This window comes from Suillus fuscotomentosus (genome assembly GCF_016647785.1).
Source record: "Suillus fuscotomentosus strain FC203 chromosome Unknown F5891scaffold_54, whole genome shotgun sequence".
In the NCBI taxonomy this organism is placed as follows: Eukaryota; Fungi; Basidiomycota; class Agaricomycetes; order Boletales; family Suillaceae; genus Suillus; species Suillus fuscotomentosus.
The window spans coordinates 121,831-383,663 of record NW_024539566.1 but is presented as its reverse complement, the minus strand read 5'-3'; the positions used below and the strand labels follow the sequence as shown (position 1 = coordinate 383,663).

Below are 261,833 nucleotides of genomic sequence, written 5' to 3'. Positions count from 1 at the left end.
CCCCCGTAGAGCTCTTTACGAAAGGCGTAGGCTCTTTAGCTCGTCCATCGGTATATCTCGTAAGTCCTCGTGCACCTATAGCCGTTAACGTCCTTTCCTTGTAGGTTATCCAGTTCGAGCCATCTTCGGCGAGCTTCGGGATGTTAAAAAGGTTTGAATTGGTGCTGGGAGTCGACAAGTCCATGGAGGAGACAGGGCTCATAACCTGTGGAGGAACGATACACGCGGGAGGTTTTATGACACGCTAGAACAAAGGTACGAGTCTCAGTATTCGTTTCGAATCTCTATTAACAATTGTTTGTACCTAGAACAAAGGTACGACTAGATGTACGTCAGCGCTTGCGCTCGAACGTTACAGTGGGACTTGTACTTACGTCTCAGTATTCGTTTCGAATCTGAGACGTTTCGACGAAAACAGCGTCCTCTTATACGGTGAGTCTGCCAGCAATAGCTTTGATGAAAAATATATACTTAAAGAACGAAAAGATTGCCGACGTTGACACGTCGTCGACGTTCTCCGTTTGGAGACGCTCGCACTCGATGTGCTCTATTCTTCGGCCGTATCGTCCTTTCCTTTCTCAGCTCTCTCTCTCTCGGCCTTACTTCCCTCGGACACATCGGCTCTCAACACAAACAATTGTTAATAGAGATTCGAAACGAATACTGAGACTCGTACCTTTGTTCTAGCGTGTCGTAAAACCTCCCGCGTGTATCGTTCCTCCACAAAAACTGTGCCTGGACTACCGTATGGCCACTGTTGACGACCTCGCGAAAGCGCAGTTGTATCTACACAAGTTGTGCAGCGCAGCCATGGCTGGGACAGGTGGAAATGTAGAGTCTCATGTCATCTCGGATGCCGTCGAACCCATCCATAGAAGGCTCGACCAGATGAATAAAACACTGGTTCAGGTGATGGATAATTCCAGGATTCACGGTCTAGAGCAACGGATCGACTCTGATTCCCAAGCAAGTGAGCATCGACAGAGGTCCAGCCATCCTGAGCGGTCAACGGTTGAAAGTACGCACTGGGTATGATAATCTCGATACTTTGATAACAATCGCTCATGTTCAAATATGACAAGAACCATCCTTTCAATGACTTACAATTGTACGACCAGATTCCGATCTCATGGGACCGTGAGGATGAACTTGAAGACCCGGAGCACGTTGGTATGTTTACCGTCTCTTGTTTACATTAATGACACGTTCTTGATAGTTCGAATTGCCGCCTTTACGCACGAACAACGACTTCACCAACCTCACCGATTATCAATTGGATGATTATCTTTATTACTACCAAATTGACGTTGATGACCAAAGTACCAGGGAGACGAAAATGCATTGCCTCCGATACTTTATTATTGGTCGTTCGGTGAGCGTTTTAGATGTTCTATCTTTTGTCACACTGCGTTGACGACATTGCCGTTAGAAGTCTTGTCATGCCGCGTCTGACCCAGTATAACAAGTTTTACCACTCAATCTACACCCATAGTAGTAGTAAGTAGTACAGTGTCATTCGACCCCGACACGATCACATGACCTTAAGATTAACATCGAACCGAACCGTAAATTTTACTCAAGTCTTGCACATTTCAACTTGTTTAGTGCTCACTTCCATGGACGGCAACAAAATTGGACTATTTGGTATGCTGTGGCTGATGAGCAGGTAGCAGGATTTTCAATCGATGACTCGGAGGAGACAGTTAGTTAAACTACCTTTGGATACGACCCGACGTGCTGCGTGCACCTCTATTGCACAGAGATCAACTTTGTATGCTTCGACTTTGAAAAGGAATGTGCGTGGCTTATAAAAATTCACATAGACTGACACCTTTAGATATAATCGATCTACGTTAGCAAGCTTGCGATCCTGGTCGTCTTTGGCGAAGTAGGCCTCACCGTCGACGGCCGCTGCGGAAGGAGTGAAGGAGGAAAATGTAGGGGTCGTATTCTGGGGGATGCGAGTCAGTGGCGAGGAGAAGCTGGTGAGTACATGTCCTTCTGTCTCGTACTGTTGAATCTTCTGGAATTAGGAAGTCGGATATGTAGAATGAGCCTTTTGCGAGCTAATGCGGGGTACATGTTTGTGAAAGCACGGGAAGTTATTGCATATAACGTCCGCTCCTTGGATTACATGTCAATACAGTGCGTATACATGTGTCCCTTTGTCACTTCCTGGTGTGTTGGTTGTGTTCCCTAACTTTCTCCTTGCCATTCATCTCTCCGTGACGCGTCTTCCAACTAACCGCCACCTCAAAGGCCATCGAAAAGTGCTATGAATCAGCACCCACTACACACGACCCTTCCCCCGCACAGGTAGAAGGGCTCAGATGGTTATCTCTCGCACCATCTACAACATCTACCCCCCTGAGAACGAGCGACAAGAAGTTACCCTCCCTACTGAAATCTGTCGTCTATATTGTCATCGAGTGCAGTGTATTGTCGACCAAATTCGGGGAAATAAACATGTCGTTAACCAAGTAAGGATGCGTGCATCCTATAAAAGCCCCCAACCCTCTGTCGTCCCATATCACCTGCGAAGCCCTTCTCATTCGAATCGCCTTTTAAAGTCCTGCTGACACCACTTATCGAGGATGAAGAGAACACGCGGGGTTTATAGATTCGGATGAAGCGGATGTGGAATAGACGAAACGGCTTTGAAGCGTGGGTCCATTTAGGGAGGATGAGTGTGAATGCGAAGATGGAGATCATGTTGGTGAGCATGCTGAAGAGACCGGTCTTGCGTCCTCGCCCCGAGATTTCATTCATATTCTAAACCCGAACTCGAGACAACATCAGTCTCTTCTTCAATACCCGTGTCCATCCCACCACTCCACACGCTCTTCCTAAGCGACTCACACGACCGAAGTTCGTCTCCACTATTCATCTTCCTGAAGGCCAGCAAAGCCCGTGACCAAGTAGCCGCAAACACATTCACGCTCACCTTCACTTTCATTTCGTTTCTATCACGTGTCAGCTCAGTCAAACTTGGTCAAACCAGATCGGCTCAGTTTCACAGCTGCCGGCTTCTATCGTCTCTAGCGCTTTGTATTGTGAGCTCAAAACCAAACTGTATTTGATTTTGCAGTATACAGTAACAAGCCTGCAACTGCAGGACCAGCATCTATCATTACGACTAGCCATTGACAACGTGAGTTTACCGTCGAGGTATTGAAACTGTTCCCTACAATTTGAAGTCGATTGGTGAAAATTCGCAGCTCGCTTTGAACCCGCCTTCGGACCTTTGAATCTTGACATCGTCACCTACGATAACCAACGTCACAAGGTCATTGTCTTCAACAATCTTGACCATTTCTCGACAACCAATGATATCCAGGTAAGGGCATCCTGGTGTTACCTTTAAATACAATTGACTTGCGCTGACAGGTTTTCGATCCTCGTCGTCGACGGCGTAGATGGAGTGCAGGCTGGAATCTGGAGGACGTGAGTGAGCGAGAGGGACAAGATGGTGAGTACACGACTTATTCTTTTTTGAGCTGGGGGGTCGGATATGCGGATAATGGGAGTGCATAGTTGGTGTTTTGAATTGATTTTATTTTTACAAGTTGATACAGGGTACATATCCGTGTGAGCACACGAGGAGCTCATCATATCTGCGTGGTCTCTTCCTTGCACATCGTCCGCCTATCTCGGTTTCTATTTCCTCGCGCAACGCCATAAGCTTACCGGTGACCCATCTCCCAATGGCGCGTCTTCAGGATAGCCACCACAACTGGCGTTCAGTATCGCCCACGAAATACTTTGATGGCAGCATTGATATGGAAGGTTAGGACCTAACGCTCCTTCAGCTTGCTCCATTGTATTGCTTGATTTTTTGCTTCCCACATACCAGGAACAGGTGCTATGGCGCATGAGTACTGTCGCCATAACTTGCATGCCCTGGCTTATGGTCCCCACTGGAATATCCTGCACACATCGCTGGAGCGGCACAGACTCAGACATCGCCGAGGAGCTGATTATTCAACTAAGTACATAGCGCAAATATTTCGATGTTGTACTTGCACGCGTTGTTATGGCTTATCTGCCGACTTCCATCTCATTCAGGGAGAACTCTTGAACTGTCTTCAACACGATGAATCACAAGGACCAGGAAATCTACATACCGAAGAAAGCATAGACAGTTACTGTAACGGTTAGTCATTGATATATGCATGAAATGCACACAAGAGTTGCAAGACTATCACCATGCCAATGAGCGGTTCGGGACTGCTAAGAAAGAAGAGTTGTTTATCAGCTGAAAATTCCGCTCGCTGAACCAACGACCCAGTTTGACAACATTTGGCTGAAGAGAAGGTAGAAATCTTGCAGCTGAACATGTGTTAGGCTCGGGCCATCACTGACAACTGCCCTTGGATTGCGAGGGGTGTTTATCGTAGACGCTATTATAACAGACGCTCATACGTGCATGTACACGTTTAGTTAGGGCCTGTTCTTGAAGCGCCAGCAAGCCTTCGATGCTGTTGTGGTGATCGACTCGAGGTACCAATGAGTAATACACTGACAAGGTGCGGTTCATTAGGTAGAATACCCTGGATGTCTCAAAGGGTGTCAGTTGTCTGGTTCCAATTTTACCGTGATAACCGCTCGCCCAACCTTTTGTTAAAAAAAGTTTTTGTCTTATCGAACTCGAGATCGCCCTATGCAGGACATTACGTTTGACAGGAACTCCAGTGCCCTTGTGTGAGATGTACCCCATCAGGCCGTTTCAGGCGCTCAATTGGTTCGAAGATGAGACGAGTTTAACGTAGCGAAATTATATACAAGCATGTGATGGGGCATGCTGACGGCCCTACTCGGTTGCCAAGGCAAGCTAGTACAAGAATGGGATGCCGTGCAGTAAGAGTGCAGCATGGCTGGGCCGGCTCTCGTTGTCTGAGCGCCCAACCCTTGAAAAATCACAATCAGCACAGTATTTCATCGGACATTCGAGATAGCCATCCATGCATACCTTCACTGTGCGAGAGATATCGCTTGCAAATCCCCTTGCAGATGTGCAACGAATGCGCCGCAGTCTCGAAGCAACCGAGGATGATCTAGTCGACCTATAAGATCCCAGTCTGACTTGATCTAGGAAGTCGACAAGTCAGTTGCACTGCGACTGCATTACATGCGAGTTATGACACGAACTGCTTCGAGTGGAATGCACTCTGAAAGCCTCACTACGCTAAGAGAGTCTGGCTGTACTCTTGATACAGGGTATGTAAAGGCTCACCGCAGCTAGAAGCATGACGCGATTGGAATAATCAAACGTAATAGGTTCCTGAGTTGGAGGCATGCACTGATGTGACTGAAAGTCATTACCAGGCTTTGCGTAATGATATGGTGCAATAGTGCAAGCTAGGGACGGTGGACACACGCCAGTGTCGGTACTTGACATCGAATTGAGAGTTGGACATTAGTAACGTTCAGTACAGGGCAAGCACTACAACTCAACATGGCCGCCAGCTTGAAATGAAAACTCAGAAGGGCCCCGGCGGGACGCTGTCATTGCTAGTCAGGACTGCTGCTGCAAACCAAAGGCGTCAAATGCAGTTCGGTTCGCAGCCGATCGACATTCGGAGATGAATAAAATTTCATGAATTCAAGTACAACAAGGCTTATGTACTTGCACGGATCTTCAAAGCTTCACTTTACATCCGCTTAGCCTAAGCCATGTTGCAAACATCAGACAAGAGCGCTAGGCCTAATCAACATCGTGCTCCTTTGAATTGACGCCCGCTAGTAAATATAAAAAATGAACAGGATGCATACGATACACCCGTCCACTGATGCGCTTGTTACTTATCTGCCTCTTCCTCTGCCTCGTTGGCTCAGGAGCAATCCAAGCTGCACCTACAACACTGCCAGTGGATACAGCAGATTCAGATATCAGTATCAGCGACCATTTTCGACTCACCCCATCGTTGACGACTAGAACCCTATGGACCATCGTCTCCAGCTCCGTTCTCACCATTTTTGCGTGCACATACAGTGCCATTCACCCTAACATTCCGAGTCCTAAGGATAGTTATACGGGTATCCAGATGCGGCGACTTGGCATCATAATAATGGCATTGATCGCTCCTGAACTCATGGTCACGTGGGCTATGCGCCAGCTGTTCAGCGCTAATCAAGTCACGAAACAGTTCGAGAAATCGAAGTATCCCAATGTTCCTCTGGACTGGAAGTCTCAAGGTGAGTTGTGCTTTTAGAAGCTCTGCGTCTTACAACTCACTATACACGTCCTTAGAAAATGTGTCTGCACCTAAAAATGACTTCCTTCGTTTTCTTCGCTTCCTTCGCTTCCTTCTCATGCCTTTTTTCTTCCTCTGGCCCTTGTTTCGCCCCTTTCACCTGCTTGCTAAAGGTGTATTATCTGTGTTGGCGTGTCTTTGTTGTTGCGTTTGTAGCCCCATGAGGCGGGTTGCAAAGCGGTTTAATTCAGAGCAATCCGAGCCAGAGCAATCCGAGTCTGAGTCGGAAGGTAAGCCTGGTTCGTGCGCACATAAACGTTGACTCATGTCCATCCTTAGATCATACGTGGACTCAGGCACACAGCTTCTTTGTGTTGATGGGTGGTTTCATGCTTTATGTGGACGGGAAACCCTACCTTACACTACAGCCTGATCACATTCTCAAACTGATACAGAAAGGGTGTATCGACGTCCCTACCCTAACGGCAGACCAGATCCACGATAAGAGCAAAGGCACTGCGATATCGAAAGGATTGGTTATGCTTCAGGTGGCCTGGTTTATCATGCAGCTCGTCACCCGCGTCATCTATCCCCTTGAAATCACCCAGCTCGAAGTGGGGACACTCGCTTTTGCGGTACTTAATTTCCTAACCTATGCTGCGTGGTGGAACAAGCCTCTCGATGTGGAATGTCCACATCCAGTGTACTGGAAGTCGACCAACTCAAGGCCAGAGGATCACATTGAGTATGTATGCGCCTCAATGATTATACCGCTGCTGATTATGTCTGTCTTAGTCTGAGTGACAGAGACCAACCCGATAGCCTTGGGATATTTTCTTCAGTCCTCGGCGCAATCATGGAACTGATAGGCTGGGCTGACATTCCCACATCTCGAAAGCTGCGAGTTCCAACATTTGATGGCAGCATCAAACTCGGACGAACTTCGGACAAGATGATTCTTGTAGCTGCTGGATTCCTCATGACAACCATATTTGGCGCCATCCATTGTATGGCTTTGTTCCTTCCCTTTCCCACATACGAGGAACACCTGCTATGGTCCGTAAGTGCTATCATTATAACTTGCATACCCTGGCTTTGTTTCGTCACTTTAGTTGCTCTTCCTGTGCGCATCAAAGGAGGTTCAAGTCTCGCTCTGTTCATTATATGCCATGTTCTACATCATAGCTCGTGCCGTCCTCTTTGCACTTATGTTCACTACTTTACGCAATCTTGGTCATAACGCATACGAAGCGGTGTCGTGGACCACTGAGGTGCCGCACTTATAGTTTTTGGTTACCGTGCTCAAAATGCAATTCATACTTTTCTTCTTTTTACGAGCGAGTGTACTATGTAGCAACTCACACTGCCTAACCCTACATAAACGCTTATATCAGTATCGTGCATTGATGCCCTAACGACCATGACTTCGTCAGCGCCTCTGAAGATGACTGACAATGCTTAAGGAAATCATCATTGGAGTTTTTGACTCAGTTTCTCAACTCATTACCCATAAGTATGCCCCGAATCAAAATTATATCGGGGAAGTCATTACTTTTTCGTTCGCTAGCTAGATATGTTATATCAACCGGTGATATTCAGGCAAGAGCATCCTGGCGTTATAAACGAAGGCGTGAATTTTCATGTGTAGTGTGATGGAACGCGCGTAACAAAATAATTTTATCGTTACCTATATCCTATTCGGGGGAGAACTCTTCAAGTCGTCTGACATAAGTGAGTTACGAGCACCAGGAAATCTACATGCCGAACGAAGCATAGACGGTTACGGTTAGATGTACGGAACATGTGAACATCAATGACTACTGCAGGGTCGCTAAAAAAGGAGAGTCGTGGTCGGCTGAAAATTCTGCTCACTAAACCAATGACCCAGTTCGACGGTAGTTGGCCGAGGAGAAGGTAAATGAAATCCTGCAGTTGGACATGCGTTAGGCCAGGTCATCACTGTCAACTGCTTTTGGTTAGCGAAGGGTGCTTACCTGTGAACCCTATTAGAACAGACGCTCATATTTACACGTACACGTGTAGTTGGGACTCGTTCTTGAAGCGCCAGCAAGCCTTCGATACTGCGGCGATCGACTTCAGGGTGCCTATATACTGACATTTAGTTAAAATACCCCGTGATCTCAAAGGGGGTCGGTTATCGGGCATATACTACAATTTTAGTGACAACCGTTCGCCCAGCCCTTGAAAAACCACAATCAGTATGATATTTCATAGGTTATTCGTGATGACCATGCTTACCTTCACTCTGCGAGAGACGTCGCTTGTAAATACCGTTGCAAGTGTCCAAGAAATACAGTCTCAAAGCAACTGAGTATCTAGTCGACCTATGAGGTCCCAGAAGTTTGATCTGATCTAGAAAGTCAACAAGTGAGTTGCACCGTGAGCGAATTATATGTGAGTTATGATATCAACCGTTTCGAGTGGGACGTAATTTAGGACTATCCAAGTGAAAAACTACAAGGTTAAGTATTCGATCAAACTAGGTGACGGGTGGCGTTTTCGCAATATTCATCCTAGTGCATGAAGTATAGCTACGTTCTATGCACATTGAAAGCTCACCAAGTAGAATTATGATGGCGTTTAGAAGCCTGCGATTTGAATGATAAAAAGTCGGCTCCCAAGTTGAAGGCATGTAATAGTAACATGAATCATTACCGCGGCCTTTGGAGCGTACGCTGTAGCAGTGCAAGCTGGGGGTGGTGGACACATGCCAGTTCTGCTTGTAATTCATTAGTATCAATGGAGTTGTACATAGCGTTGCAAGGCAAGCACCACAGCTCAACACGGCCGCCAGCTTGCAATGAAAAGTCAGAGAGCGTTGTCACTGCCACGAGTCAGGACTGAGGACTGCTGCTGCAAACCAAAGGCGTCGAAATTCGAACAGAAAATTGACGTGCTCGTCAACGACCATACCATACAACCGTGACATAGCAAGGAGTCTCGATCAAAAGTGTGTTGCATTGTTGGAGACAGTTGTTGGACCGGCTGCGGTTTGGTTCGCTTCAAGTTGACATGTCGGAGTGAATTATGTAATATGTAAAGTACTCGAATGCACGATGTTACTTCAAGTAATTATATACTAGTATATCATATAACCATTACTTTCGTATCCGCTTGCCATGCTGCAAACATCAGGCAAGCCGGGGCCTCACCATGCATCGTACTACCTTGAAATGACGCCCACTGGCAAAATACAAATAGCAAACAGGATACATATGTACCATGATGCACCCCAAAGTGACTCGGACGTCCAACTTGTGATGCGCTTACTACTTCTCCTTCTCTGTGTCTTCCTCTACCTCGTCGGGGTGATTCAAGCTGCACCTGGTACTATAACTAATACAACTGGCAATGCTATCACTAGCGACAGTTTTAAAGCTCCATCATTCACGACCAGAACCATATGGTCCATCGTCTCCAGCTCCGTTCTCACTCTTTTTGCATGCATATATAGTGCCATCCACCCTAATATTCCGAGTCCCCAGGACAGCCCTAATGACATCCTACTGCGGCGACTTGGGATGATGATAATGGCACTAATCGCTCCCGAATTAATTGTCACATGGGCTATGCGTCAATGGTTCAGCGCTCGCCTTGTTACAAGAGAGTTCAAGGAATCGGGGTATCCCAAAGTTCGTCCAGACTGGAAGCCTGAAGGTGAGTTGTGCTTTTAGAAGCTCTGCGTCTCACAACACACTATACGCGTCCTTAGAAAATGAGTTTGCACCTGAAAATGACTTCCTTCGCTTCCTCGCGGTGCTGGTTAAAGGTACATTATCTGTGCTGGTGTTTCCTTGGCGTTTCCCTGGTGTTCTTGTGAGGTTGGTCAAAAGGTCCGTCAAGGCATATTTCTCAAAGAAATCTGAAGGTAAGCCGGATTTGTGCTCGCCTAAACGTTGACTCACGCTCATCCTTAGTTTATACATGGACTCAGACGCACAGCTTCTTTGTGCTCATGGGTGGATTCATGCTTTATTTGGACGGGGAACCCTACCTTACACTACGACCTCATGACATTCTCATACTGATGCGTGAAAGGTGTATCGACCTCCCTATTCTAACGGCGAGCCAGATCTACGACAAGAGCAAAGGGAATGCGATATCAAAAGGATTGGTCATGCTTCAAGTGGCCTGGTTCATCATGCAGCTCATCACCCGTGCCATCTATCGCCTCGAAACCACCCAGCTCGAAGTTGGGACGCTCGCTTTTGCGGTTCTCAATTTCCTCACTTATGCTGTATGGTGGGACAAGCCTCTCAATGTGGAATGTCCACATCCAGTGTACTTGAAGTCGACCAAGTCGATACCAAAGGATATTTCGTATGTGTGTACCTCGACAATTATACAACTGCTGATTATGTCTGCCTTAGTGATCTTCATGACAGAGACGGACCCGCTCCGATGGTGATATTTTCTGCCCTCGGCCCATTCAAAGAATTGATGGGCGATTCTGGCATTCCTACATCTCGAAAGCTCCGAGTTCCAACATTTGATGGTAGCATCAAACTCAAACCTCTGGACACGATGGTCATTCAACTTGCTGCATTGAGTATGGCAACCGTATTTGGCGGCATCCACTGTCTGGCTTGGTTCTTCACCTTCGTCACGCATCAAGAACAGCTCCTATGGCGCATATGTGCCCTCGCTATAACTGGCACGCCCTGGCTTTTATTTTTTGCGATTTTCACATTTGATTCAGCACATAAGATGGTCTTGACATTTATAACTTTCCCGATTTTATTGGTATCAATTCCATTGTACATTGTAGCTCGTGCTATCATTTTGGTACTCATGTTCACCACTTTACGCCATCTTCCTGCTGACGCATACCAGGCGGTGTCGTGGATTAGTTTGGTGCCGCACTTATAGTTGTTGATCACGATACCTGTTGTATACTTCATACTTTTACAATAATGCAGCAACTATTCCAGGCTCCTAGGTAACCCAAACTACACGACTCACATGACTTACACGTGTGACACAGTGACGGCGGATGCTTCGAACCAAACAACTTACGTTCAATGCCCCAGTCTTGTATGTTGAACGTGCTCATCACCATGGACGACAGCGAGATAGACTGTTGGTACACTACAGCGGATGAAACGGACGACTGATAAGTAGGTAACAGAATTTCCAATCGACGAAGAGACAGTCACCTTTGGGTGCGACCCGACGTGCAGTGTGCGCGCCTCCGTTTACCCAAAGATCAACGCTCTGCATACAGAAGATATGCGAAAACACAAGTTTGTGGCATATTTCTCTGTGTCACCTACACTGACACCAATGAATCATTTGTGCTGGCAGGCTTTTGATCCTCGTCGTCTTTGGCGAAGCACGCCTCACCGTCGACGGCTGCTGTGGAAGGTGTGAAGGTGGAAAGTGTGGGCACCGGATTCTGGAAGACGCAAGTCAGTGACGAGGAAAAGTTGGTGCGTACATGTCTTTCTCTCGTACTCTTGAATCTTCTGAAATTAGGAAGTTGAAACGTTGAATACTACAATATTATGTGGAATGATATGACTTGAGCCTTTTTCGAGCTAATGCAGGGTATTGGTACCGGCATGTCACGTCCGCTCCTATTTCAATTGACAGGTTTGATGATGACTAGACTCTTCGTCCGTTGAAGTATTTGATGATTGAGCTGCGCTTTGATAAGCAGGACCATTTACTCCTGCGGATAGGAGGTACGCATGTGATTGGCACCACTCGATGTATATATATAACCTCCTAGCGTTTAACTTCCAGTCAAGTCTAACAATGTTGATTCAAGTACCACTCTTCTCAGAGTCGTTATCTCAAATCAAGCGGCCATTGCCTCCTTCAGATCCACCAACCAGTCAAGACATCGTAGACGCAATTTTCCTCCTTGAGAAGGTGAAGGAGTTTTTTGGCCCCCCCTGTAAGCTGTGTTCCGCTGTAGCGGCCTGAGCTACTCAATACATAAAATGCCCATAGCATTCGAGAGAAGACTGCGCCGGGACTACTGTATGGCCACTGTCGACGACCTCGCGAAAGCGCAGCTGTATCTACACAAGGTGTGCAGCGCAGCCACAGCTGAGACAAGTGGAAATCATGTCACTTCCGCATCTCGTTGAACCCATGGATAGAAGGCTTGACCAGATGGATGAAACACTGGTTCCGATGATGAATAATCCCAGGATTCACGGTCTGGAGAAACGGCTCGACTCTGATTCTCAAATAAGTGAGCATCGACAGAGGTCCGGCCACCCAGAGGTCCCACAGCGGTCACCGGTTGAAAGCACGCACTGGGTATGATAATTCCAATACTTCGATAATCACTGCTCATGTTCGCAACGTAGTTATATGACAAGACACAACCTTTCAACGACTTACAATTGTATCACCAAATTCCGATCTCGTGGGGCACTGGTGAGGATAAAGACCCAGAGCACGTTAGTATGTTTATAGTCTCTTATTCACATCAATGACATGTTCTCGATAGTTTAAATTGCCGCCTTTACGCACGAACAACGACTTCACCAACCTCCCCGGTCATCAATTGGACAATTATCTTTATTACTACAGAATTGATGTTGATAAACGAAGTACTAGGGAGACGAAAATGCATTGCCTCCGATACTTTATTATTGGTCGTTCGGTGAGTGTTTGAGAGAGTCTATCTGTTGTAACACTGCGTTGACGAAATTGATGTTAGAAGTCTTGTCTTGCTGCGTCCTGCGATCTGACCTAGTCTTCCGTGGACAAATGTTCACCTCCTATGTACACCACATAGTGTACATTCAACAAAAAGGGCTAAATGTTACATCATATTTGCGATACCCAAGGGATCAATCATCCTGCGGGTGCGCCTTATTACGTCGAAACAACCCAGCTTGAGTCCGGGACGCTCGCTTTTGCGGTCTTCAGTGTCGCCTCTTATACATCAAAAAACGTTGGATCTGGGTTCATTCCGACGATTCTCGACCTATCTTAAAATCGGTGATTATTTGGCTGATTGTCGCCGAATGTTTCCATTTCCGACGATAATCCATCACTGGTCAAAGTCTGGTGAAGGATATAAAACCAGTTTATTCTAACCAGGTCGGAGGATGTATACGTGAAACGGTATTAGTACCACCCCGATTGAGATGAAAGGCTGATACATCCAAGAGCTTCCAAATAAGAGTATTGAGTACCCTGAAGGGTTGATTCGCAAAGAGGTTTTCAACAGACACGACCTGTTGTTGAGTCAAGGAGTGGGACAAAAGCCTCCGCCAGAACTGCCAAGATCTTGTCGGAGCTCACGACATGGGCTGCTACTGTTACGATGAGCTTCCCATCTGTTACAATTACGGTTTCGGCCTTCTTTGGAAGAATTTGAGTGAGCTCCAGAATGTGCAAGGCTGACTTACCTGGCCGGGTGCTCGAAGTGCAGCGTTTGGTATCTTGACAGTAGAGGTTTGAGAATCAACAACGTGATGGTGATTATCACCTCAGAACATGCGAGGACAAGCACGGCCTGAATCGAATACCACTCTGATCACGGATGATCCTTTCAGGCCTTGGAGACGATAAAGATCGCAATTGGTGGCCAGCTGGTTATATAGAGTGATTTTGTAAGTTACTGAGTTAAAAATTGGTCGGGGTAGGACCATCGTACTTACCTGATAGCGTTGAAATTCACGTGCCACTGTACAATCTCGAGGCGTTATGATCAGCAGGGCCAATTCCACCAAGCCAAAAAGCCCTGAACATGAAGAGTGACATCGTATCCTCCTCCTTCTGCTCGAATTTTGAACCGAATGTAGTCGGGCGCGTGCGTACCAGGTTCCAGGTGTGTAAAGTATGCTTGGTGAATGAGTTGATGAGATGCAGATTGACAGGCACGACAAGGATTCGTCGTATTGATATCACGGTAGCTCTTGAATTCGGTTTACTCAGCTTCGTTTATTATACCGGCGGCTCTGAAATGTCTCTCAAGGGACTGATAGTTGGGCGTCGGGCTTCCATGTGGATGACAGATGCTGTCATGCTGACCATCCGCCCAAGGCGCCTCGTAGCCTAAATTACGCGATCACATGACCTGCACGTTTGGCATGACGCGAACCAAACAAACGCCGTCAAGTCTTGCTTGAGCTTGAACTTCGCTCATCACTATGGACGGTAGCGAAATGGGGCTGTTTGGCACGCTGCGGCTGATGAAACGGACGTCCGATGAACAGGTAGCAGCATTCCCAATCGACGAGGAGGCAGTTACCTTTGGCCGCGATCCGACGTGCAGTGTGCGTCTCTATTACCCAGAGATCAGTGCTCTGCATGCAAAAATTGTATTTCAGGAAAGAAAGGTCCGTAAACCGTTTATCTAAATCTACTGAACCGCTGGAACTCGCTAGCAGGCTTTTCTCGTCGTTCTTGGCGACGCAGGCCTCACCATCGACGGCTGCCCCGTGCTCCCATCCACCAACGCCTCACTTCCCACAACAATTCCCGTTTCCAACAACTGCGAAATAGAAATACACAAGAAACGTTTCATATTCTCTTATCCGCCCAAGCAGCTACGTTCTCCGCTATACAACATCGATTCACCCGTTAAGCCTGAAAATGGTGGCGGCGGTCGGAGAAAATTACGAATGAGCATGATCCATAGCGCTCAAGTATTCACCCCTCGTGGAAAACCCTCTTCAGATCCACTTGCAAACCTCCGAATTCTCCAGAGTCCACTCAAACAACTTGTGCCCTCCCCGCGCAAGCCCTCTGCGCTGAAGAACTCCCACACCCCAGAACCAGAGGAAATAGAAGAGGAAATCGTGCTTGTGGAGTCTAACACTCCACATGTCGTACAGGAAGATAGGGATCTTGTTATCCTCGAGCATGTCGATGTCCAAGCCCTTCCTCCGCCCACCCCACCTATGCATAGGCCAAGACCAAGTATGAACATATACAAGACTCCGAACAAGCGTACTCGCTCCTCGTTGCACCGTGCTGTACTTATTCGCAGTGTACATCGTGCCGTCATGGCACGTGAAGAAGAGGATGAAGAGAAAGAAGTCGAAGAGGTGATTGTAGGCGAGACGGCTGTGGAGGAGGTCGAGGAGAATGAGAATGAGAATGGTAACGACGAAGAATTAAATGACAAGCACGAAGGAAGTGCAGGGATCGAGCATGAAGAATCTGACGAAGATGGAAGTGGCGCAGACTCAGACACCGCTGAGGAGCCTACTCCTCAACCAAGCACATGGCGCCAATCTCTCAATGCCGTGCGTGCACGCGTTGTATGGCCTTTCCGCTCGAGTTCCACTGCGCCCGAAGAAAACGATGACGACGATGACCAGCAAGATGAGGATGAGGACGAGGTAAGCCTCTCTTTTTTTCTCTTTGTCATGCTAACCACGAACATCAGCACGATCGAATGGACATCGACCAGGACGCTCAGCCCCCACCCCCATCCTCCTCCCCACCTCCTGCTTACATGGCACCCCAAGCCCAACCACACCTTACACCTGCAAGAGCCCCACGACCTCTGGGCTCATTTATGACGCCCCAAGTATCGCACCTACAATCAGGTATCAACGCTGGAATTGGCCGCGGTGCGGGACGCAACTCTTTTGGTGGAGCGTTGCGCGTACCGTCACCTTCTAAAGTGTCGGCACCATCTGGTCCTATAGAGACATGGGGAGGTGCTAAGAGAGTACGCGTCGAGCCGAAGTGGCGCATTGGAGATATTGAGGTGCGAGGTGTGGAGGAGGTGAAGGAAGAGGAGAAGGAAGGGACAGGATTTGGGAGGACGCGGGTGAGTGAGGAGGAGAGGAAGGTGAGTACATGCGTTTGCTTTTACTTTTCTGGAAGTTGGGGAATGGCACGGAGGGTGCAGTTTGAGTTTCATTTGAAGTGGCCTCTCTATAAGCTCGGATTGTTGTGATACAGGGCGCATATATATTGCCGCCTTTTTGGTGTCTCTTGTCATCCCTCTTGACCTTCTTTTCTTGTAACATTTCTCTCCCAATGATGCGTCTTCCAGCTAACCACCAACATCCAGGCCATCCAAGAACGCCGTAAATCAGCGCTCACTACCCCCGACCCTTTCTTTGCACAGGTACCAGGGCTGCGACGGCAGTCTGTCGCACCCCCCACACCCTCTGCCCCGAGTGACAGTAACACGCAACGGAAACTGCCCTCCCTACTTGATTCTGCCGTCCGTACTGTTGGTGAGCGTAGTGCATCTCCCACCAAATCAGGCGAGAGGAGTGTATCGCCAACCAAATTCGGGGGGAGAAGTACATCTCCTACGAAAGCTCCCATGTATTCGGGCCCCTCATCCCCTATGAAGCTTTTCTCTTCCCCTGTGAAATCGTTGGAAATGCCTGCGAAGGCGCATACGCCTTTCGGGCGCCCTCCATCGCCTTTGAAGGCACCGCTGACGCCACATAGTGAGGAAGATGAAGAGGACACGCGAAGTTTGTTGGATCGGATGAAGCGAACTGTGGAGGAGATGAAACGGCGTAGGAGTTTGGGTCCATTTGGGGAGGATGAGCGTGAGTACGAGGAGGATGGCGAGGATAACAACACAGCGGACGCTGAGCAGCGTATGGATGTCGAGGAGAACACAGAAGAAGACATCGATGAGGAACAACAAACAGGCGAGGAAGAAGAAGAAAACAGCGATAAAGAGAACGGCCTTGCATCCTCGCTCCGGGAACCTCGGTCCTCTTTACACCCTGAACCTGACCTCGAGATGACTGACTCATCCGAACACATGCCTGCACCTCTCTCGCCCACACGCATCGCGCTTGACCTTGATCTCGAACTGGAGAGGACACCACTACCCCAGCTCACGCGTCCCACCTCCCGGCCGCAGCACAAGAATGCACCGTCGTTTGCGGGGCCGCAGACACCTGCCCTCGCATCACTCAAGCATCTCTTCCCTCCCCCAGCGCCGGTGCCAAGTACGCCGGCAGTGAAGAGCATGCGTTCGCTGTTCCGCGGAGCTGGCAAGGGCACCGGGATGGAAATGGAAATGGAAACAGATATGTTGGAGGGTGTTGGGGAGATGATGGTTACACCTGAGGGGTATCGAGCGCGTGTTGAGGACGTGGATGAAGGGGAGGGTGACATGAAACGGGAGGAGCAAACGAACAGGAGAGAGACGGAGGAGCAACGCAAACCTGTGAAAACTACCTCCCGCAAGACCCCTGTTCCTGTTCCTGCTTCTGGTCCTGGGCCTACGACGACAGCAGCTCGTCGTCGCACGAGAACTACTACGGCCACGGGGGCTACTGCCTCCAAGGAGAGGGAGCCACCGACTTCCAGGACTGTTTCGCGTGTGGAGGCAACGGCCACGAAAAGGGCACCAATCGTACTTCCAAAACGTGCAGAGAAAGAGAAAGAAAAGGCAAAAATGCCAGTACCAGCACCAGAGCCAGCACCCAAACCAGATGCAGGAGACGAAGCAGAAGAAGACGAGATTCGAGAGATTCCGCCTCAGTTTATCGCCCAAAAGAAACCTGCGAGACCGCGTCTGCTTCGTGCGCGCAAAGGGATCACAACTGATAATTCGGTATGCATCCTCTTTCTTGATTGGTCTTGTGGATAGCTAATCATAAGTTGTTGTTTAGGACGAAGAGCCTGCTGCTGCTCCAAGGACCCGAGATGCCAGTACTGAGCCTAGGATGCGTCCTGCTAGTACCGAGCCTAGGGCTCGTGTAGCTAGTACCACAACGGCGAGAAAAACGAAAATGGACGTTGTTGAAACAGTAAATTTTCTTTTTTTCTTCCTATCGCAATCTCATATCTCATTTCACTCCCACAGGCCCCCAAAACTCGGGCAGCCCGCAGCCGTGCCACCCCCGTCCCAGTCGCTCGATCTGAGCCTGCGAAAGCACGCCCACGAGTTCTTGCGAAGCCCAAGGTCGCAATCACAACAAGCCGTGCCCCCTCACGGAGCAAGATGCGTAGTACAGAAGATGACGACGATGCTGATGGGGATGACCCCCTTGATTCGATCGCGCAGCCTGAAGCTCCAGCTCCTACACAGAGGGCGAGACGCACGCGGGCAGTGACCGCACCTGTGAAAGAGGAAGACATCGATGTTTTAGTTCCTGGGAAGGCGAAGAGCACAACGACGACCCGTAGGCGTGCAGTAACAGCGGTGGATAAGGAAAATACCCCGTCGAGTTCGAAGGAAGATGAGGGTGAGCGGAAGAAGGAGGTGGAGGTGAAGCGCACGACGCGGGCGACGAGGTCACGAGCGTGAGGTTGTGTCGAACTTCTGGGCTTTGTTGGTCTAGTCGTCTGTTCTAAATTTCTCTGCCAAACAATTGTACCAATCACCTTACTACGTATGTTCAATGTTAGGGTGACATGTATCAAATATGAATACTACTAGTGTACGCGGACGAGTAAGCTACCAATGGCTATGCTGACTTTCTACTAACTCAGCCCTCGTCTGAACTCTGGAGCACTTGCGAGTATGTCATGCGCCGTCTGCCAGAAATATCTAGTACATCTACTTTCTCCCACTCGTCCTCGTCGGTATCGCTGCGGTCATCATTCATGGGTATGACTTTGGGGTTCGAATCAAGGATCTCAAAGTCCCCCAATCGGCTCTTGGCTATGTTCAGGTTGATTCAGTACTTCGTTCTAAGGTTATGATGAAGATAATGCGCTTCACCTGTGCGCTTGTGCTTGGAGGGTAAAATTTGCGCGCCATCAGAGAGGGAAAACGTTGTGCTAAATGACACAGGGGCAAAAGTTTCTGATGCGTCGTATTCCTCGGCGTCGTGAACATTATCGACCGAACAACCGTCGACCGCAGCCGCGCAAATGTAGCCCCTGCTTTTCCAAGTGGAGCCATCCCCACGTCCGGGATTTCGACGCAGGATGGATCCATTAGCGCGTTTTCGGGAATGCTGCGCCATAGCCTATTTAATGAGCGCTTCCCAGTGCAAGATAACCACTGCATACCTTTTTCTCCCATGCCTTAGCGCTGAGAGGTGGCATGTTTGTCTTGTGTTTAGGAGGGGGAAAAGTCGGTGCAGTGTTAGTCTGAGTAAAGGGCCTCCCAAGGCTTTTATGTTTGAGAACATGAGTCAACAGCTTGACCGACTTTGACTAATGCGGAGCATGTTTGATTTGCGTGGAGCCGAACCTAAGCGGAGTCATTGGCTCACGGAAGCGATGACTACTTTGACTGTCGACTCATCGTCGATCACTATGATTGGATGTGAGTCTACACAGCATGACAATAACTTTAGAGCGGTGTAAAATAGACAGGGAAAACCAACAATCTAATTAATAGTCTCCGGTTTCTCGCTGACAAGGTCAGGTGGTGTGTCGCAACCACTGGGAAAATCGATAACACGAGTCTCCTGAATGCGAGTGGTTTTACGGCTATTGAGTCTGTGTCCGCATTAGCTCCAGCCCTATTTGACCCGCCTGAGCAGAGTGACTCACGCGGCTAGGAGCGAGTTTGTATAAACTATTTTGAAATTGAGGAAATACGTATATTAAGACGTGAAAAGTAATGCTCACCATCAGCCAGAATGTTGTAAACAGCAGTCCATAAGACTAGAGTGGAAATGTTCAAATATGATTCCATAGCTATGACGAACTGTCTCACAAGTATCCCTCATGGCACAAAACTATTGACATTAGCAGCACTCACCACAATCGTTATTGAAAGGACTCACGAAGACAATAATTAAGACGGAAGACATGCTGTGAATATGAACCTCATGGTCAAACCTTCGGATGTAAAGTTTGCTTACCTGGTGGCAAGACCAGTTTCAATTGCCCAAAGGGTTAGACGATCAGCGATATTATGTATTCTGGAAGGGAATCGTTTAGAGGAGAGAGACCTTGAGATGGTACAGCTTACTTGTGAGCTGTGGTTCGCCTGCGTTCACGCTGCAGGAAATACACCAGACCAATCGTGATCACCAAATCGCAAGCAGCGGCTGCAACGAGAGTCAGGATTGTCAACCAATTTCGTGCGTTTTCCGTTGTTCTATTCGTAGAAATGTCCAGTGCCTTGGCTGCATCTACCAAAGTGCCGGTAAGGTTCAATATGCTGAGAATGCCACAAAACGCGGCGATTGTCCTGCTTCCTGAGAATTTGAACAACCTGTAGATGAAAAACATCTGCATAATTAAGTTGAATGGAACCGTGCTTGAATCGGTCGTTACCTACCTGAACAAGAGTGCTAATCAGGGGTGTCAGGACGATGTTTGCGTCCCGAGAACTGGAGAATATGGTCACGCCGTCAGGATTCTCGTAACCTGTAACGGTCAGGGTCCATGTCCAATACATGATGCAAATTATATGTCCAAATGTGAGCATCCTGGGATGAATCAGGCCTCGAGGTCGATATCGAGATGCATCGATACATACATCACGACTGCCACCTACAAGTTCAATTAGCTTTGACTGGAAGCAAGGCAAAGATAACGCACCAAAATTTGGAATACTCTTCTATCATCTGGAAAACGCTTATAGTAAGTGTATGTTTGCATCGTCGAGCAGCCAAATAAGTAGCCGGCGATCATCGATCCAACCACCGCTGGTCCAATAGTTATTGCTGCTCCAGACATTGTGAAGGTAAGGTTAGCGTATTAGATCGACCCAGATTATATATATTCATGCGGGCCTCGTATGCTGTTCGTAAGTTATATTAGCATGATGACTCTGCGAGGCGTCAATCTGTCACTGAGTGGGTACGCGTACGCTATTAGTACGATACTGATGATCAGCCGCAAGGAAACTAGATGCCGAGCTCCGCACTACAGCATCCATAGAATCCATCAAAAAATAGTGTCGGGAACGAAGATCTTGCGTCGTATCTCTTCAAGTTCAACCAAAAAGGTAAAGTTAACTCATAGAGTCGGTGTTCAGCTGTGCTATGATAAGCAGCGGTAGCCAAGCTATGTTGCTCTGTGTTACCTAGGCGATGATGCGTGAGTAAGCCAGCGGGGATTAATATTCACCCCTTGACGTTACTGTACCTGGTTAGACGAAAGTCAAGACTACGCACGTAGTTGTTTGATGTTATTGAATTCGGAAGTCGCTGACTCATCCATCTATAATTACCCTTTTCTGACTCGGTTGCTTCGAATCACGTTGATCTTACTTAGCGGTACTTACACTTGTCTCTCGAACAATGTCCCAAACATTCTCGGATGCTGAAATCGAAGAGGAACAAAAACATTTCTCTAATGTCATCGCAACATTCCAACAATATGCCCAATACTCGGCAGGTGTTTTTAATCATCACGCACCGCACTGTCCTTATGCATCGCCTGCTCGTCCGACATGTTCAGCTAGCAGCTAATAACAGGCGACGAAAAGACATTTACACACTTTCTCAGGGTGACAAAGATCTTCTCGATGTCCTTGGGTACCGACAAAAACTTCAAGAAGTGGATAGAGCCATTCTGGCCAATGCAGAATTCTTGAAGCTGATTGTAGCAAACCCCGAAATCTTCGGCCATGATCTCGACTCTCCTAAAGATGCAGATGAGGACAAGGCTGGCTGCGGTACTTTGCACGAGCATTCGCATGGTTTGTAGTTGTACGAGAAAGAATCTGATTTGTGCCTAACATTGTCAATGTTATGCAGGTGACGTGCATTCACATTCTCATAGTCACCCGCACCCCCACAATCACTCGCATGACCATTCGAATGTCAGTCAGCATCAGCGAAAGTATAAACCTACGGACTTCGACATGGACAAGTTGCGAAGCACCCTGAAGCAATTTGTACGAGACTGGAGTCAGGAGGTAAACTTATAATTCTGCCCTTTTCAGCGTATATAACCTGGGCTTGCAATACAGGGAAAAGAAGAACGCGAAACGTGTTATATGCCAATGAAAGACGCGCTGGTCGCGCATTTCTCGGACAAACCATCTCCGGAGTTAAGGTTAGCTTAGGCTCTAAATTCTCCTCTGGACGATATAGATGTATCACTCCACCAGGAAAAATATCCGGGTGCTCGTTCCTGGTGCAGGTCTCGGCCGGTTGGCTTATGATGTTGCGAATTTAGGTTTGCAGAGTTCATGTGTCTCTCTTCTGAATCGGACTTAATCGATTTGCTAGGGTTCGCCTGTCAGGGAAATGAATTTTCTCACTATATGCTTCTTGCATCTTATCTTATTTTAAACAGGTGAGAAAAGCAGGGATCTGAGTGTACTGGCTTAAACATTTGATTCTGGTCGCAGGACTGACACAATTGGACAATACACCATATACCCTTACGTCCATTCTTTCTCCAACCTTCCTGACCGCGACGCGATGTTACACCCAGTGAAAATACCTGATGTCCTTCCCTCGGCCCTACCGGCTGGCTCGAATTTTTCCTTAGTTGCGGGTATGATTATTGACAGGTCCTTTTAGTATCGTAGCTTCTCAACGTTTCAGGCGATTTCGAGGAGATTTATGGAGCAGAATACGAGGAAGGCGATGTCGAACCACAGGCGGGGCAATGGGACGCTGTTCTGACATGTTTCTTCATTGACACTGTGCGAATTCGCTTCTGCTCATGTGTATTCTATCCTAATGAAGCTGCTTCAGGCAAAGAATATTGTCAACTACCTTCGTATAATCCACAGGATATTAGCACCTGGTGGAGTGTGGATTAACATGGGTCAGGACGGTCGTTTCGTTTAGTTTTGATGCTGACCACATATTAGGTCCGCTGCTTTGGCACTTTGAAAATAATGCAACCAATGATCCATCTATTGAACTTGATCTCGAAGAAGTCAAAATACTGGCTCGAAAAATCGGCTTCGTGATATCCGTAAGTCTTTATATCGCATTCCGCTGTGTAAATCTGACGAGGGCGATCTACTATCAGGATGAGCGAATGATAGACACGACTTACACGAGTAATTCCCGGTCTATGCTGGGATACGTTTATAAAACTGCTTTCTGGACGGCGACGAAAGCTTAACGATAGATGCACCACGAGCTTCGTGCAGCCTTATGTGTGGCAGGTAAAATGGTAGTTGATGTCGGGTTCAGATGAATTGTGCAAGATACGTGCGTGTATCCGTTGTCCGCCCATCTCTAGTATCAGCAATCACATCGTAGCTCTTAATATGCTCTGAGATTAGGTATTTCTGCGCACTCATCACGAGGCTCACCCCGGTAGTCTCAGGTAAGCAAAACAAGTTGAATAGCCATCCTAGCAGATTCAGCCCTGTGTAGAACTCAGCGGGAGTAATTTTCGGCAACCAAACCAGGTATGAGATCGATAACGTATCCCTGTGTGCTCATTATGCATCCCCCCGCCCAGCTTGGATCTCTTGCTGCATCTTCATCTCTCGCTTTTTATTCCTCATTCTCTGGCTCTCCCGGATCCCAAAACCATCTTGAAAGACGCTCTGGACCTCCTCGAGGCTCAACCCAGCAGTCTCGGGGAAGCAGAACAAGCAAAATAGCCATCCTAACAAGCACAGCCCTGCGTAGAACCCAAATGCACCGGCGGGAGTAATTTTCGCCATAAGGGAGAGGTATGTAGAGCCGATGAGAAGGTTGCCAGCCCAGTTCGTCGCAGTCGAGAGCGATGTACCAATGCCGCGGACTGCATGAAAACGTCAGTGCTGAACTGACAGGTAGGAGAAATAACGATGCGACCTTCGAGACCAAAGAGCTCGCCTTGCTGCCACGGGACGTTTCCCAAGCCCGTTGCATACGATGCCACGAAGATGATCATCGAGAGAAGAACGATCGCTGACCATGTTCTGGAGTAAGACGCGCCATTGACTAGATCGCCACCTGTATGCAGTGTCATATCTACCAAGTCCAGGTCCGTCATCTGACCCTATCGTGTAATCAATAGAAAACATACAATGGAACGCGATGCTGGCAAGGGTGAGACCAAAAACCATGCCAGGTGCAGAGAACACCATGATCTTCCGTCGTCCCACGATATCGATATACTTTAACGCAAAAAGTGTGAAGATGAAGTTCGTCCCACTGATGATCAGTCCAACTGCTGTAGGCTGGTTGAACCCTATCTCCTGGAAGAGCGACGCAGAGTAATACATGAGCGTATTGAATCCACAGAGTTGTTGGTACGCTTGCATGCCGCATCCGATGACTTTGCAACGTCAGTACGGGCAAGACTGCGCGAAGCAATGGGTATGTCTTACTCAGTGCTCTACGATTTACGGGAACGGTGATCATGGAGTTGAAACGCTCAAAGAAGGTCGTGGAATTTGCGATGTCGATACTCTGCTGTACCGATGCGCGGAGAACCTGGAGCTATGAGGTGGTTCAGACTATTTGCTAGTGCTCGGCTGACAAACTGCTAAGAATACCTGTAAATCAATCTGTTCAGCCGTGGCTTCCGAGTAGACACGTTCTAACACTCTGTGCGCGGCCTCTATGTTGCCCTTCCGGATAAGTATCCTTGCTGCACAACGTTAGCCATCCCTCAGCAAATGACGCTATATAACCAGCGGAAAGAAACTCACGACTCTCCGGTAAGAACGCCAGACATATCAATTGAATACCAGCTGGGACGGTACCAAGTCCAACCATCCACCTCCAACCACCACTCACATTTGCAAAGCCTGCATCGATTCCATAAGCAACTACCTGCCCAAAGGTGATCATTACAACGTTCAACACGACCATGCGCCCGCGCATGCGTGTAGGCGACAGCTCTTGTATATACAGAGGTGCGATGCACGATGCAACACCCACGCCGATACCGATGAGGAACCGGCAGCCGATCTAGCAATATTCAAGTTGGTGGTCAGTGTGTGGTAAATGAGGGCGTATGAAGGAAACATACCATACTCCATACCGTATGACAGACTGCCTGTCCGAGAGCTCCGCCGACGAAGATGATGTCTGCGATGCCAAGGGCGGGTCGACGGCCCGTCCAGTCTGACATGGCACCAGCAGCAAGGCCCCCGAGTAATGCGCCCAATGTGGTGGCTGACGTGATGAATTCCTAGAATGACGTGGTCAAGTGATCATGGAATTGGGTCTTGGATATCCGGCTCACCTTTTGTCCATCCGATAATTGAGCCGGGCCAAGGTCTCCGTTGATGGTAACCTAGAGTACCAGAGATTACCCCAGTATCATAACCTGTTTTTGCATCGTATGGTTGATCAGTCCGTTGCATGAAAGCGAAGCACACGGCCCATACCAAATAACAAGCCAGATATAGTGCAACAAGCCACAAGAAGCCAGACAAACCAAGTGGTGTGTTTCTCGACCTCTGCTACAGCTGCGTATTGCGAGATATCTCCAGCGCCATTTCCTCGAATTTCATACAACTCATCTTGCGTCTGGTCTTTCGTTTGGCGCTTCTCGTCAAAAGAAGACTGAGTCATAATGGAAAATGGAAATGTAGGCGTCAATGAGTCCGCTGACCACAACTTTGTGTCTGAAACGCGTTCTTATACCTGGTTAGGCGTCTGGTGGAGTTAGATATGACTCGGAACATCATGGGGTTTCTACAACTGGTTTTCATCAGACAATTTCTGGTATTATAGATCACGTGGAGATACTGTGGCGGTGATAGCTAAATGCGTACTGGATTATTATTGAGACTGTCCGGTGTCAAGAAATGTACGTAGCAGCCCCGCTTCACCTGTCTCGATCAACTATCAATCGCAGGTTGCTGTTTCTGGATTGCTATCTCATCCTAGATCTGATCCATTTGAAATAACAGCTCAGTCAATAGCATCGACGTCACAATTGTTGGTGGCACCAATAGCAATTCTCATACGCTGACACCACTTGCCAGCGAAGTGGTAATCGATAATGCTACTATACTACAGCGTTCTCTCTCACATGTATGCGTCGTACTCCATAATTCCATGCATGAACTCGCTGTCGAAGCTCTCACACGAGCTCAAGCCTTGCTGCAGCCATCACTGTAGGCTAATGGTGAGTGAGAACAATTCCTAGTTATCATCAAATACAATGCTCGAGTCGGAAGTGTTCCAAGGTGGTAACGCTTGACGTGGAGCCATAGACCCGATGAAGTTCAGCTGCAGCAATAGCAAGGGAACATTGTATCTTTCTTTCGAGCTGGAGACTGATATCTTGGCATAGCTGGACTACTGTATCCTTTGCGGTCCCTCATGTACAAGCGGAGGCTAGGTTTCAAACACTCTTCTCCTTCGCACTGTTCAAAGCTTCGCTCTTGGTAGTTGGATTGAATCCACAATAGCATCTGGATTCTCGTAGTGAATGCAGTGGCCGATGCCCGGAAGAACTCTGACATTCAGTCTCTCAACGTCACTAGGGATGTGCTCCGTATCACAAACGGCGCCGGCCTCCGGATCTGATGCCAGCACGGTGATCTTCACATGAGGGGGGAATGTTTCTGAGCAGGCCACTGAAAGACCATGGCTCGTTATGCTGTTCATCACAACGGCAGAAGTGTCAGCAACATTCACCATGTCCACAAGTTGCAATATTACCGAGAAGATTCCCTCGACAGTGGTACGGTCGCACATTGAAACTCCTAATACACGTAACACGCAGTCACGTCGTGACCAACCACGATCATCATCTATCTCCTCGATGGATCTGATATTCGTGACCTCGTTCAGAAACCAACCTTTATGCATTTCGCTTGTCCCCTCTATCTCGAGAGGTGGATCGAGGAGTATGACAGCAGTTTCTTTCGTTTTGGGCAAGAATTGCAAGAGCGACAAGGCCTACCGGGCCTCCGAGATGAGTGACCTATAATCACGTCGTAGGATGTGTCTTGGATGAAGTATGGTCGGAGATCCTCTGCAAGGGTGGACACACGGTAGTCGGTCCCTCGTCTCCATGCATGCCCGAGGAGATTCGGTGCCACGACAAAGAACCCTATGAAGCATGTTGAAAACAGAGCATCATAACCTATGGTATCGACAAAACCTGACCTTCTGCTACTAATAGCTGAGCGAGGCCCTCCCATGCACCCGACCATTCAGTCAACCCATGAATAAGCAGAGCTTTCTTGGGAGCAGTAGGGAAAACCCCATTGGGACGCCGAAATTGAGGCGGACATACTAATATAGCTTCAGAATCCAAGTCTGACTTGCAAGATCGAGGGAGGCACTAGAATGAGAAGTAGCATGTAGGGAAAAGTGTGCATTTAAAGGGCGTACAGCACATACTGACCAGAGTAGTCGTCTGACACCGAGACCCTATTGATAGGTGCCACGAATAACCCCTTCATCAAAGGAAGCGCCCTGCGGCTGACGGAAAACCGGTTCCAGAGACATGACGTGTCTGCTTGAAATGCAAGAATCACTGGGGTCAACTCGGGTAAATAAAGGAAAAACTATTATTCGAGCAGACAGACATACTATGCAAAGAAGTGATGCAGATACCTTCCTCGGGAACTCGGTTCTTCCATCCAAAGAGCTGCATCTGCCTCATGATGCAAGATAGCCGAGGCCGTTATCTGCGTGCCATTGAAACATGACAATCCTGCCAACGACAATTGAAATCAGGAAGCCTTCCGAGTTGCAAATGGTGCTAGCATCAGTAAACCGGTGAGTTCTTGCTGGGGATTATGCTGATTATGGTGCTTTTACATGGTCATATATTGCTTTATATCACTTTATATTACAATGTGACGAAAACCTTTCCTATATATTACGATATATAACGATATATGACGATATCTTCTTCTCACAGGTTCTCTGATGGCCAGATCGCGGATCAACAAGCTCGTAAAAATAGAAACACGCCAACCCTTCGTTATCTGTTGCTGCATTCAAAGGATTACCATGAGGCTTTCAAAGCACGTCGCTCTGGTTTATGCCCTTGTAGCAGGCAGTGTTACTGGTTATGTCTTTCCTGATTGCGAAGGTGGACCTCTAGCAAGCAACGCAATCTGCAACACTGCTCTTGACCCCATTACGCGGGCAACTTCCTTGGTCAAGCTGTTCACTGTTCCAGAGCTGATTAATAATACTGTCAACAGATCTCCTGGGGTTCCTCGTTTGGGTTTGCCAGCGTACCAGTGGTGGTCGGAAGCCTTGGTAAATATGTTTAACAGAGTCTCGGAGTCTGCCGAGACTGACTTGCTTGTGTCCAGCACGGAGTGGCGAACAGTCCAGGTGTCAACTTCTCGACGTCGGGCGAGTTCAGCTATGCGACATCATTTCCCCAGCCGATCTCTATGGGTGCTACTTTTGACGATGAGTTGATCAAGTCTGTTGGAGGCATTGTGGGTATGGAGGGACGTGCCTTCAATAACTACGGGCGCGCGGGTCTGGACTTCTGGACACCAAACATTAATCCGTTCAAAGACCCTCGATGGGGCAGAGGTCAGGAAACACCTGGAGAAGACCCGTACCACCTTTCCCAATACGTGTACAACCTCGTGGTTGGCTTGCAAGGTGGTCTTGACCCAAAGCCTTACTACCAGGTCGTTTCCACCTGTAAACACTTTGCGGGCTACGATCTCGAGGACTGGGATGGCACTGTTCGATATGGCTTTAACGCAGTGATCACTTCTCAAGATCTCGTGGAATACTACCTCCCCTCATTCCAGAGTTGTTATAGAGATGCCAAAGTTGGTGCTGCCATGTACGTACTACCACAACTCCGTACGCAGTAGAATTATGTCGACACATTCTATCTGTTGATAATGCAGGTGCTCGTACAATGCTATCAACGGTGTTCCTTCTTGCGCAGATCCATACTTGCTTCAAGATATTCTCCGTGATTTCTACGGCTTCGCACAAGACCGATGGGTATACTCAAAGTTACTTTACTTGTGTATAGTGAGTTGACGACTTGCGAACAGGTCACGAGTGATTGTGGTGAGTAGAGTCCGGATAGTTACTTGGCATCATGATCATGCTTCACTTTCCAGATGCCGTCCAAAATATTTATTCTCCTCACAACTATGCTACCCCTCAACAGGCTGTCGCAGACGCACTCAAGGCGGGAACTGACCTAGATTGTGGCTCCTTCTATGGAGAGTGGTTGCCAATCGCATACAAAGAGTCTCTTATCACAGAGACCGACCTACGCACAGCTTTGGTTCACCAATACGCCTCGCTCGTCCGGTATGGCGCTGTCCTGCATGCCATTTTTCTTGCTGATACAGTGTTTCAGCCTCGGTTACTTTGATCCAGAAGAGCGACAGCCTTATAGAACATACAACTGGAGTAGCGTCAACATTCCTATCGCTCGACAGCTTGCATACCGAGCTGCCGTGGAGGGTATTGTTCTCCTGAAGAACGACGGTACTCTACCACTCTCAAGTAGCATCAAAAACATTGCTTTGATCGGCCCGTGGGCAAATGCAACCACCCAGATGCAGGGCAACTACTTCGGTGTTGCTCCCTATCTCACCAGCCCCGTCATGGGTGCGATGGATGATGGTTATAATGTCACCTACGTGTTGGGCACCAACATTACATCTAACGACACGAGTGGATTCGCTGCCGCTGTTGCAGCTGCAAAGGAAGGCAGACGCTGTCATCTATGCTGGGGGTATCGATCTCACCGTCGAGGACGAAGCCCTGGACCGCTACTCGATTACTTGGCCCGGCAACCAGCTCGACCTTATTGCTGAGCTTGAGATGATAGGCAAGCCTTTGGTTGTGGTGCAATTCGGTGGCGGACAACTTGATGACTCCATTCTCAAAGGCAATGCTTCTGTCAGCGACCAATTCCTCTTTCTACTTCAATTGCTCAATAGTTATTTTAGGTCAATGCGCTCGTTTGGGCAGGGTACCCAGGTCAGAGTGGTGGAAAGGCTGTTTTCGACACCCTCAGTGGCAAGGTTGCGCCTGCTGGGCGCCTTCCTATCACGCAGTACCCAGCAAGCTATGTCAACGAGATCCCCATGACGAATATGAACCTCCGTCCCAACTTAACGAGCCCGGGCCGTACCTATATCTGGTACACTGGCATGCCTGTCTACGAATTCGGATATGGCGAGCACTACACTACATTTTGTTATAAATGGGTGCGAGCCCCTGCAACATCATACAGCATCCAGGCTCTCATTGATGGAGGGAAGTATGCTGCGTACTTGGACGTCGCACCGTTTGCTACGCTTGCTGTTAGTGTGACGAACACCGGAAACAGTATGTGAACTATAATTTATCTCACCCTACCACCTCATTTCCTTATCTTCAGGGACATCTGACTATGTTTCCCTTCTTTTCGCCAGTGGCATGTATGGAGATGCTCCCTACCCTAACAAGCTTCTTGTCAGCTACACCCGCTCTCATGGCATTATGCCGGGCACCACTGCAACAGCTGAGCTACCGATTACACTTGGCAATCTCGCAAGAGCAGATACCGACGGCAACTTTTGGCTCTATCCCGGCACTTATGAGCTTGCGCTCGACACTAGTGGAGTTTTGACCTCCAAGTTCAAATTGACGGGAAGTGCTGCACGGCTCACTTCCTTCCCGCAAAACACCATGACTTCATAATGTCGTACGGCCTTGTGATTGACGTTCTGCCATGTTTTTGACGTGTTTGTCATATGGACAATTGGAAATTGATGCTCCGAGCAACTACTAGATTCGATGATCTTCGCCGTGGGTCCGTAGTCAATATATTGTTAGATTCGAAGCTAAAGGGAGTGCGGCGTAAGAAGCTGTGGCTCTTCCAATCAGCCGGTGCTGGGCGCCTGTTCTTTTCGTATAGTTACGATATCTACGATAATATGGGTGAAGATTCTTGCACTTTCACTGATCTCTCAGCCTGTAGACGCCATGGCTTCAACAGGCATGCCAAGGGATACTGCCATCACGATGTGATCAACACTGGAAGGTGCTCTATACGGTGAGTATCGCAATGACCCTGTCCCATACCGAGGGTTGACACTTCTTCAGGCTTTTTTGTTTTCATGTTTTTGAATACAATTTGTTCTTTGGCCTACAACAGGACATCAATCGCCCATCATCTAATGTCATTTGCTGAGCGAGACTGAACTGTCGGGTCGCACCTCCACTTCTCATACCTCCCGATGGTGGCTGTTACCGCTGAATGCCAGAGACATGGCGCTACTGGCTTTTGGCATGGTTTGTCTAATGGTAACCGATAGTGTTATTATCAACACTGTTCTCTCTCATATGCATGTATCGTACTACATGATTCCATGCATGAACTCGCTGTCGAAGCTCTCACACAAGCTCAAGCCTTGGGGATTGTCGGTAAGGTCTGCGGTAGTGATGCTATACCAGCGATCGCATGGCTATAACGGTGAGTGAGAACGCTGTCATCAAAAATACAATGCTATGGAGTCGGAAGCGGTCCAAGGTGATACCGCTTGACGTGGACCCATAGACTCGATGAAGTCGAGCTGCAGCAATAGCAAGGGAACATTGTATCTTTCTTTCAAGCATGAGACTGATATCTTGGCATAGTCGAACCTACTGTATGCTTTGCGATACCTCATGTACGAGCGGAGGCTAGGTTCCAACAGGAAGTTCTAGACACGGAATTGGCCATAAAACTACGAAACACGCTTCTCCTGCGCACCTCTCAAAGCTTCGCTTTTGGTAGTTGGATTAAGTCCATGATAGCATCTAGATCCTCGTATTGGATGGAGTGGCCGATGCCCGGAAGAACTCTGACATTTAGTCTCTCAACGTCACAAGGGATGTGCTCCGGATCACAAAAGGCGCCGACCTTCGGATCTGATGCCAGTACGGTGATCTTCACATGAGGGGGGATGTTTCTGAGCAGGCCACTGAACGACCATGGCTCGTTATGCTGCTCATAACAACAGCAGAAGTGTCAGCAACATTCACCATGTCCACAAGTTGCAATATTACCGAGAAGATTCCCTCGACAGTGGTACGGTCGCACATTAAAACTGATAATACGCGTAACACGCAGTCACGTCGTGACCAACCACGATCATCAGCTACCTCCTCGATGTATTTGATATTCATAGCCTCGTTCAGAATCCAACTTTTAATCATTTCAGTTGTCCCCTCGAGCTCGAGAGGGGGATCGAGGAGTATTACAGCCGTTTCTTTCGTTTTGGGCAAGAATTGCAGGAGCGACAAGGTCACTGGGCCTCCAAGAGAGTGCCCTATAATCACGTCGTAGGATGTGTCTTGGATGAAGTATGGTCGGAGATCCTCTGCAAGGGTGGACATACGGTAGTCGGTCCCTCGTCTCCATGCATGCCCAAGGAGATTCGGCGCTACGACGAAGAATCCTATGAAGCATGTTGAAAACAGAGCATCATAGCCGTGGTATCATAAAACCTGACCTTCCGCTACTAATAGCTGGGCGAGGCCCTCCCATGAACCCGACCACGCAGTCAACCCATGAATAAGCAGAGCTTTCTTGGGAGCAGTGGGAGAACCCCACTGGGACGCCGAAATTGAGGGGTGCATACTAATATGGCTTGTATGATCAAAACTCTGCTAGCAGAGGCTGTTCGAGTGAAGAGGTTCAGAATTCAAGTCTGACTTGCAAGATCGAGGGAGGCACTAGAAGGGGAAGTAGCATGTAGGGAAAAGTGTGCGTTTAGAGGATGTACAGCACATACTGACCAGAGTAGCCATCTGACACTGAGACCAGGCTTTCCCTATCAATAGGTGCCACGAATAACCCGACAAATGTGGGTGACGGAAAACCAGTTCGAGTGATATGACGTGTCTGCTTAAATGCGTCGCCGCCACTCATCGTAAGCATTTCGATCTTGGAGTATTTTTCTTGAAGAACTAGTACCGCATGGCCTGTGAGGCAAGAATGTAAGCATGTTAACAAAGTATCTTCTGGACGAATGAGACTGAACAGCGACGCTGCGAAATGGACCTGCGGACCCTTTACAATACCATGTGCCCCGATTTACCCACAGCGGCTGTACTTGAGTCTACGGAATAGGAACTAAAGACCGACTATCACAGCTGAACTTCGAGGAACCTTGCAAAATGTAATCTCACCTGGAGTCTACGCTTTCCCAGAGATTTGTACGTGCTTCTACCTTCACACTCGCACTCTGCCTTTTACCACGTTCACGTAGACATTTCGAAATTATTATGCTCCTAGCATTGTTTGTTCGTCGTTGACAATAAGGTGTTAGCTATTGTTAGATCGACTTCGGAGCTAAGGGGCGTGCTGCGCAAGAAGCTGATCTTGTATGTAGTGCTTGGTCAATTGTCCATCCAAGTTCCAGAAGGGCCCAATCTCGGGCCAATCAACGGACCAGAACAGCCACACGGAGGCATTTCGTCCCAAATATGGTAAGTACGAGTTGTCGGGACGTTACGAGCGGTGGTGGTTAGATGCTCTTGCTTTCATTCCATCATGAGTTCGCCTTACGCAAATGTGCCCCGACCCTCTCCACGACCGAGCCCATCTAGTCGGAGACCTTCAACGATTGCAGAGCTCTCAGAACGTGCTCTTTCCAACCTTTGGGATCCTTCGAAAGGTCTCAAGCAATGGCTCAAGAAAGCAGATGGCTTCCGGAAAGCTGGTAGAGCATATACCGAGGCTGGTGAACTTGAAGAAGCCTTCATGGAATATGCAAAATCTGCGACGATAATTCTTGAGAAGCTTCCGATGCACAAGGAGTACTACACGTTACTGTCACCCACGCAACGCCACAATCTTGGTCTTGTGAGTAACTCGTGCCTGCTGCCTTTCTCGTCTCTTCCGATCATGAAATGTGTACTTTATCAAAGTACGATATGCTCTTCATCGATCCCTCGTAAAATTGATTTCGGTGCGACTCTGTCTAACTCTCCTTTCAGAACGGTCAACAAATTCTTCTTGATCTTGGTGAAATCAAACCAATCATCGTCGACCGCTATGAAAGATGGAGAATGCAGAACATTGAATATAGCAGACCATCGTCATCAACCGGTCCCCCAGAGGGGAGCAGGCACACGGAGTACAGGCGACAAGATGATGGTCGACGCTCCCCCTTTGACGATTCCGGATGGCTAGCACAAGAAGCAGTCCGTAGAGATGCTGAACGAAAGCGTGAGGAAAAGCGAAGGGGAGATGAGGCACGTTATTCTATGCGATCAGTCGAGACACAGCCACCGCGTCTACAGATTGATACCGGCAGCAAGAAAAAGGAAGACGCATTGGCAGCCGCTAGGCGCGCTGCAAACGCACAGCTGTCCGATCCGACGTACTACAATCGCGAAGGCACCCCTTCTTCGCCTGTGACCCCTGTGAGCGCTGTGGAAAAACGGAGAGAGCATGACGAGTTCAGGAAGCATGAAGACCGTAGAAGAGACGAACAAGATGAAGTTAGACGAAGACGCAGGCGGGAACAAGAGGGTATTCTAAAACGTCAAGAGGAAGCAGAGTTCGCTGCGCGGGAGGCTCGCCGTAGCGTTGTTCCTTCACCCATGCTTGCGCCATCCGCAGGCGGCTCCCAGCGTTCGTCTTTTATGGATCCACAATTTTATGAAGACGTTGCTCCCCTTCTTATGCCTATCGAGAGCCCAACAAGGTCAGCCTCCTCGAATCTTGAATTTATACATCTATAGACTTGGCCATATAGGAACCGCGCTACAACTCCAACAAGCTTGAAAACGTGAGTATCTCCTCGTCATTATTGGGTGTATCTCATTGTCCCTTTAGCCCGTCTTATCCTGCACCAGTAACCACAACATCGCCTATTCCACCGGATGGACATATTCAATACCCAGAACTCATGTCGCAACACCAGCTCAAGCAAGGCTACGCACCTTCTCTGCAATCAATGTTTAATTACCCCACTCTCAAGCCCACCAATCTTGTACGATCTTCCCTACTTTTCGTACCGGAATCTTCTCAACTGTCTACTAATCAACTTCCTGATCCATCCGTGGTTGTCTTGCCGAGTCAGCCGGCGTCATACCCATACTCTCAGAATACGACGCGGTCGACTTCTGATGTCTACTTTGATTCTGCATCCCCGTATTCTTCTCTTTCACGAGCTCCTCAGGCTGCGCCTCCACCCCCTCCCGCTCCCGTACGTCATATCGATGGTGACCGGTACCGGACTGCTTCTCAAGAGTCTGCACGGATTACCCGTAAAGCTAGCGATCCTGTCCAAGTACCCGACCTGAAGACTGTGAGCTTACCACGAGAATGCCTTCCGCGGTTCCTGTCTATCGCATCGCTGAATACGGCACGAAATCGCGAAACTTGCGGACTATTGCTTGGAAAAGACAAAGGAAATAAATTTACTGTCACGACACTCTTGATTCCAAGGCAGCATTCGACAAGTGATACCTGCACTATGGACGAGGAAGAGCTCGTCCTGCAATTCACAGAAGAACGATCTTTGATTACCTTGGGATGGGTATGTTTCCCCCGGCTGTCCTGTGCATCTGCGTCTAACGATCTTCGTTAGATTCACACCCATCCTTCACAATCTTGTGGGTCCTCAAATTTAGCACAAAATCTCTTGCTTACTGGCCCTTTACGAAGGCTTTATGTCGTCGGTTGATCTACATACGCATTCTGGATTTCAGCGCATGCTTCCGGAGTCCTTTGCCGTTGTTTGCGCCCCAAAATTCTCTCCCAAGTGCGTACCACATTGCTCATACCACTCGTGTCTTGATTTTTTTCACGGTTAGCTTTGGAATTTTCCGCCTCACCGACCCCCCAGGCTTGCAAACAATCTTGGACTGCAATGTTAAGGAAGCCTTCCACCCGCACCCAGAGGTGCCGATCTACACAGTGCGTAGCTTCTGGAGTGGTTCGTCCACAGCTATTGATCGGTTGTTTAGGACGCAGACAAGGGACACGTGCAAATGAAAGACTATCCCGCTGGAGATCGTGGATCTGCGATGATGCGTAGACGTTTTCCTGACTTTTATCTCTAATTTACAAACGCAGCATTTCTGACACTTGGCATCTGTACAATCCGCATCCGTTACCCCCTACATGCACACGCCTTGGTATCGGATACTACAGCACTTGTAAGATGACAGTCGTATCATCCATGTAAGGGACAGGCATGTCTACGTTAAGCATACATGAGACTCTGTCGATGTCTTCTGCGCCCAGAGCGTGTCTTAACAAGCGCAGCATTGCCTCCTGAATATCGTCTTTCACGACGTCGCCTACTATTCCCACCCACTTCTGGACGAGAGATGCTAGGGATTCGACATGATCTGGGTCATCCATGTAAAGGCTCAACCAGCCCGTCGGAACACATCAAGATAAAGCAGTCGCAGCTTGACTGCTCGTGAAGGTCGACATAATGAACGCTTGCAAGATTTGAGACGTATGGTGGGCTCAGATTTCGTGGAATGAAAGACTCGATCGCAGCAGAAACACGAAATCCCGGTTCTACATTCAAAAATATTTTCTCAGTGTAGATGCGAGGCAGTTTGGAGCTGTGGTCGCCAACAGCTTGACGCCGCATCACAGTTAGATCAACTGATCAAATACATTCGATTGGCTTACCTCTCGTGACAGCAAGATTACCGGGCACTCTATCGTCGAAGATGCATTCTGGTTCGTCAGGGTGTTGCTGTTTGATGCGATCGGCCTCAGCAGGGTTGTTGCCATTGTGATTATCGCTCAAGATGGATGCATTCCATTGTGAACTCGCGTCTCGTCTACTTCCGAGCACTGCTCCAAAGTCGATGTCAGTGATTTCCGCTTGAATCTCCACCTCGGCTTATCCACTAAGCCACCACCGAGATTTAGCACCCAAAGATGTTTCTTTGTAGGGTCGACGAGCGTTAATAAGATTGTAGGTCCCCTTAAGCAACATAGAGATTTCTGATAATTGAGTCCTCCGGAAGATTTCCCGTTTTATTGCTTCATCCACGTCAAAAATCGCTCTGGTGAGAACATCTGAAACGCCCTCCAAGTTGGCCACCGTGGGCAACAATCCAGCCATTAGAATGGGGGTCAATTCGGCAACGAGGTAGTCAGCCGTTTCATGTCCTCCGTGTCCTGTATAGGATGTGTTTAATTGATTAATAAAATACGTCGGGGAAGGTGTATTTGTGGTGCTTCATAACACGCACCATCGAAGACACAGTTCAACCTCCGGACACCGTTTGGAAGGCGTAAATCCATGATTAGATACCTATCCTCGTTGACTGAACTAACGTGAGGCTGGAGAGAAGCGTCAAGGCTCCTTCCGTCGCTTGAGATATTAGTTGTGCAGCGTTTCAGGATCTGGGCACGTAGCTCGTGCTCTGGAAAGAGACGGTAACCCCAAGGGCCGCGATCAGACCCATAGCCTTCCATGTACGCACGACGAAACACTTAGAGGGATGGCATGTACTCTGTTCACTAGCAAGAACAGGACCCTGCGAGGTTAAGGCATGCGGCACGGCGTGCAGCTCTAGTAGAGTGATGGAACTGTGTGAAATTTACGGACCGTGAATCCACAATGATTTGAATATTACTCAATCATTGCTAGTCAGTAGGGGTAGAGCCTTCAAGCGGGCGTCGTCGTAGGTAGCATGATATCATCATTGGGTTGAGGCCACACCAGCTTCTGCTTGCCAGAGGCAGACGTGACGTTGCAAGCCGTGCTAGTCCAACGCGCGGAACTATTGACTTCCGAGTCAAAGATCGCGTCAGAACAAGTCGACCAGCACGTCCTTATGTCTCTGTACGTGCAGGGCAAGTTGAGCCGCTTCATCACATACACTTAGATCGAGACTGACGGTGGTAAGATTAGGAATGCCGAAGCGCCTGTGACATATCAGCATGATGTCTAAGGGCGCCTCTGATGAAATTAGTTTTCGCTACAAATCAGCAGCAACATTGTAATCTGCTGTTTAGTGCATCGCTCAGTCGGACAACCACAAATTCAGGGTCGGTGCTAGGTATAAAATAGGAAGATAACCATAGAATCAAATGGTACACTGGATATTGCAGCAATAAAATCAATCATCGTCACGTGGAGCTGGAGGAATTGATGTTAGCAACTGCGAGGACAGATGGTAAAGATTAAAAACTCACGCGTCTCGGCAACTCGACCAGCGCGTCCCATGTGCCATGGAGCTCAAATCAAGCTCAACGCCTCCTCTCGGGATCACCAATGCAATGTCGGGAGAATAAAACAAGTGTCGGGAAGCGGCCCCGGGAGGTACCCAGAAAAGAAGCTGATGTTTGGGTCCCATGATCCATCCATCGGGCTGCAGCAAGAAAGGGGTTGAATTAGAATGATGATCAGAGGTGGGTTCGAGCAAGTCAGCAGAGTTGGGCAAGGCGTGTTTCAGGCAGGGCGAGAAGGAAATGGGGGGATGGTCATAAGTGTTGATTGGGGTGATACGACTTTCTTGAGTGAGAGATGCGGCACTTTGATGCGGTGGGGATGCAGAGGGATCTGGCTCTGTGGACTCGGGAAATGGCAGGACTTTCATAAGCCACACGGTGTTATCATTTGAACCAGACGCGATGCGGGTACCATCCGGTGAGAACGAGACTGACCCAACCGGGCCAGTGTGCCCCTTCAAGGGCTCACCCAATGGCTGTCCCGTCGCTGTATTCCACAGCCGCACGGTGTTATCCCATGAACCAGACGCGATGCGAGTACCATCCGGAGAGAATGAGACTGACCGAACCGAGCCAGTGTGCCCCTTCAAGGGCTCACCCAATGGCTGTCCCGTCGCTGTATTCCACAGCCGCATGGTGTGATCCTCTGAACCAGACGCGATGCGAGTACCATCCGGTGAGAATGAGATTGAGTAAACCGGGCCAGTGTGCCCCTTCAAGGGCTTACCCAATGGCTGTCCTGTCGCTGCATTCCACAGCCGCACGGTGTTATCCTCCGAACCAGACGCGATGCGAGTACCATCCGGTGAGAACGAGACTGACAAAACCTTGATAGTGTGCCCCTTCAAGGGCTCACCTAATGGCTGTCCTGTCGCTGCATTCCACAGCCGCACGGTGTTATCCCATGAACCAGACGCGATGCGAGTACCATCCGGTGAGAACGAGACTGAGCTAAACCTGGTCAGTGTGCCCCTTCAAGGGCTCACCCAATGGACTGTCCCTGTCGCTGCATTCCACAGCCGCACGGTGTTATCCATGCGAACCAGACGCGATGCGAGTACCATCCGGTGAGAACGAGACTGAGTAAACCGGGCCAGTGTGCCCCTTCAAGGGCTCACCCAATGGCTGTCCTGTCGCTGCATTCCACAGCCGCACGGTGTTATCCCATGAACCAGACGCGATGCGAGTACCATCCGGTGAGAACGAGACTTGAGTAAACTGCGTCAGTGTGCCCCTTCAAGGGCTCACCCAATGGCTGTCCTGTCGCTGCATTCCACAGCCGCACGGTGTTATCCATCGAACCAGACGCGATGCGAGTACCATCCGGTGAGAACGAGACTGACCGAACCGGGTCAGTGTGCCCCTTCAAGGGCTCGACCTAATGGCTGTCCTGTCGCTGCATTCCACAGCCGCACGGTGTTATCCGATGAACCAGACGCGAATGCAAGTACCATCCGGTGAGAACGAGACTGACCAAACCATGCGAGTGTGCCCCTTCAAGGGCTCACCCAATGGTTGTCCTGTCGCTGCATTCCACAGCCGCACGGTGTTATCCGATGAACCAGACGCGATGCGAGTACCATCTGGTGAGAACGAGACTGAGTAAACCGGGCCAGTGTGCCCCTTCAAGGGCTCACCCAATGGCTGTCCTGTCGCTGCATTCCACAGCCGCACGGTGTTATCCTCCGAACCAGACGCGATGTGAGTACCATCCGGTGAGAACGAGACTGACCAAACCAGGCCGGTGTGCCCCTTCAAGGGCTCACCCAATGGCTGTCCTGTCGCTGCATTCCACAGCCGCACGGTGTTATCCTCCGAACCAGACGCGATGTGAGTACCATCCGGTGAGAACGAGACTGACCCAACCAGGCCAGTGTGCCCCTTCAAGGGCTCACCCAATGGCTGTCCTGTCGCTGCATTCCACAGCCGCACGGTGTTATCCGATGAACCAGACGCGATGCGGGTACCATCCGGTGAGAATGAGACTGACCGAACCGGGGCAGTGTGCCCCTTCAAGGGCTCACCCAATGGCTGTCCGGTCGCTGCATTCCACAGCCGCACGGTGTTATCCGATGAACCAGATGCGATGCGAGTACCATCTGGTGAGAACGAGACTGACCAAACCGCGCCAGTGTGCCCCATGATTATGGCCTGAACAACCGTCCAGTTCAAATCGCGGCCGGATACCACACGAAGGGTATTCGGAAACCCAGGTGCAAATTTGTTAGCCATTGTAGAGTTGACAGGCGAGAACGGGAGTGCTGATAAATAAAGATGGGATGTGCTGTGCAAAATCATGCCGCCAAACACTTGCATGAATCTTTGTACATCCGTCGTGGCGGACCGCAAATCTTCGTATCCAGAATGGTCCTGTATATATGTATGAGCTCTTCATCCGACTCTGCCTCATAGGCATGTGCTCACCTTCAGCCACATGGCAACGAGTGGAAGCACAACGATTGCACCGCTGATTGCATCGAGAAGTCCGAGGGACTCAATCCAGAACATCAGTCGCTCGTCGTCGAAGAGCAATTGTATTTCCTTTGCAAGCTTATCGTCAAAGTCTGTTATTTCAACATGCGTGGCCCAATATCGACAGGAATAGGAGAGATGTGGGGGAATGGATGTTTTAACTCGTTGAGGCAGTTCTGTGTCCTGGGAATTAGGGAGGTGCGACGATTTCAAATCACAGATGTTGAAGCGAAGGCCATCTTGTCGGGCCATCATTACTCCCAGTGACGCAAATGCAAGGTCGCGTTGTTGCGACTTCGTTCTCTGGATGAAAAAGTCTCCGCTGGATGATTTGTCCGTGAGGAATTCATGAAAGGTCGCATGAAGGGGTCGGATGGGGGTATATGAGTCGGTAGTGCCGCTGAGGAGGGATCCCATCCGCTTTACCACATCATCTACTTCGTAACGGTCGTCGTCCTCCGGGAAGTGCTGTCGCATAGCATTCAGTGAAGCTAAAGGGAGGGGTTCGGATGTGGCAAGTATTTGGCCCATCACGGACCGAAACTTCGCTACTGCTTGCTCGTACTGGGCCGTTGTGTACTTATTCTTTGGCATGATTTCTGGTAAGATGAGTTCATACATATCATACAACAAGTTTTTCCGCTCCCCAGGATTGCGATTCATGACAGCATTGAAACAATCCATCGGGGATAAGCCAGGAAGGTCTTCCTTAATGTATTCACATGCAAGACGTGCCCACTCGAAAAGTCCATCGGCTTTCGCAGCGAGGTCTGCAAACTCCTGGCGCCCAAAACGTGGCAGACCTTCTAGCTTGTCAGATACAAAAGCATGGATGTCGGACTCCGCTACTTCTGCTGGAATCTTGTCCATGGACAAGGGTAGGATATGATCAACACCTTCAAACTCCTTTTCGATATCGGGAAGAGGTCGAGAGGTGACGAGAATCCGAAAGTTGGAAGGGAGCTCTGTGATTTGGGGAAGTTTTTTGTTCCGAAGTTTACCGGCAAGTATGCGGAGAAGGTCCTGCCGCGTCTTATTCCGCCGCTCTCGTCCAGCGCATCGATCACGATCAAGACAGGCCCCACGCTTGATGCAGGGAACTTCTTCAGCGGTCCCATGAGAAGCTCGCGCCACTGCTGGATAATGTCCCTTGTATTCTTCAGCGAGGTGTTATTTCCAACTGCAGCCGCTAACGCTAGTCTCGTCCCCGGATCACGATCAGCAAGATCGAGCGCGATGGTGGAGAAAATCTTTTCATGGAGACGATCTCCTTCTCTGTGCCGATCAAAACAAAAACATGAACCGAGGCCTCCCGTTTCCTTGAACCAGTTGGCGATCGTGTGCGCGATGGCTGATTTGCCCTTCCCTGCAGGGCCGGACAGCCACATTACACGCGGAACGGAATCTTCGCTGTTGTTGATCCATGCGGTGATTTGGGAGAGAATGTCCGTGCGAGTGCCTGACAGACATTGCTTGCCAGTGACTACTCCTGCGCCCCCTGCATAAACCATGCCGCTGAGATCGAGCGTTTCACCTTTAAGTGTATGAGTCAGTGCAAAGACAAAAGCATGTCAGACTCCTTACCTGTACGTTGGACGAAGACGACCACGTCCCGATCAACTTGGTCCCGGAATTGCTGCATGAGTTTGTCCAAAGTGTCGTTGTACTGTTTGACGACGCTGTCAGTTTCCGACAGAACGTTTTTCCTGAGTCTCGTCCCTATGATGAAAGTGTAAGATTCGTATACGAAGTGCAGTAGCTTGGTGACGCACAAAAGCTCTTTGTTTCCGAGTAGTCCCTGATGAAACGGGCACACTCTTGAGTCTGCTGAACGATCTTTCCAACGATACCGCGCATCGATTCAATCTTGCCAAGATTTTCATCCAGAGTCATGAAGCGATAAACTTCGGCCAATTTCTCGAGAAGACTACATATCAATTTGTCACGCTCTGCTTGAGCGATTATAATCTACAGAGAGTTATGACTTCTGAGCAGGGTACTGCACTCCGGGAGAAACCAAACATACTTTGGATGCAGCAGACAGCACGCCCAGCGCCATCTTTGCGTACGGATGTAGCTATACAACTTGATCAGTTCGCTTCCGATAGACAAAAATAGCTCATACATCCGCGATCTTGTCAAGGACACCGTCAATAATCTTTAGGGGTTGGAGATACGTCTTCTCGAAATCAGCCGCGGCAGCGAGACCCGCTGAGGCACTGCCAGCGGCGGATGCCGCAGAACTCGCATGTTTCCCCGGTACTCTCATGCTTTGTGCACTATCACAAGCAGCCTGAAGTTCAGCGCTAACTAATTGAGTATCAGGACCTTCCTCCTCGCTAGAAGGAGCAGCCTGAACCTGCGTGATTGCCGAAATTAGAGAAGAAAACCTAAGTACTTGACGAAAATACCTGTGAAGCAGGCTCTCCAGGCAACCCTTGGTTCACGGAGTCGCTGGGAATCTGAGCTGCGGTGAGATGCTTGTTGTTGGAAGGATAGAGACACGTGTAAGAAAACCGAAGGACTAGGATAGCAAGTTCGACCGCTTACCTCGTTTTTCTGACTTGATGAAGCCTCCATTTCGAGGTTCTGGACCACGGTAGTTGAAGCATCTCGAAGGTCTGCGTTCTGGTTCGCAGGAGTGCGATTGCGGAAACACTTGAAAGGTTTCTGCGCCATGTCAGCCATGTTCAGAATAAGGGAACCTGGCAGCCTACTCACAGAAAGTTTCTTGGTGACGCCTTTTGCAGACTTCTGAATAGTCTGCTTGATCCGACAAGGGGGTCGGCTCTGGACGAAGAAAGTGTCAGAGGCAGCGAGGAAATCCATGAGCGCTCATCCATATTGAGCAAGCTCTTGAGACTACATACCGAGTTTTCACGAACGGGTGCCTCGCAGGTTTCTGGAGGAGCATCTGGTCTATTGTCTTCACTCATGACGAGTAGTCGATTACTGTAAGCGAAGTGAGGGTGTAAGAAGTAGGTGGGAGAAATGAGGAAACCTCTGGCATGAGCCGAATACCCTTAACCAAAGCAAAGCATGGCGAACACGTTGACTGGATGTGAACGTTGAGGCCTTGAGGCGCTAATCATGAAGCTTTGAAGGGGCAATGTCATATAGACAAACCTATCACAGAAACCAAGGCATCATGTTGATCAAAATGAACGGCATAACGATACTGCACAATTGATTTCACGAGCACAGTATTAGTAGTACTAACATTCTGAACATAGACCGAATGGCAAGAAGAATCTGTATGTTGGAATCTGATGCATCTGATGTCCCACGGTCATTTGTCTGAAGAAAATCACGAGTCATACACGTCACTCACTTCCTTGAAATTTTGAAACCTTGCCTGTATACCTTCACGCAGCGGTTATCGAGGCTCTTGATCACGATCAAGCGCATAGGCGCAGTATCAAGCTTGGCTGCCCAAATTTCAATATATCTCATTCTGGCAGCATTGACAGACTCACAAGCTATCCGATTCGGCGTACTACAATAGCAAAAGCATCCCTTCTGAGCCCGTGAGCGCTGTGGAAAAACGGAGAGAGCATGACGAGTTCAGGAAGCATGAAGATCGCAGAAGAGAAGAACAAGATGAAGACGCGGGTGGGAACCTAACACGTCAAGAGGGAGCAGAGTTCGCTGCGCGGGAAGCTCGCTGTAGCGTTGTTCCTTCTCCCATACTTGCGACGTCCGCAGGCGGCTCCCAGCGTTCATCTTTTGTGGATCCACACTTTTATGAAGACGTTGCTCCACTTCTTATGCCTATCGAGAGCCCAACAAGGTGAGCGTCCTCCAATCTTGAATTTATGCATTTATAGACTTGGCCATATAGGAACTGCGCTACCACTCCAACAAGCTTGAAGACGTGAGTATCTCATTGTCCCCTCAGCCCGTCTGATCCTGCACCAGTAACCACAACATCACCCGTTCCACCGGATGGACACATTCAATACCCGGAACTCATGTCGCAACACCAACTCAAGCAAGGCTACGCACCTTCTCTGCAATCAATGTTTAATTACCCCACTCTCAAGCCCACCAATCTCGTACGATCTTCCCTACTTTTCCTACCGCGATCTTCTTAATTGTCTACTATTCAACTTCCTGATACATCGTCTTGCCGAGTCAGCCGGCGTCATACCCATGCTCTCAGAATACGATGCGGTCGACTCCTGATGCCTACTTTGATTCTGCAGCCCCATTTCACGAGCTCCTCAGGCTGCGCCTCCACCCCCTCCCGCTCCCGTACGTCATATCGATGGTGACTGATACCCTACTGCTTCCACAGAGTCTGCACGGATCACTCGTAAAGCCAGCGATCCTGTCCAAGTACCCGACCTGAAGACTGTGAGCTTGCCACGAGAATGCCTTCCGCGGTTCCTGTCTATCGCATCGCTGAATACGCCACGAAATTCCGAAACTTGCGGACTATTGCTCGGAAAATAAATTTACTGTCACGACACTCTTGATTCCAAAGCAGCATTTGACAAGCGAAGCCTGCGCTATGGACGAGGAAGACTCGTCCTTCACGGAAGAACGATCTTTGATTACCTTGGGATGGGTATGTTTCCTCCGGTTGTCCTGTGTATCTCCATCTAACCATCTTCGTTAGATTCATACGCATCCTTCAGTCTTGTGGGTCCTTAAATTTAGCACAAAACCTCTTGCTTACTGGCCCTTTACGAAGGCTTTATGTCGTCGGTTGATCTACATACGCATTCTGGATTTCAGCGCATGCTTCTGAAGTCCTTTGTCGTTGTTTGCGTCCCAAAGTTCACTCCAAAGTGCGTACCACATTGCTCATACCACTCGTGTCTTGATTTTTTTCACGGTTAGCTTTGGAATTTTCCGCCTCACCGACCCCCCAGGCTTGCAAACAATCTTGGACTGCAATGTTAAGGAAGCCTTTCACCCGCACCCATAGGTGCCGGTCTACACAGTGCGTAGCTTCTCGAGTGGTTCGTCCACATCTATTGATTTGTTGTTTAGGACACAGACAAGGGTCACGTGCAAATGAAAGACGTCCCGCTGGAGATCGTGGATCTGCGATGATGCAGGGCTCGATGTTTTCCTAACTCATTCAAAGAGTAATTTGGCATGTCGTGAATGTCACTGGCTGCACAACGATTGCCGTCAATTGTAATGGTTGTAAGTGCTTATATCAACACCTAGTTCATGACGTGAATGGAATTTGCTTACAGAATTATTACAGGATTATCACAAGATTTTTTCTACTTACCTTCACTGCAATTGTAGTTCTGTTTGTGAAGAAGTCAGCGACTGAGCACTCATTTTGGCGCCGCCATTCACGGCTGAGCGTTCACTTAGATCCAACCAAGAACTTCTCTATGGTAAATCAATTTGAACCATACGTTGAGCAGAAGTCAGAATTTTTTTCAGGCATTAGAAATAGAAATACAGGGTGACTATGGGTATGCATACAAACTCGATGCCTGCTTACTGGTCAAAATGGGAGTCTCTCTTTGGATCGGCTCGTTTCTTGACGACTACTTTCTTGAACTTTCTCTCCGTGCGAACGACGACGATGGGCACGGGGGAATTCGAGAAACGGTCCTTTGACAAGCTGCCCAAACCTGGCGCGCCGAACGCCACATCCCAGGCTTGCATCGTGCCGCGCTGGTCTCTCACGATCACTACCCGGGTTGAGTCTGGGGCGGGTCAGCCTCAACTTAACTTCATTTTTTTTGATAGATTTTCTAATAGATTTCTTGTCCAGACTCGTTCATCGACTACCAGCATCTGTGGCTCGCCTCTCGTGCCCAACCGAGTATCTTTGGTAGGTAATCCCGTGAGTCACGCACATTTCCTACTTCCAAGTCCCTTCAAGAGTTGGAGCAGAGATAAAATCCTCACGATGAGAGCTATTGAACCTAGCGACAATGTATGTTTGTTCTGGTGGCCACCTGACAAGGATATTAACAGCGCTAGTGAATGTTTGATATCACTAGCTCTGAGCGCCAACGATCACCAATCATGCCGAAATGAGCGTCTCGCCCACCAGACAGTTAAACTTCAGGTTCTATTCTGTGGGATCGGAGCCTGCACTGGCTTGTGAACTTCTCACAATGAATACTGACAGAGGACCACGCGCTTATCCTGATACTCCGGGAAGACAACACAGACGGTTCTGCCTTCAATACACTTGTTCTCTTGGACCTCATCTCACTTCTCCCAGAACCATCAGCCGCATATGCAGCAAGCTTTGGCGCCAGATAGGAGCATGCTTTTGTGTCAAAATTGACACTGACGCAGTGACTACGCAAGTCCTCGGAGTCATATACTTCCGGTCGCCATTTCTCCCTCGCATCCTCCAGTCGTTGATCTAGTATTTCAGCACGCTATTGATATTGACTATTTTTCTTCAAAGGTCAGACACGCTAAGGCAGATTCTCGATGTGAATGGTAGTGCTGACACGAGGTGCTCTGTAGAATGATGCCGCTAAAGACTTGAACCGCTGCACGTCCTGCCACTGTACAGTCAACAAGAGACGTTTGAATGCGGAATGACTCTGGTTGCACACACGCACGATATCTCTCATTCAGCAACTGAAGTGTAAGTGAAGCTTTACAGATGGTGGATGAGAGGTTCATGATTGGTTACGGAGGAAAAACTCTACAAATAATCTAAAGGATGTACTGATCAATCAATGACCTATCGATAGAATACTGCTTTAAGTCGATAAAGATATCATAACAAGATCGACGATATGTCTAAGTATTCGAGAGATATTCAAAAACCCGCTAGCAGCAAACACAGGACTTTCTGCCTCCATGTTCGCCAGGGTCTGTATGTACTGCTACTGCTTGCTGGTGCGGCTGCTGTTGCTGTTGCGTATCAGGGTCCGGTTCGATAGTATCGAAATATTCATCAGGTACTATGTCCGGGTCTGGGCCAGGAGCATTCGCAGCAATATTACGCTGTAGATCTTCGCATCAGACAACCAGGATACTCTGATAAGAATCGACCTGAATCCACCTCTTTAGCCTTGCCGAATGAACATCGACAGCGGGCGGCGTTGCATGATGGGGTGACCGGGAGAATAGGTGTCGTAAATGAGTTTTGATGGTGGTGGTGACAGCGACTGGTGGTGAGGTGGTGGGTGGTGCAGGTGCAGGTGCAGGTGCAGGAGCTGCCTCGAGGCCTCCTCGTCATAGCGAGCCTAAGTCTGTTGAGGCGCCCAGGGCGCTGTTGAAGTCTTGGCCTGGAAATCTGAGAATGCTGTGACTGAATTAAGAGCGATAGAACAGAAGGATACGCTCTTGCACGCACTTCATGCATTCCATAGAAGAAATTGGGATCTGCATCATATCCATCGTGATCTTGACCGGGGATCTCTGCCTGCATGATAGTCAGTATCGAAAGAGGTAAGGATAGAGGTACATACGCCAAGAATACGGTCGTTGTCCGCAGCGAGCGTGCTGCATTTCTCCTTGAACTCTGAGTGACAGTGCGGGTGAGCATGATAGTCGTGGGTGACACGACGGAAGACTTGCCGTTGGACCAATCGAGACAGCTGGCCTTCGCAATGTCGTCGATGGCGTCCATCATGGATTTGTGTGCTGCGAGGGCTTCGTCGAGTTTACCTGCCGAAAGGAATGCCTGGCACCGTTTCTGGTGTGTAGTGAGCAACAAGGACTCGAGATCCCAGCCGAAGAGCTGGACAAAGCAGTAGGTTATAACGAGCATTATGTATGCATCATGTCGACGCACCACGGTCAAGTCCTGGTATAGGAAATGAATGTATTTCGACGAGAAAGCGTCTGAGTTAACAGCCGCAGTGAAGTGATCAGCGGCTTCGTCGTGATGCGCGCTATCGAAAGCTTTGATTCCGAGCTGAACACGTAGATATGTCTATTGTGTGAGTTGAAAAGATCAGGATTGACGATCGAGTGTAGCCACATGGTACTCACTTCCACGACATGACGCGCGAGAGGATCGACATCGGGACAAGCGACAGCCAAGTCTTTGATGAGCAGCATTGCTTCCTCGTGTTGATCTGCGCTGAAGAGTACGATAGCCTGGAATACAATATGAGGCAGAGAGCATGCGAGACGAATTGAATGTACCTTGATCAAGAGAAGAAATTGGTTGGTTTTTGAATTTTGGTTGGTGAACATGGATGCAACGTCGAATGCTATCCTTGCTTCCCGGATGTGACCTTTTCCGCAGAGGGCGATGCCTTTGGAGATGAAGCCTACCAATGATGGCCGAATGTTGATGGACTACGTTACGGACACAAGTTAGCCTTTCGTGAAAGAGCCATGATAGGTCAGTCCATCTCACGTCGATTGCATCATCAAGAGCATGGTCCCAGTCGTGTTTCCGGGCCATGACGAACGAACGATGGGCATATGAAATAACGTCGTCGGCGTTGGTGTGAATCTCTTCAGTGAGGAGCTCTTCGGCGATAGACAAGTCCCCAGTTAGACATGCATTGCGGGCTGTTGTAATGTCAAGGATCTGTATGAAGGATGCTTGAATTGCATAATGAGAGTCAGAAATGGAAACTCGCCTGTGAAATTTGATGAACGTTCTTCAGTATTGCCCACTCTGAGATCTTGCTATCAGAACCTCCGCTGAGGATGTGCTTGCCGTCCGCAGAGAACGTGACACATGTCGCGGGAGATGAATGCTGGAAGACGGCGATGGTTCGTTGATCTGAGAGCCGCCAGAGACGGACATGCTTGTCTTGAGATGCAGACGCGACGAGCGTGCCAGTGGGATGAATGGCAATGGCGTTGATATAGTCAGTGTGGCCTTCCCAGGTATGACCGACCTGCTGCCAGGTTGATGTGTCCCACTCCAATATGGAATTTCTGCCTCCTGAAAGAAGGCGTGTACCATCGGGCGTCCACGCGAGTGACAGGCTCCAACCTGTCAAAGATGCGACTTGTTCCCTTGTGCCTGGATTATAAATTTGGATATTGTAGTATGTTGCGATGGCAAGAAGTTCACCAGAAGGCGAATATCGAACGCAGTAGACCATAGTGCCACACTCGATTGGATCTCCTTGCATCTGCCACGTTTTGGTACTCCAAAACTTGACCGTGCCGTCATATGAACCAGTCGCCAGCACCATTCCATCCGCAGAAAAATCCACCGAGCGGATGGCTTTGGAGTGGGCTTTGCTGGGTTGGGTGATGGATTCGCCAGTTTCTCCGTGCCAGGCGATGACTTCTCCATCATCATCACCACTTGCTATTATTTGACCATTTCGTGACACCGCCAATGCCCGCACCCAATCGCTATGCCCTTCCATCTTCTTCAACACAACACCTGTCTCCAAGTCCCAAAGACGAAGTGTCTTGTCGTGCGAACCCGTAATCATTCGTCGTTTATCCGGGAACACTGCGACTGCATTTATGACCGCCTCGTGATCTTCAAAAGTTCGAACGGGTGTGGTGCTTGGAATGAGCTGTGACATTTTACTGGAGGTTGATGATATTGAGCACGGCCGAGGGATTGTGGGTGTCTTTCTCTAAGTTACAGAAGTGCGTGTATTGTGCGTTTTTATGTTGCTTCACCACGCTAACCATCCTCGTTTCCATAGACGCCCAAGACACGAGGCAATTCGCCATCACCGCCTGCCCCCAACCAGTCATAACCGACCGCACTGGCTACATGCGTCCGGTATTTGTCTTCAAAGTTTCAAGCCCTACCGAGACATCAAGTGAATATCACAACTCTCAACAAACTTTCAAGCTCGAGTCTTGTGTCTCATGACCGCTCACCTTATGGCTCGCTGTAGACTAGATAAAGTATCTGCATGTCTTGATGCGTCTTGATTGTTGATCCCCTCAGGAAGGGGACATTTCCAGTACTGTGCACCAAGAAGATTAAGCTTGCTTTCGCCTCCAGTGAATTCGAGCTGGAGAACGACCATCATGCGCATCATGAACAAATAAATGCAGCGAATGATTTGTGAAGCGCAAAGTAGTCTCGATTCTACCATTCCGATCAGCATCAGTGGTCGTCTGCGCCTGGCCGCCCCCATCTAACGAGCTGAGTCGCCCCGTCATTCCACGACTGCACTCTACGGTTAGCTAGTGTGGACATCGTGGAATCACGAGTGCCAACGAAGCCAGCTCCATTTGACTGAATGATAGCATCGATGAACACTGGATGCCTGGTGTTAGAATGAAAACATGACATCTAATCGGCTCACCATTTTCTATAGATCTCCTGTCCGTTCCGCTGCATAATCTACCCCAACGCTCCAACATCTGACCACCATTCCGGGTCCCTTTCGTCGCTCGTCATGATAAGATGTGTAGCATCAATTCCTTTTCGTGTGCGAAGCTCTTCTTGTGCCTCAGACACCCTGCGGGGCGAAGCACTCATCCACAGGAAACTCCTTGCATTGGTGGCTGAAGTCGCCGTGCCGTATGTGAACCGATATATACTATCAAAAGTTAGATCTGTAGAGTAACCTATGCCCGAAACTTTCACTCACGGGAGGCGTTGGTTCACTCATGGCACGTCGGGAGTGCGCATCAACAATCTTTTCCATGCTTACAGTCCATCGCATGTTAGCCTACAAATCTCCATGCAGGAGAATAGTCTGATTCCCATTCCCATGTGTGATGAGCGCCTACGTAGTAAAAGAAATCGAAGCATAGTACGTGATCGTCCAGAGGAAGGGAAACCTGGTGCTGAGGAGAAGGACGATTTGTTAATGAGAATTCCAGGCTTTTCGAGCGAGTTTCTGGAAACCCAAGTGATGCGAGAGACCAAAAGGATGCATGACTGTGGTGTACGCTAAGGAATGTCCGCTCGACCCAAGCTGGAGCTCGCGTCCACGAAATGTCTGTGATATCCATGGATTTAATCATTGAAGAGGGATGCTCAAAGTTGTCTCACCGAGCTTGAGCAGGTTCAGGGAGGGACTTCGTCGTGGTTCAAAAATATCGATGTGCTGTTGAACGGTTTCCCAGACAGTCCAACAACCAAGATCACCAAGGACCTGACTTTCTGGATCGTTGACTTCGTGCCATTGAAGCAAGTGGATCCCTATGGCTTGACTGAGTCGAGGTACGTCAAATTCCCGAAAACAAATGGAGGTGCCCTTGGGTCGATATGGTTAGAGAGGAACTTTGGGATTATGGGTATACGTTCTGTTATGAGAGCGAGGTATATCAAATTGCCCTAGTTCTTGTGAGGAACCGGGATGACATCGGAAGTGGTTCGTTGACTTACTCTTGTATCATGCTGCGCTGGCCTCTCGTGCCCATTACGATTGAGTCTGGAAGGTACTGGGAAATCAAATGCTCGAGAGTTTTAGTGACTTTGCCTGATGAAAATGAATAGCTATGATACACACAATGAGATCATATCGACATGACGACGACGACATACCTCGTGTTCGATATCGTTCTCAATACACTTGTCTTTATCCTGGTGCATACCGTCATGGGCGTCTTCTCGGACGGGTCCATGATCAGTTTTCTGGGTCGTGTTGGAATATCTGTGGAGTCCTTCACGGGAGATAATAGTCACTCACCCAAATCGTCTAGAATATCGAGAACTAGAGGAAGTATCGTAGAATCAATAGAGATCACTAAGAACATAAGATGAGTATGATTTTGCAGGCCAAGTAAGTCAAGCGATATGGGAACTTAGCAATGCTTTAGCTCGTCCCTGGCCTGCGCCACTTTCCAGCGCCCAGTAATGGGCACGACATGTACTCTCATCTCGACCAAACGCATAAAGAAGTATCTTTTTCACTCTGTGTCTAGCACAGTATCCACCTGATTCAAACGTGCGGATCAAATAAACATAAGGGTGCAGCAAAATCCGAGTGTTCGAATGCGCCTAACGTTCATTTGGATGGGTGACCTGTTCCGCCAGGAACACGAGAGCAAAGCAAGAGATAGGAAGGTGAGTGATACAGAAGGAGGAGGAGACAACACTAGAGATGAGCGCATGGAAGATCGTATTAATGTGAGTGTGGAGGAGTACCTGCAGGGACTGCTCCGAGTCAATTGGGTACCATGATGATTAATATTATGAGAGTCCTGCTAACGTGCAACCAATTTAAAGACGAGACAAAACAATCCGATCGACAGGCTGTTCGAATTCCAATGAGGGATCGAGATCGAAGACCAGAAGCTTCGAAGCGTGAGGAAAAGCGAAGGGGGCAGACCACGATGACAAATGGTGGGGAAAGCGGGGACAGGTCCGTCGAGCGAAATAAACGCGAGGGGTGTGCACATTATAATGGCAGAGCTTATCAACCACAGTTTGAGCTGATGAAAGAAGTAAAAAAAAACTAATGGATGCCGCCAAACATGCAATGAGCAACCCAGCAACCTGAAGAACCTTCTTGTCCTGCCCAACAGTTCTAGAATTGGGCGGAAGACTGGTACCAAGATCACAAACCGAGTGAGTTCGTCTCTGTCACTGACACTAAGGCTGACATGATCAGCAGGGGTATAACTGTTGAGCCGCAAATGTAATTCTCTAAAAGTACAACTCACCTTCAATTTCCATAGGAAGGATGTATTAATATTATAACAATCAAAAAAAAACATTACTACTTTTACTTGTCGTCCTCCTCAACCTCTACTTCGTTTTGCTTCCGTTTTGGGTACTCGAAGCATCCACAAATTGTTGATGCGGTTGTGAGTTGCCGGCCCGACAAGAAGACGCGTTCAACTGCTGAGCGTAGTGTTGCCGCAAGTCGACGCGGTGTGATGCGGTGCTAGCGAACTCGAACAAGTAAACGATTCGAGTTGTATCGAGTTACACACCAGTGCAACTAGCGAGTTCGGATGTTGTTCGGGAATTAAGTCCACCAATCAACGGGCTCAGATCTATCTCTTTCTGGTTTAGCAAGTCAAATTTATTGGCGCATAAATAGTTATATTTGGTAGAAACAGAATTATATATTTCTACAGTCATGACTCATCATGGCTACAATATCGTGAACGCTTGATGAGAAGGCTCGCTCGCACGGCACGGAGGAAGCCTGTATGGGTAAGATGTCGAGGGCGACTTTGTATGAGAGTGGATATACTCGTTCCGCATCCTAATCACGATTAGCGCCATGTGTGAAAACAATGAGTGCGAGACTTATGGGCATGTGCATGGTAGTACAAAACTCATGTGTAAAAAAGTAGAAATTTTTTGATTTTTTATGGACCGACGAAGTAAGTAGGGCAGACATATTGACAAGGTATAACGGCGAGGTGTAAAGCACTGGAGAAGTGCTCAAGATTGCATGAAATACTCGAGCTACAGTCGGCAAGATTATAGAGACTTACAGTAACATTGATAAGATACCAGGGAAGCTTATGGGAAAGTCTTCTCGATATGTCAATCACCAACTCGCAGTGCAACTCGATGTTTACACCGCATGGGGCAGTTGCCACGAGTTGCGTAAATTTCCGAGTCGAGTCGATGTTAACTCGATTCCAACTCACACCGGCGGCAACACTAGCTGAGCGGGGGTGTCCGTGGATAGAAACGGCAGTTGTTTGCCACCAGGCCTCAAAGCACTCCCACGCTGTGCATTTCGGAGCAGACATACATCCAAGTCCGCGTCAGATATGATCTCATTGTTTACTCTGCTCTGCAACTGACTCCTTTGACACTTACTATCAGTTACTTTCTATTCCAAACCTCTCCCGACGCTACCAACTCCTTTCTTTTTCCCACAACACTCTTGCTATCGGCGCACCATGTAGCAAATCGCTGACCATGAACAGGCCAACAAGCACTATCGCAATAAGGAACCGAGTGTGCAGCACCGTGGAGTTCCGAGCCTAGGAGAAGAATAGAGTTTTTCAGGCGGTATAGTGGCATGGTATGTTAATTCTCGCTATCGTAGATTCATCCTACACCGCCCATCACTCTGGTTTTCTAAGAACCGAGACCCACTCTCATCTTCCATTCACTGCCTTCCTTACTTTCATTCTTGTCGTGATTTGGTGCCTGCCATCGCATGCCCAGTACCTACCGCGACCTCACAACAACAAACACGATCCACCAACACCTACTACCAGCTATCACGCCTGCCCGGCCCTGCCGTTCACGCCCCGTACGATTACCCTCTCAATATAATATATTTGCCTCTTCATCGCCTTACACCCTCCAACAGTGGACCTCGGCACCAATTTCCGATCTTCAGCATATATGAATGTGTGCAATAGAGTCTCGGTCGAGATCAACCGCTCCCCACAATCACATATCCATTCTCAGCGCTCCGGCAGCTTTGTACCTTCCCATTGCATTCCATGCTCGACCCACTGCCTCCTGCAGCTTCCTACACCTTCCACTGCCTCCCGCGACTTTTTCATGACCTAGTACACGGAGTCCAGATTTTTGAACTAACATATTTAAGGGCCATAATGGTAGGACTACAAATGTATTACTACAGAGATAGCCATACCATGGCAAAAAAATGCCATGTAAATCATGCAGATTGACGATATGTACACTATCGCCGCACAAGGAAAACCGTATCCTTCTCCTTCGATGGACCCATCGAGGCGCTTTACGATTATATGGAGACCGGACAGCCATCTTGTTAGTTCCGCCTCTTCTATGGGTGCTCCTTGCAATATAAGTTACGGGGATACAGAGTGAACCCAACAGCAACCTGACAGTGCTACAAACACCAGTTAGGAGTCGCATGGAAACAGTCAGTGACGTACGGCGGATAGAGAATATACGAACAATGTATGGTGGTGTCTTAATACATTGTCGTATGAACGCTTGAAGTACCATCGAAGGATCGCTCTGCATGTGTTGAACTAATTCGTCCTAGTCTGAATCAGTTGCCTTCTACAACCATGCAGACGGGGATAGAATATCAAAATACTAGGGCTGTGACGGTGCTGATCAGTGATACGGGATATTAAAGGGCGAACATACCAGGTCAGGCATATCAGATAACTGGTCCCACGTCGGTCCTATACTTCGCTTCCGAGTTGGACAAGATTCTCAAATGTGGAGCAACGTGAAGAATCGGCCTAGTAATGAGTCGCACATCCTGTACTGCAGAAAAAAAATGAGAGTTGATATAGTGTTAGGCAGCACATAGGATTTCCCCTTGATATCACTCTGAACAAAGTTAAATACACCTGGGCCAAGCAAAAACAGAGCGACATACCATTAACGGTGATTGGAACGTTTATGCGAACCTAGAGCTTTCAATCCGCATGAACCCTGCTGTTATACAAAAGACCTGCGCAAACAAGCACCGATGACGTAGTCGGTCGTTTCGTACGGAAGTTGGTATGAATAATGCAGGCGAGATTTTGTATACAAGTCTTTTGTGTATCATAGATGCTGAGTCAAAGTGCAAGTGCGAGGAAAGAGAACTGAATTAGAAAAGCAAAAAAATGCACGTTGAGATGCTCACAATCACTAGAGAGTAGCGAGATTTTCACCTCAACGACATCACATGAGGTTTGGATGAATCGAACCATCAAATAGTGTGACCAGTGTTCCATAGTCGTCAAGTGTAAGGTGTCGATGATGTACTCGACAAGGGTGCAATTCAAGGCAACATCGATTTCGCCTGTACATGTAGTATGTATATACATTGGCAACGGCTCATGCTGTCAAGATCCTCATTAGCAGCGATAAAACTGGCGGAAACGTTGCAAACCTTTCAACCAGAAGGCGCATTCTCTGGAATAGTAAGTTGAGCCTTTTGTATCGGGAAGATCTGCGATGAAGGAAAGCTATGTCGAAGGAATGAGCATGGAGATCGCATGATAGATTTTGGACATTTAGTGCAACTTGAAAGCTTGATATTCCAGGAGAGGCATCAACGTTAACTGACATAATTACAGAATCTCATGATGAACGGACCTGAACGACACCTGATCACTCTGTGGGAATAATAATGAAGGGTCGACCCGAATCGTCACTTGTCACAGTAGAGTCCCAATATTGCCGAATGTCTTCTATCAGTTTTGCCCAGGACAAACGTTATCGACAGATTGCTTGCGCTTGTACAAAAGATAAGTACTAAGTCCTTGAATCTCGATTGGGAGCTACCGACAAGCATCTGAGTACTGTTCAGGATAGAAGACTACTTAACCACGGTTGATCATTGTAAGTACCGTGAGTCCGTGACGTCCCCCGGGCACGACTTGTCTCGCAAACTTTGCATGTGGACGTCTTGTTTCGAGGGATGAGAGGTAAGTATCTCTATCTCACTCCAACCGGAGTGCTTAAGGTGTATTGCGTTCCCTAGGAAAATCTGGATATCTCGGCTCTCGAGTCTTCCCCTTGGCATGAGTCATAAAATGTCCGATCCCCACTTTAAGGCCCAAGAACAGACACATAGCCAGTAGTAGGCGACCCTATCGTCTTTGTTCGCTTATTCCACCCTAGCAATTATCGCTGCAATATCTTTGGGATCCCGGCTAATGCTAGATTTCATCTTCTTGACCAGCATGAAACACTTCAAAAACCACCGCAGTTTTTTCTCTCTCTGGGAGGTGCCGTGAAGCGGCATTCTCCACCTTCACGTCGTGCGCGTGACAAAGTGATACTCATTGGTTTACCTCATTTGCCACCGCGAGATGCTGATTCTGTGACATTAGGCACGCCATGATATGAGAATCTACGACCTTGTTCCCAAGCTTCTATTAGCGACCGCTGTAGAAGGCATACATTTTACCCTGTATAGAAGATTCATTCAGTCAGTTTGACACTTCAGGGAAGATAAGAGGATGGTGTTAAATACGTGTACTTTGCACTTTTGTGCCTGGAGTCTACGACCTATCGCAACTGATGGACTTTGGAAGACGATTGGTCAAAGCGCTCGAGGTTCCCCATACTCGAGAAGAGCGTGCTCCTTCCGACCTGCAATCTGTTTCGGTGAGTCTCAAGTTCTGATGACTAGGTTTCGCAGTTTAGGCTTACTGCATGGTCCCTCAGAGCGACGATCTACTGCCAGTTCCAATAGAGGAAAGAACATGGACTGCATTCAGTTATGTCGCTTTGTGAGGGCTGCAATGTGTTAGATTGACTGCACGACTAACACACTTATCGGCCAGCTGGGCGAGCACATCAGTGAGTAGTAAATCATCACAATAACACAGAACGCTTATGAAGCTCTACTCGCAGATCAATGTTGGAACGTTAGTTGCAAATCTTCAGCTTGTAGTATGACCTCATACAGGTTCTCCGATAGTTGGATGATAACTTCTAGCATGATCGTCATGGGCATGTCGTGGTGGCAAGCCTGGCTGACTATCTGGATTGGTTATGGTGTGATGACGCCGTTTATTGTCCTGTTGGGCCGACCGGGTGCTGTATTTCATGTTACCTTCCCTGTCGTCAACCGTGCCGGCTTCGGAATATTTGGAGGTTTGTGTATATTCAATAGAGCGACGATGGCATGGTAGGTACGATGTCTTTTGCGCCGTGCTGTACTCACTTCATTGCAGTATCTGGTACGGAGTGCAATCAATTATTGGCGGTTCATGCGTCTTAATGATGCTCCGTGCAATTTGGCCAAGTGTTAATCATATCCGTGAGTTTAATGATGAGTTGGTCCTTCGTGATCTGATATATCTTATGCGACGAAGCAAATTCCATGCCCTTGTCCTCTGGCACTAATACCAGGGATTTCATGTGCTTCCTCATTTTTTGGGTTATATCTTTGCCCTTCATATGGCCTCCCGTGCACACAATGTACGTTCAGAGAAGTTCATTCGGACGAATTATTGATGAGCTTGCAACAGTCGTCACTTCTTCACGTTCAAGACGATCGTCGCGCCCATTGCCTGTCTCATCTTTATGATTTGGTGCATCGTCAAGGCAAAAGGTGTTGGACCGATTGTCAAACAGCCGGCAACTATCCATGGCTCCGAACTGGCATGGGCCATGATCAGTAGTGTTGGTATATATATCAGTCACCTCATAACATTGACGACGTATGCCTGCTATGCTTTCATGTATTATCTCCATAATCTTACCATATTTGCAGAAACGCGCCAGATTTTGGGTCACGGACGAAGACTCCATCTGCACCAGTCATTTCCCAGCTCTGGTCCATCCCCTTCTCTTATGGTTTAGTCTGTCTCTTTGGTGTGATCGTCAGCTCATCGTCACAAACAATCTATGGGCAAGTAATTTGGTCACCCGTGGATTTGCTAGGAGTGTTCTTGGACGATGACCCATCCCCTGCCACTCGATTTGGTGTGAGTATGAACAATGCAAGGTTGTTTTGCGCTGACGAGAAGGTCATTATAGGTCTGGTTCATCGCCTTCTCTTTCATCATAGCTCAGGTAGGCATCATATTGACTTCCTTGAAGATCTAATCTTGATTGATCTCAGATAGGGTATGTAGTGGATGCACGAGTCGCTGTTATAGCTCATGCTTTGTACTACCCTGCCCATTTACAGAACGAACATCTGCGCTAACTCGGTCAGTGCGGGTTGTGATCTGACGGCGCTATTTCCACGTTTCGTCGTAAATCGTTTACTTCATGCATTGATTTCAGGAAGTATCTATTTTTCATCACAGAACATCAGACGCGGCGGGTATATATCAGCCATTGTCGGACTTTTCATGTGTCCCTGGAACCTAGTATCAAGCAGCAGCCGTTTTTCCTCCTATGTGTCTGCGTACTCAGTCTTCCTTAGCGCGATCGCGGGAGTTATGGTGTGTGCACCTGGATCTGGATTGTATTCTATTTTAGACTGAATATGCCTCTAGGCCACTGAATACTGGTCTGTGCGCAAGGGCCATCATAACGTCGCTGACTCGAACGTCACCCGCAAAGGAAGTTGGTATTGGTACAATTATGGTTTCAACCCCAGGTCTGTGGAAGACTAGAAACGTTGGCTCTCCATCGCTCACTTGAGTTTAAAGAGCGTACGCAGCATACGTGGCAGGCATTGCTATCAATGTGGTGGGGTTCGCTGGGGATAGTACGTCCCTTTAGTTTGTATCTTGCTTGCGGTACTCATAGTTCCATAGCTGGAACACCCGTACCAGCTGCTGCGACTCACATATTCGACTTGTATATATTATAACTCATCATGGTCGTCCATGTCTGATTAAAAAAACGTCTAGAGTCTCCAAGTTCGTGACATCGTCTGACGGTTGCAAAATCTTTGCTGAAGGCGTCGGCAACCTCGAGGGTCCAACTATCGTTTTGGTTCACGGCTTAGGATTATCCACAGTCGTATTCAACAACCTTTTCAAAGACGATCAGCTACTTGCCAAAGTTTATCTGGTAGGTGAACCATACTGTTTTTCGAGCCATATTTTTAAATCTTGCAGGTGAGATATGACATGAGAAGTCATGGCAGAAGCGGCAGACCCGTGAACCAGAGTGACTATTCCTCCCAGAATTTCGCAGCAGATTTCATGGCTGTTGTTGAGGGATTTAACCGTCAGAAACCTTATTTACTCGGCTGGTGAGTGGACAAATGGCATTCTGTCAGCGATTCTGATGATGATTTCCAGGAGTCTAGGGGGTCAGTTAGTTGTGTAGGGGAATATTCTTACTTCTAACAACATTCGTTTAGGAACTGTTGCGACAGATATCTGCACCCACTGTCCCGCAGGCTATGTGTCGGGCATCATCTACGTGTCCGCGCTTCCTTACATCGGAGCGATCATGATGGACTTGGCAAAAGACTTCCTTAAAAACCTTCGTCCAAGACTCGTTGCACAGGATGTGGCTGATGCGCTTCAAGCAAAAATTGACTTTGTCAATTCCTCAATCAATTATTGTAACGCTTCGAACTGGGACGACCGCTTACTTTGGGTTGGAGCATTCAGTCACCTGAATGCCAACGATATATTGAACGCTATGTCGCGGCAGCAAGATCCAGAACCGCTTTTGGCTGCGGGGAGGGAGGGATTGAGATTGCTTCATCTATACGGAGATGCTGATCAACAACTGGACAACGCGGTCGCCGAGGCACAAGTAAGCCAGCATTTCATTAGCAGGAAAGTTGTTGTCATCAAGGGTGGAAGTCACGCGTTATTTTATGAATTCCAAGACCAGGTTGTCGAGGAAGTTCTTGCGTTTGTTACCGAGTAGGTTGCATGCCACCGCTGCGAGTTATGGACCGTCAAAACTCCGTGCTGTATTACTTGACAATAGAATGATGCCGCTAAAGACTTGAACCGCTGTACGTCCTGCTACTGTACAGTTTGTACAGTCAACAAGAGATGTTTGAATGCAGAATGGATCTGGTTGGACACGCGCACGATATCTCACATTCAGCGACTGCGCAAGTCAAGCTTTACAGATGGAGGATGGGAGGTTCATATTGGTTGCGGAGGAGAATCTCTCTAAATAATCTCAAGGATGTACTGATCAATCAATCACCTATCAATAAAATACTGCTTCAAGTCGATAAAGATACCATAACAAGATCGACGATATGACTGAAGTATTCGAGAGACACTCAAAAACCTACTAGCAGCAGACACAGGACTTTCCGCCTCCATGTTCGCCAGGGTCTGTATGTACTGCTACTGCTTGTTGGTGTGGTTGCTGCTGCTGCTGCGTGTCAGTGTCCGGTTCGGCAGTATCGAAATATTCATCAGGTACGATGTCCGGGTCTGGGCCAGGAGCACCCGCAGCAATATGACGCTGTAGATCTACGCATCAGAAAACCAGGATACGCTGATAAGAATCGACCTGGTCCACCTCTTTAGCCTTCGTGAATGGAACATCGACAACGGGCGGCGTTGCATGATGGGGTGACCGGGAGAATAGGTGTCGTAAATCAGTTTTGATGGTGGTGGTGACAGCGACTGGTGGTGAGGTGGTGGGTGGTGCAGGAGCAGGAGCTTCCTGAGGCCTCCTCGTCATAGCAAGTCTGAATCTTTTGAGGCGCCCAGGGCGTTGTTGAAGTCTTGGCCTGGAAATCTGAGAATGCTGTGATGAAGTATGAGGGAGAGAACAGAAGGATACGCCCTTGCACGCACTTGATGCGTTCCATAGAAGAAACTGGGATCTGCATCGTAGCCATCTTGCTCTTGCCCGGGGATCTCTGCCTGCATCGCAGCGAGCGTGCTGCATTTATCCTTGAACTCTGAGTGACGTGCGGATGAGCATGATAGTCGTGGGTGACATGATGGAAGACTTGCCGTTGGACCAATCAAGACAGCTGGCCTTCGCGATGTCGTTGATGGCGTCCATCATGGATTTGTGTGCTTCCAGGGCTTCGTCGAGTTTACCTGCCGAAAGAAATGCCTGGCACCGTTTCTGGTGTGTAGTGAGCAACAAGGACTGGAGATCCCAGCCGAAGAGCTGGACAAAGCGCTAGGTTATGACAAGCATTATGTACACATCATGTCGACGCACCACGGTCAAGTCCTCGTACATTTGAGGCATGAATTTTGATGAGAAAGCGCCTGAGTTGACAGCGGTGGTGAAGTAATCAGCGGCTTCGTCGTAACGCGCGCCATCGAAAGCTTTGATTCTGAGCTGAACACGTAGATATGTCTATTGTGCGAGTTGAAAAGATCAGGATTGATGATCGAGTGTGGCCACATGATACTCACCTCCACGACACGACACGCGAGAGGATCGACATTGGGACAAGCGGCAGCTAGGTCTTTGATGAGCAGCATTGCTTCCTCGTGTTGATCTGCGCTGAAGAGTACGATAGCCTGGAATACAAGATGAGGCAGAGAGCATGGGAGACGAATTGAATTTACCTTGATCAATAGAAGAAATTGGTTTGTTTCCGAATTTTGGTTGGTGAACATGGATGCGACGTCGAATGCTATCCTTGCTTCCCGGACGTGACCTTTTCCGCAGAGGGCGATGCCTTTAGAGATAAAGCCTACCAATGATGGCCGAATGTTGATGGACTACGTTACGGATTAAAGTTAGCCTTTCGTAAAAGGGCCATGATAGGTCAGCCCATCTCACCTGGATTGCATCATCAAGAGCATGGTCCCACTCGTGCTTCCGGGCCATGACGAATGAACGATTAGCATATGAAATAACGTCGTCGGCGTTGATGTGGATCTCTTGAGTGAGGAGTTCTTCAGCGAAAGACAAGTCCCCAGTTAGACATGCATCGCGGGCTGTTGTGATGTCCAGGATCTGTACGAAGGATGCTCGAATTGCGTTATGAGAGTCAGAAATGGAAACTTGCCTTTGAATGAGCATCCTTCGGTATTGCCCACTCTGAGATCTTTTTATCAGGACCTCCGCTGATGATGTGCTTGCCGTCCACAGAGAACGTGACACATGTCGTGGCGGATGAATGCCGGGATACGGCGATGGTTCGTTGATCTGAGAGCCGCCAGAGACGGATATCCTTGTCTTCAGATGCAGAAGCGACGAGCGTGTCAGTGGGATGAATGGCAATGGCGTTGATACGACCAGTGTGGCCTTCGTAGGCATGACCGACCTGCTGCCAGGTTGATGTGTCCCACTCCAATATGGAATTTCTGCCTCCTGAAAGAATGCGTGTACCATCGGGCGTCCACGCGAGTGACAGGCTCTGACCTGTCAAAGATGCGACTTGTTCCCTTGTGCCTGGATTATAAATTTGGATATTCTCGTCTGTTGCGATGGCAAGAAGTTCACCAGAAGGCGAATATCGAACGCAGAAGACCAAACTGCCACACTCGATTGGATCTCCTTGCATCTGCCACGTTTTGGTACTCCAAAACTTAACTGTGTAGTCCCATGAACCAGTGGCCAGCACCATTCCATTCGGAGAAAAATCCACCGAGGTGATATTTCCGGAGTGGGCTTCAATGGGTTGGGTGATGGATTCGCCAGTTTCTCCGTCCCAGGCGATGACTTCTCCACCATAATCACCACTTGCTATTATTTGACCATTTCGTGACACCGCCAATGCCAGCACCCCCCTGCTATGCCCTTCCATCTTCTTCAACACAACACCTGTCTCCAAGTCCCAAAGACGAAGTGTCTTGTCGTCCGAGCCCGTAATCATTCGTCGTTTATCCGGGAACACTGCGACTGCATTTATGAGCGCCTCGTGATCTTCAAAAGTTCGAATGGGTGTGGTGCTTGGAATGAGCTGTGACATTTTACTGGAGGCTGATGGTGTTGAGCACGGCCGAGGGATTGTGGGTGTCTTTCTCTAAGTTACAGAAGTGCGTGTATTGTGCGTTTCTATGTTGCTTCACCACGCTAACCATCCTCGTTTCCATAGACGCCCAAGACACGAGGCAGTTCACCATCATCGTCTGCTCCCAACCAGTCATAACCGACTGCACTGGTTACATGCGTCCGACATTTGTCTTCACAGTTTCAAGCCCTACCAAGATATCAAGCGAGTATCACACCTCTCCAATAAACTTTCAAGCTCGAGTCTTATGCCTCATGACCGCTCACCTTACAGCTCGCTGTAGACTAGTATAAAGTATGTGCATGTCTTGGTGCGTCTCGATTGTTGTTCCCCGTCAGGAAGGGAACGTTTCCAGTACTGTGCACCAAGAAGATTAAGCTTAATTTCAACAGATCCAGCGGAGGTAAGGCCTCTATATGTGATGGTACAATGCTAACTTGAACTCAAAGGTTACGGGCGGAGGATCCGGAGACGCGCACAATTTGGGATAAGGTTTCGATCTGTGTCGATCATAGTGCGCTCACCAGTCTTTCTGTTGGCACTACATATACACGGTGTCAACGCTTCGGACTTCAATATTATTCAATGAAAGTGATTGTGTCACACTCGGCGAATTCCCACAACAGTATGTAGATATAGGACTACTGACCTTTGAGCAATTCCGAGGTTTCTCCATTTCTGTTTCACACTGCGTACATTTCAAGCGAATCCTGCGTTCGTTTTGAGGTATCGGTACTTGCTAGAGCACGGAAAGTATCCTGCTCTGAATCAATCACACATATGATGGCATTTGGAATCGCAGAAGAGTCATTCGTGTCAGTCATGTCTTCGCAAAGGCTGTTGGCAAGCTGCAGGAGATATTTTGGGTGCAATGAACCGTGGTACTGTAATTGATTATCTGCAACGTGAAGCGCCGAAGTACTCCCTATTATGGACGTCACGTTCGTAACGAGCAGACCTCGGCCTCCGTCTTATTTGCAATCTAGGACCTTTTCGCCGATTCCACATGGCCAATTGAAGCGACCCATATATCCCGCGTTTTAAGATCTCATGTCTCTCACACAACTGCTATATTAACGAGCCTCATTTGATACACTAATGCCTATCATTCCAGATAACGCCCCCTACCCCACTGATGAATAGTACCACGGGCACCGTCGACTTCAAAGTCGGTGACGAGACATACCAAACGTGGTACAACGTCGTTGGTGACCTCAAGTCAGGCAAACGACCACTTATCACACTTCATGGAGCTCCCGGGATGTCTCACATCTACATGATATCGCATACCGAGATCTATTCTCTATACGGCATCCCAGTCATCTTCTACGATCAACTCGGCATCGGAAAATCCACCCATCTTCGCGACAAACCCGCCGAATTCTGGACCCCAGAACTATTCATGGACGAACTCGACAACCTTCTCCTGCAGCTTGGTGTCGAGAGTGACTTTGATCTTCTGGGGCACTCGTGGGGAGGGATGCTGGCTGCTGACTATGTCGCCCAGCGCCAACCTCCCGGCCTCCACCGTCTAGTCATATCCAGCTCTCCACCCTCGGAGAAACTGTGGGACGAGAGTATGCTGGGATATCTGGAAGCTTTTCCGGCAGAGTTTAAGGAGATGGTGTTGAAACACGAGAGAGAAGGCACCGTCTCTTCGGCGGAGTACCAAGCAGCCATCCAAGTCTTTCATGAACAAGCACACATGCCAGACAATGCCCTGGCCCGAAGAGCTGGTTGCTTCGTTTGCTTCCGTAGAAGAAGATCCCACCGTGTCGAATGCCATGTAAGCATCTCAACCACTTGAATTCCGGAGGACTCTGACCTCAGACCTGAAATTCAGGTCAGGGACCACACAGTTCCACTCGACTGGTTCATTGAGAACTTGGTCAGTGATCGACCGCCTTCATCGTATTCCATGCCCTACACTCGTCACGAACGGGCCCGAAGAGGGAGCTCAGGACTACGTGATTGCTCCTTTCATCGAGAAAATACCTAAAGTTAAGTGGGTCAGGTTTGCGAAGAGTCATATTGCGTTCTTCGAGGATAGGGATTATTACTTCAAGGCTATCGGTGATTTCTTGAGGGTGGACTGACAGCGTTCGTTTCGTTGGAATTTGACCTTCGGAAGTGTCCATTACTCGTCTCGGGGAATGTTTATAACCAATACATACGAGAACATACCCGATGCTGCCCGCTGAGTAAGATTGGTGGTAAGACCATGATATGGGAAGAGTGTTATTTGTATACCTAACATATCCCTGCCACACCAAGGTTCATTTCCGTTTCGCATTATGACCATGTTGGAGCTCGATCCAATGCTGATGAAACAGCCGTCAACGGAATGTCGAGAACTAAGGTTTGAAGTTACCTGCAAATCACTTCACGTCGACATCGACATCAAATAACACCTATCAATGATGATGTCGACACGATTTGCGAGTGTCAACCGTTGTGGCGTCCAACATTAGGCCTTATATCAGTTGTTAATCACGCTTTATGCCAGTTGCCTAGACTTGGCAGCGTGCGAGTCAGAAGAATAAGTCAATCATAGGTGATGCAGTACATGAGGCATAATATTGAGAGTCTTTATTGCTAGGCGTTCCATCAGTCGAACTATTGTAAACTCATCTATGTCCCAAGATCACATTTCTGCCCACATCACCGGCCCCATCACGACACCTATAGTCCATATCTAAACCATGAAAATTAGTCAACATGTTCCAAAACACTTATTAAATGAACTTACGACGTTCAGCGCTTTAATCCAAAAGCAACGGGTATTCGTAAAATCGCGGAGCGGATTTATTCCCAGGTCTAGGATGGGTGAACAACACCCAGATGGAGAATACCACCATAGGTGATCGAATTGCGTGCCAGCAATGACGGAGATTTCAGGATCCTAAACCAGATCAGCACGATCGTGACGATCATCGATATATGCATTACTGACCCGGCTGCTAATGACATGGGTTCGTCAGGAATACTTGGCACCTTTCCCGTAAAACTTGAATGCTCCTTCCTGCATAATGTCAAACGCCTCGCCTACGATCATAAGCCTTCAAGCATTCGACGGCTGATATCGACGTACCATGGGCCGCGAATATCCCAGCCCAGCTCATGCTCATGGCATTGATAGTGGATGCGAGCGGTTTTCTCATGTGGTGCCACTTCCTGAGGACAGCCGAGATGTCATCCCAGTCGCCAAAGCTCTCGACGTGGGCCAGAAGATCAGAGAGGATCACTACGTCATTCAATGCGACCGTCATTCCACCCGCAGTTAGCGGGTGACGCATATTCAATGAATCTCCGAGCAGAAACACGCCTGCCTTGCTACGTTCTCCTTGCTTTGTGGGCGGAAGATAATAATGCGGCGCTCGTCGCACACGCGACGTTTCTAGAGCATTGAGAATAGGCGCGCGGATCGACAATGGAAGCTGAGGAACAACGACACGCAGTATATGCTCCTGCAATATTGATGGTAAGTGGGGGCGATCACGACCGCACAATAAAGCAGAATTACGAACCTTGAGATCTGGCGGCGACTCCTTCAATTCGACCAGCATACGATACTCATTGTTGGGAAGCTCAAAAAGGATGACCGGTCCAGCGCCTTTCAGTACAAACATAGGTGGCATACTGAGGCACTGGCAGCTTCAGGTCTTTCAAAATCAGACCTGCCAAGTAACCCCTTTGCGAAGGCTTATACGGCATGCTTCCGAGGACGGCAGTTCTGAACTTGGATGAGGAGCCGTCCGCGACAATGACGAGGTCAGCAAAATATGACTCTGGCCGACCACCTGCTTTGGAGGCGTGAACACCTATTACGCGATGTGTGTCCTCGTTCTCGATGAGATTGATTACGGTAGTCTCGATCACGTCAACATTGGGCGCCCGCCGTGCGCGGTCGCGCAAGGCCATAACAAACGCTCCATGCTCAAAAGATCGCGCGTCATGGCCTTCAGGGAACGAGGCGCAAATGCCCTGCTCCCCTCGCAGAACGTGATAACCTAACAAAGAAACAGAGCCAAGATCCTCGAGGCATGACTCCAAACCAAGTTGCTTGAGCGCGGTGACGCCTCCAGGCTGGAGCATTTCGGCGACAATACGGTCTGGCTTTGACAAGGAGCGCTCAAGTAGAGCTATCCGCAAAGGAGCACGACGCTTGTTAGATGTCTGTGTGGCAAGGGCATGGGCAAGAGCTGGGCCTGCTACACCGGCACCGACGATGAGTACGTCGTAAGAAGAGAGCATGGCAGGATGGACAACTATGACAGGTGGGGCTCACCTGGTATTTATTAGAGAAGAGCCATGTCATATAGATCATCTCTCTTCGGGTAATATCTGCGTCATGCCAGTGAGTAGGATGGTTCAAAAGTATTCACGCCGGAAAATCTTACGATTCTTACCTGACGATACGGGTTGGACAGTCTGATATCCGAATACTGTCGATTGTGATAGGGCGCTTTCTCTCTTCGGTTGTCATATTTATAGCACATGTGCGGTACATATAAATCATGTCAGAGCGATGCGTTGGGAGACGAGAGTTGCGGAAACTGTTATTTCCCAAACACCTGAGGGCATCTGGGAATCGTTAATACCGAGAGGTAAAACCCAGTAAGGTCTGACTGTGCTAGAAGTAGCTGGGCTAGTTGAGAAACGCTCATTTTAGTGGTTTAGGGAAAAAACACTGATGAGCCCGAATCCTGGATACGAAACGGTTCAATTAGACTAAAACAAAGAACCGAGTCCCGTCAACCTGGAAATAATCAATTAGAACAGTGATGAAAACGACGACGAACGAACCTCTTACGAGATTGCGTACTTTGTCACTGTAGTGAACGGATAACTGTGAACAACTGAGCTGCCGTGGATAAAAACGGCAGTTGATTTGCCACCATGCCTCAAAGCACTTCCCCACGCTGTCCGTTTCGGAGCAGACATACATCCAAGTCCATGTTTTTGGTATTTCAATATGCGGTGCTCTTAATATTTGAATGTTCCTGACTTCCGGGGCCTACTAACCTGTGCATCGCCATCACTGTACCTCTATTCACCGAGTCCATGTCACCCACACGCCTACTGGCAGCTGCACCATAGCCGTCAACTCAGCTATTGCCAATACACCGTATTTCTCACATTCTTGTTTACTCTGCTCTCCTTCGACACTTGCTATCAGTTACTTTCCTATTCCAAACCTCTCCCGACGCTACCAACTCCTTTTTTGGCCCACAACACTCTTGCTATTGGCGCACCCTATAGCAAATCGTTGACCATGAACAGGCCAACAAACGCTATCGCAATAAGGAACCGAGTGTGCAGCATCGTGGAGTTCCGAGACAGAAGGAGCTTAGAAGAATAGAGTTTTTCAGGCGGCATAGTGGCATGGTATGTTGGTTTTCGCTATCGTAGATTTATCCTACAACGCCCATCACTCCGGTTTTTCTAGGAACCGAGACCCGCTCTCATCTTCCATTCACTGCCTTCCTTGCTTTCATTCTTCCCGTGCTTTGGCGCCTGCCATGCATGCCCCAGTACCTACCGCTACCTCACAACAGCAACCGCGATCCACCAACACCTCTGCCAGTTATCACGCCTGCCGCTCACGCCCCGTACGATCACCCTCACAATATACTTGCTTGCCGCTTTATACCCTTCGACAGTGGGCCTCGGCACCGATTTTCGATCATGAGTGCGTGTAATAGAGCCCCGGTCGAGACCAACCGCTCCCCACAAACGCACATCCATTCTCAGCGCTCCGCCAGCTTTCAATGCTCGATTCACTTCCTCCTGCAGGTTCCTACACCTTCCACTGCCTCTCGCGGCTCTTTCATGACCTAGTGCACGGAGTCCAGATTTATCTTGTATTTTAAGGCCATAAGGGTAGGACTACAAATGTATTTCTACAGAGATAGTCATACCACGGCAAAAATGCCATGAAAATGATGCATATTGATAATATGTACACTATCGCCGCACACGGACAAAACGTATCCTTCCCCTTCGATGAATCCCTTGAAGCGCTTCACAAATATATGAAGTCCGGACAGCCATCTTGCTAGTTCCGCCTTTTCTCAATACAAGTTGCAGACATCGACATAGTGGAAATGTCCGTATTCATTGTAGTCAAATTGAAAGTTCAGAAGTTCAGGCAAGAGGAGCGCGATTTGGGACATTGTCGCGTGGCCATCATGTAATGAATCGAGTGACATTTCATCTCCAAAGAAGAAACATGATTGTCTATTCAACACTCCAGTTTACGCTATCTACAAAGTATTCCGCCACCAACAAAACGTATCATTGTCACAGCAAGTCCAGCCTAAAGAAACGGTATCTGGGAACGCGGAAGAGTGCAGAGCGTTTATAGGGAAAATCAAAAATCTGAACCTAGACTTCAGCAAACAGTCGCAATAGAATTTATGCTCCACTTACTGTTCGAATATGCATGGCAGAGTCAAATTCCACTTTGATTATGGAGGAATTATCAGCTCTGGGCTCAGTCATCACACTTTCGGTGCGGAGGTCCGCCAAGAAGCAGTAGTGTATCAGAGCACGATGCCACAGACTGGCTGCACGAATATTCTCGGTAAGACCAGGCTTGCATGCGGGAATACACGACTTACTTCGCACAGCACCACGGAATTTATCCTCTCCGACAAGGACGTGGATGCCCCTATCCCAGTCTCCAGGACCACCAGGAATGTAGGGTGCCACATGATTTTCCTTGCATACCGTTTTAGCCTATTTTCAAGAAAGCCCAAGATGCTCACCTTCAGATAGGTGATCTCCGCATATCCCATGGGATTGCCGTTCCAGCTCATTATTACAGGCAGAACACCAGGGTCGTTCGTTATTTCCGTGATATATGCTCTGTGTTTCTCCAGCGAGCCGCGTTCTCCCCACCCCTTGTTCACTCGCTCTGAATTATGCCAACGATGAAAGAAGTCTAGATGCTCTGAAGTATTCGATCCGCTGCGGAGATCAAAGTACGTGAACTCTAGAGTCTCCCCTATGGATGGACAAAATCGCCTAAATAGCATGTTCTCCTGGTTCAGGCTTTGGTGGACGACGGGGGTGCCCGGAAATGACAGTGGGTGTACGGGTGAATGACGGGATGAAGGGAAAAGGTGCAACTGAAAAGGATGATGGAGGTAGCCAGCCGCGACTATGGTATCCTTGTGTTCCCGCACCCTGCCAGAATGTGGCTCTGTGCAAGTATATTTCCTCTTTTGAAGCTGTAGGCGCATGTGCCGTACGCCCGAGGCCAGATCGAAGTAAATACGAGCGTAGCTCCTCGCTATTATTGATTTTCTGAGACAGGACAACCGGGATGGTCTCTTGATTGTGGTACAGCGTGAAGAGTGCGTATACAGTCGCCCACATATCTTTCACGGAGATGTCGTTTCTATATGTCTGTGGCGAGCTGACCTGGGAGGAAGAAAGGATCTCGATGACCTGAAAGCTTGGTACATGTGATGCGGTAGTTTCGAACTGCGTGCCGACAGGCTGAAATGACGAGCTGCGTGGTCCGATCGAGTAAATGATACTCGCACACAATCAATTCATCGATGTGAATGAAATTCGTCGGCGATACAGAGTCTGCCTTGGCGGTCATGACCGCACCATCTGGCAAGATGAAATTGTCCACCTTCTGGTCATCACTGACAGAAATGTCTGTGCAGTGCATTTTGTATGGCTAGGAGACGTTGGGCAGCATGAAGTCATCGGTTACGGTTATGAGAAGCTCGACAGGGCGAAACCGAGAGCTAAGAAATGTAGTCTCAGTTTATACCTCGAAAATATACTAATAACGAGTTAGTAAAATATGTAGTTGATATGAGAGGATACTCACATCTCAGTCAAGATGTTCGTTCATCGCCGTGTATCCTTTATACTACGCTAACACGAATTCCGGGTATTCATTCGCGCCTAAAATATCTTATCCTTTGAAGGCGGCGGCGGCGGGCGAGCGGGCCATCAGAGAACCTGTGAGAAGAAGACATCGTAATGTATAGGAAAGAAGTTTTCGTCACATTGGAATATAAAGTGATATAAAGCAATATATGACTGTGTAAAAGCACCACGATCAGCATAATCCCCAGCAAGAACTCACCGGTTTACTGATGCGCCCTCGTTGATCCGGAGTCCAACTCCACCATCACTGGGCATGCCAGTGGTCAGATCACATAGTCAGAAAAAATGGCGTGATTATAATGGTAAAGGTCCATACATCGTCATCAGTTGCCCTCTGGCCTCTCTCCTCTGCCAAATGAGGGTTTGAACGACTTCGCTTCAGGAATCCCCAACGCTTTTTCCGAGGAGGGTTGTTTTCACTCATCGAGTAAGTTACTGTTGGAAGGACGGTTGGATGGGTTGTAAGAGGTTTCTTGGAGAAGGTAATGGATAGTACGCATGGTAAACAGGCAGCTGCCGAAGATGCGTTTTGAAGCGCCCATCACCGATTGGCTGGACTAGTATATCGATGTATTGATGCTACGTAGAACCTTATCGACGATTAGTAAGCCATCAGAAAACTTGCCGTTGTTGGGTACGAGTACTCGCAGCCGTTCACGCCCCGTACGATCACCCGCACAATATATTTACCTCTTCATCGCCTTACACCCTCCAACAGTGAACCTCGGCACCAATTTTCGACCTTCTGCACACCAGTTAGGAGTCACATGCACAGGGGAACAATCAGTGACGTACGGCAGATAGACTGTGCGAATAACGTATGGTGGTGTCTTAACATCACCAGAGAGCAGCGAAATCTTCGTCTCCGCGAGAGCGCATGAGGTTTGAGTAAATCGAAACATCAAACAGTGTGACCAGTGTTCCATAGTTGTCAATTGGTAGGGTGTCGATGATGTACTCGACGAGGGTGCAATTCAAGGCAACATCAATTTCGCCTGTACATGTAGTATGTGCGTACATTGGCAATGACTCATGCTGTCAAGATCCTCATTAGCGGTGATTAGACTGGAGGAAACGTTGCACACCTTCCAACCAGAAGGCGCATCCTCCGGAATAAAATGAGCCTTTTGTACGGGAAGATCTGCGATAAAGGAAAGCTATATCGAAGGAATGAGCATGGAGATTGCACGATATATTTTGGACATTTAGCGCAACTTGATATTCCAGGAGAAATCAACTTCTTACAGAATCTCATGAACAGAGGTGAACGAAAGGTAGGAGGACAACAAATAGAGCCGCAGCACATGTTCAACTGGCCCGAGAAACCGTGAGTATCCTCGTTTGGCTACATCACTAAAGCCTTGCGCTGTCGCCAAGTTGAGTATGAAGGACAGAATATTAGTGCGATGGCCAAGCTCGTTGAATCTTTCGTGCAATGTTGCGTTCTGATGCAAACAGCTCCGATGCTGTGTAGGAATTCCGAGGATCATATGTAGGCTCGTGACGATCATATGGCATCAGCTTGATTATCGGCCAGTGATGTCACATATTTGCAATACAGAAACTCTCTCTTGTAGCTCCTCGGATCATGTCAGCTCAAAGAAATCGAAAACCAAGGAGAAAAAATCCACATACCTGCCGGTAAGCTACACTGTCATCTTCTGTTCTATAGATTTTGAAGCGCTCACGAGTCATAAATGGGCTGTTGGTGAGCTGCACTTACTAGTCTACCTTGATCTCACCATGGCTCATGCAATGGATCAAGATGTACAAACCCGCAACTCTTCAAGATGGCTACGCATAATTCTGTGTGATAGTATCCAAGTGGCTTTAGAATGAAAGTTTTTCCACGCCAAAGCACCGCATCAAGACTAGTGAGCGCTAGTGAGCACTACTAAGCTACGCTCTCGCTACTACTACTTCCGTTGTGTTTCGAACTTTATCACAAAGCCATACTAAGTGCGTGCGCACCAAGATATATGCCATAATTTGAAAGATGTGGTTTGCGCCCTTCTACATGCTGTTCTATCCACATGGCTGCCTCGTACATCGCCGGGCGGAGGCACAAAACTATACGACTTATGTGCTGTTTGACAGCCTTTTGGATTTGCAACAACAACTGCATAATGTCATCCTCAAACCTCACCACCGTTCAGAAAGATGGTAAGTCTCATCGACTTGACTTGCTATGTCGCTGCGATTGATGCTCGTTCAAGTCTTAAACATGGTCATGCCTCTTGTGGCGGCCACTGTCACATCATTCCGCTTGTATTGTCGTGCGCGGCAAGGACGTTTATGGATCGATGATTTATGGGCGACCTTCGCCATGCTATCCATTCTTACCCTATTAATTGTCAATTGGATATATATGGAAGCCTACGGTGAGCCTCGTTTTCTTGTGTATGGTACATACCATTTCCTACAGATACCCAGAAAAATATCCCCAGGACACGAGGGTAGCAATGTTTTACATGTATGTTCTCGTATATCATGATGTTTGAGAAACATTAAAGCTGTTTCGGTACCAGGCTCGTCGTATTATTTCCCACAGTTGTTTGGTACGGCTCTGGCGGCATGTTAAGGCGACGCAACTGACACGCACGTTTATAATAGGTGCTCCAGGATATCAATTCTGTTAACAGTTGTACGACTCACAGCTCCCGGAACCCTCAGGAAGATCCTCATGCGTACTACAATGGTCTTTGTCATTTTATGGGCTGTACTCTCTGTACAGGTGTTGTGGACTTGTGAAGATGAACCCGGCTGGAAAACAGAATCACGCCCGCAGTGCAATCTCGGCAAAAGTGTTGCAATAGCGCAGATCATCAGTGAGGGTCAACAGTACATACGATGCAATAATGTTCTGATCAACATTTTAGCTGACGTTTTTGGAGACACTGTTCTTATCTTGGCCCCATTTCGCCTCATTTATAAAGTCAGATTGACGAAGGCACAGAAAATACGAATACTTGCCATCTTTTCGACATCAACAATCACCACCGTTGTTAGTCTTGTCCATGCATATTACATCTTGTCGGATGAAGGTCTGAAGGAGGCGATGGCTGCTATGGTCGAGGTATAGTACTTTCAGTGCTCAGACAGTGTATATCATTGATCACCTTTTAGACTTCCGTGTCCTTGATCGTCGCGAGCTTAAGTGTGGTCGTGGCATTTTTCTTAAGAATGAGCGCAAAAGATGATACACCCTCGTCATGGCAATCTTCACCCGTTATAACCATCGGATCACTGCCTATCAGGCGTCACCGCTTTAACGACCCTCTCGCCACGACTGCAATAGGCATTGATACCACCACGATCAGGTTGACAAATCTCCCTGAAACTTGTCCCAGTGCGCTGAAAAGTGACAACACGGACGAAATCTCTTTGAACAACATAGAGGGAAAGCAGGGCAGCGGTGAATTGTGGGGAGCATAAAAGTGTGGTCTCCGTTTTACACTACTGGACTTTGGATGGACCGTTATCCGAACAAAACATACCTTACACGGCCTCGTCAGTCTGGGGAGACACGGCGTTCCTGGCTGGAACATTAGACGATGGCTGATCACAGTCCAAACAAACTTCGCTGCTGTCCATGATGCATCAATGAGTTCGAGCAAGACTTGGGCAGAGCTTGTTTGGTTCAAGTCATGCCACACGTCAGGTCATCAATCGCATCGTTCATAGCGGTTGCGCGAAACGGCTCGTGTACCTAACTTCATCGTTGACTACAAGAATACTGTAAGCATGGCTTACGCATACATCACTGACACGTCACCAAAGATGTCATCAAAGTGTCCTCGGACACGGAGTACTGTTCATTTATATTTGCCTTAACACATATTTATACACGCATACTCATGATGTATCAGTATCACTTCTCTTTCCGTTCAATCATATACGCTTTGACACGTACTGCAGTTAGAATTGTCTTGGTGTTTCCACTCCGCACGCGAGTGGTTTCTAAATACCACATCTTAATACCATGAGAAGAATATGAAGTGTATCTCGATCGCCATAATGAAGAACTATAAATGTGGCACCAAACTAGTCCACGACACCACTTTGTATACGTCAGGAGGAAGATTGTGTAAAGTGAACATAAGTACCAAGAGGATAGCACGAGCTGTGATGTACAATATAATATATAAGGTACAGCTCAGGTTGCTGAACGGCGATGGGTATAGCCTAAAGTACAGGACGTCCGAGAGATCTAAATGCAGTGGGGAATATAATGAAGGGTGTGCAAGTTATGACGATTGCACTCGTGCGCCATAGCACCTGTTCCTGAAGGCAAAAGACCAAACCATGCAATGGACGCCGTCAAATACGGTTGTCATAACTGATGCAGCAAGTAGAAGAACCTTGTTGTCCAAATATTCGAGTTCGACGCTACCATCAAATGTTGGAACGTGGAGCCTTCGAGGTGCGAGAATGTCAAACAGGTCTGCAATTCGGTCGAGGACTGGAGAAAAGAGCCCAAAAAAGTGACTTCACTTTCATAGATACTAAGGCAGACATAATCAACAGCGGTATAATTGTTGAGGCGCATACATACTCATTAATGTGATATTCTGACCCAAACTCGGTCGACCTCCAGTACACTGGATGTGGATATTATATGTTGAGAGGCTTGTTCCACCACACTGCATCAGTTAGGAAAGTGAGAACTGCAGAAGCGAGTGTCCTCACTTCAAACTGGGTGGTTTCGAGGTGATAGATGGCGCGGGTTCTGAGCCGTACAACAAACTAAGTCACTTAAAGGATGACTAACCCTTTCGATATCGCATTGCCTTTGCTCCTACCATAGATCTGGTTCGCCGTTAGAATAGGGAAGTCGACACACTCTTTACGCGACAGTTCGAGAATGTCATTAGGCAGTAGTGTGAGGTAGGGTTCTTCGTCCACATAAAGCATGAAATCACTCATGTGCACAAACTTGAAGAAGCCGTGTGTCTGAGTCCACGATGCACACGAGTCAGCATTTAAGTGGGCACGAATTGAGTTTACCTTCAGATTGCTCTAAAACATAAGCCTTGAACGTTTTGAATGGCTTCGCGAGAATAAGAGTTTCCTCATATCTTGAAGCGGGTACTGGAGTACTAGCATGAACTGCTGAACAAACACGAGTACAGATGATGTTCACCTTCGGGATGCGCTACGAGAAACACGGTGATATCATGACTTTAAGAAGCAGGCAAGTCATAAGATAGAATATTGGTGACCTTCAACGTATTGTTCTGCAGTTGTTTTGATGAACCCATGATCTGAGGACGAGTATAGCGAGACTCACCTTCAGACTCCGGACGAACGATGGGATACCCCAATTCCTTGAACTGTCCTGTAACAAGGTAAGCACTTAACCACTGGCACATAGCCTAGGTTACGATCAACTCAGGAGCGACTAGTGCCAACTGTCATCATGCCAAATTGTGGCCATAGGATACGAAGGGGACTGTATTTGGGACTCGAAATATTAGGGTGAATGTGCACGCAAACAGAGTGAAAACAGAGCTAGTTCAGTTTCAGAACTGTCATTTGTTGTAGATGCAGCTCGGATGACTGCGACAGGGTGAAGGAGGATGCAGAAAATTATCAGTAAACGTACTAGTATTGGATGTCACTTTGGGGTGAACCATATACACCTCGCTCACTATTTGTCTTTGGACGTCTTGAACAAAACTGAGAAGGGCAATCACAAACTAGATCAAGTTGCAAGATGTCTATGCAATACAAAGAGTAACGTTGGGAAAACAATGTACAGCATCGATGTAAAACGAAAAGAAGCTGTCCGAATCAACGACCATCAGCTTACATCATATCATGGGACGACCCGGTGCTATCTATCGATATGAAAATAGCTGTAGTATACTCGGTACAATACCCCACTGCAGCACAGCCCGCAGGGCACGGCGTCTTGCCCGCAAAATCAGAACTTGCGTGTCGGAAATGCCCGGACGAGGACACCTGAGACTTGAGCGATACATTTGTAGTAAGTACTACTAGTGTAGTACTAATCTGAGATCACTGAAAGATAATGTTGTCACGTCGCATCAGTTCGTTCCTGGAGACACCTGGATTCAAGGCTACTTTTATTATCAACAGCGCCGACAAGTTACATTGTCATCTTCGGGGGTCAGTCAACTCTTTCCCGCAGTTATTTGGCTGTTAATAGGTGTGCGCCTCGATATCAACAGCGGTGATTTCCGATCATACCTCGTTCCTGCGGACCTAGTGCGGATGCAGAAATTACAATGTCAACGGACCATGATGTCATCAGAACCCTAGGGGGAAAGAACGCATCAATCTTCGTGGCAAATACATCTGATCATAAAATACTCATATCCGATGAATGAATATACAACGTCATCCTGGATCATTCAATTTATCCTCCGTTGAACGACATATGTAGGGTGCGATTGTTCAAGCCGTTGGTATGTTTTTCAGGATTGCAACATGCGTGCGTGCGATATTGACGTTGTACACGGTCAGGCATAATCATGCATTACTTTCGGCATGTGAGACAGTCATTGGTGATACGGGCTGAGTGCGAGGAAGGGATATATACGAGGTGAATACATAGTCATGTTCTTCATCTTGATCTGTATCCCCCAGATCCCTTAGATCAAAAAGAACGCGCGAAGCCAAGACACCATGCAAGACACCTTGGAACCTGATTCAGAAAATTTGTCAGTTATCTCTGGTTACGATGTACAGCCACTTACACAACCATAATTCCACCCTGCCCCTGCGATGAGGCCTGTACCAGGTATTCATATATTACCCTAGCGTGGTGCATGGAAACCACGTACCGGCAATGAAAAAGAAACTATGTTTATAATCGAAATTACTTGAAACACAGTCAAGTTGGGACATAAAACGAGTCATAAACCGGATTACATACCAAGAAGCGACAGTGCATATAGCAAACTACCCCTCAACAAGGTTGACGTCACTCTACCGATAGAGCGTATACCATCAGAGCGTAGTCGTATTGAATGATACATTGTAAGAGTGATCACTACTGAACGCGATTTGTCAGTAGAGCTAACTTGAGGCAGCGTATTGAACTGCTCACTGAGTTCAAACAGTGCTGCGCTAACAAACTTGCCCGTTATCAGACGTTCCATTGTCGTAAACTCTGAAACCATTGGAGTGGGTACACATATGTTTTCGAGCAGAAGCGCCAGAAGCGCATCGCAAATGACCATAGCGACAACGATAAGCTTTAAGCTCGATTAAATCGCCACTTCAAATAACAAAACATTCAAAGCGTTTACCAAGTAGCTCGCCAATAAAAATAGCTTTATCTTCCTGCTGTCATACCACAAGGCAAGTATACGCACCAGAAGCAGACCTGAAACATGAGTTTTTCTCTCTTTGTTGGTGTCAACAAACTAACCTTCTGCAGCGGACATGATAAAAAAGAGGGACGCTACGATGTATTAGCTGACGTTGAACCAGCGACCACGAGACCTACTCCCACTAGTTGTATTTACTATCAAGCACTGTATTGTTCAGCATTAATATCATTACGTTGAATAAGGTTCACATCAAGTCCATACCGTTTCTGGTGAACATGGGCTAAGAGTGACTGGCAGACCACTGTCCCTGAGAACCTTTCCCCAACAACGAAGTGCACGACTTACGATATATTTGAGTGATGATCCATATTACGGGAGCATATCTAGCCAGGATGAACATGACAGTGACAATGTTCCAGCAGCTCATGTTGCTGAACAGACGGACTTCATGTTCAAAAGTCAAAAAATAATCGAGTATCTAATGAAGACAATAAAGTTTCAGCATCCACTCGTGAGAAGAGGACGTAGTTCACTCACCCAGATCGCGGCCGGCGCAACTTTGTCAATATTTTGAGCACAGACTAGAACGAGGGAAGTAAACCAACAACGAACCCTGAAGATACTGTGAACGAAGTACGAGAGTTAGTTCTGAGAACGAAAGCTCAGGCGTCAAGCGCTCATACCTTGAATGTCTGTTGTGCAGTGTGCGACAAAACCATACAGTGTAAGGTATATAGTAGTACGTGCGTGGACTGGCTCGTAGACTGGGTGGATATTTATGATAAGTTCTGATGCTTAATATATAAGCTCTAGATCCAAAGAGCAAGAGCGTGAGCCTCGCACTTGAAGGAGTCTTCTTCGGTCGCGTCATTAATGCCGTGCATCGAGTCGGAGAATCTCCAAGCACAGCGTTCAAAGACCGAGCTATGTAATGAAATGTGCAACTCACGGTATATATATATCGATGATTATCAAGAGCTGACGTTAACCGAGCGCTGAGCTGTCACCTTGGCGCTCGGTCTGGGCGTGTCGCTCGATGATGAATGCCTTGTGATATCTATGTAGTCGTACCTTACTATCATACACGGAAAGGTTACGAATCCCGACTGATTTAGAAGTCCGAGCGGTGTTTACGTTTACTCTAATATTCAAATCGGCTTCCGACGCTACTAGGCTATTCTAAGGATGAACTCGAAAATGCCCCCCCTTCCTGTAATCGCAAGAAGAGGCGGAACACGTTCAAGCGGCTCCTGCAGGAGATCGCCACGCACCCTTTCATCCTTGTCTGAAGATCATATTTGCGCACAGGTCTACGCTGCAATACACCATGCCTGCAGGTCTGGCATTGAAATTTTATGACCAACTTAAACGGCTGAGAACTCCTAATTTCGCGGACTGCAGACTTGCATTTCATTCTGTGTCACAGAAGGCGTGGTCTAACCCAGGGTCCATCACATATCGAATCAAGACAGACGGACTGTAACATGATCAGCCTGCCGCCCACGCATAACCGTTACACCAAAAGGTGAAATACTGAAAGCTAACTTGAAGCTTTCAGTATCAGCGACAGTATATGTACTGATTATGAGAACTCAGGTAAGCCAGCGTGCTTACACGGACTTCACTACCTGCTTGTTACCACTCAAGATGTCCTTATTCACACATACCGAGAGGTTGTAGTCATCCAACGATACCGCTACTGCCTGCCGGGTATACCAGTAGTTGTTCGAGTCCTGAGCGGTATGATTCATATTAATATAGACATGGTAAGTCATGGCAACGTTTTGTCCTAATACTCACGAGTCCTCACTCCGAGTCCTGACCATATCATACCGGCCTCGGTCACTGCTACGCCTAGCGAGTATTGTATTGATATACGCACCTGTGAAGTTGGTCGCACCTGCCAAAGGTGCCAACTTGAAATTGGTGCGTATCTCTGCTGTAGCTCCCGGATACTTCCAAGAAGGACGTTATACAAGAACAAGAGGAAAATTTTGAGGGAAGGGTGGAGCGACAGGAGGAGCAAAAGTCTGAAGCTGAAGAGGAAGAGATGATGGAAGAGGTGGAGAGGAGGGCGCAAAGGGTGAAGGAGGAAGGAGATGCATGGAGGGAGTGTGTCGTATTATACCAACCCGGACACCGAACGAGTTCTATAATATGTAGTATGTGAACCATTCAACCAACACCGAGCCCAGCTTTCGTGTCAGTTACGCAATGATTCAGAGTCACAGCTGAATCCAAGGCTGCTTTCATTATCCACACTAGTAGTGCCGACAAGCTACACGGTCATCTTCTGGGGTTGGCGAATTCTTTTCCGCAATTAGTATTTGGTACGGTTCTGGCAGCATGTTAAGGCGGATCAACGCGTAGATTTGTGTGCGCCTCGATATCAACAGCGGTGATTTCCGATCATACCTGCGCTCCCAGTGCGGATGCAGAAGTTACTAAAACGTCAACGGGCCATGATGTCATCAGAACCTAGCTAGGGGGAAGAACGCATCAATCTCCACGTCACCAAACACATCTGATCGTAAAATACTTATATCCGATTGTACATGAACATACAACGTCATCCTGGATCAATCAATCTATCCTCCATTGAACGAGATATGTAGGGTGCGATTATTCGAGCGGTTAGTAGGATTGCGACATGCGTGCGTGCGATATTGATGTTGTAGACGGTGAGGTATGATCGATCATGCATTACTTTCGGCATGTAAGACAGTCATTGGTATCATTTGTGATACGCGCTGAGTGCGAGGAAGGGATATATATGAGGTGAATAAATAGTCGTGTTCTTCATCTTGACCTGTATCCATCAGATCCCTTAGATCAAAAAGAACCCGCGAAGCCAAAACACCATGCAAGACACCTTGAAACCTGGTTCAGAAAATTTGTCAGTTATCTCTGGTTACAATGTACAGTCACTTACACATCTATGATTCCATCCTTCTCCTGCGATGAGGCCTGTACCAGGAATTCATATATTACCCTGGCGTGGTGCATGGAAACCACGTACCGGTAATGCAAAAGAAACTATGTTTATAATCGAAATTGCTTGAAACACAGTCAAGTGGGACATAGAACGAATCATAAACCGGATGACGTACCAAGAAGCGACAGTGCATATAGCAAACTTCCCTTCAACAAGGTTGACGCCACTCTACTGATTGAGCGTATACCATCAGAGCGTAGTCGTATTGAATGATACATTGTAAGAGTGATCACTACTGAGCACGACTCATCAGTAGAGCTAACTCGAGGCAGCGTTTTGAATTGCTCACTGAGTTCAAACAGTGCTGCGCTAACAAACTTGCCCATTATCAGGTGTTCCATTGTCGCAAGGTCTGAAACCATCGGAATCGATGCGGGCGTACATATGCTTTCGAGTAGAACCGCCAGAAGTATATCGCAAATGACCATGGCGACAACGATAAACTTCAAGCTCGGTTAAATCACCACTTCGAATAGCAAACCGTTCAAAGCGTTTACCCAGTAGCTCGCCAATAAAAATAGCTTCATCTTCCTGCTGTTATGCCATAAGGCAAGTATACGAACGAGAAGCAGACCTGAAACATGAGTATTTTTCTTCGTTGATGCCAACAAACTAACCTTCTGCGGCGGACATGATGAAAAAGAGGGACGCTACGATGTATTAGCTGACGTTGAACTAGTGACCGCGGGACCTACTCGCACTAGCTGGATTTAGTGTCACGCACTATATTGCTTACCATTAGCAACATTGCGTTGAATAAGGTTCACATAAAGTCCATACCGTTTCTGCTGAATATGGGCTAAGAGTGACTGGCAGACCACTATCCCTGAGAACCTTTCCCCCAACAATAAAGTGCAATACTCACGATATATTTCGGTGATGATCCATATTACGGGAGCATATCTAGCTAGGATGAACATGACAGTGACAATGTTCCAGCAGCTCATGTTGCTGAACAGACGGACTTCATGTTCAAAAGTCAAAAAGTAATCGAGTATCTAAAGAAGATAATAAAGTCTCAGCATTACTCGCGAGAAGAATACGTGGTTCACCCACCCAGATCGCAGCCGGCGCAACTTTTTCAATGTTTTGAGCGCAGACTAGAATGAGGGAAGTAAACTAACAACAAACCTCGAAGATACTGTGAACGAAGTACGAGAGTTAGTTCGGAGAACGAAAGAGCAGCAGGCGTCAAGCGCTCATACCTCGACCGTCTGATGAGCAGTGTGCGACAAAACCATATGTAAGGGATACAGTACGTGCGTGGACTGGCTCGCAGACTGGGTGGATATTTATGAGAAGTTCTGATGTTAATATGTGAGTTCTAGATCCAAAGAGTAAGTGTGCGAGCTTCGCACTTGAAGGAGTCTTCTTCCATCAGAAGTGCCATCAATGCCGTGCGGGAGAATCTTCCAAGCACAGCGTTTAAAGACCGTAATGAACCGTGCAAGCACAGTATATATATATCGATGATTATCAAGAGTTGAGCTTAATCGAGCACTGAGTACAGCTGAGCTGTAACCTTGGCGCTCGGCTCGGGTGATGGATGACTTGTGATATCTAGTCGTGCCTTACTATCATGATCGAATCCCGACTGATTTGGAAGTCCGAGCGGTGTTTACTACTTTGCATACTTATCCTTCCGACGCCACTACGCTACCTGGCTAGGGTGTGACATGGGTGGACGTTACCCGGATATCCACCCGGGTACCACCCGCGGACGGAACGTGGGCCGGATGGTACGGATGGTGGGTAGGGTGGATGGTTCCATCCGCACGGGTACGGGTCGGAGGGCTTGCTAAACGGGTGTATCCGCAGGTATCCGCGGGTAGTCAGTACTCCAAATAGCAAATATTTTCGGCCAAGTCAAGCTCACTCCGAACTCCCATCCGACGTCAAAATCTGTCGAAATCAAACTCGCGGAGGTATGGATAGGTATACGCATCTCACCAGATCAATATTTGTTATCAGAGCTATCAAAATGTGATATTATTACTTCTGAGTTTTCAATGTTTAAAACTTGATGTGCAAAATGACCTGGTCCGATTCCATTCCTCGTCCTTAATCAGACTTGTCTCAATGGTGAGGAAGCATTTTATTTCACCAGCGGGTACATCCTCGGCACCCGGGTCACCAGCTATGGATCCACCCCATCGTAAACGACCAGCGTCCGCCGTCTCCGATATCAATTCCTGTTCTACAGTCTCCCAAAAAGAAGCGACGAGCCAAAGCGGAAAAATCTGACCTTGATATTTGGGACGAGAACGACAATGACATCATTGGTATTTCCTTGCGTAATCTTAATATTAAATGTATCAAAGCGCAGGTTACTGTTGGATCGTGGTTAACGTTCAACATGCCTTTTATGCCTGATCGCAGTGTCGCCACGAATATCATGCGGTAGAAAAAGAAACAGGCAGGTTGTTATCATCAAAATCGACTGTGATTGATATTGTGTAGTCTACCCAATACCTACTTTGTATCTACAATTCATAATGTGTCACCCGCGGGTGACCCGTACCATCTGCGGATCCATCCGTGGATCCACCCGCACCCGCGGTACTCTCACCCGTACGGGTGCGGGTAGGCCTCTGAAGTTCCATCTACCCGCGGATTGGGTACGGGTGCCACCCGGGTCCACCCATGTCACACCCTATACCAGGCTTGAATCAACTTTTTACGCTAAGGTCTCGCGGTGATTAGGCAAGCGGAGTCCCCCAGCTCCATGCTCGGGGGACTCGTTGAATTTTATTGCGAAACCGAGAGACGAAGTACTGTACATGATAGCACAGAGTGTAGAAGACGCGGGTCTCGAGGAAAAAACGTGCTCAAGTGAGCAATAGAAAAGCTCTGGTGGGAGAAAGGATGAAAGTGAGAGCCGGATGTGCGAAGGAGAAGCGCGAAAGAGAAGATGTGAGCGACGGAGGCGCGAAGGACATGCTAAAGGGCCTATTTTTTTTTTTTTTTTAATATGCGGTGTTGTCTTTTGCTTTCTGGTCTTGGTGCCGTTTTCTTATTTGAAGAAGCAGATCCTTGTCCTGAATGACACGCGAGATGTCTCATGTCATTTGTGTGGTCCGTGCGGACCCGTGTAACAGTGCGTTCAGCAAGAATGCATGTTGGCGTATATATTTTTTGAATTCGTCCGATGACCACCGCCCTGCAGCTTGAATAAGATCAGGCGTCATACCTGCTATAGCCAGTGCAGTGGCTCCTCCTGCTCTCATCGAGTGACCCGACATGGCCGAGCCACAATATTGGCGCAGACGCCGAAGAAACCAAGAGCGTGTGGGAATCGAACCAGCGCTTGTCAACCACAGCGCTGGGCGAGAGGGAAAAGACCCGTCTCTGAATGCGAAGTAACGACGTAACACCGGCAGTGGGTCGTTGTCGAGAACGGAATCCGATAACAAGAGGATGGTGCTCCCAGTCCCCAAGCCATCGTTCTTCTGATAAGGTAGCGTGTAGGAGATGCTTCTTGCCGTGATGGAGAGAGTGTGTCGGAGAGGGACTTTTCTGTAAGATTGATGCTTCACTGCATCAGGCCAAGTGAGTTCTCCCAGTCGTTGCAGAGTCAGAAACCCAGTGAAAAGCAGAGCTAAGAACAGACTATTGTCGTGCTCTAACTCTAAACCGAGCTTCCTTTGGACCTGCTGCAAGTCGTCGATACTCAAAGGTAATTTCCTTTGTACCGGTTTTGACAAACGGCGTTTGCAGCCACGAAGTGTCCGTACGACTAGCGATGAACGTCGAGCCGCACGGACGTCAGGATACGTGTCTTCGAGTCGACTCGAGATTCCTGAAAGGTAAGAGTCGACGGAGCGTGGTTCGATGTGATGCGATAACCAAACCACGTAAAAAGATAGTGTATCAATCGTTGGATCGATTGGCAGGTGATGCAGTCGACAGAAGGTGATGTATGAGTTCAGATGCGAGTTGTACACAGATGCTGTTGTTGAGTCAATAGCGAAACCAAGTGCTACTGAGCGCTCATACAAGAGGCGCTCAGGTGTCCAAGCTTCCCTCAGAGGTTGCCTGGACGATGAAGATACATTCATCATTTTTTCGCTGCCCCCAGCGCATCTCGAGGGGGTTCGAAATCGAAGAAGCTCGCGGCAGGAGCTATCTCCAATACACGTTCGTTCTGGAATCGCGAAAGTGCGTCGGCTACCCTGTTCTCCGAACCAGGGATGAATTCGACACGCAGGTCTACTTGATACTCCAGCAGGACGTCCACTGCCGCTAGAATGATGGAGTTATAAGGGGGATGAGCACGAAGTGAGTTAAACATTGCTACTGTGTTGGAATTGTCGGTGTAAATGAGCATCCTAGGTGGGCTTTCCATCATGTTCGGTATGGCATGAATGGCCGAACACACTGCGAGGGCCTCGAAGAAGAAGATGGTGTCTTTGGGAGCTTCAATGGGCAATGGCGACTGACCGGCGAAGTTCTCGTGAGGAAACCATAGACCCATTCCTAATCCTGATGCGTCCGTGTAGACTACTACCACGTCCTCAGACAGTGGGTTAAAGTCCAAGGCTTTGTAGAATAGTAGCCCGGGCAGCTTCTCCATATGATCTGCCATCCAGTTCAATTCGAAGATGATGCCATTGTTGACATGTAGACGAGCGTGTGGTTGGTCTTTCCCTCGTATCTTCTCGTAGATAGCTGAGAGTCCAGGCTTGAGTAATGGAAAGACGTTAAAACTCCATTCACACCACCCCGCGAGTTGTTGATACTCGCGAAGTGTCCACCGAAAGTTCCTTCCGCCGAATTGACGCAAGTGCATCACCAGCTCGTCTTTCTTGTGTGAAGGTAAGGTAGCCGACATGGCATTAGGGTCGACTTCGAAGCCTATGACTGTCAGAGGACAACCAAAGACTTGCTTTGGACGATCATGAGGGACACCAAGTTCGTCCCAGAGACGTAGTAGTCGAGTTTGCTTTTCCGGGTAGAAACATTCATAGGGTTCATAGTATAACGTTTTCCCCGCGAGTTCGAATGAAAAAGAGTCGTCCATATATAACTTGAGTGCCTCAATTAACGCGTGATGGATAGTGATCCAAGCGACCAGGGACATGAAAGAGATCCAAACTTTGGGGGATCCTCTTCCTCCAAAGTTGTTATTACGGTCTACATGGCGTTGTCCTCGTACCGTTAGCACCTGCTTGGTCTGCCACAGCGGATGCATTGGTAACCTACGAAAAGCTTGCGAGACGTCCGATTTGAATAGAACTAGTTGTTCATGAGGGTGCTGTTGCCGAAACTGAAGCAGCGACGCTCCCAGCGAATGTAAACCATCGAGCTTAGTTCCTTTGATGGCATCTGAATCGATCATGGAGTTGAGCGAGAATTCACCAGCAGTGTGGTCCACGACGAGACGTAGCTTATCAGAATTAGGTTTGGGAACAGTATGCATCGGCACACTATACATTCCAGGAAGTAGTTCCGTTCCGAAACTTTCAGATACTCGTCCCAGTCTTATTTCTTCTTCAAGCTGCTCATCAATGAATCTTTGTTGCTCTTCAGTCTTCGTGCAAGTGCGCATAGAGTTATCGTTAACGGAAGGGTAGGCTTCATCCGAAGCGTCGGCCCATGGCCAGAATCCTTCTCGAAGCGCTCGGCACACCGAAAGAACAAAGGGCTGATTAGGGTGGTTTTTCAACAGGCATTGAAACCGATCAACGTTGATTGGTGTTATTATCTTGAAGAGTTCTGGGTGAGCCGCGACCGTGTGGGCAGCATCACTATCTGCTAAATAAGCGGGCGCAGTTGGTACAGGGTCCGCATACTCTGTAGACCGAGCAGTTGGGCTGAACGAGGCGTCTAAGGGGGACCAAACCAAACCTCGACGAAAACGCGGACGTTTGAGATATGCCTCATGTTGATTTTGACTTGGTTTGATCTTCGTTATGCTTTGATCTGACATGACGGCGTCCACACAACCGGCCGTCCTGTTCAATGTTGCAGATATGGGCGTAGCGACAAGTGGCAGCGCTGCGGGTGCATTCGCCACTATTCCATTTGCGACATGGTTCTCTTTTGACGAGAAGATCTCGTCCTGCTCCCGTGGCTTTGTTAGATTCTCCCGAGTCATTGTGTAACCTTCCTCCGGCGGAGAAATGGGAGCTGTAGATGTCTTTGAAGCATTCAAAGTCGGACAACTCATACCTTCGAGTGTTTCCGACTCTAAATCTGACTGATTTGTCATATCGGAGGACGCGTCCATGGTAACTCTCCAATTGTTGGTCGAACTGCTCGTTGATGTGCTCGGAGTAGGCGTTAAGTTCAGCCTGTCTGAACGGGAAAGCGAATTTGAGGGCTCGTGCAGCCCTGTTCCATGCCGCGTTCCATTGGCCTTGTGTAGTGATCTTCTTCGTGGCCGTCTCTGATACTCCATAGGTGAGCTCAATGTCCCCAATGGTCTCCTTGTGCTTGTCAACGGCTCGTGAAGTGGTGATGATGGTGTGGATGGCGTCGAGATTGATGCTTCGTCCTGCAACAATGTCCGCCCATCCTGACTCGTGAAATTCTGGGCTGCGTTCATGGTACATGAGTTTGAGCTTAGCTTGTTTCTGATCCTGTGCCCAGTTCTGTAAGATGCGGATGGTGAGTTTGAGATTGGGTGATAATGGTTTGGCGGGTTCTTCGAGGACTGATGGCTTAAGTTCAAGACAGGTAAAGTCGAGCTTTGCTCGTTTTCGAGCAGGTTCTCCTGGCTCAATGCTAACATCCCGACTCCTAATCTCTGCTGGAGACTCCTTTTCAAACCACGAGTTCGACGTTGGTTCAACCGAACGTTCTCTAGCGGCTCCGGCTCCTGCTCCTCTGTAGTTGGCTTGGTCTTGCTCCGACTCCCATTCGTCGAGCATTCCGAGGTAGATAGCCGCAACCGTAATGGGATTTTCACCTGATCCAAGGGGTAGACTTTCTTTGATGATTGTGGAGATGACGTAGGAAGCTTCAAACTTTGTGCACTTGCATGCTTTAAACTCTCTGACGACGTCAAGGCACCTCTTCGCCACGTCTTGTTGGGGTAGATGCGCTCCATCAGTGTCGGTCTCAACCAAAGTCCCTCGCATTCCTGGTCCCCTAAGCGAAGATTGTGTTTGCGACGAGTTGGCGGCATTGTTATTTGAGGTACTCGGGTCTGACACATCAGGGAAAACCTCCTTCACGAAATCAAGGTAATTTCAGAGAATTCCTCTGAATTCCGCTGAAATAAAAGTAAACGAGATTATTCAACTCCAGTCGAAATTCCTTTGAATTCCTTTGAAATCCTTTGAATTTGCTGATTGATTATCTTGAATTATCTTGAATTCAAACAATGTGAAGACACACGAACATCAAATATATTAGAATTAAACGAGAATATCACAACCGAAAGACGGCAAAAAGATCAGCAGACTCGAAAAAGCACCAGTATGTACAAATGACTCGGAAGGTTGATTAATCTTCACCCATTGCATCAAGATCAAGGTAATCACAAGCGGCGTCCAATGAACCAGCGGGCTCTGAGCTTTCTACTGCACTAATGTTGAATTAGTTAGAGTACACGACGATAACAAATAGCGCGTGAGCAAGACATACCTGACTGCCTTGTAGAGACGCGCCATCAGTACATGGTACTTCTTTCGACTACCGTTAAAGATGCGTGTGAGAGTCGCTTGGTGAGCGTTGTAAACACTGATGTGGAAGGAGGAATTGAATGATTTGACTTGTGCGCCTGAGGGTGGGTTCCCGCTGCTCCAATCCTTCAATATCGAGTAAATCTGCAGAGAACATTATGTAGTGAGCAAACAGAGTAAACATTATCAAGAGCGGCACCTACAAGCGTTGCAATCAAACACACCATAGCAACAGGTAGCTCGGGCTCGTTGTTTCCATCCAAGACCGAGACAAAATCGTCACAGGACTGGACACCAATTGAGTTCTCACCATCGAAAAAAGATAAACGGATGGAGTCAACCATAGACTCGTCACAAAACGGTTGGTCCCCAAGGACCTTACCCTGGGTGGTGGATAAGAATAAGATAAATGAAGAGATAGATAACGAAAAAATGAACAGACCTTGGCGTCGGTTGGGAAAATATACTTGTGACCCTTGATGAGGTCGTCTACCTCGTCACCGCAGCCTTTCTTGAGTCCAAAACGAGAGACCACAATTTGATGCGCGAGTTTCTTGAGATTAGTACGGAAGGAACTAAGCCGTCCCTCCGGCTTGTGAGGATGTCAGTGATGTCCAGTAACATACAAGAAGTGTACATACCACTCCAGCGAGAGCCACCGCATAATCAAAGTCATGCTTGATCCTCTTTGCTATCGCATATTCCTTATGCTTCCCGGCAGCATTATAAACTGCATCGAGAGCCATCTTGCGCTTCTGAGTGATGTTGGGAAATGCGTTGTCGAAGATAGAGGCTTTCTTGAGTTCAAAGACGGCAGTCTTCAACACCTGCTGAATCCGAGTATTCTGAGCCTTGAGGTTGATCGAGCTATCGGCTGAGTAGACTAGATCTGTGAATATAGGCCATGTAAAGGAGTGTTCAGACAACTCCTTATCGGCGGAGGCTGGCAGTGCCTCGTCTGTTAGCTGCCGCGACTCTGCGAATTTGGGCCTCTAGAAAACAGTATATTCATTAGTAAGACAGAGTGATGGGAGCGTAGTAGAGTAGAACACATCACCTCAATTTCTTGACGTGCTTCTGCTACTTTGCTCCTTTTCTTCTTCTTCTTCTTGCTTGGCTGTGGTTTCGAGTTGGTGAGTGATGAAGGCTCGCGGTAATCATAACTTGCCTTGGAACGTTGACTGTCACTGCGGTCACTGGCAGACTCCGTGTCTTTGTCAGCAAACTGCAACTCTGACTCAGACTCGTCAGAAACCCCGCTAGATGTCATCCGAACACTATTCGACAATGTTTTGCTGGTTTGCGATAGTGCGCTGGCAGATCTAGCTGCACGAGGAGGCATCATGTAGGGAATCTTAAATAAAAGGTGCGTCATTTTTTTCATCATTCTCAACTTTGGGTAGCTAAGTGACGACTCACCTCTTTAATCAGTTCCTTCTGGGAGGGTACTAAGTCCTCATCATCGTCTTCTGGAACCTCCGCATTATCGTCCGATTTGTCGGTGTCATGATCACTCTCTCCGTATTCACTGACAGAGTCGTTATCTTCGATTGACACTGCGACTGACTTTGGCAGCTTGCTGTTTTTCTTATCGCGGCCTTGACTTTGACCATGACCGTTGACTTGATCCGCTGTTGAGTATCTCTCATACTGATCTGTTAAGCAACTACTAACCATTGTCTAACTTTTCTGCAGGTGTCTTTCGCGCTAACTTGGCGGCTGGTACTGATTGTAGCGCAGTTACTGTGGGTGCGCGCTTACGAGTATTGGTCGTTGTCTCATTCTTTCGCGCTAACTTGGCGGCTGGTACTGATTGTAGCGCAGTTACTGTGGGTGCGCGCTTACGAGTATTGGTCGTTGTCTCATTCCAGACTGAAACAAGGTGTGTCAATGACTGCTTTCTCCAATTGCCTGTACTAACTTTTTCGCTCTAAGGCCTTTACTTTGGATGACCGCTGCAGTGGTTCTTGGTGATGACTGTGAGTCCATCGCATTTTTCTTGGCCTATGGATGTACTCACTCTCTTCTGTATTGCCGGTTTTTTTGCCAGTGGAATCTTGACTTGCCACCTGGGCCTTTCTTTGGGCGTTCCGCTTGTGGGCGGCTATATCTGACGGCGTTGAAGACAGATGGGGACTCGGAGGCATACTACTAGTAGTGTTTGCTTCAGCTGAAGTTGGGAAGGGAAAGGTTGAGACGGTTATGAAAACTTATTGGTGGCCACTCTCATTTTCAGGTCTGTTTTTTTACTGTGCTGTGCCAGCGCTAGGGTCGTTGGTTTTTTTTTCATCTAACGTGTGGTTACAGAAATGGCTAAAACAAGCAGAGCGTCTACTAGCAGAATTTCAAGCTGCAACCGTCAACTTGAATGGTGCTCCCTCTCCTCCCCTCTCAGGTTCAGCTCGCCGCATCATCAAAGAAGCTGAGGCACGTGTAGCCCATGCTGATGGACAGAGAGTCCAGGCAGAAGCATGTACTGCCAGGCAACAAATCCAACTCGGTTCACAGTGTGCCACCATCATTTTAGTACGTTTGTTTGTTGCCGTGCTGTCACCGTAATCTAACCTGTTCTGAAATATCAAGTAAATTCGTGTTGTGTGGCCGCGTCTTCGTACCCTTCCATGCTAAGGAAGGGAGCCTGTACCTTTTTGAAACAACCGCGTCTTCGTACCCTTCCATGCTAAGGAAGGGAGCCTATACCTTTTTGAAACAACCGCGTCTTTGGCCGCGTCTTCGTACCCTTCCATGCTAAGGAAGGGAGCCTGTACCTTTTTGAAACCTGTACTGCCAGGCAACAAATCAAACTCGGTTCACAGTGTGTGAATCTTCACACTGGATAGCACGCTGTAAGGTTTGCACCGTCTCTCTACTACCCATCACTACCTACCTACCTACCTACCACCACTACCTACCGCCTGTTTTGTTGCCAACAAAATGATCACTTGCCCAGGTTGCACCAAAAACTTCGAGCACGCTGGATACTCCCATCACCTAGCCAAGACCACGAATCCATCATGCGCAGCCCTATTACAACATTCTGGTCTTTTTCCTCAGTCAGAGCCTGAGGTTGAGAATTCTGACGGTCTTGATGATGGAGATGACAATGTTGATCCTCGTCATCTAACGGAATTTACAGGAGACTATTTTGGCCACTACAACGAACAAGATCTGGAATGGCCAGATGATAATGACGAAGTTGCAGCGGCGGAGCCTCCTTTGGATTCTGATGGCGAGGAAGAGGATCACAATGCAGAGGTTGAGGTTGAGAATGGGTGGGAACGCCCTGCAGATCCTGTACCGCAGGATATCGACGTTGATGTTTTTGAGGAGTCAGATATGTTGCCACAATCACATGCAGCCGAACGACAAGAAGCGGAGAAAGCCCTTGGTCGCCAGCCCACTATTGAGAAATTTCCGCGGCGCCATGCAGGTGCTCCAATACTTAACTCTGGCACTACCGCTTTCGAGTCTTATAACAATGCTCTGCAAGGCGCAGACAATGTTTGGGCTCCCTTCGCATCTCGCATAGACTACGAGGTTGCAAAGTGGGCAAAACTTCGTGGATCGGGCTCAACTGCTTTTTCAGAGCTGCTTGCAGTCGAAGGGGTGAGTCTTCATTTTCTTGGGTCATGAATGGGCCAACTTTTTAACTACGTTTCTATAGCTTCATGATGCCTTAGGTCTTTCGTATCGAAACACCCGTGAACTCAATCAAATCATTGACCGACACTTACCATGCCGACGACCTCGTTTCAAACGTGAAGAAATCATTGTTGCAGACGAAGCATTTGACGTGTACTCGCGTGACGTCATGGAGTGCGTCAAAGCCCTTTATTCAGATCCGGATTTCTCGCAACACCTCAACTACACTCCCGAACGCCATTATGTCGATGCTGACAAAACAATCCGAATGTATCATGATATGCATACAGGAAAGTGGTGGTGGTCCACGCAGGCGAGTCTTTTGAAAAACGTTCTGATTCATATTGAACTTACCACAATATCATTTAGAAAGAACTCGAAGCAGAGAAACCTGGCGCAACAGTCATACCCATCATCCTTTCCTCCGACAAGACGCAGGTCACCATGTTTAGGAACAAATCTGCCTATCCTGTCTATATGACAATAGGCAACATTCTGAAGGAGATCCGTCGAAAGCCATCTCGACGGGCGTGGATTCTCCTGGCCTATCTACCAACCTCAAAACTCGAACATATCACAAACAAGGCTGCGAGGCGCCGAACGGCCACAAATTTATTTCATGCTTGTGTGCGTCACATTCTGGAGCCTCTGAGAGTCCCCGGCAAGGATGGTGTTGCTATGGCTAGTGGGGATGGAGTTGTGCGTCGAGGACATCCGATTGTCGCATGTTATTCCGCCGATTACCCGGAACAGTTGTTGACAACTGGGATAAAATCTGGAGAATGCCCAAAATGCGATGTCCCGCATGAGGAGTTGGGAAGTCCTGATGTTCCTGTCAAGCTGCGAGACCTCGAGGCAATTGTCGCTGCATTGTCGCTCGTTGATGAGGACTATGACTTGTGGAGACAAGCATGCCAGGAGCGCGGCATTAAGCCCATCTACAAACCATTCTGGCTGGATCTCCCGCATGCTAATATATTCCAATCCATCACGCCGGACGTGTTACATCAACTCTACCAGGGTATTGTAAAGCACCTCATCGAGTGGATCAAGGAGGCATATAGCGAAGCCGAAATTGATGCTCGTTGTCGTAGACTTCCCCCAAACCATAATATCCGATTGTTTCTCAAGGGTATCAGTAATCTCTCGCGTGTTAGTGGAACGGAGCACAATCAAATCTGTCGCTTCCTGCTCGGCATTGTCATTGGCATACGGTTGCCTGGAAATCTCAACAATGCTCGCCTTACTCGTGCTGTTCGTGCCATCCTTGATTTCCTGTACCTTGCGCAATACCCTTGTCATACGGACGAAACACTGGCACTTCTCGATGATGCCTTAACACGCTTTCACGACAATAAGGACATCTTCCTTGATCTTGGAATCCGCTCGAATTTCAACCTTCCGAAGCTTCACGGCTTCCGTCACTATGTACATATGATAAAAACGTATGGTACAACTGACAACTACAACACCGAGTACACAGAACGTTTACACATCGACCTCACGAAGGATGCCTATAGGGCTACCAACCATAAAGACGAGTACACTCAAATGACACTCTGGCTCGAAAGACGGGAGAAGATTCTATGGCACGACAACTTTGTCCAATGGCGTCTCGTTGGTGATATTGCCCCGCAAGAAATCATACCTCCAGACATGGATTATCGTCGCGCAATCAAGATGACTAAACACCCGACCATCAAGCGTGTCCAGTTGGACCGCATTGTGCGGGAGTATGGCGCCACATTTTTCACTGAAGCTTTGGCTCGTTACGTCGTCGGGAGAAATCAACCTGGTTTGTCTGCAGCACAACTCGAACGCGAGGCCGCTCACATCATTATTCCCTTTGATACTGTGGCTACGTTCCACAGGATCAAATTCAACTCAATCAATGCTCGGGGGATCCAGGACTCGAGTGTCACCGTGGATTCTGTCCATTGTCAACCATCACAAGAGGACAAGCGAGGGCATATGATCCCCGCGCGTTTTGACACAGTTTTGGTCAACGAAGGGGACGGCGGGACAACAGGCGTGGATGGTGCGTTTTGTATGGTGCATTGAACATGTTAGTCACTAATCTCACTCGATCACTGAAGGTTACCGTGTTGCGCAAGTCCGTGTCGTCTTTACGCTAACAAATCAAGCTTCGAATGTGTTATTCCGCGCTGGACCTGCACAACCACCCACCCACCTTGCCTATGTGGAATGGTTCACTCCATTCCAGCAACCGGAATCACACCATGGGTTGTACAAAGTTGCCCGCTTGATTCGTCATGGAGAACGTCTGGCAAGCATCATTGAGATATCAGATATCTGTAGGAGCATTCATCTTATACCTAATTTCGGCGTAGCGGCACCTCGTGAGTGGACGAGTAGCACTGTTCTGGAGTGCTGTTCCACCTTCTTTGTAAACCCCTTCAGTGACCGACATGCTTATTTAACACTTGTCTGAGCATTACAATGAAATTTGTTGAAATACCTTTGAATACAAATAATTTACCGAATTCTCAGTATTTTCATGCGAGTTTGTGAAATTACCTTGATTTTGTGAAGGAGGTTTTCCCTGATGCATATGTTTTGGAAGTATGACCGAATTTCAACAGCGTTTAAATTCAAGTTCTGACGAAAAATATATAGAGTAGATAGTGCAGAACGTGCACGAGCAGAAGTGCTTTAGGGGACAAGTGTGCGACGTGAAAACGGATCACGTCAGTTAGACACTTAAATATCCAGATGAAAAGGGGCCTGTAAGAATGACGCTGAGTCATGAGGCTTACCAGCATCGTGAATCGATTCAACTTGGTTCAACAAGTTTAACCCCGAATTCGAAGGGCAGTTTGGATTGAGCACAATAATGCCTCCTACCTGTAATCTACAGCAAGAAGAGGCGGAACACATTCAAGCGGCTCCTGCCAGTGCAGGAGATCGCCACGCACTCTTTCATCCTTGTCTGAAAATCAAAATCATATTCGCGCACAGGTCTACGCTACAGCCTGCGACACACCGTACCTGCAGGTCTGGCATTGAAATTTTATGACCAGCTTAAATAGCTGAGAACTCCTGGTTTCGCGGACTGTAGACCTGTATTTCATTCCGTGTCACAGAAGTCGGACGAAGGCGTGGTCTAGCCCAGGGTCCATCATGCATCACATATCGAATCAAGACAGACAGACTTCACTCAGCACTGCCTGCATGTCACCACTCAAGAGGTCCTTATTCAGTATTTGCGGGCAATTTAAAAGCCCATTCAACAAAGTTCTTGTACCGAGCCCGAATCCCTGATGGACGAGCCCCAGAATCACACGACGCACTTCATAGTTAGAGCACGGGATGACTAGCTCTCGTTTTCAGCCTTTCGATATGATCACAAAGGTACGATGGTCATATCAAGGAGACTCCACCATATTTGGGGGGTGAAAAAAACGCGAGAAGTTACTCTGCGCGAACCCACGGAGACCTCGAATTTCCTGTATATAGTTCCGTCTCCGACGGGAGTGACCAATCTGACAGATATTCATGGTCTCGGATAGCCGTTCCAATGGGCCCAGATGGACACTCTGACAAGGTTCGCCTGTAGAAAAAGAAAAGTGCCTCACTCACTAGCATTGTGGTCGCTCTTCTTGAACAGCCTTTCGGTTCATCTTGCTGGCGCAGCGGCGTGTCGGAGAATATCTACAAGAGGATCACGTTGGACCATGACATCATTGCACAAGTCAGAGATATAACTTCCGTTGACACGTAGATGTCGCGACCATGGACATACTATAGATCCGTGTCATCTCCGTTGCAAAATTCACCTGCTGCAGAAAACGAGACTTCATTTCCAACGATCCTCATCTGTCCCTTGATTAGGGGCAAGGGCCGACGGAATATCCGAAGCTGAATGTTTATTGTGGGTTTCTGTTGTCACGAAAATGTACTTACTCTCTTGAAGCATTCGTAGCGCAACGAGATCAAGTTGTCTATGCGAGCAATGTGTCTTGGGACGAAAGACGAGCACAGTCACTTGCAGTGATGGCGGAGAGCAACCATCGATCCAGTTTTCTAACAAGCATCTTCCTCATATCGGATCTGGCCAATCCTTCCAAGACAAATTCAAATGCTCTCATGATCACGAATCTCACCACGGTCAAGGATAGCCTGCCTCTCAGTTGGCTGTCAGGCTCTCGCAACCCAACGTTGCATGAGAATTGGGCTTAGGTTAACCGTCCATACGTTGATCTATTTTCAAACAATTGAATCTTCTTCAACCATACCATACCCTGCAGCGCCCAAAGCTAACTGTCTTCTCGTTGATAAGGAATGCTGCTACCTGCTCATCAGTCGTCGGTTTCATCAGCCGCAGCCTACCAAAAAGCCCTATTTCGCTGCCGTCCATGGTGATGAGCAAGACTCGAGCAGGGTTTGTTCGGCCTGTGTCATGCTAAGTCCATCGTGAGTCATAGGAATGCTGCATCTAAATATCATGAGAAAAGTATGGAGTGTATAGTCAGTATCATGGTTGTGCGCCTCGATATCAACAGCGGTGATTTCCGATCATACCTCGTTCCTGCGGACCCAGTGCGGATGCAGAAGTTACTACAACGTCAACGGGCCATGATGTCATCAGAACCCTAGGGGGAAAGAACGCATCAATCTCCACGTTACCAAACACATCTGATCATAAAATACTCATATCCGATTGTACATGAACATACAACGTCATCCTGGATCATTCAATTTATCCTCCATTGAACGAGTTATGTAGGGTGCGATTATTCGAGCGGTTGGTAGGATTGCGACATGCGTGCGTGCGATATTGACGTTGTACACGGTGAGGCATAATCATGCATTACTTTCGGCATGTAAGGCAGTCATTGGTATCATTTGTGATACGCGCTGAGTGCGAGGAAGGGATATATACGAGGTGAATAAATAGTCGTGTTCTTCATCTTGACCTGTATTCCTCAGATCTCTTAGATCAAAAAGAACACGCGAAGCCAAGACACCATGCAAGACACCTTGGAACCTGGTCCAGAAAATTTGTCAGCTATACTCCGGTTACAATGTGCATCCCCTTACACATATACAATTCCACCCTGCCCCCGCGATGAGGTCTGCACCAGGAATTCATATATTACCCTGGCGTGGTGCATGGAAATCACGTACCGGCAATGAAAAAGAAACTATGTTTATAATAGAAATTGCTTGAAACACAGTCAAGTGGGACATAAAACGAGTCATAAACCGGATGACGTACCAAGAAGCGACAGTGCATATAGCAAACTTCCCTTCAACAAGGTTGACGCCACTCTACTGATGGAGCGTATACCATCAGAGCGTAGTCGTATTGAATGACACATTGTAAGAGTGATGACTACTGAATATGACTCATCAGTAGAGCTTACTCGAGGCAGCGTCTTGAATTGCTCACTGAGTTCAAACAGTGCTGCGCTAACAAACTTGCCCGTTATCAGACGTTCCACCTTCGTAAACCTTAAAGCGATCGGAGTCGATGTGGACACACATACACTTTCGAGCAGAAACCACACAAGTGTATCGCAAATGGCCATGGCGACAACAATAAGCTTCAAGCTCGGTTAGATTACCACTTGGAATAACAAAACAGTCAAAGCATTTACCAAGTAGCTCGCCAATAAAAATAGCTTTATCTTCCTGCTGTTATGCCATAAGGCAAGTATACGCACGAGAAGCAGACCTGAAACATGAGATTTTTTTTCTTTGTCGATGCCAACAAACTAACCTTCTGCGGCGGACATGATAAGAAAGAGTGACGCTACGATGTATTAGCTGACGTTGAACCAGTGACCACGAGACCTACCCCCACTAGTTCGATATAGTGTCACGCACTGTATTGCTTGGCATTAACATCATTACGTTGAATAAAGTTCAGAGAAAGTTCATACCATTCCTGCTGAATGTGGGCTAAGAGTGACTGGCAGACCGCTGTCCCTGAGAACCTTTCCCCAACAACGAAGTGCATGACTCACGATATATTTCGGTGATGATCCATAATACGGGAGCATATCTAGCTAGGATGAACATGACAGTGACAATATTCCAGCAGCTCATGTTGCTGAACAGACGGACTTCATGTTCAGAAGTTAAAAAATAATCGAGTATCTAATGAAGATAATAAAGTCTCAGCATTAGTCACGAGAAGAGTATGCGGTTCACTCACCCAGATCGCGGCCGGCGCAACTTGTTCAATGTTTTGAGCACAGACTAGAATGAGGGAAGTAAACCAACAACAAACCTCGAAGATACTGTGAACGAAGTGAGTTAGTTCGGAGAACGAAAGAGCAGGCGTCAAGCGCTCATACCTTGCCGGTCTGTTGTGCCGCAGTGTGCGACAAAACCACATGTAAGGTATATAGTACGTGCATGGGCTGGCTCGTAGACTGGGTGGATGTTTATGACAAGTTATGATGTCAATATATAAGCTCTAGATCCAAAGAGCAAGTGCGCGAGCTTCGCACTTGACAGAGTCTTCTTCCGTCGGACGCGCCATGAATGCCGCGCATCGAGGCGGAAAATCTTCCAGACACAGCGTTTAAAGACCGAGCTATGTGATGAAACGTGCAAGCACGGTATATATATCGATTATTATCAAGAGTTGACGTTAATCGAGCACTGAGTACTGTTGAGCTGTGACCTTGGCGCTTGGTCCGGGCATGTCGCTCAATGATGTGATATCTAGACTATGTACCTTATTGCTATCGTGATCATGACGGATAGGTAACGAACCAGACCCCGACTGATTTGAAAGTCCGAACGGTGTCAACTTTAGTAAGTATTACCGGCATCCTTATCCTTCCGACGCTGCTAGGCTATTCGAAGGGCAGTTTGGATTGAGCTCGACAATGCCCCCTACCTGTAATCTACAGCGAGAAACGGCAGAACATGCTCAAGCGGCTCCTGCAGAAGATCTCCGCGCACCCTTTCATCCTTGTCTAAAGATCATATTCGCGCACAGGTCTACACTGCGATACATCATGCCTGCAGGTCTGGCATTGAAATTTTATGACCAGCCTAAACAGCTGAGAACTCTTGGTTTCGCGGACTGTAGACCTGCATTTCATTCCGTATCACAGAAGTCGGACGGAGGCGTGGTCTAGCCCAGGGTCCATCACGGACTTCACTACCTGCTTGTCACCAATCGAGCTTATCAAGAACCATTCAACAAAGTTCTTGTTTGTTCATCCATATGATCGGTGCTTCCTCGAAGTGCCTGACTTTTCAGGCGATAGACCGAGCCCGAATGCCCGATGGACGAGTCCCAGATGGACACTCTGACAAGGTTCGCCTGTAGAAAAAAAGAGCCTCACTCACGAGCATTGCGGTCGCTCGTCTTGGGCAGCCTTTCGGTTCATCTTGCTAGCGCAGCAGAATATTTACAACAGGATCGCGTTGGACCATGACATCATTGTACAAGTCAAAGATATAACTCCGTTGACACATGGATGCCGGGACCATGGACATACTATAGATCCGTGTCATCTCCGTTGCACAATTCACCTACTGCACGAAACGAGACTTCATTTCCAATGATCCTCATCTGTCCCTTGATTTGGGACAAGTAGCAACGAAACGTCAGAAGGTGAATGTTTATTGTGGGTTTCTGTTGTCACGAAGTGTACTTACTCTCGAATGCAAGGCGAGCGTTATTATGGACTTCACAGTGTAAGCAATCTGGAAATGACACCGATCTGCAAAGTTGATGGAAGAGCATCCGTATATCACATCAACTATTTTTGGCTCCGCCTTTCATGCTCATTGGTATGGATAGTCCCCATGGTCGTTTATGCGAGTAATGTGTCTTGGGACGCAAGACTGAAAACACAATTACTTGCGATCATGGCGGAGCTGAAGGAGCAATAATCGATTCAGTTATCTAACGAGCATCTTCCTCGTTTGGCATCTAACCCAACACTTTCAAGACAAATCCAAATGCGCTCGGGATCACGAATCTCGCAAAGGTCGAGGATAGGACCATTGGGCTCTCGCAACCGAACGGTATATGAGAATAGCGCTCAGGTCAACAACTGCACTCTACTTGCTAAATATTGTGCGAGGGTGCGTTGTCTTCCGACCGACGAGTGCGTCAGATATTGACTGTAGTCCTCAGTTGATTCTACTGTGACATGTCGCAAATCTAGGACCCAACCAATCATATCGACTTTCACTTTTATCGTCCGTACGTTGACCCATTTTCTCAAAATGAACGAATGTTCTTCAACCATACCCTGCAGAATGACGTGAATCTGGTCATTGCAGTCTGAATTACACATTCATCTGTCTGTGGGTCAATCTGTGGGATTAACAATGCAATTGACCAGATCTGCAACGTTTACTGTAGCAGAGTTTGTCGGCCCATAATCAATCGAAGCATGCAATTCGTGAACTTATGGTGCACATAACTAGAATGGGATTATCATCGGCACCGGCACTGGTTCGAGGGCGCGTTGAAGTCATGCATAGCTGATCCCCAAATTTCGGCAACCAGCTTTGTAAATCGTGTTATGTATTTGTTGTGCCAATATGATCTGTTGAACCGTCCAAAATGCTTTGCGGTTGTCCCAGTTTTTCAAAACATAAAACATGGCCCGAATGCGGTTTAACCACATACCATGGTGCCGTCCAGTTGTTGTGATGTACTATGCAATTTCACATCGGCATTAGCAGGACATTATTCCGGTGTTGAATATGGGGTACTAGTTTTCGGGCAGAATGGCATAGCAATGGGGAACCTGCGGAGATCCGTGTGGTTCGTTTCGACCCTGTCGTCCGAAATATGCAAGGGTCGCCTTCCATACTGCCCCGAGACCTCCTTTCAAAAGATTAGTAGGTTGTAAGCTGTTGTAAGCCAAAATATCAGTGGTCGCCAGTGTACAAAGGTCGACAAGCCTGTGGGCGTATGATTACTTGGCATCAAAGATATGGCCAAGAGATATGGCCAAGAGATCCATGCGCTTACTCCATACAGCCACTCCAAGCAAACTCCAAGCATCTCCAAGCTATCAACTCAAGTCGGCCGAGGGATAACGACGATCACGGTGCAGACATTACGAGGACGATCGATCACCCGACCTATTAAGAACGAGCCGCTCGGCATCAACGTCCACAATCCATGATGCCGCGCACAAACACTGACGGTGTCCAGGTCAAAGCTGATCATGATAACATACAAAGTTAAAGTTATTACGAAACGCTTTCGACAGCAGCGCGCGCGCAACTGAAGGCCAAGAAAATACGTACGACAAGCCGATTATGAACAATTGCAATGGAATAAGTAATCTGAAACACAAGGTATCAAGGGGCAAGTACTGGTAAGTACCGGTAAGTATCGGTGCTATATAGCGATGTCAACTTTAAGTCACAGTCACAGTGGCGGCTCAGTACATCCTCACACCAATATAGAGATCAAACGCGTGATATCGGTCGCTGACTCGGATGTAGTCCTGCCGCAGGGTGGCAGAAAATGATAGTCCGATCTAAAACCTCGAAGATTTCCTCGAGTCCTAGTGATCGTGATAGATTCATGCTCGAGACAACACCGGCATTTGATGAATATCGGCCATACGGCAACCGTTGGGCAGAATCATGTTCAGATCAAATGTCAAACGCTCGTTGTTCGCATGCGGAGCCATCGGGTGGCACTGTAAATGATTTAGCGTAATCGTCCAACTTGAGTTGTCGTGACTTGATCCTTCGATATGTGTATCATATGTCGCTCGTGCGTCGTAACTAGCAGTAGTACACTGGCTAGCGGTTTTCTGAGAGGTACCAAGCCACAGCAGTAGCACAGTATAATCTGTTCACTGACGGTCAGCAAGTTTGTTGTCTCTCCATCGGCTTACTGAGTCAATTTCACCGTATGTCCCTTCATTCTACGAAATTATGGTATAGGTGCGGACCCAGTGCGGACCCAGGAGTTAAAACGGGTCACAGGAATAATGAACTCCAATCATAAGAGGGAGAAAGAAGAGAGAAGAGGCCCGAAGAAGCATTACTTTCTTTCCAGTCGAAAAGTCAGTTGAACTTGGCTTGATGATCAAACAGATAGTTAAACTTGATTTTGACTAGTGGTATGTCTTTTAACGCCGAAAAGGGTCGTGGCTGTGCAGGAACCGAAATAACGATTTGTGGGGGTCGGATGCCCGTATGTTATAAGCAGGGGGCTGTAATCAATCTATCATCAACTCCCGCCCATCATCATGTCTGAAGACGCTGTTCCAATCCATCCCGTCGCTCCCCGCCTAAAGAATGGCTTGAAAATTCCTCATATCGGTCCTGATCTTGCAGCATATAGGTCCTCTCATGCGGAAACCCTCGGCCACGAATCTGATGCTTGGTGGAGAAAGGCTAGTTCGCATATTCACTTCTTTTTATATCGTGCTTATTGATGGACGCATTAGATGGCCCATACCATGTTACACTGGGACCGTCCATTCCATACTGTGCGGGCTGGTAGTTTTGAAACCGGTGATATCGTCTGGTTCCCAGAAGGCGGTCTTAATGCATCTTACAATTGTGTCGATCGCTGGGCGTTTAAACATCCAAACAAAGTAAATACCACCTTTCTTGTCGAAGTTTCATGATCTTATACTATCTATCAGACCGCTATCATCTACGAGGCCGACGAACCCGATGAAGGCTGCCTCGTCACCTATGCGGAACTGCTCCGTGAGGTCTGCTCTATTGCAAACGTCCTAAAGGCTCTTGGTGTCAAGAAGGGAGATACCGTTTCTGTATATCTGCCAATGACTTGGCAATCGGTTGCTGCTTTCCTCGCTTGCGCGCGGATTGGCGCTATTCACTCTGTAGTATTTGCTGGCTTTAGCGCAGAGTCTCTCCGTGATCGTGTTCAAGACTGCAAGTCGCGCGTCGTCCTTACCAGCGATGAGGGCAGGCGTGGCGGCAAGTCAATTGCAACCAAAGCGATTGTAGATGCCGCTCTCAAGGAATGCCCTATCGTTGAACATGTCCTTGTTCTCAGACGTACCGGTGGCCAGGTGCCATGGGTCGATGGCAGGGACAAGTGGTGGCACGAGGAGACTGCCAAAGTCCCTAATTACTGCCCACCCGAGATCATGTCCTCGGAAGATCCGCTCTTCATTCTTTACGTCAGTGGCTTTCTTTCCATCTGTTTTTACGTATTCTTGATTTCTAACTATGTTTAGACTTCTGGATCTACAGGGAAACCAAAGGGTGTCGTTCACACCACCGGCGGATACCTCCTTTGCGCCGCCCTTACTGTTAAATACGTTTTCGATGTCCACCCAGACGACAAGTTCGCCTGCATGGCTGATATCGGTTGGATTACTGGACATACCTACATCGTTTATGGACCACTCGCAAACGGAGTCAGCACTACCGTCTTTGAATCAACTCCAGTTTACCCCTCGCCATCCCGCTACTGGCAGACCGTCCAGAAGCATCAGCTTACCCAGTTCTATTCTGCTCCTACTGCCATTCGTCTCCTTCGTAGACTCGGCGCTCAACACGTGGAGAACCATGATCTCAGTAGCTTACGTGTCCTTGGCTCTGTTGGTGAGCCTATTAACCCCGAAGCCTGGAACTGGTACAACGAACATGTTGGCAAGAAGCAGTGCGCTATCGTTGATACGTTCTGGTAAGTGAATTCACGAAGTATTTGTGGCCGTGCTCAGTATCCTCTTCAAGGCAAACTGAAACTGGATCGATCGTGGTTACTCCATTCCCTGGTGCGATTGAGACTAAGCCTGGTTCTGCAACCGTTCCCTTCTTCGGTATCGAGCCTGCTATTCTGGACCCTGTCAGTGGAAAGGTACTCAGATTAATGCACTTTGTTCGATTATGATACTAACAAAGTTTTACAGGAATTAGAGGGCAACAATGTTGAGGGAGTTCTCGTCATCAAGCAACCTTGGCCTTCAATTGCCCGTACTGTATACAACGACCACAACCGTTACCTGGAGACGTACATGAAGCCATATGGTGGAGCTTTCTACACAGGAGATGGCGCCGCACGCGATGAACATGGTTACATTTGGATCAAGGGCCGTATTGATGGTGAGGACGTCCCTTGGAAGATGTCCCGCCTGTAATGACCATTCTGTAGATGTTATCAATGTCTCTGGACACCGTTTGTCGACTGCTGAAATCGAGTCTGCCTTGATCATGCACAAGGGTGTCGCCGAGACTGCAGTCATCGGTACTGCTGATGAGTTGACGGGACAGGCCGTATTTGCCTTCGTCACACTTAAACCGTTAGTCTTTTGTCCTTTTGTTGAATGTCGATTGACTTCAAATACACCAGGGAATTCACGTACGACCACAATGACGAGGCTTCCCTGGCTAAGGAGCTCGTACTCCAAGTTAGGAAAGTGATTGGCCCCTTCGCGGCACCTAAAAAGATCTTCATCGTCAGTGATCTGCCCAAGACCCGCTCCGGAAAGGCAAGTCCAGACCTGTTTCTTCCTAAGCGATCATATAATGATTCGTGTTGATGCAGATCATGCGTCGCATCATGCGCAAGATCGTTGCTGGTGAAGGCGATCAACTCGGTGATCTCAGCACTGTTGCTGAACCTGGTGTGGTTGATGTTATCAAGAAAAAGGTTGCCGAGAGTACGTAGACTCAATGATGAGAAGCGCAAAAGTGTTCAGAAACCGTTGTATTCATCGTTGTACTTTTCCATTTTTATGCCCCTCACACGATACGTGATTAACACTTTGTACAAGGTAGACAGGTAGATGTTGCAACATAGGAATGGTTTTCACAACTACCAATTTGGCGAACGAGTTTGCCGACGTTTTGCTCGCCAGGCTCCACCATTATCTTACAGACGCCTCTCTCGTTCGGAACTAAATGATGTACATAGGAAGTAGAAACCATGCTGGTATCCCGACGGAGTTTGAAATTCATTCCTTTCCATTCCTTGAATGATACTTATCCTATTTCCATCAGGTCGAAAGCTATGATACATCATGAGATCAGTCCGCCAATTCAAACCCGTGACACCGCCGTACTCACCCAACGGAGGAACTGAGAATATTTGCTCGAATTCAAGTCTACAACTATTGCATGCAACCTCGATTGTAATAACAGCCGCTTTCTTACCACACGAGAACCGCGTTGCCAGCTGTGATTGCCAGCCATCTTCGAGTCCTAGCTGCTCAATCTTCTCTTTCTCAGGAAGGAACGCGACAGTGCCCATCAGTGCAATTCGTTGGGGTCGTGTCTTCCAGCTGAGGTTCGTCATGCCCTCGACAGGAGTGGTCACATTCCAAATTTGGATTTCGGTGATTGACCCAGATGAAGTATAGGACTTGTTGGCTGCAAGACCATCTTCAATAGTGGGAACGATGCTGTCGATATAGCAAGAGGTGAATTTGGACTGGCCGAGGTGCCACTGAAAGAACATCGAGTCCTGAAACAATATCAATAACTAAGTCGCTTCAGGGCACGAGGTTTCACTTACGCTGTCGCTCAGTATGACGTGCGAGCCTGAATTATACACTTGGTCAGGTAATGCTTTGTTCACCCGTACTATGGCGCTTGGAAAGTACAACTTTGGTGCTAGCCACACAGGTTTGTTCAGGACATAATTATAATGTGCACAATCACTGAACTTACGTACCCCTTTGCTTTTGTTGAGGGCTGCCCACCAATTCTATACCTGGAAACTGGTTCGGCTGGCGCAATTTTTGGATATTGCGCTGCCCAGAAACAGAGGCAGAGGCAACGTTATACAATGCGCACGCGCAAATAACTGCGATGACCTGTAACACTAGCGCTGCCCAAGCAGGCCGTTTAGATGAGGGGTTCCCAGTGCGGTGCTCAAGGGTGTGTTTGCCGGGGAGGAGAATATCACCTTCAGTGTCTTCAGGTTGATGATCTAGATCATGCATTTGGAGAGGCGAATACGACGCCATGAAGGTGCGTGGTGTATCTGAAAAATTATTTGAACCTCTTTTACTAGTCAGTAGCAGAGTACCCACGTATAAATTCCGCGGTGGTATGTCATTGTCGCAGATTGAACTTTTATCGAGCCAACCGGGAAAAGATCTGACTAAATCGTTGAACAGGGCAGATTTTGAGTCATCTCCATTCTTACTATGAACCTACTATGCCTTCTGTCTAATGGAAGAACATTTTGCCTAAGCAGATACTACACAAAATTTCCCGGTCTTCATTAAGCAGCCTGCGAAAGCACACTGATATGATATGCTCGACGAAACGATACCAAGTGCCAAAGTGAGTTGTGCAAATCAATGAAGCTCGCACATGCATCGATTGCACCTTCAGCATCCCGAGTAAGTCGACAAATCACTCCTACATCTAACTACCCCACTTGGTCTTCTTGTTTTTCCCACCATCTCTTTGTTGCAAATGACGGCGGCGTCTTTCGTCCTCAATAATCAGAATCCCTCGTATGTCTCATCGCGTCTGTTACTCAACTAAACTATTCACGTGGTTCAATAACATAGGCGTGCTGTCGCTGTCAAGGAACGGAAATTTTCGTGTGTGCTTATCACATCTCTTATCTACACCCTGTCTCATGTATCATTAGCTTAGATTTCGTGGCGGAAGGTAATGCAGATATCGACGAGCGCTCTCCCGATCCAGTTACTGAAATTAATTATCAGTGTCCACGAGAGCATAAATCATCTGAAGGCTCACCGGTTCGCATGCAATTTTGTACGTATGACAGGATGATCACATCGAGACAGTGTCGTGCGACGGGATGTCGGCTCACTCCGCAGGACCGTAGAGTTTGATCACTGGGAATTCGCCGATCCCCATATCTCACCACCCGTGCCTAAGGAAGCGTTACTAATTTACGTGAATGTTCCTTGGGGAAGTTGGATAAATGAATTCCATAAACCCTTGCTTACATCAGCAAAGTGGATCAAAGTAAAACATGCATGCCAAGCTTGCTGGCTTGCACGAAAGTTTTACTGGGCCTGAATATTTCCGACCCTCGGGCCTCGGACAGGTCCAGACTCATTCGAACATGTCCAATCAATTTTAAATTTCGAAGCGTCGTTTTGTCAGAAAAATGATGTCCTCCGAGTCCGTGATCCTCCGATTCACCCAGTCTTGCTTCCTCTTATTAAAAACGAAGCGTCCGGATCATTTTCAAAGCCTTCGCCATAAGGACGGAGCCTTGCTACATCCAAAATCTATCCCATCCTCTACCTCCCTAATCGAGGACGATCTGTCTGACGTAGACCCATCATACAGAATCAACACGGGCTTTACATACACATCATGGAACGGAATTTGGTCATAGACAGTACAACATCGGAGAAGTATATGCGAATAGCATCTATCTCCATCGCATTTTACGAGTAAGCCTTTGTTTTCCCTGTTGCGTTCCCGTGGTTGTCGCAGTATTCTAACTGACTACGTCCAGTTATATCCTCACACTCCCTGCAGAATGGCGCCTTTATCGAAGCCAATCGTCTGTTTTTCATATGAGGTATGTATAGGCGAGCATTCATATACAGTCGTTGACGAGCTTGATTCCCAACAGTCTATCCTGTATCTTATTCATTCTCATACGGTATTTTTTGTTCTCATTTTTTCACATGTGGTTTTTTTCGCTCACATTCAATGGAGCTATGTCAGTATCGTGGCTGTAGTAGCCAGCAATTACGGATACTTCTCCACCAGCTTTACCCAACAAGCGTGTCAACAATATTATCTTGTTCCGCCTATTTTCAAAGGTTTGCTCTGTTGGCGTTTACCCACCAGGGCCTTATTGACCATACCGTAGTCATACAAATGATGATAGCACAGGTCATCCTAGGTGTCAGGTATGTCCTGCAGTGTTTTTGTGGGACATGAGCTGCACAGACTGAAATACCGTATAGGACATTCAATGTTTCAAGGAGGGGTAGGGGCGTTGGAATTTCGCTATTGCTGATATACCCCTTGATAGTTGTGGTAGGTTCTTAAAACACAGTCGTGACGTTCCTCGTTTATATGTTTTAGGTCGAATGGTTCACTGATATCTTTGGACGGGCCCGTGAGTTCTGGCCTATATTTTAATTCTGGGCTCACATTGACCATCAAAATTAACAGCTGTGGTTATTAATGTACGTCAGTGTTTCTCATAACAAGATCTCACGCAAATAGCGTTTCTTTTTAGGGCAAGTAAGTGGTTCCTTTGTCACCAATATGAGGCATTCAGCTGATATCTCCATCAACTATAGCTGCACCTCAGCAGATGCTGCCAAAACATTGTCAACTTGGTTCTTCTACCTCGCCGCTATGGTGTATGACATTGTGGTGGTGTCGATTTCTACGAGGAACCTTCTACGTTATAATCCTTTGAGCAGCAGGTGCGCCTTTTCTCTCTTTCTTTACGGTCGCTAAACCATCGTTGCCAGAGTAGAACAACTGATACGGGTGTAAGTCATTAATCCCTGGCATAGATGATGCGCATCACTCATTGTACTTAGCCTGATATATGACGGCATTGGATATTTTGTCGTGTTAACTGGCAAGTGATGCTCTCCTTGTGATAATCACGCTCTTAATATTCCCTCAGCGTCGAACGTACTGAACCTCATCCTTTATCATACAACCGATGTCTCGACTCAGGTACGTAGGCTCAATTGCTGCTGCACAGTGGAAACTCAACAATTATGTTGGCCTGCTCCTATTGTTAGTCTGCAGGGTAAGTGTCGCACTATTTCGCATCATCTGAGATTCAGACTGTTCAAATGGCATCATTAGGGCATCGATGGGCTATGCTGTGACATGGATCATGAGCCAACGTATCCTCATTCATGTACAAGGTACACATCACTCCAGAGCTTGACTGCTATTCCACTGACTCTTGCCATGTCTATTCCGCCACTCCCGCTCCGCTCACCTCGCATCCTAAAGAAATGACCGATTCGGACACCCAGCATTCGGAAAGAGTGATCATCGCTGCGTCCCACGCTCAGTGCACGGAAAAAAGTATTGTCTGGTCTCCGCTCACAGTTCGAATCTAAGAGCCAGTCGAAAAAAACCTCCAAAGATGCAGAGCTCGCGCCCACATCGCCTCGCAATAGGGAATGCCAATGACATGGGGCTCGATATACGTGTACGCGTCGAGCGCTCGGTGGTCGTAGACCATGCGCCTGCGGATGAATCTGATCAATGGAGTTTGTGGGAGACGCCGGAGGGGAAATGATTCCAAGGCATTGGTGTGGAACAGGAATCACGAGGAAGGAATACCCGTCTGCTACGTGAAGCTACCAAAGCTCATGGACAAGATTTGCTACTATAGAAATGTCGGTACTTTTTAATCACAGGAAACACCTCTGTTCAGACCAATTTATACAATTGACACTCCAATCATTCAAAAACGGTATGGTGAGCTGGCAGCGTTTGTTTTGGGCATCTGCAGCATAATTACAGTATGCTACTATCGCGTGCTTCATCCCGAATACTATCCTACTACTCATGCTATGTTATTCTGACATAGGCCCACACGCTTGTCAGCAATATGCATATTTTCGATGAACTTGTGGTCCTGCACGTCGCGACAGTTCTACGACTTATTGCTTCCCAAATGTCAATGCAGGAACTGATCGAGGACTTCCCGGTAGACCCTCTTCTGAACAAAACTAGGACACTAGCCACCGCACTGGATATGCTGAGTGACTCAGAGCCGATACGGCGAAGGAAAGAATCATATCGACGGGAAAGATATATGTAGCACTAGTTGCACAAAATATACCAACGACCTCAATAGTAGTACTGTATCGTACACAAAAATTGATCATCAATATTTAAAATCTAATCGGCGAGGCAGCAAGAAAATGGAGAAGATGCCTCCAGAAAAACATGGCAGATCGACTCTCTAACTATACACATATCGAGCCTATCACACCGCAAAGTTGTAGCGAGACAGGCGGACCCATAGGGACTCGTCGCATCGCCCATAGTAGTTTGGCTTGCTGATGAAAAGGTAAACTCCAGGTGCTGCAAGTGAGAATTTTCCCACAGCCCTATAGACTATGCAAAACAACCATATCGAGAATGTTCTGCGCTACACACTACTGCTAGTTTCCACCTGGACGCAGTTGAAGCCAGATGGCCGATTACTTATTGGTGCTTAGATGCAATTTCCTCCATTCAATGGGTCACGAAGAATGAAAGGAATGACAAACTGTTCAGACTCATGGCGTCCATCAGCCTGGGGCACGTGACTGTCAAATTCCTCGGAAAACAGAACTTGATATAATCCAGATGTCATTCTTATACAACGTTGCACTTTGCTCGCTTTTCGTGTCATTCTTTTACAATTCTCGCAAAATGACCGCACGTTGTCACCCCAGGGAGGGTATCCCAACTTTTGGCATGTTGGAAGGCACGCCTCTTGCTGGCAATAAATCAATTTCTTTAGGTTGTACAAAGTCCACCCGTTTCTGAAATGGATTCCACGGCCTCAACCTGATGCAGACCCTCATCAAGTACTAGGCTGCATCCACGACTTACAAGCAAGTGCCCACAGCTAGCATAAATAAAGCTACTATCCCCATAATGCATAGCATTAGTGACACGCTCCACGATTCTACCTGTTCAGTGGCGAGGGTGGTTTCCAGACACTGTGAAGGAGATAAGTGGCTGCGTGGGGATTCGAGGGCGCGACTGATATAGGCGCGAAAGTGGGAGTGCATCATAACCATCGGATGACGAGTCGAGCGCCAGGTGTAGCGCGTTACGGTTGCCTTCATACACAGACTTGGATTTGTCAACCGTACAGTAGCCCCGTTCTTATCATAGTACGCGCATTCCTGAGGGTGCAGCGGTCATTGTTACTAAGGTTTTACTCCTGACTGACACTGCATAGCTTCATTAACTGAATCTGTCAATTTCAGGGACAATCTGTCGTGGCGCTATCGCCTGTCCAGACCGGGACAATTTGCGCTGGCCCAATTCAGAAGGTCGTCTAAAGATGACATGAAGTCGTTGACTTTTGACTTTTGGCTTTGGTATGCGGTAAGTAGTGTTGACAGTTTTTTATTGGCTGCTTTCAATGAGGTTCATTTGTTTTTGATAGAGTATGTCCACAATCCATCCATTATACGTCGACCTCTCCTGGTCATTCTGTATTGGTCAACGACCTATCCCCGATCAACACGCAAGATAGTGATAGCGTCATTTCCAATGTAACGCCATTTTGAAATCGACGTTATCCCGCGGACCTTGCGAAATTGTGAGAAATGAGACTATGTCCTGACCTAATGTCTCCAGCTACTTTCTCTACAGATTTGAGTATGAAAAATATCACTCTCTATTTGCTATCGTAGGGGTGACTACTGCAAAAAAGTGTGGGGAGGCCAGTCGGATTGTGGCACTTGACTTTAGCAACATTGAAAGGGAACACGGTGACAAGATCTCTCTCCGTCTACTGATTAACGGGGAGATCGGGTGTGTGGCACATAGCAATTGAGATCTCTCCAAACTGCGTCTATGGGATCAAACGCATGCCTTGAGCGCTCTTGTGCACACCTCCGCCTGTTGCAGTTACAGCATCCAATGGTATCCATGACTGATCTCCGCAGTTTCAAATATGACATCATCCAAGTCCTCAGGCCTCAGTGGGTACGTACGGTGTGCATGCTACTGGTACGAATGCTATATAATTATGAACTCGCAGATGAGAGCCTCACTACTTCCGTAATGAAATTGGACCGAGGCTATCCATGAAATGTTTGGTACTATGATGGTTGGCATCATGGTTGCGATGTTTCAAGTCCAAGCCAATCGGGTTTACTGTGGTGAAAAGGTACCGGTGCAATTCATCATGGCATGTAATCGGCAGATGACATGTTAGCACTTAAAGAACCTGAGCTGACATGAGACTAGACAAGATATCCGCATCCTAATCCTCGATACACCCCCAAGACTCCACTTGCTATGGCTTCGAGAGGCATGCCACTGGATACTGCTGCTATATTTTCAACCACGATGGAAGGAATCTTATATGGTATGTATCACAATGGATTTGTCCGTCCCATGCCCACTAAGCTTGGGTTATTCAGGCTTTTCAGTCCTCATGTTTATTGGTACCATGTGGGCATTGACCTACAGACGTCGTGTGAACGAGATTCATCGCCCAAATGTTGTGGTGGCATGCATGCTGCTGATCCTAAGTACTGCAGTAAGTTTCTCCCCTTTTGCATCTGGCGTCATCCAGTACTCAAGCCTCACAAGCACATGATAGTAGACTTCATTCGTGCTGAACAGGGACTGGTCACCTATCGTAATACATTCCCAGGGGGACCAGAGGCATTCTTTGCAGATGTTGCCCAAATCACATTTATGGTCAAGAATATACTATATACCTCGCAGACAATGCTTGGCGATGGAATGGTGGTGGGTTCAATTTTTATCTGCCAGATTGCAACCCTCTTGCTTATGAAATGTCTTTTCCGGCCAAAGATTTATCGCTGTTACGTTGTCTGGCAATCTGTGTGGGTTATTATTGTACCGAGTTTGTTGTGGTTCGGTATGGCAGGTCAGGTCGCAACCATGCTCAGGAAGTCGTCCCTCTGATGTTCCATTCAAGTGTCCGGCTTTGGTGCAGTCTACAGTTTTTCAAAAGCAACTAGCGATGCTGGAGACATTTTCGCCAAATCAACTGGTCCATGGATCATGACCTTCTATGCCATGACACTTGGAAGTAATTTATCGGCTTCAGGTGAGCATACTTTCTACCTGAGTAATCGAAGCCCGAGACCAATTTGTTTCAGGATCTCTGGCATATCGGATCTGGAGGATGGAATGTGATGTCTCCGCACTTCGCGCTACGAAGAGCTCTATGATGCCAATAGTGCGCGTGCTTGCAGATTCCGCTATTCTGTACTCTGTGACGCTCTTGTCGACATTAATATGTTTCGTCAAAGCGAACAACGGACAATACGTCGTACTAGACATGGTAATTTCCACTGTCAACTCCCTTTTATCAAAAATAACTAAGCTTTGGCTACCTAGATTACGCCGATCATCTCTATTACCTTCTATATGATTATTATCCGAATAGCAATGAAGAAAACAACTTCAAGTCATAGTTATCTCTCGACTGTCAGGGTAGCCAACGAGATGGCACGAGAAACACAGCAGCGATATGATGTCAAGCGTACCCCAGTGGAGGTGCACATAACGCAAATCACACACCAGGACGATAACGATAACGATACCTGCAAATCGGCATGCTGAAAAATCAGGATTACCCATCGATATTTCAACCATGGCGGAGTCGGTGGAGGGGAAGCGTACTGCTTCTAAGTATTATTTGCATTTAATTTGTCGTATATGACTATGTTTCACTTGTCAGGTCGTGCCAGGCTATCGTCGTTCATCATAGATGATTTATGTGCACATGCTCGGTTCGACCTCTTGGATTCTGTGACCTAAGTCGTTTACAGCACACCTCTCACCTTACTGTTCTATCTGCCAGAACAACACCGACGCATGAAAATTAAGAGCTAGGTGGATCAATATACGCACCAGCTCAAACCCGCAATTCATAGTTGACTAAGGAAAGCAACGTCACACCTCACCACGGTCCACCGATCCCTGTGTCAGTTGTATTTGAACATTTTGACACCCTCAGATGTCCGCCGTACCTAGTTTCGCAGGCTACATGTCGCCCTCCCATCAAGCTTCCTTGACCCCATTCATGCACTCATCTACATCACACAAACAGTTTCTGCACTGTTTTACGAGACCTAGATCGAGATGTCCAGCAGTAGCCCATGTAGGACAAACATATCGTTATGGCTGATTATCGTGAGGGTTCCATGTCATTCCCACTGCTGTTGGCTTAAGTCTGGATGACCTGTCAGGCATGGCTAGGGCGTAACTGAGCTAATGCGATAGTCATTCCTTGTAGTTTCGATGGCATAGTGCTTGTCCGACGAACTTGACGCACAGGTCCATTCTCGTCTTCCATGACCGATGCGAGTGGGGCGACAAGAGAGAGTGGGACAGATGTGAGTTCCGGAAGTTCCGGAACGACTTTTCAGCCTGTTGCTTGCAGAGCCGTAAGCGTCAACAGTGGTTGGTTGGTTCATTTTTTGACTCCTCAAACGCCGAAGGTTACCAGCGCCACAGGCTTTGATTAGTAAAGTTTAGACAAGCTTCAACGAACAGCGACTGTTGTATTATGTTTGGTGCGCGAATGCAAACACTTGTGATTCATTGTGCCCACAGTGCAGTCTAGACTGTCTAGTTCACGCTGAGGCTGCTCGTCTCATATATTATTCTTGTTCCCAAATGCCCATGCCCGTTTATCATCATAAACCAGCTGACGACTACTAGTGCGATATTGTATGTTATTCACACGCCGGTCCCGGGTCCACACCCGGCGGGTACGCCAACATCCAAATCAAAGTAAGTACTTAGTCTTTAGCCGTGGCATCCCACTCTTTCAAAGCCTAACCAAGGCCACCTGATGAAATTGTACAGCTGCTCGACTTTTTTCCTCATGCAGAAATATCTACTTCGACCAACCAAAGCAGGAACCGTCATCATCGAATATCCTGATCTCGTTTCGCTGATCTGCGCACCGGATGGTGGTATAACTAGCACTAATGCCGTTTTCATACGTCCAGCCATTTCGCCTCTCACCCACCCGCATTCTCTACCAATATGGCCATAGTCTCAAATGATCTTACTTGGTGGCCGGTCATCAATGCATATCGTTTTGACAGCTACTTTTAAGGTTCGTGGAGAGCAGTTAGATGTTGAGTACTAGTAGGTGTGAGTGTGCCTTGTAACAAAGTGAATGTTTTGGTTGTATAATTGCGCCTCTACTTTGATTCTCGTGCTATCATGGATCTAGAACCGAGATTGATATCAGGTTCCCAATCAGTTCTCGAGCCTCTGCTAGTACTAGGCCCGAATCAGCAAATGTGACCAAGTAGGCCAAGCGTCCGTAACGTCCGTTTTTGGTTAAGTTAGTACAATCACACTTTGTGACCACTGCAGGTGTATTATGCATTGCGCTCAGACTTGCACTAGTTGTTTCGTTGCAGCTCAACTGCACCATGTTGTCTATATTGTTTTAGAGATCAAATCAAGCCTATGTTATCTTCAGAGTGCGCTACCAGTGAAGTCGTAAGCGTTCGTAAGTGTCTGTAACGCGTGTAAGTTAAGCGTTCATTTCTAGTATTCCCCTCCGGTCGGCATGTAAGAAAGTGCCGAATATGATAGACCAACAAATAAAAAAACACGCAGCTGCACACAGTAATCCCGGTCCCCGGACATAGTAATGACACATAGTCGCATAATTGCGCTAATTATTTAGATCTAGAGTTTGCAACTTTGCTGTAGCATGGTCAGACCGCCGCCACGCATAACCGTTACACCAAAAGGTGAAATATCAGCGACGGTATATGTACTGATTATGAGAACTCAGGTAAGCCAGCGTGCTTACATTTGCACGCTTAATAATACGTACAGACAAAAACAAGCGCCACGGCTGATTTCTTGATTTGTACAAGTAGCTGGCCCATTACATTGTACAGTAAGTCAGCCTGTCTGCCATTAAATGTCATGTTCTCTTGCAGTACCGTAATAATGTCGACTGGGCATCAGTACGTACATTCATCAATTTTGATCGAATGATTTTTGACTTGCAGAACACCCGCGCGCGGTGGCCAAGTTACTCCAGTTGACCGTTTAGTCTAACTCGGTCGAGATGATCTAGCGGCTTCCTCGGATGCGAGAATATTGCTACGTTGCATTATTCAAGACACAGTTTCTGAAGCGAATCTCGTATATAAAGGCATGGCGACTTTCTCTTTCCTACAATTCCCTTCACAAAAATGGCCACTCGAACACTTGTAAGTGGCTGATATCGATTCTTCTGCTACAGTGAATTTGGCTGAGATACTAGCCAGCCAACTGCAACCGAAATACTTGTTGTCGGCGGTGGACCCGCCGGAAGCTACGCTGCTGCTGCTTTAGCTCGAGAAGGCTTTGAAGTCACTCTTCTCGAAGCTGCCAAGTTCCCCCGGTCAGTACATCTGATACACGAGCATCGGTATACGGAGTCACTAATACATACTTGTACCAGTTATCATATTGGCGAGAGCTTGCTCCCGTCGATCCGCCCCTTCTTGGCATTTATTGATGCGAAAGAAACCATCAAGAATTACGGATTCACAGTCAAGGTTTGGATAGTCTTCAACGTCCGGGTACATTATTCACCCTCTTATAGCCTGGTGCTGCGGTCAAGCTGAACCAGTTCAAACGAGAAGGATGTGAGCCACAGTCGCTCTCGTTCATCACTCATCGTCATACTAATATCGATCGTCCATTCCAGATACAGATTTCATTGCGCTGAACCCAGACAATGGGTCTTGGAACGTGGTATGTAATATATTGGGGATATGCTCACCGTCTCATCGTTTTGCAGATTCGGTCGGAGTTTGACGATTTGCTATTCCGTCATGCTTCGAAGAGTAGGCGCAAATGTGTTCGACAATATAAGAGTCACCGAGTTTCAGTTCGAGGGCGAAAGACCTGTTTCAGCCGATTGGAAGGATGCCTGCACTGGAATCGAGGGCCGTATCTCTTTCACCTACCTAGTCGATGCGTCAGGAAAGAACGGGGTCATGTCCACAAAGTATCTCAAGAACAGACGATTTAATCAGGCTCTCAACAATGTCGCTTGTTGGGGATACTGGGATGGAGCCGGGTCTTACATGCCGGGTACCACTCGCCAGAATGCTATCTTTGTTGAAGCACTTGAAGGTATGAAAACAACTCAAAAGGTTTCAGTAATCTCACTGTCTGCAGACGAGTCTGGATGGGCTTGGTTCATTCCCCTTCACGATGGATCCACATCTGTGGGAGTTGTGATGGATCAAGAGTCAAGCAGTCGCAAGAAGAAGGCTTCCCGTGCGGCCTCAGGAGATCCGGCTCAAATCTTCTGGCTCATTACAAGCAAGAGCTTTTAAGCAACGCTCCTGGAGTCCTTAAGTTGATGGGAGATGCCACCCTTCGAAACGATGGTACACCGATGGCTGTGAAATCTGCAGGCGATTTTAGCTACTCGGCCCCCTCTTATGCTGGGGATCATTACCGACTGGCTGGGGATGCTGGAGGTAATTTTCTTGACATGTTGTGGCACTCGCGACTGACAATTTATAAGCGTTCATCGATCCATTCTTCTCCTCTGGCGTCCATTTGGCTTTCACAGGTGGACTTTCGGCTGCTCTCACGATTTCTGCGTCGATTCGAGGACTCTGCAGCGAAGAAGATGCCCAGCGTTGGCACACCTCAAAGATCGCGACCTCTTACACGAGGCATGTGGATTCAGTCACTGGAGTGATAGTAACTAAGATCTAATGCAATGTATGCCGCAGGTTCCTTCTTGTCGTCCTGGGCACCTACAAACAGATCAGAAACCAAGCTATGCCGGTGATGAGTGATGTGGATGAGGACAATTTTGACAGAGCCTTTGATCTCATCAGGCCGGGTGAGGATCGACGTGTTTTCTATCACTACAAAATCTGATACTCGAGTGCAGTGATACAAGGAACAGCAGATGTTGGTAAGGCCTTAACAGAAGACGAACTCCAGGTGCGTGTGTTCTGCAACTATCTTCCATGATATTCCTGATTCCGATTAACAGAAGACTATGGACTTTTGTAGTCATCTATTCGCACCAACCGATCCCGAGATGCATTCTGCGGTCAAAGCTAGGTGAGGGTCGATCGTTTGCTCAACTAAATCATCTCATACTAAACTTTGAACAGACTGGATCCTTCTCTAACATCCCCAGATGCGCCTGTCATGACAGAGAGCGACATCGATCGCGTGCTTGGAGGTGCTGATGAGGAAGCCAAGATCGTTTTGAGCGAGATCAACGCACGGAAGCCCATCCACACAATGTACAACCCCACGGAGAACTTCGGTGTGGAGGCACACTTTGGTTTCAAAGCTGTCTTAGAGCGAGGTAGATTGGGTTTGGTGACTAGCCAGACGGAGCCGTGATAGACACATCGCTTACTCGCTTACTCGACCACAATGATTGGAATTCATCTATGTAAACAATGCGTGTTACTAGCTGATAGTAGAACTTGTACTATACTAGAACTAGAGCTTCGTATTCCACAGGGTTTGGCATCTGTCCTTGAAGCTTGACCTGCGAAAGGATCCATTTGGTCCCGGTCAACTGTACAGGGCGTTATCGAGGGTCAGAACGCGAAGAGACACGCTGCGTCTGTTTGCGGAGAGAACGAAGGACAAGACTGTACAAACATTGTATTCAGTGGCTTTCTACTGTAGACACTGTTGATTGGGAAACAGACGACTGAAGGCGTGTCCTTGTACATTCTATAGCAGATAACGAGTTGTCAATATAAGGTCATCTCAACTCTCGTTTGCATGAATAGCGCGACACTCCATGATAGACACGTAAGTCCTAAGCTTGTACACCCCTGTGATTACAAGGCCAGCCCGGGAAATTATAGTTCGCCACTGATCCTAAAAGAATGGTGAGCAGAGTTCATGCCAAGACAGCTTGAGGGCAGGCGTACCCATGTCCTTTCGTGGCAATTCAAAATACACAAGAGATGCAAGGCGAGTGCCTGTGGCATGCGAAATGAGGAATTGAGAATGGTTTGCTCGGTTATGAGGGAAGCAGGAGCTGTGCTATCCATTGTGTTTACTGGGCTATGTTCAAGCTCGACATGAGTGTCGGGATAGTGCCCAGAAATTCTCTCGATGATCAGGATTTTGGACTGGAAAGATATTTAACGTGCTCTCGGAACCACAAAGTGATGTCGAGAACGAACCTTTGGTCCTGCAGCAGCAGCAAGTTTCTCTAGGATGTTCACCTGGAAACGTCAACTAAGATTTGATGTCGATGATAAAAAGACTTACAGCTTGGGCCTCGGGCCAGTCGTGCCTATGAAAGAACGTCAGTGGATAACTAAGGATCACGAAGGTGTAGCGCACAGAACATGTCGTAACATGAAGGTATATTTATCCCCAGTGCGTGGTTGAGCAGAGAACAAGTCATTAGCTTCAGCAACTACTGTGCCATGAACTGAGTTGGGATCCAAACGGGCCTTGATGTTAGCTTCAGCAGGCCCGATCATCTCTTCCCTCTCCTGGACAACAAGACTGAGGGCAGGAAATCTTGATACTATATTTCAGTTGCGTTGCTTCTTAACAGTTTTTTTTCACTGACTTATTAGCGAGGGCGATAGATAGGCTCCCTTTACCTCCCTGCACAATCAACAATAGTTGATTCTGAGCACGTTTGCCATGGGTAGTCCGATAATATTCCTGGGGTCACATATTCGCCGATTGCCTGAGAATTATAAGTATAGTATTGCCAGTTAAAGGCGGATGATGCAAACCTCGACACCCGCTGCAAATCGGTCAAGATAATCCCTATCATCTTTCACCCATTCGAAGAATGGCTTTGTAGTATTGTTCGCAAGTTGAAATGCGGTGTGATCTGGAGACTTAGAGAACCTGAATTCGGGATGCACAAGCCATCGAGGAAGAGCCTCTGCAATCCTCATGTAGTTGGGAGCCCTATAACAAGATTAATCGTGCAAAGTCGGTGGGCAAAAGAATCCTACATCACTACTGCACGACCCCTTTGGCCTTGTAGTAAAATGCGAGAGGAGCGATTCAAGGCAAAAATACCATCCTGAGTCTCTCGAATCCAACCATAAACTGACAGATGGCGTAATACCGTGGTGAGCTTATGGGAGTCAAGGTCCAGTTCTGACTGGAGAGTTTTGACAGAGATGCCAGATGGCTCTTTCGCCATGCGGTCCACGATGCCATGTTCAATAAAGACTTGAACGGAAGGATAATCATACATGGAAAAGGCGCTCTCAGCGGCTTTCTCAAAGGGATGTTGCAGAAGATTCTTGAGCTCTACCTGAATGAATAAATTGGTACATGTTACAGCAGGAGCATGCGGGATTTGAACTTACAGCACATGCTAGAAGGGCGAATCAGTACGTGGGTTGATCCTGTTGCATTCTAACACACCTAGCGCTGCTCTGCGGGCTTCGTATACACCAACTGGTGTGGGCTGGTCCATGCTATCCAAAGGGTGCGTGTCGGTTCCATACTGTGAAGACAAAGGCGGCAATCCCGACCCGTCCATTGCGACGCGTAGACTGTTTAGCGCATTGTTCAGGGAGGCTTGGAGGTTGTCTAATTCAAGGTGGTTCATCGTGGTCGGTAGCTCCGAGTCAGCGCCTAGCTATCATTGCGAAACTGTCAAAAGATATATATATTGATATACACCGCCCTGAAAGAGGTTAGGCAGAAACCTTAGCTTACACTCACCGCAAAACTTTGTTAGTTCAAATCTCAGGATTAAAATATCCATGGCCGCATCAAGCTCGTATCATGATGGCTTCTGCAGTGGGAGAAACTGGGTTTGATGGAAACGCCGACCAATTGGAGGCTGGGGTTGAATTTCAAATTTCATTTCAGCTGCTTACATAAATATTTCCGTACATCTGTAAGTTCTTCGGTGGGTGCCCCATACAGGCTATCGGCACCACCACACTACTCTGTGGCGAATAGAACCTGAGCTCTCTGAAACGCGACCGTCAAACCCGCCGGTGAGTTGAAAATTCAGAGATCAGTACTAACAGTAGGCCTATCAGAAGTTCCTTCAATGTAGGCGCCCTCTACAATTTATTATGTATGCTCATGAGTCACCCGCACTGATCATGATATCTTTGTTTTCTTCTCATTTAGGCTGAACCCTTGGATACCATCTTTCTCTGCTGCCAAGCTCACCTACACTTATTACTCAGGAATAAGTACTAACTGATAGATTAGAGTGGTACGTTACTTAGTTAATAAACCTGCTCATATTGACGAGATAAGATGGACTCCTTGGTTATTGTCTTATTGTTCGTTTGGGCGATGCCCTATGGTGGACATTCCATGTATATGCACTACTGGATCGTATTCTGATTGCTGCCTCTATGTGTCTCTATAGTAATGGTTCCGGCTGGAGCGAGGACGATGGGTGCCTGCTGAAGGCATCTGAGTGTGATTGGTGAGGGTGGAGCCAATCTTCGGGTTTCAACTGTTGGCGCTGGCGGGCGGGCTGGCATTGCTCAAAATGGGTTCAAGTCGTCTGGTCTTGGCGGCGTATGTGAGAAGCTTTCTGGCTGCCTTTTGTCGTTGAGCAAACTCTTGATGTCGCAGGCTCTCATGGCGCATGGTCTTTCAACGATGCCCACCAAACAACGAGCAAGTTAGCCAACAGTTGAATCAAGAAATACAGAGTCCAGACATAACTAGGGCGTCAAAAATAAGGTTGGCGGTGGGAGGGTTGTACTTTTTCAAGCCTCAGAAGTTCATTCAAAATGTTCCCACACGCCCTGGATTCATCCACAATTTTCAACAGGCCTTGGGATCCTGGGACACGACGACTTTTCAACAGTGTTATTAACAGTTATTATAAACATCGACTTTCAACTACGGTTGCAACAATGATCCATCACAGGTGCGCTACTAATACTATCAACTTACGCTACGAACCTGTGTGTATTAGGCATCTTGCATGTAATTCGGCATCCTCTTATCTCTCCACCGGACCACAACCTGACTACCCGGTGATCAACACACAAGCTACTTCTCGTTTCCCATGCAGCACCATTTGAGATCGGTGTATCATCCCCGGACGGACTCTGGAATCTGGATGTTGCGAAGTTGAAAGGGATGATGGCACTGGCAGATGAAATTAGGTACTGAGCTGATGCCACCCCAACTATTTTTTCTACATATTTGAGATTGATGGATCCTCTTTTTCTATTCGCTATAGGAAGGGTGATCACTGCGTAGAAATATGGGGAGATGGGTTGGATTCGATTCAGCGGTATTGGTACGAAACATAGCGGCAGGATCCCCTTCCGTCTGCTACTGACTACTGATTAACGGGGAGATCAGGAATGCGTGGCACATAGCACTTAAGATTTCGACTCGCATGTCTGGCATCAAACCACGCCTTAAGCTTGAGCACTAGGCTTGCGCACACCTCATGGCATAATTTGCGTGATGAGCGGTTGCAGTATCCAATAGTATCGGTGACTGATCGCCACAGTTTCAAATATAGCATCATCCCAGTCACTGGGTGCGTACTAGTACGAACGTGCAGATAACGGTCACATACTACTCCCGCGATCAGATTGGAAAGAGGCTCAATCCATGAATGGTTTGCTCCTGTGATGTCGAACCACAGACGGCGTTACGTTTCAAGTCCAGTGAGAGGAATTGTTGATCAAATTTGCTGTGTACTGATGAATTCATTATGGCATATGAATAGATGACCTGCTAGTATTCAAAAGGCCTGAGCTGAACATCAAGCTGGGCAAGATACTCGCACCCTCGTCCTCGATATACCCCCAAGATTCCACTTGCTATGGCTTCGAGAGGCATGCCACTGGATACTGCTGCTATATTTTCAACCGCGATGGAAGGAATCTTATATGGTGCGTATTACAATGGATCTGTCCGTCCCATTCCCACCAAGCTAGGGTTATCCAGGCTTTTCGGTCCTCATGTTTGTGGGTACCATGTGGGCATTGACACGCAAACGTCGTATGAAGGAGATTAATCGCACAAATACTGCGGTGGCATTTATGCTGCTGATCCTGAGCACCGCAGTAAGTTTCTCGCCTCTTGCATCTGGTATCATCCAGTACTCAAATCTCCCGAGCACATGATAGTAGACATCGTTCGTCTCGAACAGGGTCTGGTCACCTATCGCGACACATTTCCAGGGGGACCAGCGGCATTCTTTGCAGATGTTACCCAAATCACATTTGTGGTCAAGAATATAATGTATAGCTTGCAAACAATGCTTGGCGATGGAATGGTGGTGGGTTCAATTTCTATCCACCAGATTGCAACCCTCTTGCTTATGAAACGTCTTTTCCGGCCAAAGATTTATCGCTGTTACGTCGTCTGGCAATCTGTGTGGATTATTATTGCACCGAGTTTGTTGTGGATCGCTATGACAGGTCGGGTCACAATCATGCTTAGCAAGTCGTACCTCTGATGTCCCTGCAAAGTGTGTGCCTTTTGTGCAGACTACAAACTTTCAAACGCGACTAGCGAGGCTGGAGACGTCTTCGCCAAACCAACTGGTCAATGGATTACGGCCTTCTATACCATGTCACTTGCAAGTAATTTATTGGCTTCAGGTGAGCGCAGTTTTTACCTGAATATTCGAGGCCCAAGACCAATTTATTCAGGATGTCTGGCATATCGGATCTGGAGGATGGAACGTAATATATCTGCAATTCGCACTTCAAATAAGTCCATGATGCCGATAGTGCGCGTACTTGCTGATGCCGCTATTCTGTACTCTGTGACGATCCTGACGGGATTAGTGTGTTTCGTCGAAGCTAATAACGGACAATATATTATACTAGACATGGTAATTTCCACTGTCAACTCCTTTTTATCGAAAATAACCAAGCTTTGGCTACCTAGACTATGCCGATTATCTCTATTGCCTTTTACATGATTATCATCCGGATGGCAATGAAGACAACACGTTACAATAACACCTCGACTATCGGGATGGGTACCGAGACAGCACGAGAGATTCCACAACAATATTATATGAAGCGTATGCCAGTGGAGGTGCACATATCCCAGGTCACGCACCAGGACGAAACTTCCAAATTGGCATACTGAAAAATGAGTTTTGATCATCAACGTTGGGTATCGTACTGCTTCTGCGTGCTATTTGTATTTAACTTGTTGGATATGACTATATGTTTCACTCGCCAGGCTATCGTCAATGGATCGTTGAAAATGATAAGACCTGAGTGGATCAGTATACGCACCAATCCAGACCCTCGATTCCGTGCACTATTTTCCAAGACCTGGATCGTGTCCAACAGCAACCCATGTGAAATTGCCAAACAACTCAAGGACCGACAGATCATTATGGCTGATCCTCGTGAGGTGTATCAAAAAGCGTCATCACCACTGCTGTTGGGTTAGGTCTGGTTGACATCTTATGCCTTGCCAGGGCATAACTGAGCTTGTGGAACAAACGGGCTCTCGGCAAGGCCGCTGCTCTCTCGAGTTATGTTTTATATCATGTTGCCCAGCTGGTGCTCTGTAGGGATGGATGCTTATATTACTGGCACCACTTGCAATCACATGGTTTACCATTCTATCAATTACATGGCGCTTGATATCTCAGTCGGACAGCAAATGATGCTTCAAGTTGGACGCTGATTGAATTCGGTTGTAATCAGGTTTTAGCGCTGCCAACTTCCGTTTTAAAACTTAACATGACCGACGGTGTCTCGCACATGAGGGAGTTACTTCAGAGCACTTCTGCCAAAGTGAAGGTTATGTAATAAGATGAATTGTAAGAAAGTCACAGAACCGTTTCCCTGCATTCCCTTCAGTGGCGCGTAGGCTGAGTCAGAAACGTCGTTTAGTCTGGTAGGTTTGTCTTCAAGCCCAGTGAAAATCGACAAGAATGAGGTAGATATTTTGGCGGCAATGGGCATATGGCCGATAATCATGATTAGCGCTTCAAGAATCATTCAACGTGTTGGCCATGCTTTGGTCAAGGGTATTCGGCTCATGCCAGAGGTTCTCTCTTTTCTCCCACTTATTTCTTACACCCTCACTTCGCTTACAGTAATCGACTGCTCGTGATGAGCGAAGGCCATAGACCAGATCCTCCTCCAGAAACTTGCGAGGCACCTGTTCGTGAAAACTCGGTATGTAGTCTCAAGGGTTTACTCAATGTACATTGGATGAACACTCATGGAATTCATCGCTGCTTCTGACGCTTTCTTCGTCCAGAGCCGACCCCGTAGTCGAGTACTCGAAAATTTGCAAAAGGCGTGATCAAGAAACTTTCTGTGAGTAGGCTGCTAGCTTTCCTGATTCTGAATATGGTTGACATTGTGCAGACACCCTTCAAGTGTTTCCGCAGCCGCATTCCTGCGAACCAGAATGTAGACCTTCGAGATGCATCAACCATTGTGGTCCAGAATGTCGAAATGGAAGGGGCTTCATCAAGTCAGAAAATCGAAGTAAGCGCTCGACTTGCTTTTATTCTTACAACGACATGAGCATCTTGCCACATCTCAGATTCCAAGTGAGGTGAGCACATGCTCATGAGGCAGGGTCGGACGAACAGCTCATACATATATACAGGACTATTCTGGATACGAAGATTTGCGGTCCGCCACGATGGATGCACAAAGATTCATTCAAGTGTCTGGCGGCATGGTATTGCACAGCACACCCCATCTGTATTTATCAGCACTCCCGTTCTCGCCCGTCAACTCTACGATGGCTACCAAATTTACGGCTAGGTTTCCGAATACCCTTTGTCTGACATCTGGCCGCGATCTGAACTGGACGGTTGTTCAGGCCATAATCAGGGGGCACACTGGCCCGATTTACTCAGTCTCGTTCTCACCGGATGGTACTCGCATCGCGTCTGGTTCGGATGATAAGACCGTGCGGCTGTGGAATGCAGCGACAGGACAGCCATTGGGTGAGCCCTTGAAGGGGCACACTGGCCCGATTCAGTCAGTCTGGTTCTCACCAGATGGTACTCGCATCGCTTCTAGTTCGGAGGATAACACTGTACGGCTTATGAAAGTGCCGCCATTTTACAAGTTCACAGTGCTGGATCCCTTTGCATCTCCATTGCATCGAAGTAACCTCCTCCTCAAGAATGTCGTATTACCCCAACCAACACTTCTAATCATCCTCCCATTTCCTTCTCGCCCTGTCTGACACACGCCCTGCCCAACCCCGCTGACTTGCTTGAACCCACCTCTGATCATCGTTCTAATTCAGCCCCTTTCTTGCTGCAGCCTGATGGGTGGTTCATGGGACCCAAACATGAGCTCCGTCTCTGGGTACCTCCCGGGGCCGCTTCCCGACACCTATTTTATTCTCCTGACACTGCAATGGTGATTCCGAGAGGAAGCGTTGAGCTTGATTTGAGCTGCATGGCACATGGGCGCGCTGGTCGAGTTGCCGAGACGCGTGAGTTTTTAATCCTTACCATACTCGCAGTTACTAACCTCGATCCTTCCAGCTCCACGTAACGATGCTTTTATTGCTGCAATATCAAGCGTAGCCATTTGATTCTACAATTCCCTTGCTATGTATATTTAGCACCGATCCTGAATTTATGGTTATCCGACTGAACGATGCACTGAACAGCAGACTGCAATGCTAATTAGTAGCGAAAACTTGTTTCATCAGAGGCACCCTGAGACATCATGCTGATGTGTGACAGGTGCTTCGGCATCATCATCAATCTCGATCGAAGTGTATGTGATGAAGCGGCTGCAGCCTCGCACGTACAGAGATATAAGGACGTGCTGATCGACTCATTCTGACGAGATCTTTGAACTCGATAGCTCTTGCTTCCCAAATGCCGACGCAGCTTTCGAACTGATCGGGTGCTTCCTGGTAGACCTTCTAGACAAGACTAGGACACTAGCCACCGCGCTGGATATGGTGAGTGACTCAGAGCCGATACGACGAAGACAAGAATCGCATCGACGGAAAGATATATGTAGCACTAGTAGTACACGATATAACGACCTCAATAGTACTGTATCGTACACAAAAACTGATAATCAATATTGAAAGTCTAATCAGCGAGACAGCAAGAAAATGCCAGAAGAACATCATGATGGCGGATCGACACTCTAACTATATACCTATGGAACCTATCACACCGCGAAATCAGAAGAATGTCAACTCCAGGTACTGCAAGTGAGAATTTTCCCACTCCCTGCAGACTATGCAAAACAACCATATTGAGAATGCTCTGCGCTACACGCTACTGCTAGTTTCCACATGGGCGCTCTCCTGGAAAACAATCATTGAAGTCATAACGCTTGTTGCATCAGAGTCGGCCACGAGCTTGGCATGATTTTCTCGAACGCTGAGGATGAGGCGTGGTCCCAGCACAGACAGCTGTGCTATCTCGAAGATTTGAGCGAAACCAATATAGATCTGAGTGTCCAGGGAATATATGTCCTATAGAAATGATGAATCATGGTCGCACGTAAAGGTCGGTGAGAGATCGGCATACAATTGAGAGCGTCGAAGAGAATAAACCGATCTGGAAGCAAGAAGCAGCCAAAAAACTAGCACGTGCAAAACTTCAGCGGAGCAAGAACCACATTCACATTATGAGCTCACCTCGCAAAGTAAATAACATGAGTTTGTATTAACACCGTCAAACAGTCCCTGACATGACTTGTTCTTGAGTCTCTTCGCAGTTCACGGAAGTGCTTTACAGCAATCCAGACCGCGAGACACAGTGCAAGGACCTCCCATACAGTGCCAAGTATCCAAGTCATGGAAACGAGAAATATGGAATCTCCCGCATAGTCAATCATGCACTGATGGGTACCGGAGAGAAGGAGTTCTTCTGGTGCTTGTCGGTGAGCCTGATGCACTTGGACATTTCATACATAGTTAAAGTTTACCTGCTGAAACCTGCATCGTCATTATTGCGATGATCACTGCACTGGCAACTCTGATGGCCAGAAATATGACGACAAGAAATATCAGCACCTTTCTAGATTGCTGATACATGACATGCAACCGAATTATCATGATGGCTTGCATGATGTTTCAGTCAAGTCAATATCAAGAAAGTGTATAGCTCACCACCCAGTATTGCATTTACAACCTCGCCCGTCCAAGTAAGTACGTTGTATATGATAAGGCCTGACAAATTCAGCAACATTAATTATCAGCTTCGGAGGATCACAGGCTTGAAACAAACTCACAACTGTGGGAGTCGTTGTATCGAACCAACGAGTTGTTCAAAAATCTCACTCACCCCTACATTGTAATTTAGTTGTTTGCACAGGAATAGAAAGCAAGGCATCTGTGCCAAGTACTCACTGCATCTGTTGTCGAAATTGTTGGAACACTGACTGTATGCCGCTCGTCACAAGAAAGAAACAGAGCTCATGCGAGGAGACATACTGAAGACGTTCATCCTGATTGCGAGAGATGGGTAATGAGCGCAACACCAATGGCCTAAACGTCAAAACGTACACAGCAAATCCTATTGCAACATATCGTGCCTTGGATATGTTCGCGTCAGTACAACTTGCTAACCACGCTTAAAAACACAAGCTACGTACAACGAGATACAAAACGGTTATCAGGAACCAGCGTTGCTTCTGCCGCGAATTAGTTGTAGTATTTTCACATCGGTCTTTTGATGTGGAAGTCCGCTCACCCAAACCAGTTCCACCTATAAAATTATTGTCAGCGAGATAACTGCTCCTGTCAGTGTCGACCTACCTCTTTTCCGAACGTTAGTCCTAGAAATCTCATAATGTCAGTGGTCTTTTCATATTTAATATTGCTCACCCCAATCGTACATTACCGCAGTACAGGCGGCAACTGCAAAACCGCAACCAAGGTTAACCGAGTCATCACGGTCATCATGCGGCTGCCTCTGAACAAACCTATAAAATAGCTGATGATAAGATTCTCATTGACGGCTGGCCACCATCTGGGGTCATTCGAGACTAGGGTCATACTATTAGAGGATGGGAATGAGATAGCGGGGGACCTGGTGGACGTTTAACGATCGCAATCGTGCTTGATATACCACCATGCAGTACTTACATCGCCGAAGTGAGATTTGAGGGATGACATCTGATTGATCAAAGAAAATCATGTAACATAGTAACTCGCGCGAAGTGTTTGAACGCCACAAAAGACTGAACTGTTCGTGGTGATGGCAACGTGCCAGTGCGATGCGCATGGTGTTCTTGTACTCTAGCCAGGGCCCCATGCTGCTTGATGCAATGAAACCTCAGTCAGTTCGTTATGGGGCCATTCACCAGCCAGGAAATGCGCCAGAATATCGCATTCTTGCAGTTTGAACCACACAAGACAGCTGTGAGGTTTACATGACGTTTGTTCTTTAGCAGCTCGGCTCATACCGAACTTCGCAGTCCGATGCCCCCACGTTACCGAAGATTGAAGCAATTCAACAGATCTGAAAACAGCGTCGGATACGCAGCTTTAAACATCTCTTCTCTATGACCACTTTGAGGTCTTCGAGTCTATCAGTCATACATTGCGAAGGCCCTTCTCTTGCACTGTGTTTTATCTAACGATATCAAATATAGGCGTGGATCCGATGGGGGCCACATCTACCCGGTACTCAACTGCTTTGGATCTTTCATTTTTGCCAGTGTCCTAGTATGATTACATATGTCTATTTGACCTGTGTAACTACATATAAGGGAGCAACGAGTAAGTGAAAAAAACCGGCATGAGATATCGCTCAAGGACATATCGGAAGTATCGACGAGAATGAGCATCAACTTCTTAACTTTGTCGCTGCGCTGGCAGGGTCACTGCAGGTTTTGCCGAAAATTCTGCTATTTGACAGCCATAACAGATTCTGCCAAATCGATAGGAATCGTGCCCATAAGTATACGCAGAATATAAAAGCTGGCCGTCGTCCTCAGAGATATCATTCGAGATCCCCACCAGAAGATTCCGCACAGAAAATGCATTTCTCCTTGCTCGCGCCGTTGTTGTTGCTTTGACAGCATCTACGTCTGTCAGTGCATGTACAGGCTTCTCACATGTTTGCACAAGACATACAGATTGCTACGAAGGCTTGGCTTGTTCATGGGGTTGGGACGTGAGTGCGAGCACATCGCTGGGTAACCAGGATTCAACCACACGACTCACCTGCGCACCTTAAACTGGACGTTACATCTGCCAGTCGCCATTTGAAATTTGAGCTGGCAGCTCGAGCGGCACATCACAACAGTGAGTCATGCTTCTGCTTTCGCTTTGGTATCCTGATGGTGCAATACCTAGTTCGGAGCCAATCAGTACAGTTGTTTTTGGACAGATGTTCATACTGCTGACCCATGCGGATATTTGAATTGATCTGAAAATGATCCACCGTGCATAGTTTTGCTCGTGGTCCACTAAGCTTGAGTTCGAGAGATGAGCGGTCGTTGATATTGATGATTGATATTGGAAGGCCACGAAGATGGAAGGCCCTGTGCAGGTTGAATCTGTTCGTCTGCTTTGATGACAGAGGTGTCAGCGTGGGTACTAGGGAGATGGTCCAACGCACCTTTATTTCCAGAAACACGATTTCTGTGTTCAGAGCACTGACTAGGATCTCCGGAGAATAAAGACGAACACTATAGTGTCGGGTCGCGTCCAAAATTAAACGTGACTGTCTCATCGTCGATTGGGGATGCTCTACATGTTCATTCATCAGCTGCCGCAGCGTTCAAAAGCATCACGATTTCGTTGCCGTCCATGTCGGGTTCATGAGCAAGTTGTAGGTGCAGCTTGGACGACTCCAACGAGGTAAAGGAGGATGCAAAGTAGTAAGCGCATTATTGGATGTTGCTTCGACATAGTACGGCCTGGCAGGCATAGTAAGGAGAGCGGAATGTCAAGAGTGATGAGCAAGTTGATGGCATCGGCCTGTAGGCTGTCAATATTGCCCCCGGGTTATAAGGATGCAGGTGTTGAAGTCGTCCCGTGCGTACAGCAGCGTACTAATACTGATTTGGAAATCAAAATCTACTTTGATCCGATCACCCGGGCCGCGGGGGCACTGTTTCGCCCCAAATATTTATCACCATCATGCTGATTTTGGCGATAGAAGCGCAGCGCTGAACGGTGGTATATCTAGCACGAACGCTATCGTCATACACCGCTAGTAACTTTGTTTTGCCCGTTTTCTTGTGGTTTTGTTCGTGTTTATTTTTGCCTTTCCTCACTCGCTCAGGCTCACACCCATCTCACTCGAACATGACCTTCGTCTCAAATGATCCCAGTTGGTGGTCGAAAATCGAATTGAGTGTTTTTTTCAGCTATTGGATAGGTTCGTCACCTCAGGATGTCTAGATTAAACGGTGACATGTGGTTTCCCAGTTGCCGCGGGCGCCGTGGTGGTATACGATTGGGGTGAGCAGGACAGTGTTCGAAAATCGCCGATATTCTCATGATATTTCCAGTCTTAACACTCGAACAAGAGGTATGTCCATGTTATTGCCGGAGCAGCCAACTCGCTGAGAATGGTGTCATAGATTGAACTGATCTGGGTGAGTGACAAGAGTCCCGTGTCAGAAATACAAGGGAATACAATGAATTCGCGACAGAGGCAACGTTGGTCTCTCATGACTGTGCTGTATTTGGTTGTTCGTACCTCATGTTGTACTATACCGTGGTTTACGGTTGTGCTGACACCAAAATGCTTCAGGTACGCTATATTGGAATACCGTACTTTGTGTATGTGTCGACGCCAACGAATCCAAATTGGCATCGTGCTAATAACTCATCTCTGACACTTAGTGTCAAAGTTCTGCGTATGTCTCACATGTGCTGTGTTCGATTATTCTGACCGACGGCACACAGAAAATGTGATATGGATCTCGCTGACAGATGCAGTAAGTATTCCACAACCATGTTATTCACATTTAATGAATACACTCATTTGTAGGGGTGAGTGAGATTTTGACCATCATGATTGAGCTTGGCTCGACATATTCACTCAATAGGTGTAAGTCGGAGCGTTTGACTATCATAAAGGTCGTTCACTAATTACGTGGTTCAGGCAATATTACGGACTACGTAGCGATTGGGATAAATGTGGTCGTAGCTGCCATGTTGGGCAGTAAGTCACCCAGCTGCAGTACCTCTGTGATATCGACTCGACTGAAACCTCATGCAAGTCATTATGATTGCTCGCTTATATGCCATGTATCAGGGATCCAGAATGATGCTCATCTTCCTTGTTATTACCTTTCTGGCTGGCACCATCGCCTGTGGTGTAATCTTGGCAATAGAACTCAAGTATGTTGTAGGGGGTAAGCTTTATCTGTTGACTTGAAGAGCAGACCTCATAGGACAAACGCCAGAGGAGCTGATACTCTCTGGCACGTATATATGCGGTTATGTATATGAAGAGGATGAGCAGCTTTGGTTTTCAATGGTTTGGATACTCTACACTGTTTGGGAGGTCCTCGCACTGTGTCTTGTAGTCTGGGTTGCTGTGAAACACTTCCGTAACCTGCGACGGCTCAGCCGATCGACAGGATCGACCATTGGGGACTGTTTCAGAGTGCTGATACAATCTCACGTTCTCTATTTTGCAAGGTGAGCTTGTAATATGAACGCAGTTGTATTATTCTGCTCAAGTTCCACACATATTAGCTTTGTTGGTGTCTCTTGCCTCCAGCTTGCTGCTTTCTCTCCGAAAATCATGGTGCGCCGATCTGTCGCCGACATCTACGTGTAACCACTGCTCATCATTTCTGTAGAATTCGCATTCTATTGGAGCTCAGATACTTGAAGGCGCTCTTGAAATTTTATTGTTCGTGCAGATGTTTGTGTTGGGACCACGCCTCATCCTTAGCGTTCGAGAATATCACGCAAAACTCGTGGCAGACTCCGACGCAGAAACTAGCATGAACTCAATTGTCTTCCAAGAATGTGTACATGTATCGACTAGCAGTACTGTATAGGGAAATGCTTACCGAGTGGTCTGGAGGGAGGAGACATTTGATTGACATTCGTCGCATCGTGGTATTTATTGAGCATATGAGGTTTCAAAGTATTTATTGTTACATCACTACTGGAAAGAAGTACCTGCGCTTGAACCAAGTGGTAAGCTGAAATCATCTGGAACGTCTAGCAACCAACCTGGTCCTTGAAAGCTTGATAGCCCATATTCAACGAGAATCAGTGAAAGTGCTCCAACAACTGATTCTGCGCGTTTGAGGAGTTCCACTGTCTGAACATATGGATGAAGTGACTGCGAAGCGTGAGGCCAGATTTCCTCCATTCGATGGGTCACGGAGAATGAATTGGCTCGACTGTACGTCCATCAGCCTGGGACACGTGACTGTCAAATCGAACCATCACACCTCGGAACAGAACTTGATGCTAGATCATTCTTACACAACGTTAACCACTTTGCTCGCTTTTCGTGTCGCTCTTTTACAATTCTCGAAAATTGACTGCACGCTGTCGCCCCAGGGAGGGTATTCCAACTTTTGGCACGTTGGAAGTCACTCGATCGCACGCCTTCTTGCTGCAATAAATCAATTTCTTTAGGTTGTCCAAAATCCACTCGTCTTCGAAATGGATTTCATGGCCTCAACCTGATACAGACCCTCAGCAAGTACTGGGCTGCATCCACGACTTACAAGCAAGTACCCACAGCTAGCATAAATAAAGCTACCATCCCCATAATGCATAGCATCAGTGGCGCGCTCCACGATTCTACCTGTTCAGTGACGAGGGTGGTTTCCAGACACTGGTTTTTCTGTGAAGCAGTTAAGCGGCTGCGTGGGGATCCGAGGGCGCGACTGACATACGCGCGAAAGTGGAAAAGGGAGCAAGGACGATGCGGTGGCTGAGATTCATGTGCCCCACCTTGATGGTCACTGAAAATGAGGGTGTCATTGTAGGACATGTAAACAGCCATGGTGTGGATGGTTCTTGTACAGCAACAGATTATTAATGTGAGGCTAGTGGTGTATGCCGGACATCCACCGGCTGACCTATCTAATAGGACAGACATCACTCGTGGTACGGAAACCGAGAGTGAGTGACAAACTTTGGCTAAAGAAAGCTACGCAGTCTTTGCCGAATCTGATATCACAGAGTGCATTATCAAGACTACACGCATTGACGTCCCTGGAACCCGTGCATCATAGCCATCGGATGACAGGCTGAGCGCTAGGTGTAGCGCGTTACGGTTGCCTCCATACACATATTTGGATTCGTAAACCGTACAGTAACCCACGTTCTTATCATAGCATGCGCTGCGGCGGTCGGTGGGTATCTTTGTTGCTAAGGTTTTACTCCTCACTAACACTGCATAGCTTCATTAACTGAATCTGTTAATTTCAGGGGCAATCTGTTGTGGCGCCATCGCCTTTCCAGACCAGGACAAATTGCGCTGGCCAATTGAGAAGGCCGTCTATGGATGACATGAAGTCCTTAACTGTTGGCTTCGGTAGGCGGTAAGTTGTCCCGACAGTTTTTTTATTAGCCACTTTCAATGAGGTTCATCCTTTTGATAGGGTATGTCTCAGTAGGCGTCTCGCAGACAATCCATTCTACATCGACCTCCCCTGGTCATTCTGCATTGGTCAACGACCCGAGTCCCCGATCAACACGCAAGATAGTGAGAGTGTCATTTCCAATGTAACGCCATTTGAAATCGACGTTATCCCGCACGGACCTTGCGAAGTTGTGAGAAATGAAATTGCGTACTGAACTAATGTCACCCCAACTATTTCTCTACAGATTTGAATATGATAGATGTCACTCTCCATTTACTATCGTAGGGGTGACTACTGCATAAAAGCGTGGGGAGACCAGTCGGATTGCGTCACTCGACTTTAGCAACATTAGAAAGGAACGCGGCGACAGGATCTCCCTCCGTCTGCCGATTAACGGGGAGATCGTGTGTGTGGCACGTAGCACTTGAGATCTCTTCGAACTGCATCTATGGGATCAAACGCATGCCTTGAGCGCTCTTGCGCACACCTCATAACACATTCGCCTGCTGCGACTACAGCATCCAATGGTATCCACGACTGATCTCCGCAGTTTCAAATATAACGTCATCCGAGTCCTCAGGCCTCAATGGGTGCGTACGGTGCACATACTTCTAGTACGAATTATGAACTTGCAGATGACAACCTTACTACTTCCGCCTTCCCCGATCGAGTTGTACCGAGGCTATCCATGAATTGTTTGCTACTATGATGTTAACATCATGGCTGTGATGTTTCGAGTTCAAGCTAATTGGATTTACTGTGCTGAAAAGGTACTGATGCAATTCCTCAAGGCATATGATTGGCAGATGACCTGTTGACATTTAAAGAGCCTGAGAACTGGACGAGATACCCGCACCATCCTCGATACACCCCCAAGACTCCATCTGCCATGGCTTCGAGAGGCATACCACTGAATAATGCTGCTATATTTTCAACCACGATGGAAGGAATCTTATATGGTACGTATCACAATGGATTTGTCCGTCTCATACTCACTAACCTTGGGTTATTCAGGCTTTTCAGTCCTCATGTTTATTGGTACCATGTGGGCATTGACTTACAGACATCGTAAGAACAAGATTCATCGCCCAAATGTTGTGGTGGCATGCATGCTGCTGATCCTAAGTACTGCAGTAAGTTTTTCCCCTTTTGCATCTGGCGCCATCCAGTACTCAAGCCTCACAAGCACATGATAGTAGACTTCATTCGTGTTGAACAGGGACTGGTTACCTATCGCAATACATTCCCAGGGGGGCCATCGGCATTCTTTGCAGATGTTTCCCAAATCACATTTGTGGTCAAGAATATAATATATAACTTGCAGACAATGCTTGGTGATGGAATCGTGGTAAGTTCAATTTTTATCTGCCAGATTGCAACCCTCTTGCTTATGAAATGTCTTTTCCGGCCAAAGATTTATCGCTGTTACGTCGTCTGGAAATCTGTGTGGGTTATCATTGTACCGAGTTTGTTGTGGTTCGGTATGGCAGGTTAGGTCGTTACCATGCTCAGGAAGTCCTCCCTCTGATGTTTCATTCAAGTGTCCGGCTTTGGTGCAGTCTACAGTTTTTCAAAAGCAACTAGCGATGCTGGAGACATCTTCGCCAAATCAACTGGCCCGTGGATCACGACCTTCTATGCCATGACACTTGGAAGTAATTTATCGGCTTCGGGTGAGCATACTTTTTACCTGAGCAATCGAGGCCCGAGACCAATTTGTTCAGGATTGCTGGCATATCGGATCTGGAGGATGGAATGCGATGTCTCCGCACTTCGCGCTACGAAGAGCTCTAGTATGATGCCGATAGTGCGCGTGCTTGCAGATTCCGCTATTCTGTACTCTGTGACGCTCCTGTCGGCATTGATATGTTTCGTCGAAGCGAACAATGGACAATATGTTGTAGTAGACATGGTAATTTCCATTGTCGACTCCCTTTTATCAAAAATAACCAAGCTTTGGCTACCTAGATTACGCCGATCATCTCTATTACCTTTTACATGATTATTATCCGAATAGCAATGAAGAAAACAACTCCAAGTCATAGTTCCCTCTCGACTATCAGGATGGCCGACGAGATAGCACGAGAAACCCAGCAGCGATATAATGTGAAGTGTACGCCAGTGGAGGTGCACATAACGCAGATCACGCACCAGGACGATAACGATGCCTGCAAACCGGCATACTGAAAAACCAGGATTACCCATCGACATTCCAACCTTGGCGGAGTCCGTGGATGGGGTATCGTACTGCTTCTGATTTTTATTCGCATTCAATATGATTATGTTTCACTTGCCAGGTTGTGCCAGGTATCATCGATCTTGATGGATGATTGTTGAAGTTGATTTATGTGCACGTGCTCGGTTCGACCTTTTAGATTCTGTGACCAAAGTCGTTTACAGCACACCTCTCACCTTGATGTCCGGCAGTAGCCCATGTGGGACGAACATATCGTTATGGATGATTATCGTGAGGGTTCCATGTCATTGCCACTGCTGTTGGGTTAAGTCTGGATGACCTGTCAAGCATGGCCAGGGCGTAATTGAGCTTGCGGAACAAAACGCAGCCTCGGCAAAGCCGCTGCTCTCTCGAGTTATGATATTTTAGTGTGCTGCTGGCACCACTTGCAATCGCACACTTCTATCAATTACATGGCGCTCGATAGCGCTGCTGGTGAACACTACTTTGTGCTACATGATGTTACTCGAAGATAGTACATACATTGGAAGTTCTGAGTTTCTGTTCTTGATTTGACCTGCAGCTCAAAACAGAGAGCACGAACATAATTAATTATACGCGACAATGCGTCAGTACCTCCTCCACGTAGTCCGCCATGATCCTATGAGTCTGTTTGGAAGGATGCCTAAGAAAGCGTTATTTCAGATCGTGTGCAACCTTCATACTGAACTTACCCGTCGAACCAACAGAAGTAATGTTCCGGGTCATCGCAAGCGTTGCCATCAATATAGCAGGCACCCGGGTTTGTGTACCCAAATGCCTTATAGCCCGGATCAGATCCAAGCACCCCATCCCAGATGGTCGCAAAATTGACAAAAGCCAGATTCAATGGAGGATCCTGAGAGCGGAATGCGACGAGACCATCAAAAATTGATTGAAGCCACGCCTCCCCTCGTGCATTATGAGTCCCGCGACCGTATGCATCGGTGATGAGAAAATTGCGGGCATTTGTGGGCGGAGAAGCAAGAAGAGCAATCTGGGCTAACATATCTTGCGCTGCTTCAGGTAGGTGGTTTCCGTCCACTGGCATAGTGTCAATCATCGTTGATTTAGATTCATGGTTTCAAGTCAGTACCAAAGGAGTCCCCCCAGTCGCTACGGCACGGAGTTAGATCGTCGGGACTACATACGTGCTGTAACACTCACTTAATTCCAAAGAATACCGCGTACAGAGTGGTCTCAGGATCCAAGTTATTGGATTGGTTTATGAATGTTGTTGCTAAAGTGACAATTATTCAAAAAAAAAAACTTCATTATGAGTAAGAAGAGAGCGCACTCTGCATAATAAAGTCCCGAGGATATGGGTTGCTAGGCCATAAGCTGATGTTTGTAACAGCGCTTGACCACTACAAGACGTCAAGATAAGAATTGATTGTGAGATAGAACATACGGCATAATCCATGACCCTGGCGCCAATGCCACTGGCAATGCCCTCGACCCAAACGGGTCCGTTGGTCGAACGACCACCTGCGAAGACATCTGGTGGTATCATCACGGCAGGCTCGAGAGGGCCACCGTCATGTCTCCCGCCATCGGTGAATGAGTCCTGCATGATTTCATTAGCCAGCTAAAACCTCAAAGGGAAAAAACCTACGAACGCCAAACGCAACGATGGTCTTGAATTGAGGAAGATTTAAACCAGCGTTGAAGTCCGACGCTGTGCCAGACAGGGGACCACATTGAGGACTAACAGCAAGATGAATACCGTCATTGGGATCTTGCCATCCCAAGACAGAGCCAAGCTTTAGCTTCCACCAATATCACCGACAAGATGAGAAAGTGAAATTGCGTGGAAAGCCGGCGAACCAGACTATGAAAGTCTATGACTGCCTCTGGAGAACAATCCGTCATAACTTGAAGACATTGGTCCAAGAGACGTTCATGACAGGAAAACATTGCACTGAAACTGCGGAAATGAGGCGGATGGAAAGGAAGGCTCACCGATCGAAGTCGAAGGTGCAAGGAAGGTCGAAAGGATCCGAAATAAGAGTGCCAACACCCCATAAAGTGGAGATATTGGGAACAGCAGAACACTGTACATCATCTATTGTACTGCTCGGCAGCGGCAGTTCGTGAGGATGGTGGGAGTATGATTGATGAAGAGACGCCGGCCACTGTCAGTCGGACAGCAAATGATGAAGTTGGACGCTGATTGGATTCGGTTATAATCAGGTGAGTTTTTAGCGCTGCCAAGTTCCGTTTTAGAACTCAAGATGACCAACGGTGTCTCACATATGAGGGAGTTTACTTCACTGTTCAGTGAGAACTTCTGTCAAAGTAGAGGTTGTCGAATTCTAGGAGAAAATGACAAGTCACAGAACTGTTTCCCTGCATTCCCTTCAGTAGCCTTGGCACGCACAGATATTGTAGGCTTCACAGGGCGAAGTTACTAGTTATGTAATTGCCAGCAGGTTTTGCGTGCTATGATATCATCGCCATGAAATTGGTTCAGGTGACTCCAGATTCGGTCTCAACTCAGGAATCGGCCGCTGCCGCTCGCGCTCATTGAAGCTTCTAGTAGAGTCTGGACTTGGTTCTTTGGTCTGTTTTAGGTAGAGAGCTACGCACAAGCCACGCACGAGCCTGCAGGAGCTCCACTCACGTTGCAGGTTATCTTCTTCGTGGTACGTTAATAATGCTTCTATCAGCTGGTATCGACCTCGAGCTCTCTGATCGATATCACAGACGCCCATGTCAGCTGGCACGTTAGCTAATACCCATCACCGAACACCTGCATCGCGCATTGCAGCGTGTTGCAACGTGTGGTGACAAGGCAGCAATATATGACTAAAATGAATCTCTACTCGGCCGCACTTGTCTTCCTTCCCTCTCAGACCATTACAACTTCAAGACAGCCTCTATAATACCAGGTGCGTTACGTTGGATACAGACAATCGATAAGATGCGACCTCTAAGCACAGATAATGAGCCGCTCTCAACTGAAAATCCTCTCCCAATTGGCTTCGTCGCCTAACGATGTGGCGTCAGGTCTTGCGCAATGCATGGAGGCCTTACGTCTCGTTTCCTCACTGCCAAGATCATCGCCTATCATGGTCGAGTATTCGGGTACGAAGGGTTCCATAATCAAGGCATTTGGAAGGGAGCATCTCTCACGGGTGCCGTTCAGGGTGAGTCTCGTCTTGTTTTTCGTGACTCACTCTTATCCCGAGTCTTATTCTCCCCAATGCTGATCGATTCATGCAGACTGTATATGGGCTTATCAAAGCCTCCATGGAACTCCCTGACGACTCCCGTATCATGTATGCTGCATTCTATCGTGAAGATGGGACAGTTGATCCCGCAAAGGTACTCATCGATGAAGACTCGTGGAAAGAGCTTGTACCATATGTGCATACATTGCATATCGAGGACGATCGTCAATCGAATTCGGTATTCACCGTACAAGCCTTGTCATCACCAACTGTGCAGAGCACAAGGTCGTCTCCCTCCCCAAGTCCAGCGATGGCTTCCCCAACACGGAGTTTGAATAGCAACGCAAACACTTTCATCCCCAGCAAAAATACAGTGACATTCAAGTCGCAGGATGGGACAAAGCTTAACCTACAAGCTCTCAGAAAGGGGATGATCTCCCCAGCATGTATGTCATATCTTTCATTTGAGGTCGCACAGTATTGTTCATATCGACCCCTAGAACCGTATCGTTGTCGATGAGTCTAGCAGACACGTAATGTTACAATATTAGGTTGTATGTACATAACAAAAACTTGCAGAATAGTGTATGGTACGACCCGCGTGGGATCAAGAACAATGAGACATCTAGTATTTATGAGAAAAGTTTTATACACGCTAGCGAAAGGACAAGGCAATCACTGAGTACCGTACAGGGTATTCTAGAAGGGGTATTACTATTACACAAAGGCATCCCGGATGAGTATGATACATTAGGACTTGTTTATGAAAAAGGTTTATACACGCTAGCATATGGCGCTGGATCTGTTCAACTATTCTTCACACACAAAACTCATACACACGCACAGACGCGACACACACACAAACGAGACGCACACACATAATCACTCCTTCGCATACATACTCTTGTATCGTAGAAAAATTAGTACTGCACTACTAGATCTGACATGATTCGATAATCAAATTATATTGCAGACAAGGTCCCCAATGAAGAACTGTAGAGTCCAAGGGGCAAACAAAATGCACCGAAGCCGCCAGCATTGGCAGCAAAGCCTCGAATCTTTTCAAGGCCTGCCGGTGGACGAGACGGAGCAATGAGAAGTGAGTAGGTCTCAGAGCGATGATGAAGGTTTCTATAAGTGCAAAGCAAGTAGAGTCCAAGGGCAAACAAAATGCACCGAAGTCGCCAGCATTGAGAGCAAAGCCTCGAAACTTTTTAAGGACCGGCTGGTGGACAGTGCGCAAAGATGCAGGTGACGTGGCGGGCGCTTGTTGTGGTGCCGCAGTTGATGGTCTCAATACCGAGCGACATCGAGAAGTAGGAGGGCATGAGAGATGGGGCGCGGCATGAGAGAACAAGTGGGAGAGAGTTAGCACGAGAGAACAGGTATGAGAGAGCAAGCATGAACGGGTGCAAGAGAGCGAGCACAAACAAAAGAGTTAGAGCGAGCATGAGAACGGGCGCGAGGGACCAGAAGTATAGGTCCGTAGACATTGATTGGTTCACGAGAGAACGGGTAGGCGCAAGAGATAGTAACTGCAGGAGTGCAAGATGCTTCGCAGTAAGAATATAGAAAAATGATAAAAAGTCAAAACGTACCTTGAGTCTCAATGTCACCAGCATTGGTCCCTTTCAACTCCCTGGCGAAAACAAAGGACTTGGAGAAAATTGAGCGTACGTAGATCTTGTTGAGAAAGTTCCATCTTGGTTCCGTCACCACTGGCGCTCTAGATGGTACTGTATGCACAAAAATAGCAGGGACAGCAGTAGGAGACCCGCTTTCAGCATTTCATCCCTGGGCGTTGGTGTTAGCCTCTTGACTACTACACATTGACATCCCGAGGTACTGAAGAACTGCAGTGACTTATAGAAAAAAATAGCAAAGCCTTGTCAGGACTCAGGCGGCACAACGCTTATGTAATACATAAGATTGATGCGTAGTTCAGCCAATAATGAGCACTGCCGCATTATTGCCTGCGAGGAGCCGCCCATTATCGAGCACTCATGATACTGCACTGACGATACTGCATGTTCCATCGACTGGTATGCGAAGGAATGATTATGTGTGTGCGTCTCGTTTGTGTGTGTGTCGCGTCTGTGCGTGTGTGTGAGTTTTGTGTGTGAAGAATAGTTGAACAGATCCAGCGCCATACTAGCAAAAGTATCGGAAAATTGAATCACTGAGTACCAGAGTCGAGAAGGGTTAATACAGTTTCTAATCTTGTCCGCACTGCTGTTATGATGACGTACCATTAACGACATGTCTTGTCTCCAAGAAGAAAACAAAGACGTACCGAGTACAGGACAATGGTCTGCAATGTCTCTTAATACACCCAACATCGTCCTTAGGGCCTGCATAAGTCCTTCGCCGCGTACGGGGAATTGAGTTGGCCAGGCCTTTATAGCACGTAAACGTGTGATTTCTGCATGAATCACGAAGGAAGCTTTCGTCCATATTATCTGGCAAGTACAAACTGTCAAGAATTAGATATCAAAAGCTCTGCAATCATAACTTACGAGGACAGGATCAAAATACTGCAGTGTATTTACGTTCACGCACTGTAGGGCACGCGCTATGAGCACTGCCGCGGTGACGATTTTGGCATTCGATAAGGTATAGGATTCACGGAAGGGGCTGTGCAACCGGATGGTAGCGAGAGATAGAAGGGATTGTATGCAAAGTGAACGGGGATAAGCAAGATGAGGTAGCGAAGGAGTAAGACTCAATCGCGAGGACGATGGTGACGCCTCAGTTGTCAAGGATGGATTAGACACAATGGATGCTTGTAGGTGTTGTATGAGTGCGTCGAGTGACGCAAATTGTGCTCGGAATGAATGTGTTTCTTGGAAACGTGAATCTGAAATGAAATGATGTTAGAAGAAGAAAATTGGGTGCCGACTATACCGACCTGATATGTGTTGTTCAACTAAATTATTCACCTCGTCAAGGAGCACAGCTGCTTTTGCGTGAAAGGCAAGTGCAGAGTCAAAGTCTCCCTTTTCACTCTGTCCATCAACAAGGAACTGTTGTACGGTGTCCACTTGCAGTCCGATTTCCTGCCCACGGCTTGTGAGGTGGATATCTTGATCGAAAGAGTCAACCTCCCGCATTTTTCGAGGCCAAGGGACAGATACCCTAATAGATCTATCGATGCTAGGCGGAACTCCCAGCACGGCGGACACACTCTTATCCCAAGTGAAGACGTTCCAGAATGCATGTATGGCTTCTGTTTGCTCTATATCGTCGACTAGATTTGGAAGGGTGGTCCCGAATATATCGAATGCCACAGACTGCATATCTGCAGGTGTATTTTGCTCGCCTTCAGAAGAAGAATGAAGTCGGAATGCCAGAACAAGACTGGCCGCCGCGCCTGAGTGGTACTTCGCCTCGACAGTTCGTCCGACCCGCAACAGGTAGTATGTAAGGAGGACTTCTGTTTGTAGGACATCCAGCAAATCTCGAATACTCGCGCTGCAAGAAGGGATGATCTCAGCCAGTTGACGCAAACATCTTGATAGCACTGTCAGCTCGAAGGTGGATTGCTTCGTATTCGTGATGTGGAGACATAATAGAATAATGGCGTTTTGTAACGCAATCGGAATACCGCGGGAAGAAGCGGTCACAAGCCTGTTGCGCATGCGCGGGATATGGAGGAAAAGCCCAAGTTCGTCCACGTAAGGTAAGATCTTGTCCAAACTGTTTGAAAAATCACAGTTAGTGGACCATATGGACAAACATATAGGATTACTAGCTTACGATTCTAGTACAATTTGTATTGGAGGCTCTTCTTGAACCCACCAGCCGCCCGGACTGAAATCACCCCATGTGCTTTGAGCACTAGAACTCGACGCTATAAAACGATGAGACAGTGTGGTTATGTGCTTGTAAATACTTACACGCTCCAGGACTTGGTGCAGAGATATGGGAAGGCTGGAAACCAAATGGGACAGAATAGCCTTGCGGGACGTCGAACGATGAGTAAGGATCGTGTAGCGCAATTGCAGGCGTAGTGTGCTCGGGATGCTCGAGTTCTTGTACTCGAGCTTGAAGACGTGCATTTTCTTGTTCCAGCATGTGTGTCCGAGATCGGCCCTGGCCATCCGTGTATTCACAGTCGGCGAACCTGTTACCACGGACGCATTGACCACACGTCGGTCGGGCACCATCGCACCTCTAGTAAGACAAGTGAGCAAGTTTCAGATAACACAGATTGCATCTACGGACAACTTTTCGACGTCTGCATGCAATGCACGCTTTGCCGCGTTGAAGGCCTCCGACTGGATGTAGAGTGCTACTTGAACCAGATGCCATAGTCATTGAAGATAGCGGAGGAAGTCCTTGTGGTACCGAGGTTGCATTGGTATGCTTCGCGTACCACAGTTATATACATGTCGGTGAAGACGTTACTCCCGCATGATGAAGTGTCCGGTTCCGCTTAGTGTTGACGGCGGTGCGGGGCTCGGTGACTAAGCCTACTAGTTGCTTTCAAGCAAACGTTGTGGCAGTGCCGCATAATCATTTGGAGTCGGATGGTTTGTGAGCAGACGACCGCGACTGGTCAACATGATCCAACCGTGAGATGACAAAGATCCAACTGTGACTTGGCTGGTGCTCCTTCCATAACATGCGAGGAGATACCGTACGGTGATAAACCGTGACTGGTTGCCGCTGTGTCGGGGAGTCCCGGTTCGTGGCTTCAATCGATTGCCGAGTAGCCGGGTCGAAGAACAGCTTCGTTGGCTAAATCAACCGTCCAACTCAACGTTAATGTTACAAGGTTGTACAGGCACTCGCAAGAACCGCCGCGCCGGCAGTTATGGTCATGGTGAATGGCTTACACAGGCTACCTGCGATATTCCTGGACTTTGAATCATGAAACTTCAAAATGAATCGAACGCACCTTGGACCAGACTCGGACGTCAGATGCAGTATGACCGCCGAGTAAATACTCTATCTCTGTATCTTGTCCGTCCGATCCACATTGACCACACGTATGTGATCTACATTTGCCTGCTCTTCCATCAGTGGTAGACGAAAAGTCATTCAGCTCGCAGATTGGTGAGTCGTGCAGCACTGTAAGGTGCGTTCTGTTGAATCTGTTCCCGTCACATAACTGCTGGATGTGATGGCGGTGTTTGAGTTTCAGATCTTCCTCCTGTTCGATGGCTTTCGTTTTTGGCCAACTACACCCCATCATGGCAAAGTTTGTCTTTGTTCATGCTGGCGCCTGTATGTTGTTTCAAGATTTGAGCAATAAAGCCTTCTCGACCAAGTCTCCGTAACGTCATATGATGCTGAGTTGTGAGTGATGACCAGTCTACATCAAAGCAACAATTATAGCTGTTTTGTAACGTGTCAGATAATACAGCATGGGGTTCTGACTTTCCAGAATTGATGAAGTGGTGCGAACCCTACTTTTTAGCAGCCTTCTACGATCTCTTCCGCGATCTTGCCTTGGAGTTCGTAAACTACTGCGCAAATTTCAACCTTGACAAGATGACAACAACTTTCTTGTCGGTAAAATCTTAGCTCACTTCGGCAAGCACGTCATCGAGCCGCTGATAAGTGTCTGTATAGAGAAAGCAATCTCACCCCGCAGCAGAAAGCAGATCAAGATCTTGCTCATGAGTCGGGACGGTACCCACATCTATGTGACTGAATGTTCCAAAGCAGCCGGTTGTGCCGCTCGAAGCGTTACGCCCATCAATCGTAGAATAGCGTGGAATCGACAAAGTCAATCCCCGCTTTCAACGTACTTATCTTTGATGTCTAGCAACGAGCCTTGGCCGAGATTTTATAAGACACTCTTTCGCCAGGTCTGTCATGATTGCTACGTATGGGAGAGCGGACACGCAGATGATGCATGACAAATAATATGCAGGTCAGTGCGTGTTTCCTAGGTGAGTACTTGAGAGTGGAAATACCGCTATGCAAGACTGACCTGCCCCTAAACGTTAAACTCCTGCAGATTGTTGTTAGATATTTTTAGATACCCCGATAAAAGTACAGTTTGTCAACTCATCGGCTCTTGGATGAGTGTACTTGATGACACGTCCGCAGTGCTGGTGGATACCGGGGAACGTCGCGCCCTGAAAGCCTGATGGTTTGAGCAGCATGAGGGTCCCGGAAACGAACGGTCTGATGTGATTCTCCGACGGGGTAGGCATTCACTCTTGCACCTGATCCAAAACCCAGTTTCAGGGTAAACTGGAAACTAGTTTTGCTGGAGGACGTTGGCTGAATAACGATTGAACTTGAAGGTGTTGGATGCCTACTGGGGCTTAATGTTAACGCAGGGAACCCGCAATCTTAACCCTCTTAAATATTGACTGGGCATCACTGTTCACGGTCCAGACGTCCATTCCCCAGTAGATGCACATTCTTGGCAAGCTAAATCCATCGCCAGACAAAGATCGATCTTAGTAAAAGCTGTTCAAATTGCCGCAAAGCAGCCGGCCGGCATAGCTTTGTGGCAGAGTCAGTGTCGACACTTTCCCACACCGCCACATTTGGTTTGACTTTTGGTTATCCACGCAGTGCACTGCTATCATTACTAGTGGGGGGCTGCGTTCATCAAAATTACAATTGATCTCGGTTCTCAACTTCTCGTAGGCAAAACAATGGGGACCATCGATGCCATCACGTTACGTACTGATAATACCAAGCGCTGCAAAACGAGATATAGATGAAATAATCGACGAAGAAGAATCTGCACTCGTCAATATTGTTGCGGATGCTGTACTGGTGAGAACCGAGCTGATCCGACAAGAACACATCGATAGATGTCAACCATGATGACCATACTTTTGTCGCGCGCAGCTCCTTCCAAATTCACGGATAAGTACTCCGTGGCCAGCCAGAACGATCAGGCCTTCATCAAGACCATGGGTTTTGACTTGAAAAGATTCATCTTCATGCTCACGTCCGGCTTCGCGAATCGAAGCCTCTTCATATGCCAAGAGTCCGTCGTCGTTCTGGACTTTCAGGCAATCTATTGCAATGGAAAGGGCCCTGACATGATCGAGAGATGCGTTCGAATACAGAAGGTAGGGTTGGAGAATGAACTTCCGTATTGAATGCCCATTGTCCGTCGTACGTTGGAACATAAGGAAGCATCGCTGGTCCCTGTGGCGGGCGCTAGCGTCCTGAGTCGAGCTTCGAGATTCGGTTCATTACACTGCGTACAAACCTGCAGTGCCTGTAGAAAAAAATGTAAGTGTGCGAAAGTACAAGATAAATCCATGAGCACAGGGTATCGAATGGCGCTGGACGATGGGAGCCTGCGACGGTAAGATTATGTCAGCGGATATTGCTGGAGTGAGTGATCCTAAAAAGGCAAAGCACGAGTTTACTCAGGGCAGACCCTCATTTCAGACGGTAACAAAATAACACCCGGCACCACCTTCTTAATCTTTGCCTACCAGTGCTAGTGTGGAGATTCAGAGGTCAGCTAGATCAGGTTGCCTCGGCTTGGAATTGATATGTGGCGCAGCCGAGCCCAGTAAAGCAGGCGCATTTTCGGCGATTCCTCAAGAAACTTTGCATGTGGGAGCAATTGTTCTTATCCTCAAGGCTCTCTCATGCTGATTAGGAATAGCCTGAAGATATGCATATTTCACAGATCTAAACCCGAAACTCAAACGCTCATGGTCACTTCGGTGGAGAAAAATCTTAACGTACTTGCGGCAACATAAAATTGGCAGTACACTATTATTAGGTGTGGGGGCGTACTTGATGCACTGACAAGATTCGCAGATATGACGTGTACTAATGATCGACCCTGGCATATGTAGGAATTGTGGCTGAGTTTCATCGCGCATTCCCCAGACCAGAAGTTCTGGAACAGCTGATCCGCAGATCCGATGAAACAGCGGCGGTGTATTATTTGCCCGTTAACTCCCACACGAAAGATGACGATAAACTGGTGACGATGTTACTAGTATACACGGGACTTTGATCAATGATTCTTGCAAAGGTAAGTATAGTACATGCAAGTGTTTAAAAGGTGACGCAACTTGAATTATTCCAACCCTAAGTTCATTCCAGCATTATGTCCCGTGTAAGTTCCTTTGCCAACTCCAAAGATTTCGAGCTCACGATTACATGCAATAGTCTTCAGAAACCTCTTTTCAGTCTAAACTACACGGTGATGACTTGGCACAAGCAATTGAAAAATCTCTATATGTACTTCCAACCGATGAACAGGAGAGCAAAAGGTTAGATTATAGCTCGACTTGAACGAAGATTGACAACTCTGTGCATAACAGACTGGCAGTTCAATACGAAGTCCTTCGACACGGATTCAGGGGCCGTGTTGTCTTCGCTCCTATTGAGCTGCACGCAGGAGACAAGGTACTCGACAGCGGAGTTGGCTCAGGTTGGTGCTCATCAGCCATTCTGTTGCTTGATCTGACCGTTGGTCACTCATACGACAGCAACCTGGCTCCTTGACTGCTATAACGCCAATAAGGATGTTACCTTCCATGGGATCGATTTGAAGACGAACATTTTTCCAGAGCTCGATGATATACAAAAGCAACGTATACATTTGGGACCGGGGAACATCTTACAGCTACCGAACGATTGGACCAGCAATTTCCAGCTAGTAAACCAGCGACTCCTTATCGCAGCGTTATCCAAAGAGATGTGGAACACAGCTGTGGATGAAATCTTCCGCGTCCTTGCTCCGGGAGGCTGGGTGCAGCTCCTCGAAGCTAGTCATTGCTCAGCTGGAGAGGTAACGCAAAGGCACTTCTCGATGCTTCAGGATCTCTTCGTCAAAAGAGGTCTATTACTCAACTGCATTGAGCATATTCCGAATGTCCTCAAAAGCGCTGGGTTTGACAAAATCACGGCACAGAGTCTTGAAATTAGCTTTGGGGGTGGGGAAGACGAAGACGGTATGAAAGCTAAAGCTCGGGAGAGTTTTATTGGTGCCTACAAGGGAATGCAAGCCCCGGTAGTGAAGATGGGAATTCGAACAGAGGGAGAATATACAAAGTTGATGGAAGATTTAGAAAGGGAATGGGAGAGCAACGCTCAGTCCAAGGTTGTCTTCTACACCTTCGTAGCTCAGAAACCGGCTTGAGGTCTCGCTCTGAACAGCAGGCCATTTTGTATATATTATTAACACGTAGTAGAATGATGTTGTATAAGATAAGATCATGGTTAGAGGCATCATTGAAAGACCATGCGCCATGAGAGCCCGCGACATCAAGAGTTTGCTCAACGACAAAAGCAAAAGGCAGCCAGAAAGCTTCTCACGTACGTCGCCAAGACCAGACGACTCAAACCCATTTTCGGCAATGTCAACCCAGCATCAGCAGGTTGGCCCCACCCTCGCTAATCGCACGCAGATGGCCTTCAGCAGGCACCCATCATCCTCAGGCTCGCTCCGGCCGGAATCATTACTATAGAAACGGATAGAAGCAGCAATCAGAATACGATCCAGTATTACATAGGCATGTAATGTCCCCCATAGGGCACCGCCCCAACGGACAATAACCAAGGAGTCAAGAAAAAATGCGCCGACGAAAGTATTCATTATTAAGGATGCGACTAATGAGGTTAAAGTCCAACAGTGTAAACCGGCACATCCTCGTCACCTATCGAGCAGGTTTATTGACTAGGTAACCACTCTATGATTTATCAGTTAGTACTGATTCTTGAGTAATGAATCATGAGCGATTTATGTGAGTTGGCAACCCGAGGCACCAGAGGACAAGGGTTCAGAAGCGAGAAGAAAACACAACATCATCATGATCAGTGCCGGTGACTCATGCCACGCCTTTGGAGCTTCGCGAGCTGTTTTCTGCGGTTCGATGACTCATGAGTATACATAATAAATTGTAGAGGGCGTCGCATTTACCTACATTAATTGAAGGAACTTCTGATAGGCCTAGAGACAATGCCCGCAGTAACTTGATGGGCCTACTGTTAGTACTAATCTTTGACTCACCGGCGGATTTGTCGCATTTGAAACAAAGAGCTCAGCTGGTTCTGAAGTTCGCTACAGAATAGTGTGGTGCCGATGCCGTATGGGACACCCCGCCGAAGACTCACTTGTGTAAGATCTGAAAGTCAGATCCCCGAGGCTGTGAATAGTACATAAGTATTTATGTAAGCAGCTTAACCCTAACTTGAAATAACATGAACCCTAAGCAGTCGGCGTTTCTATTAAACCCCAATTTCTTCCCACTGTGCAGAAGCCATCATGAATCATGATACGAGCTTGATGCGCCCATGATATTTTAATCATGGGTCGGTCGAGATTTGAACCGACAAAGGTTTGCCGTGAGTGTATAAGCTACAGTTTCTAGCCCAACCTCTGTCAGGGCGGTGTATATCAATATATATATATCTTTAACAGTTTCACCGTGACAGTCGAGCGCTGACTCGGAGCTACTGACCGCGATGAGCCACCTTGAATTGGACAACCTCCAAGCCTCCATAAACAATGCGCTAAACAGTTTACGCGTCGCGATGGACGGGTCGAGGTTGCCGCCTTTGTCCTCACAGTATGGAACCGACATACACCCTTTGGATAGCATGGACCAGCCCACACCAGTTGGTGTATACCAAGCCCGTCGAGCAGCGCTAGGTATGTTCGAATGTAACAGGATTAACCCACATACTAATTCTACCCTTCTAGCATGTGTTGTGAGTTCAAATTCGGCATCCTCCTGCTGTGAAATGTACCAATTTATTCATTCAGGTAGAGCTCAAGAATCTTCTGCAACATCCCTTTGAGAAAGCCGCTGAGAGCGCCTTTGCCATGTATGATTTTGCTTCTGTTCAAGTCTTTACTGAACATGGCATCGTGGACCGCATGGCGAAAGAGCCGTCTGGCATCTCTGTCAAAACTCTCCAAGCAGAACTGGACCTCGACTCCCATAAGCTCACCACGGTATTACGCCATCTGTCAGTTTGTGGTTGGATTCGAGAGACTCAGGGTGGTATTTTTGCCTTGAATCGCTCTTCTCGCATTTTACTACAAGGCCAAAGGGGTCGTGCATTGATAACGTAGGATTATTTTGCATGCCGGTTTTCCACGATTAATCTTGTTGTAGGGTTCCCAACAACATCAGGGTCGCAGAGGCTCTTCCTCGATGGCTTGTGCATCCCGAATTCAGGTTCTCCAAGTCTCCAGATCACACCGCATTTCAACTTGCGAACAATACTACAAAGCCATTCTTCGAATGGGTGAAAGATGATAGGAATTATCTCAGTCGATTTTCAGCGTGTGTTGAGGTTTGCATCGTCCGCCTATAACTGGCAATGCTATACTTATAATTCTCAGGCACTCGGCGAATATGTGACCCCAGGAATATTATCGGACTACCCATGGCAAACGTGCTCAGAATCAACTATTGTTGATTGTGGGGGAGGTAAAGGAAGCCTAGCTATCGCCCTCGCTAATAGGTCAGTGAACAAATTGTTAAGAAGCAACGCAACTGAAACATAGTATCAAGATTCCCTGCCCTCCGTCTTGTGATCCAGGAAAGGGGGGAGATGGTCGGGCCTGCTGAAGCTAACATCAAGACCCGTTTGGATCCCAACTCAGTTCATGGCACAGTAGTTGCTGAAGCCCACGACTTGTTCTCTGCTCAACCACGCACTGGGGATAATTATACCTTCATGTTACGACATGTTCTGTGCGCTACACCTTCGTGATCCTTTATTATCCACTGACGTTCTTTCATAGGCACAACTGGCCCGAGGCTCAAGCTGTAAGTCTTTTTTACCATCGACATCAAATCTTAGTTGACGTTTCCAGGTGAACATCCTAGAGAAACTTGCTGCTGCTGCTGGGCCAAAGGTTCGTTCTCGACATCACTTTGTAGTTCCGAGAGCACGTTAAATATCTTTCCAGTCCAAGATCCTGATCATCGAGAGAATCTCTGGGCACTATCCCGATACTCATGTCGAGCTTGAGCATAGACCAGCAAACACAATGAATAACACAGCTTCTACTTCCCTCATAACCGAACAAACCATTCTCAACTCCTCATCTCGCATGCCACAGGCACTCGCCTTACATCTCTTGTGTATTTTGAATTGCCACGAAAGGACAATGGTACGCCTGCCCCGTCTTGGCATGAACTTTGCTCACCGTTCTTTCAGGATCAGTGGCGAACTATAATTTCCCGGGCTGGCCTTGTCATCACAGGGGTGTACAAGCTTAGGGCTTACGTGTCTATCATGGAGTGTCGCGCTATCCGTACAGACGAGAGTTGAGATGACCTTATATTGACAACTCGTTATCTGCCATAAAATGTACAAGGACACGCCTTCGGTCGTCTGTTTTCCGATCAACAGTGTCTACAGTAGAAAGTCACTGAATACAATGTTTCCACAGTCTTGTCCTTCGTTCGCCTCCGCAAATAGACACAGCGTGTCTCTTCGCGTTCTGACCCTCGACAACGCTGTGTACAAGACTGTGAGCAAACCCGTTGGATCCTTTCGTAGGTCAAGCCTCAAGAACGGTCCGCGCCAACGCCAAACCCTGACAGCCATTGAATGTAGTTTGATACGCAGATCTGTGTGGAAATTATCTGTCCACGATGAACGGTTTGGATGGAACGAAAAATTGATGCGTGACTTTCAAACGTATTGAGAAGTCGGACTTGACGATGCGGGGCCGCGGTGAACGCCCAGTAACAGCATGATGATGGCCGCAATTGCACCCGATCCCGGCGGTATCTCGTGCTAGACATTAACACCGAGTCGTCTTATCGAGTGGCGCGTTATCAAAAATTAAAACGTAGCTAGCCTGGACCGGCCAGCAATATCAAATCTAAGTATTTTCAGAGCTGACATGGACAACTCTCCTAGGCCCTGATACAGATCCTTGCATGTCGGTTTGCGTGGTTGCCTGGTTTCTGCGCATCTTTGCGTGTTCAGAATAATCAATCATTGAGCCAATGCTATCATGCACGATCCGTGTTGTCCGCTACCCAGTTACGAGATCTAGATATTATGGATTAATCGATTACGTGCCATCGAAGTGAGCCTCACAGTGGCGTGGCGCGGCATGGAAGACAATAATAACCCAGCTGTGCTTTCATTCAATCTGATGGATCTTATCTTGGCTTGAATGTACCTAGTTTCCAGGGACATCGTCTGAGTCAGGGTCGCAGGCGGCATATACAATTTTTTGCTAAATTCTGAGTGGACTCGGCATGAAGTTGAATTTCATACAGCAACTTTTGTTGCCCTGAGAGCCTGCAATATGAAGTTCTACAAGTTCTAGTATAGTACAAGTTCTACTATCAGCTAATACACATTGTTTACATAGATGAATTCTACAGTCATCGTGGTCGAGTGAGCGATGTGTCTATCACAACTCCGTCTGGCTAGTCACCAAACCCAGTTTACCTCGCTGTAAGACAGCTTTGAAACCAAAGTGTTCCTCCTCACCGAAATTCTCCGTGGGGTTGTACATTGTATGAATGGGCTTCCGCGCGTTGATCTCGCTCAAAACGATCTTGGCTTCCTCATCAGCATCTCCAAGCACGCGATCGATGTCGCTTTCTGTCATGATGGGTGCGTCTGGGGATGTTAGAGAAGGATCCAGTCTATTCAAAATTTAGTATGAGATAATAAAGTTGAGCAAACGATAGACCCTCACCTAGCTTTGACTGAAGAATGCATCTCGGGATCGGTTGGTGCGAATAGATGACTACAAAAGTCCATGGTTTTCTGTTGATCGGAATCAGGATATCATGGAAGATAGTCGCAGAACATAGTACGCACCTGGAGTTCGTCTTCTGTCAAGGCCTTACCGACATCTGCTGTTCCTTGTATCACTGCACTCGAGTATCAGATTTTGTAGTGATAGAAAAGCCATCGATCCTCACCTGGCCTGATGAGATCAAAGGCTCTGTCAAAATTGTCCTCATCCACATCACTCATCACCGGCATAGATTGATTTTTGATCTGTTTGTAGGTGCCCAGGACGACAAGAAGGAACCTGTGGCATACATTACATTAGAGGTTAGTTACTATCACTCCAATAACCGAATTTGCATGCCTCGTGTAAGAGGTGGCGATCTTTGAGGTGTGCCAACGCTGGGCATCTTCTTCGCTGCAGAGTCCTCGAATCGACGCAGAGATCGTGAGAGCAGCCGAAAGTCCACCTGTGAAAGCCAAATGGACGCCAGAGGAGAAGAATGGATCGATGAACGCTTATTGATTGTCAGTCACGAGTGCCACAACATGTCAAGAAAATTACCTCCAGCATCCCCAGCCAGTCGGTAATGATCCCCAGCATAAGAGGGGGCCGAGTAGCTAAAATCGCCTGCAGATTTCACAGCCATCGGTGTACCATCGTTTCGAAGGGTGGCATCTCCCATCAACTTAAGGACTCCAGGAGCATTGCTTAAAAGCTCTTGCTTGTAATGAGCCAGAAGATTTGAGCCGGATCCTCCTGAGGCCGCACGGGAAACCTTCTTCTTGCGACTGCTTGACTCTTGATCCATCACAACTCCCACAGACGTGGATCCATCGTGAAGGGGAATGAACCAAGCCCATCCAGACTCGTCTGCAGACAATGAGCTTATTATATAAACCCTTTGGATTGTTTTCATACCTTCAAGTGCTTCAACAAAGATAGCATTCTGGCGAGTGGTACCCGGCATGTAAGACCCGGCTCCATCCCAGTATCCCCAACAAGCGACATTGTTGAGAGCCTGATTATAACGTCTGTTCTTGAGATACTTTGTGGACATGACCCCGTTCTTTCCTGATGCATCGACTAGGTAGCTGAAAGAGATATGGCCCTCGGTTCCAGTGCTGGCATCCTTCCAATTGGCTGAAACAGGTCTTTCGCCCTCAAACTGAAATTCAGTGACTCTTATGTTGTCGAACACATTTGCGCCACTCTTCGAAGCATGACGGAATAGCAAATCGTCAAACTCCGACCGAATCTGCAAAATGATCAGACGGTAAGCATATCTTCAATATATTACATACCACGTTCCAAGACCCATTGTCTGGGTTCAGCGCAATGAAATCTGTATCTGGAATGGACGATCAACATTAGTATGATGGTGAACGATGAACGAGAGTGACTGTGGCTCACATCCTTCTCGTTTGTACTGGTTCAGCTTGACTGCAGCACCAGGCTATAAGAGGGTGAACGTCTCAAAATAATGTACCCGGGCGCATTGAGGATTATCCAAACCTTGACTGTAAATCCGTAATTCTTGATGGTTTCTTCCGCATCAATAAATGCTAAGAAGGGGCGGATCGACGGGAGCAAGCTCTCGCCAATATGATAACTGGTACAACTATGTATTAGTGACTCCGTATACCGATGCCATGTATAATACGTGCTGACCGAGGGAACTTGGCAGCTTCGAGAAGAGTGACTTCAAAGCCTTCTCGAGCTAAAGCAGCAGCAGCGTAGCTTCCGGCGGGTCCGCCGCCGACAACGAGTATTTGAGTTGAAGTTGGCTAGCTAGTATCTCAGCCAAATTCACTGTAGCAGAAGAATCGATATCAGCCACTTACAAGTGTTCGAATGGCCATTTTTGTGAAGGGGGTTGTAGGAAAGAGAAAGTCCCCATACCTTTATATACCGGGTTCCTTCCGGAAACTGTCTTGAATAATGCAAAGTAGTAATATTCTTGCACCCGAGGAAGCCGCTAGATCATCTCGACTGAGTTGGTAAGTCAACTGGAGTAACTTGGCCACCGCGCGCGGGTGTTCTGTCAAAAATTATTTGATCAGAATTGATGAATTTACGTACTGATGCCGGCAAATGTTACGGTGCCCCATGTATGGCATGATGCAAAATGTTGCTGTACAATGTAACGAACAGCTACTTGTACAAATTAAGTTAAGAAACTTCGAACGACGAGGTGGCGTTCAATTTCGAGCTGTGTACGTATTATTACATAAGCGTGCAAAGTTGCAAACTCTAAATTATTAGATACGCGGCCCTGAAGGACACTTAAGTAATCCCCTTTGATGATCGAAAGGCAACCATTGTGCAATGTTGGGCACGATATTGATGCGCGCAGAGTTATGCAACTATGTCGCGGCCATTACTATGTCCGAGGTTGCTGTGTACAGCTGCGTGTGTTTTTATTTATCACATTCGGCACCTTCTTACATGCCGACCGGAGGGGGAGTATTATACTAGTACTAGCAAAGTTAATCAAAGCTCAATAACTGAGTGGAGATCTGATATCAATCTTGGTTTTAGATCCATGATACACGAGAATCAAAGTAGAGGCGCAATCATACAACCAAAACATTCGCTTTGCAGGCATACTCACACCTACTAGTGCGAGTCGAACCTCAAATTAGTCCACCATGACTCCGTGTTCGTATCTATGCTAGCAGAATCAGAATTCTTCGGAGATGAGACCAAGTGAGTATTGGCATTGCTAGCCTGAATGGGAATAATAGGACCTACACGAAAATATGTAACTCGTCATATTACTTGGTTTTGAAACGTATTGGAATCAAGGATGGGGTTTCCGGCGAGAGCACGACTGCCGCGTCTAGTGGGCTACGGTTCCGCCGACTTCGCAACTAGTCAAGGCTGTTCGAGACCTAGACAAGCTGAGGTGTGTTAGTGCTAAGATAGAGACACTAGAACTTAACTCGGAATTGTTTCTTCAGGTTGATCGTCCTGAAGGTTTTAAGAGTCAAATGTGAATGTACTTATACACATGGGGGCCTTCCCCAGATTGGTGTACACACAGTCGGACGTATCGGGTGTATGTGCTCCATCATAGTTATGAAGCGCGTGCTCTTAGTTTAATCAGCAAATACTCGGATAAGAGTCACGAAACAAGGATGCTCTTAACTTAGCCACAGGGTGCATCTAGATGAAAATAAACATAGTGGGCTCCGTGGAGTAGGTGTGAAAATATGGTGGAGATCACAACTAGCCCGGGCGTGAAGCAACCGCAGGCACTAGCAGCCTTGCTTAAATGCTTTGATTACACATGTTTACGATTTTTATTCAACCACGACTCACTTATGAAGCCCTACACTGAGTACCAGCAGGCAAATAATGCCAAGTCATTGCATTGGAACCAGACGACTAGATTACAAGCATGTCAAAATATGATAAGTATGAGTCCAAGCGGCGTATCAGTGACACTGACAAAAAGGTGAATCCGAGACAGAATAAAGCACGAACGCACGGTGAAAAGGAGCGCGCCAAAGGCACAAGAATAAATCTGAAAGAAGTACTGAAAGGTACCAGAAAAAACTTTTGACGTAATTTTTCGCTTGATGACTGCTTGAAGTGCACTGGACGGATTCGCTCTTGAAATGCCTGCCCTAGGATTACTGGATGCTTGACGTTTAGTTCATCTAGATCTGTTAGAACCGCATTTTCCTCGAGCGTCAGTAACAAGCCTGCCGCCATCGACTGCTACTTGACTTGACTGACCTTGAGTCGCTCGGCCACGTCATTCGTCTGCAACAGAGCCAGGAAGCTTTCAGGCTGTCTTTGGGTAGTAGGGGCTTTCGTTAGGAGGCGCACTACAGCAAGCAGTACTCCATTTTGGATTGCATTCAAGGAGCTGGCCGATTTATGGTTACAAGATGAGGGACGGACCACGGTAGAGTCTGCCATCAACCATGCACTCTTGCCTGACCGGTGTTCAGAAGATGAGAATGCAAGAGTCTGTCATTTTATCTGCGAGAGTGTCAGAATTTGGGATGGTCTCTAGAAACATGAAGACGTCTCGAGTTCTAGAGTTGTTACTCCCTTCTCCGAGAGATCCAGAGCGTTCAAGCTCCGTCAGGTGTGCACGTGATCACATTCCCTGCCGTTGACTGACAAGAGTTGAAGCGCTTCAAGCGCATCACAGTTACTCATAAACTTGTGCTAAGGTTCCACCTAGTGCACTGAGGATACATGAGGTCAGCGACCCGCCAGTTCCTGCTTGGCAATTTTGGTGCTGAAGCCGCAAGTTCACGAAACTTGTGTAGGCTTTGTCCTCAGGCTCCGGGTCGGTCACACCCACAGCTATTCGCGGCATACATTTTCTCCATCCCGGATTTAATGGGCAGAAGACTCTGATTATTACGGCTGTCCTGCACCGGTGTCGGCTATGCTACCGTCAAACTGATTCGTGGGGAGAGGCACTGGCACGCACCTCAAAGCATTGCCCCCGCCGGTTATATCATTGCCCTGTTAATCGTCGCTTTCCACCGGCCCCAATGGTGTCAGCATGATACAAGAAAAGCCCCTGTCAAATACCGTAAGCTGCAGCCTACATGACTGCAATCCAAATGCTAAAAAGTGGATTTTTGCTGTCTTCTGACTACTTTTGTCGCAGTTATTCCTCTTGCCATCAATCTAATACCATGCGAGAAATGCGTGCTCGGGCTGTGATGGAAGGCAAGACTGAGCATGCATTTCAGTGCTCTGAGTGGCACGGTCTGTTTAATCTCAGATCTCGCAGGAGCCTCGTGTCACAACGTGACGTTCACTCCTAGTACAGTTCTACGCCGACCACACTTATATAAGGACTCATGTCGCCTTCTATGCGCCTCTTCATATTCCACTTCCGCTAGTTGCGCCATTCACTCCGGCTGTCTATTGCAATGTCTGACCTCGACTATGGGCAACCTCGACTGGGAGATATCCGCATTGACACAAGCTTCTCACGTTCCCCCAGTACTACCCGGGATTTCCTTGGGGAGCCAGTGCCCAGGGATAGATATTCCAGGGCAAGCCATGCATCGCGCGTGCGAGATGTTACTTGGATTTCGGCCTCTCAGCCATCCCAGTACCCTGCAACCCAAACCCCTCAAACCCCTCAAATTCATAACTGGCATTCCACTCCTGTTATGCGCCCAGCGCCTCATACGGCGCAGGCCACTCTATCAGACACTGAGGAGTATATGACTGTTGGCATCGAAGTCACAGGTGCCGATGAGGAGAATGGATATGGATCTTCGGAGGGACATGAAAGGAAGCCTCAGGGGAAGAAGACGTTTTACGGTGGAATCATGAACGGGTTGAAAAGTATACCGAGAGTCATGTCGAGAGGGCGTTTGAATTCAAAGGACCATGCTAAGCCAGCGAAGCAGGGGGGCACATCCTCGTACCATCAGAATCCTCGAGCTCCAGGAATCTCACTCGTACACCGACAAGTGCTAGCAAATAATGTGCCCCAGGTCGAGAGGGTTGACACCCCTCCGTCCGACATGTTATCTCCCACAAGACCAAACATTTTGCTTGATACTGATACACGCACATCCATTGCGGATACAAGGCGTGACCGGACACTGTCAGCTGTAAACGAGCTGTACGAACCTAGTCGCTCGCACAGTCATGATGATATCTTTCCTGCTCATTTCCATCGCGATACTTCTCATCCATTCCACCACTCTACCGACGCAATTTCCACTGCCCATCCCTTCAACCGCTCCGTCGAAGCGATTTCCATTCCTCATACCATTCATCTTTCGACCCAAGCCACTGCGACTCCCGTCCTTGTGGAACCTCGGCCTGCAGAGGATTTTGCAAAGATGGAATCTCCCATTCGCCCCCCACCAGAGGAATCCATTGCCTCCCAAATGGCGCGTATTCGGCGATTCGTGCGAGACCTTGGCGGCCTTCCATGGGTTTCTCCAGCTCGTATCTCAAGTGAATATGTTCCTGGGCAGGGTAATCGGAGGAGGAACAGCCGTCAGCGGTACTCCAAATCGTCAAAGAGTTGGTATACCCCGCGAAACAAGGGAACCTTGGACTTGCTTTCAGGTCCATCGACTCCTTTATCTTCAGGCCGTATTCCACATCATGTTCAGAACTCGCCTGCTCCAGCTCCAAGACCGTATGTCATGAGCCCAAGCACCGCAAACCTCATGTTCTCTAGACAGTTATCTGGTGGGCGGTCTAGATCACCTTCTTCAGATGGTGCTCCATCGTCAGATAGTACTAGCAACCCACAATACTCCGGGCCATTATACCCAGCGTATGTGGCCCAACCGTTATTTGTCTATCCTTCTGGGATTCCGGCTCCTGGGAGTGGCCTAGAGACGCAACCACGACCGGTGTTTTTTACCACACCTGTTTCACCGCCATTTGCGTCTCCTGAAAGGTCGCGGTCGCCTCTGCGGCACGATGGAACACCGAGGACGCCTGTGTTGTGATGAAGACTGATCTTTATATTTCAACCTCTTGTGCCACAATCACCCGTAATACACGTCAGTCTTGGAGGAGGCCTTGGGGAATTCTCGAGTGTGTACTCTTTCATCCCTTGCATCGCACCGCACAATGGCAGGGCATTAATGGTAGAACGATCTCTCCGATTTTTCACTGTTGGTCTGTTCGAGTTCAGCTCGAGTCTTGGGGATGACGATAGTGTTGAATATGATCATTCAATGTCATGGTTCGCGATGGAAGTCCAGCAACGGCCGGGAAACATCTACTACTCATCTACAACGATCCAGTGACTTCGTTAGTCTGGTCTCTAAACAGTTGACGTATCATTTCTGTATGTTACGAGTGCCTGTATAAGTGTATCTGCCGGTTAGTCTGTCAAGTGATGGCAACACGGATCAACAACAAAATGATTCATTCCTAGTCTCTCGCATATCGAAATTCTCGTTGTAGAACACAATAAATTACGTCATGCAGTGATTTCAAGAATTGTATGTCAGACAAAAATCTCACCTCCAAACGATGTTGCCGCATGATTCGGAATACTACTGGACAATGATGGGTACAACCCCCCGTTACTGATTGCGGCATCTCTCGTCAGTGGTTGGTTTCCATCAACGTCCAGATTAGGTTTGGGTGCTAGGTTTTAATGGGTAAACAGGAACACATGCGGTAATGGGAATTACGCTCGAATGTAGAACCCCCCTTGTTTCAGTGATAATGGTAGTTTGCGCCGAGTGCTTAAATATGTTGACAGCTTTGTACACGTTATCCAGTTCCCCGCCAAGTCCTCAGAGCCACTATTCCTCCAACTCGAGTAAACATGGCCTCCTTGAAGTATACCCCGAAGCAACATATCACCGAGGTTCTCCGTTCATCATGATGTTCATGGTAAATATTAATACTCCTTATAGATTCACAGCAGGTTGTCGAAGACCTTCCGTGAGGGCCGCACTCTTCCGTTGGAATACCGCCGCAAGCAACTTCTCCAGGTTGCCCGCCTTGTCCAAGAAAATGCCGATGATATCATGGCCTCCCTGAAAGCTGATCTCGGGAGGCACCCTTTTGAGGCCACCCTCCCTGAACTAGGACCAATGGTTTCAAGCGCCCTTCATGCTGTCGAGAATCTTGATAAGTGGAATTCTCCCGAGAAGCCGCAAGTAGAGGCTTGGCGCAGTGGGTGGGACACAACCATCTTTAAGGCGCCCAAGGGAACAGTGCTTAGCATCAGGCAAGTCGCTACCATCTGTTTAGGTTGTCTTGGCGGGATATTCACAATCAACCGTTACTAGTCCCTGGAACTTTCCATGGGTGCTCACGATTTTGCCGCTCATTGGCGCGATTGCTGCGGGTTGCACATGCTTGATCAAACCTTCAGAGCATGCCCAGGCCTCTGCGGCCCTCATAGAGAAACTAATCCCGCAATACCTTGACCCAGATGCCTACGCTGTCTGTCTCGGAGCCGTCGAAGAGACCACCCATGTTCTCGGTCTAAAATGGGACCACATTTTCTATACGGGCAGTACGAGCGTGGGACGGATCATCGCAGAGGCGGCAGCAAAACAACTCACGCCGGTGACTCTCGAGCTTGGTGGACAATCACCCGTCTTCGTTGACGGGGACAGCACGAACATTGAGATCGCTGCGAAGAGGATTCTATGGGGAAAGCAACAAAACGCAGGACAGGTAAAGTCTTCCCTGTCACCTCAGATATTAGCAGAATAACTGTACCATCATGGCAGGTTTGCGTCGCACCGAATCACGTTTTTGTGCAGGAACAATACCAAAGTGCACTTGTGGAGGCGTTCAGGAAAGCATATGATTCATTCTGGCCAAAGGGTCCGCTCGACTCCTCTTCTGAGATGGCTTGCGTGCTGAATGCTCGCCATTATGAACGCAACAAGAGTCTCCTGTCCCGAACTAAAGGAAAGGTCGTGATTGGGGGACAAGCTGGGCAGGATCTTCGCATTGAGCCAGCAATTGTTACCGGCGTAAAATTGGACGACCCATTGATGGAAGAGTCAGTCGAGCTCGTGCCCTTCCGAGCACCATCTAACTGACTGTTCAAACCGTGATCGTAGAGAAATATTCGGACCTATCTTGCCAATCATCCCAGTTGCAAATGTTGACGCCGCCATCTCACACATACAATCTGGGTAAGTCTTTTCAGGACTGCCTATCAGAAAAAACACTCATCTCCTATAGGTCCACTCCCCTTGTCATTTACGTCTTCACGGAAAATGAGGAGACAAAAAACAAATGTAAGGATCACCTTCCACGTATGCGATGCATGTTGATCAACTGTGTTTCAAAGTCGTACAGCGCACCCAGAGCGGGCAGCTAATCCTCAATGAAACTTTCGCTCAGGTTGCTGTCTATGAAATTCCTTTCGGTGGTCAAGGGCAATCTGGCTGTATGTTGCGTTCCGTGTGTCGCTGAGAGAAGTGCTCAGCATTCATTTATTGCAGATGGATCATACCTTGGGAAGTACTCCTTCGACACCTTCACCCATCAAAGGGGCTATATCAATGTCCCTGCAGACGCAAGGTGGGTGCGAGACTGTCCATGTCGAACTTGCCTGACTAACATCGCACGTACCTTGAAGAACGGAGGGCTTCATGCAGGGAAGGTACCCTCCTTACTCGGCGCCTGCACTTGAGTTCTTCTCCCAGGCGCTCAAAGCGAAAATTCCTGACGCTCAATCCCTCGTTCGTAGTTGGAGGATGTTAACACCATCATGTCGACGTGTTGAACTTATAGTCTCCAGGGTGATGCGCAGAGGAAAGTATACCAAACCAAGCGAGCTGCAGCCATACAATGTTCAATCGGTGGTAGGCCTCAGTACTCAGTACTCACCTTTGTCTGTTGTCCCAAATATTGTAATAGCGGCATAAACCTGCAAGAGAGATGCTTTTTGGTTTCACTGGTAACAGAAGTGAGAGAAAGGTAAACGAGTATTTAGACTGTTTATGATACTTTGCAGCGCTATTTGTTTGGTCACACAGCTCACCACTGCAGATTCTGGTTTGTTAGGTGCGACACGATGGTCGACTTGATATTTCATTAACATTCTTCACGAGGGTCGTCCAACTTATTGCATCGCACTAACTCTCGGTTTCGATCGCGGGCCAAGCATTTTTCTTATTTTCACATGTTTCTCGGTCATTGGTCTTGTGATAACGCGACATTGCATATAGGGTGATGTCTAATCATCGAGCAATCAGTCGCAAAATCTGCTTCCAAGTTACACTCATAATGACAATATTCCCAACTGCACACCCGCTGGCTAATGGCTTGACGATGGTATGCAGATTCTGCGAGAAGAGGGCCTTCCGGGGCTGCAAACGTCACCTCTCCGCCCTATGTAAGCCAATGAATGAGTCCAGATTCAGCCCGGAAATAATCGAGTCCACCACTACCCCAAGTGGATCCCGCACACCTATCAGCATAGCGCTGAAAAAGACGGATGCGATCAGGGAAGAGAAAACTGCAAGTGAGACACTACGTGTCTATTCGGATGGATCAGTAGTGGGCGGAGGAGTGGGCGGGGCGGCAGTTTTGATGAGAGGAGAGACAATGATCAAAGACAAAAGATTCTACTTGGGAGGCCATGAAGAGCACACGTCATTAGAGGCAGAAATAGTGGGAATGGTCTTAGCAGTCCAGCTGCTGAAGGAGGCAGGTGGACGGGGCACCATGGCGTTGGGGGTGGACAATCAGGCGGCAATCAGGAGCACAGGAGCCCTCCATTCCCAACCCGGTCACTACCTCCCGGTCGTTAATGTTATACTCCATAATGCCCTCAGGGAGCTGCTACCTGTCAAGGACGGGAGGCAACTAATCATCAGATGGACGCCAGGTCACAAGGGGATAGCAGGAAATGAAGCGGCAGACGTACAGGCAAAGAGGGCAGCAAGAGGCGAGGCATCAGCAGGTAACATGCTACCCAAGTCGCTCCGAACAAGAACAAACATCCCCATAAAACTACCTTTCAGCAAATCAGTAACCAAGTGACACTTCCAGAATCCGCAGTCAGTTAAAAAACGAAGCAGCACCAACCATGTGAGATTCCCCGCGCTATGTACCGCATGTTCCAAATGATAGACCCATCCGAACATTTTGCAGGGCTCCGCACCAACCGGACAATAAACAAGAATACAAAAATAGAACGAAATCCTAGACAATCAGAAAAAAGCGACCGGGAAGTAGTAGCTTCTGCTGCTGGTAGGCTAAGCTCAGAGATTCAGATTTTAATACTGTCGCAGTTCGAACCTAAGCCTGACTGTTGTTCTGGTTGTGTTTAAACGTGGGTGTCGCAATGTTGGATTCCTGTGCAGGACTTACACATAAATTAGATAAAATTAGCTGCTACGACATGAAGAAAAAAACTGTATGGTAGTCAATACCAATCCTCGAGTTGATGAGTCACCAGGACAACAATATGAATAGCGTGTATGCGCGCACGTAAGGAGATGATGTGCGAGCCGCGAATGCGTATCCTATGGTGGAGAGACAGGGCCGGTCGGGGGTGAGTTTGATGCAACGAGAGTGTAATATGTTACCAAGATCCTGAATGGCAACAGGGGTCGACGGCCGACTGTAGGCTGCGGTGACTGAGATGAACTTGAAACTTCACTCACATGTGTACTCAGGAGCCTCATCAGACTTGGAGCGCACTGAGGCGAATAACTGTGATGGCTGTACTGGAGAGTGCATGGAATTAGACAGTGCCTGTTAGAAAGGACGCGGTTGAACGTTGAGCGATTGAGAGACCTGTGCAATACAATTCCAGTTTTCGTGTAGTCCAAACATTTGTCGGGGTTCGAAAACATGACTTGAACACGTTTGTGGAGGAAATCCAAGTCTAGATCAGAGACGGGGTCAATTTCCACACTTCATCACCTCATCGATTTCATGATTACCGCTCTGCTGAAACGATTGATTCTTTGCCCACACGGTGCGATTCTGGGCGCTGATGTGCATCTATTATCACGAGGTTGGCGACTATATTGAATACAGACGGAAGTGCGGCGTATACGTATCACGGAGGCCAAACAGACGAGGAACGATTATCTTCCATCGTCCATAGGGGGCTATATTCCAGGGGAAATTGCTGTGTTTCGGAGATAGCGAGAATCCCCACACAAGCATAGGCAGTTGGTAAGTTCCAATCTTGGGTTGCGGAGATTTCAGGCTTATCAATGAACAGCCTAAGTTGACTTTGAAGTTCCTCGTTTAGATCTGTCTCGGTTTGACCTTGGCGCTACTAAACCTATCAACTTTGCGCGAACGACATATCAATTCTACGATGTATTTCTATCTTGCTTGTCTGCAAAAAGCACTGTACCAGCCAGCGGTCGAGTGTCGCCCTGATAACGATTGATCGGATCAGCGTCAATGCACTAGGGCCAGAGGCCATCACCTACATCTGCTACGATGTGATGGGCGCAGTTTCTGTGGCGCATTCTCTCCTTAAATGGTTCAATGCCCCAATCATTAGTGATTTCGGCGGAGAGCCGCGGACGCCGATGACAGTCATGTCTCATCCAAAATGACACTTTCACGGTATGTACGTTAACAAATGCCGGTCCAGCGCAGCAGCAGCTGATAATCATCATCATCATAGCATCACACTGCTCTAATGACAAAAAGAGCTCGATCAAGCGCCGTGGCATGAAAGGATATCACAAGATCTTCAGCGGCTCTCATGAAGCGCCGATACCGTGATTCAGTTCGTTATGATGGTCATGCGTTCAAGTCTAGAACGTTCAGGAATTCTATACTGGTAAGTATCGTATTTGGATCCGTCCGTCTCATGTTTATCGAGCTAGGGTACTTACATTTTGGGGTGCATTGGTCTACAACATCACACGAAGGGCATCAAGGTGGCAATCCTGCTGTTGATACTGAGTACCGTGGTTAGTCTCTCGCCTTTTACATATTTCTTCACATGCTCAAGTCTCCCAAGCGTATAGTCGTAGACATCATCGTATCGAACAGGGTATGGTTATCCTGGACACTTACCCTGACATGTTCGCAGGGAGGCCACCGAACCATTTATCAGCAAATCAATAGGAATCAACTGTCGCAGATGCGACTTTGAAATGCTAACTTCATTAGGGATATGTACAATACGTACGGAGATTGTGTAATATATAAACCATTATCATAACTCACGTCCAAGAAAGAAAGGAAAGGGTAATTCGAGATCGCTATCAGCCTCGCCACTGCTCGAGTGTTGCCAAAAACGGGAGGCTTCACCAGTACGAAAAGCCTCCTGGTGTATCTCCGCAAAGGTATGCGACCGTGATCGCCCGCGTGAGTGTTTCATGTGTGTCGTAATTGAACGAATCAAGATTTATATTCGTTTTCGGGGCATAAGCGGTTGGAGTTATCGATTACACGTCGTAAGGTGGAGATGTTCCTTTCATAGAATCCTTGCTTGACGATGGTCGCTCCTGATGTGTGAACTTGGATACATGGACCTGTAGAGGCCTCATAGCATATTGTTGTTGTGCGCGTTCTTGTTCTGCCTCGCTGGTCACCTGGTCGTCTAGGAATACTGATGCTCGTCTGCGTCGACACATAACTGTGCTGTTTTTTGTTAAGTGCGATGCGAATAAGCACCATGTAGAAGGCAATCGACATGATCGGCATGGCCTAGTCGCTCGAGTTCAATGGATTTCGATAAAAGTGTCAACGGCCGACTCACCATGTCTACGACAGCATCCTGTCCATTGTTTCCGGAGACAAACAGTATTAATGCAGTCAACAACGCTGCAGAGTACAGAATAGCGGCATCCACGAGCACACGCACTATCGGCATCACAGTGTTCCTCGACGTATTGTGAACCCCAGAGACACCACGTTGGATAATCCAGATGCGATATGCCAATAATCCTGCACATACATTCATGGCTCGATGTCGCACTCATGCAGAGATTACTTACCTGAACTCAGCAAGTTGGTTGCAATTGTCGAGGCAAAAAATGCTGTGACCCATTGTGCAAGTGCTTTGACGAAGATCCCATCACCAGTACTGGCTTGCGAGACACTGTAAATTGCAATGAGACCAGTTACTTTGAGGCAATGTCAGAACATATGATGAGCCAGCAAGTATGATCGTGACGAACCTGCAACACTGCACCACAGAATGATTGGTAGGACGACAATCCAAACAGATTGCCAAACAACATAGCAACGATAAATCTTTTTACGAGCACAAGCACTTCTGTAAGCAGGGTTTTAAACTAGGAATCAAATTACGAACTTACCACCACACCGTCAGCTAGGAGAGTTTGCATCACATAGAACAAATGTTTTATCACATAAGTCTTCTGTGAAACATCTGCAAAATATTCTGATGGTCCGTCTGGGTACTCATAGCGATTTGTCACTAGTCCATCTTCAACTCGAACAATATTCACAACCATATGCTTCAGAGAAGGTCAATAAACAACATCAAATATAAGATGCGAGAGGCTACTAACAGCAGTACTCAGTATTAGCAGCAGAACTGCCACGATGAGAATTGGGAGATTAATATCTTGTTTGTGACGTTTGTAGGTCAAAGACCAAATGGTACCGATGAACAAGAGTATCGAAAGGCCTGTGTAAAACCAATATTAGCTTAGACAAGATCTGAATTGCAATGCTCACCATATAGGATGCCTTCCAGCACTGTCGACATTAAAGCTCCTGCATCCAATGGTATACCTGATGCCATGGTGGAGAAGACTGTGAGATGCAAGGGGAACGTGCGACTCGAAAAGCATGGATATCCTCTTATGTATCATTACATACAAAAACAGACTGGAGTTGTACATATGTATGCATTGCTTCGAGGCAACGTTGGCCAGGTGTTATTTGGTGCACATGACTAGCATGTATAGCCCGTTTTCGATGCAGTGCAGATACTGTGACAACGTGGGATGGGATGTTTCTATTTCAAAACAACGTAAACTTGCTTGGAGTGAATATAGTACTGCGGACCTACTAAGTGGACAATTTAGGACATGAAACACACCTGTTTGCTTCGAGCTGTGCGATGTACCACAAAAGTGGAATCACGAAATGGAAGTTCATCACCAATAGACCGTAACTGAAGGTCCTCTCCTGGTGCCCATCAAACCATATTACAGATTGAGACTAGCACTTCTGATACGACGAGATGTTATGAATGTCATGAGGCAGATTCATCATCGCACGGTCCTCAGAGCCGATGATGGTGACAAACTTTGTCCAAACAAATGTAGGGTAAACACCGAATGACCTCGAAATCGAAACACAATTGTTGGGCAGCCATCATCTGATGAGCAAGTGCATATAAGATGGAGACACTGACGAGCAATCTACAAAGATCAAATGTCTCCTCCATCCCCAACAGAGTTCGATATTATCTTTGCTGGAGGTCAGTATTACATAACATCTTTGTTGTAATTTAATCTCGCGTTTTGTGCAGGTGGTGCCACAGCATGTGTCGTTGCAGGTCGCCTAGCTGCATGTGATTCCTCGCTAAAGATTCTGATTCTCGAAGCTGGTGAACACACCCTAGACAAACCTGCTCATGTTCAACTTTACCAGTACCCATTCCATCTGGCCCCAACAACCACAACACTCACATTCAACTTCGGAAATCCCTCTCCACATCTCAATGGACGTACTTTGGTTGTTCCATCTGGTCGTTCAGTAGGTGGAGCATCAACTATCAATTGTTTGTACAATTTTTGCCGAAATGAACAGGTGCTGATATATAGATAGTTGGGGCATACACTCGTGCACCTGTCTCAGATTATGATGATTGGGCAGTTGAAGGTTGGGAATCGAAGAATTTGATCCCTCTCATGAAGAAGGTCCTCTTTTGCTCGAGCTAATTATATATTTGTCATGCTGACTCGCACTGCATTTCGTAGTTTGAGACATACCAGGTGCAGCCCGGTTGTTCAACTCATGGGTATACAGGACCTGTCAAGGTGTCCCCTGGTGGGCATAAACTAGCCATCAGTGAAGAGTTTGTTCGTGTTGGTATGACCTATCACAAGAGGCCATATTCCGAAGACACCAATGATTTAAAAACATGTAATACATACAGTGTGAGTTTTCTATTTTACTTCCATTCCTGCAGCCACTGATTAAAGTTGTACCACACAGCCATGGGCGAAGTGAGCATATTTCTCGTAGCTTCAAATTGTGGCTTGAATTCATGTGTAAAAAGGTACATCGATAGCACCACCGGAAGGCGTTCCGACGCAGCACACTGCTATGTCTACAACCAAGCTCAGAATCCGAACTTACAAATATGGGTTGGCAAGCGCGTGACACGCATTATTTTCGAGTGAGTGGTTTGTGCCCTCGCATCTGTCACCAACTCTTGACACCCTTTCCAAACCACAGGGACAAACGTGCTGTAGGTGTCGAGTTTACCAATGACCCTGTGTCTTGCCCAGGTGCAGACCAGTCATTAAGTACTGTGAAAGCTTCAAAGCTCGTCGTCGTATCTGCTGGAGCATTTGGTTCCCCAGCCATTCTCGAGAGGTCTGGTATTGGCGCCGAGGCAGTGCTCAAACGATGCGACATCAAACCACTTGTTAACCTGCCGGGTGTTGGGGAAAATTACACAGGTAAGATATCATCAATATATCAATGGTCTTGACTTATGGGTATCAGATCATGATGCTGTTTTGGTTCCATACTTGGCTGCTGACGAGGCAATCACCATGGACCCCCTCTGGCGCGGGGAGGAGAATGCTACAAAAGGTGAGCATGACTTCATAATGTTCTCGGCGCCTTTCAAAACAGCCAACTATAGATGCCCTCGCACAATGGACCGCTAATGGAACATCACTCATTGCTTCGAAGTGAGTCAGATTACTAATTATCATTACTTGATACGTACTGATTCATATCTCAGTGGTGTCGATGCGAAAATCAAGTGGCGTCCTGATGCCGAGGAGCTGAAAGCCATGGGTCCAGCCTTCCACCAACGATGGAACGGGTTCTTCCGAGACCACCCGGACAAGTGTGTTGCAATATTTACCTTGGTCGCGGGGTGCGTGTTTATTTCGTCGCCCTGATATGAAAGCTCACGATGACTAGATACCTTGGACCGCTTGTTGGTACCCTTCCTCCCCGCAACTACATGACGGCTGCCTACTTCACAGTAATTCTCTTTCCTTGTCCCGTGGATTTTGCTGAATTTTTCGACAGCTTTACCCCGCATCTGCTGGAAGCGTGCATATCAAAGTGGACGAAAACGGTGAAGAGGCGCTCGATTTCACGACGGGGTTTTTGGAAGAGTGAGTCGGCACATTTCATTATAGGGCCATTGCATGACTGATCATTATTCATCAGTCCATCCGATATCGTACCAATCAACTTTGCATACAAGAAGATGCGCGAGATCTACCGAAGGTTGCCTTCCTACCGAGGCGAAGTCGCTGTAGGCCATCCTAAATTCCCAGAGGGGAGCGCTGCGGCTTGCGGAGAAGCGTCTGGGCCAGTCGACCTAAATGCACCTGACATTATCTACACTGCCGAAGATGACGAGGCCATTGAAAATTATCATCGTGACTGCGGTATGTATTAGCTTTTGCATTTCCGTCGTTCCGGTTACTTATGGATTGAATCGTAGTGCAAACGACTTGGCACTCGGTGAGTACAGCTAAGATGACTTGAAATGGGGTTTTTGATTCTTTTGCATGCAGCTCGGTACCTGTGCCATGAAACCGCGGGCGGAACAAGGAGTCGTTGATGCTCGGCTAAACGTGTACGGCGTCACAAACCTTAAGGTTGCTGATATGTCTATTGTGCCAAAGAATGTCGGCACGGTGAGTACCCAACCAGATTACGCCGCCTTTGGTCTAACTATCTCCCAAGAACACGTATTCGACGGCGCTCCTCATTGGAGAGAAGGCTGCGATGATCATTGCTGAAGAATTGGGACTCGATTATAACGTCTAGCTCTGAACATTGTCGGCGGAAGATAGCGCAAGGACTATACTAAGAAGAATCAAATGATCCAGATGACAGGAATACCCTTGGACGTTACATCCTTAATCTTGTGTTGACGGCGAACAGTTAGTCCTGAAAAATGCATTGAATCAACAAAGCAAAGCTGCAACAGGGTGGGAACCTACTAGTCTTCGACGTAAGGAGACGTATGGACGTTCTCTTGACTTGGAGAGGTCGACCGGTAAGAAATCTAGAGTCCCGACGACGTCCTCGTATCTCGGAATTCAGATGGCGTCTTTGCGCATGCCCAACAGCCTTTCTTCAATGACAAACGGTGTTTCGTGCTCCTGTCTACTTTTCTCTGCACGCACTCCATCTGACTTGACAGCCTGAGTTTCGCTGCAGATGGTGCTACCGTTCATCGAACTGATCACGTCGCTCGCTGAAGAGACGAACATATCGAATAATGCTGCAAGAAATGTCGAATATCACACCATAGTGAGGACAGATAACACTCGCAAGTCCCAACAGTGTTGATGTAGCGTTGCATCAGTGTTCTGCCGGTCAGTGTACGTTTATCAAAGTTAACGTACGTTCAGCCGCGAACTTTCCCATGAATGCAAGTGAACTGAACTCGTGCAGTGCCAGATGTCCTGCTTGAATATTAGATAATCATATCTGATTGGACGATGAAGCAGGTTCAAAGTGCCGCAGTACACGGTGCGTCAACAATCGCAGAATGGATAGTACTCGACTACTACTACTATAACATCTGGTAGCACTGCTCATTTATCTACTCGTCAAGAACATCATCAACTTGAGGAAAGTCTGGATCATCAATTCCCTCGGCATCTAAGTCAAGAAGCTCATATAACTCAAGCTCAGCATCCAAACCTCGAATAGCGACTTTATAAAAAGATCCCAACTATTCCTCCGCACGAGAATAGTCGAGTAAGTCACTGATAGCAATGCGGGAGAATGAACCACCGGCACCGGCAGCACCAATGGGGACTGAGTGCATTGATTCTGTGGTGGAAATCTCCTTCTCCTCCTGAACAGCTCGGATAAGGTCTGCTGCAACATCACTTATCCCTCGCCTCTCGAAAGCGAGGCTGGGTGGCTCCCGTTCGCTGCTTTCTCCTGATAGATTGTCGCCAACTGCATGAACTACTTGAGTAGGCTCTGCTTTGTCAGTGGCCTCGGTGTCACAGTACCGGCGTTGAAGCCACTTCTTGACCACATCGTTGCGTACATGCTCTTCGTGAACATACATCTTGAGTTCTGCCAGAAGGGTGAGTGTCTCAGTTGCGTTGGGGATCATTCGGGCCACTAGCCCAAACTAGTACATTAAGTTAGTAACAGAAAGCTATAAAACAAACTTGCGTACGAGTGCCTGCTATTGCCACTTCGTCCCTTGGTGCATCTCGCTGGCCCAAGTGTACCTGCTGCTCATCCATTGCCTGCTCATGCGCAACACGTTGCTCATAGAGCCTTGCACACACTACCTTTGCCTTTCCACTGACCATCGAAGCTGGGTCTTTGACAGCATAACCTGGGTGCTCCACGAAGTGATCCCACCACCATCCTTGGTTTGATCTCTTGCCGATCTTCATGGTGTGTCAAAAGTCGGGAGTCCATCTTCGAGTTCTAAGCCTTAAAACGTACCCTTGAACCGAACACACGAAAACCATGCGTTTATGTGAGTAATGATATGTGAAGCGGCACGAGGATAATCAAAGATTCTAGCATTGACCAGATATAGTATAGTTCGTTACAGTAGGACCAGGAAACTCCTGAAAGTCGTGTTCAGATGAACGTCGACGAAGTTCGCCAGCTTTCCCACGCAATCCGGTCAATGACCGTGAACTTGGTTCACTGACCGGCAGAACACTGCGTTGCATAGTTATAATGACCTTATCACATGTTGAGAACTGGTGTTTGAATGACGAGCGAACATCAGCCGGCGTGTTCATCATTACTATGCAATAAGTGGGCGTATAGACAATTCGCAATATGCAATGGGGAAGTAGGGAGGAGGGCCGTAGGAAGGTAGGTCAATGTCACGGGTGGGCCTGTCCGACTGGACGTAGGAGCACGATAAGCAAGGTCGTACCCCAGATACATTGTAAAGATGACAGGGATATTTTAGGAACGAATTCCTCGTGCGAGTTGATCATCAGATCGTTCCTGGAGAGCCTTCTTTGCATGTTTTCCATAAGCACAGCGTGTTCCAGAAGCCTCGGCGTTTACAAGCATCCGTTCCAAGAAGGCAGAATTAAAGATGTTGGGTCCATTGAGGGTGTGGCCTACTCAGAAGTCAGTTATTGCCTCTCGAACATCTGGTGGAATTAGTGAGACAATGCCAAGGAACTTGCGGCAATATCTTATGAAGCCTTTGCAGGCGCATATATCCCGGCTCACGTACAATGACGATACCCCGTCATACGAAATAGGGAGTGGGGGCACAAAAGGCTTCAGGGTGCGGCCGTTCGTTCGGATCATCACAATAAATAGAGTGAACAAACAGAAGGACGGACTAACGAGTATTACATCTTCAATACATACTTTCGTCCGCCATCATCTCCCTCAACCTCTCGACTTCGATTCGTGGAATGACGTCAATCTCAAATGGCGCTATATGAGAAACAACACTGTCACTAGCCTTCGTGTTGATCGGAGCGTCAGGTCGTTGATCGAAGCGGAATGACCAGAAGATAAGTGCGAGGGCGATGTACATTGAATTCTCTGCGAGATGCCTGCCGGGACACACCCTTTTCAAAGACAAGTGAGCTTCGTTAACTCCTGATAAAAAAACAACTTACCGTCTGCCAAAACCAAAGGTGAAAGACTTCATATCTTCCTTGAGGCGGCCTTCGGAATCAAGCCAGCGCTGAGGATCGAATTTTTCGGGATCTGGGAAGGCAATTGGATCGCGACAGATTGCCCTGACAAGTTCAGTTAATAAAGGACATACGGCATGAGGAAGTAAAACCTTACCAATGGCATCCGTAGACCATTGCGCCCTCAGGGATACAATGGCCTTGCTGATCGCACGTATAGTTATGTTAATATAATGACCTGGCATCAATCCAAGAAACCAACCCAAATAATATCCTGAGTTGCGCGGTGAGGGAATCCTGAGAAACATGTCAGTGTGTAGGGGCGCAGCGAATTCACGGCTTACCTATGGGAATAACAGGTCTCCATCTCAAAGCTTCCAACAGAAACGCGCGCAATTGAGGAAGCAAGCTCGAGTCCTCAAATGTTGGTGCTATCACCAAAAATTAGCCGAGAACTTCGGAAAAAAAATATTATTAGTCTTGCCTCTGTCTGATCCGACGACCATATCGAGCTCTTCATGCAGCTTTGCCTGAGCCAGAGGGTGGCACGCCGCAGCCATAATAGCAGTGGTAATTCCCGCAAAGGTCTGGACTCAGTCCATTAGTAAGTTCAGAGATGAAATGGTATCACTTGCTGTATCAGCTCCTGCACCAAAGAGCGTTCCAGCGAGATATCCCATCTCATCCATCGCAAGCTGATGATCTTCGGTGTTTTCCAACAGTGTCCTGGTGAAAGAGGGCCCCGCTTTGTTTTGTTCCTAAGTACAACACAAATGAAATATGTTCATAAAAAGAAAAAAAAGTCCTCACTATTTCGCTCTGGACGCGCAGTAACTGATGTCTGTATAGACTTAGTTCTTCGTTATGCCACTCAGTAAGTTGCTTTCCGTAACCAGGCAAGTAGCGCAAAAGAGGCACACGGTCGACAAGATAAGCTCCCGGGCGCATCACGAGATCAAAATGATGGAGGACTTTGTAGATACGGACAACTTCGGGATCAGTGTAGGCAGTCGGTGTAGACTTCCCATAAGTGACGCGAAGAATGACCGATGCTGAAAACCTTGAGGTAACGTCTGCACAAGGATCACAAGAGGACTTGGTGAGGACATACCCTGCTGCATGCTTCTGGTGACTCTGAGGGTCATCCAGAATGTCCAATATAAATTTCCTTGCATTATCGTGCTGCATATCTTTGTATGCCTCTGCTGCCTTGGGCTGGAGATGGGTATGAATTGCTTTGCGGAGACGCCGAAAGCGTTCTCCGGAGCGAGCCATGAGGATACGCATCCCATTTGAGAGCATCTCTCCCGCAGCGATAGACGGAGGACGATCTACAAGGGATCTACCTTCTATCTCCATGATGGTTGTGGCTGCCTGTTGAACCGCTCAATGTTCGAGTAAATTCAAGTATATACAAATCTTACCTCAACGCTGCCGATGACAATGATCACTTGACTGCCTTGTCGGAGCGATACCACAGGCCCATACTCCCGAACGAGGTTGGTCAGCTCACGAGCAATGCTGAATGGGCAGTTTACATCAATTTTACATGTTAAGGATGACGTTTTCAAAACCCACTTGACAGAAGGCAAAGCGTTGCTCCAGAACCAACGGGCGGGGGGTCCAGGTGGAAATGGCAGGGCGTTCTTGCCATTCGTCAATGAAGATTTCTTATACAGCAGGGCGAGCACCGCTGCGAATGCGACAACACCAGCAGCATAATCGGTCGTGATGAGGGTTCCTAGCATTATGGGTCGGAAATTCCTGGAATGAGAGTAGTGAAAATTCAGTAGGTTTCATCACACCTGCCGGTCACCTAACCTCAAAATATATGGCTATGATGCGCAGCATGCCGATGGGAAGAAATATCTGATGCGAGTACTACAAATGCTATTGTAGTCATTCTACGGCATCGTGCCCACTATTTACTATTAGAACCAAATTAGAACTGACCTGGACGCGATGACCCCGGATCTTTTGGAATTTGAATTATTGATAGCAGCATTACAGGGTAGGGTCAAGGTTACGTCCCAGGACGGGTTTCCGTACATAGATGGTATGACATGGAGTAAGTGAAAAGGAGACAGATGATAATTCTAAGGACTAGGAATGAGGAATTGAGGCAAACTTGTCAATCGAGCCGACTGCAAGATAATAGACGCAGATGTAATGCATATAGATGCGGTGAAAACAGGGGTGGTATGACATTGAGAATCTACACTTGTTGTGGCTGCACAAAGACTTATACGAGTTCGAAGGGAAATGATGGGACCAAAACACAAATAGGTACGAGTATCCAAGTGAGTGGCTGAAAAAAATAAGGTGCGCGTTCGAAGGAAATAACTTGGAGTGATACGTTGAAATCAAAAGGAAATGAAAGAACAAGTAAAAAAATACTGCACAAGGTTTGTCAATGTCAAAGCGTAATGAAGAGATGTATCCGTGCCCCGGACGCAGAGTAAAGCTCTTCACATCCATGAGACACAGTGGACTGCGTACGCATTCGTTTGAAGTATTTAGTCGGAGTGTATAGGACATCATGTCCTTGCAGAACATGGTTGTGACTTTGCAACATGTGCTGTTACCGAGATACCATGAAGACTGTAGAGAATGTTGAGATGTGTGAACATTTGAAAAATATAAAGCGTGATTTGGACGATGCGAGCTCCACCTATTTACACCGTTCGCCACCCGGCTACACCAAAGGCAGTTACTAGGTGAGGAGGGTAGAGCTGCGAGCACCGTTCATAAACAAAGTAAATGAAGAAAAGCAGAGTGAAAAGGAACTGTGGTTCGGAAGTTGCCGTTGTTTGTGCGTGTAGATAATCCGCAACGTTGAGCTTACACTGGCATTAGTCATTGATAGTTAGAAATTGCTTTCATTAATATCGACGTGATGAAGTTGAATCAGGGTGAGGCAAGGAGTGAAGAATTTCAAACGCAGCAATTTGTAGTTATACATCGTTCAATCGTAGGACTCACCTTTAGCTGTTGTCAACATAACCTTGGATCTCTGAAGAGTGAGTTTGGGATAATCTAAAGGATGCTCTTTAGTTTCGCAGGCATGAGAATCAAAAGTCTCGTTGAACTCAGTTGTCTCAATTCCGAAGAGCAAGGTCGACCAGCCGTGGAGTCCGATCATCCATGCAAGCGCCAGCATGTTGCCAGTACTTGGTAGCGATGAGGACACCGTGACAAAGCCACCTCTGACACTTTATACAGTTGAAGCAAGTTAATGGCATTACAATAATACAATCACGAATTACCACGCTGAGACATATGTATTCGGTTCCAAAGAGACGATAAACATGATTTCTCTCTGCGAAGACTTGTATCCTCGATACCAAGTCATGACAAGCACAAGGCATAGCCTTGTTCCTGCTCATAACGTGTATCTGAAGTCAGGCGCACGGTCTCCCAAGTCCCGCAATTCCTGGTACGAATATTGTATTTTCTCCCCCCGTTCTCTTGCGAGCCGTTCGGCAGCGTCGCGTTTGGCGTTGATCCTATTGTAGATGAACACCACAATCGGCAAAAAGATGAATCCAATCCCGACGAACATGAGTTCGAATGCATCTGGCAAACGAAGAGTCAGCCGACGCGAGCCTTATGTCGACGAATATGAACTTGCGCCCAAAGATGAACCGAGGTGAGTCTCGCGACCTATAGATGGTGGCTGCAACCACACCACTGAGGTTTCCAACGCTCATTTCGAGGGCCATACCAACGCCTCTCTTGTACTGGCCGGAAAGATTGTTTCCGAGCCTTGATTACCATATGTTAGCCTTGGTCATGACGCGGCTGATAATGATATACCAAGAAATAACACCAGGCAATGATGCATAGCTTCCCATAACAATGATGTAAGTCCCGAAATACTTGACACCATCGGGTGCGGTCGATATGTTTATCGAAAAGCCGATGAGACACATTGTAAGGCCGGCAAGAATGAAGGGTGATCGCATTTTCAACTTGTCCGAGTAGTGTGCAAAAACGAGCAATGTGATAGCTAAATGGAACAGGTTACCGCGTGAGATTGCAGATAGGTAAGAAAAACTGACTTCCGGCAATATATGGTGGTACGGTGAGCAACTGGCTGACTGGCGTGTTATATCCAAAGCTGAATGCAATTGAATAAGTGAATCACAATCAGCTTGTCATGACAGACCTCTTGATGATCGTTCTGGCACAAATAGGTTAAACATCATCTTCAAAGATCTAAAAATCGACTCACGGGAGAAACAGGGTGATGCCATACACTAAGAGTGATCAAATCAGCGTCTGACGTCGCTGAACAGCCGAGATGTGTCACTTACGAGGCCCGACGATTGACATGTAAATGGGGATATGAAGCCAGATCTGACGACTTGGTTGAGGCACGAACATAACAAAAAAAAACCATTAGCATCTTACTTGCCAGTCTTGGAATGCCGCCCAGACGTGCTTGGCAGCAAACTTCTTTTCCTCACCGACTGATGAATTGTCGTATTCTGTAAGAAATCTGAATCGTATCTACCCTCTCAAAATTTGCTACCCCACTCACTTTTCCTCCAGACAACAAAAGCACGCTCTTCTGGGGTCAAGAACTTAGCTGTTTCCGGAAAGTCGACAAGCACTAAACGATCATATACGTATCAGCCTTTTGTGTAATCGAACGCATGCTGCACTCGCCAAAGAAAGAAATGATGGCTACAACTATCGTTGCAAGGCCTTCAATCAGCTGCATATGGATTTTGAGCATTACTTCTGAAATCGGCCTTGAACGAGCTCACGAAGATCCAGGACCATGCTTCGAGTCCTTCCATGCCACCCATGTAACCAATCCCAAATGCTAGTAAGCCAGAGAAAGCACCTGAAATTTGTTTCACTATTAAAATCCCAATGATGGAGCGAGACAACAAACCTGCAACCGTTGCAGCACCAAAAAACAAGCCAACTACCGGAGCACTTCAACATCCTAAGCGGACAACCAAATACAGGACACTTACTTCTATATTGTAGCATGTGTCTCGGATACCACAAAGTAAGGCTGCAGATCCATCAGCAATATCCCGCAAAAGTTCTTTACTTATCCTCACTAATAAACCACACCAGGGAACAAACCTGCCTCAGTGATACCAAGACAGATTCGCACTCCAACAAGCTGAGGGTACCTGGAATGTAAGGTCAATATCAAGTCAAAAAAATTGGCAAAACAAACTGCTCAATCTCACGTCTTCACGAAAGCATTGAGTGTCCTGGAAATAGGCTTCCTCAGTAACTTTAGAATGTATTAAGAGTGAATGACGCACATAACTACCCCCCATGCAAACTATTGATCGTGATCGTGAGATGAATTCAGCCGCCATCATGCAAAACTTACATTGATCCCTGGAAGCCATCTAAAACACACAGGGTCGGTTAGACAGTACTCAAAGGTTAATATGAATACTTGCCTGGATGGTCTGATCGCTTTAAGAACCAGGCTTGAGGTTGCAGTCAGCGCGCAGATAACCAATAAATTGGGTCCCAAACGAACTTAGAGGGACATTCAAACAGGCAGTATGCCTTTACGGTTTACAAGTCAAAAAAAAATCCGATGCCTGTCAGAATAACGTTACTTACTATGATAAACATTATCTGTATTCAGCTGTAAGATTGGTGATGTTGTGAACAAACAACCACACATTACGTACCAATACAATGTTGAATTTGTTTCCCGTGAGATCCAGTTGAGTGACAATCCCCTCCAATGCCGCGTTACCTATGTTACCTGTTGAAGAGTGAGGGGAGTATTCCACGCCAACGGTCCTGATAACTACGCACCTCTGTCAAGGAAAGCCAGAAGATACATCAAACTGAGGATAGGCATTATCCGCAGGTCAATCTTTCTCCACAGTTTCTTCTCCTGCTCTGGTGTTAGCACTGGAACATTTTTAAGATCCAAAACCGAGTCCTCCGGCCGCTCCTCGTCACGCTGGTTGTGTTCAGAGTTGATAGAATTCATGTGATCCGCAGGAATAGTGTTCACAATGTAAGTTATGGTAAAACAGCAACAATATGGAGGGAAGTTCTGAATCTCTCTTGATAAATGTGTGACTGGGGCTTTAAAACGTTCATGGCGGGTTTGATTGTTTGATCATGGACCTTGATTAGCCGGCATTACGGTACTGATACCCGTTCGACTATATTTATGCCCCCTTGTCTAAGTCTCATGTCGACAGGGACGGGGGCATGCAGGGGCATGCTATGACACAATCGACCGTATTCCGATACACGATGTCTGCTGTTCCTGCGATAGACAGATTAGCTTGTGATGATACAAGAGTCAGCTCCACGGACGCACTTGAGGATGATTAGTTGTGCCTTTGGGGTACTATCACCACGTCACCATCAATGAAATACACGACACGAGAGGAAGCCAATTGCCTAAATGTATTGAAATCCAAAAAGCAGAATTTTACATCCGAACTCACACAGAAGTCTAAATTTTGGGATGTCTCAGGTCTGTCAACAACGACGGTTCGAAGCTGATCCCGCAGGGTCCCTTGGCCGCCATCGAATTGCATTAATTAATGGTATAACCGTCGCATTTGCGCGGCCCACCTGGGGATCCCTAATGGTCAGTAAATGGGTCAATTATTGAACGTTGCTATACCGACATACGATTCTAGGCTCGGACCCCACTTGTCGATACATGTGTTCATGAGGGGTAAGACGAATGAGGATCCATTTTCACGGTTTCCAGCTGTCCTATCAGTCGGAAATAACGGTGGACGGTTCAGGAAAGTGTTATATACTTAGCTTCACTATGTCAGCCCGCTTCCTGGAATGCGGTAACGATGCTGGAGTCAGTTCACCATTAACATTGTGTCGCCTGGCCCAGCCTGGCCCCTGGGGCTGAGGCATCCTACGACTCGGAGAAGATACAGGCAAGGTTCAAGAGAAGTTCCCGTTTGCGGGAGTCATTAGATTTGGGGTAGACCGGACCTTTTAAGTTGCCTTATATGTTTGTAATTTCCCGCGCTTTCATTGCGTCTCGCACGATGGGGGCTTCAACGTTATCAACCTTACCTTTCGCGTTGTGACATGACTGCCGCAGTTCTCTGATTGCCTTGGTTTATTCTGTCTCACTCGCTGTAACGTAATTGATGACGATGTATCTGTCGTCTCCGGTCTGCTTCGGAGGTTGCTCGAGTATTGCGGAGCATTGAGGAGCATTAAGGGCGTTCTCAGCAGTATCCAGCTGGAGTAATGTCTACTCCGAGTCCCGGATCCATCATTTGATTTTCAATTTTCCCATGATGACTTGGCGCGTGGTCATTCGCAGTCAAGTTTGCTATTGGTCGGAGTGCTCGCCGCGATTAAGCGCGTGACTTGTTGCGTGTCCATCTATCTCCTGAAGATTTCGGTGATGTGCGTTTTAATTTTAAGCATTTGGTGGCAGCAGTGGCTCAGCGCTCAGCTACAATGTTGACCGAATTTATGATGATGAAGTTGGCAACTTGACAAGTTGCATCGAATTTGGGCGGCTAGCTACAATCATGTCGAACCCGCTCTAGGGGCATGCCCGTATGGCTGTAAACGACATTTACTCATCGTGATATTCTTGAGATGAAGTTTCTGTTCGTTGCGAGCAACGATAAGCTTGAGTACTCCACACTTTGCATCGCTTTTAAAACCAACTCAACTATCAACAAGGCGTATAAAACGACACAAGTTAGCTAACAGCCATCCTAACATCGACCTAATCAGCATAGCTCCCTTGCCACACAGGAATCCCTTACAACATCCATCCAATTTTGACCGAGACGTTCCTTTGTGGACCGGTTCAGCACTCGTAACCGGATCTGCTATTACACACCTCGATTATTTGCGTTCGGTACCACCTGCAGGACAGAGTCTACCGTTGCCCAGACGTATCAGGTTGTTTTTGGAATTTTCAATTTTAGTGGGTACTTTGACGGCAGCTTCGACATGGCAAGGGTTCTCACGCAAACGGTCGACCGTTTTTTCAAAGACCGACAGACCGTTTGGACCGTTTGAAAAGCACGTGAGGTCAAAGGTCACGTGACGCCGGGATTTGCCGCACTTACAGAACATGGCGCGGGGGGCGACATCTAACACGCTCGAAGCTCTCAAAGCAGCGTGCGTTGCCCCCGTGTCTGTTCCCATTCCGAACAGGAATCATTGATCTTGTTCTCTACGATCTTGTCTTCGGCAGAATAATATCATTGATCCTGTTCTCCTACGATCTTGTCTTTCGGCGGAGTTCTCCCTACCTATCTTTGTCTTCCGGCAATGTCTTAAGTTGTTGAGTGGGCCTGCTCAGCAGGCCCACTCACAAACGAACACGGTGAGTCGACGACGAACAAACGGACCATAATGCCATTGACGGAACGGACAGAAACAAACGGACAAACGGAACGAACGCCGGATCAGAACGAACGGACGAAATGGACGAACGGATCCAACGAATGGGAAGCGGGGGAAGCGGGGGAAGCGGGTAATTAAATGGGGGGGATATTTGGAATTCGTTAGTGCGAGAATGGGAGCTGGGAGGGGGAGCCAATCAGAACAGGGTAACCGGTGCGCGACTCAAAGAATCTGTGCGCGACTCACCGAAAAAAAATGTTACTGCTGCAGGTAGTTAATCCTCAGCCACTCCTCACCGTTGCGAGAGACAATCCGGTCGCGGGGAGTGGTTGGGTCAGTGACGAAACCCTTGAACAGTTGAAAAAGCACCATGTTATCCGACTCGTGAACCTCGGTGCATGAAATCAGCAGCTTCGAAAATGCTTCGGTCTCGAGCAGGTCCGTCTCTCCTGGTCCCTGCATGAAGACGTGCTCGTAGACGCGCTGGACCGTCAACAGGAACACGTGAGGGTGGAATGTTCGGCCCTCAGAGAAGATTCCTCGTGGCTGAGGCCAGGGAGGCAGTTCCTCGCCGGCAGCCTTGGAGGACTGCTTGACACCATCTGCGCAATACCCCTTCTTGTGGTTGAGGGGCGAGTTCTCGGGTCCTGGATACATAATTGTTTGACAGCGGGAGCATGTCTGTGCCTTTCGAGCCTTGAAAATAAAATGATGGTTGATGTGTCAGCGCGAACGATGTGCAAACGACCAGATGCAAGTGACTGACCTTTCTGCCTGGCTCTTCCTTCACAAGTGGGACGACGGAACAATGACGGCGCCAAAATGACTCACTGTTTTTGCGTGCTGTTTACCCAATGTTAAAGTAGTTTGGGGTGTTTGCAAACGGACTCACAGGTATAGTCATTCTTGGTGATTTTGCTCATCAGCTTCGGCTCGATGTCACCCAGCGCATGTAGGAGGGCTTGTGGGTTCTTCTGGACGACTGACTGGCCCTTTTTCTTGATGAGACGGCGGTTGTACTCTTCTGTCGCCAGCACCCAGCGCTTCGAAGTCATTTGATATGACAGCCATTTGAACTCAGCCCGCATTTCCATAAATAGATAGAACTCGTCCGAATTTTGGAAGGTGAGCGAGCGAGGATCAATACCCGTGGAAATGGAGAACAGGCGCTGAGACCGGGTCTGGCCTGCCGCGATAGCCATCGAGTTATTGATGCCAGTGCTGCCAAGCACTGGGCAATCCTGTGAAGAATTCGGGAGGGAGTTTTCGCGTGTAACGCTGGTCGGGTGTGATGGGACATACCTCTGTGGTAGCCCCAGGAATCACCTGGCAATCCTGTGAAAGAATTCGGGAGGGAGTTTTCGCGTGTAACGCTGGTCAGGTGTGATTGCACATACCTCTTGGTCGGGTGTGATAGCAGTGCTGGCAACCACTGGGCGATCCTGTGAGAATTCGGGAGGGAGTTTTCGCGTGTAACGCTGGTCGGGTGTTGATTGCACATACCTCTGCAGTAGCCCCAGGAATCACTGGGTGATCGCTGGTGACTCCAGTGCTGGGGGTGATTGCATTGCTAATCCCAGCGCTGGGGGTAATTGCGTTGCTAATCCCAGCGCTGGAGCAATCCTGTGAGGATTAGGGAGGAAGTTTTCGCGTGTAACGCTGGTCGGGTGTGATGGGACATACCTCTGTGGTAGCCCCAGGAATCACCTGGCAATCCTGTGAGAATTCAGGAGGGAGTTTTCGCGTGTAACGCTGGTCGGGTGTGATAGCACATACCTCTTGGTCGGGTGTGATAGCAGTGCTGGCAACCACTGGGCGATCCTGCGAGAATTCGGGAGGGAGCTTTCGTGTGCTGCACCGTTGATGTTCTTGCACAGAAGGAAAGTACGCATCGAGTCGTCCAGTACCTGGGGCCATGCTAGGAACTTCTGTGCTGGGCAATGCTAAGGTTCGTAGTTTTTTGATGGTGCCGCCGCTGGCATCCCCTTCATCGTCCGAGTCCAATGAGATGCAGACAGCCTTTCTCTTTGGTGCTGAAGGTTTCTGCACGAAAAAAAATGAGATATGGGGGGGTTGAATGGAGGTGTTGTTACTTACCATTGGTCTTGAAGTTTCAGCTGGGAGTGTAAGAAGGGCGGGGTCGATTTGCCACTCGTTGATGATGACATTCCGACTGGCAAGAAATGCAAGGTCGACTTCCTCACCTGTGGTGGAGTCAACAGACGAATCAAAGGAGTCAAGTAGGCCCTTCTCAATGTTCTCCTCCTTGATCAAAAGACCACCGAATGTCGCTACATGATCTGACATAACTAACCCAAAAGTCTCGCCTGAGTCGATGTCACCAAGCTCAGGAAGAAGCTGCAGCTGAGAGTCAGTAGTTTTTTGCTGGAGCGTGTTGTGAAGCCTCGCTATGTAGTCACAGAGTCGGAGGTGATGTGAACCGTTGGCGAACTTGAGGAATGGCGTGAGTTCGGGCCTGCTGAAAGCCACTCGCACGTTGCGACGGAGGACAAAATCATGGCCGAGGGCAGCGAGCATCGTCACACCGCTTGGCTGTGCTCGCTGAAGGGAATTCCACCCTTTGTGGGATCCCTCAATGCGACTCCCATCAGCTCTGATGCCTTGGACGCTGCGCTCGAGGCACCCTCTGCGGACATGTTTCAACTGTTCTTGGTGAACCTGAGCCATTATTGTCAGTAGCGATCGATTACAGTGGTACTTAGCGAAAAATGAAACTTACTTTCTGCGCTGCAGCTGACCAAACACCTTTGTCTGCCCATTTGCTGAATGCCACCATAAGCCTCCGTTCCTGCTCTGCTCGGTCCCAGTATCGCGCAGGCTGACCTTTCTCGGCATGCGTCTTGAGAATGGCGCCTGTGATGTCAGCAGCGACAGCGCCTCAATAAGGACTTTTGCTCGATTGGAGCATGACAGCGATGTATCTTCAAGTGCACATTGAGTAAGTAGACACTAAGTAGAAGTAGATGCATGGCATTCACCTCGCACTAAAGTGCCAAACATCGAGCTTTGAATCTGTCTCCGGCATTGCAGAGGTCACTGCATTTCGAACTTGGCAGCAATTATCAGCGACCATCATCTTTGGCTGGGGGACGTTTAGAATGTCGTGGCGGTGCTTAAGACCTTGAAGGAGTTCAGTTATCTCTGCGTTCGTGCGCGTCTGGCAAAAGCGCTACATATGGAACGAATATGTCAGTGAAAAGCTTAGGTGAGTCATTGTCGAAACTCACCCATGAAATGATCTGATTGTCCTCATTCAAAACACTCAATATCCCGCCTTTCAGCTCCCTAGACTTCTGGCGGTCCTTGTCGGTAAGTGTGGCCTTACTTGCTGCTTTGAACGTGTTGTCGAGTGAGCCGCATATGGCTGCCAGGTTAGAGAATTAGGTTCGTTGGTCACACGAGTCTTTCTGTAAACTAACCTGATAAAGTCTTCAGGTATTCTCCACTCTCCTTTTGCCTTGTGCGTGCGCAGAAGTCTAGGAAGACTTCTGTGATAATCTCACCCGAAATCGATTTGTCAGCATATGCAAGCGGGTCGCTGGCGCTCGAGAATGCCTGGAGTGTCTTCACAGCACTCTTACTACCAGAGAAATAGTCGGTAAGTCTGCTATTTGCATTGCAGGTGGGCTGTATCTGAAACACTTCAAGGTATTCAAGCATTCGCTGCTTGTGTTCCAACAGGTGGAGCTCTTTGCGGCACACCGAATACGGTAAGAGTGTCTTTCTAAAAAGAAAGACTGCATGCACTCACGTCTGACTCTTTCTTCCAGCCCTGCAGAGGTTGTTGACGGGCGCATCTCCACCAGCAAGTCGAAGAGATCACGCGTTAGGGCACAGCGATAGAAAAAGATTGGGATGTTGCCTGTTCGTTTGGTGAGTGGATGCTCCTGACATCTAATGCACGAAACTCACGAGGAATCTGCCAGTGCTCCCATGAACTCCAGTATGCAGCGCTCGTCGTTGCAAAACAGTAGCCCTCCAAGTTGGCTGGTTGATGCGCTTGGACATCTTCGGCATCTCCAGGTATGTTCTTGTCGGTTGCCTTCTTCATCTTTGTTGATTCCTTGCATGTATTGCATCGGAGTTGGGCGCCGAGTGCTGTCTCTTCGCAGATAAGACCATGGAGTTCGCGCGGCCCTGTGCTTGTCCACCCTTCCCAGGTGGTCTCCTTGTCAGAGCTGCATCGAGGACAGGTGGCAAGCTGTGGGTAGTAGAACGGGTGAATGACATTGAAGGGTTTGATGTACTGTGTTACTGGCTCTATGTCTTGATGTCCGAGTCCCGAGCGCTTTTGAATATGTATGTAAGACGGGGGCACGAATCGAGGCCCGAGCAATGGGATATTGAGGCCTAACTTATGTGTAGGCTCGATTTTCTTTGATTGAGGTCGACTCTTTTCCCATAGGCACTGCACGTATTCGACGACCTCGGCCTCCCACCTCAACTGAAACTCTGGACGTGGGTGGGTCTTATGGTTACGGGACTCTTTCCATATGCTGACTCGTTTCTCGACCTGTGTTTAATCCGTCATTCGACGAGTCAATGACAACGTCTCTGACGGCCAAAAGAAAAACTTACGTTTACAGTCCAGCTTTTCTCAAAGGCACTTTTATCGATAGGCGAGACGGCTGCCGAGTTTTTGAGGAGGTTGAGGACTACTTTAGGCTCGAATATTGACATGTCCTGCGAAGGTGTAGTACTGGTGGAGGTGGAGCCACAGACGTGTTTTAGGGGGTTCTGAGTCCTCTTTGACCTTTGACAACTACCACGCTATAACGTCTTGACGTGATCCCCGCTATACATATATTTTCTGCACGCGAGCTACTGCCGTTGAAAGAATATTGTCTGAACTTCTGATTGGTGGGTTGAAATTCCGAATTCACCACATCGTTATTGGAGTGCACACCGATCGCGTAAAATTCAGGGAAATACTAATTACTAGTTACACAGTAGTTCAATACTCAATGGCCCCGCACATCCATATTCCCTCCTGCAAGTCTACTGCAGGGAGAGCTAACACACATACTAGCACACATACAAACGCAGAGAAAGCGCTTGATGTGTTCACCGGCAGCTACGACACTGTCAGAGTTCGGCCGGACATCCAGATTCATCCCGCAGACATTGCGCGCTTCGTGCAAGTCGGATTCGACGACCAGATCAACTCCTTTGCGACCCGCTCGGGCTTTCAGCCCACTGTTATTCAAGACATCTACAAAAATGTGAGTAGCTACAAAGACACGCAGAAGGTGGTGAGGACCATGCGCATTGCTGCCATGGAGTCAGCTAGAGTCGAGATCCAACAATTGAGGGATCAGAGGCTGCGAGAAGATTCAGATTCGGAGGACTTGTACGAGAGGCCAGAGAAGGCCAAGGGCGAGACGGAACCCAAAGAGGAAGAAGATTCAGACTCGGAGGACTTGTACGAGAGGCCAAAGAAGACTAAGGCCGAGACGGAACCTAAAGAGGAAGAGAACGATTGAATTGGCGAGTAGCGAGTAAGCGGCGTTTGTAAAGCTATCATTTAACTATTCAATGTCAGTATGTACCGCAAATACAAAAGATAAAACCGAGTTCAGAATTTCTCACCTTGGGGATATGGCCTTTAGAATGATAGGACTCGGGCCGATGGCTGCTCTTCGTCGAAACGTTGTGGACATTTTGTAAAGCTATCCATGTAACTAACTATTCAATGTCACCAGTCAGTATGTTACCGTAAATACAAAAAATAAACCGAGTTCAGAGTTTCTCACCTTGGAGATATGGCCTTTAGAACGGGCCAATGGCTGCTCTCCGTCGAAACGTTGAGTCTGACTCCCTGAGTTAACCGAGGATGATCATTCTCATAGGACGCAGGACGCCAGACGCCAGACTCCCTGGGATCGTTTTCCGGCTTCGGAAGTCGGACCCCCTGCGAACCCTTGGAATCTTTTCGGCTCGCCTGCGGCGAGCTCCACCCTTGCCATGACCAATTTTTCACTTTGACGCCGTTTTACCGTCACATGACGTCCGGGTTCGGCCGGATTTCTGGAACCCTTCTGCTTTTGGGGGCAGGCAAGTCTTTGTGTGTCGCTTTGCATTCTTTCTAACCAAATATTAGTTTGTTATTCTAGATCTACTATTAAGTCATCTGTCGTTCCAAGGATGCAGGTCAATAATAGTGAAGACAAGAACTTTGAGGATAGATATTATACATGCCATTCAACAAATCCTAGCGGGTGAAACCAAGATAAAGACTGTCATAAGTCTTTCCTGCTGTACTGTACTGCAAACAGGCCTTCTACAGCATGTTTTTCAGCTCCCAAGGATGATCATAAAGTGAGACAGACAGCGTGAGAGTAGAGATAGGCATTTAAGTGTGTCAGCTCTTGGGCCAGGTGAAATTGATGCGTGTATGGTCATGACAGGCCTGTGACACTGTAATAAATTCTAAACAACTTTGAATTTTAGTTAATGATCAACATACTAGTATGAGTGTCTGCCTACGTGCGTACAGGCTCTATAGTGCTGTATTCACTTCTCACCAAATTTGTGGTGCTTGTCCTCTGTCCACACTACTAGTATGCATCTTTCCTGTATTGTTGTATCACCTCTAATCCGTTCATCTATGTTGGTTTTCAGATGGAGTGTCAAGTGTTGTCCCACCTCATCAAGCCTCGACCTCCCTGTCAAGTTCGATCCATTCTCTATACTCTGCGCCACCACGTCAAGCCCCAACCATGGCATGTCAGAAGCCTCATTTAGGCTGGGTCAAGCACCACTCACACCATGACAAGTCTGGAGATCAGAGTTGATGCGCAGATAGAATCTAACAGGTAAGATTAGTCTCAGTCTCTGGAAACAGAAACTGAGACACTCGTCTGCATGGGCACTAGACTTTATACTGTAAGTAGTATTTTCTTATTGAATATATTAGAATGAAACATTGTTACCCTGCCGGTTTGCTGTTGAAACGGACTGAGATGTTGCTACAAAAACATTGAGTGTTTTAAGTGCGGGTAGAGTAGGAAAGAAAATTGTAAGTAAATATTGCTGAGCACGATCCGACATCAAATGTCGCTCGTTCATTGCTCTTTCGGGATGTGCTTGTACCAGTCTACTCCCTCATTGTTCCTATCTCAGATCCATTGGCCAAAGTCTCTTCGGATCGCTCGGAGTTCAACATGTTTCTGGAGGAGTACCCTGAAGCAAACTGTGGGGCCAAGCCACTCTTCGATGCAATCCAGTGCCGGCACAAGGCACACAGAGAAATCACTGCCAGATGAGCGAGCAAGAACGGCTGGCCAGAGGTCCGAGCATCCGCCTCACGCTGACAATCACAACCTGCATTCAGTCTTCCTGACTCAGAGTTGATAGAGGAAGCCTCATCCATCCATGCACGCACACACTGATCCATAGCACAACCATTCAAGACTCATGGACATTTCACCACCCCCACACATGCATGCACACAAACTAGCTTCGAAGTTCTGTCTCTTAGTACTAGCACTGTCCTCCTCATAGATTTGTTTTTTTGTCGTGGATTCACACACAGCTGGCAGGACTCGACAAAATAATTTGATTTGTTTGGCAAATCGTTCGTCGAAAGGAACTCGAAACGTAGATTGCATTGGCCGGCGATGAGAAAGAATGCAAAGCGGCACGCAAAGACTTGCCTGCCCCCAAAAGCAGAAGGGTTCCAGAAATCCGGCCGAACCCGGACATCACGTGATGGTAAAACGGCGTAAAAGTATCTCACACTAAAATTGAAAATTCCAAAAACAACCTGATACGTCTGGGCAACGGTAGAGTCGCTACCCCACAAACAAAAGGATTCAGCCATCAATATTTTCATATTCAATAACCATGAAAACCATCACAAAGGCCTTTGTCCATATATACGATACTGGATCATCTGATTTATCGTCGTTACGAGTACTTTCATCTCGACAAGTTTTCACCCTCGAACAAAGAAACAAAGAATGTCCCAACCAGATATATAATCCCAGCTGTTCTAGATTCCTGCATCTCACCTCGTTGTTTTCTAAACTCCCCTCTCCAAACTTTACTCTCCCAGTGCTGTACCCCCATGTCTATCACAGCTTTCAGTAGTCCATGATGTGGGGTATTAATCGAGATTGCCATCAGTGAACTGGTGAACAAATTAGAATGGTATTTAAAGTAATATATTGTTGAGCATCGCAACAATCAGTGTAAATTTGCTGACCGCTTTCACATGGGAATGTTTGGCATTGTCGAGGTATGACCAATTTGCAAGCGCACGGGCCTGGTAGCCCTGTTTGCCTCAAGGACCTTTTTGCTTGGATGGGTCTAAGAAACAACGCTCGAACGCAGGTTCATGCATTTTAATATGGACCTAGTCTTACAAGGGCAAGGAAGGAGGTTACAGTGTGCGGAAGTGAAAGATATTTGGGTGATGCTCACCCGTGAAGAGGATGGGTGCCTTTTGGTCTTCGCACACTATATTTTTACTTGCTGCAGATAACTACCGAATCCGTGGATAACTTGCTCAGATAAAAAATGTGAGTCACAGTAGACAGTACTTCTCAATGGATAGTTTGTCTGTATGGATTAAATGTTGGATGAGTGTTGCTTTGAGTGGTATATTGTATGGAGTACAGATGGTGTCCTAAGTTGTGTTAGAGTAGGTCTCACTGCACGATGGACGCCGAGTTGCAACGAAATAGAAGTAGCAGAGTCGCGCAAATGAAATGCATGTTTGTAGACCGTCACACAGAACAATACATTATACAGAACGTACATACCGTTCCAGGGTATGTCAGAGTATATATTATTTCTCAATGATTAGACTTCCTAGTCTGTCGCTAAAAATCTATAATTGCCTAGTGGAAACTTTCCGGAACATAATATTGCATCAAATCATACCTTCGGACAAAATCAAAAGTTTACAATGTTGCTTCAGTGCACAGAATTTTCGGTTGCGACCATGGCTGTCGATGATTCGAACTTTGATGTAGCGCTACAAGCATGCACAGTGGCAGTGCTAAATTGTAATTCGCGCAATATTTTGCGCCTTCACAATGACACTCCTTTCGGCGTGCCAAGCTCAAGACTTCCGAAGATCTGATGAACTACTGAGCTACCTCACTAGTACCTCAGTGTTACGCACTCAAATAGATCTGTTATGCGGAGCCCTAAGAGGGGCGTCGTCCGCTAACGTTCGTGACGTAACCGGAAGGGTCCGGTGTAGCGACTGAGACTGGCGACATCGAGTCAGCAGATATCAGAGACGCGCGTGTCACGTGACTTCTAAGACGAATGTCTTCAAAGTCACTGACGTTCTCAAAGTAAGGACAGTCTTGTCCGAACGATGAGTAGTCGATCGAGGTAGACTTAGGCGCGATGAGCACCTAAGAAAAAGATACTAGAGACTGAAGCTGAGGGGGCTTCAGAGGGAAGTATGTTCGAGGGAAGATTGAGTAGATTCAAGTTAGGGAATCTAGTACAGAGTGACCGACTACTTATACTAAGTGGAAAGGGTTAAGGGCAAGGCTACCGTACTGTAGGTAAGGGCAAAGGGGAAATGGAAAGGGTATAGGTACGCTGGTAGCAGAGCCTGATTAGTGATGTAAGGTCGAATGCGGAATGAGACCGAGAAACGTTGGAACGAGCCAACGGTAAATGATACAATGTGCAGCAAGCACGAGTCAAAGGAAAGATAAGACAAGATAAGGAAAGCCACATTGGTGGCACGAGTCAGAACGAGTCATAGCCCGAAGGCACGTGCGCACGTTGGTGCGATAGGAGGGAGACGAGGGACGGGAACGGTCCCGAGGATCCGGTCAACGGATAGTCGTTGGAGAAGTATGAGCCGGAGGCATACGAGGGCGAGGACGAAGGGGAAAAATGATCGGGGGGCCATGTAGCCGATGTTACTTGTAACACTCAGAGTAGCCTGACTATAGTTTTTGAGCGTTAGCTGGTTTTATTCCGAAAATAGCCAATTGTAGGTTTTGCTGCAGTGGTACTTAGTTGTCGCAACAGAGACCAGACTATTATCATGAACGGAAACGATAATTTTCTATCAGCCAGAGAAGATAGCCCTGCCCAGGGATTTGAGAATAACGAAAGTCGGCATTGTGCAATCAGGCATCTCAGCTCGGGATTATTTTACCGTGTGCTATCGATAACGCTTCGTTGAATGGACCATCAGCATTCTAAATTAACAGTCTAAGAAGCAGCATTCTAAATTAACAGTCTAAGAAGCAGCATTCTAAATTAACAGTCTAAGAAGCAGCATTCTAAATTAACAGTCTAAGAAGCAGCAGAGTTGTTAGGACTTTAGGCAGTCATTTTCGGATCTCAGAGCATTGACCTTTTCATAAATAATTCAACGTTGTTAGGACAAATAATTATCTTGTGCCATCGCTACAGGACAATCCTAGTCTCACAACTGGCAAATTCTGATCACGCATGTTAAAATTGCCATAGTGTATCAGTGTGTCGTGCTTCGTGCTTCGTCGCATATCACACACTATACCATATATCCGAAAATAGAGTTTATCGCACATATAAATCAGAAGGTGTTAAAATCATGATGACATTGATAATCAAGGGTGTATTGTAGGACTGAAATAATGCAGCGGGACAAAGAGGATATGTTAATCATACTAAAGGTGTAGAGTGGGATGAGCAAGCAAAACGTCAAGTAACTAGTTGGAGTCGAATGCGGCGTCCTCCATTTGCTGTCTCTGGGAAGCGAGACTGTTGACAGAGATGTGAAGAATAACATCCGGTGTTAAGTCCTGACGATGATTTCGTCCGAACACTTTTCTACACAGGAGGTTAGCAATCCAGGTGAGTCACTGATGAGGTCGATGACTTACCTGGTCCACCATTCGAGAAGCTTGTTCACCCTCGCTAGCGCAGCTGGACCTGGAGGATCCTCGAAGAAGTCTACAATGTTGTTCCAAAAAAGTTGATAGTCGAAGTCGCCATCAACAGTGCGCCAGGAAGTGATGTTGGACAGCGCGAATCGGATCTGGATAATTCGATTTCAACTTCATGGTAAGAGAGAAGCATTGATACTCACCTGGCAAGCTGCATATGCGATCGCGCGAGGAGTTACCTTCCTCATACCTATGATGGAGGCAACACATGTTTTCACTTTAGCGTGATCTGATCGTCTCCGGGCACGTCGGTGATTCTCAATGATATCAATGCCATCGCCATCGCCATCAACTTCATTGGCCGAGGAGGGAGATGTGAAAATGGCTTTGAAGCCCTGCAATGCGATGAACTAAAATTCAGTTAAAAAATCAGGCCACTGACCATGACTAATAGCTTGGACTTGAAGAGACCACGCTCCAGATTCTTCGCATCGGCTTCATAATTTTCATACATGAACATAGGCCATGAATTTTCGGAAACGATAAAAGCGGTGGTACGGTCACGAATTCCGGCCCTGACGCTGAATAACATTATCAGTAACATCTAAGTGACGAGGATTATCACTTACACTGGATCCTCCCAGCACCATTCCGCTGGGCAGAGTAGCTTACCGCATGCATCGTTCACGAAACCTCGATGGTGCTTATCGTCTGCTCTTAGAAACGAAGGCGGACGACACTCAATGTTAACCCATGAGGCCACGAGCTCTTTGAGAGTTCCCGTGTCGTCACCACGAGCTGAATCAGCTCCTCGCTTGAGCTACATTGCCAATTAGCACAGAAGCGTGACAAAGATGCTGTGAGAAACCTGTTTGAGCATATCCTCCGACTCTTCGAAATCAAGACTTGCAAGCTTTTCATGGAACCATGGCAATGTCTTACTGAGTTCAATGTAGCCGCGCTGAAGGCAGTTTTGTCTGTTCATCGTTAAGATAAACATGGTACCATGAACATGAATGCTTACTCGATTGTGTGGTCGCCGTCTGAGTCTTTGCAACGCCGGTCATTCTCGGCAACCAGATCTTCTAATGGGCAGTAAAGAACAACCATCCTACGAAGTGCTCGTCCCTGGGAAACATAGTAGGTTGTTTTTCTACAATCGGGAACATTAAAACTGCTTTGAGATGTCGAGAACGCACACACCTTTGTTTTATCGCTTTCTCCTGCTTCAAATTTTCGACCTCTTCCACGAGGGCAGCAATTTTCCTCTTTGCCCTAGCTTGAGGAGACGTTGAGACGCAAAGAGATACCACTGTAGTAGGAGCAGGAAGGTTGCCAGCACAGTTACTCTCAGGCATCGACATACCAGAGATGAAGTAGAAAGAATTGGGAGGATGAGAAGGTTGAGCGTTGAAAGCTTCTGTGAGGTTTTTTATACCCGTCTACGCCGAATGACCTAATGTAAGCTTGAATGGTTTCGTCTGAAATAAGCAGTTGAGTTCTTGCCTTATACGGTAGCCCAGAAAGTGTGCTTCCTGCCAATCTAGAAACACGCGAAATGACAGGCGGTGTCTTGACCTTTTTGAGTGATCCAGTTATGACCAAGTTCTGATATAACTTAGTGTTGTCGATGACCTAATATAAAGCGAAGAGGTTGAATGAATTGGTCTCAAATAGGCAGTGAGACTCTTGCCTTGCTTGGTAGTAGTCCAGAAAATGTTGTTCGCGCCCGGTGAAGTAATCATATCGGTGTAGAGAATCATGCCTCTCATGGCGTGATATGGTAGTTTTCACCAAGGAGTATACAGCACGAACTCATAGCATTACTCTGTGCGCTACCCGCAGCTATCTCTATATGAGGCGCAGCTTTCCCACGCAACGCGCGCCATGCGCGCACCATTCCCGCGCTTGCGCGCCCTATAGCACCAGCCATCCAGATGCATCCATCCACTGTCCACCAAGCTCCCTAGTATGTATATTTCCATTTCCTTTATTAGCATAGTTCCACCTTTTTATTTTTATCATAGTTTCTCACTCATATATATTTTTACATACCTACTCGGTAGCGCTTCGGCTCCGCATGAGCGCGCTTAGGCACGCTATATAAGCGCCAGCAGTACATACTACACTGGACCTACTTTTCCTACTTTTCACTTACTAGTTACTACCCACTTACTACTTAGCAGAATATAGTAGAAAGCTATTCCTTTACATTTTGCACTCTTATATCTCTTATCTTGCTTTATATCACTACTTAAGCTTAGTTTCTCATTTCCGCATACGCGGCGCACTTTCCCGCGCTTCGCGCTAATACGCGCGCGCGTTCCCGCGCCTTTGTACCTTGCGCGCTCCTGCGCTTTCTCGCGCTTCGCTTAAGCGCACACTTCTAGATCCTTGCTGCACTCACTTCCCCTATAGGGTCGAACGCACTTGCTTCTCAAGTAACGCAGACTAGGCAGCGCGCGACCTTACAACTTTTACAGATACAGTCAGGAGCTTCTTTTGTTCCTCATTGTATTGTTGTTTCTACATCGGGTCTTGTCAGAAGCCCTTCAGGGTTAATATCAGGATCAATGAGAGATGATGTTGGGACGGACGTACCAGTAGATCTTGACTTTGCCGGTGCATGCAATGAGCTCAGTTTTGTAGAACGTGACGTGTAGATGATACCTTTGAAGGTGGCAACTACGTTGGTGAAATTCACCGAGGATCTTGCTAGAACTTGAAGGCGGGCACGTGAGCAGGTAGACTAGATGTACTAGATTAGCTAGATGTGATTGAAGTGATGAGATACGTACGTAGTACGGATCATCATCAAAAGAGAGTCTGACCCTTTCTTGGGGCACCAGAGTATTCACCGTAGTCACTAGTTGGCGAGTTCGAATGCGAAACCACTGGCAGCTGCTGCGGCTGCGATGAGATCACTGTAGATGACGGATGCACCACCGCCTGCGACCATTGTCCAGACATGACCAGTGGGGCTGAGGACGGTGAGCTTGAGAGAGGTTGGAAGCGTCGAGTTTTTGAATATAGTAGCACACGGAATGAGTATGACGCGACAACTAGTAGTACGCACCTTCAAGTTCTTCCTTGCATGACTCGATCTCCAGGCCATGGGTGTGCCACGGTCAATGTTTACCTTTGAGCCAGTTGCCATTGGTTGCAGCCGGAGCGGTCTCGTAGACAGGGAAGAAAGGCAGGTGCCTGCGAGTCTGCGACTGATTTGACCCATGGACTCAGAAACATTGGAGATGTGATGAGATGAAATAAGGACTTACTACTCAGGCTGGCCCAGTCATCCATCATAACACTCCTCTCGGTTTCAAAATTAAATTAGATTATAATAATCTTGACGATGTAAATCCGTGTCGAGCGCCAATTGATGATCAACGCTCAGCTGACAAAGCTAAACACGAACCTGGGACCGAATATCTATGCATGTATATAATTTTCAATGCTCAGCTGACAAAGCTAAACACGAACCTGGGACCGGATATCTATGCATGTATATAATTTTCAATGCTCAGCTGACAAAGCTAAACACGAACCTGGGACCCGGTCCGGTCCCAGGTTCGTGTTTAGCTTTGTCAGCTGAGCATTGAAAATTATATACATGCATAGATATCCGGTCCCAGGTTCGTGTTTAGCTTTGTCAGCTGAGCATTGAAAATTCTATACATGCATATATATATATATATATATATATATATATATATATATATAGCAGTTTCTTTACCATAACGATTCAAGACCATGTACATTATGTACATTATGTAGTTTGTGATCGATCCAATCCAGGCTTCACGTGCGCACCCTCTTTACTTAAGTTTGCAGGTGAGTAATTTACTTTCACTGTTACTCGCTACCAACCATGTTATCAGGTTGGGGCGATCAGCCTCAATCGCAGGGCGATTATCAGCCTGAGCAACATACGACTGAACAACCCCCTCCCAATTCTCATCCATTCAATTTCCCTAACTATGATGACTATCAACACAACTATCATACGGTTACTTCTCAACGTCGGTCGCCACAGTCTCCTCAGCCTGACTCGTCTCACAGCCTGACCCGTCTCAGCCTCATCTTGACTATTATCACGATGCGACCACACTGCAGGCACCAGCAGGTCCTTCCAGCGAGGCCGCAAACTATCCTGATCAATCATCATTACGGGGCTTGCAGCAACGCCAGGATGATGACTACCCTGCCATACTGGGTGGCTATCAGTCACACCATCGATTGCATCAGCACCCTAATCAGGACGAGCTGGCCGCCGCCGCCATCACGAATTCAATCCACTATCCTTTGCCTTCTGTACACCCGCTGCACTGGCGGGACCAGCTCTTCCATCCAAAACCCAAACACTTTTCCGATCCAACCACAATAGGCTTTTTAGATACGTGGCAGCAGCCTCTCCACATCTCAGCTGCAGGTCTGGTAGCAAGTGACGCGGTGGCATTCAACCCGTCTTTTCTCGTCAACTCTGGGCCAACATCGGCCGCACCCAGCATACCCACTGTGACCCTCACCCATCCATCTAATCACGCTGATGATGTCACTCAACACTCGGTCATCGCTTCCTCCCACCGCCGCCGCCCCCAGGAATCCAGGGGGGCATCTCGTTCGTCACACCCAAGCACCAAACTCGTCAAAACCAAAAGCTCTGCAACCACGAGCTCAAGCGCGCCAACGACGGAATTGAGGCTCATTCCATTCGGCATTCCAGGGTTTTTGTGCCAGTGTAAAGAAATGGTCAAAGTGGATGCCTTTCGCCAAACGTTACTACCCTCGCCCGATTCTTTACGTCGAATGGTGAAGTCTTCGTGGGACGTCTTGAACAAATCCCAGACCAATGGTAAGGGTTCCGAAATTTCAAGTAATCACCGGTATGGAACTGATTGGGAGCAGAATCGCTTCGACAATGGGCATTAAGCAAACTAGATAATGGCGAAAAATATCGGCTCTCGAAGCTCGAGCCTGTCTTTGTAGAGATACTCGACGACGTGAAGTTGGTGGTGAGGTCATTTGTATACCACAAGTATGACCTCTGGTTCGACTACAGTGTGTCATTGAACATTTTGCATATCGCTGAGTGCGCGATACGAGTCCAACGTCTTGTAGAGAATGACCTGTTTTTGTATAGCCAAATATCTGTACGTGCCACAGTACTACCCTTGATCATGATTCACTCATACTTCGAGTTGCATTTTTTTAGGTCGAGGGAGTCGTCGTCAACGTTGCCTTTGCGAACCCTGTGATCCTCGCGACAATGTCATACTTGTTACATGACAGTGAACACCAATATCACCGGTATATCGGGGATAATCTCAATGTCAAGCCGTTTTTCGCAATAACGGCTACTTTCTGCCGGTGGGCACTAGAAGAACGCCGCACGGGGAGACACATTGCAAGCGTGTTTATACCTGAAACTAACCGTACTCATCTCGAACGCTATACGCGGATGCTGGAGGCCATGAGCCCATCGCAGCTGGCCGCACTTACAGCACTATTATTCAGTAACGGTTCTGTGCTCACTGGCCCGGTTATACGCACCCGATGATCAATCTACGTACAAGCGGTATCATATCAATTTACATACTGGGTATTGTGTCCCTCTAGCTTTTCTAGGAAGTGATGAATTCACCTTGTCCGACTTTAATCATATTAATGGCTCCGGAACTTTGACTGACGAGACAACACAATTATCTCATGTTTAGTTTACAGCACGTAGCACAGCATAAACTTAACTTTTGGATAATTTCGTGCATTTTCAGATTTTCTTGCATTTTACCACGTCGCATCTTTCCGCGCTAGAGCCTCGAGCCTATCCTGTCTACCGAGCACAGTTCTCCGTCTGTGTGGATACGGTCGAGCTCCCAATAATCCTATCCTTAAGTTGGCGTTCAAAATCTTGTGCGTTATTGCAGTCTCTCGACCATTGGAAAGATACAAAGAACAAAGACTAGAAGGAACATGTCTCAATTATGGTCAATCGATTCCAGAACACAAACGTCACTGTATGTCATATAATCTGACTTCACGGCTAGCGTTCAATGACCAGACTTCAGGCCGGGCTCGTGCTCGCAACTACTACTTTATTCCTGTCGTCACCACCTCCTGTGCCGCATTTGATGGCTTATAACTCTCCAATCATTCTGCTGTGCTTGTTATCTATGAAACTAGTACCGCTCACAAAGACATGGAAACCCTCAAGGTGAGTGAGTTTGTTTAAGCTGGCTCACCATTTGACACACAGCACAGCACATGCCACGATACCAAGTCATCGCGCTGCTGCTATGGCTAGCATACCCCTCAATCTGTCTGTCAGTGCCACTTGCTTTTTGTTTGTGGGTAAGTGAGGCGCTAGGTGTGTTTAGATCTACTTATGAGTATGACAGTTTCATTTGGTGCAGCTATCTTTATCGCCTGCTTCAGGGTCCGACAATGCCATCGTCAATATCATAACTATCTTGGCTTGTGTGGCCTTCCTTTCAAACGGAGCCCTTACTGCTCTACGTTTTCGCCATTGTAGGCAGAAAGTAAGCTAGTAGCACTCTTGCTGGTTCTGCCAGTCTCACTATGCCTTGCAGGCCGGCCAATGGTAAAAAAACCACCCCCACACAAGTTATTGACGGGCATCATGCTAGTATAGGTGCTGCATGCCTTCCGCGTTGACAGTCATGACCGGCCGTGATAACTGTTATAGTATGGTTGATTGAAGCATTGGCTGCGCTGCGAGCCAAAGGGGGTGGCTTTAGCACGATCCTGGACAAGACGACAATGTCCACCGTGTGGACAACAGCATATTAATGACCTCAATCTACCTGGCAAGGAGTGATGTATGATAGTCATTTTCCGTTTTATATTCACTGAAGGATTTATGAGTTTGCCACCTACAACTTCTACCATTCTATTAGATATTCAGACCAACGTGTATATCAGAACTAGAATCGGTGATTAATTAATACGCTCAAAGTAGCGGGGTGATATCGAGTCTAAATATCCACCTCCAACAGCCATTCCGAGTCAAAGCCGTGGATACTAAGTATAGCATTTAAACTTGTTAAGGTTTGGCACGAAGCCTGAAAGTCACCGCATTACTTATGTAACCACTAACAAGAGAACCCTCTACAAGTCGGGAAAGACTTGGTTTACCTTATATAGAATGTCAAGAACTTCCCAAAGCGACTTGGCGCTAGTTGGGCAAAGGGTAATGGCCCACGCTGAACTGTGACGTACTAATGTTTCAAGGTATTCAACTGACCAGTACTAGTATGAGTAGTAAGTCGGGATCCATCATCTTTTACATTTTTGCCACTGACTCAGGCATTAACGCTGCGGTAGCATCATGTCATACCCCACAAAACTTGAACCGGTCACTCAGAGTCGCCTGCTCAGCGAAGTCGAGGACTCGCCGAGCCAGACTCCCGGCTGGCATGGTACCATACAACCCTGTGACGGCATAGTCATTGCCATGACGGATTACTACTACTAAGTCTTATTAGGCAATCACTCTTCATTCGGCGAGTTGCATCACGACAGCCAGACTGAAATGATATAAAGACTGGGTAGCTAAGAGCAAAGTAAGTCTAATTGTATCATTGGTTCGTGATGCACAGCGACACTCAGAGCCCCGCCTGTTATACTAGAACTCATGATCGTGATAATCAGGAGATTCTTTCACGCAATATCAATAATATCATAGATTCCATCCCATCGACTCGCCGACGCACCCGTCTTCAAACTACAGCATATCTTCTTGGTGCCCGTAAAGAACTGCCCGAAGTCACTGGCGAAGAGGTCAACCGCATCCGCGCCGTTCAGTTGTGCTATTTGTCAGAAGCTCAGGCTAGCTATACAGAAGAAAGACCCGAGCAGCCTCAAGCTTTCGAGAAAGGTAATTTTGATGATCGTCTTGAGTAACTTATGCGAGATACTCACGTCTCACTAGTCGAGTTTCGCATTCCTTTGAATACCATGGACAAGGACAAATCTACAACGTATGTAGACAACTTCTATGCCGAGTCAGACCATCCACTAGATATACTCGACTCCACGAGGGCCGCAATGAATCTTTCGAAGAAGTACGAGCACTTGGGTTGGCGTCTGTCTACAGCCCGCTGCATGGACCCACCACATCGCCTTTTGACTTCCCAGGACATCGCTAGCGCTTTCAAGGCTGTGAGGGCGGAGCAGGTGTCTGGACGGAAAAAGAAGAAGGTTGTGATTGAAATCGTCAACACTGTAAGTTCTTTTTTGACTCAATCGTGACACGACAGCTCAATAACTTCTTGCGGTAGATGTCGGTACCAAAAGGAAAACAAATCAAATCACAGGCAGGTATTGTGTCCGATCCATCCCTTCTATACGTGAAGGAACTCGAGAATGTGAAGAGAAGATTATGTTGCGCTGAGCATCAGCTCGGAGGTTCAGAGAACACATTTTGTTGGGTAGATGTGTCGCAGCCAGACGCTCCACACTATCCGATATGTACCCAAGACCTCCAGGAGTGGGCTAAACATCTGGTATGTGCATGTTTATATGCCTCTAAGCCTACTATTCATTCATCTGAATCATTTAGTACGACACTCGAGATCCGGATAGCACCTGTGCTACTCTACCCAACACGCCTTATTTCGATGACATTCGCAAGACACGTCAGGCAAGAACTGCGTCACCGCTTCAACTGTATCCCAACCGAGCTCATATCACCCATTATCCATAATCATGTTCACCTCTCATCTGCCATCGACAACACGTGGGCTTCTAATGATGCGCATTCTGTACAGCAACTTGAAAGTCAGGGCCCTATGGCCGCTCCGCAACCACTTAAAAGGACATTTGCACTCTACATGGAGAGTGATGAAGAAAGTGACGATGAAGAACCGCCGAAAGACATTGACGACGTCATCACAACCATCCATTCTCGCTACCCTGCTATGGACTTCCCTCGGTATGGAGATATGCTGAAGGAGCGCGGCATATTGTATCTGCCGACTGCAGCGCATTTTGGTAGCCGATTTTATGTGGAGAAGGTTGGTATGTCGGAGGGTGCTGCGGTCACATTTCATACTCGTGTTTGTGAAGCTCACATGAAGGAGGAACGTGCGAGAGCACGGAGGAAGGCTAAAGGCAAACAGAAGGCACGAGCTGATGACACTGATAAGGAAAATATCCAAGCTCTCGAATAGTGTGTCACATTTACTGTCTACTATTTCTACAAGTAGTATGATCTTATACCTACTTTTAATTGCTAGCATGATCCCTGGCCAAATATAACATTACCTACTAGTATACAACGTTGAACATGTTAACTGGAAATCGGTGGCTGATATTACTATGAAAGCAATTTGATTTCCGCGGCATCTGAAACACAAAGATATGGTACAGTGATACCGTACTGGGAAGTTTTGTTGATACCCAATATGTCACTAACATTTTCTCTGTGTGAACTTATGATCCAGGCAGTGGTGCTGACATAGTTAGGTTGGGCTGCCAGCTTACAGTCGTTGAAACTCTGACTCTCACACACCAATGACACCAGTTGATATCTTCTGAGTCCGGAAGTCAAGCTAGAGGCCCCTCCGAGACCGTGACAAGCACACTAACATGTCCTCCTCCCCTGTTATTTCTGCACCTCCTCCAGTTGGAGTCTCTAGTCCCGTTCATTTCGAGAAAGTGTTGGGGGTGCCTGCTGATATTTTCGCCAAGCAATCTATCCAGGATCATGATGATGCTCCTCATGTCACCAAGCGCCCTTACTATGACAATGATCATAGTCGGATAATGGGCCCCATAAACCCCAATCAATCATCATTTGAAGAATCTTGTAGTGGTGGCCAACGCTGTGCTACCCAATCACTTCCAAAGGGCCTCCCCCCGTAACACGCCATATGTCGTCTTATGCAAAGCGCGCTAGCCTCAAATTCAGGCCCTATCAACTAGGAGGGCATGTCCCTACTGCTCTGGAACACCGTTTCATGACGAAGAATCTTCTGAAGTGCAACGAGGTTGATCTTAGCCTGGTAGATGTTCATCAGGTATTCAAGCATGATCTACTAGTCACAGGTCATGTCACATTGACAAGCATTGTACCAGGGCAAAGAGATCTTCAAAGAAAGCATGAAGGCTATGCCTGATGACACTGTCTATACAGCTGTCATCGCAAAGCGAAGCTGACGTCGAAAGCAAGCGTTTACGGGCTCTCGCCGCAGCTTGGGAGCTCGAATCAGCCGAGAAACACGCAGTACTTCTTCAAGCCATTTTCAAGAATTATGCTAAACAATATGCTGAAAGCATGATAGAGGCTTCCTATTTCGAAAGGGTTTTAGTCAAACGTTCCTTGCAGCAGCTTGAAGATGACGCAGACTTCACTGTGACTATGTACAGTCATGATTTCGCTGCCTATCAAGTTGCAGACTTGCAACTTGATTATCTGGAGGAGATATGTGCTGAGCGGAAGTTGCCTCTGGAGGACGATGACTCGGAAGATGCTGAAGATCACTTGAAAGCGTGCGTGGACAGCATACTTGCAGAGTCAAAGATGGAAAATACCAGTACCGTGACCTCGGGCCATCCGAGTCGAAGGTAGGGTGATTTGTCATATCTTTTACAAATACTGATTGCGTTGCACACAGCGCACTTTAATAATATCAATATCAACAATGATCAATTTGTAGTGCTACTGTCACTAGTATTCCGACATGATACGTATAACGCGACTTTCCCCAGCTGGTACTACAAAGGAGATTTGGACTACTACTAGTAGTTAACGTTGACTACTAAGCACCATTACCGTGGTATTGACCAGGATGTCAAGTACCAGTGTTTCTTGAGCATGTACTAAAGAACCGTGACTGTATGAACGATGATGTACTAGTAGTTCAAGTCAGTGAACCTCGGATGAGTACTCTGAGTCTTCGATATTGTCACTATGATGTTTATGTTAGGTGACTGCAGCCGCATGACCTTGCTCCGCACAAAATAACCCACGTGTTTCAAACCGTTACTGTCAACCTACCAAAGTCTGCAGAGAGCGGCATACTTCAGCGCCCACTGCTAAAAGTACAGGTCGTCGTCAACATCAGCCACATCATCGACGACTCCCTGGGTAGCTTTCAGACCTCAAGCCTGAGATAACTTCAATTCACAGCCTGCGCCAGATGCTCTTCTCTTCATATGATGATTGCCTTTGCTTATCGTGCTTTCCACTTTACTTTTCATTCTCCTCATATTTCTAGTATTTTTTATATCATTCATTCGAAGACGACACGGTATCGTCTTGCGAGACAGTGATGGACCTACCGACATGAGTCGAGAGGAGCTTATAGACGGGGAAGGAGGCTTTGAAGGCGTGGAGTCTCGCTGGCTCGAGAGTGTTTCTGAAAATGTTCGACATTATCACATTATCTCAATTCCTTTCTATCCAGGAGAAGGGTGTCTCAGCATGGTCCTTTGAGCCAGACTACGAAACTATTAATTCACCTTTGGTTCATGCTTGCATGGAAATCACTTTCCTTCCCGATCCTGCATCCGCCTCGCGCGTGCAGTCAAATTTACCCCTACCCAAATTGAACGAGGTCTACTATTGGGAAATCAAGATGTTTGATCTTCCCGAAACTACTACAGTTGCCGTTGGACTGGCCACCAAACCCTACCCACCTTTCCGACTTCCAGGTTTAAACCCTTTCTCCGTCGCTTACCACTCCAACGGTGGCAAGTGTTACAATTATCCCTTCACTGCATCACCATTCGGTCCTCTACTCAAAGGGGATGTTCCTGGCATTGATTATTGTCCTCGCCCAAAAACCTCTGAACTCTACAATGAATTCTACTCATCCTCCCGTACTAGTCGTAAGTGAACCGCATATTAATGGATGGTTGCCCCTCAGCTTAGTTCCTCTTTCTTAGGTAGGCACTGGGCCAGCAGGTCTGGTAGTAGCGTTAACGCTCCTCCTGAACGGTATACCAGTTCGTATCATTGACAAAGACCCTAACCCTCGAATCGGACAGCGTGGTCCTGGAATCTGGGTGTGTCATGCCAATACTTCTCTAATTTCCTATAGTCTCATTTAATACATAATCCAGCCACGCTCCTTCGAACTCTTCAACTTCCTGAATGTCCCAGAAGTCAACTAAACCCGTCCTCACAATCCGTTCCTACAAGCACGGGACAATGGAATTTGCGACAGAATCTTTGGTGACCTGGCATGTGGAACCTACCCCTACGATACCATTCGTGCGTACTATACAGAACCATCTCTCGAGCAGTCATGCTGATGATTTGCTCCTATTGTAGCACATTCCAAAGCTGATAGGTCAGCAACTCCTAGATGTGATTCTGCGACGTCACCTAGAGAAATTTTCGTGCTCTGTCGAGATGGGCACAGAACTGCGTTCGTTCGAGCAGTCTGGTGAAGGTATCACGACTGTTCTAGCAAAGAACGGCATATTGGAGACTTTCGATACCAAGTGGATGGTCGGCGCTGATGGTGCTAAAGGTGAGTTGCGATCAAATTCGAATGCTGGAGGATAAGTCTGAGTTATGGTTTGCAGGCGTCGTGCGCATACAGCTTGGGCTTACATTCTTGGGCGAGACTAGAGATGATATCCGAATGGTCATGGGAGATATTCGTTTACATGGTGTTGGTCTTGACAGAGCGGTGCGTCCAACTTCTACTTGCTCCATGAAGGAGTGCTCCTGATACGGTCTTGAAAGTATTGGCACCGGTTTGGGACCATTAAGCGAGGGTATGTTCGGTTTCTGCTCTTGCCAGCGAGGCTTGTATGTTGACAATGTACAGCGTCACATTACGTTCAACAGATGAAATTGGCAAAGATGGCTGGCAATTTGTCATCGCTGATAATGATCTAGACCTCTCATGTTCAACTCCCTCACAGACGAGATTGGTGTACCTGCTGTGCTTTGGAGTACGTCGTTGATTGATCAATGTGTGCTAGCAACTCAATTTTTTTTCCTGCAGTTTTCTTCGGCTATTCAATTCTTGGTACTGGTACTGTACTGAAAACCATAGTTTCATTCTGCGACAGTGACTGACAAGTTCATTTGCAGCTCGTGCTTCCCTTTTACCTGAGGTCGCTGGTCGGGACCCGATGTGATCCTCGAAGAGGAGCTGACGGAGCAGCAGTAAGTGCAACGTGATTGATTATTCCTCTTGGACAGCCGTTCAGCGCACTCCTACTGGCGCAGTATGGCGAAGAATACATGAGGATAGCATCTGATGATGATATCATTGCACAAGTCCGACGTATGATGGACATGTCAGGACCCTTCAGATATTGTAGCTGTATCATTTTTGGAAGCTCTTATTAGTCTTCTTTCCTTCATTTGTTTACGGTGTCTGTTGTGAGCTCTTCCACATGGATGAATCGACGAAAATTTTAATGCGAGACACTGATTGTGACATGTCTCAGCGTTATGGAGAACTGGCGCGGGCAATGCCCGACTTGGAAATATCCGAGTCAATGTCCGACTTCAAATCAAACTATAGTTTTTTTTTCGTTGGTGACAACTTAGTACCTGCCTATGGGTGTTTGACTCGGAGTCCGTCTTCATCATAGTTCCATCACTGGCACGGTCACGGTTGTAGTGGAATGCGTCTATCTCGATCACCTTGGGTTCTGTTCATTATCTTTATTCTCTCAATGGTCACGGTGTCATGCGGTGCCTCACGTTGCTCTTGGGAGAAGGACACAGACTTTCGCGGACTTAGTAGACATCGTTCTGCATGCAAACATTACCAGAAGGCCAGCGTGTTAGCCTCGCAGAAAAGGAGGGACCGGGCAAATGAGTCGATCAAAGTATTGCAAAGGCTCACTACAGCTACTACTCCCGTATGTCTCGAAGCCATGATCACTCTACCGAATCCGAGTCTGGGTTCAACCCTTGAGTCGGACTCAATTCTCATAACTTGAAATCGGCTGATTATTATGATAACCCGCAGCTACGACCAATCGTATTTACAATGACGAATCGCTCGAAACCTATAGCTAGATGCGGACCCAGGACATTCTGCACATCATCCCAAGTTGAGTCCGGTATCAACTCAAAGGCTAGTGACAGCACCCCTCATACCACTGTGTCTCAACTTCTGTATTCTAGGAATTGGATACTTTCGATGTTGCAATGTCAACGGAAGATGCTTGTGATATCACTGCGGTGCCTGAGCATGGCCAGAATGATCTAGGTGTGCATTCGTGCAGAATCCTGGACCTATGACATACTAACGGTTGCTTCACTCAGTGGATCATCAGCGGACTCTGGTCAACATCCTTCTCAACGCACGTCTAGGCCAGCCCTGAGAAATTTTGTCGATATTCTGCCTGCCGATGAAGATATCAACCTTTCAGATTCCCCTGGGGATTATCCGTCTCGTGTGACCGAAACTCACAATTCACCGCCCCGCAGAATTCTACGAGTCTTATTGACGCTGCGTGATTCTCTTCAAACAGCATTCAACGTTATCGGACTTTGTCGACAATATCCTAGGTGCCCCTCATTCGAACCCGATAATTACGTCCCATCTACACTGCTAGCTGATTCCTGTCCAATGACTATTGGCACAGATATTCAAGGGCCCGATTCATCTTCTAGAGTCTCTGTACCACCTCATCCTTTTTCCAATATGACAGTCTATCGTCTGATGACATGGATGAATTCCGGCAGTCATCAAAAATCCGAGGCCGAAATCACGCGTCTTGTTAAAGATGTTATTCAAGCGAGAGACTTCAACCCCAAGGACCTGGATGGATTTTCGGTAAAGAGAAGTCTGCGTGCATTGGATAATAATGGAAAAAAGGGGCCTGTTATTTTTCCAGATGACTGGTTAGAGAAGGACGTCGCGCTTGACATACCTTCCAAATCAAAAGACGACCAGGCCAGATCATTAAACATTTCGGGATTTCACTACCGGCCGCTTATATCAGTGATCTGTTCCGCGTTCGCTGACATTCAAGCCAGCGCGTTCCATCTTTTCCCCTTCAAGCGTCTATGGAAGGATCCGCTGGACGGTCATCAAGAACGTGTATTTGATGAGCTATATACCTCCGACTCCTGGTTAGAAGCTCAGGAAGACCTGTATAAACAGCCGAAAGAACCTGGCTGCTCACTCGAACGCGTTATCGCTGGACTGATGTTTTTTTCGGACGCAACTCATTTAGCCACCTTCGGAACGGCCAAGGCTTGGCCTCTTTATCTGTATTTCGGAAATTTAACTAAGTATGCACGCTCGGCACCCAAATCTGGTGCATGCCATCTTGTGGGATTCTTACCTTCTGTAGGTCATCTGCCTTCCGTACTGTATATCTCTCTCACAGTAGATTTTTTAGCTTCCGGATAATATAAAGGATGTCTTCAGCAGCTTGCCGCGTATATCAAAAAGCGGCATGGCAGCCCTTCATGCGCATTGTTGGCGAGATCTATTCCATGCGTGTTGGAAACATCTGTTAGACGCAGAATTCCTTCATGCATACCGTCACGGAATCGTGCTCCGGTGTCCAGATGGAATATTTAGAAGGGTATTTCCGCGCATATTTACTTACTCGGCTGATTATCCGGAAAAGTACACATTTTCGTCTCGTTTTCGTTGAAGTACTGATCAATATCTTAGGGTTCTTATAGCGACAATCAAGGATATGGGTGCTTGCCCATGTCCGTGCTGTCTCATGCCGAAAGTCTCGTTCGATTTCCTTGGTTTGTGGAAAGACATGCAAGATCGCGTCACTACCCTCAGGACCTACTGTTTGGAAAGGATAATTCAGGCCCGCGGATTCATCTATGGAGGAAATACTGTGAATGGGTCTAAGGTGCAGGCGACTGTTGGAGGAGGCTCGTGGGTGCCGACTGTAGTGAGTGCCTTGCAAATCATTCCCCTTATGATCAGTACCTACTTTGAAACTAGAACGCATTTGTAGAAAGGCTTGCACCACTCGGATTCGACGCTTTCCGCATGCTTGTGGTCGATTTTATGCATGAATGCGAGTTAGGTACATGGAAGGTGCTGTTTACGCACCTCATCCGTCTACTTTACGCGCTCCCCGGCGGTGATCGCCTAGTTGCAAGTCTTGACTATAGGTTTGTCACACTATTCTCTTTACTGAATTGAAAATAATCGCCTTCAACACAGATTTCGCCACATCCCATCGTATGGTAACGGTGTCATCAGGAAATTTTCGGATAACACCTCGGAAATGAAACGCCTCGCAGCACGGGACTTTGAGGACATTCTGCAGGTACGTATTGGTGGCTCAGTCGATGTTGTGTGTTAGTGACATTCTATCTCAGTGTGCGATGCCAGTCTTCGAGGGGCTTTTTCCAGCAGAGCATGATGCTATTGTACAATTACTTTTATACAGATTTGCTCAATGGCACGCTCTCGCCAAACTAAGGATGCATTCTGACGCGACTCTGTCAGTACTCGAGAGGACATTCCAGAGGCTGTCCCGTCAGTTGCGTAAGTTCCGGGATTTCACATGTGCTGCTTTCTCTACCGTGGAGCTACCGAAAGAAAGGGCTGCATGCGAAGGCTCAAGTTCTGACAACGCGGGTGCTGGAAGTGGCGGCAGAAAGGTCAAAAAATTTAATTTGAACACTTACAAATTTCACGCCATGGGGGATTATCTGCGATCGATCCGGCTCTTTGGAACGATCGACTCCTTTACATCGCAAATTGTATGTGCATCTCCGAGTCTGACACAACGTCCCATCTCATTTTGATGTCTGTCCAGGGAGAGTTAGCGCATCGAGCACTGAAAGCATTCTATCCCTTGACCAATAAATTAGATACCCCGGCTGAACTCGCTAAGCACGAGCGCCGTCGACGAATCCTTCGGCGAGTGGCAGAAGCAGAACGTAGTCCATGTGCTTTGGAACAGCAACCAGTCAACTTGCCTGCAGGGATCAACATGAAGGATCATCACTATATACCGATGCTAAGCCGCAACAATCCCATAGATATATTTCATTTTCTTCGAGATCATGACAATGATCCAGCTGTAGCAGTATGTGTTACTTTCCTCACCGTTCTCCTAACTCACGATATTATACAGGTGTTCATACCAGAACTCAAAGACCACGTACTGTACCGACTTCGAAACTTAGACGTCACCTATTGTGACCATACCTTCTCCGACGATGAACATAATTCAGTTATCATCTCAGACAATAGGCTATACTCCGTCCAAACGATGCAGGTATGTCACACAGATCTCAAGTTTTGCTAGCATTGTAATACTTTAATTGATAGGTTCATTACACGACTTATGATATTCGGCGAGAGTATGATACCGTCAATATTCGGACACACCCCAATGTTATGGTTTTATCTGGGGAAACAAGGCCCCGACATCCATACTGGTATGCCCACGTTCTGGGCATCTACCACATGGATGTGTGGCTCAATAGCGAAGGTCCGATCAAAAGGCGTCAAATTGAGCTTCTTTATGTCAGATGGTTGGCGCCATTGACCAACCACCCGTCAGGGATGAGCTGTGCTCGACTTCCGAAGATCGCTTTCGTCGAAGAGTCTGACCGCGACGCATTTGGGTTTCTCGACCCCGGTCAAGTCATCCGAAGTGCCCATTTGATTCCAGCTTTTTCTTCTAATCGCGGAACTACATCCCTTTGCTATGGAAAGTCCTTCGGACGTCAATTTGGTGAATTGGATGACTGGGAGGGATACTATGTTGGCATGTAAGTGTAATAATTCATCTCGTTGTCCTTACTCAACTGTTGATGATCACTCAGATTCGTCGACCGAGACATGTTCGTGCGATACACGCACTATGGAATTGGACATCCTACTGTCCTACGGGAGATCACAAGAGACTGTGCCAAAGTGGAGCTCGCGGATACCCCGGAATCAGAGGAGGATAATGACGATGACGACTTGGAGAGTGAAATTCAACCCGAGGGCGATGATGGAGGGGAGGAAGAAGGTTATGACAGCGAAGAAGAAGACGAAGACATGGACGCACAGGAGAATGACGGAGAGATGGAAGACGGTGAAGACGAGAACGAGAACGGGAATGAGTATGAGTATGAGTATGAGGAAGACCGTGACAGCCTATCTTTCTGACTCATTCAGCCTGTAGCTCAGCCTTACTAGCAGTACTTGAATGTCTAAGTCTATTGACCGATATTGCCCATATCGAGTCACAACTTCGAGTCGAATGTATATCGTGGCCTGAGTGTAACTAACCAATCATCATATTGTCTCAAGTGCATCATGATGCCGCTGACTCGCGAGATCAACACTTGATAATGGAGGAAAATAACAATCAACACTGCCGGGAGTACAATACATACTGCGATGGTGACAGGTCGCAATTTTGTTAGGAATTGTAGTGCTATTCTAGATGAGTTGACAAACGCAAAAGGCTCTTCCTATGGGAAGATGTTAAATAGTAGTTTGATCCAATGTATAGACGGCGGAAAAGGAGAGTCACGAAACAGGTTGAGAGGTGTGCGCTGTCATCCCTTGTTAATCTTCACGGCCACAAGTCAGGACATTGTTACAAAATCTAGTGCTATTCTAGATTAGTTGACAAGTGCCAAAGGTACTTCCCACGAGAATGTCGTGGATGAAGTTGTAGTGTAAAGCGGAAGTAAGGCAAAATGACAATGGCCAAAATATTTGGCGTAAGTAGGCTTATCACCCTGGTCAGCTGCAATGGAGGAACATCATAACCTTGTTGTGCACTGCTCATCTTACTCTAGATCTCCGGGCTATATAGCGGCAAATCAGATTTCTTATGGTATACATGAAAATATTTAGCAGCGGCAGAGTTCTACCCCTCTACAATTCGCACGGGTACAATATCAAGGACTCATCGGTTTACTGATGGCAGTGTCATCATTTGATATCATCCATGCAGTCGGCATCGCTGCCCTTCGAGGTTCACTCTTCAAAACTTCTCTCTGCAGGTTCGCATCCTGCTTTCATTCGATGCTCGTCGTTGATTTCAATTTTCTCCCAGGGAAATTGATATTATTTTCCTTCGCAGTACCATCACCTGATGTCATTTTTGCTTCGCAAATGACAGGAAAAACAGCAGGTGGTGACGCTACGTTTCGCAGGGTCGTTTTTCAAAATTTCACATTGGGTTTGTATATTTGATTGGTTGGATGCTCGTTATTGACATTCTCGCAGAAGCATCAGATATTCCTATTCATTTCCCTTCAACAATACCTGAAATCGGAATTGTAGCATTACTGCCAGATTTGTACGGCTCTATGTCTTCCGAGGACTCAATCAGGTGACGGCGTTGTGTTTCGAACAAGAGCTGGACGCGTTCACTAGCACTCTCTAGGATCTAGGTTCGTGCCTTACCTTGGTTAGATGGCAATACAGGTAATGACCACGTATTTTTGACAGTCCTTTACTTCCTCACCAGCACCCACCACAGCCAAACAAGCATCATCTGTCCACTTGTACTCGTCACCGATCCACGCGGTACCCCCAATTGGTGTCACCAATGACAGAGCTCATTTCAGCAGCACCTAATATCGGGCGTTGATCGGAGTTGCATTGTCATCACCTGTGAACAGCAGCTGGAAGCCGTCCAAGAGATCTTCCCAGGTGGCGACACCGCATTTTGAGTAGATCGTAGTATTTCTCCTTCACTAGTTCTCTAGGTTTGCGTCTTGGTTTTACGATACGATATAACACTGAACCATTTCACCCTTCCCAGCACAGGAGATTTATTTTATTCAAGGTTCGCTGAGATTGTCAGACCATCTGGAATTCGACTCGTTGCAGGCCCACGAAGTACTCCCGATATCCAGCCTGCGCAAATTGATCTTTGGGCAGACTCGATATCGGGTGTTCATCAGGTCGCAGCGTGATCACCTGCGAGGTGCATTCTAGAGATCCTCACAGGTAGCGTCATTCCCTTACACACTTACCAAACCTTCACTCTCCCCGTGATGCCCCCCAATCTGACCGGAGTCGCAGCGTCATCACCTACAGAGGCTTGTTCAGAGTCCAAGAGATCTTCGCAGGTGGTAGCGTTGCAGTTCGAGTATACCGCAAAGTTGATCTTCACTAGCACTCTCTAGGTTCGGATTGTCTAGCTTGAATAATACAATATGCGTGCTGACCACGTATCCTGAACAGTCCCGCCATCCATTTCACTCCTCTCAGCGCAGGAGAAAGACAACATTACTGCCATAGCGGACAAATGTCCATCAGTCCGTTACAGATCCACGTTCACATAGTGATCTTGTCTGCAGTGCTAAACACCCGATCTTTTGTAAAACGATATGACACACAGTTTACTTGCATTGAGAGCAAACATGACCGAGAGGTTCCACTAACTGCCTCAGATATCACAACAACACACCCAGCACTCATTGCCACAATCGAAAGGCCAGCACCCTTCCAGGCATTTCGGAGGTGATCCCGGGATGCAAAACGCCGGGCCTGGGCACTCCGCGCTTTCAGAAGGAGGTACTGCTGACCTCACCCTACTGGGACTGGAAGCGGCGGCGGAAGTAGCAAGGATGGTGAGGTAAACGATTTGAACGAACTTCATGATATCTGGTATGACTATGCTTCAGACTATGATGTGAACGTGTGAAAAAACCACGTACCGACAAGTCTGATTGTGCAAATGTGCGCGAAGTTGCTATGAAAAGTCTTAAAAGAGCTGTTGTATGACGCTTCAATGAAATGCGCATAGTGTGGCGTAGAAGAGTTACTTACCGTAACAGACGTTCGTCTCTGAGACCTTTTTAACTGGACCACGCTGATTTTCCACTTGTTGTGGAACTATACTCAGAGTTTTATACCGAGAAGACACGCAGCTCTGTTGATGAAATATATCTCCTTGGCAATCCGCGTGCAGGCTTGAGGCGTGTCAAGTTGGTGATAGTAGTTAAACCAAGCCAGTGGGTTGTCGTAACCCAGCAGAAAGCGCCAGGAATCTAGTATTTCCCTGTATTTCAGGGGTCAGGCCTTCAGGAACTAAGTAGAGATAGAGTCCAGCTTAAAGTTATACACACCTGAGTCTTGAGACCGTCCATAATTTCTCAAGGTAGACCAAAATAGGTACTGCATGGGCCTGATTTAGAAATTGCTATCTGGAGTCAGTCGTACGTAGCCTCCATATATTGGATTGACAACGAAACTGACAATTGCAAATATGGCATGCCACCTCACCCGTTCCCATCCTGCCAATGCTCTGAGTATGAAAATACCTAAACCAGTGCACCCAGCGAAGAACGTCGATAATGCTGCTACATCTCATGGATTATGGAGCAGAGTCAGTACGTGTCTGCGAAAAAATTCACCGGGCCCACAGACGGCGGCAATTTTATAAGAGCAGCAAAGCTTCGATTAGAATGAGTTGATTTCAAAAATCTGAAACGCTCCAGTTTGCACATACAGGATATGGGGCATCATGCAGAAAGCGCTGAAAGTCGCATCATGAGGGAGGAACAATAGGGATGTATGCTGGACACTCACCGAGTACATTCAATGACACGAAGGCAAAGGGCAAGTGACTGCAAGCTAGATAGAAAAACATGGTTAGTCCCCATCAAGACCTGACGATACACTCGACCTGCACCGACTACAGATCAGCACACCCTGAGATGCTCAAGGTAGTTTATACTTGCCGCGTCGGGCATGCACATAACTAAATGTTCGAGTGAAAGCATGAGTCTCAGCCGCCAAAGGTTGTGATAATTTTTACACTCACCCACAATGCTGTTAGTGCAACTACGGCATCAGGAAACAAACAAGAAAAAAAAATAGACCACAACCGCACCATAAAGATGCTGGGACGACGGTATCGGTGGTACAGGATACACTATATAGCAGGAATTGCACTTACACCCAACCTCAAGAACAAAACAACTTGATTCCCTTGAAAGTACACATACGGTCTTGAAAGCATCACCTTCACTCCCTAGGTTGGCACCTTGCCTCAGTTGAATAATCTTCGGACACTGTGACACCAATGGCTTCGAAACAATGCATGGCCGTTGGCCATCTCTGAGTGGTGCGCAGGGATAGTGGTCAAGTAATGCCTTCAAGTTGTTAGAGCTTGTCACGGACGCGGTTCAGAAGAGGTCAATGGTGCATCTCTATTTATGCTTCACTGAGAAATCTTGCTTGTGCTAAGTGCTCGGTCTTTTGGAAAACGACTGAGAGGTTCAATTGACTGCTTCAGGCCCAGCTACAACACACCCAACACTGATCGCCCCAATCGAAAGGCCATGAATCTGTTGGGCAGTCTGGCATTATTGGTCGAGGGCTGCACTGGGATGGGCCTGGGCACACTATGGTTACATGAGGAGGCGCTGGTGCCCTCGCCCTCGTGGGAGTGGAAGCGGCGGCGGAAGTAGCAAGGATGGTGAGGTAAACGATTTGAACGAACTTCATGATATCTGGTATAACTATGCTTCAGACTATGATGTGAACGTGTGAGAAAGCCACGTACCGACAAAAGTCTGATCGTGCAAATGTGCGCGAAGTTGCTATGAAAAAGTCTTAGAGTTATTATATGACGCTTCGATGAAATGCGCAGAGTGTGGCGTAAAAGGGTTACTTACCGTAACAGTAGACGTTCGTCTCTGGGGCCTTTTCAACTCGACCGCGTTGATTTTATACTTGTTCTCATTAGCGGAGAAACTACACTCGGAGAAAGTTTTATACCGCGAGACATGTGGCTCTGTTAATGAAATACATCTCCTTGGAAATCTGCACTGCGCAGGCCCGGTGTGGCGCGTGACAATCAAATCCAACGGAAATAGCGGGTTGTAGTGATTCAGCAGGAAGGATGATGAACAAATTGGTATTTGCATAAGATCAGGTATTGGTCACTGCTGAGCATTCTTAGCCTCAGGGTAATCATTTCTGAGCGGAGCGTAGGGATGGTGGTCAAGGAACACCTTCAAGTCGTCAGAGCTTGTCAGCTACGCGTCAGAAGAGATATGAAAGCTTTCAAGGTGTGACAACCCATATGATTACATAACGCCGACATTAATGATATTATGTAATGAGCTGACGTATGCCACAGACTTATGGTGCTTTGGACACCAACTGCTACCAATATTTCAATATAATAGAAGCTCCTGTACTGCCTGGCACAACTGAAGCATTGCATCTACACTCACCAGCGGACGTACACTGTGGAGCCCGGAAAACCCACTCACCCTGAACCTTGCAGATAGCTTCTCCCTATGTCTGCCATACGCACTGCAGCACCGTTGACTTAATGTTTGTCTGCTTCAAGCACCTGCGCACTCGATCAATCGGACCAATCAACGCCTTACAACGTTATATAAGGCCCGATCAGTGTGCGGTAATTTTGGTCCCAGGGATACTCATCATCGTGGTCTCAGGGACTATCCTCCTATTCCTTCTCTCCCAACAGCCCTCGCCTTCAAACAATCAGAATTCCAAACATGCTCCCAGTTCGGTTTCTATCGCAGAGGATGTGCCCTCGCAGCATGATATCAGAAATGTTCATCGTCATGGAACTCCTCATACTCAATCCAAACCCCAGAACCTAGCCCTCATCAACCAGGGTTCATCACTATAAGCGTTCACTCGTCCATCTATCCCAACGTCAAATTCGCGTTTGATGTTATCATATACGAGGATTTCATTGTGCACGTTCGAATAGATGAAGAGGACGGACTGAGGAAACAGTATAGCGAAGTTGCTCAGTGGACGGAGAACCTTTGTTGAGTGATGTTCCCTGGATGATTGACAGGGAAAGTTAAGGCTGTTCATGGACCGAAGACGGATATGAAGCTCATCGTCGACTTCAACTCTGTCAAAATCACGCTTTACCGGGGCGGCATAGAATGGGTCATATTGAACAGGCACGGCTTACTGCACATGGAGTATTTTCAGAACCGAGGATTTTAACTATGTGGATACAAGGACGATCCGTTTTTCAAGTCAACCCCGCAGCATGGAATCCCCCCAACACGACACAAACCTCTTCCTCCCAAGAATACACGGACCCCTTCCGTCTCTACAACGTAGATGTCTTTAAATACCTCTCTTACCTCTCAAACTCACCGACTTCTCTCTATGGCTCGATCCCACTCATGTACGCGCATTCTACAATGTCGACGGCGGCCGTTTTCAATGCTATTGCCCCTTCCCGATGGCTCTCGCGCCTTTCTAACGATCGTCATAGCAGGTAAGTTTTGCACAGTACCTTTTTGGCCAAGCAGAAAGATAGATTTGATATGGATATCTCACAATACGTTGCTGTCCCGCAACGGAACATGCGAGCTCACTGTTATTATCCTAAAGGACATGCGTGTTCCACTAAAACTCCTTTTCCTGCCGCCAGCAGACCCTTGCGATCCTGGAGTACCTCCTTATCGCCTGGATCTCAAACAAAACTACATTTGCGCCATTCGACGAAAACTCTCGATAGAAAAGGCATTAAGTAGTCAGAAATGCACGCGCACGCGGTTGCGCTGCATCGCCGTTTTGTCGAAGTTCAATATTCAATTCCTTAATACACTCGAAAACTACTGTATAATAATTCGCCATTCATTAACGCTTTAGCATTCAAACACATCAAACACCAGGTCTACTTGGAGCCTTTCATGTAGTTCACAGCCTAGGGTGAACGACACAACAGTACTACTCATAGTAGGTACGTGCAAACCTCATGAATTTCGCATCTTGCCAAACTTTGGCAGATATCTGACTTCAATGCGCTAAAGTCAAGGCGACTCGTTCCAACTCCAGGCGATTGAATTTTTTTAACAACCTAGGATCCCCCGGCTATTCTCCATACCTCCATCCCGCCCTCGCCTCCAATGCCCACCACATCCCCAACCCAATCCACCGCAAGCACCTTCATCCCATCCCATACCCTGAAACTGGTCACAGCGCCTTTCGTGCTCCGCAGGTCCCATAACCGCGCAACGCCATCATAACTGCCAGTGACAACCTGATTTTTCCCACTTTCAGATGTGGCAATGCAGGATGGAGTCGCGGGGTGCATCATAACGCCCGTGGAGGATGAGAGGGACGAAACACGGAGGTCGAAGATAGACACAGTGCGGTCCGTGGATGCAGCGAGGAGAACGTTCCATCGGGGGTTTCAGTGAGGTCGAGCATTGGACGCTCAGGCACGTTCTAATAAAATATGTTCAGTTTGAGTTTCGATAATGGGGGATAAGACTTACAATGGTATTCATACATACACCACTTTCGACATCCCAGGTTCGCACCGTCGAGTCAAAACCACAGCTATAGGCCTTACCTTTCGCAGGCTCACCTGCAGCAAAAATTGCTTTTGACACGCGTGCAGTGTGCGATTTTAGTACTGCTATCGGTGCTTTCCGTTTTATGTTTGCGGGTACAGTCTTACGCCGCTTTTTTCTATCATCACCGCGTTCCAAATTGACTTGGTGGTCATCGGGTATTGAAGTATCCCAGACACCGATGAGGCCATCCCACGAAGAGGTGAGGATGTGTGAACCAGATGCATCAGTAGATATGGAGGATAGTGGGCTGGTGTGAAGATGTAGAGAAGCGACAGTGGATGCAGTAGGAGTCTCTGAGTCCAGATATATGCGCGTAAGACACGCAGTGAGGTCATGCGACGAACTCGCTAGAATGCGAGACTCGGTGTCTGATGGCGGGGATGGTACTATACAGACGGAAGTGATGGGTGATTGGTGCACAGAAGCATCAAGAACCAGATTTTGCGAATAGTCGAAGAGACGTAGGTGACCGTCATAGGATGCTGTGGCGAAGTGTCTGTGGTGATAATTTAAGGTTTAGCGGATGGATCACGAAGTGATGTACGGGCTCAACATACTGAGGTATTCGACATGACACTGAAGATACCCAATCTTCGTGTGGAAGCTCGGACATCCGCTGAGGAGGCATCACACTCTCAAAATACTCGATCTCTAACGTATCTTCCTGTCATAAACGTTAGGCTCTCTCTCAAATGACTTGATCACTTGGCTCACCTCTCCAACACCCTTTTCTGTGCGCCATTCTAAAAGGGACGTTCTGAGAATCTCGCCATGGACAAGGAAGTCAAATGGAATAGGCTTGGGGAGGTCAAGTGCTTTGTTGATGAGTTGGGAGAGCTGGTAGCGTTTCCAGTCCAAGGGGATCATGAATTTTTGGGAGGGGAGTGTATAGGGTGTTTGAGTCGTGAATACGACTGGGTGCGAGGGCACTGCGGATGGTAATGACGCCATGGTTGATGGTGAGCTCGATACCGTACACTCGTTCAGTGAAACCGTCAGATTCATATTTTTCTGTGATGGTGTCACGGTCACTTAGACTTTATGTCACGCACAAGTCCAACAAGTCTTCGGTTGGTCTTTCTGCCTCCACCCGGTGTACTTGCGTCGCTGACATCAAGCTTCAACATTTCAACATTCATCTGCACTAATCATAATTTGCAAGTCACACGTATGTGTTTATTAGAGATTCAAGAACGTATTTCACCTGTTACCGTTGTCCGTACTTGTTGTTGCAGACAAACCAGCATGCTAAATGCACCGACGGTCCCAAAGTAAGTTAGCTTATCTGCTCAACAGGCACACCGTCAAAGCTTTATGCTCAATCTCTGAATCTTTTATCGTATGCAACCTGGCCCCTTATCATTATCTGGGCTCACTCACATCATTTCGCGGCGCGACCTTGACTGACCTATTATTAAATAGATTGGAACATGATAGAGCAAAGCAGGTGAGAATTTGCTATTCCGCGGCTCGAAACCCGCCTTCTCACGAATACATCCAATACACCGTCTGCCAGACAGTATATAAGTAGGAATCCGTCTACACGTTATCTCTTCACCTTAGAGCATTCCCTCATCTTAGTATTATGTCCAGCTCCGTTGACGAGAAAGGTGGCGGCTCAGACAACCCTCATAATGATTCTATCTCCGTGTATGAACGACCAAAGGGCTTGCGTGGTGTTTACTATCACCCCATAACGCAAATTGTCATGGTTGCTTTTGTCTGCTTCTTATGCCCTGGGATGTTTAACGCCCTCACTGGACTTGGCGGAGGCGGCCAATTCAACCCAACGACTTCTGCAAATTCAACTTGTGCGGTATACGCGACATATGCGTTTTTCGCGTTCTTCTCCGGGTAAAAATATTCCATCCCCATGATCATCTGATGATTAATTGAACCTAAAATTTGAAAGAACCGTCAATAACAAGATCGGCGCTAAGCGCACCCTGCTCTTTGGAACATTGGGGTATGCGCTCTATGTCGGTTCTTATCTGCAAGTTCTTTTTCTTTTCCTGCCGGTCTACATCCTCATGCCTAACCCAGCGCAATGAACATTCACCCCGACGCTGGCTGGTTTGTTGTTACCTCGGGTGCCCTTCTCGGTGTCACTGCTGCGTTCCTGTGGACCGCTCAAGGCTCAATGATGTTAAGCTACTGTACTGAAGCGCAGAAGGGCATCTTTATCAGTATATTCTGGGCCATTTTCAACATGGGAGCAGTCGTAGGCGCTGCCGTGTCCTTCGGTCAAAATATCCACTCAACGGTATGTACTGTGGTGCATCATTGACACCAGCTTACAATTGCGACTTCAGACCAATAGCGGTAAGTCTGCTCCCTCGTCATGGTTTCCTCTTAATTCAATTCGTCTGCCACCAAGTCAGCAATGGAACATATGTTGGTCTTCCCAAACGCTCCATTGGCACTGTCACTAATCATGATTACTGCACAGGTCGGGATCCTGGTTCTCACAATACTTGGGGTGACAATCCCTCTTCTGATGGCCGATCCCGACAAGATGATTCGCACGGACGGTACGAAGGTCGCGATGCCTCGCCATCCGTCCTGGAAGTCCGAATTTTATGGTCTATGGGTCGCAATCATCACAGACCCCATGATCCTCCTGCTCTTCCCGATGTTTTTTGCGAGTAATTACTTTTACACGTGGCGTGCGTGGTTCTTAATTCCCACTATTTGAAGTACCTTACCCTCTAGGCAGAATTCAACGATTACAACTCAGCACTGTTTAACATCCGCGCAAGGTCTCTCAATAACTTCATGTACTGGTTCTCGCAGATTATTGGCAGTGGAATGATCGGTGTCATCCTAGACTCCAAGAGGTTCCGGAGACGTGTGCGCGCGTTCACTGGGTGGGGTATCCTACTGGCGATGACATTTGCAGTACACATCTGGGCTTATTATTACCAACGGTTCGCATTCTCCAGCATAGATAGACCCTCCCGCTAATTCTTCATGATCTATATTCAGGACGTACACTCGGGCTTCCGTTCCCCCGGACTCGCAGAAGATGGATATTTACGACCCAAGATACCCAGCGCATGTCTGGCTCATGATATTCTATGGATTGCTGGACGCAATGTGGCAGACGACGAGCTTCTGGCTCATCGGTGCCATGAGCAATGATACGAACAAACTGGCTATCTACTCTGGGTTTTGTACGCCTTGTCTCTTATTTCACCTGGTGTGAGTCTCAACTGTATTTGTTTTACAGACCACTCCATTCAGAGCGCCGGAGCTGCTGTTGTGTGGCGGATGGATGCAATTGGGGTTCCGTAAGTCTTAGTCACTTAACCGATTGACCAGGTTCGAAAGTTAACCCTGGTCTTACAGCTACATGAACATCTTCCTCTCTACGTGGTGCCTAGTTGTCGCTGGTCTTGTGTTCTGTTTCCCGATGATTTACCTGCGTATCAGAGATACAACTGTGCTCGAAGACGAAGGCTTGTACGTGACTCTTCTTCCTCTATGTGTCTGTCTGCCTTACTAATCTGTGCCATGTGTAGAATGCAGAGAGATCAGGGGGTAGATAGTATGAAGGCGAAAGGGATGATCGAGAGCGAGATCGAAATATCATGAACGCTTTGGAGATATTATATGTATTCGTGGCCATTCACACAAAGTCAAATTGAAAATCAGGCTGTCTACCTGCAGACGTTGGAATCCGTCCACCGACTGTTCGGCTTTGAACCTTTCGAAGTTGCGACAGACGAAATACACCATGGAAAGCTGGACGCACAAGCCGCATTCAATGGACGAGGTTGCATAAGTATAGAAGGACTGATTTTCCTCATTTGTCTATTGTCTAAAATCGCGTGAAACGCACGGTACATACGTACTTATCATATTTTGAGTGAAGACGCGAGTGTATTTTGGGAGATGCAACATGTGAACCAGATTTTATGCCAATCATATGACCATGTACATCGTGCTTATCCATGATAGTGAAAGTGATAGGAATAAATAACAGGAGGACCATATGCTCGAACCATCGGGTCCATCCACCAATCGAGTGTTATCTACATAAGCTTGTTCTAGTAATACTCATGTCAAGTGGAACTGCGATCCTTGGCGCGGGTATCCTTGGCGCAGGTATCTTCGCTAGGCATGCAAGATTACCAACTGTTTGACTTACCCATCATGCTCCGAAGTCTGCACATTCAAATTTCACCTTCTAATGGTATTTCAACAGGACACCTTTCCTGCACTGCGTTGAACACTTGGCCCTCTCGTGCCAAAGCTTAAAGTGGTTTACTCGCGATCAGGGAAAGGCGCTCGTGAACTCGCTGCCCAAGCAACAGTCCTCCTCAATACTACCCCTGATGTCTACTTTGTCGGAAGTACATCTTTAAATCTCTGACGCACTCCTCGCCAAGCCTGAGGCCTGACATTTCACCCATTTTCATCATCCTCCAAACCACTCATCCATTATCTTGAAAGCACTTGCCGCCGGTAAACACGTGCTAAGCGAAAGCCCATTGCAGTAGACGTGGAGTGTGGTGTCAAATTGATCGCTCAGTGTGAAGCGTAATATAAGCCCAAGGAGCTCGTGAGCCGAAAATTGGAGGTTAAGCTGGCAAGATAGGAAAAGTCACTGCTCTCATACTGTAAACACCATGGACCGGGGTACCAAGTGATATACCTCGACGTGGCAGATTTTTCCAGAGGTAAGTCGATTTCCTTGATCTGTTGTATGGTCTGACAAGATTTGGACTGCGTCTTCACTTCAATTGGATTAGCATCAAGGAGGATTCGGGGTGAGATCCATGCTATGCTTACTACATCATCACACTGAAACGGCCGACAATCAATCAAGTTTAGCTGGATGCCGGTGTGATGAGTCCCCACGGGGAAGTATTTGTGGACACCGACGCTGATTTGCTTCCAGCACTCCGTCGCAGCACTTCGTGTCATACTCCCAAGTGCGATGACTCACCTGTCCGGATTTGCATCGCTCAACAAGCAGTCGCTTGCTCCCCACGATACTATTAAAACCATCATAAAAACACGGTTTACTCACACGGCGCTTTGAGCTCAGTTTCGCTGCACCTAGCCCATCTCGAGTCGTTGCGATGTAGACCGTGGTCTTGTCATCACCGGCACAGATGGCTGGCTAAGGTCCAGCGAACCATGGCCCATGACCTCATCCATAACGTTGAGATGCGGGCCATTTTTCGCATGACCATCTAGTCGGTCACCCGTGATTCAAATGAGGTACTTGGCCCTGAAAAGGAGGAGGGTATCGATGTACCTATCAGAGGTGCATGATTGGAGCAGGCCAGCTTCTTTGCGACCCTGGATTCGGAAAAGACGATGGCCTTGGCAGCCCCCTTGGCACGGCGTCGCGGCTTATCGAGGCTGCACGACCAGTGGTGGAGAGGTCATCGATCTTGAGAAACTCCATTAGCCAGTCTCAGATGCTGCGGCAGCATGGAGTCTGGACAAACTGCCACGACCTAAATTTGCAAAGCAACTGTTGCTTAGTCATCAGGCCTCAGGGGCTGGCGGCAGAAGTGAGGTCACGTTGTCACGGCATCGGACCGGTCACCGGGCGCATGTCACAACTGCTCCAACTCGGTTGACATCAAATTTTTCAGTTTCATTCGGCAATCATCCAGCCCTTCATCAGATGCATCAGTGTTGCGGATTGCCTGTGCTCGTAACTATTGTCGGAGACAACTTCTAGTGACCCAGCTGCGCGGTTCGCCAATCAATCCAAATTTTCAATCGGCACATCAAGCTCAATTTTGGGGACATCCGAGTCCTCCTGGTCATGACATTTGACGCCGCAGTGCACATCTGGGCCAATTCCTATCAGACTTCCCTGGCATGTATATATAGGCCTTCCCACGATTCTTGGCGATTTTGTATGCAGGACTTACACCCGCGCGCTCAACGTTCATCAGTGACGGCAGACTCCCAGACGACGGATATTTACGACCCACAGTTTCCAGCATACATCTGACACATGATGTTCTATGGCCTTCTAAATGTAATGGGGCAGACAGTGAGTCGCTGGCTCATCGGTGCCATGAGTAATAAGGTAGGTATTCAATGTAGGATTTTGTGCGCCTCCGTCCTTTTCTTTGTTTGGTTTCGAAGCTCTGATGATCACTCCATCCCTGCTGGTGCGTGACAGATGGATACGATTGATTAGGTTCGAAAGCTCCACCTTAACTCCGACCTTATAGCTGCAAGAGCATCTTCCTCTCCCCGTGGTGTCTACTCGTTGCTGGTTTTGTGTTCTCTCCCCCCATGATTTACATGCGCATCAGAGATGCAACTGTACTCGAAAACGAAGGCTTGTACGCAACTCTTCTTCCTTCGTCTCTCTGCATTTGCCAAGTCCACGTGTTATGTACAGAATGCAGAGAGACGGAGATCAATGATGAAGGCAAAAGGGATGATCGAGAGTGGGAACGGAATCACATGAGCGCCGATCAGAGATCTCATCGGCAGTAACCTGTACAGAAGTATGATTCTGTAATCCTTCAGTACTTCAAAGTTCAATGACGAACTTCGAGTACAATGACCAGATCTCAGTGTGAACACATACTACAATCCTTGAGGTCAAAATCTAGAGACTCCAATCGGTTTCCTTTCTACTGTCGCTATATTTGAGCTGTTTGGTTTGATGCGACACAGATACATAACGTGATAAGTGAAATACATGGTCAGGGTCCCTGCGGCAAGCTAGATGTGATCCTCCTCCGTCCTCGGAACTTCTACAACGTTATCATCATTGTCAATATTAGAATCTTCCCCTGCAGTCATGGAGACGTCTCTATAGTCGGTAGATTTGAGCCCTTCGTTATGCATATGCTGAGATGTGAATTCGATGCCGGAGTATTGTGGTGATTGGACAGCGGTTTTACTGGAAGATGTTGAAGATACCGTGGAGCTAATCCAGCCGTTCCCCTGGGCTTCACGGAATATGATCAGCAAGGGGGCAATGAGCTATAGAGAGTCAGTGCAAAAGCTTGAATTAACACGATGGTACTGACTTGTGCCTCTCCAAGTACTTGCATGAACACGTTCGCAACTGGACTTTTCGTCGCGAATGGGATCAAGAACAGTAAGGAGAACGTGGAGTAAATTGCAGCGCTCTCGACGATCACTGACTCGACACTAGTGTGTTCCGCTACGTGTCCAGGACCTAATAATGCTTGCTTGTTGTGGACACGATATAGGTATAGGCGGAGTACGATGAGGATGGTGACGGTGATATTGGTGGCAAGTTCAAAGAAAAAGTATGGAAGGGTAAAATTCACATTCGCGCCAGCAGCAGAGTATGGTGATGATAACGGGGATGAGATCTGGTAGAGAAAGAGAATGCCGAACACTGGGGAGAAGAATGCCAAGGTAAGTACATATGAATGCATACCAATGTAGATTATTTACCGACAGATCCGAGGAACATGGTCCCTAGCATCATAATAATTGGCCACGGACAACTTCCACAATCACGATATATAATCACGCAGCGCCAGACCTACATTATGAGAAATGAAGATGATATGACTGTCTCGACTGAAACTCACCATGAGCGCTGTAGCACACCAATCTGCCAGGACAAAAGAGACATTGGATATCTCATCCACATTGATGGAAAACATCTCAACCTCCCATGCACTGGGACCACCTGGAAAATTTCGATCGTTTATGAAGGCGAGCTGGGTGAATTGGGAATTGGAGCCCATGAAAAGTGATCCTAGAGTAAACATGACGCAGACATAGACGAGAAAAAAGCAATTTCTAGCGTAATCTGCGTCCTTCACTCGCGTACGGCGCCATAATAACTGCAGACAGAGCCAGAAAAGAGCAAGGACGACGCCATAGCCGACGCCGGTCATGATGCTACCAGCCAGCCACGTTTTCTCGGCATAGAGCTGAGCGGAGGACTCGTCTGGTGTGTAGGACATGGAGAGCGGGTATAAGTAGCCCTGGTAGTGGGGGTTGACTGGGAATTTTTGAAGAAGCCAAAGAGAGGCATGAACTCGACAACAACGGAGATCGTGGCATCGGAAGGCTGCGCTGCGCTAGTAACTTTTATGTAAACGCGGCCACATCAGTACTAGTCTCAATCAACCCGAAGATTAATTAATCAACTTATCGGTTCCGTAGCCTACTTACTTGAAGTAGTACCACGGTAGTACAAGGCCCCACCACCACCGTGACAACTTAGTTTTGAAGACATCCGAAAACAGTCCGACCCTTTCAGGAGCTCTCTGCGGCACATTTGAGTCATCTCTGTCAAATCCCTGACACACTTGCTGCAAGCCTGACTCAATAACAAGTAATATTGTTCTTTTTTTGGTCTTCGCGGAGTTGATGTTTTTGATTATAGGTCAGCTATACCTGAACCATCCAGAAAATCTAACATTCCAACTTTGAGAAGCGACAAGGCATCCTCGACAACTCTTCAAGTTCCAATGAAAACAGTTCATGTTAAGCCATCCATCAATGTTAAGACAGGAGATACTGGCCAGAGGACAAAATCGCCTTCGTAACTCCCGAGTTACTTTGACATACAAGCAAAATCACCATCGCCAAGAAATCTGCGTGTGCAAGGGTCGTGATATTTATGATAGGGATTCATATCACCATGTGCAGCATTCACTCACTGGAGTCTCGGTATGTGTGCTATCGTGATGGTGTTTCAAATGAATCTGTTGAGTGTATACTTTCTGTAGACTCGGACCCAGTTATATCGACAGAAGTGATGTTTAGACAATAAGGCCTTGTCACTTCGACACCGGCTACGTTGATGCCACCTGACTTTCGAGGCTCGGTATCGACATCTCTAACTGATCATCTTATGTGTTCCTTCGAACCCTCCGAAGCACTTCGACAGATCGTCGATGATGTACTACATATCTTCGAGTCGCGGCAAAGTTCAAACATGGCGAGATTCTCCAAGCTTCGGATACTACACGATGCAAAGCATCATTCATCGAGCCCTCAAATTTCCTTACCTGTAATCAGTTATCGGAGAGACACAACATGACTGCGGTGCATGTCCGATTACCTCGAGTCATGTTCACACTTTCAGAATCTGAAATGACTTCTCAGGAACTGTTGTGATAGTAGGCGTTAAACTACAAGTATAAAACGTTTAAGGATGGATCAGCGATATCTTCACGTTGTTTCATCACCGTACTACTCATCACTATGACCAGATATGCAGGCATCGTGTATCGCTCCCTCGACCAGCGTCTTCTGCATCTGCCACTTCAAGAGGTCGACGTGAGAGTATGGATGGTCGATGGTGAGTTGGAGCGAGATCCACAGTCATCACTAATTTGTACTGCTCTTACTTCATAGTCTCTGCGAAAGTCATGGTCCATCAAATTTTCGAGAATGAGTCAGAGAGCCCTACAAGCCGCGCAAAATACGTGTTCCCTTTTCCCGCAAATGCTGCAATTTGTGCCTTTGAGCTCGAACATGCCGATGGGCGCGTTATAACCGGTATCACAGAAGAGAAGTCAGAAGCCGCAGAAGCTTTTCACGGTGCGATGGATGCCGGAATGTTTGCGGGATCAACAGAATGTGTGGCGAGCGCATTACAATGATCCTGGATAGATTCTGACCCGACCTGGATCTAGTATTCACACTTTCAGTTGGCTCGATCCCCGCCCGGCAGAAGATTACAACAAGATTGACAGTGAGTGCGCTCTCAGTTAGTCACACACTTTTTTGACGAACGAGCAGTTTGTGATGAATCTTTTCGATGAGGCAAGACAAGATCATATCTGTCTACGGCTTCCAATGACCATTGCTAAACGATATGGCGAGACTCCGACAGCCTTGCTTAATGCACCCACAACTAATGAAAGGACGCGTGTTCATATCACTGTGGACGTCCAAACCAGTGATGTGATACAGGACATACGTAGCCCTACTCACCGGATTTCTACCCCCCTACGATACAGGAAACACGCATCAACAAAGTCTGAACGACGGATGACCGCAAAGTGGTCATCTACAACATTCCTAGACCGAGACTTCGTGCTGACGGTACACGCTCATGGACTTAATGAGCCTCGGTGTTTCGCCGAAGTCCATCCCCAACGTGCGGATACAATTGCCATGCAGCTCTCTTTCGTACCGAAGTTCGAGATGCCCCGCGTTGCACCACAAGAATACATATTCGTTATCGATCGCAGTTCGAGCATGATCGGAGCCCCGATGGAAACGACTAAGCGCACGTTGGCAATGCTGCTCCATCTCCTACCAGACTCGGATACGACTTTCAATATCTTCAGCGAGGTTGATGGTATGTGGGAGACGAGTATGCCATTCAATGACAGGAATATGCAGTACGCGGTAATCATATTCTGTCATCGTCAAAGGCAACTAGACATTGAGTGGATTGTGCAGATCTCGAATATACAAGCTATACAAGCCAACAATAGCGGAACGAAATTTGCCCACGTCTTGCAGCTTGCGGTGGCATCTCGTGATCACAATCGCCCGACTACCATATTCGTTCTTACTGGCGGTGGCATACATCCTGGAGTGAAGCCCCTTCAGAGAGAAGGGATGTTTGCGCGGAGTCGTAGAGTGGTCACACAAGTCTTATCCAGAGTCAAGCGCTTGAAGCCGTCGTCCGACTCGAATGTGCGTCTGATGTCTCCTGAGGCTCTACTCGAACTCATGATGAGACAGTCATCCACAAACTCCGATCCATTCGAGGTTGTCTCAGCGGCTGTCGATAGCTGCAGGCCAAACGCGCCATTGAAGCTATACACCCTCTGGATCGGTGAACATGTCGCATCGGTCGCGTGCGAGCGCCTCGCTCGCTCGAGCGTGGGTGAATGTTTGCTTGCAGCTGAAGCTGAAGACATGATTAGGAAGTGTGCAAGGCTTCTGGCCGCTGGTCGGACGGGCGTAATCGAGAGTGTCGTGGTTGATTGGCACGGTTCTGGCATCCCACCAGCCATCAACTTCTTACCCTCGAATTACTGTCACTCGCTTCCACTCAGTCAGGTAGTGCAGCCGGAGCCGCTGTCTCCGATACAGCAGGTTCCACATAGGATCATGAAGATATTCCCCGAGATGCACTTGAATGTCTTTGCAATCACCACCTTTAGGTCGATCCCTCCTGAAGTCAGGTTGCGTGTCAAGGTCGAGGGTCTGGCTCGGGTCCTCGAGCTCGTGGTACCGGTCATGGTAGTTAAACAACCGTTCGAGGATAAAACTCCACTCCTTCATACTTTGGCTGCACAAGAACTCATTAAGCACCTGGCAGAGGGTAGAATACCACTTCCAAGGCCTGTGGCGCCTACCACAAATGAGGAAGTTCGAAAGATGGCAATTGTCCAATTAGGACTCGAGTACCAGCTTGCGAGCCAGTACACATCCTTTGTTACCATAGAGCCCCGGCGTGAGATGGAGGGGAGCAGGCTACACTGGACGGCGTCAGTAGAAGGCTCTCCGCGGCAGCATTATAACGCATTCCCACCTAGCATCACGAGAGACGCTCCTGAAGATTATGCTTTGGGAATGGATGCACCTATGGTGCAGACAGTTTTGGACAACTTGTCTTGGGTGGTCAACGCAGTGTTCGACTTTTTCACCCCAGATGCTGCCCCGACATATTCGAGACGCCAAAACTTGCTTCCTGGCACATATTATTCCACCGCACAATCACGTTCGAGCTTGTTGTCCAGTCAGAGCGCACGTCCGTTTCATCACGATAACTCGAGCACGGATACATTCTCCACGTTGAGTTCACTGGAAGGCTCTTCTACCAACTCTCAATGGACCCATTCTCGATCGTCCAGCCCACTGCGTCATTCAATCCAGCGCATACCATCGCCAGTCTTCAGTCCAACGCGTAACGCACATCTGAGGGCACGACTGCCACGACGTGCAGTAGTGTCCGACTCTCACCCACTACCCGTGCCTAAGGAAGTGTATGCTCTTATCTTGCTGCAGGGCTACGACGGCTCATTCACGCCGTCGCCTCCATTAGAGGCGCTTGTTGGCGTGGAGATCCTAGAAATGGCGGCAGATTTACAGGTCAGTGAGAATGTATGGGCGACTGCTGTTGTTGTGGCGTACCTGAAGCACCACCTGGGTGCGCAACCGGATTTTTTGCATATTTTGTTGAGCAAGCCTCTGGAGTACGTCGAGGGAAAGGGAAAGAGATTGCTGGCCGGTCGAGAGTTTTCAGACTTGGTGGCAATTGCGGGACGTTCTGTAGGTTAGTGGAGAGAATAAAAATTTTATGTATAGTTCAAGATCTTGTAGTGTCGAGGTTAACACTAGAGGAAAGCTTCGCGAATACAATGGATGTATGTTTCGTGTCGTGATTCTCCGAGTCACAGCCTTCGTTGACAAACACGGCCAATCCATATTTTGGTGCCTTGGGGAAGACGTTCTCTTCAAATGTTTAGCTATGTGGAAGTTGGTTTGAGAAAATTACACGCAACGCACTTATTGAAAACCTCGCACGATTGAGCTTGAAGCCAGAAGTTCTGCGATTCTCTAGCATGGCATCAGTCGCAGACCTAGTCTCGAGAACTCGGGGCAAGTGCGCTCATCATAATATTGCTAAGATAGACAGCCGTAGAAAGAATGTGCGTGCAGGCGACAAGATACTGAGGCGCGGGCCTCGTTGTTCTATAGGCAGATCATCCATCGTGTCGTCCCCATTAGTGTGCACCAATTGTCATTCATAAAGGAGACAGCACATGGCACCCGAGAATAATCACGAGCCACTAAAAATCGATCACGCACTGGCGCCTGGTACATGAGAATTAGGGTGAAAGCTTTGATAAAAGAATTGGTGTGAAACTCACTTAGTCTTTCGGCAGTCCAGGTACCTGGTATAGAGATTGTTGGTTCCATGCTTTTTAGCATTCCAAGACACGATAACAGTGCTTTTGATGCATGGCTCGGTAGCATCTGCGGTGAGAGCTCGCAGAGGTTAGTGAACATGTTGCACCTGTACTTGTGTGGTGCGGGATTCCAATGATGGTGGATTGGCGAATAAGAACTAAAACCAGTTGGACCGGTAGTGAGGGAAGCTCAAAGTAGAGATGGATTACAAGAAAGCACTGGACGTAAGGCACCCTCTTGTGACACATTTGATGACAAGTTTGAGATGTCGTAAGAAGAGGGTACTTCAGTGGGAACAGCCTCGGGCGTCTACTCTGCAGCTTAGAACAAGGGACCTACGATCCCTCCAAACTCACCTCGACCACGTTTAACGCCATCAACCTCCAGTAAAATGTTGAAGCCCATTCCAACCACTACACCCTTGCGAGAGTTGAACGGTCATGAACAGTGTATAATGGCAGCCGCAGTGTTCCCGGATAAACGATTGGTTACGGGCTCACATGACAAGACGGTTCGTCTGTGGGACTTGGAGACCGGCGTTGCATTGAAGATGGAAATGCATCGCGGGGGGGTATCGAGATTGGCGGTCTCACAAGATGAGCAATTGATAGCAAGCGGTGATCTGAATGGGGAGGTCGTGGTCTGGCACGGAAAAACTGGAAAATTGCTCTCCCAGCCCATCGAAGCTCACCCCGGCGGGTGGATCAGCTCGCTAGATTTTTCTCCTGATGGAACAGTGCTGGCCACTTGTTCAAAGTACGGAATAACAAAATTATGGAACACCAAAACCTGGACAGAGCTGGAAGGAAGACCAATTAAGTGTGGTGATGGTACTTGTTGTGTTCGGTATTCGCCATCTGGAGAATTTCTTGCTATCGCAACATCGAGGATCGACATTTATAATCCAGGCACGAGGGAACTTGTTGCATCCTTCAAGGGTCACAAATCGCACACCTTCTCACTCGTATGGACGGCCGATGGCACACGCCTTCTCACAGGCGGCGATGGGGGCGATCCTACCATACGCGAATGGGATACAGCAACCTGGAAGCAGGTTGGCGATCCTTGGACTGGCCACTCCAATTATATCAATCTCATGGCCATTAATCCTGCCGGCACACTCGTCGCATCGGTATCTCCACAAGAAGGTCATGTTCGTCTTTGGCGGGTCTCAGATCGACGAACCGTTGCCATCTTTGAGCACTCACTCGGTCCAGAATGGGTCACTTTCTCCATGGATGGCAAGCACATCCTCAGCGGAGGCAACGATAAAATGATCTCAGAGTGGGCAGTACCCAACATCATCAATTCAAAGGCACGTTTCTGTCCGTGACTCATATATCACAATTTGAACATGTTTCGTGCAGATCTTAGGTATCATGACAGCCCGTATTGCATGCATAGATGGAGACCTGTCAACCGCCGAGGAACTACTCACACAAGATATCAACACCGATGAGAACAACCATACTTCCTACGCTCATCGTTCATTTGTCATGGCGCGAAAACACGACTGGGACCACGCCGTTCAGGATGCAATTACAGTGAGACATACTCACTAATCATGATCCTCTTATGAAAGACTAACTCGATGGTGACATAGTCCATCAGCATTCAGCCATCGTTGATAGGCTTTATCTCCAAGGGTATTGCCCTCTGCGGAAAGGGCCGCATCCTGGATGCGAGGGCAGCATTTGATGTTGCATCCATATACACGGACCAAGATCCAGATACCATTCATTTTCTGCTCTTGATCAAGGTATGTCACAGTTACCTTGCATACTCTCTGTCTCATTCCATATTTCAGGCCATCGCACTGTTCAATGCAGGTCAACATGACGAAGCAAGCCTGCTCCTCAAAGAACTCGCTGCGGGTTGTCCGAATGTCTATACTCGCCCATGTCGTATTGTGGAAGTAAGTACCATGCAGCTACACTTGGTCATAAATCCCAACCTTTGCAATCTCGCACATTAGGCATATCTGCGTGTTCAACTCGAAAAAGCCTTGGACGGTGCACGTTACGCCGAAGCCGCTGACCATTTCATTGCCGCTGTCAACTCCAACAATTCATCATCAAAATTCAACATTCATGAAATATACGAGGACCTGGTGGTGGTGCGTTAAGTGTACACAGTGCTTTTCATAACTGAGTATCTTGTCCAGCTCTTCGGCTGGGATCTGAAATGTTTGTGGCTGACTACACACCAGAAACGGTGTGATGCACTCCTGAAGGCTGGTAAATTTCAAGATGCGGTGAAATTATACTGGTCCATGATGGATTCGAGTGACGAAAACACCATGATCGACTACCTCGACTGGTCCAATGGCAAGTCTGGAGTTCGTAATGTAATGCAGGCTACAATCCTCACCTGTATTTCATCCAGCTTTCAAGGAAGAATGCAGCGTGCTCTGTATTGCCAACGGAGATCTTGCCCTCGCTACAAGCGAGTATGACAGGGCTATCGACCTGTACTCAGCGGCAATCGCCCTGGATTCTGCATCCGATATTGTCTTTGCAAATCGCAGTAAGGCAAAGTTAGAGAAAATGCTATGGAAGGAAGCAGTTCTCGACGCGCAAAAGGTACGCTAGCATCTATGGTTTTGTAGCCCATGTTGACTTCGGCAATGCATAGGTCACCAAACTCAATCCTTCATCTCACGTTGGATACCAGTTGACACATACAGCGCTGCGTGGCGCAAAACGTTACGACGAAGCCATCGAGGCATTCACAATCATGTTGTCCAAGTTAGACGACGCTCCCGAAATGCAGATACGCAGTAAGCCATAGAACACTCCTGCATGATCTCAAATGCCTATCTCATTCTACAGGTTTGCGTCAGCAGTATGTCTGTCCATCCCAAGCAGAGGACGCTATCAGAAGAGCAGTTTGGATCGAACTCGAAAATGCCCCCCTTCGTCTGCTCAACACCTCTACGGGTCTTTTGTGTGACCGAGCAGCACAGCTAAACTCTTTCAAAATGAGTTCAGAGTATAATGAGCTTATCACGTTTCCGACGGAAGATTCAAACCTCCGAACGCAGCGCATCAAAGACGTAGTGGCGACGTACTTCCGCTGCGTCCTGCTATCACACAGGTGGGAAGAGACGGAGGTGTTGCTGCACGACATTCAGGATAAAGTCGTGTACGAGTTGGATGGACTTGGTGGCATCGCGAAACTGCAGTCGTTCTGCAAAGTCGTTCGTAATGCTGGATATTACTGGGCATGGATGGACACGTGCTGTATCGACAAGAAGAGCAATATTACGGAGCTTCAAGAATCGATCAACTCCATGTTCATCTGGTACCGCAACTCAGCGCTTACCATCGTCTACCTATCCGATATCCCTTCTTCATCTCAGCCCGGTGCACTGGTGGGGAGTGTTTGGAACGAGCGAGGATGGACCTTCCAAGAGTTAGTTGCTCCGCAAGTTGTTATATTTTATCAGAAAGATTGGTCGTTATATCTCGGCGACCGCTCTCCCAACCACAAAGAGTCCCCTGCAATCATGAAGGAGTTGGAGGATGCGACGGGCATAGATGCACGGGCTTTGGTGAACTTCAGTCCAGGTATGAGGGGTGCCCGAGAGAAACTGCAATGGGCATCGAAGCGCGTCACCACTCTGCAGGAGGACATTGCGTACTCATTATTTGGTATCTTCGGTATCACTCTACCTGTCATTTATGGCGAGAAGAAACAGAACGCGCTCGGACGGCTCCTACAGGAGATCGTAGCTCGGTCGGGGGACATCACTGTCCTCGACTGGATCGGACAACCTTCCGAGTTCAATAGCTGTCTTCCAGCGCATATTACCTCTTACACCACTCCTCCATGTGCCCTTTCATCTTTGTCTGAAGACGATATTCAGACACAGGTCTCTTCGCTGCGAAAAAATCCCGATGTTGTGGATCTGGCTTCGGAACTTTACGACCGGCTTGATAACACAAGCGCTGCTCGTTTCGCGAACTGCAGGCTGCATCTGCCTTGCATGGCATTCCGTGTCACAGAAGTTAGTCTGAGGCACGGTCCATCCCAGGAGACTCGATGTAAAGTCAAGGCAGACGGGCTCCGTGACCTGCTGATCACTACCAAAGAGCTGAATATTCACTCACGGACCAGGCCCGTCAATCAAACCTTCCTGCTTGTCCGTCCCTGGGATCGGTCTCTCCTCGAACTACCAGACTTTGCAAATCTGCTAGACGATACCGAGAGCGAGGGGGATTATCGGACTCCACCTTCGTCTCCGTCAGACGACTCACCTAGCCATTCTCCTGTAAAACAGGATGGGGTTGATCTAGAATTGCGAGCATTGCGGTTGCTCGTTCGCCTTGGGCAGCCTTTTGGCGCCTTTTTGCTAGCGCGGCAGCGTGGTGGAGAATACAAGAGGGTTGCGTCGGATGGTGATATCATTGCGCAGGTCAAAGATGTGTCTTCTGTTCAAGACTTGATGGACATTAAGACGATAGAGATATTGTAGATGTATATTTTTTCTCGAAGATGAGGGATCTGAGCGATTTTCATTGTACTTCGTATATGTGATACCACATGCATGTGTATTGGACTACAGTTTCTCTTCAAAGAAGACCATGGAAACCTGTCTGTAGTAAGCCCGAAATGCAAGCGAGCGAAAATAGTGAAGATTCATAGGGAGACGCACTCGCAGTGGTAAAAGGATGAAATGCAGATAACGCAAGGGAGGCGAGTCGATCGAAGGCCGATCAACGACTTGTAATTACGGCGCTTGACAATATACTCCAACATGAAGAATAGCTCGCGTGACACGGGAACATAAACAGGCGAGAATGGTCAGAATGTAGGCTATTTTATATAGCACTGAATGTCTCTTAGAGTAAGCAGCGAATGTTGAACAGCTCACCGAATATATATGCGCATTTTGTTGTGAACGGGGACTGAAATTTCCGTAGTAGCACCGGGTGGATATACACGTTAATATCGTATATTGGGTATTATCCCGTAGCAAATAGTCGTTCCTTCTTCTGAGGCGCCAGTGCCTCAGATTCATTTTGCCCACGAGCTAGATTGCTCAGATTGCCTCCCTGTAATCTATCATCACCGAGCGCTCGACGCGTACGTGTATACCGAGTTCCATGTCGTTGGAATTGCGAGGCGATTTTGCCCTAAGCCCTGCATCGACGGGGTTTTTGGAGCCGCTGGAGCCTTTGGAGTGGCTCTTGGACTCGAACTGGGAGCGGAGACCGGACATCATTTTTTTCTGCGCAGTAAGTGTGGGACGCGCGACGATCACGTTTTCCAAGCGTTGGGCATTTGGCTCTGACATTCCTTTGCGTATTTGGGTGATCGGAGCGGAAGAAATGGAAAGAATGAGCATCGCGAGCCTTAGTGGAATAGCAGTCAAGCTCTAGAATGGTGCGTACCTCGTATATTGATGAGAATCCGTTGGCTCATAATCCACGTTAAAGCATAACCTACTGATGCCCTAATGCATTTTGAGGGGTCTGATCTCCTTGACGCCAGATGATACAAAACTTACCCTGCCGACTAATAATAGGAGCAAGTCGGTGTGAGTCTCCATGGTATATTCGAAGTTGAGCCTACATACCTGAGTATAGATATTAGTCGTACGATATAGGATGAGATTCAATACGTTCGCCGCTGAAGTAATGTTAGAAGAGTGCTCATCACAAGCAGAATATGCTTGCCGGACAACACGATGAAATATCCGATGCCGTCATAGATCAGGCTAAGTACAATGAGTGATGCACATCGACTCTGCCAGTGGTAAGGGACTTACACCCGTATTAGCTGTTCTACCCTGACAGCAATGGTTTAGCGACCCGAAAGACGGGAAGGAAAAGACTTACCTGCTACTGAGAGGATTGTAACGCAGAAGATGCACGGTAGAAATTGTCACCATGACAATGTCATACACTAACACAGCGAGGTAATAGAACCAGGTTGACAATACTTTACCAGAATCTCCCGAGGTGCAGCTATGGTTCATGAAGATCTGAACAGCCCACACTGGTGGTAAATGACCACTTACTTTCCCTAAGAAAGGGATACTGTTTGCATGAGATCTTGTTGTAAGGAAAATTGACGTACATCATCGACAACAGCTGTGTATCGTAAAGGTCAATGAGAACTCAGATTAACATATAAGGCAGAGCTTACGAGTCCGGTGAAACATGTCAGAAAACCACTCCGCCTAATAGAAATCAGAGAAAGGCAATCATACTTGTGTTGTAAGAACCCACTGAAGTCGACAGGAAGTATAGCAGCAATAGTATGACTCCTATCCGCCTATCTCTTCTTGCAATATTGAATGCTCTAAGCGATTTTTCAGTCTGTGCAGCTGCAACCCATAAAATATTCGACAGGACATACCTGATACCTAGGATGGCCTGTGATACCATTGTTTGTATGGCTACGGCATGGTCAATAAAGTTATGGTAGGTGAACACCGGTAGGACAGACCTTTGAATACAGGCGCCACAAGATAGTACTGTTGACACGTCTGTAGGGTATAGGCGGTAGAGAAGAATCCATAATTGCTAATTACTATAGCCATGATACTGATATAGCTGTATTGAAAGTGAGCAAAAAAAATCACAAGACAAACTGAGGACAAACGTACCGTATAAGAATGAACAAGGTGCAGGCAAGACTGATGAAAAATGAGCTTGTCAACGGTGATACGTGAAAATATGCCAGGGTATACATACCTTATATGAAAAATTGACGATTGGCTTCGGTAAAAGCGCCATTCTGCAGGGAGTGTAATAACATAACTGAACGTAACTTGTTAGAATATTGTGACAACTACGGGGCCGCAACAAGGAGATAAAACTGCTACTTACTCGTAAAATGCAACTGAGATGGATGCTACTCGCAAATATTTTTCAGAGGTTAGGCTGTCTACGACGACACGCCGCCCCAGAGCCTCCATTTAGAAGATGAAAATCTCGTCTTCTGCGGCGGTCCTTGATAGATTGAGGCGAGGAATGAGAGTGAAGAAAGGAATGTAGGAAAGGGCACGCGACTCGGAACAGGCTGACGCTGAAGACTTTTACGAAGAAAGAAAGAAACACTGAGGGGGAATGCCAGCAAGGCAAGACTTTTCTACCAAAACCACACTTTGAAATTAATTAGATGTACTCGGGTACTCAACGATAGAAAAAGGGCAATCCTGTCTGGAGTAAATCTGTCATGCAAGCCAAGACAGAGCCAGCAAGCTAGCCAGCGAGACATCGGCTGGCATTGGCGAGGCATCAGGGCACATAGGCTAGGCTGTCTGAAGTCAACTTGGCTGATTAGTAAGCAAATATAGGGTTCATGAAATGTATGAAATGAAATTCATTGATGAGTCCGAGTCGTGCCAAGTCAGTCACGGACTCACGTGAGACCTGCGACGCATCCGACGTTCACAATTCTGTCAGACGTCGTCTACAACCCACCCCAAAAGTTTCAAATCAGAAGGGCTACAGTAAATCCCAATTACTCAGCGTTCATTGACACCAAGTACTGGTAGGCTCGGGTTCAGGTTGAAGTCGAATGGGTACAAAGACAAAATTTTGGGAGGGCGAGTCTGTCGCTGTGTCTCACTGCTTCGTATCTACTCAGTCCACATGATAGTAAGCCTTCTTCGAATTCTCAGTCTTGACTCATACTCTTCAGGTTCCCAGATTGGTACACGGCTTCAATTTAATACCAAAGTCGCTCCCTCTCGGCCTTAGAGACTCTCATCCTCCTCACCATATCCTGAGTTTCTGTCTAGACAGACAGTGGCGTGCGTGCACTCAAGGCTCTGAGAAACACCGTGACATGTCGAGATTCCTTGGGACCCGAGCATACGTACTGTTTTCTGCACCCCCAAACCACCAAATCAGCGCGTTTGCCAGCAATAGGACCTATGCGCTTTCTCCGTGCTCCGGAACCTGGAAGACTTTCTATCGAGGATTGATTCTACGTGCACATCTAGAACTTCATCAAGGGAACCATTACTTGTTTAGAAAATATGGACGACACCGATTTACCAGATTCTCTCATCCGCAGGCATGGTCGACAGGTTTAGTCATCCTCTGACAGAGACAACGACGACAATATCCGCAAGCTACCCTTGAACCACTACCGTGTGTCCCATGCGTTTCCCTTGGCACATGATCGACCTAATGTAACATTGGCATGTGGTCTTTTCAATGTAAACTTTGCCTGACTCGGTTCATATTCAGCTCGTATGATTGACGCAGACTTGGGTATACTACTTGACCAAAGTTACGTTGGCTGATCATTTTTGATCGCCTTTCGATACAATATAGAAGACGGCCGTGTCACTATCAGTCACCAGCGAGTGCACAGTTTTCGCACTTCATGCGGGCGGCAAGAGGGAGTTCCATACCACCCGCTAAGTTTGTTTTCCTTTCGTAGCAAGAGATAATCACATACTGCATGCAACGTTTGCAGCTTGAAGCTTGAGCTTGAGTAACCAGCTGTACGGATTACGCTCCCACTGACTCGCATCTTATACACTCATACACGTCTATCCGCATTGTCTCGTCGACATCGCTCTGTTGTGAGGTCATGAATAAGTATCTATGTTCGCGTTTGTGTTCAGCCGTAGCCTAAAGATTTTTCTCAGGTCAGATCTGTACATGTATAGCTGGATATTTGCGGTTCATACTGCCTTATGATCCTACTGACCCACAGCATGCTAGCTTCCTCGCAGTTCATCAAGTCGTTCTTCCTCGTCTACGTGCTTCACCACCAGTACATTTCTCGCTACGTCATTTGCGTTCGCGTTGATGTACGATAGCCTCCAAATCAATGCGTTGGGTATCGCATAAACTGCGGGATGTTCCCGAAAGAACGTATACCCGAGTCGTGGCTCCCCCCGTGCGGTATATCCGCAATCAGGTTGTACGCTTTGTGGAACCGACCTATCACGGCAATGACCCAAGCTGATTCCATCCGATCTGTGCTATGGTGCCAAGGCAGGTGACTTGACCCTCGTTATCTAACAATGGTACTTACCATAGTAAAACCAGGACGACGGGGTCTCGGCCTTGGCCAAAGTCGAGAAAAAACTATTTGCATCGGTGGCAGTAATGATTTGTGTCATGGCATGCGCAGGGGTCAATGGGAACTCCAGGGGAGCGTGAGTATCATCGCACGAAGCAAGAGAAGGCGGACAGAGAGATTGAGTACCGAACCATTGCTTAAAATTTATGAGAAAATAAACGTTTTTAAGCTCAATGCCATGATTCATCTCACCATTACCATTGACGCGGAATTAACCGAGAGCTGTGTACGTTTAAAGTTAAGGTTACAAGAGACTGTCGGTAGTGACGTCGAACGAACCGACGAAGACCCTCTTCCAGTGAGAGACCCTCAACCAAAAATGCAGACGTGGTGGCTTAATGAGCACCCAAGCACACTAATACTTAAACTGCGGTGCTTCTCTCCATTTCAATTCAGCATCCACAATTTCTTCCTTTCCAAACGCACTGTCTACTCCTTGCAGAAGGCTATCACATCCAACTACGGATACAACATTTACTTCGCCCAGTTTATTGACCATGCTGCTGGATATCCGGGAAAATGGCTGCTGGCATAAGCCACCACGAAGATTTTGACACCGGCCCGAGAGTAGAGACTCGGATAATCTCGCTCATACCATGCACCCGGCGTTCAACGCTATGTCACGCGACTCTGTCGACATTTTTTTTCAAAATGGCTAGATCTAAGGCACGCAACCACGTATATCTTTTCAAACTGGTGAGTCTTGGTTTACACTGTAAGTCCTCATACTCACTGTATTCTTGCCAAAGCATGCTATCGTATACGTTCCAGGCGCAGGGTCATGTACTTCGTCATTCACATCATGACCGTTAACGCTGTATGATCTCAACACTTTCGAAAGACACCAGGGAGCTTGCTACGAACCGAGAAGGAGCCGACCTGAACGACATCACTCATCACAGTAGGCGCCAGGGTGGGAAGGGTCGAAAGAGGGCCCAGTTGAACGGTAGCGCACAGAACCGGATGCCACTACGACTCTTGAGGCAACAAGAAGTTTGTCCATTCCGATCATGAGTCAGTATTCAAGTGTTCTTGGGGCGAATTTTGTCATAATCCAATAAGACGCACGCAAGCCCTCCCAATCTACGTGTATGTTGGCCGGTATGTCTTGTTTGATATTTGACAATGTATGCACCGATCTATGAAGTATAATGGACAGCCGGACTCATCCGCGGACGTGTACCAGACCTGCCTCAAGCTATCTGTAAACACACAAACTCCTGCCTCCCGTTACATAGGCCTTTCCCTCAGTACCAACGAGTGTAGTCGACATTCAAGTTCGGCAAAGACGCACAGAACCTACTGCTCCATTCACCCTTAGCTCATACCTAGAACCACTGTCTTCTGGGGGAGCTCCAAACGTGCAGACTCCGTCGAGCATCACGGGATGTTGCCCATTTCAGAGGGTGTCTTACATCCCGACACCATCGACGTCCAGTGCATATCAGCTACGCAGACTACAGAATTGTGACCAGCAGGTGTCGGGAGGGCTTGTAAATTATATATGTAGGTAATGTTTACCATAGGGCTCAGCCCCAGCGGAGGACTAGGATTTTTAATATATATATATATTAAGGGAGTGTTTCTATACCGCCACAAACAAACGAGACTAGTACTCAAGACGGGGTGCTCTATGAACTGTCTTGTGTGGTGTGCGAGATAAGGGGGAAAAGGTATGATACGAATAGTAGGGTCTGTTTTGAAGCGTTGATGTTTTCTAACTTGCGGTCGCTGCGGCCTGGTCACCAGTATGAAGCATGATAATTTTTCCTAGGACCTCTATTGGCTTTCGAGGCATTATGAGTCTTCCGCAAAGGCGATGTGCTCCCAATCGGTGCATTCAAGGCACTATCAGTCCTCTGAGGAGGCGATGTGCTCCCAATCGGTGTATTCAAGACACTATCAGTCCTCTGAGGAGGTGATGTGCTCCCAATCGGTGCATTCGCAAGTGCAAACGCCTGAGGATGGTACTGCAGCAGAAATTTCTGGTACAAATCGATGATAATGTCCGCTCCATGGGGCAATTGTGAGTCATTGATCCTCCTGAGCAGCGAAGGGATATTCTGGATGACAGGAATAGACGCGATATGCTGGAGTAGAACTTCTACATTCATTTGCAGGATTGCGGGATACCTGACATGCGAAGCTGGTTAGCACTGTGCTATGCCATGATCAAAAAAGGCCGACTTGGATGTAAATGATGAAGAAAGTTCTTGGAGAATATTTCCCGCATCCAAACTACTTCGTATTGCACGGAAAGCTTGATCGCGAAGGCTGTCGAGTCGAACCTGACAATTGTGTATTAAGATATGTGGAGAGTACCAGGTAAATTTACTCGAAACCTTGGAAGCTAAACGATACATCGACTTCGGTGAGCAAGGCCACGAAGTGCTAGGGTTTGGGGTCTCCGCATCAGTTTTGGGCGGTCCCTGCGACTTGAGTGGGGAGAAGGAGATCTTGTCTGTATACAGATACAGCTGCGCAAGAGCGCTTTCAACCTACATATACGAAATTAAAGGCCCGCCATAATTGTGATGACATGTAACTTACGTTTTCAATGCCGTGTCTCGCACGAGTATGGAAGTTCCGGTAGTACTTGTGGTTTATATGAATTGGAGTAAGGGTGATAAGGGTTTCTACTTGTGGTGGGCCAGCCAAGGCATCGCTTTCGCACATAGTGTCGGCCACAACCAGTGAGTCATCGTCTTCATGATCCTCTGATTCACTGATGTTTCCTTGAAAAGGCCGCCAAAGGTATGAAGATTTACGTTGCTGATATTGTCTTGAATCACTTACCTTCGAGGACGGTAGTCACATCGCTGGGAGGCGTATGATTAGCTTTGACCTCTTCTTCATCTTCAAGAACTGTCGACTCCAATGAGCGAGGTCGCCACCTTCATGAGAAGGAAAAGTTACGCTCGGCAAAAAAACTCGGAACGCGCTGTCAGAACAACGTCGTTGGCGGACAAGGCTTGGAGTCGAAAGACTTTACGTAGATTTGTTGAGCGACGGCCTGAGAACATGTGGAACTTCGTATTCACGAGCTCTTGGCCAAGAATTGATTTCATCAAGAGCGTTTCGACAAGTGCTTGATGGTTTGACATCGTGGAGTGCTGGAGGGTTGTGGGCTCGAGTCTATATGAGATCTTTATACTTATACTCGCTCTGGGCACCAATCAAATTGTGGCATGACCTGTGCCAAATCTGCGACACCTTCGAAGCCATGGCTTGAACACAATCATTATGACCTCTAAAATTACAAGGACGAACATCGGTCCATTGAAGGAGGTTTGACTTCGCGAGGGACCGAACAAAAAGTAGTGATCGCAAAGACATCGACGCGCATTCCAGGGAATAGACTGACAGCCATTTTTTCTCGATACGGGCTCTGGTGAATATCGAACTCTAATACAGCAAGCGTCTACTGATGTGGTACCCAAAATTATACGAGCTTCCTTCAACCAACGTTCACAAACTTCTTCCCCACACCATCGTCTTGTAGCTGCACCCTCACGCGCTCGTTAGCGGTGATCCCAATATCGTCGAAACCTTGGAGTCTCAGACTCCCGTCAGCGGGTGCCACGGGGGATGCCTTCCCTGCGTCGGCGGAAGCCATAATCAGGTGAAGGGGGTTCGACGGATCGAAGTTGGTCTTATAGCCGCTGTTCCCTTTCTGAGCCTCCATGATGCTATACAAAGCGCAGGCGAACATGAGGATGGTGATGACGGTGAAGGGAAGGATAGAAATAAAGTATGTCCCCGACCGCCGAGTCCAGCCTATCGTCGATATATACATGGTCCCATTGACTGGGGAGGAAAGATTGCTTGGGACGGTGGACTAGGACGAAAGCAGTGAGGGGAGAGCTCTATGATGCGTGATGATGTGTTACACTATGAACAGAGTTTGGCTATGTGCGCGTGTCGCTGACTAAGCTATGGCTATCGCCGAAGGACCAACTGCCTCTTGTCTATGTCTCTTCCTTTGGTCTATGCCTTGGGACCCCCGGGCCATGCACCCCCCTAAAAAACAACCAACGCCGTCCTCGGCGTTCTTCCTACTATCACTTCTATTGTCCTATTCGTTCTCTTCTTCATCCGCTTCGTCTCTTGTCTGGTCGTTCTCTTCTTCTTCATGTCCCTTCTGTTTCTCTGATTCTTTCTCCGTTCTATCTTCTGTATCTGCTTCCGTGTCGTCGTCTCCTCTCTCTGATTCTGCGTTCATGCTCTTCTTGTTCTCTTGCTAACTTCGTTCCCGTTCTCGGGGTGAATGCTCTGAGTCGTCTTGCACTAAACTCTCCTTGAACTGGGATTCCGTTCAGCGCTTCAAGCTTGTACGAGTTTAGGATCTTCTCTCGTATACGCCTTGGGATTGACCATTTTGGTATGAGCTTTCATTCCGCTTTGAACGTATAATCTAAATCATTGCGATATACTTGAACTAGTTGTCCGATTCGAAATATAACCTCACCTGGCGCTCGTTGTAGCAACTTTTTATCAAATGCTGCCTTCCTCTTGATCGCATGTCGCACTACTTCATCGTATCCGTCCAACCGTTGTTGTTCGACGTATGCTATTTGAGTTAGTGGGTCTGAAGTGCGTGTCGCTGACACGCTTTCTTCTACATTCGTCTTCGGTGTGTTGACTACTAATCCTAAAAGAAGTTCCTTTGGAGAAAATTTCAGCGCTGGCAATAATCGATAGTTAAGAGCGTGCACCGCATCCTCCAGATGGTCTGGCCACGATTGTGTCAAGCCGCTTTCTGTCGTTTTTTGTCCTTGACTTTGATCTTCTCCTAAACTTGGTGCGCATAAGCGTTTTAAAACGTGTAGTAAAAGCTTATTTGTTCCTTCTACAAGGCCGTTGATCCACGGGGAGTACGCCGCTACGATGTGTACTTTGCATTTCTTCGATTCGCAGAAGTCCTTCACTGCTTCGTTGTTGAAGTGCTTGCCACCGTCCGCCATGAATGTTTCCGGTGTTGTGAATGCGTTGAAGATGTTCTTGAGTCCTTCAATCGTCGTTTTTGCACTACCTGATGTTTTATATTTAAACACCCAGATATGCTGCGAAAACGTGTCCAAGTACACGCCGAGCATATTGTATCCTCCTTTCCCTTTCGGGAGGGTGAGATAGTCTCCAACTAACAGTTCGAATGGGTGCCGCCTGGTTATTGGCTCTAGTAGCGAATTTATGTGCGTCGGTCCGAAGTTCTTGCATTTTGCGCAGTCTTTGATGGCATCTAGGATTGACGCGTCTAGCTTGGGGCTGCATATTCGGTCCAGTAATGCGATTTTGATCGCATCTCGTCCCCAGTGGCCTCCTTCTGCATGCTCTTGTGCTGCTAGTACCTTGGCTTCTCCTCTCGAGACACATTCTACTCTTGTCCTGGCTCTCGTCGTTGTGCCACCTCGTAGCTTCCAGAGCCTCCCTTCTTCTATAACGTACTGTTCTGCTCTGTGTCTTGCTCGCCGTTTCTCTCTGATCTCCGTGGCTTGATCTAGGTTACATATAGCTTCTACGACTTCCTTGAATACTGGCTCGTTCTCGAATCGTGTGCGAAGCTTGTCTACTTGTGCGTCCACCGTCGTAACGTTCATGATGTCGTTAATTAGTCCTATCCTTGCTTCCCAGTCTTCGCTTACCGTCCACTCGTTTCCGTCTCCTGCTACTGGAGCGGTGTTTTCCCATTTTCTGCTAAGGCCATCAGCAACGACATTCAGCTTTCCTGGTACGTGCCTTATGTCCACTATATGATACGCTAATATTCCCTCTCTCCATCTTGCGTGTACTACGTTCAGATGCGGATTCAGCAGCGTGTCTCTCATCGCCCTGCAGTCTGTTTCAATCTTGACCGGAAATCCCCAGATGATGCTCGAGAATTTATCCAACCCGAATTTGAGCGCCGCGAATTCTAGTAAGTACGATTTGTACTTCTTTTCTGTCGCTGATGTCCGTTTTGATGCGAAGCCTAGAGGATATAGACGTTCGACCCATTTCCCTGCTGATGTTCGCGTCTTGATTCTCTGTGCTAGGACCGCTGCGAAGCCTTCTATACATCCGTCCGATGTCACTATGAAGTGCGACCCATCGTATCTTGGTGCGTGTAATACTGGTCTTGATGTAATCGCCGTTTTTAGATCTAAAAATGCTTTAGTATGTTCCTGCGTCCAAATAGTACTTAACTTGAAGCCGCTCATGGCTCGTCGATACGCTGTTTTGGACATTGTGCTGTCTATGGGTGCTTGCAGTAGTAAATCTCTTAGTGGGCCTTCTCTTTTCGCGTATGCATTGATTAACGTTCTGTAGAATCCTGTTAGTCCTAAAAACGAGGCTAAGTTCTGTGCGTCTTCGGGTTGTCGCCAGTCTACAATGGCTGTCAGCTTTGTTAGATCTGGTTTCACTCCTTCTCTTCCTATCGTTCCTCCTGCGAACTCGGTCTCTGACATGCAAAGCTTTGTCTTGCTCGGAGCTATTGAAAATCGACATTCTCGAAAACGTTGGAACAAAACTGTTAGCTTATCCATCATTTCTCTAAACGTACCTGTCGCGCATCCTCCGTCGTCCATGAACAATTCCATATAGTGCGTCACTAGGAAATCGTGTAGCCTTTCTGCTAATGTATCGCAGAACGCTGTCGGTGCTCCTGTAATTCCCATCGGCATTCGTCGATATTGAAAGTACCCTCTTCCTTCGATGTAGAACGCTAAATATGGACGCCACTTCTCCGGCACTTCTATCGCATAATACCCTGCTGCGAAGTCAAAAATTGAGATGTAACGTTGACCACTTAACCTCTGTTGTTTTGCTAATATATCCCCCTGCGGCATTGGGACTACTTCCGTTATTTTGTTAAGCTGCGCGAAATTCTGACAGATCCTCCATTTTTTCGGTCCTTTTTCTCTTGTTTCTTCTAAGGTAGGATTCTGTATCTCTCGTGGCGGTAACTCATAGGCTGGTTGTAGTCCCGCTGCTCTATGTTGGTCGTTGATTCGTTGCTTTAGCTCGTCCCATGGTAGACCGCCCGTTTCGTGTGCTCTTTGCGCTATAACCGTGGTTGCTACACATCGAATCAGTTCTGGGGATGCTCTCTCTACTATACCTGCTTCCAACATGTCCGTTACTCGCTCATTGTAAAACTTCGCTTGTTCGGGCGTTAAAGGGCGTTGATGTATCCGTAGGTTGAATATTGCGTTATCTGGAACGTTTAAATTCAGCGCTGCTCCAGGAATAGGGACTACTTCTCTTAGCGTTAGTGCAAAACTGTCTGCGTTTTCCGCTATAAACTGTTCTAACTCCTTTTTCTCGTCTACTGTCAGGTCGTTCCGAACGTGATCTGTCGGAGAATTTCTTTGACTCTTGCCGGATTAAATGGATTCGTTTGTCTTGAGTATATTGACGCGTCGTTCCTCATCGGTTCTAACTCTGGAAGTTCTTCTAATAGTTGCTCTCCTCCTTCGTCTGGTCCTTCTTGTGCGTTTAATATGTTGATGCTCGTTGTTTCTTCTGTTAGATTATGTGTGTCAGTGCTTGATTGTTCTCTCGATACTCTGGCCGCTGTCACTCCCTTTGATGTGTTATTCTCTTTTTCTGCTGTTCTTTCTTTTGACGCGCTCTCTCTCTTCTTTCTGATCCAGTATCCTGTCGGCTTCCATTGGCCCATTGGGATGTTTGATGGTTTTGTTTTGTTTTCTAACGTCCTTTGTTGTTTCTCGTCTAGCGTGAGACTGACTGCATCTGCTCTCTGTAACATCCGCTTGTCCGCTATCCAGTTTTCTATTGCGACTGTTTTGATTCCGTCGGTTATCACGATCGTGTCTGTTTCGTATTCGTGAATTGCTGCGAATGTTTGAAGTGTCGGTTTTCCTAGTAAGAAGCCCCAGCTTCCGCCACTGTCAAAGACTTCAAACGTGCTCCGCACTCCGACTTCTTCAATCCTAATCATTCCCGTCCACTTTGCGATTGCTTTGACTATATTTCCATTTGCCATCCTTAATCGTTTGTCTGATGCGCTCCAGTTTCCCAATCTGTGCTTGATCTTCTCGAAGATCGACGTGCACATTGCACTGGTCATTGCGCCGTCATCGAATATTGCTCGTACTCTGACTCTTTCTCCTTGTGGACCTTCTAGCTCTATTCGGTGAGCGAATGGAACTGCCTCTCCATTTTTTAACTGAGTTTTTGTGACGACCGGGTGTCCAACCGAATACAAGTCATCGGTTTCGATTGCGTCGTGAAGTTCGGTAGTACATGCGATATCCTTAGCTACGCGCTCAGCAGAAACTTTGGGGCTAATGGTCCTAGAGTTGTCCTCGCATGTTGCCTCTTCGCATGCGAGGACTTCGACTCCGGCTTGAATGTGTTTGAGACTTTGGGTCGACGTAATGTTCTTTTTTACGTCGACCCGTCCGCTTTTCCCTGTTGTTCGGGAATCTCTTCAATCCACGCTTCTAACTGTGTCTCCTCGTAGCCGTTACTCATGACTAGTGATATCGGTGTGGCCGTTGCTCTGTTGTATGCGCCCAGCGTCTTGCTCACAATTGCTCTCCACGCTGCTTCTTTGCGCGTTAGCCTCTCTTCGTGGTTCGGCGGTAACGGGCAATCCCGTCCGTTGTGTCCATGTGTCCCACACGCGAAGCATTCGCTGGATGCGATGGCTGCCGTGCCCGGCTTTAGTGGGTATCCTGTCTCTTGTGTGACTCTCGCGTTCTCTCCCCATCTCGTGTTCCACTGTGCGAGCTGCGCTCTATATGCTGCTTTTCCTGCTGCGCTATCCGGGTGTTGCGGCATCGTTTGGACTAACTGCCTGACCATTGTTTTCATCTCCTCCGTTACTACTAACGGCTGTTGCGTTGTGGCCGGTTGCCGATTATACATTGGTTGTGCGTTCTGACGATTGGTTGCTGCTGGTACCCGGTTATATGTGTTGTTCGCTGTCGGAAGCGTTGGCGGTGTCGTGGGGTTAATCGACATTCTATTGAATTGACTTTGTAATGCTGCAATTGGGTTTTGCTGCGGTGCTCGTGTCTGGACTCGAGCTAGGTCTGCGCGTAGCGCTTTGAGCTCGTGTGATTGCTTGAGGTATTGTTCTTGTTTCTCTACAAGCCGACTTCCCTTGAGCTCTGTCACCGCTTTCGTGAACTCCTCCCACTTGGTATATTCTTCGTCTTTCAATAGATCCTTTACGATGTCCGGCAGTTTACTGCGGACTTGCCATATCATCGACGTGCTCTGTTCGATGCCTGCGTCTGTTGCGAGTTGAAGCGTCTTCATCGCCCATGCTACGTGCGTCCAGCATTCTCTATCGTAGAGCGTCTTCTTCTTTCCTACGTCTTCTTCTCGTAGTATATGCTCTAACAATTCTTTCTCGTACTCTGCTCTTGTCTTTTCCGCTATCTGGACTGGCGGCCAGCGTTTCTCGAATGCTATCACAAATGCATTCCATGTCGCTTTGTCTTTCGACTGCAACGCTTTGAACCATCGTTCTGCTTGTGAACTTGTTCCGAGGTAATCACCAAAAGCGTCTAATTTGTCGGTGCTGTCTGTTATTGTCTGCTGACGCATTGCTCGATTGAAGGATTTCAGGAAATCCGCCGGATTTTCTGATGCTCTTCCATCGCCGTGAAATATCTGCGGGGTCTCTACAGGCATGACGGCTTTTAACTGTGCGAGTGCAAAGAATTCGGCTAGATTGTAATTCGGTACTGTGGAGATGGATGTGAGCTGCTCTGTCTTCGTGCGACGACGTGGTTGTTGGACTTCGGACGATGGTATGTAGATGTCTAATTTTTGGACTTCTAGTTCTGGGAAGGGGACTTGATTGTTCTGCTGTTCGTCTTCTTCCGAGAGGCTGCTTAGTGACGATGTGCTACAGTGACTTGGTGTGTTGTGTCCTGATGGATCTGGTGTATCGAGAGGAGATGATGCTGCTGATGTCTTTTCTGACCAGAGTTCCCAGTTCGTTTTTAAACGAACATTGGTTACCGCTTGTCCTTTTGCTGTTCTGGGTCTCAATTTGTTAGCTTTGGGCATCAAATATAAACGTAAATGCGAGTAAGATGAACACTGCTCTTTTTTGTAATTGGTGTTGTTTTTGATGTGAGTTGCGACGTAATAAGACTGTATGTTTCTGTAAATGGTTCGTTAGCTTCTATTTGGGAGCTTCTATGTTCTATTCTATGACTAAAATCTAGACCGCGAGCTAATGCTTCTTTCTTCTGCGTGCTTTTTTGTGTGATAGGTGTGTGATGCAATATCGCGCTGGTTCGGATTCTCTCTGTTCACCACGATGGACTAGGACGAAAGCAGTGAGGGGAGAGCTCTATGATGCGTGATGATGTGTTACACTATGAACAGAGTTTGGCTATGTGCGCGTGTCGCTGACTAAGCTATGGCTATCGCCGAAGGACCAACTGCCTCTTGTCTATGTCTCTTCCTTTGGTCTATGCCTTGGGACCCCCGGTCCAACGGTATTGTTAGGGAAGCTACCCATGACCATAAACCCGGAGCGAAGGAACTGCTGATCGATGATAAGTCAATTTAGATTGGACCCAAGGGATCAGGACCCTCACCGTGGCAGAAAATTCAACAATGCCACGCCAATACTCCTCCTAAGAAACGCATAAACTTAACGCGAGAAAAGACCTTGCAATATGAAACTCACCAGCTCTTGGTACACCTGCGTCTGATTTCCAGTATTGTCGTTGATAGACGTGTTAGTTGTCGAGGAATAGACGGAGTATAGAGTATCTCCGATCGTGCTGCTCAGAAGCCCCTGCGAGTAGGTACACTGAAACGCGATAGCTCCAGCGATGAATGACAGTAGCTGTTCATTCTCTGCTCGGAAAGGGGTGGATGAAATGACCTCGGAAGAAATTAGGCCATTAGAATAATCGGCGCGGACCGTGGTCAGCATTGGGACCACTTCGCATACGCTTGCCTCAAGGAACCTATACTTGTAAAATCCTTGTGTAAGAATCGCTATAGGAAAAGAATTGGTTAATGATTACAAACACATATTTAAATGGCTCACTGAGGCTTGTGTAACTCTGATTCAGTTCCAAAGGCCCCGGGCACACGAGGCAAGGAAGAAACCCACTGTCTGACTGGTCTGCATATCCGCTTGCATTCACCACCGTCACATATTCCTGCATCGTGGGCACATCTAGGAACTGACAGTAAATCACAGGCAAGATATATACGTACGGAACTCACTGGCACCGCAGTTTGCAGTTATATTCCACAGGCGAAGACCAGTGATGGTGTTGTATACATTATCTGGGTTGGAATAGATGACGGAGGAGTCGCTCGTGTCCCAAACATACTGCGTTTGACTCGAGCTCATGGGCTGACAGCTGACATTGGCTGTCAACCCCTGCTGCCACATGGAATAGTTCCTACTGAATCCTTGAGAAATAGACACGCTGTTATGTTTTCCCGGCAGCGATACTGTGTCCACTGTGACCTTTCCACCAGTAAACCCAAGACGAGTGCCACCGGGGCCCGGAACTCCATTGGAGCCAGAATAGCCCTCGATGGTGGGGACAATCCCCTCTAGGTACACAACGCATCATCACAAAACGGCTTCAGGTGAGCTGAGAATATGAACCTACGAGTGGATACGTCATATTTCGCGCCATTGAAATTAAATATACCAGGAAGACCAAAGTTATACCCTGCAGCAGAGACTCCGCTTAGCGTTCCGCCGATGTCGAGAATCGCGAAAGAATTGTCCTGAACTTGAGTTGTTCGTTTTAGAAGAAACAGACAAAATAGTGGGAAAGTAGAGATACATACTTGCATCGACACCCTCCGTTTGAAATTCTTTATAGAGCAAGTTGGAAAATGCGGTACCAGTAATGTCAAGTTCGGATCCTTGCATCTGAATTGGCCATAGGAAGTAGGTTGGTGTCAGGAGAGTTATCCACCTAATCGATACTCAAATTAGAGAACACAGCAATAGTACGATGGCGAGTTACCCAGCTGTCAAAAGTCTCAGCACACCAAAGATGAACAGCGTCATAGTGGTGAGTCGCAAGTGTTCATGTCTCAATATGATGGAGCCCTTGGCCAAAGCGACACCGGCGCCTAGCTCAACGAGAGAGATGGGCTGCGTTATCCGATGTCTCAATGCCTCCTTGATTGAGATCGTGAAAAAACTAAGGGAATGTTCTTCTGCGTGAGTGGTAGGCTGGAGAGTAAAATGGTATACAGACGTAGTGGTAATGACCGAAAGGACAGTTGCAATTAATGTGATTACTATCGTCAACTCTTGGGGGTGATGTTCCCATAAGTTGGCAACTTGATCAGGTGGAGAGAGGTACTCATAATAGAGAACCGCGCCAATAAAACCGTACCCACATGCCAGGATAATAACCTGGCTAATGATGATAGCGGTATGTAACAGAAAGTTTGCGGACACATGAGGCATCAGCGTGGGTGGTACAGAATCGATCCTGGTAAAGGTCGAACCGCTGCTTAAGTCCAAAAAGAAAGGAAGGATTTATTAAAACCATTATTATATGATCGAGGGGATGCAAGTACGTACGATCGCATCATGTGTACTTTGTGCTGGATAACTTATAATTTAGGGATTAGAACTCTACCTTCAGGCTTCTATTTGTGGCGCAATTGGCGCTGGACAAACCAAAAGGTCTCGCGTATTTACGATGTCTTGTCAGTCGAGGGCAAAATACCCCTGGATGGTGCTGGACACTACCGCATGCACACTCGAGTGGCTGTCATCATTGTGTCTTCGCGGCTGGTTTATACACAGTGGATAGTTATGATAGCACTGGTGATGCTGTACAAAGCCAACTTTTGAAGTTCCGCTCTTACAGCAAAGCAAGCGCTTGTACATAATATCGGCGCTATTATTTTTCACGTTGGACTAGGACGAAAGCAGTGAGGGGAGAGCTCTATGATGCGTGATGATGTGCTACACTATGAACAGAGTTTGGCTATGTGCGCGTGTCGCTGACTAAGCTATGGCTATCGCCGAAGGACCAACTGCCTCTTGTCTATGTCTCTTCCTTTAGTCTATGCCTTGGGACCCCCGGTCCATGCACCCCCCTAAAAAACAACCCACGCCGTCCTCGGCGTTCTTCCTACTATCACTTCTGTTGTCCTATTCGTTCTCTTCTTCATCCGCTTCGTCTCTTGTCCGGTCGTTCTCTTCTTCATCTGTTTCGTCTCTTGTTTGGTTTTCTCTTTCTTCTTCATGTCCCTTCTGTTTCTCTGATTCTTTCTCCGTTCTATCTTCTGTGTCTGCTTCTGTGTCGTCGTCTCCTCTCTCTCTGATTCTGCGCTCATGCTCTTCTTGTTCTCTTGCTAACTTTGTTCCCGTTCTCGGGGTGAATGCTCTGAGTCATCTTGCACTAAACTCTCCTTGAACTGGGATTCCGTTCAGTGCTTCAAGCTTGTACGAGTTTAGGATCTTCTCTTGTATACGCCTTGGGATTGACCACTTTGGTATGAGCTTTCGTTCCGCTTTGAACGTATAATCTAAATCATTGCGATATACTTGAACTAGTTGTCCGATTCGAAATATAACCTCACCTGGCGCTTGTTGCAGCAACTTTTTATCAAATGCTGCCTTCCTCTTGATCGCATGTCGCACTACTTCATCATATCCGTCCAACCGTTGTTGTTCGACATATGCTACTTGAGTTAGCGGGTCTGAAGTGCGTGTCACTGACGCGCTTTCTTCTACATTCGTCTTCGGTGTGTTGACTACTAATCCTAAAAGAAGTTCTTTTGGAGAAAATTTCAGTGCTGGCAATAATCGATAGTTAAGAGTGTGCACCGTGTCCTCCAGATGGTCTGGCCATGATTGTGTCAAGCCGTTTTCTGTCGTCTTTTGTCCTTGACTTTGATCTTCTCCTAAACTTGGTGCACATAAGCGTTTTAATACATGTAGTAAAAGCTTATTTGTTCCTTCTACAAGGCCTTTGATCCACGGGGAGTACGCCGCTACGATGTGTACTTTGCATTTCTTCGATTTGCAGAAGTCCTTCACTGCTTTGTTGTTAAAGTGCTTGCCGCCATCCGCCATGAATGTTTCCGGTGCTGTGAATGCGTTGAAGATGTTCTTGAGTCCTTCAATCGTCGTTTTTGCACTACCTGATGTTTTATATTTAAACACCCAGATATGCTGCGAAAACGTGTCCAAGTACACGCCGAGCGTATTGTATCCTCCTTTCCCCTTCGGGAGGGTGAGATAGTCTCCAACTAACAGTTCAAATGGGTGCCGCCTGGTTATTGGCTCTAGTAGCGAATTTATGTGCGTCAGTCCGAAATTCTTGCATTTTGCGCAGTCTTTGATGGCATCTAGGATTGACGCGTCTAGCTTGGGGCTGCATATTCGGTCCAGTAAGGCGATTTTGATCACATCTCGTCCCCAGTGGCCTCCTTCTGCATGCTCTTGTGCTGCTAGTACCTTGGCTTCTCCTCTCGAGACACATTCTACTCTTGTCCTGGCTCTCGTCGTTGTGCCACCTCGTAGCTTCCAGAGCCTCCCTTCTTCTATAACGTACTGTTCTGCTCTGTGTCTTGCTCGCCGTTTCTCTCTGATCTCCATGGCTTGATCTAGGTTACATATAGCTTCTACGACTTCCTTGAATACCGGCTCGTTCTCGAATCGTGTGTGAAGCTTGTCTACTTGTGCATCCACTGTCGTAACATTCATGATGTCGTTAATGAGTCCTATCCTTGCTTCCCAGTCTTCACTTACCGTCCACTCATTTCCGTCTCCTGCTACTGGAGCGGTGTTTTCCCATTTTCTGCTAAGGCCATCAGCAACGACATTCAGCTTTCCTGGTACGTGCCTTATGTCCACTATATGATACGCTAATATTCCCTCTCTCCATCTTGCGTGTACTACGTTCAGATGCGGATTCAGCAGCGTGTCTCTCATCGCCCTGCAGTCTGTTTCAATCTCGACCGGAAATCCCCAAATGATGCTCGAGAATTTATCCAACCCGAATTTGAGCGCCGCGAATTCTAGTAAGTACGATTTGTACTTCTTTTCTGTCGCTGATGTCCGTTTTGATGCGAAGCCTAGAGGATATAGACGCTCGACCCATTTTCCTGCTGATGTTCGCATCTTGATTCTCTGTGCTAGGACTGCTGCGAAGCCTTCTACACATCCATCCGATGTCACTATGAAGTGCGACCCGTCGTATCTTGGTGCGTGTAATACTGGTCTTGATGTAATCGCCGTTTTTAGATCTAAAAATGCTTTAGTATGTTCCTGCATCCAAATAGTACTTAACTTGAAGCCGCTCATGGCTCGTCGATACGCTGTTTTGGACATTGTACTGTCTATGGGTGCTTGCAGTAGTAAATCTCTTAGTGGGCCTTCTCTTTTCGCGTATGCATTGATTAACGTTCTGTAGAATCCTGTTAGTCCTAAAAACGAGGCTAAGTTCTGCGCGTCTTCGGGTTGTCGCCAGTCTACAATGGCTGTCAGCTTTGTTAGATCTGGCTTCACTCCTTCTCTTCCTATCGTTCCTCCTGCGAACTCGGTCTCTGACATGCAAAGCTTTGTCTTGCTCGGAGCTATTGAAAATCGACATTCTCGAAAACGTTGGAACAAAACTGTTAGCTTATCCATCATTTCTCTAAACGTACCTGTCGCGCATCCTCCGTCGTCCATGAACAATTCCATATAGTGCGTCACTAGGAAATCGTGTAGCCTTTCTGCTAATGTATCGCAGAACGCTGTCGGTGCTCCTGTAATTCCCATCGGCATTCGTCGATATTGAAAGTACCCTCTTCCTTCGATGTAGAACGCTAAATATGGACGCCACTTCTCCGGCACTTCTATCGCATAATACCCTGCTGCGAAGTCAAAAATTGAGATGTAACGTTGACCACTTAACCTCTGTTGCTTTGCTAATATATCCCCCTGCGGCATTGGGACTACTTCCGTTACTTTGTTAAGCTGCGCGAAATTCTGACAGATCCTCCATTTTTTCGGTCCTTTTTCTCTTGTTTCTTCTAAGGTAGGATTCTGTATCTCTCGTGGCGGTAACTCATAGGCTGGTTGTAGTCCCGCTGCTCTATGTTGGTCGTTGATTCGTTGCTTTAGCTCGTCCCATGGTAGACCGCCCGTTTCGTGTGCTCTTTGCGCTATAACCGTGGTTGCTACACATCGAATCAGTTCTGGGGATGCTCTTTCTACTATACCTGCTTCCAACATGTCCGTTACTCGCTCATTGTAAAACTTCGCTTGTTCGGGCGTTAAAGGGCGTTGATGTATCCGTAGGTTGAATATTGCGTTATCTGGAACGTTTAAATTCAGCGCTGCTCCAGGAATAGGGACTACTTCTCTTAGCGTTAGTGCAAAACTGTCTGCGTTTTCCGCTATAAACTGTTCTAACTCCTTTTTCTCGTCTACTGTCAGGTCGTTCCCGAACGTGATCTGTCGGAGAATTTCTTTGACTCTTGCCGGATTAAATGGATTCGTTTGTCTTGAGTATATTGACGCGTCGTTCCTCATCGGTTCTAACTCTGGAAGTTCTTCTAATAGTTGCTCTCCTCCTTCGTCTGGTCCTTCTTGTGCGTTTAATATGTTGATGCTCGTTGTTTCTTCTGTTAGATTATGTGTGTCAGTGCTTGATTGTTCTCTCGATACTCTGGCCGCTGTCACTCCCTTTGATGTGTTTTTCTCCTTTTCTGCTGTTCTTTCTTTTGACGCACTCTCTCTCTTCTTTCTGGTCCAGTATCCTGTCGGCTTCCATTGGCCCATTGGGATGTTTGACAGTTTTGTTTCGTTTTCTAACGTCCTTTGTTGCTTCTCGTCTAGCGTGAGACTGACTGCATCTGCTCTCTGTAACATCCGCTTGTCCGCTATCCAGTTTTCTATTGCGACTGTTTTGATTCCGTCGGTTATCACAATCGTGTCCGTTTCGTATTCGTGAATTGCTGCGAATGCTTGAAGCGTCGGTTTTCCTAGTAGGAAGCCCCAGCTTCCGCCACTGTCAAAGACTTCAAATGTGCTCTGCACTCCGACTTCTTCAATCCTAATCATTCCCGTCCACTTTGCGATTGCCTTGACTATATTTCCATTTGCCATCCTTAATCGTTTGTCTGATGCGCTCCAGTTTCCCAATCTGTGCTTGATCTTCTCGAAGATCGACGTGCACATTGCACTGGTCATTGCGCCGTCATTGAATATCGCTCGTACTCTGACTCTTTCTCCTTGTGGACCTTCTAGCTCTATTCAGTGAGCGAATGGAACTGCCTCTCCATTTTTTAACTGAGCTTTTGTGACAACCGGGTGTCCAACCGAATACAAGTCATCGGTTTCAATTGCGTCGTGAAGTTCGGTAGTACATGCGATATCCTTAGCTACGCGCTCAGCAGAAACTTTGGGGCTAATGGTCCTAGAGTTGTCCTCGCATGTTGCCTCTTCACATGCGAGGACTTCGACTCCAGCTTGAATGTGTTTGAGACTTTGGGTCGACGTAATGTTCTTTTTTACGTCGACCCATCCGCTTTTCCCTGTTGTTCAGGAATCTCTTCGATCCACGCTTCTAACTGTGTCTCCTCGTAGCCGTTACTCATGACTAGTGATATTGGTGTGGCCGTTGCTCTGTTGTATGTGCCCAGTGTCTTGCTCACAATTGCTCTCCACACTGCTTCTTTGCGTGTTAGCCTCTCTTCGTGGTTCGGCGGTAACGGGCAATCCCGTCCGTTGTGTCCGTGCGTCCCACATGCGAAGCATTCACTGGATGCAATGGCTGCTGTGCCCGGCTTTAGCGGGTATCCTGTTTCTTGCGTGACTCTCGCGTTCTCTCACCATCTCGCGTTCCACTGTGCGAGCTGCGCTCTGTATGCTGCTTTTCCTGCTGCGCTATCCGGGTGTTGCGGCATCGTTTGAACTAGCTGCCTGACCATTGTTTTCATCTCCTCCGTTACTATCAACGGCTGTTGCATTGTGGCCGGTTGCCGATTATACATTGGTTGTGCGTTCTGACGATTGGTTGCTGCTGGTACCCGGTTATATGTGTTGTTCGCTGTCGGAAGCGTTGGCGGTGTCGTGGGGTTAATCGACATTCTATTGAATTGACTTTGCAATGCTGCGATTGGGTTTTGCTGCGGTGCTCGTGTCTGGACGCGAGCTAGGTCTGCGCGTAGCGCTTTGAGTTCGTGTGATTGCTTGAGGTATTGTTCTTGTTTCTCTACAAGCCGACTTCCCTTGAGCTCCGTCACCGCTTTCGTGAACTCCTCCCACTTGGTATATTCTTCGTCTTTCAATAGATCCTTTACGATGTCCGGTAGTTTACTGCGGACTTGCCATATCATCGACGTGCTCTGTTCAATGCCTGTGTCTGTTGCGAGTTGAAGCGTCTTCATCGCCCATGCTACGTGCATCCAGCATTCTCTATCATAGAGCGTCTTCTTTTTTCCTACGTCTTCTTCTCGTAGTATATGCTCTAGCAATTCTTTCTCGTACTCTGCTCTTGTCTTCTCCGCTATCTGGACTGGCGGCCAGCATTTCTCGAATGCTATCACGAATGTGTTCCATGTTGCTTTGTCTTTCGACTGCAACACTTTGAACCATCGTTCTGCTTGCGAACTTGTTCCGAGGTAATCACCGAAAGTGTCTAATTTGTCGGTGCTGTCTGTTATCGTCTGCTGACGCATTGCTTGATTGAAGGATTTCAGGAAATCCGCCGGATTTTCTGATGCTCTTCCATCGCCATGAAATATCTGCGGGGTCTCTACAGGCATGAAGGTTTTTAACTGTGCAAGTGCAAAGAATTCGGCTAGGTTGTAATTCGGTACTGTGGAGATGGATGTGAGCTGCTCTGTCTTCGTGCGACGATGTGGTTGTTGGACTTCGGACAATGGTATGTAGATGTCTAATTTTGGGACCTCTAGTTCTGGGAAAGGGACTTGATTGTTCTGCTGTTCGTCTTCTTCCGAGAGGCTGCTTAGTGACGATGTGCTACAGTGACTTGGCGTGTTGTGCCCTGATGGATCTGGTGTATCGAGAGGAGATGATGCTGCTGATGTCTTTTCTGACCAGAGTTCCCAGTTCGTTTTTAAACGAACATTGGTTACCGCTTGTCCTTTTGCTGTTCTGGGTCTCAATTTGTTAGCTTTGGGCATCAAATATAAACGTAAATGCGAGTAAGATGAACACTGCTCTTTTTTGTAATTGGTGTTGTTTTTGATGTGAGTTGCGACGTAATAAGACTGTATGTTTCTGTAAATGGTTCGTTAGCTTCTATTTGGGAGCTTCTATGTTCTATTCTATGACTAAAATCTAGACCGCGAGCTAATGCTTCTTTCTTCTGCGTGCTTTTTTTTTTTGTGTGATAGGTGTGTGATGCAATATCGCGCTGGTTCGGATTCTCTCTGTTCACCACGATGGACTAGGACGAAAGCAGTGAGGGGAGAGCTCTATGATGCGTGATGATGTGCTACACTATGAACAGAGTTTGGCTATGTGCGCGTGTCGCTGACTAAGCTATGGCTATCGCCGAAGGACCAACTGCCTCTTGTCTATGTCTCTTCCTTTAGTCTATGCCTTGGGACCCCTGGTCCAACATAAATAAACTCATTTGACAACGTTGACCGTGCGCGTTCTTGACAGAGAGCATCAGAGAACCTGTGAGAAGAAGATATTGTCATATATCGTTATATATCGTAATATATAGGAAAGGTTTTCGTCACATTGGAATATAAAGTGATATAAAGCAATATATGACTATGTAAAAGCACCATAATCAGCATAATCCCCAGCAAGAACTCACCGGTTTACTGATGCCGAGCGTCCGTTGAACGTAGTCGCGTAAGTCTTAAAGCGGGTCTAAGGGGAGCTTGTGGGTCCATGTGACGCGGGGTGGCGAGCGCATTGGTTTTGATCTCGACGGACAATGAATATTACATAATGGGATCAGTATCGCTTCAAATTTTCGCTATCGCTAATATTAACACTACTTTGGGGCGAACAGATTTTGTACCATGCGACGTGACACTGCCTACTAGCTGTGGACCCAGCATCTGTAACAATATCCGCAAGTATTCAAGCACACAGCAGCGATGAGAGATCTAGAATTTCAGGTCCATGGCTAGAGCGTCCAAAATAAGGTTGACGGTGAGATGAGAGACTGAATTGATTCACGATTTTCAACAGGCGCCACAAAGATTTCTCAACAGTGTTACAGCATCGGGGGTTTCAACGTGTTTCCTCTTGCAAGTTTTCAATCTAAAGCATATCTGGACCTGGCTAGACTATTCAAGACCTAGCCTAGAGCCTTCCAGAGCACTGTGATCTCACTGGCAAGAAAAGGTGGCAAAATGTTGCTGTGTTATCAACTTTGGAATTAATTTTTACGATGTTCTCAACCTGTTTAACCTATTGATAACACTAGTACTAAAGAAGCTTAGTGGCAACTTGAAAGTGTTCACTAGCTAAATCAGATGCGCCTCATTGAGGGCGTTCTCAGTGAATATTCTGATACGGCCAACCAGTAGCATGCATGGTACCCTGTTGCCATTCCAAACTTCTAAACTTTCTCGATTCCTTCAAACGACTTCAAACCTTAAACCATCCTCACGTCATTCACAACGAGAAGATCCCAGACTCTGCTCAACATATCCTCAGCTCCGAGCTCCACCGTGCGGCATGCTTCCCTTCCCTCCCTTCTTTAACTTCAGCAACTTTGTCGGTCCGATCTATTCTGCATCACCCTACTTCTACGATGTCTCGTGTGCCCGCGAACTTTCTACGCTACACCACTATACATCATCAGTAGCTAAATTATTATCTTGGCATTTGGGTATGGATTTCTTGGTGCAGTTCTCTATTATAATAATCACTCTCTACCAGATCAAGTCTGCAACTTATGCAGTCATTACCCCGGA

The 261,833-nt window shown here is 47.5% G+C and overlaps 75 protein-coding genes across 75 annotated transcripts; 38 read left to right on the top strand and 37 right to left on the bottom strand.

Annotated features, from left to right (window-relative positions):
* Nucleotides 1-810: 810 nt before the first annotated feature.
* On the top strand, nt 811-1,462 carry F5891DRAFT_1246710 (uncharacterized protein; the record flags this gene model as incomplete). Its single annotated transcript, XM_041369821.1, has 4 exons — nt 811-1,029; nt 1,083-1,166; nt 1,217-1,372; nt 1,430-1,462. 4 exons carry the CDS (start codon nt 811-813, stop codon nt 1,460-1,462), a joined length of 492 nt encoding a protein of 163 aa, XP_041222192.1.
* A 113-nt stretch (nt 1,463-1,575) lies between these two features.
* On the top strand, nt 1,576-2,500 carry F5891DRAFT_1053611 (uncharacterized protein). The gene is made up of 3 exons (XM_041362580.1): nt 1,576-1,796; nt 1,858-2,145; nt 2,260-2,500. Exons 2-3 carry the CDS (start codon nt 1,994-1,996, stop codon nt 2,318-2,320), a joined length of 213 nt encoding a protein of 70 aa, XP_041222191.1. The 5' UTR covers nt 1,576-1,796; nt 1,858-1,993; the 3' UTR covers nt 2,321-2,500.
* Nucleotides 2,501-5,789: 3,289 nt separating this feature from the next.
* On the top strand, nt 5,790-7,609 carry F5891DRAFT_1175175 (uncharacterized protein; the record flags this gene model as incomplete). Its single annotated transcript, XM_041365701.1, has 5 exons — nt 5,790-6,195; nt 6,251-6,484; nt 6,534-6,939; nt 6,990-7,254; nt 7,307-7,609. The coding sequence occupies 5 exons, from the start codon at nt 5,790-5,792 to the stop codon at nt 7,478-7,480; spliced, it is 1,485 nt and encodes a 494-aa protein (XP_041222190.1). The 3' UTR covers nt 7,481-7,609.
* Nucleotides 7,610-9,316: 1,707 nt separating this feature from the next.
* Nucleotides 9,317-11,186, top strand: F5891DRAFT_1280624 (uncharacterized protein). Its single transcript, XM_041370429.1, has 4 exons — nt 9,317-9,872; nt 9,928-10,083; nt 10,133-10,535; nt 10,586-11,186. Exons 1-4 carry the CDS (start codon nt 9,335-9,337, stop codon nt 11,082-11,084), a joined length of 1,596 nt encoding a protein of 531 aa, XP_041222189.1. The 5' UTR covers nt 9,317-9,334; the 3' UTR covers nt 11,085-11,186.
* Nucleotides 11,187-11,987: 801 nt separating this feature from the next.
* On the top strand, nt 11,988-13,054 carry F5891DRAFT_589921 (uncharacterized protein). Its single transcript, XM_041372387.1, has 5 exons — nt 11,988-12,114; nt 12,171-12,485; nt 12,536-12,628; nt 12,679-12,834; nt 12,892-13,054. Exons 2-5 carry the CDS (start codon nt 12,288-12,290, stop codon nt 12,925-12,927), a joined length of 483 nt encoding a protein of 160 aa, XP_041222188.1. The 5' UTR covers nt 11,988-12,114; nt 12,171-12,287; the 3' UTR covers nt 12,928-13,054.
* A 1,254-nt stretch (nt 13,055-14,308) lies between these two features.
* F5891DRAFT_1053592 (uncharacterized protein) lies at nt 14,309-16,233 on the top strand. The gene is made up of 3 exons (XM_041362579.1): nt 14,309-14,521; nt 14,573-15,529; nt 15,577-16,233. Exons 1-3 carry the CDS (start codon nt 14,333-14,335, stop codon nt 16,093-16,095), a joined length of 1,665 nt encoding a protein of 554 aa, XP_041222187.1. The 5' UTR covers nt 14,309-14,332; the 3' UTR covers nt 16,096-16,233.
* Nucleotides 16,234-19,459: 3,226 nt separating this feature from the next.
* Nucleotides 19,460-20,762, bottom strand: F5891DRAFT_1192953 (uncharacterized protein; the record flags this gene model as incomplete). Its single annotated transcript, XM_041367670.1, has 10 exons — nt 19,460-19,571; nt 19,626-19,650; nt 19,704-19,739; nt 19,792-19,813; nt 19,862-19,889; nt 19,940-19,999; nt 20,050-20,312; nt 20,362-20,512; nt 20,563-20,576; nt 20,625-20,762. The coding sequence occupies 10 exons, from the start codon at nt 20,760-20,762 to the stop codon at nt 19,460-19,462; spliced, it is 849 nt and encodes a 282-aa protein (XP_041222186.1).
* A 530-nt stretch (nt 20,763-21,292) lies between these two features.
* F5891DRAFT_589744 (N2227-domain-containing protein) lies at nt 21,293-23,365 on the top strand. Its single transcript, XM_041372385.1, has 11 exons — nt 21,293-21,421; nt 21,489-21,729; nt 21,788-21,948; nt 22,003-22,088; nt 22,144-22,211; nt 22,265-22,331; nt 22,387-22,535; nt 22,586-22,686; nt 22,739-22,811; nt 22,858-22,964; nt 23,022-23,365. The coding sequence occupies exons 1-11, from the start codon at nt 21,329-21,331 to the stop codon at nt 23,115-23,117; spliced, it is 1,242 nt and encodes a 413-aa protein (XP_041222185.1). The 5' UTR covers nt 21,293-21,328; the 3' UTR covers nt 23,118-23,365.
* F5891DRAFT_1053583 (general substrate transporter) lies at nt 23,302-25,460 on the bottom strand. The gene is given in 9 exon segments (XM_041362578.1): nt 23,302-23,750; nt 23,804-23,962; nt 24,018-24,269; nt 24,322-24,433; nt 24,490-24,584; nt 24,646-24,907; nt 24,969-25,130; nt 25,185-25,235; nt 25,255-25,460. 9 exon segments carry the CDS (start codon nt 25,303-25,305, stop codon nt 23,443-23,445), a joined length of 1,452 nt encoding a protein of 483 aa, XP_041222184.1. The 5' UTR covers nt 25,306-25,460; the 3' UTR covers nt 23,302-23,442.
* An 860-nt stretch (nt 25,461-26,320) lies between these two features.
* On the bottom strand, nt 26,321-27,767 carry F5891DRAFT_1246677 (uncharacterized protein; the record flags this gene model as incomplete). Its single annotated transcript, XM_041369820.1, has 6 exons — nt 27,494-27,767; nt 27,302-27,437; nt 27,223-27,242; nt 27,065-27,193; nt 26,890-27,008; nt 26,321-26,854 (listed from the first exon to the last, which is right to left on the bottom strand). The coding sequence occupies exons 1-6, from the start codon at nt 27,564-27,566 to the stop codon at nt 26,321-26,323; spliced, it is 1,011 nt and encodes a 336-aa protein (XP_041222183.1). The 5' UTR covers nt 27,567-27,767.
* Nucleotides 27,768-27,919: 152 nt separating this feature from the next.
* Nucleotides 27,920-30,592, top strand: F5891DRAFT_983410 (glycoside hydrolase family 3 protein; the record flags this gene model as incomplete). Its single annotated transcript, XM_041377319.1, has 9 exons — nt 27,920-28,174; nt 28,231-28,724; nt 28,792-28,921; nt 28,945-28,960; nt 29,014-29,209; nt 29,259-29,544; nt 29,603-29,806; nt 29,857-30,238; nt 30,291-30,592. The coding sequence occupies 9 exons, from the start codon at nt 27,920-27,922 to the stop codon at nt 30,590-30,592; spliced, it is 2,265 nt and encodes a 754-aa protein (XP_041222182.1).
* Nucleotides 30,593-31,511: 919 nt separating this feature from the next.
* F5891DRAFT_1053561 (uncharacterized protein) lies at nt 31,512-32,410 on the bottom strand. Its single transcript, XM_041362577.1, has 2 exons — nt 31,943-32,410; nt 31,512-31,880 (listed from the first exon to the last, which is right to left on the bottom strand). The coding sequence occupies exons 1-2, from the start codon at nt 32,270-32,272 to the stop codon at nt 31,650-31,652; spliced, it is 561 nt and encodes a 186-aa protein (XP_041222181.1). The 5' UTR covers nt 32,273-32,410; the 3' UTR covers nt 31,512-31,649.
* A 931-nt stretch (nt 32,411-33,341) lies between these two features.
* Nucleotides 33,342-36,010, top strand: F5891DRAFT_1150493 (uncharacterized protein). Its single transcript, XM_041365126.1, has 9 exons — nt 33,342-33,743; nt 33,878-34,590; nt 34,642-34,674; nt 34,722-35,427; nt 35,479-35,503; nt 35,556-35,652; nt 35,705-35,807; nt 35,834-35,837; nt 35,862-36,010. Exons 1-9 carry the CDS (start codon nt 33,432-33,434, stop codon nt 35,951-35,953), a joined length of 2,085 nt encoding a protein of 694 aa, XP_041222180.1. The 5' UTR covers nt 33,342-33,431; the 3' UTR covers nt 35,954-36,010.
* Nucleotides 36,011-36,038: 28 nt separating this feature from the next.
* On the bottom strand, nt 36,039-37,372 carry F5891DRAFT_1280614 (phosphatase 2C-like domain-containing protein; the record flags this gene model as incomplete). Its single annotated transcript, XM_041370428.1, has 5 exons — nt 37,112-37,372; nt 36,765-37,037; nt 36,540-36,707; nt 36,271-36,485; nt 36,039-36,212 (listed from the first exon to the last, which is right to left on the bottom strand). Exons 1-5 carry the CDS (start codon nt 37,335-37,337, stop codon nt 36,039-36,041), a joined length of 1,056 nt encoding a protein of 351 aa, XP_041222179.1. The 5' UTR covers nt 37,338-37,372.
* Nucleotides 37,373-38,056: 684 nt separating this feature from the next.
* On the bottom strand, nt 38,057-38,517 carry F5891DRAFT_1150492 (uncharacterized protein; the record flags this gene model as incomplete). Its single annotated transcript, XM_041365125.1, has 1 exon — nt 38,057-38,517. Exon 1 carries the CDS (start codon nt 38,462-38,464, stop codon nt 38,057-38,059), a length of 408 nt encoding a protein of 135 aa, XP_041222178.1. The 5' UTR covers nt 38,465-38,517.
* A 4,985-nt stretch (nt 38,518-43,502) lies between these two features.
* F5891DRAFT_1280612 (uncharacterized protein) lies at nt 43,503-44,662 on the top strand (the record flags this gene model as incomplete). The annotated part of the gene is made up of 6 exons (XM_041370427.1): nt 43,503-43,522; nt 43,802-43,822; nt 43,872-43,983; nt 44,039-44,358; nt 44,410-44,442; nt 44,467-44,662. The coding sequence occupies 6 exons, from the start codon at nt 43,503-43,505 to the stop codon at nt 44,660-44,662; spliced, it is 702 nt and encodes a 233-aa protein (XP_041222177.1).
* A 1,364-nt stretch (nt 44,663-46,026) lies between these two features.
* Nucleotides 46,027-46,814, top strand: F5891DRAFT_1192943 (uncharacterized protein; the record flags this gene model as incomplete). Its single annotated transcript, XM_041367669.1, has 3 exons — nt 46,027-46,255; nt 46,315-46,374; nt 46,678-46,814. 3 exons carry the CDS (start codon nt 46,027-46,029, stop codon nt 46,812-46,814), a joined length of 426 nt encoding a protein of 141 aa, XP_041222176.1.
* Nucleotides 46,815-47,238: 424 nt separating this feature from the next.
* On the bottom strand, nt 47,239-49,011 carry F5891DRAFT_589210 (uncharacterized protein). The gene is made up of 9 exons (XM_041372384.1): nt 48,883-49,011; nt 48,666-48,821; nt 48,510-48,617; nt 48,310-48,450; nt 48,093-48,255; nt 47,984-48,036; nt 47,869-47,937; nt 47,575-47,817; nt 47,239-47,516 (listed from the first exon to the last, which is right to left on the bottom strand). The coding sequence occupies exons 1-9, from the start codon at nt 48,928-48,930 to the stop codon at nt 47,340-47,342; spliced, it is 1,158 nt and encodes a 385-aa protein (XP_041222175.1). The 5' UTR covers nt 48,931-49,011; the 3' UTR covers nt 47,239-47,339.
* Nucleotides 49,012-50,562: 1,551 nt separating this feature from the next.
* Nucleotides 50,563-52,034, bottom strand: F5891DRAFT_1130253 (uncharacterized protein; the record flags this gene model as incomplete). Its single annotated transcript, XM_041364499.1, has 7 exons — nt 50,563-50,725; nt 50,807-50,920; nt 50,952-51,001; nt 51,053-51,100; nt 51,138-51,443; nt 51,524-51,664; nt 52,005-52,034. 7 exons carry the CDS (start codon nt 52,032-52,034, stop codon nt 50,563-50,565), a joined length of 852 nt encoding a protein of 283 aa, XP_041222174.1.
* A 2,686-nt stretch (nt 52,035-54,720) lies between these two features.
* F5891DRAFT_589006 (uncharacterized protein) lies at nt 54,721-55,481 on the bottom strand. The gene is made up of 2 exons (XM_041372383.1): nt 55,474-55,481; nt 54,721-55,425 (listed from the first exon to the last, which is right to left on the bottom strand). The coding sequence occupies exon 2, from the start codon at nt 55,342-55,344 to the stop codon at nt 54,781-54,783; it is 564 nt and encodes a 187-aa protein (XP_041222173.1). The 5' UTR covers nt 55,345-55,425; nt 55,474-55,481; the 3' UTR covers nt 54,721-54,780.
* Nucleotides 55,482-56,979: 1,498 nt separating this feature from the next.
* On the top strand, nt 56,980-59,602 carry F5891DRAFT_1053459 (permease for cytosine/purines, uracil, thiamine, allantoin-domain-containing protein; the record flags this gene model as incomplete). Its single annotated transcript, XM_041362576.1, has 15 exons — nt 56,980-57,100; nt 57,159-57,435; nt 57,496-57,560; nt 57,752-57,961; nt 58,099-58,109; nt 58,149-58,254; nt 58,305-58,496; nt 58,550-58,763; nt 58,816-58,851; nt 58,901-58,905; nt 58,970-59,036; nt 59,091-59,228; nt 59,283-59,386; nt 59,439-59,497; nt 59,547-59,602. The coding sequence occupies exons 2-15, from the start codon at nt 57,349-57,351 to the stop codon at nt 59,600-59,602; spliced, it is 1,350 nt and encodes a 449-aa protein (XP_041222172.1). The 5' UTR covers nt 56,980-57,100; nt 57,159-57,348.
* Nucleotides 59,603-59,625: 23 nt separating this feature from the next.
* Nucleotides 59,626-60,720, top strand: F5891DRAFT_1246635 (Alpha/Beta hydrolase protein; the record flags this gene model as incomplete). The annotated part of the gene is made up of 4 exons (XM_041369819.1): nt 59,626-59,805; nt 59,853-59,989; nt 60,039-60,049; nt 60,101-60,720. Coding segments are annotated over 4 exons (849 nt in total), but the record flags the coding sequence as incomplete, so codon positions are not given.
* Nucleotides 60,721-61,082: 362 nt separating this feature from the next.
* F5891DRAFT_588942 (WD40-repeat-containing domain protein) lies at nt 61,083-63,721 on the bottom strand. Its single transcript, XM_041372381.1, has 8 exons — nt 62,699-63,721; nt 62,470-62,646; nt 62,253-62,408; nt 62,097-62,204; nt 61,897-62,037; nt 61,680-61,842; nt 61,518-61,624; nt 61,083-61,458 (listed from the first exon to the last, which is right to left on the bottom strand). The coding sequence occupies exons 1-8, from the start codon at nt 63,602-63,604 to the stop codon at nt 61,195-61,197; spliced, it is 2,022 nt and encodes a 673-aa protein (XP_041222170.1). The 5' UTR covers nt 63,605-63,721; the 3' UTR covers nt 61,083-61,194.
* A 1,060-nt stretch (nt 63,722-64,781) lies between these two features.
* F5891DRAFT_983401 (proline-specific peptidase) lies at nt 64,782-65,742 on the top strand (the record flags this gene model as incomplete). Its single annotated transcript, XM_041377318.1, has 3 exons — nt 64,782-65,330; nt 65,359-65,432; nt 65,490-65,742. The coding sequence occupies 3 exons, from the start codon at nt 64,782-64,784 to the stop codon at nt 65,740-65,742; spliced, it is 876 nt and encodes a 291-aa protein (XP_041222169.1).
* A 441-nt stretch (nt 65,743-66,183) lies between these two features.
* On the bottom strand, nt 66,184-66,942 carry F5891DRAFT_1053415 (squalene epoxidase-domain-containing protein; the record flags this gene model as incomplete). Its single annotated transcript, XM_041362575.1, has 4 exons — nt 66,184-66,341; nt 66,482-66,548; nt 66,634-66,691; nt 66,738-66,942. 4 exons carry the CDS (start codon nt 66,940-66,942, stop codon nt 66,291-66,293), a joined length of 381 nt encoding a protein of 126 aa, XP_041222168.1. The 3' UTR covers nt 66,184-66,290.
* A 1,633-nt stretch (nt 66,943-68,575) lies between these two features.
* On the top strand, nt 68,576-69,573 carry F5891DRAFT_1053403 (uncharacterized protein). The gene is made up of 4 exons (XM_041362574.1): nt 68,576-68,602; nt 68,804-69,034; nt 69,096-69,232; nt 69,310-69,573. Exons 2-4 carry the CDS (start codon nt 69,032-69,034, stop codon nt 69,485-69,487), a joined length of 318 nt encoding a protein of 105 aa, XP_041222167.1. The 5' UTR covers nt 68,576-68,602; nt 68,804-69,031; the 3' UTR covers nt 69,488-69,573.
* A 323-nt stretch (nt 69,574-69,896) lies between these two features.
* On the bottom strand, nt 69,897-71,387 carry F5891DRAFT_1053401 (acyl-CoA N-acyltransferase). Its single transcript, XM_041362573.1, has 6 exons — nt 71,163-71,387; nt 70,714-71,137; nt 70,417-70,655; nt 70,270-70,369; nt 70,079-70,215; nt 69,897-70,027 (listed from the first exon to the last, which is right to left on the bottom strand). Exons 1-6 carry the CDS (start codon nt 71,331-71,333, stop codon nt 69,950-69,952), a joined length of 1,149 nt encoding a protein of 382 aa, XP_041222166.1. The 5' UTR covers nt 71,334-71,387; the 3' UTR covers nt 69,897-69,949.
* Nucleotides 71,388-73,435: 2,048 nt separating this feature from the next.
* On the top strand, nt 73,436-75,472 carry F5891DRAFT_1053393 (uncharacterized protein). The gene is made up of 7 exons (XM_041362572.1): nt 73,436-73,723; nt 73,777-73,941; nt 73,994-74,033; nt 74,089-74,118; nt 74,174-74,388; nt 74,440-74,636; nt 74,687-75,472. Exons 1-7 carry the CDS (start codon nt 73,594-73,596, stop codon nt 74,993-74,995), a joined length of 1,086 nt encoding a protein of 361 aa, XP_041222165.1. The 5' UTR covers nt 73,436-73,593; the 3' UTR covers nt 74,996-75,472.
* A 702-nt stretch (nt 75,473-76,174) lies between these two features.
* On the bottom strand, nt 76,175-76,525 carry F5891DRAFT_958556 (uncharacterized protein; the record flags this gene model as incomplete). Its single annotated transcript, XM_041375574.1, has 2 exons — nt 76,175-76,306; nt 76,328-76,525. Coding segments are annotated over 2 exons (330 nt in total), but the record flags the coding sequence as incomplete, so codon positions are not given.
* A 1,529-nt stretch (nt 76,526-78,054) lies between these two features.
* F5891DRAFT_1053389 (uncharacterized protein) lies at nt 78,055-79,929 on the bottom strand (the record flags this gene model as incomplete). Its single annotated transcript, XM_041362571.1, has 15 exons — nt 79,811-79,929; nt 79,705-79,758; nt 79,545-79,649; nt 79,474-79,483; nt 79,399-79,418; nt 79,207-79,339; nt 79,123-79,151; nt 79,038-79,065; nt 78,960-78,992; nt 78,838-78,914; nt 78,636-78,783; nt 78,462-78,581; nt 78,370-78,407; nt 78,283-78,317; nt 78,055-78,230 (listed from the first exon to the last, which is right to left on the bottom strand). The coding sequence occupies exons 3-15, from the start codon at nt 79,578-79,580 to the stop codon at nt 78,056-78,058; spliced, it is 882 nt and encodes a 293-aa protein (XP_041222163.1). The 5' UTR covers nt 79,581-79,649; nt 79,705-79,758; nt 79,811-79,929.
* Nucleotides 79,930-81,556: 1,627 nt separating this feature from the next.
* F5891DRAFT_1053376 (uncharacterized protein) lies at nt 81,557-83,419 on the bottom strand (the record flags this gene model as incomplete). Its single annotated transcript, XM_041362570.1, has 16 exons — nt 83,397-83,419; nt 83,215-83,361; nt 83,062-83,160; nt 82,988-82,997; nt 82,913-82,932; nt 82,722-82,854; nt 82,637-82,665; nt 82,552-82,579; nt 82,474-82,506; nt 82,357-82,430; nt 82,332-82,335; nt 82,146-82,298; nt 81,972-82,091; nt 81,881-81,918; nt 81,794-81,828; nt 81,557-81,741 (listed from the first exon to the last, which is right to left on the bottom strand). Exons 3-16 carry the CDS (start codon nt 83,095-83,097, stop codon nt 81,558-81,560), a joined length of 897 nt encoding a protein of 298 aa, XP_041222162.1. The 5' UTR covers nt 83,098-83,160; nt 83,215-83,361; nt 83,397-83,419.
* A 5,767-nt stretch (nt 83,420-89,186) lies between these two features.
* Nucleotides 89,187-91,631, bottom strand: F5891DRAFT_1175154 (uncharacterized protein; the record flags this gene model as incomplete). Its single annotated transcript, XM_041365700.1, has 9 exons — nt 89,187-89,387; nt 89,447-89,628; nt 89,688-89,867; nt 89,927-90,076; nt 90,126-90,476; nt 90,542-90,838; nt 90,904-91,115; nt 91,159-91,356; nt 91,505-91,631. The coding sequence occupies 9 exons, from the start codon at nt 91,629-91,631 to the stop codon at nt 89,306-89,308; spliced, it is 1,779 nt and encodes a 592-aa protein (XP_041222161.1). The 3' UTR covers nt 89,187-89,305.
* A 775-nt stretch (nt 91,632-92,406) lies between these two features.
* F5891DRAFT_1150479 (uncharacterized protein) lies at nt 92,407-95,585 on the top strand. The gene is made up of 4 exons (XM_041365124.1): nt 92,407-93,090; nt 93,149-93,457; nt 93,643-95,173; nt 95,223-95,585. Exons 1-4 carry the CDS (start codon nt 92,419-92,421, stop codon nt 95,576-95,578), a joined length of 2,868 nt encoding a protein of 955 aa, XP_041222160.1. The 5' UTR covers nt 92,407-92,418; the 3' UTR covers nt 95,579-95,585.
* Nucleotides 95,586-97,800: 2,215 nt separating this feature from the next.
* On the bottom strand, nt 97,801-99,818 carry F5891DRAFT_588474 (uncharacterized protein). The gene is made up of 14 exons (XM_041372380.1): nt 99,606-99,818; nt 99,450-99,527; nt 99,383-99,392; nt 99,308-99,327; nt 99,117-99,249; nt 99,033-99,061; nt 98,948-98,975; nt 98,870-98,902; nt 98,748-98,824; nt 98,540-98,693; nt 98,366-98,485; nt 98,275-98,312; nt 98,188-98,222; nt 97,801-98,134 (listed from the first exon to the last, which is right to left on the bottom strand). Exons 1-14 carry the CDS (start codon nt 99,648-99,650, stop codon nt 97,951-97,953), a joined length of 984 nt encoding a protein of 327 aa, XP_041222159.1. The 5' UTR covers nt 99,651-99,818; the 3' UTR covers nt 97,801-97,950.
* A 3,403-nt stretch (nt 99,819-103,221) lies between these two features.
* Nucleotides 103,222-105,767, top strand: F5891DRAFT_588344 (uncharacterized protein). Its single transcript, XM_041372378.1, has 9 exons — nt 103,222-103,490; nt 103,545-103,694; nt 103,746-104,252; nt 104,310-104,761; nt 104,812-104,935; nt 104,988-105,180; nt 105,230-105,377; nt 105,428-105,566; nt 105,623-105,767. The coding sequence occupies exons 1-9, from the start codon at nt 103,344-103,346 to the stop codon at nt 105,743-105,745; spliced, it is 1,983 nt and encodes a 660-aa protein (XP_041222158.1). The 5' UTR covers nt 103,222-103,343; the 3' UTR covers nt 105,746-105,767.
* Nucleotides 105,600-107,238, bottom strand: F5891DRAFT_588355 (uncharacterized protein). The gene is made up of 4 exons (XM_041372379.1): nt 106,751-107,238; nt 106,592-106,689; nt 106,144-106,540; nt 105,600-106,085 (listed from the first exon to the last, which is right to left on the bottom strand). The coding sequence occupies exons 1-4, from the start codon at nt 107,043-107,045 to the stop codon at nt 106,060-106,062; spliced, it is 816 nt and encodes a 271-aa protein (XP_041222157.1). The 5' UTR covers nt 107,046-107,238; the 3' UTR covers nt 105,600-106,059.
* A 789-nt stretch (nt 107,239-108,027) lies between these two features.
* F5891DRAFT_588295 (uncharacterized protein) lies at nt 108,028-110,443 on the top strand. Its single transcript, XM_041372377.1, has 16 exons — nt 108,028-108,464; nt 108,530-108,595; nt 108,650-108,679; nt 108,736-108,842; nt 108,893-108,932; nt 108,990-109,062; nt 109,111-109,144; nt 109,201-109,214; nt 109,268-109,272; nt 109,332-109,460; nt 109,509-109,529; nt 109,581-109,621; nt 109,670-109,722; nt 109,791-109,798; nt 109,858-109,919; nt 110,011-110,443. The coding sequence occupies exons 1-16, from the start codon at nt 108,385-108,387 to the stop codon at nt 110,118-110,120; spliced, it is 873 nt and encodes a 290-aa protein (XP_041222156.1). The 5' UTR covers nt 108,028-108,384; the 3' UTR covers nt 110,121-110,443.
* Nucleotides 110,444-113,037: 2,594 nt separating this feature from the next.
* Nucleotides 113,038-114,339, top strand: F5891DRAFT_958459 (uncharacterized protein; the record flags this gene model as incomplete). The annotated part of the gene is made up of 7 exons (XM_041375568.1): nt 113,038-113,107; nt 113,163-113,281; nt 113,335-113,496; nt 113,563-113,638; nt 113,690-113,821; nt 113,874-114,058; nt 114,115-114,339. The coding sequence occupies 7 exons, from the start codon at nt 113,038-113,040 to the stop codon at nt 114,337-114,339; spliced, it is 969 nt and encodes a 322-aa protein (XP_041222155.1).
* A 2,273-nt stretch (nt 114,340-116,612) lies between these two features.
* F5891DRAFT_1053320 (putative halogenase) lies at nt 116,613-119,231 on the top strand. The gene is given in 15 exon segments (XM_041362569.1): nt 116,613-116,654; nt 116,789-116,969; nt 117,027-117,142; nt 117,203-117,323; nt 117,347-117,350; nt 117,452-117,498; nt 117,545-117,575; nt 117,595-117,882; nt 117,928-118,000; nt 118,042-118,235; nt 118,283-118,436; nt 118,497-118,609; nt 118,661-118,713; nt 118,766-118,836; nt 118,890-119,231. 14 exon segments carry the CDS (start codon nt 116,952-116,954, stop codon nt 119,125-119,127), a joined length of 1,521 nt encoding a protein of 506 aa, XP_041222154.1. The 5' UTR covers nt 116,613-116,654; nt 116,789-116,951; the 3' UTR covers nt 119,128-119,231.
* A 239-nt stretch (nt 119,232-119,470) lies between these two features.
* F5891DRAFT_1053306 (uncharacterized protein) lies at nt 119,471-121,430 on the bottom strand. Its single transcript, XM_041362568.1, has 7 exons — nt 121,148-121,430; nt 120,729-121,036; nt 120,501-120,681; nt 120,363-120,451; nt 120,099-120,276; nt 119,673-119,876; nt 119,471-119,619 (listed from the first exon to the last, which is right to left on the bottom strand). Exons 1-7 carry the CDS (start codon nt 121,334-121,336, stop codon nt 119,506-119,508), a joined length of 1,263 nt encoding a protein of 420 aa, XP_041222153.1. The 5' UTR covers nt 121,337-121,430; the 3' UTR covers nt 119,471-119,505.
* A 1,936-nt stretch (nt 121,431-123,366) lies between these two features.
* F5891DRAFT_588076 (uncharacterized protein) lies at nt 123,367-124,930 on the top strand. Its single transcript, XM_041372376.1, has 8 exons — nt 123,367-123,389; nt 123,452-123,617; nt 123,673-123,791; nt 123,845-124,006; nt 124,073-124,148; nt 124,200-124,331; nt 124,383-124,567; nt 124,624-124,930. Exons 2-8 carry the CDS (start codon nt 123,548-123,550, stop codon nt 124,828-124,830), a joined length of 951 nt encoding a protein of 316 aa, XP_041222152.1. The 5' UTR covers nt 123,367-123,389; nt 123,452-123,547; the 3' UTR covers nt 124,831-124,930.
* Nucleotides 124,931-134,376: 9,446 nt separating this feature from the next.
* Nucleotides 134,377-135,441, top strand: F5891DRAFT_1053249 (uncharacterized protein; the record flags this gene model as incomplete). Its single annotated transcript, XM_041362567.1, has 5 exons — nt 134,377-134,554; nt 134,597-134,615; nt 134,903-135,017; nt 135,111-135,185; nt 135,246-135,441. The coding sequence occupies exons 2-5, from the start codon at nt 134,597-134,599 to the stop codon at nt 135,439-135,441; spliced, it is 405 nt and encodes a 134-aa protein (XP_041222151.1). The 5' UTR covers nt 134,377-134,554.
* A 675-nt stretch (nt 135,442-136,116) lies between these two features.
* Nucleotides 136,117-137,414, top strand: F5891DRAFT_1192923 (uncharacterized protein; the record flags this gene model as incomplete). Its single annotated transcript, XM_041367668.1, has 7 exons — nt 136,117-136,186; nt 136,242-136,360; nt 136,414-136,575; nt 136,642-136,717; nt 136,769-136,900; nt 136,952-137,139; nt 137,196-137,414. The coding sequence occupies 7 exons, from the start codon at nt 136,117-136,119 to the stop codon at nt 137,412-137,414; spliced, it is 966 nt and encodes a 321-aa protein (XP_041222150.1).
* A 407-nt stretch (nt 137,415-137,821) lies between these two features.
* Nucleotides 137,822-139,783, bottom strand: F5891DRAFT_1053222 (uncharacterized protein). Its single transcript, XM_041362566.1, has 8 exons — nt 139,405-139,783; nt 139,062-139,180; nt 138,854-139,009; nt 138,740-138,809; nt 138,610-138,682; nt 138,539-138,558; nt 138,138-138,486; nt 137,822-138,088 (listed from the first exon to the last, which is right to left on the bottom strand). Exons 1-8 carry the CDS (start codon nt 139,505-139,507, stop codon nt 138,016-138,018), a joined length of 963 nt encoding a protein of 320 aa, XP_041222149.1. The 5' UTR covers nt 139,508-139,783; the 3' UTR covers nt 137,822-138,015.
* Nucleotides 139,784-140,408: 625 nt separating this feature from the next.
* On the top strand, nt 140,409-140,835 carry F5891DRAFT_936130 (uncharacterized protein; the record flags this gene model as incomplete). The annotated part of the gene is made up of 2 exons (XM_041374056.1): nt 140,409-140,591; nt 140,668-140,835. Coding segments are annotated over 2 exons (351 nt in total), but the record flags the coding sequence as incomplete, so codon positions are not given.
* A 1,923-nt stretch (nt 140,836-142,758) lies between these two features.
* On the bottom strand, nt 142,759-145,183 carry F5891DRAFT_587386 (uncharacterized protein). The gene is made up of 7 exons (XM_041372375.1): nt 144,840-145,183; nt 144,512-144,788; nt 144,372-144,465; nt 143,524-144,311; nt 143,132-143,472; nt 142,909-143,074; nt 142,759-142,847 (listed from the first exon to the last, which is right to left on the bottom strand). Exons 1-7 carry the CDS (start codon nt 144,930-144,932, stop codon nt 142,792-142,794), a joined length of 1,815 nt encoding a protein of 604 aa, XP_041222147.1. The 5' UTR covers nt 144,933-145,183; the 3' UTR covers nt 142,759-142,791.
* A 3,482-nt stretch (nt 145,184-148,665) lies between these two features.
* Nucleotides 148,666-149,703, top strand: F5891DRAFT_1192919 (uncharacterized protein; the record flags this gene model as incomplete). Its single annotated transcript, XM_041367667.1, has 4 exons — nt 148,666-148,674; nt 148,728-148,831; nt 148,883-148,992; nt 149,051-149,703. The coding sequence occupies 4 exons, from the start codon at nt 148,666-148,668 to the stop codon at nt 149,701-149,703; spliced, it is 876 nt and encodes a 291-aa protein (XP_041222146.1).
* A 1,090-nt stretch (nt 149,704-150,793) lies between these two features.
* On the top strand, nt 150,794-152,889 carry F5891DRAFT_1150457 (S-adenosyl-L-methionine-dependent methyltransferase). The gene is made up of 10 exons (XM_041365123.1): nt 150,794-151,215; nt 151,267-151,274; nt 151,330-151,637; nt 151,685-151,865; nt 151,915-152,036; nt 152,087-152,269; nt 152,320-152,344; nt 152,392-152,433; nt 152,488-152,691; nt 152,739-152,889. The coding sequence occupies exons 1-10, from the start codon at nt 151,029-151,031 to the stop codon at nt 152,850-152,852; spliced, it is 1,374 nt and encodes a 457-aa protein (XP_041222145.1). The 5' UTR covers nt 150,794-151,028; the 3' UTR covers nt 152,853-152,889.
* An 897-nt stretch (nt 152,890-153,786) lies between these two features.
* On the bottom strand, nt 153,787-156,484 carry F5891DRAFT_1053144 (putative halogenase). Its single transcript, XM_041362565.1, has 13 exons — nt 156,367-156,484; nt 156,129-156,302; nt 155,956-156,071; nt 155,800-155,896; nt 155,698-155,740; nt 155,589-155,635; nt 155,206-155,542; nt 154,849-155,157; nt 154,648-154,801; nt 154,475-154,587; nt 154,371-154,423; nt 154,246-154,316; nt 153,787-154,192 (listed from the first exon to the last, which is right to left on the bottom strand). Exons 2-13 carry the CDS (start codon nt 156,144-156,146, stop codon nt 153,955-153,957), a joined length of 1,596 nt encoding a protein of 531 aa, XP_041222144.1. The 5' UTR covers nt 156,147-156,302; nt 156,367-156,484; the 3' UTR covers nt 153,787-153,954.
* Nucleotides 156,485-159,233: 2,749 nt separating this feature from the next.
* On the top strand, nt 159,234-159,656 carry F5891DRAFT_932951 (uncharacterized protein; the record flags this gene model as incomplete). The annotated part of the gene is made up of 1 exon (XM_041373997.1): nt 159,234-159,656. A coding segment is annotated over one exon (423 nt), but the record flags the coding sequence as incomplete, so codon positions are not given.
* Nucleotides 159,657-161,578: 1,922 nt separating this feature from the next.
* On the top strand, nt 161,579-163,649 carry F5891DRAFT_1130243 (Aldehyde/histidinol dehydrogenase; the record flags this gene model as incomplete). Its single annotated transcript, XM_041364498.1, has 10 exons — nt 161,579-161,620; nt 161,670-161,986; nt 162,048-162,441; nt 162,498-162,775; nt 162,837-162,911; nt 162,961-163,016; nt 163,070-163,168; nt 163,224-163,302; nt 163,361-163,467; nt 163,516-163,649. The coding sequence occupies 10 exons, from the start codon at nt 161,579-161,581 to the stop codon at nt 163,647-163,649; spliced, it is 1,581 nt and encodes a 526-aa protein (XP_041222142.1).
* Nucleotides 163,650-167,153: 3,504 nt separating this feature from the next.
* F5891DRAFT_958466 (uncharacterized protein) lies at nt 167,154-168,481 on the bottom strand (the record flags this gene model as incomplete). Its single annotated transcript, XM_041375569.1, has 8 exons — nt 167,154-167,278; nt 167,301-167,415; nt 167,468-167,655; nt 167,706-167,834; nt 167,889-167,964; nt 168,030-168,191; nt 168,246-168,364; nt 168,415-168,481. 8 exons carry the CDS (start codon nt 168,479-168,481, stop codon nt 167,154-167,156), a joined length of 981 nt encoding a protein of 326 aa, XP_041222141.1.
* A 504-nt stretch (nt 168,482-168,985) lies between these two features.
* Nucleotides 168,986-171,852, top strand: F5891DRAFT_586627 (GMC oxidoreductase-domain-containing protein). The gene is made up of 16 exons (XM_041372374.1): nt 168,986-169,165; nt 169,217-169,468; nt 169,516-169,607; nt 169,668-169,847; nt 169,906-169,916; nt 169,970-170,089; nt 170,149-170,375; nt 170,422-170,511; nt 170,564-170,612; nt 170,666-170,803; nt 170,851-170,914; nt 170,962-171,050; nt 171,106-171,329; nt 171,386-171,405; nt 171,459-171,581; nt 171,631-171,852. Exons 1-16 carry the CDS (start codon nt 169,120-169,122, stop codon nt 171,712-171,714), a joined length of 1,809 nt encoding a protein of 602 aa, XP_041222140.1. The 5' UTR covers nt 168,986-169,119; the 3' UTR covers nt 171,715-171,852.
* An 817-nt stretch (nt 171,853-172,669) lies between these two features.
* F5891DRAFT_1053092 (uncharacterized protein) lies at nt 172,670-173,599 on the bottom strand. Its single transcript, XM_041362564.1, has 2 exons — nt 173,462-173,599; nt 172,670-173,404 (listed from the first exon to the last, which is right to left on the bottom strand). The coding sequence occupies exon 2, from the start codon at nt 173,316-173,318 to the stop codon at nt 173,058-173,060; it is 261 nt and encodes an 86-aa protein (XP_041222139.1). The 5' UTR covers nt 173,319-173,404; nt 173,462-173,599; the 3' UTR covers nt 172,670-173,057.
* A 598-nt stretch (nt 173,600-174,197) lies between these two features.
* Nucleotides 174,198-176,543, bottom strand: F5891DRAFT_1053083 (cytochrome P450). The gene is made up of 13 exons (XM_041362563.1): nt 176,499-176,543; nt 176,367-176,435; nt 176,124-176,309; nt 175,970-176,066; nt 175,657-175,919; nt 175,356-175,605; nt 175,181-175,303; nt 175,030-175,132; nt 174,890-174,976; nt 174,808-174,842; nt 174,703-174,749; nt 174,528-174,650; nt 174,198-174,476 (listed from the first exon to the last, which is right to left on the bottom strand). Exons 3-13 carry the CDS (start codon nt 176,291-176,293, stop codon nt 174,260-174,262), a joined length of 1,515 nt encoding a protein of 504 aa, XP_041222138.1. The 5' UTR covers nt 176,294-176,309; nt 176,367-176,435; nt 176,499-176,543; the 3' UTR covers nt 174,198-174,259.
* A 1,186-nt stretch (nt 176,544-177,729) lies between these two features.
* Nucleotides 177,730-180,840, bottom strand: F5891DRAFT_586575 (major facilitator superfamily domain-containing protein). The gene is made up of 22 exons (XM_041372373.1): nt 180,351-180,840; nt 180,221-180,297; nt 180,150-180,164; nt 180,064-180,092; nt 179,981-180,010; nt 179,908-179,926; nt 179,837-179,856; nt 179,759-179,782; nt 179,624-179,698; nt 179,534-179,574; nt 179,449-179,481; nt 179,318-179,397; nt 179,217-179,265; nt 179,089-179,160; nt 178,959-179,035; nt 178,862-178,904; nt 178,780-178,804; nt 178,714-178,728; nt 178,607-178,665; nt 178,362-178,554; nt 178,177-178,310; nt 177,730-178,121 (listed from the first exon to the last, which is right to left on the bottom strand). The coding sequence occupies exons 1-22, from the start codon at nt 180,529-180,531 to the stop codon at nt 177,928-177,930; spliced, it is 1,485 nt and encodes a 494-aa protein (XP_041222137.1). The 5' UTR covers nt 180,532-180,840; the 3' UTR covers nt 177,730-177,927.
* Nucleotides 180,841-183,158: 2,318 nt separating this feature from the next.
* Nucleotides 183,159-183,732, bottom strand: F5891DRAFT_958443 (uncharacterized protein; the record flags this gene model as incomplete). The annotated part of the gene is made up of 2 exons (XM_041375567.1): nt 183,159-183,596; nt 183,667-183,732. Coding segments are annotated over 2 exons (504 nt in total), but the record flags the coding sequence as incomplete, so codon positions are not given.
* Nucleotides 183,733-183,796: 64 nt separating this feature from the next.
* On the bottom strand, nt 183,797-184,087 carry F5891DRAFT_930917 (uncharacterized protein; the record flags this gene model as incomplete). The annotated part of the gene is made up of 1 exon (XM_041373955.1): nt 183,797-184,087. A coding segment is annotated over one exon (291 nt), but the record flags the coding sequence as incomplete, so codon positions are not given.
* A 931-nt stretch (nt 184,088-185,018) lies between these two features.
* F5891DRAFT_935956 (uncharacterized protein) lies at nt 185,019-186,482 on the bottom strand (the record flags this gene model as incomplete). The annotated part of the gene is made up of 4 exons (XM_041374049.1): nt 185,019-185,579; nt 185,641-185,798; nt 186,145-186,285; nt 186,341-186,482. Coding segments are annotated over 4 exons (1,002 nt in total), but the record flags the coding sequence as incomplete, so codon positions are not given.
* Nucleotides 186,483-186,747: 265 nt separating this feature from the next.
* On the bottom strand, nt 186,748-187,368 carry F5891DRAFT_958520 (uncharacterized protein; the record flags this gene model as incomplete). Its single annotated transcript, XM_041375571.1, has 1 exon — nt 186,748-187,368. A coding segment is annotated over one exon (621 nt), but the record flags the coding sequence as incomplete, so codon positions are not given.
* Nucleotides 187,369-187,885: 517 nt separating this feature from the next.
* Nucleotides 187,886-188,404, top strand: F5891DRAFT_983369 (uncharacterized protein; the record flags this gene model as incomplete). The annotated part of the gene is made up of 1 exon (XM_041377317.1): nt 187,886-188,404. One exon carries the CDS (start codon nt 187,886-187,888, stop codon nt 188,402-188,404), a length of 519 nt encoding a protein of 172 aa, XP_041222132.1.
* Nucleotides 188,405-193,594: 5,190 nt separating this feature from the next.
* Nucleotides 193,595-195,135, bottom strand: F5891DRAFT_983368 (uncharacterized protein; the record flags this gene model as incomplete). Its single annotated transcript, XM_041377316.1, has 8 exons — nt 193,595-193,715; nt 193,769-193,923; nt 193,975-194,166; nt 194,214-194,352; nt 194,401-194,591; nt 194,640-194,748; nt 194,796-194,924; nt 194,975-195,135. 8 exons carry the CDS (start codon nt 195,133-195,135, stop codon nt 193,595-193,597), a joined length of 1,197 nt encoding a protein of 398 aa, XP_041222131.1.
* Nucleotides 195,136-196,637: 1,502 nt separating this feature from the next.
* On the bottom strand, nt 196,638-197,386 carry F5891DRAFT_983367 (uncharacterized protein; the record flags this gene model as incomplete). The annotated part of the gene is made up of 5 exons (XM_041377315.1): nt 196,638-196,766; nt 196,848-196,983; nt 197,190-197,203; nt 197,255-197,268; nt 197,320-197,386. 5 exons carry the CDS (start codon nt 197,384-197,386, stop codon nt 196,638-196,640), a joined length of 360 nt encoding a protein of 119 aa, XP_041222130.1.
* A 256-nt stretch (nt 197,387-197,642) lies between these two features.
* On the top strand, nt 197,643-199,331 carry F5891DRAFT_1192906 (uncharacterized protein; the record flags this gene model as incomplete). The annotated part of the gene is made up of 4 exons (XM_041367666.1): nt 197,643-197,780; nt 197,834-198,626; nt 198,680-198,924; nt 198,987-199,331. The coding sequence occupies 4 exons, from the start codon at nt 197,643-197,645 to the stop codon at nt 199,329-199,331; spliced, it is 1,521 nt and encodes a 506-aa protein (XP_041222129.1).
* A 365-nt stretch (nt 199,332-199,696) lies between these two features.
* On the top strand, nt 199,697-202,962 carry F5891DRAFT_1280581 (uncharacterized protein; the record flags this gene model as incomplete). Its single annotated transcript, XM_041370426.1, has 7 exons — nt 199,697-199,788; nt 199,840-199,985; nt 200,033-200,122; nt 200,185-200,310; nt 201,443-201,668; nt 201,723-202,015; nt 202,072-202,962. The coding sequence occupies exons 2-7, from the start codon at nt 199,971-199,973 to the stop codon at nt 202,960-202,962; spliced, it is 1,641 nt and encodes a 546-aa protein (XP_041222128.1). The 5' UTR covers nt 199,697-199,788; nt 199,840-199,970.
* A 418-nt stretch (nt 202,963-203,380) lies between these two features.
* Nucleotides 203,381-211,866, top strand: F5891DRAFT_1280580 (uncharacterized protein; the record flags this gene model as incomplete). The annotated part of the gene is made up of 26 exons (XM_041370425.1): nt 203,381-203,652; nt 203,703-203,811; nt 203,870-203,917; nt 203,964-204,283; nt 205,037-205,160; nt 205,201-205,624; nt 205,686-205,801; nt 205,899-206,009; nt 206,070-206,271; nt 206,327-206,433; nt 206,490-206,521; nt 206,646-206,701; nt 206,755-206,789; nt 206,844-206,918; nt 206,955-207,032; nt 207,894-207,978; nt 208,046-209,067; nt 209,120-209,352; nt 209,401-209,638; nt 209,692-209,864; nt 209,917-210,022; nt 210,075-210,461; nt 210,518-210,790; nt 210,839-210,982; nt 211,036-211,481; nt 211,536-211,866. 26 exons carry the CDS (start codon nt 203,381-203,383, stop codon nt 211,864-211,866), a joined length of 5,547 nt encoding a protein of 1,848 aa, XP_041222127.1.
* Nucleotides 211,867-212,628: 762 nt separating this feature from the next.
* F5891DRAFT_1280579 (uncharacterized protein) lies at nt 212,629-213,400 on the top strand. Its single transcript, XM_041370424.1, has 4 exons — nt 212,629-212,714; nt 212,768-212,893; nt 212,941-213,107; nt 213,166-213,400. The coding sequence occupies exons 1-3, from the start codon at nt 212,660-212,662 to the stop codon at nt 213,048-213,050; spliced, it is 291 nt and encodes a 96-aa protein (XP_041222126.1). The 5' UTR covers nt 212,629-212,659; the 3' UTR covers nt 213,051-213,107; nt 213,166-213,400.
* Nucleotides 213,401-215,576: 2,176 nt separating this feature from the next.
* Nucleotides 215,577-216,290, bottom strand: F5891DRAFT_1053043 (uncharacterized protein). The gene is made up of 5 exons (XM_041362562.1): nt 216,236-216,290; nt 215,983-216,182; nt 215,952-215,953; nt 215,908-215,923; nt 215,577-215,838 (listed from the first exon to the last, which is right to left on the bottom strand). The coding sequence occupies exons 2-5, from the start codon at nt 216,175-216,177 to the stop codon at nt 215,833-215,835; spliced, it is 219 nt and encodes a 72-aa protein (XP_041222125.1). The 5' UTR covers nt 216,178-216,182; nt 216,236-216,290; the 3' UTR covers nt 215,577-215,832.
* A 2,246-nt stretch (nt 216,291-218,536) lies between these two features.
* On the bottom strand, nt 218,537-220,027 carry F5891DRAFT_1175128 (ribosome biogenesis protein YTM1; the record flags this gene model as incomplete). The annotated part of the gene is made up of 5 exons (XM_041365699.1): nt 219,753-220,027; nt 219,596-219,702; nt 218,958-219,534; nt 218,828-218,907; nt 218,537-218,732 (listed from the first exon to the last, which is right to left on the bottom strand). Exons 1-5 carry the CDS (start codon nt 219,987-219,989, stop codon nt 218,537-218,539), a joined length of 1,197 nt encoding a protein of 398 aa, XP_041222124.1. The 5' UTR covers nt 219,990-220,027.
* Nucleotides 220,028-220,746: 719 nt separating this feature from the next.
* F5891DRAFT_1130238 (MFS general substrate transporter) lies at nt 220,747-222,632 on the top strand (the record flags this gene model as incomplete). Its single annotated transcript, XM_041364497.1, has 10 exons — nt 220,747-220,892; nt 220,951-221,004; nt 221,082-221,305; nt 221,416-221,432; nt 221,488-221,704; nt 221,755-221,965; nt 222,024-222,211; nt 222,268-222,328; nt 222,387-222,500; nt 222,560-222,632. The coding sequence occupies 10 exons, from the start codon at nt 220,747-220,749 to the stop codon at nt 222,630-222,632; spliced, it is 1,305 nt and encodes a 434-aa protein (XP_041222123.1).
* Nucleotides 222,633-225,650: 3,018 nt separating this feature from the next.
* On the bottom strand, nt 225,651-227,228 carry F5891DRAFT_1114049 (uncharacterized protein). The gene is made up of 4 exons (XM_041363761.1): nt 226,595-227,228; nt 226,455-226,545; nt 226,058-226,395; nt 225,651-226,010 (listed from the first exon to the last, which is right to left on the bottom strand). Exons 1-4 carry the CDS (start codon nt 226,973-226,975, stop codon nt 225,747-225,749), a joined length of 1,074 nt encoding a protein of 357 aa, XP_041222122.1. The 5' UTR covers nt 226,976-227,228; the 3' UTR covers nt 225,651-225,746.
* A 996-nt stretch (nt 227,229-228,224) lies between these two features.
* Nucleotides 228,225-231,266, top strand: F5891DRAFT_958552 (uncharacterized protein; the record flags this gene model as incomplete). The annotated part of the gene is made up of 5 exons (XM_041375573.1): nt 228,225-228,321; nt 228,378-228,602; nt 228,659-228,717; nt 228,765-229,571; nt 229,722-231,266. The coding sequence occupies 5 exons, from the start codon at nt 228,225-228,227 to the stop codon at nt 231,264-231,266; spliced, it is 2,733 nt and encodes a 910-aa protein (XP_041222121.1).
* Nucleotides 231,267-235,425: 4,159 nt separating this feature from the next.
* On the top strand, nt 235,426-236,416 carry F5891DRAFT_1053005 (uncharacterized protein). Its single transcript, XM_041362561.1, has one exon. The coding sequence runs from the start codon at nt 235,471-235,473 to the stop codon at nt 236,374-236,376; it is 906 nt and encodes a 301-aa protein (XP_041222120.1). The 5' UTR covers nt 235,426-235,470; the 3' UTR covers nt 236,377-236,416.
* Nucleotides 236,417-236,826: 410 nt separating this feature from the next.
* Nucleotides 236,827-239,174, bottom strand: F5891DRAFT_1175125 (uncharacterized protein). The gene is made up of 16 exons (XM_041365698.1): nt 238,739-239,174; nt 238,604-238,669; nt 238,516-238,545; nt 238,356-238,462; nt 238,266-238,305; nt 238,136-238,208; nt 238,053-238,086; nt 237,984-237,997; nt 237,925-237,929; nt 237,743-237,871; nt 237,673-237,693; nt 237,581-237,621; nt 237,481-237,533; nt 237,412-237,419; nt 237,296-237,357; nt 236,827-237,200 (listed from the first exon to the last, which is right to left on the bottom strand). The coding sequence occupies exons 1-16, from the start codon at nt 238,825-238,827 to the stop codon at nt 236,944-236,946; spliced, it is 1,029 nt and encodes a 342-aa protein (XP_041222119.1). The 5' UTR covers nt 238,828-239,174; the 3' UTR covers nt 236,827-236,943.
* A 3,123-nt stretch (nt 239,175-242,297) lies between these two features.
* Nucleotides 242,298-244,060, bottom strand: F5891DRAFT_1175124 (uncharacterized protein; the record flags this gene model as incomplete). Its single annotated transcript, XM_041365697.1, has 6 exons — nt 242,298-243,089; nt 243,144-243,244; nt 243,299-243,454; nt 243,507-243,691; nt 243,753-243,821; nt 243,949-244,060. 6 exons carry the CDS (start codon nt 244,058-244,060, stop codon nt 242,699-242,701), a joined length of 1,014 nt encoding a protein of 337 aa, XP_041222118.1. The 3' UTR covers nt 242,298-242,698.
* Nucleotides 244,061-261,833: the final 17,773 nt, after the last annotated feature.

Coding starts and splice junctions, on each gene's coding strand:
- F5891DRAFT_1053611 (XM_041362580.1), top strand. CDS start 1,994: ATGTCCTTCTGTCTCGTACTGTTGAATCTTCTGGAATTAGGAAGTCGG. Junction 2,146..2,259: donor TTGGATTACATGTCAATACA/GTGCGTATACAT, acceptor GCCACCTCAAAG/GCCATCGAAAAGTGCTATGA.
- F5891DRAFT_1280624 (XM_041370429.1), top strand. CDS start 9,335: ATGCTGCAAACATCAGGCAAGCCGGGGCCTCACCATGCATCGTACTAC. Junction 9,873..9,927: donor TCCAGACTGGAAGCCTGAAG/GTGAGTTGTGCT, acceptor ACGCGTCCTTAG/AAAATGAGTTTGCACCTGAA. Junction 10,536..10,585: donor TCGATACCAAAGGATATTTC/GTATGTGTGTAC, acceptor TGTCTGCCTTAG/TGATCTTCATGACAGAGACG.
- F5891DRAFT_589921 (XM_041372387.1), top strand. CDS start 12,288: ATGTCACTTCCGCATCTCGTTGAACCCATGGATAGAAGGCTTGACCAG. Junction 12,486..12,535: donor CGGTTGAAAGCACGCACTGG/GTATGATAATTC, acceptor TTCGCAACGTAG/TTATATGACAAGACACAACC. Junction 12,835..12,891: donor ACTTTATTATTGGTCGTTCG/GTGAGTGTTTGA, acceptor AATTGATGTTAG/AAGTCTTGTCTTGCTGCGTC.
- F5891DRAFT_1053592 (XM_041362579.1), top strand. CDS start 14,333: ATGGACGGTAGCGAAATGGGGCTGTTTGGCACGCTGCGGCTGATGAAA. Junction 14,522..14,572: donor TTGTATTTCAGGAAAGAAAG/GTCCGTAAACCG, acceptor ACTCGCTAGCAG/GCTTTTCTCGTCGTTCTTGG. Junction 15,530..15,576: donor AAGATGAGGATGAGGACGAG/GTAAGCCTCTCT, acceptor CACGAACATCAG/CACGATCGAATGGACATCGA.
- F5891DRAFT_589744 (XM_041372385.1), top strand. CDS start 21,329: ATGTCCCAAACATTCTCGGATGCTGAAATCGAAGAGGAACAAAAACAT. Junction 22,212..22,264: donor TTATGATGTTGCGAATTTAG/GTTTGCAGAGTT, acceptor TCGATTTGCTAG/GGTTCGCCTGTCAGGGAAAT. Junction 22,687..22,738: donor CATGTTTCTTCATTGACACT/GTGCGAATTCGC, acceptor AAGCTGCTTCAG/GCAAAGAATATTGTCAACTA.
- F5891DRAFT_1053583 (XM_041362578.1), bottom strand. CDS start 25,305: ATGCAACGGACTGATCAACCATACGATGCAAAAACAGGTTATGATACT. Junction 24,908..24,968: donor GTCATACGGTATGGAGTATG/GTATGTTTCCTT, acceptor GAATATTGCTAG/ATCGGCTGCCGGTTCCTCAT. Junction 23,751..23,803: donor CGAGCTCTTTGGTCTCGAAG/GTCGCATCGTTA, acceptor GTTTTCATGCAG/TCCGCGGCATTGGTACATCG.
- F5891DRAFT_1053561 (XM_041362577.1), bottom strand. CDS start 32,272: ATGTCCACCCTTGCAGAGGATCTCCGACCATACTTCATCCAAGACACA. Junction 31,881..31,942: donor CTGTCGAGGGAATCTTCTCG/GTAATATTGCAA, acceptor TGTTATGAGCAG/CATAACGAGCCATGGTCGTT.
- F5891DRAFT_1150493 (XM_041365126.1), top strand. CDS start 33,432: ATGAGTTCGCCTTACGCAAATGTGCCCCGACCCTCTCCACGACCGAGC. Junction 34,675..34,721: donor ACTCCAACAAGCTTGAAAAC/GTGAGTATCTCC, acceptor TTGTCCCTTTAG/CCCGTCTTATCCTGCACCAG. Junction 35,428..35,478: donor CTTTGATTACCTTGGGATGG/GTATGTTTCCCC, acceptor GATCTTCGTTAG/ATTCACACCCATCCTTCACA.
- F5891DRAFT_589210 (XM_041372384.1), bottom strand. CDS start 48,930: ATGGCCCGGAAACACGACTGGGACCATGCTCTTGATGATGCAATCGAC. Junction 48,037..48,092: donor CTGTCTCGATTGGTCCAACG/GCAAGTCTTCCG, acceptor ACTGTCACTCAG/AGTTCAAGGAGAAATGCAGC. Junction 47,517..47,574: donor CATTCGGCAAGGCTAAAGAG/GTGGATTCAGGT, acceptor GAAGATCTACAG/CGTAATATTGCTGCGAATGC.
- F5891DRAFT_589006 (XM_041372383.1), bottom strand. CDS start 55,344: ATGCAGAGCGATCCTTCGATGGTACTTCAAGCGTTCATACGACAATGT.
- F5891DRAFT_588942 (XM_041372381.1), bottom strand. CDS start 63,604: ATGTCACAGCTCATTCCAAGCACCACACCCATTCGAACTTTTGAAGAT. Junction 62,647..62,698: donor CGAAGGATGCTCATTCAAAG/GCAAGTTTCCAT, acceptor TCCTTCGTACAG/ATCCTGGACATCACAACAGC. Junction 62,205..62,252: donor AATTTCTTCTATTGATCAAG/GTAAATTCAATT, acceptor CTTGTATTCCAG/GCTATCGTACTCTTCAGCGC.
- F5891DRAFT_1053403 (XM_041362574.1), top strand. Junction 69,233..69,309: donor ATCCACCAACACCTCTGCCA/GTTATCACGCCT, acceptor ACCCTTCGACAG/TGGGCCTCGGCACCGATTTT.
- F5891DRAFT_1053401 (XM_041362573.1), bottom strand. CDS start 71,333: ATGCACTGCACAGACATTTCTGTCAGTGATGACCAGAAGGTGGACAAT. Junction 71,138..71,162: donor TCGATCGGACCACGCAGCTC/GTCATTTCAGCC, acceptor GTCGGCACGCAG/TTCGAAACTACCGCATCACA. Junction 70,028..70,078: donor CTGCCATGCATATTCGAACA/GTAAGTGGAGCA, acceptor GTCTAGGTTCAG/ATTTTTGATTTTCCCTATAA.
- F5891DRAFT_1053393 (XM_041362572.1), top strand. CDS start 73,594: ATGGCTGCCTCGTACATCGCCGGGCGGAGGCACAAAACTATACGACTT. Junction 74,119..74,173: donor TTATTTCCCACAGTTGTTTG/GTACGGCTCTGG, acceptor CGTTTATAATAG/GTGCTCCAGGATATCAATTC. Junction 74,637..74,686: donor CGATGGCTGCTATGGTCGAG/GTATAGTACTTT, acceptor ATCACCTTTTAG/ACTTCCGTGTCCTTGATCGT.
- F5891DRAFT_1150479 (XM_041365124.1), top strand. CDS start 92,419: ATGATCACTTGCCCAGGTTGCACCAAAAACTTCGAGCACGCTGGATAC. Junction 93,091..93,148: donor AGCTGCTTGCAGTCGAAGGG/GTGAGTCTTCAT, acceptor ACGTTTCTATAG/CTTCATGATGCCTTAGGTCT. Junction 93,458..93,642: donor AGGCGAGTCTTTTGAAAAAC/GTTCTGATTCAT, acceptor ATCCGTCGAAAG/CCATCTCGACGGGCGTGGAT.
- F5891DRAFT_588474 (XM_041372380.1), bottom strand. CDS start 99,650: ATGCGCGGCATTCATGGCGCGTCCGACGGAAGAAGACTCTGTCAA. Junction 99,528..99,605: donor ACGGAAGAAGACTCTGTCAA/GTGCGAAGCTCG, acceptor ACATCCACCCAG/TCTACGAGCCAGCCCATGCA. Junction 98,903..98,947: donor ACTATATCGAACTAGTGGGG/GTAGGTCTCGTG, acceptor AATACATCGTAG/CGTCACTCTTTCTTATCATG.
- F5891DRAFT_588344 (XM_041372378.1), top strand. CDS start 103,344: ATGTCTGAAGACGCTGTTCCAATCCATCCCGTCGCTCCCCGCCTAAAG. Junction 104,762..104,811: donor GCTATCGTTGATACGTTCTG/GTAAGTGAATTC, acceptor ATCCTCTTCAAG/GCAAACTGAAACTGGATCGA. Junction 104,936..104,987: donor TGGACCCTGTCAGTGGAAAG/GTACTCAGATTA, acceptor AAAGTTTTACAG/GAATTAGAGGGCAACAATGT.
- F5891DRAFT_588355 (XM_041372379.1), bottom strand. CDS start 107,045: ATGGCGTCGTATTCGCCTCTCCAAATGCATGATCTAGATCATCAACCT. Junction 106,541..106,591: donor ACGTCATACTGAGCGACAGC/GTAAGTGAAACC, acceptor ATATTGTTTCAG/GACTCGATGTTCTTTCAGTG. Junction 106,086..106,143: donor ATTCTCAGTTCCTCCGTTGG/GTGAGTACGGCG, acceptor GATGTATCATAG/CTTTCGACCTGATGGAAATA.
- F5891DRAFT_588295 (XM_041372377.1), top strand. CDS start 108,385: ATGGAACGGAATTTGGTCATAGACAGTACAACATCGGAGAAGTATATG. Junction 108,465..108,529: donor ATCTCCATCGCATTTTACGA/GTAAGCCTTTGT, acceptor GACTACGTCCAG/TTATATCCTCACACTCCCTG. Junction 108,680..108,735: donor ATCTTATTCATTCTCATACG/GTATTTTTTGTT, acceptor CATTCAATGGAG/CTATGTCAGTATCGTGGCTG.
- F5891DRAFT_1053320 (XM_041362569.1), top strand. Junction 118,437..118,496: donor ATCGCGACCTCTTACACGAG/GCATGTGGATTC, acceptor TGTATGCCGCAG/GTTCCTTCTTGTCGTCCTGG. Junction 118,837..118,889: donor CATTCTGCGGTCAAAGCTAG/GTGAGGGTCGAT, acceptor AACTTTGAACAG/ACTGGATCCTTCTCTAACAT.
- F5891DRAFT_1053306 (XM_041362568.1), bottom strand. CDS start 121,336: ATGAACCACCTTGAATTAGACAACCTCCAAGCCTCCCTGAACAATGCG. Junction 121,037..121,147: donor CCCGCAGAGCAGCGCTAGGT/GTGTTAGAATGC, acceptor TTATTCATTCAG/GTAGAGCTCAAGAATCTTCT. Junction 120,277..120,362: donor ATTGTTGATTGTGCAGGGAG/GTAAAGGGAGCC, acceptor TATAGTATCAAG/ATTTCCTGCCCTCAGTCTTG.
- F5891DRAFT_588076 (XM_041372376.1), top strand. CDS start 123,548: ATGGCTTCGAGAGGCATGCCACTGGATACTGCTGCTATATTTTCAACC. Junction 123,618..123,672: donor GATGGAAGGAATCTTATATG/GTGCGTATTACA, acceptor AGGGTTATCCAG/GCTTTTCGGTCCTCATGTTT. Junction 124,149..124,199: donor GTTGTGGATCGCTATGACAG/GTCGGGTCACAA, acceptor GTCCCTGCAAAG/TGTGTGCCTTTTGTGCAGAC.
- F5891DRAFT_1053222 (XM_041362566.1), bottom strand. CDS start 139,507: ATGATGTACAGTGTTCTGCTGTTCCCAATATCTCCACTTTATGGGGTG. Junction 139,010..139,061: donor AGACCATCGTTGCGTTTGGC/GTTCGTAGGTTT, acceptor GAAATCATGCAG/GACTCATTCACCGATGGCGG. Junction 138,683..138,739: donor TCGGGACTTTATTATGCAGA/GTGCGCTCTCTT, acceptor TTGTCACTTTAG/CAACAACATTCATAAACCAA.
- F5891DRAFT_587386 (XM_041372375.1), bottom strand. CDS start 144,932: ATGACTATGGCATCTGGTTCAAGTAGCACTCTACATCCAGTCGGAGGC. Junction 143,473..143,523: donor AGTTGAACAACACATATCAG/GTCGGTATAGTC, acceptor ATTTCATTTCAG/ATTCACGTTTCCAAGAAACA. Junction 142,848..142,908: donor AGACCATTGTCCTGTACTCG/GTACGTCTTTGT, acceptor TCATCATAACAG/CAGTGCGGACAAGATTAGAA.
- F5891DRAFT_1150457 (XM_041365123.1), top strand. CDS start 151,029: ATGAGCCACCTTGAATTGGACAACCTCCAAGCCTCCATAAACAATGCG. Junction 152,345..152,391: donor ACTGGCCCGAGGCTCAAGCT/GTAAGTCTTTTT, acceptor TGACGTTTCCAG/GTGAACATCCTAGAGAAACT. Junction 152,692..152,738: donor ATTGCCACGAAAGGACAATG/GTACGCCTGCCC, acceptor CCGTTCTTTCAG/GATCAGTGGCGAACTATAAT.
- F5891DRAFT_1053144 (XM_041362565.1), bottom strand. Junction 155,158..155,205: donor CTTTGTTGAAGCACTTGAAG/GTATGAAAACAA, acceptor CATTGTCTGCAG/ACGAGTCTGGATGGGCTTGG. Junction 154,588..154,647: donor ATCGCCACCTCTTACACGAG/GCATGCAAATTC, acceptor TGTATGCCACAG/GTTCCTTCTTGTCGTCCTGG.
- F5891DRAFT_586627 (XM_041372374.1), top strand. CDS start 169,120: ATGTCTCCTCCATCCCCAACAGAGTTCGATATTATCTTTGCTGGAG. Junction 170,512..170,563: donor GGAGGAGAATGCTACAAAAG/GTGAGCATGACT, acceptor AGCCAACTATAG/ATGCCCTCGCACAATGGACC. Junction 170,804..170,850: donor ATATTTACCTTGGTCGCGGG/GTGCGTGTTTAT, acceptor CACGATGACTAG/ATACCTTGGACCGCTTGTTG.
- F5891DRAFT_1053092 (XM_041362564.1), bottom strand. CDS start 173,318: ATGAAGATCGGCAAGAGATCAAACCAAGGATGGTGGTGGGATCACTTC.
- F5891DRAFT_1053083 (XM_041362563.1), bottom strand. CDS start 176,293: ATGCTAGGAACCCTCATCACGACCGATTATGCTGCTGGTGTTGTCGCA. Junction 175,606..175,656: donor CACCAGAAGCATGCAGCAGG/GTATGTCCTCAC, acceptor CGTTACCTCAAG/GTTTTCAGCATCGGTCATTC. Junction 175,133..175,180: donor TTGGTGCAGGAGCTGATACA/GCAAGTGATACC, acceptor GACTGAGTCCAG/ACCTTTGCGGGAATTACCAC.
- F5891DRAFT_586575 (XM_041372373.1), bottom strand. CDS start 180,531: ATGAATTCTATCAACTCTGAACACAACCAGCGTGACGAGGAGCGGCCG. Junction 179,482..179,533: donor ACACATGCTACAATATAGAA/GTAAGTGTCCTG, acceptor GTGCTCCGGTAG/TTGGCTTGTTTTTTGGTGCT. Junction 179,266..179,317: donor AAGCATGGTCCTGGATCTTC/GTGAGCTCGTTC, acceptor ATCCATATGCAG/CTGATTGAAGGCCTTGCAAC.
- F5891DRAFT_1280579 (XM_041370424.1), top strand. CDS start 212,660: ATGCAGTCGGCATCGCTGCCCTTCGAGGTTCACTCTTCAAAACTTCTC. Junction 212,715..212,767: donor TTCAAAACTTCTCTCTGCAG/GTTCGCATCCTG, acceptor ATTTTCTCCCAG/GGAAATTGATATTATTTTCC. Junction 212,894..212,940: donor TTTTCAAAATTTCACATTGG/GTTTGTATATTT, acceptor ACATTCTCGCAG/AAGCATCAGATATTCCTATT.
- F5891DRAFT_1053043 (XM_041362562.1), bottom strand. CDS start 216,177: ATGAAGTTCGTTCAAATCGTTTACCTCACCATCCTTGCTACTTCCGCC.
- F5891DRAFT_1114049 (XM_041363761.1), bottom strand. CDS start 226,975: ATGTCCTACACACCAGACGAGTCCTCCGCTCAGCTCTATGCCGAGAAA. Junction 226,396..226,454: donor CATGTTCCTCGGATCTGTCG/GTAAATAATCTA, acceptor TCTTCTCCCCAG/TGTTCGGCATTCTCTTTCTC. Junction 226,011..226,057: donor AAGTACTTGGAGAGGCACAA/GTCAGTACCATC, acceptor GACTCTCTATAG/CTCATTGCCCCCTTGCTGAT.
- F5891DRAFT_1053005 (XM_041362561.1), top strand. CDS start 235,471: ATGAGGGGTGCCCGAGAGAAACTGCAATGGGCATCGAAGCGCGTCACC.
- F5891DRAFT_1175125 (XM_041365698.1), bottom strand. CDS start 238,827: ATGGAGGCTCTGGGGCGGCGTGTCGTCGTAGACAGCCTAACCTCTGAA. Junction 238,670..238,738: donor ATCTCAGTTGCATTTTACGA/GTAAGTAGCAGT, acceptor AGTTACGTTCAG/TTATGTTATTACACTCCCTG. Junction 238,463..238,515: donor ACCTTGTTCATTCTTATACG/GTACGTTTGTCC, acceptor CTTTCAATACAG/CTATATCAGTATCATGGCTA.